General features: G+C 44.5%; 3 protein-coding genes across 9 annotated transcripts in view; 2 read left to right on the forward strand and 1 right to left on the reverse strand.

Annotated features, from left to right (window-relative positions):
- Positions 1 to 3,258: 3,258 nt before the first annotated feature.
- KDM6A (lysine demethylase 6A) lies at positions 3,259 to 137,150 on the reverse strand. Of its 6 annotated transcripts, none has more exons than XM_044283587.1 (30): positions 136,579 to 137,150; positions 136,289 to 136,352; positions 88,800 to 88,908; positions 84,163 to 84,212; positions 81,000 to 81,058; positions 80,040 to 80,160; positions 56,827 to 56,881; positions 56,081 to 56,115; positions 55,589 to 55,682; positions 54,239 to 54,365; positions 53,038 to 53,136; positions 51,999 to 52,218; positions 51,378 to 51,512; positions 50,796 to 50,951; positions 50,388 to 50,483; positions 48,825 to 48,929; positions 48,343 to 48,735; positions 41,367 to 42,142; positions 16,751 to 16,880; positions 16,173 to 16,278; positions 15,318 to 15,523; positions 13,404 to 13,468; positions 12,810 to 12,884; positions 11,837 to 11,985; positions 11,461 to 11,575; positions 10,443 to 10,630; positions 10,215 to 10,356; positions 9,764 to 9,890; positions 9,037 to 9,207; positions 3,259 to 4,466 (listed from the first exon to the last, which is right to left on the reverse strand). In XM_044283587.1, the coding sequence occupies exons 1-30, from the start codon at positions 136,743 to 136,745 to the stop codon at positions 4,437 to 4,439; spliced, it is 4,365 nt and encodes a 1,454-aa protein (XP_044139522.1). In that variant the 5' UTR covers positions 136,746 to 137,150; the 3' UTR covers positions 3,259 to 4,436. The 6 variants fall into 6 exon arrangements, with proteins under 6 accessions (XP_044139522.1, XP_044139521.1, XP_044139524.1 ...); XM_044283586.1 differs by having other exon boundaries at positions 48,343 to 48,738; XM_044283589.1 differs by lacking the exon at positions 51,378 to 51,512.
- Positions 137,151 to 183,770: 46,620 nt separating this feature from the next.
- FUNDC1 (FUN14 domain containing 1) lies at positions 183,771 to 202,383 on the forward strand. The gene is made up of 5 exons (XM_044283597.1): positions 183,771 to 183,893; positions 186,300 to 186,456; positions 199,469 to 199,544; positions 201,050 to 201,178; positions 201,761 to 202,383. The coding sequence occupies exons 1-5, from the start codon at positions 183,878 to 183,880 to the stop codon at positions 201,836 to 201,838; spliced, it is 456 nt and encodes a 151-aa protein (XP_044139532.1). The 5' UTR covers positions 183,771 to 183,877; the 3' UTR covers positions 201,839 to 202,383.
- A 10,343-nt stretch (positions 202,384 to 212,726) lies between these two features.
- Positions 212,727 to 288,358, forward strand: part of EFHC2 (EF-hand domain containing 2) — an 82,516-nt gene continuing 6,884 nt past the window's right edge. Inside the window, exons 1-14 of one of the 2 annotated variants that reach the window (XM_044283593.1) lie at positions 212,727 to 212,783; positions 230,239 to 230,427; positions 233,156 to 233,306; positions 233,873 to 234,096; positions 237,413 to 237,664; positions 240,279 to 240,386; positions 241,935 to 242,073; positions 251,398 to 251,563; positions 252,834 to 252,976; positions 256,140 to 256,336; positions 268,585 to 268,718; positions 280,610 to 280,807; positions 284,987 to 285,079; positions 288,051 to 288,150. In XM_044283593.1, the coding sequence (XP_044139528.1) occupies positions 212,742 to 212,783; positions 230,239 to 230,427; positions 233,156 to 233,306; positions 233,873 to 234,096; positions 237,413 to 237,664; positions 240,279 to 240,386; positions 241,935 to 242,073; positions 251,398 to 251,563; positions 252,834 to 252,976; positions 256,140 to 256,336; positions 268,585 to 268,718; positions 280,610 to 280,807; positions 284,987 to 285,079; positions 288,051 to 288,150 (2,136 nt within the window). In that variant the 5' untranslated portion in view covers positions 212,727 to 212,741. Of the gene's footprint in view, positions 212,784 to 226,116; positions 226,203 to 230,238; positions 230,428 to 233,155; positions 233,307 to 233,872; positions 234,097 to 237,412; positions 237,665 to 240,278; positions 240,387 to 241,934; positions 242,074 to 251,397; positions 251,564 to 252,833; positions 252,977 to 256,139; positions 256,337 to 268,584; positions 268,719 to 280,609; positions 280,808 to 284,986; positions 285,080 to 288,050; positions 288,151 to 288,358 lie in introns of those variants that run through there. The other variant, XM_044283592.1, reaches the window with a different exon arrangement.

Consider the following 288,358-nt stretch of genomic DNA (forward strand, 5'->3'; position numbering starts at 1 on the left):
GCATTAGCTTTTGTACTATTTGTGTACTATCTTAACTGTATATCAACCATGGGATATATACAATAATGATTGTATTTTCGATTTTTATGCTTCTAATTATGGGTGCATATTCGTTCAAAAATATGGTAATTACTATTCAAGGAAATAGAAGGAAAAGCTTTAATCACCCTGTACCACCACTGTAGACAACGTGCACGTAAACAGTGAAGAGAACGCAAAGGTACAAACCGGATTCCAAAAAAGTTGGGACACTATATAAATCGTGAATAAAAACTGAATGCAATGATGTGGAGATGGCAAATGTCAATATTTTATTTGTAATAGAACGTAGATGACAGATCAAACATTTAATCCGAGTAAATGTATCATTTTAAAGGAAAAATACGTTGATTCAAAATTTCACGGTGTCAACAAATCCCCAAAAAGTTGGGACAAGTAGCAATAAGAGGCTGGAAAAAGTAAATTTGAGCATAACGAAGAGCTGGAAGACCAATTAACACTAATTAGGTCAATTGGCAACATGATTGGGTATAAAAAGAGCTTCTCAGAGTGGCAGTGTCTCTCAGAAGCCAAGATGGGTAGAGGATCACCAATTCCCACAATGTTGCGCAGAAAGATAGTGGAGCAATATCAGAAAGGTGTTACCCAGCGAAAAATTGCAAAGACTTTGCCTCTATCATCATCAACTGTGCATAACATCATCTGAAGATTCAGAGAATCTGGAACAATCTCTGTGTGTAAGGGTCAAGGCCGTAAAACCATACTGGATGCCCGTGATCTCCGGGCCCTTAAACGACACTGCACCACAAACAGGAATGCTACTGTAAAGGAAATCACAGAATGGGCTCAGGAATACTTCCAGAAACCATTGTCAGTGAACACAGTCCACCGTGCCATCCGCCGTTGCCAGCTGAAACTCTACAGTGCAAAGAAGAAGCCATTTCTAAGCAAGATCCACAAGCTCAGGCGTTTTCACTGGGCCAGGGATCATTTAAAATGGAGTGTGGCAAAATGGAAGACTGTTCTGTGGTCAGACGAGTCATGATTCGAAGTTTTTTGGAAATCTGGGACGCCATGTCATCCGGACCAAAGAGGACAAGGACAACCCAAGTTGTTATCAACGCTCAGTTCAGAAGCCTGCATCTCTGATGGTATGGGGTTGCATGAGTGCGTGTGGCATGGGCAGCTTTCATGTCTGGAAAGGCACCATGAATGTAGAAAAATATATTCAGGTTCTAGAACAACATATGCTCCCATCCAGATGTCATCTCTTTCAGGGAAGACCCTGCATTTTTCAACAAGATAATGCCAGACCACATTCTGCATCAATCACAACATCATGGCTGCGTAGGAGAAGGATCCGGGTACTGAAATGGCCAGTCTGCAGTCCAGATCTTTCACCTATAGAGAACATTTCGCACATCATAAAGAGGAAGGTGCAACAAAGAAGGCCCAAGACGATTGAACAGTTAGAGGCCTGTATTAGACAAGAATGGGAGAGCATTCCTATTTCTAAACTTGAGAAACTGGTCTCCTCGGTCCCCAGACGTCTGTTGAGTTGTAAGAAGGGGAGATGCCACACAGTGGTGAAAATGGCCTTGTCTTTACTTTTTTGGGATTTGTTGACATCATGAAATTCTGATCCAACACATTTTTCCCTTAAAATGGTACAATTTTCTTAGTTTAAACTTTTGTTCCGTGATTTATGTTCCATTATGAATAAAATATTAGAAGTTGGCACCTCCACATCATTGCATTCAGTATTTATTCACGATTTGTATAGTGTCCCAACTTTTTGGGAATCCGGTTTGTAGTTGCGGGCTCTTTAAACAGCTGATCAGCGGGGTTGTCAGGAGTCAGACCCTCACTGATCTTAAAGGGAACCTGTCACCTGGATTTGGGGTATAGAGCTGAGGACATGGGCTGCTAGATCGCCCCTAGCACATCTGCAATACCCAGTCCCCATAGCTCTGTGTGCTTTTATTGTGTAAAAAAAACCGATTTCATACATATGCAAATTAACCTGAGATGAGTCCTGTTCCTGACTCATCTCATGTACAGGACTCATCTCAGGTTAATTTGCATATGTATCAAATCGGTTTGTTTACACAATAAAAGCACACCGAGCTATGGGGACTGGGTATTGCGGATGTGCTAGATGCCATCTAGCAACCCATGTCCTCAGCTCTATACACAAAATCCCGGTGACAGGTTCCCTTTAAATTGATGACTAGTGTTGAGAGAAGTGAGCTTCGTATGCTTCATCCGAAAGTCTCCATACATTATTAGAATGTATAGGCTCCGATGAGCCTAAGTTAGTTATTCACAACGTCACGCGTGACTTCGTTAATTGATTTTCAAAGTGGAAATCTGCTTTAAAACTTGGAACTGAAGCAGAGTTTGGTATCGACAAACTTAGGCTCATCGGAGCCCATACATTCTAATACTGTACAGAGACAAATCTCCGTACAGTATTATTCCGAAGCTTTGTATGAAGAGACTTCGGATGAAGCATCTGAAGCTCGCTTCGCTCAACACTATTGATGACCTATGCTGAGGATAGGCCTTCATCATAAAACCGCACGACCCCTTTAATGGACGACTCAAAGCCTATCATAGCCACCACCATAAAGTTTTTTCAATAAATTACTTGCACTGGGGAACATACGGAACTTTGTAATATATTCGATTAGTAAAAATATAGATTTCTACTGGTGTATCGTTTGTGGAGAACATAAAACACTACACAAACTTGCAAGACCAAACAAATGAAAATGCAGTCCTTTTATTTGTGTTGTGTTTCAGGCTGAAAAAATAAAATCATTCGTTTTTCATACGTAGTGACCGGAAAAACAGAAATTTATATGATATTACAATTAATGACAGTCATGTTCAATGTAGATTCTGAGTGATGCATGGAGACACAGTCTGAAATTAGGAGTAGAAAGTCTAGTACCAGGTGAGAAATTTATTACACAACAGTTCTTTGGGATACACTGCAGCTTAGAAAAATAGGTATACTTTATGCGAGCCGTCCTCCGTACGTCTACCTTTCCCTGCTCTAACGCTGTATTTTGGAATGTCAGAACGTTTTAGCATTTAGAAACGTGCACCTAGAAATATCACATCTTTCACTCATGCCTGTAACTTAATGGACAACAATCTCAGTTTTATAGCAGAGCTTAACAAAGGTTTTCTGTTTTATTGCATCATTGACCATTAAACATTAAAAAAAACAAATCTGAAGGACACTGCAGATCATGATCACATACTATATATTTTAAAAAAAGGTTTTGTAAGCAATACTTACAGTAGACAACTTATCTACTAGTGATATAGACCTTATATAAAACGTCCTTTCCCTCCCACACAATAATTGATAGCTATTTACATATATACACACCACAAGTGTATATATAAATATATATGTAAGTCGATCTGAACATGAATAAAAGACTAAGCACTGTACATTGATTCTGGTAAAATTCAAACAAAAAAAAACGCTTTAAACATTAAACAATTTTAATAAAAGTTTCTGTACAATGCTAAGCAGTTTTATTTACACATAGAAAATGTAACAGGAGTAGTGTTTCAAATGACAGAACTCCTTCAATTTCAATGGCAGGTAATCTGGAAAAAAATAACAGCATTCCATTCACAAATATTTTCAAGCAATAAATATGTATTTATAAATAGTGTAAATTTACATCAAGATTAGAAACAAAAATCACAAATCTGAAGTTTATTCCTTAGTCTATGTGCAACCCATTTATCTTTGTGACTTGGCTGTTAGTTTTTTTTGTGTTTTTTAAATTTTTATTTTTTTACTCATTTGCTTTTTATGAAACATAAATTTTAACCGTCATGGTTTTTTTTTTATTTTTTTTTCTTCTTTTCCCCAAAACAAGACAAGAGAAACTTAAAAAAAGCGGGTTAAGGAAAACAAAAAAAAAAGAAAAGTAAAATACAAAATTCACCTTTCACATAAAAAAAAATGCTCAAAAGACGAAAAAAATATCTACCTTACAAAGACAACTAGCTAAAGTTAGTACTTAATAAAAATGAAACTGAGAAGGGAGAGAAAAAAAAAGCCAGAGAAATAAAGTGATTTTCAAGTCAGTAGTCTGTATAATGTTGCCAGTCTCGTCAGATATATACAAAACATGAATTTCTTCTTTATGAACAGCTGGATCAGCATTTTTATAGTAAAGTCCTGGAGTAGGAGCATTTCTCCTGTCCAGTTGGTTGACACTCCGCACTTGGAAGGTTGCATAGACGCAGCTTTCAGCCAGCAGCCTTATGGAACAGCTACCTAACAAAAACAATGGAGGGGAAAACCAGGAACAAAAAGTAGGAGAGAAACAAAAACAGTGGTACAGAACTGGGTCGCTTCCTGAATATCAGAAAATTTCTCATTTAATGTCCATTGAAAAACATCAAGACGATGGTGAAGGCATGGGAGGAGCCTGAAGAAGGAAAAAAAAGTTAACATTTTAGAACCTCGGTAGATACAGCTGCAAACAATTACTGGGGGACTATATAAATGGCATGTGTGCCAGTTAAAAAGTCACAAATGTGGGCACATGCAATTCTTTTGGTAAAATCTGTGACTGAGATTTTCTGCTGCTCACACCACTTTTAGAGACCGAGGTGGGGCCTCTACGTCCAAAACGATTATCATGATTTAGTCTAGAAAACGTAAATTCTGGCTGGTGGCAATTTCAGTTTCTGGCACAAAGCCTGGCCAAAGATGCAGCAAGAGGTGGGCACCTCAGACTTTTAACTAAGACTAGCATACGAAGCCACCAGTCTTAGCAAATCTGCCAAAGTGTGTTCACTAACAAGATCATAAAATGCATTACAGACATTTAAAATGTTAACAATACATTGGTCAGAGACAAAATAATAGACTAAACAGTCACAGTTGTCGTTTCAGTATTGGCACCCAAGTGGACCACACTAGACTATTTACTTGGCTACATGCCCAAAAACCTATGTGACTGCAGCAGCCAATCACACTGGTCCTAGAAATCACATTGGTATACGGCCACGTCATTATTACAGCAAATTAAACAAAGATGTCGGGTGCACTGGAGCTGAATCAATGGGTGTTTAACCGCTACAGGACCGCCGTACGCAGGATTGCGTCCTGCCGGCGGCCCTGCTCTTCTGGGTGGACACATATACACGTCCTCCCGCGAGAGCAGAGATTTCCTGTGAACGCGCGCACACAGGTGCGCGCACTCACAGGAACGGAAGGTAAGCGAGTGGATCTCCAGCCTGCCAGCGGCGATCGCTCGCTGGCAGGCTGGAGATACGATTTTTTTTAACCCCTAACAGGTATATTAGATGCTGTTTTGATAACAGCGTCTAATATACCTGCTACCTGGTCCTCTGGTGGTCCCTTTTGTTTGGATCGACCACCAGAGGACTCGGGCAGCTCAGTAAAGTAGCACCAAACACCACTACACTACACCCCCCCCCCCCCTGTCACTTATTAACCCTTTATGAACCACTGATCACCCCATACAGACTCCCTGATCACCCCCCTGTCATTGATCACCCCCCTGTAAGGCTCCATTCAGACGTCCGTATGATTTTTACAGATCCATGGATAGGATCCGCAAAACACATACGGACGTCTGAATGGAGCCTTACAGGGGGGTGATCAATGACAGGGGGGTGATCAATGACAGGGGGTGATCAGGGAGTGTATATGAGGTGATCACCCCCCCTGTCATTGATCACCCCCCTGTAAGGCTCCATTCAGACGTCCGTATGTGTATCCGTGGATCCGTAAAAATCATACGGACGTCAGAATGGAGCCTTACAGGGGGGGTGATCAGGGAGTCTATATGGGTGATCACCCCCCTGTCATTGATCACCCCCCTGTAAGGCTCCATTCAGACATTTTTTTGGCCCAAGTTAGCGGAAATATATATATATATATATATATATATATATATATATATATATATATATATTTTTTTTTTTTCTTACAAAGTCTCATATTCCACTAACTTGTGTCAAAAAATAAAATCTCACATGAACTCACCATACCCCTCACGGAATCCAAATGCGTAACATTTTTTAGACATTTATATTCCAGACTTCTTCTCACGCTTTAGGGCCCCTAAAAAGCCAGGGCAGTATAAATACCCCACATGTGACCCTATTTCGGAAAGAAGACACCCCAAGGTATTCCGTGAGGGGCATATTGAGTCCATGAAAGATTGAAATTTTTGTCCCAAGTTAGCGGAAAGTAAGACTGTGAGGAAAAAAACAAAAAACAAAAATCTCCGCTACAAGTGACCCAATTTTGGAAAGAAGACACCCCAAGGTATTTTGTGATGGGCATAGTGAGTTCATGGAAGTTTTTATTTTTTGTCACAAGTTAGTGGAATATGAGACTTTGTAAGAAAAAAAAACCCATCATTTTCCGCTAACCTGTGACAAAAAATAAAAAGTTCTATGAACTCACTATGCCCATCAGTGAATACCTTAGGGTGTCTACTTTCCGAAATGGGGTCATTTGTGGGGTGTTTGTACTGTCTGGGCATTGTAGAACCTCAGGAAACATGACAGGTGCTCAGAAAGTCAGAGTTGCTTCAAAAAGCGGAAATTCACATTTTTGTACCATAGTTTGTAAACGCTATAACTTTTACCCAAACCATTTTTTTTTTGCCCAAACATTTTTTTTTTATCAAAGACATGTATAACAATAAATTTAGTGAAAAATTTATATATGGATGTCTTTTTTTTGCAAAATTTTACAACTGAAAGTGAAAAATGTCATTTTTTTGCAAAAAAATCGTTACATTTTGATTAACAACAAAAAAGTAAAAATGTCAGCAGCAATGAAATACCACCAAATGAAAGCTCTATTAGTGAGAAGAAAAGGAGGTAAAATTCATTTGGGTGGTAAGTTGCATGACCGAGCGATAAACGGTGAAAGGAGTGTAGTGCAGAAGTGTAAAAAGTGGCCTGGTCATTAAGAGGGTTTCAGCTAGGGGGGTTGAAGTGGTTAATATCTGAGTAATGGGTTTTTCACATCAGTTATTACAGGTTCATTGTGTAATGGTTCTTAATACATATATACATACACGCACTGTATTTAAGAAAAGGAAGAAAATGGATGATATTTATCTAGATTGGCCTTTTCTGTAAATTACTGTATTTTTTGCCCTATAAGACTCTTTTTCCCCAAAAGTGAGGCAAACAGAGCGTCTTAAAGCGCAAATACTAATAAGTGGTTCCGTTATGGAAGTGCTGCTTAGTACAGTAGGACTGGGGGAGCACTGAATGTAGCGCTCCTTGTGCTGGCTCTGTACTCGCCGCTCCCTGTTCTTAGTTTGCCGGCGCCGCACTCTATGCTCTAACATAGGGTGCTCTGTGACCTCACACTGGGCGAGGTCATGGTAACAGAGGCAGGAAGAGCGCTGGATCTCAGGAGCAGCGGGTTGCTTTTTTTTTGTCTGATCTGAGGTCTGAATAATATTGGGGGTCTGATCTGTAGTCTATTTGGGGGTCTGATATGAGGTCTAATTAATATTGATGGTCTGATCTGAAATCTGTTTGAAGGTCTGATTCCTCGTTTAAAACATAGGTGTATCTTATGGGCAGGTGCATCTTCTAGGGCAAAAAATATGGTAGGCGCATTCTCCAGCAGTCCGTATACCTAAACAAAAATCTATGGCAGCTCTGAGCTGCTGTCGAGTTCTAGCGTCATTTACTCTAGAAAACTGGAATAAATTAAAATAAATTTATCTTGGGTGTTGGCCACGGCCCTTTCCTGCCCCTTCTACAAACCTTTTTGAAAAATGGAAATGATGGAGTAAGGCTACTTTCACACTTGCGTTCGGAGCGGATCCGTCTGGTATCTGCACCGACGGATCCGCTCCTATAATGCAGACGATGGGATCCGTTCAGAACGGATCCATCTGCATTATATTTAAAGGGGTTCTGCACTTTCAATTAACTGATGATCTATCCTCTGGATAGATCATCAGCTTCTGATCGGCGGGGGTCCGACAGCCTTCTCAAACAGCTGATCGGCGGGGGTCCCGGGTGTCGGACCCCCGCCGATCAGAAGCTGATGATCTATCCAGAGGATAGATCATCAGTTAATTGAAAGTGCAGAACCCCTTTAAGAAAAAATTTAAGTGTGAAAGTTAGTCAGACGGATCCATCCAGACTTTACATTGAAAGTCAATGAGGGACAGATCCGTTTGAAATTGAGCCATATTGTGTCAACTTCAAACGGATCCGTCCCCATTGACTTACATTGTAAGTCTGGACGGATCCGTTTGGCTCTGCACGGCCAGGCAGCGTTCGGGCGTCCGCCTACTGAGCGGAGGCCAAACGGTGCCAGACTGAGGCATTCTGAGCAGATCCGCATCCACTCAGAATGCATTGGGGCCGTACGGATCCGTTTGGGGCCGCTTGTGAGAGCCTTCAAACGGAACTCACAAGTGGAGCCCCGAACGCTAGTGTGAAAGTAGCCTTAAGAGGCATTTGTGACTCTTTTTCCTCAAAGTCGCATTTAAAATGTTACAAACAGCTTTCGACTTTTTAAAGCCACTTTTCAGGCGCAAGGGAGATGATAAATCTCCCCCTATGCTCAACAGACTAACAGTGGTGTGAACAGCACCCACAGAGAACCAATCGACAACTAACAGCTGAGTGACAACACATTCCTCATCAGATACTGATCCTCAGTAATATGCATCATAGACCAGAGCTACATTCAGATAATCATTGAATAGAGTTGACACTCCAAGAAACGTTAGGAGATTTAAGCCTTACAGCGTTGCCCATTTGTGAAGACAGCTCTGGACTGCAGCACAGTCTGTAAATAAGGGTGCCTTTACAACAACCAATATCTGACCAGCTTCTGCACAGACAGAAAAATGTCAGTATAAATTGGACCTTACAGGCATACATTTTCATGCATAGTATGAAGGCTTATGTCTTTGCAGGCTACCTTATTTTTCGCAGATTGTTCGTCTATGTAAAAGAACATACATATATACTTACTAATGTAAACAAATCATATATTTGCATCAGCTCCTCCATTTTGTACTGTTCTAGCACCACAAAGTTTTCCAGGTCTAAACTACTTTTTCGTGCGCAGTCATGGCAATGAACTATATAGGTTTTCCGAGAATTGCTTTCGTTCGTAACAAAAAGCAGATTGAAGACTTCCACCTAGAATGGCAAAATATGACCTTAAAACACATGTCAACATTACCATTACTCACTAGCCCACAGTTGCACTACAAAGGGTCTGCCTGGAGGATTTTTTATTAACTTCAAAGCTTTGTACAATAATTCACATTCACACTTCCTGGTACCACAGCAGTCTCTGCTTTCTGGTCCCTCTTGAAAAACAGCAATGACCCTTCTTAGCTAGTGGTTGGATGAGTGTAGTTTACTGCGTCTCATGAGGGATCAAGAAGAGACCTGTGAAGACTGAAAAACTTGAGAGGTGGTGGTGGTTGGGGATAAGTAAGCCAAGTATGGCTGTTTTTGTTTTACATAGTTCAGAGCCTTTATTTTTTTATTTAACAAGGCCCTTTAAATAGGTTGTCTACCACCCGATTCAGACACTGATTGGAGGGGACCCCAGCTGATCAGATGGATAGGGAATAATGTATTGCCATGGAAGAATCCCTTTGAATGAGAATACATAACGCTGTAACTAAAAAACAGCCCAATTATTAAATAAAACAAAAAAAAATAAAACATTTCAATATTCACTCACCTCACAGAGGCTGCAGTAATGAGCAGGCTCCTCTTTTGTTCTTCCATGCCAAATAATCTCTTTTCCAGATGCAATTAGAGCTTCTCTTAGTGCCTGGCATTGCTTCAGTGTCCTCAGTAAGCAATACCTGTAAGGATAAAGAGAAAAAATTAAATGTAACTGATATACAATAATGTGAGCACTGAGCTTTTTTGCTGTATATTTTTTTTTTTTCTCACTTAGAAGCGAGCGCCTATATGAGAATTAGTCCTAGTAATAAAGGTTCACAAGCTGCGGATTCAAGGCAGAAATTTCGGTGACTTATCAGTCGTCGTCCCCCCGTCCCCCCCAACATAATTCTAACCGGTAATAACTGACTGAAAATGCTACCAGAAAATCCCTATTAAAATCAATAGGGAAGATACATTGACTCTTCATCCGTGACTAGCCAGAAGTATAAAAATAAGCTTACTTTATCATCTCAAAGAGTTTTGGATCTGATACTTTAATGTTCCTTGCCATGTTCCAGGAGAGATGAACCATCGGTACTATTGACTTTACACAGTGTAGTTTGTTCCATTCGTACCTTTCCACGGCAAGTTTATACTGGCAAGCTGAAAAAGGCAATAAAATGGAAAAATTACTTACAACGTATATGCACCTGATAAAGTCCATCATATCTATATGATGCCCCCTATACCTGTTAGCGGCCCGACATTCCAAGCAATGTTGTTACACCAGCCAATTGCTTGGACCCAATGGACTGTGCCAGCGTTTATCCAAACCAAGTCTCCAGGTCTTTGAATAAACCTGTATACTGGAACGTTTGCTTCATACAAGTCTTCAAGGTTCGGCCACCATGACCCCAACAGGAAATTTATATTATTTCTGTAAAGGGGAAAAAGAAAAGGTATAGTACTTCATCACAACACAAGTACTACAATGAAAGGACACTAATCCCAGGGAATCCTGTCTGACAGCTCTAGCTCTGCTAACTCTTGAACCTATGCCTTATTTGTATTTTTCTTAGTTCTATAGTGTTATTTTGTGCTAGCGGATGTAGTTAGATTCATGTCACACTTGACATTTTATTGTCCACTTTTAGACGTTGGCGACTTTTTAACAGAGGGTGGTCCCGTCTTACTAGACCCAAGAAGCTGCAGGTACAGTACTGTAGAGTACTGACCCATTACTGTGCCATATAGTCTTCCTAAAAAAAGTCTATGTGCCATCCAGACCCACATGGCATGAGGACTCATTGCAGAAAACTCGTAGCATCTATTTTAATTCTGTGACTCAATCGGGCATGTGAATGGCCTGGGAAATAAAAAATTCACCCAGCCGCTCAGATGCAACTGTGTTTCAGTTTGAGATTGGAACTGCAGTCTTAATCAAACCTTAAAGGAGTATTCCAGCTTTTAGACATTGATGACATTCGGCATCCCCACCGAGCAGCTCTTCTGCAATAGCTTTGGCACAGGAACGACATAGCTCTGTCCACTGTATAATGGGCAGAGCTGCTGCAGGGCTCCCGCTGAAGTGAGCAGCACTGCAGTAACCAGCTCCGTCCACTACACAAAGGACAGAACTGTGTTTTTTGGGTATTGCCTTCCAGAGTCATCAATAATAAAGTACTGGACAACCCATTTAAAGACTCCGAAGAGCACAATTATTTTAATATGATTTTTGAAGTTTTAGCATTTGCTTCATTCACTTACTTTTCACAAAACTCATTCAGTACACACCAGTATGACTCGGGGACAACAAACCATTCGCAGTCTCCAGGGCCAATATTTATATTCACTGAACAAAAATTATTGTTTTCTTGATGACCTAGATGAAGAGGAGACATACAATAACCACTCAGCATATTTATATACACAACAGGAACTTGCATCAAAAACTACAGAAAAAAAGCTTTGTTGGAAAAACAAAAAAAAGGCAGTCAGAAAACTACTGAAGAATTACTAAAATAAATATATCCACATCAGTATGTTTTATTTATTATAAAAGAATATGGGTGACATAGTCCCTCCAAGTCCTCAAATTCAGTCAAGTTACAGCCCATGAGAACTCTGATACTAGGATACCAACCTGGAGTTCTGCTTCCAGGGACCTTCATGTACAACTGAACGGTATTCATTCCTAGAATGGTATGACCAACATGACTTAACAGATTTCCAGCTGACACAACACGTGCAAATGCCGGAAGTTTGGTCAATTCATGAAGTTGTAATTTCCACCTTCAAAGTGAGAAGGAAAATTCAGATTTATTACATACATATAATGCTGTTCTATATCACTTTCGAAATTCCTTAAAAGTAGATTTATACATTTGTAATTTCAATATAGTGTTACAGGCTATGGGCATCTTTAGGATAGTTTTTTTTTTTTAAATCATCCATTTCGCCTATTTGGGGATAAAAAAATAATAATTGGTCTTTACTAAAAACGTTCAGTCAGGGAGCTGCTCTGAAGGCTGGATCTGTAGCCTTTATCGCTAAAATCCTCATAACTCAAACACTCATCATAGTTCAATTCTTATTAAACTCCAATTTAGGAATATGGTTAGAATCAGTCTATGAGCTGGAAGGAGTTAGGAGATGAGCGCTACAGAGTTGTCACAATAGTCAGTAGATACGCTGAATCTGAAAGCCGTAGAGGAAAAACTGCAGACATTTTTTAATAAAGACCAAATAAAAAAATATATATTTTAGCTCAACATGAGTAAAATGCAATGATAAAAAAAAAATCCCAAAGGTGTCTATAGCCTTAAAATACTGTATATACATATAGATATAATATGTCCTATACTTTGCTGCTGTGGACCTATTGAAGTCAACACGTCCGCAAATAATGCAGATGCCGCACAGATTGCATCTGTATTTTGCAGAACTGTAGACCACAAAATACATACCCCGACATGTGCATGCACCCTTACTGCTCTATAAACACACAAAGTCAGAAAGTGAACATACCGGCTGCTTAAACCCAGATACCAGTGTGCAAAAAGAAATAGCAGCCATTTACCACACAAGAGGATCATCTAACAAAACTATCATCTTACTTTTTCTCATCGGATAAGTCAATGTTGGTCCCAAACTTAATTGTCTTAAATGGTCCTTTCCTTTTCCGACCACAACTTTGAAGGAGAAAAAAAAGAAAACCGAATAAAATATAAGTATTTGGGAGGCATGTCAAATAACACTAACCATATTAAAACATAAAACTGTATAAAAGAAATACTGCATCTACCTGAAAAAGTTACCTCAAATGAAGGGGAAAAAAAACTATGGGAGAGATTTGTCAAAACTAGTTATGGGCAACTTAGCCAGTTTTCCTGTACACTAATCAGATTCCACCTTTCATTCTCCAAAGGAGCTGTGAAAAATAAAGGTGGAATTTGACCGATTTCTCTGGGCGACTAAGGCTAGTTTCATATTCTCGTCACCAGTCTCAGGCAGAGAACAGCCTGCTGGAGCTCTCCGGATCGGGCATAGCTGGATGTTACCACAATGCCCACTGACTATAATACTGCTACCTGGCAAAGATGCCGCTATTTGGCCGGACAAAAAAACAACGCATGCAACAGTTTTTTTTCTGACCGAATCCCGGCAAATTTCCTTTACACAAGTTTTAATAAATGTACGTTATTACTCACTTATCTGAAGATGTAGATTCACTATCCGAATGGTCCTTGTGGTGACTTTTCTTTTCATTTTCCTCCTATAGAAAAAAAATGGGGAAAAACAATTTATCATTAGCAACATAAGTCATGTACAGAATGCGTCCCTAAAGAAAAAGGATGAAAAACGCCTTTTTTGTTTGCCTAGATAACTGTAATGAGCACATAAATATACAGTACAGTTAAAGGGAAACTTCAATCAGGTATAATTTTTAACTCTATATTCATAGAAAACTATTTTTCTAGGATTTCTAGTTGTATCTTTTGTTTCTTGTTTCATCAGTACTGTACTATACCATTGAAAACTGAATACAAAATATTATCCTTCTGTAGCAGTCAAGCCAAATGATGAAACCTTCTATACAGATGGGTAATCCATTGTCAGTTTACTGATGCCGTGAGGGAAACATGTTATCTGAATGGTAATTCTTATAATAGGTGTAGCATTGCATTTATTAGTGTAATGTGTGATTCTCTAGTTGAGTCCGTACAGGGGACTTTCTCTGGTCAAAATGAAGGTCTTAGGCCTCTTTCACACTTGCGTTGTCCGGATCCGGCGTGTACTCCACTTGCCGGAATTACACGTCAGATCCGGAAAAAACGCAAGTGAACTGAAAGCATTTGAAGACGGATCCGTCTTCAAAATGCGTTCAGTGTTACTATGGCACCCAGGACGCTATTAAAGTCCTGGTTGCCATAGTAGTAGTGGGGAGCGGTATACTTACAGTCCGTGCGGCTCACGGGGCGCTCCAGAATGACGTCAGAGCGCCCCGGAAGCCGCAAGGACGGTAAGTATACTGCTCCCCCCTACACTTTACCATGGCTGCCAGGACTTTAGCGTCCCGGCAGCCATGGTAACCATTCAGAAAAAGCTAAACGTCGGATCCGGCAATGCGCCGAAACTACGTTTAGCTTAAGGCCGGATCCAGATCAATGCCTTTCAATGGGCATTCATTCCGGATCCGGCCTTGCGGCAAGTGTTCAGGATTTTTGGCTGGAGCAAAAAGCGCAGCATGCTGCGGTATTTTCTCCGGCCAAAAAACGATCCGGTCCGGAACTGAAGACATCCTGATGCATCCTGAACGGATTTCTCTCCATTCAGAATGCATTAGGATAAAACTGATCAGGATTCTTCCGGCATAGAGCCCCGGCGATGGAACTCTATGCCGGAAGAAAAGAATGCAGGTGTGAAAGAGCCCTAACTGAGAAAGTCAAGCAAGGCTGTTTGCTGTGCTAAAAGCCTAAAAAAAAAAAGTTAAAGCGCCAGGACAGGAATTAGAAAACATGAAGCGACTTAAAAAAATTATATATAGAGTAAGAAATAGAACACATAAGCATCCACCTTTTTTACCCAAAATAAAAAAAAAGGACATATGTTGTTAAAGGGGTTGTTCCAAGTTATCCTATGTACAGGAGCGCTGTACTCGGCTATCTCCAGCTATCTCCCATATAAAGAACGAATGGAGGGGCAGTGCGCGCCTGCACAACCTGCCGCTCCATCAGAACAGGGGAGCGAGACCTCTCTTCTTGACATCAGTGGGGGTCCCAGCGTTCAGACCCCCAGCGATCAGCTAATTATCACCTTTCCTGTGGATAGGGGATAATGTATAAACTTGGCACAACCTCTTTAATATATAATAAAACTATTTTGGTACAAAGGTCCCTTTAAGCTATATACAACGGCACATTGCAATGCACATATCAGTAATAGCAAGTACTGACAAGCATTTATTCAGTCCCAAAGTATAATGTCTATATAGACCACCCTGTTATGTCAGGAAATGTATATATTAATGTATATCTCTCATCCAACCACATCCCCAGTTTTTCTCTGCATTCACTGGTTGAAAATGCAATAAAAACTGTTTGAAAACCATAAAAGTTACTGACCCGTAGTGATTCCTGGAATGAAGCAGCCTGGTACTGGGCGTACTTTGCAATAGTAGTATGCGAGCGACTACTCTCACAACGCCAGATTTTCTTTGTTCCAGTTGTATCCCAGTTCTCATCTGAAGGCTGTAACAACTGCGTCCGCACTTCGACTATGTGTTCAGTATTTGCTTCTACCAGTGTTTTAGTAGAAAACAGACCAAGGTCTAAAAAACAAAAGTGTATAGGGCTTCTTACATTTGTACGCAGTAAGGCTACATGCACACGAACGTTGATTTGGTCCGCATCCGAGTCCGCATCCACTTCAATGGGGCCACACCGTGTGCTGTCCGCATCTGTTGCTCCGTTCCGTGGGCCGCAAAAAAAAAAATATATAACTTGTCCTATTCTTGTCCGTTTTGCCGACAAGAATAGGCAGTTATATCAATGGCTGTCCGTGCCGTTCCGCAAATTGCGAAACGCACATGGACGCCATCCGCGATTTGGGGACTGCAAAACACACAACGGTCGTGTGCATGAGGCCTAAAACACAAGTATGACCACATAAGTACACGCATTAATAGAATATAACTATGCACCTAAAATGCACAAACCAGTACCCTGTAATAAGTCAGAATGGGTGGGCAATCACAGCCTCAGCCGACTAACAGGAGGATCATCTAACAAAACTATGATCTTACTTTTTCTCATCAGGGTCAATTTTGGATCTCACAGTATGGTGCTACAGTTCTAGTATATTTTACTTAGAAAGAACAGTATCATCCTAGATCCACTGGGTGCACATGCCGCGATGTCACAAGGACACGTAAACAGTGTGGGTGAGATGAATAGGTAGGAGACAATATAGTACAGTACCTAACTTAAGTGCTCCAGCAAGGCCACGGATAACAGTAACAGGATTGTTCGGATTCGTGCAGAACTGATGAAGAGGTGGGAAGAAAGCATCTCTCTTATTCTCCAGCTGTAAAATGAATAACAAAGTGTTAGCACGCATGAACATTGCCAGCTATACTGAAAAGCTATCCTGAGTATAGGCTATCAGTATCTGATTGGTGGGGGGCCAACACCCGGGAGCTCCGCCGATCAGCTGTTTGTGTAGGCAGTGGAGCTCTCAGTAGCGGTACCGCCTTCCCACAGCTTCTCCTAGGCCATGTGACGACACCCTTCATCGTTCACACGGCCTAGGCGCAGCTCAGACACATAGAAGTGAATGAGGCGGAGCCAAATACCAAGCACAGCGCTGTACTTGGTAAGCTGCAATAAGGCTCCTGTGAGAACCTTCTCAAAACAGCTGATCGTAAGGGGTCCCTGGTGTCAGATCCCCACCAATCAGATACTGATTACCTATCCAAAGGATAGGTCATCACTTAAAAGAATCCTAGAAAACCCTTTTAAAGTCCAAGTGAATGTGTACACTTAAGGGCTATACTCACATAGATGCTCGGTGTTGGAGGATTTAATTTATCTGTAGGTAAAGGAGGATAAGGTGGTGGAGGTGGCCGAGGAGGTGGGCACTTGTCCAGTAAAATGCTACTGTTTGATAAACCATTTTTACCCAGATTCCTAAAAAAAAAAAAAAAAAAAAGAGGAGGAAAAAAGTCATAAGATATGTTAATACACTGAACGCCAGGCTTGGAATGGGCCAGCCAGTGAATCCCCTTTTGGGCCCCCAAACCATGAGGGCCTCCTTTACAATGAAAATGCACTACGACACAAACTCCCAAGCCTGCTGTGCGGCATTAACAACCCACAGATAAAGGGTGCACTGATGGCCTCACCCCCAACATAAAATGTGTACTCGTGGTCGCCCCCCTCGTCCTGCGTGATGCAATGACAGCCAGGCCCATGTGGTCGCTGATGTACGTTACGACAGGCTAGGCTGCAGCAGGATGACAAGGCTTGAGAATGGAGGCAGCAGCCCAACCAAGGACGTGCAGGAAAGTTAGTGTTTGTGATAAACCCTGAGGGGGGACACTAAGGGCGGATGATGAATGAATCCCCCTTTAAAGAGGATCTGTCACCTCTAATATGTATTATGTAGTAACTTCTTGCATTCCCCATGTAATACCAATTCTGGAGCATCTATTCTCATGATGCACTGCTGTGCCATTCCTGCTAGAAGTTTACTAATAATGTGCCAGCAGTCTGCAGTAATAGATCTGTATGCCCAAGCGGTGCGAGGGAAAAAATAAGGAAAAAGGAAAAATAAAGACATGGCACTTGGGATGCTGTAATAAAAACAAAAATAAAACAAGGATGCATGCAACTTTAGGGTGGGCTCTCAGAGTCAATTCTACTGGTGGGCCCTAGGCCCACCATTCCAGCTCTGCCATCTTTTTACAAGGAGACTCAGACAAGTCCATTCATTTTCTATAGTCAGATAACACTGTCACAGGGGTTTGTTGGAATCACTGACGCCACGTTGCCAGAATTCCTCACCCATGTTTTTCTACATATACAGAGTGGAGAAGTGTCACGTGAGATTAGGGGGCTTCATATTACACATCATTGGTATATACTCCAAAGGGTATTCAAGGATTTTAATTTTGATGGCCTATCCTCAATTACAAGCTCCATCTACTGCACAATGGACGGAGCTGTGTAGTTCTGGCGCCGGGGCTGGCAGGGTATTGACAGAGCAGATGTTCATGGCCTATCCTGAGGACAGGCTATCAATCATAAAATCCTGGCCAGTCCCTTTAGGGCAATGCCATCATGGTTATAGCTCATGTTATAAAGGGAAACATGGAATAGATTGTTTGCATGTGCCTGATATTCTTTCCCTGGCAAACAAGCAGTGGTTGGCATTGCTGCACTCCACCACTTGTATTAAAGGGAAGCTGTCAGGTCATTTATGTCATATAAACTGCCCAAGGTACCTTTACAACATGCTCATGGTGCTCCAGAAGTGACTTTTGTTCCTTCTCTTCAAAGGGGTATTCCCATCTTGGACATTGGGGGCATATTGCTAGGATATGCCCCCAATGTCTGATAGGTGCAGGTACCGCTCGGCTATTTTCGTCAGTCCCATCGAAACAAATTGAGGTCGGTTGCACATGCGCAGTACGCCCTCTAGCACTTTGCTGTCTCCGTTCTAAGTACAGGTGTGGATTCCTGAGGTGGGACCCGCACCTATCAGATATTGGGGCATATCCTAGCAATATATCCCCAATGAGCAAGATGGGGAAACCTTTTTAACTTGTAAAGCTAACTTTTAAAACACCACATGCGCTGTATACACACGTGCGGCACGTGCAGTAAACCCTTAAAGCCAGGGCCTGTACACCACAGTAACCTCTCCACAAACTTCAGTGAGCAGGCAGCCTGCCTTAACAGATTAGAGCAGTGAATTGAGTGTTTGTGAAGAGGATGGGGGGAGGGGGAGAGAGGAATCGGATAGAATGAAGTATATTTTTCTGCTAAAATATATTACAGTTACATATATCTGCTTTTTTATGGAAAAAAATAAAACAGCTACATTTTAACCTCTTCCAGATCCTGCCATTTTGACCTTCCTGACCTTGCCTAATTTTACAATAGTAAAATAGCTTGTTAATGGAAAGGGGTGTTTGTACACCTCATTTAAAAAAAAACTTTTTTTTTACTTTTTTGTTCCACTAACGGACCAACTTTTGAGGGCCCCTTCTACAAAGCATTAACACATAATGTATTGTACATTATTTTAACAGTCAGAATTAGACTGGCAGTTGTCTAAGAGACCCAACCTGGGGCTGAGCCTCAAAGGCCTCCTTAGCTGACCTTTGTAAGTCCTCAGGCTGCGACTGGCACCCAACAATCGCATTGCAGGGACCCGATGGGGTGAGATAGGAAGTCCCCTCCCTGTGTATACCCCTTAGATACATTATGGCCTACAATTATATTATGTGCATGTTCTAATAATAATAATGGCGCGATCAGTCATATATTGACATCATTTGAATTTTGGTATTCAAAATAAATTTGCAAACAAAAGACATTGGTGTGCCGTGGATTATCTACCTACCCCTTAGATATGGCATTCAGCTCTGGCATCACCATCAAAAAGGGTTAATCCGCCAGCATGGGATCTTTCAGCTGTGACAGCGGATACAGCAAGGGTCTTGCTCTCAGTAACAGGTGGGCCCCTGCTCTTGATCGAGCAAGCACAGTTCCCGTGCCCACCCAATTAGTGTGCCATACATGTTCGGCACGGGTTCAGACCTGTCTGCTAGCCACACTGTACATGTACAGTGAGGGTTAGGAAGGGGTCAACTAAAAATCTAACATTTTGTGTATACAGCATCTAGACAGACCTGTGTGTCTCCATGGTTACAGACTACAAACATCTGTGTGTAGTCTGGTTCTAGTCTTCATGTGTTAATTCACTTTATTGCCCTCTCTGCCTGGTAACCTACAGAGTAGATGAGCCGGAGCATGGAGTTGAAACATCTACACATTTCTAGCTAGGATTGCTCCCTCTACACCAGGGGTGCACAACCTTTTTTGGTCTGGGGGCCGCATTGTCACATCTCTATATTTCAAGGGGCCGCAAATAAAAAAAAAAATTGATTGGCGCTCATCTGCCTATTACACAAGCCACTGCAAAGTGACTGGGGAGGAGTGATCGCTGCCACAGTCATTCCGCCTTCATTTAGATTACACAGGGAGATATGCTGCAGATAATCGTACATCTTTCATCCTGATAAAATATGCAAATCAGCCGACAAATTAGCAATTCCTTGTTTATTGACTAATCAGCTGCACTATTATACTGGCCAGATATAAGATATGAGCGCTCCTATGAACACTTGTTCCCAGTAATTGTCCCAATATCGCGCTGCAGCATAGCCCCTAAAACCGAAGAGTTATACTTACCTGCTCCCCACCGCTCCAGTCCTTCGCACTGCACCCCGCTGTTTACACCTGGCAGTGCATGGACATAGTCATACACCACTCCAGCCAATGACTGGCTTACGCGGTGATGTGGCCACAAGCAGCATGTCACTTCTGAAGCCAGTCATTGACTGGAGCCGTGCAAGTGACCATGGCCATGCACTGCCAGGTGTAAACAGAGCAGGAACCGGAAGATGGAGGCAGCGCAGAGGACTAGAGCGGAGTGGACCAGGTAATTCTGAATCTTCTATTTCAGAGGCTATGCTGCAGAAACTTGTTAAAAATAGGACAGAGCTCACTGGTTATTACCATCTCCTGCCAATCCAGTTATAGGCGTCCTGCAGTAACCAGTAAGCACATTACCTTGCTAGTGGGGAAGGCGCCTATTGGTTAACGCTTGAATGACCAGGTCCGAAAAGGCCTTAATGACCAGACACTTTTTTGTCATTTAGCGCACGTGGTGGTTCAAATGGTTGTAACTGTCTTATTTGTTGGACTACCAAAATAATTTTTGCAACAATTTATTTTGGGGGGAAACTGTACAAAACGTTTTTAAAAAGTATATATTTTTTCAAACTATAGCTACTATTTCTTTAAATATGCAAACTGACACCAAAATAAATTATTATAATTAGTTTCCTATTTTGTGTAAGCCATTTTGTTATATAATATAAAAAAAAGTTTCACGTGAATGGGGCGGTTATAGTGATGGTTTTGATTCGTGTGGGTGTTTTTTTTAATGTATTATATTTCTTTCAACTTAATATATTTCTGCTACATAATATGTCCCCCAAGAGGTCATAAAAAGACACTTTTTAAAATTTTGCACTTTTTACTTTTTTATTTTTTACTTCTATTTGAATTTGATTAATATTTTATTGTATTTTTTTTATAATTTTTTTAAATATATTTTTGCCATATAATATGTCCCCAAAAAGGTCATAAAAAGACTGTTGTGGGACAGTGAACACTCTTATTTAGCACTTTTTACTGTATTTTATTTTTAATTTTTTTAAATCATTTTCTATTTTTTTGTGCCACATAATATTTTAGTTCTCTTTTCTTTTAATTATATTTATAATATTTTTATTTAGTTTAAAAAAAATATGTAAATCATTTTTTAACCTTTTTTTATATATATATTTTTACCACATAATTTATCTGCCTTTGGAGCCCCAGTTACAGAGAAACCAGCCTGCTGCAGGGGCTTTGTACCAGGGCAGCGGTCCTCTGTTCCCGAGACACCCAGCGATCACGTGATCACCGGGTCCACACTGCAGAGCGCTCATAGAGGAGAATGCAGAAGCGCTAATAAAGTGCTTCTGTCTAGGGATGAGCGAACTCGAACTGTATAGTTCGGGTTCGTACCGAATTTTGGGGTGTCCGTGACACGGACCCGAACCCGGACATTTTCGTAAAAGTCCGGGTTCGGGTTCGGTGTTCGTCGCTTTCTTCGCGCTTTTGTGACGCTTTCTTGGCGCTTTTTGAAAGGCTGCAAAGCAGCCAATCAACAAGCGTCATACTACTTGCCCCAAGAGGCCATCACAGCCATGCCTACTATTGGCATGGCTGTGATTGGCCAGAGCACCATGTGACCCAGCCTCTATTTAAGCTGGAGTCACATAGCGCCGCCCGTCACTCTGCTCTGATTAGCGTAGGGAGAGGTTGCGGCTGCGACAGTAGGGCGAGATTAGGCAGATTAACTCCTCCAAAGGACTTGATTAACTGATCGATCTGCAGCTGTGGATCATTGAGCTGCTGATCCTCAATTGCTCACTGTTTTTAGGCTGCCCAGACCGTTTGTCAGTCACATTTTTCTGGGGTGATCGGCGGCCATTTTGTGTCTTGTGGTGCGCCAGCACAAGCTGCGACCAAGTGCATTTAACCCTCAATGGTGTGGTTGTTTTTTGGCTAAAGCCTACATCAGGGTGAAGCTGTCACACCAAGTGCATTTAACCAGCAATAGTCTGTTCATTTTTTGGCCATATACTAAATCAGGGGCAAGCTGCGCCTGTCACCAAGTGCATTTAACCCTCAATGGTGTGGTTGTTTTTTGGCTAAAGCCTACATCAGGGTGAAGCTGTCACACCAAGTGCATTTAACCAGCAATAGTCTGTTTATTTTTTGGCCATATCCCAGTCTAATTCTGTCACTAAATCCATACCGGTCACCCAGCGCCTAAATACTAGGCCTCAAATTTATATCCCGCTAAATCTGTCCTTAGTGCTGTAGCTGGGCGAGTTATTTAGTGTCCGTTCAAGCACATTTCTTGTTCTGGGTTGAAATACAATTCCCAATTTAGCAATTTCATAATTTAGTGGTTTCTGCTATATCAGAGCTATTTGAAATCTATCCCTAAAAGGGTATATAATATTCAAGGTGCACATTGGGTCATTCAGAATAACTTCACACACACCCGCTACTGTGTATTTCCAAGTCTAATTCTGGCACTAAACCCATACCTGTCACCCAGCGCCTAAATACTAGGCCTCAAATTTATATCCCGCTAAATCTGTCCTTAGTGCTGTAGCTGGGCGAGTTATTTAGTGTCCGTTCAAGCACATTTCTTGTTCTGGGTTGAAATACAATTCCCAATTTAGCAATTTCATAATTTAGTGGTTTCTGCTATATCAGAGCTATTTGAAATCTATCCCTAAAAGGGTATATAATATTCAAGGTGCACATTGGGTCATTCAGAATAACTTCACACACACCCGCTACTGTGTATTTCCAAGTCTAATTCTGGCACTAAACCCATACCTGTCACCCAGCGCCTAAATACTAGGCCTCAAATTTATATCCCGCTAAATCTGTCCCTAGTGCTGTAGCTGGGCGAGTTATTTAGTGTCCGTTCAAGCACATTTCTTGTTCTGGGTTGAAATACAATTCCCAATTTAGCAATTTCATAATTTAGTGGTTTCTGCTATATCAGAGCTATTTGAAATCTATCCCTAAAAGGGTATATAATATTCAAGGTGCACATTGGGTCATTCAGAATAACTTCACACACACCCGCTACTGTGTATTTCCAAGTCTAATTCTGGCACTAAACCCATACCTGTCACCCAGCGCCTAAATACTAGGCCTCAAATTTATATCCCGCTAAATCTGTCCTTAGTGCTGTAGCTGGGCGAGTTATTTAGTGTCCGTTCAAGCACATTTCTTGTTCTGGGTTGAAATACAATTCCCAATTTAGCAATTTCATAATTTAGTGGTTTCTGCTATATCAGAGCTATTTGAAATCTATCCCTAAAAGGGTATATAATATTCAAGGTGCACATTGGGTCATTCAGAATAACTTCACACACACCCGCTACTGTGTATTTCCAAGTCTAATTCTGGCACTAAACCCATACCTGTCACCCAGCGCCTAAATACTAGGCCTCAAATTTATATCCCGCTAAATCTGTCCCTAGTGCTGTAGCTGGGCGAGTTATTTAGTGTCCGTTCAAGCACATTTCTTGTTCTGGGTTGAAATACAATTCCCAATTTAGCAATTTCATAATTTAGTGGTTTCTGCTATATCAGAGCTATTTGAAATCTATCCCTAAAAGGGTATATAATATTCAAGGTGCACATTGGGTCATTCAGAATAACTTCACACACACCCGCTACTGTGTATTTCCAAGTCTAATTCTGGCACTAAACCCATACCTGTCACCCAGCGCCTAAATACTAGGCCTCAAATTTATATCCCGCTAAATCTGTCCCTAGTGCTGTAGCTGGGCGAGTTATTTAGTGTCCGTTCAAGCACATTTCTTGTTCTGGGTTGAAATACAATTCCCAATTTAGCAATTTCATAATTTAGTGGTTTCTGCTATATCAGAGCTATTTGAAATCTATCCCTAAAAGGGTATATAATATTCAAGGTGCACATTGGGTCATTCAGAATAACTTCACACACACCCGCTACTGTGTATTTCCAAGTCTAATTCTGGCACTAAACCCATACCTGTCACCCAGCGCCTAAATACTAGGCCTCAAATTTATATCCAGCTAAATCTGTCCCTAGTGCTGTAGCTGGGCGAGTTATTTAGTGTCCGTTCAAGCACATTTCTTGTTCTGGGTTGAAATACAATTCCCAATTTAGCAATTTCATAATTTAGTGGTTTCTGCTATATCAGAGCTATTTGAAATCTATCCCTAAAAGGGTATATAATATTCAAGGTGCACATTGGGTCATTCAGAATAACTTCACACACACCCGCTACTGTGTATTTCCAAGTCTAATTCTGGCACTAAACCCATACCTGTCACCCAGCGCCTAAATACTAGGCCTCAAATTTATATCCCGCTAAATCTGTCCCTAGTGCTGTAGCTGGGCGAGTTATTTAGTGTCCGTTCAAGCACATTTCTTGTTCTGGGTTGAAATACAATTCCCAATTTAGCAATTTCATAATTTAGTGGTTTCTGCTATATCAGAGCTATTTGAAATCTATCCCTAAAAGGGTATATAATATTCAAGGTGCACATAGGGTCATTCAGAATAACTTCACACACCCGCTACTGTGCATTTCCAAATCTAATTCTGTCACTAAACCCATACCTGTCACCCAGCGCCTAAATACTAGGCCTCAAATTTATATCCCGCTAAATCTCTCGTTACCGCTGTCCTGTTGTGGCTGGGAAAGTTATTTAGTGTCCGTCAAAGCACATTTTTTGTTCTGGGTTGAAATACAATTCCCAATTTAGCAATTTCATAATTTAGTCGTTTCTGCTATATCAGAGCTATTTGAAATCTATCCCTAAAAGGGTAGATCATATTGAAGGTGCACATAGGGTCATTCAGAATAACTTCACACACACGCTTCTGTGCATTTCCAAGTCTAATTCTGTCACTAAATCCATACCGGTCACCCAGCGCCTAAATACTAGGCCTCAAATTTATATCCCGCTGAATTTGAATACAATACATTGGGCCAAATAATATATTTGTTGTTGTGGTGAACCATAACAATGAGAAAAACATCTAGTAAGGGACGCGGACGTGGACATGGTCGTGGTGGTGTTAGTGGACCCTCTGGTGCTGGGAGAGGACGTGGCCGTTCTGCCACATCCACACGTCCTAGTGTACCAACTACCTCAGGTCCCAGTAGCCGCCAGAATTTACAGCGATATATGGTGGGGCCCAATGCCGTTCTAAGGATGGTAAGGCCTGAGCAGGTACAGGCATTAGTCAATTGGGTGGCCGACAGTGGATCCAGCACGTTCACATTATCTCCCACCCAGTCTTCTGCAGAAAGCGCACAGATGGCGCCTGAAAACCAACCCCATCAGTCTGTCACATCACCCCCATGCATACCAGGGAAACTGTCTCAGCCTCAAGTTATGCAGCAGTCTCTTATGCTGTTTGAAGACTCCGCTGGCAGGGTTTCCCAAGGGCATCCACCTAGCCCTTCCCCAGCGGTGAAAGACATAGAATGCACTGACGCACAACCACTTATGTTTCCTGATGATGAGGACATGGGAATACCACCTCAGCATGTCTCTGATGATGACGAAACACAGGTGCCAACTGCTGCGTCTTTCTGCAGTGTGCAGACTGAACAGGAGGTCAGGGATCAAGACTGGGTGGAAGACGATGCAGGGGACGATGAGGTCCTAGACCCCACATGGAATGAAGGTCGTGCCACTGACTTTCACAGTTCGGAGGAAGAGGCAGTGGTGAGACCGAGCCAACAGCGTAGCAAAAGAGGGAGCAGTGGGCAAAAGCAGAACACCCGCCGCCAAGAGACTCCGCCTGCTACTGACCGCCGCCATCTGGGACCGAGCACCCCAAAGGCAGCTTCAAGGAGTTCCCTGGCATGGCACTTCTTCAAACAATGTGCTGACGACAAGACCCGAGTGGTTTGCACGCTGTGCCATCAGAGCCTGAAGCGAGGCATTAACGTTCTGAACCTGAGCACAACCTGCATGACCAGGCACCTGCATGCAAAGCATGAACTGCAGTGGAGTAAACACCTTAAAACCAAGGAAGTCACTCAGGCTCCCCCTGCTACCTCTTCTGCTGCTGCCGCCTCGGCCTATTCTGCTGCTGCCGCCTCGGCCTCTTCCTCCGCCTCTGGAGGAACGTTGGCACCTGCCGCCCAGCAAACAGGGGATGTACCACCAACACCACCACCACCACCTCCGTCACCAAGCGTCTCAACCATGTCACACGCCAGCGTTCAGCTCTCCATCTCACAAACATTTGATAGAAAGCGTAAATTCCCACCTAGCCACCCTCGATCCCTGGCCCTGAATGCCAGCATTTCTAAACTACTGGCCTATGAAATGCTGTCATTTAGGCTGGTGGACACAGACAGCTTCAAACAGCTCATGTCGCTTGCTGTCCCACAGTATGTTGTTCCCAGCCGGCACTACTTCTCCAAGAGAGCCGTGCCTTCCCTGCACAACCAAGTATCCGATAAAATCAAGTGTGCACTGCGCAACGCCATCTGTGGCAAGGTCCACCTAACCACAGATACGTGGACCAGTAAGCACGGCCAGGGACGCTATATCTCCCTAACTGCACACTGGGTAAATGTAGTGGCAGCTGGGCCCCAGGCGGAGAGCTGTTTGGCGCACGTCCTTCCGCCGCCAAGGATCGCAGGGCAACATTCTTTGCCTCCTGTTGCCACCTCCTCCTTCTCGGCTTCCTCCTCCTCTTCTTCCACCTGCTCATCCAGTCAGCCACACACCTTCACCACCAACTTCAGCACAGCCCGGGGTAAACGTCAGCAGGCCATTCTGAAACTCATATGTTTGGGGGACAGGCCCCACACCGCACAGGAGTTGTGGCGGGGTATAGAACAACAGACCGACGAGTGGTTGCTGCCGGTGAGCCTCAAGCCCGGCCTGGTGGTGTGTGATAATGGGCGAAATCTCGTTGCAGCTCTGGGACTAGCCAATTTGACGCACATCCCTTGCTTGGCGCATGTGCTGAATTTGGTGGTGCAGAAGTTCATTCACAACTACCCCGACATGTCAGAGCTGCTGCATAAAGTGCGGGCCGTCTGTTCGCGCTTCCGGCGTTCACATCCTGCTGCTGCTCGCCTGTCTGCGCTACAGCGTAACTTCGGCCTTCCCGCTCACCGCCTCATATGCGACGTGCCCACCAGGTGGAACTCCACCTTGCACATGCTGGACAGACTGTGCGAGCAGCAGCAGGCCATAGTGGAGTTTCAGCTGCAGCACGCACGGGTCAGTCGCACTACAGAACAGCACCACTTCACCACCAATGACTGGGCCTCCATGCGAGACCTGTGTGCCCTGTTGCGCTGTTTCGAGTACTCCACCAACATGGCCAGTGGCGATGACACCGTTATCAGCGTTACAATACCACTTCTATGTCTCCTTGAGAAAACACTTAGGGCGATGATGGAAGAGGAGGTGGCCCAGGAGGAGGAGGAGGAGGAGGAAGAGGGGTCATTTTTAGCACTTTCAGGCCAGTCTCTTCGAAGTGACTCAGAGGGAGGTTTTTGGCAACAGCAGAGGCCAGGTACAAATGTGGCCAGCCAGGGCCCACTACTGGAGGACGAGGAGGACGAGGATGAGGAGGAGGTGGAGGAGGATGAGGATGAAGCATGGTCACAGCGGGGTGGCACCCAACGCAGCTCGGGTCCATCACTGGTGCGTGGCTGGGGGGAAAGGCAGGACGATGACGATACGCCTCCCACAGAGGACAGCTTGTCCTTACCCCTGGGCAGCCTGGCACACATGAGCGACTACATGCTGCAGTGCCTGCGCAACGACAGCAGAGTTGCCCACATTTTAACCTGTGCGGACTACTGGGTTGCCACCCTGCTGGATCCACGCTACAAAGACAATGTGCCCACCTTACTTCCTGCACTGGAGCGTGATAGGAAGATGCGCGAGTACAAGCGCACGTTGGTAGACGCGCTACTGAGAGCATTCCCAAATGTCACAGGGGAACAAGTGGAAGCCCAAGGCCAAGGCAGAGGAGGAGCAAGAGGTCGCCAAGGCAGCTGTGTCACGGCCAGCTCCTCTGAGGGCAGGGTTAGCATGGCAGAGATGTGGAAAACGTTTGTCAACACGCCACAGCTAACTGCACCACCACCTGATACGCAACGTGTTAGCAGGAGGCAACATTTCACTAACATGGTGGAACAGTACGTGTGCACACCCCTCCACGTACTGACTGATGGTTCGGCCCCATTCAACTTCTGGGTCTCTAAATTGTCCACGTGGCCAGAGCTAGCCTTTTATGCCTTGGAGGTGCTGGCCTGCCCGGCAGCCAGCGTTTTGTCTGAACGTGTATTCAGCACGGCAGGGGGCGTCATTACAGACAAACGCAGCCGCCTGTCTACAGCCAATGTGGACAAGCTGACGTTCATAAAAATGAACCAGGCATGGATCCCACAGGACCTGTCCGTCCCTTGTCCAGATTAGACATTAACTACCTCCCCATAACCATATATTATTGGACTCCAGGGCACTTCCTCATTCAATCCTATTTTTATTTTCATTTTACCATTATATTGCGAGGCTACCCAAAGTTGAATGAACCTCTCCTCTGCCTGTGTGCTAGGCCTAAATATATGCCAATGGACTGTTGCAGTGGTGGCTGACATGAAGCCTGATTCTCTGCTATGACATGCAGACTAATTCTCTGCTGACATGAAGCCAGATTCTCTGTTACGGGACCTCCCTCCTCTGCCTGGGTGCTGGGCCTAAATATATGCCAATGGACTGTTGCAGTGGTGGCTGACATGAAGCCTGATTCTCTGCTATGACATGCAGACTAATTCTCTGCTGACATGAAGCCAGATTGTCTGTTACGGGACCTCTCTCCTCTGCCTGGGTGCTGGGCCTAAATTTATGACAATGGACTGTTGCAGTGGTGGCTGACGTGAAGCCTGATTCTCTGCTATGACATGCAGACTGATTCTCTGCTGACATGAAGCCAGATTGTCTGTTACGGGACCTCTCTGCTCTGCCTGTGTGCTAGGCCTAAATATATGCCAATGGACTGTTGCAGTGGTGGCTGACGTGAAGCCTCATTCTCTGCTATGACATGCAGACTGATTCTCTGCTGACATGAAGCCAGATTGTCTGTTACGGGACCTCTCTGCTCTGCCTGTGTGCTAGGCCTAAATATATGCCAATGGACTGTTGCAGTGGTGGCTGACGTGAAGCCTGATTCTCTGCTATGACATGCAGACTGATTCTCTGCTGACATGAAGCCAGATTGTCTGTTACGGGACCTCTCTGCTCTGCCTGTGTGCTAGGCCTAAATATATGCCAATGGACTGTTGCAGTGGTGGGTGACGTGAAGCCTCATTCTCTGCTATGACATGCAGACTGATTCTCTGCTGACATGAAGACAGATTCTCTGTTACGGGACCTCCCTCCTCTGCCTGGGTGCTGGGCCTAAATATATGCCAATGGACTGTTGCAGTGGTGGCTGACATGAAGCCTGATTCTCTGCTATGACATGCAGACTAATTCTCTGCTGACATGAAGCCAGATTGTCTGTTACGGGACCTCTCTCCTCTGCCTGGGTGCTGGGCCTAAATTTATGACAATGGACTGTTGCAGTGGTGGCTGACGTGAAGCCTGATTCTCTGCTATGACATGCAGACTGATTCTCTGCTGACATGAAGCCAGATTGTCTGTTACGGGACCTCTCTCCTCTGCCTGTGTGTGTGCTGGGCCTAAATATATGCCAATGGACTGTTGCAGTGGTGGCTGACGTGAAGCCTCATTCTCTGCTATGACATGCAGACTGATTCTCTGCTGACATGAAGCCAGATTGTCTGTTACGGGACCTCTCTCCTCTGCCTGTGTGTGTGCTGGGCCTAAATATATGCCAATGGACTGTTGCAGTGGTGGCTGACGTGAAGCCTCATTCTCTGCTATGACATGCAGACTAATTCTCTGCTGACATGAAGACAGATTCTCTGTTACGGGACCTCTCTCCTCTGCCTGGGTGCCGGGGCCTAAATATCTGAGAATGGACTGTTCCAGTGGTGGGTGACGGGAAGCCAGATTCTCTGCTATGGAACCTCTCTCCAATTGATTTTGGTTAATTTTTATTTATTTAATTTTTATTTTAATTCATTTCCCTATCCACATTTGTTTGCAGGGGATTTACCTACATGTTGCTGCCTTTTGCAGCCCTCTAGCTCTTTCCTGGGCTGTTTTACAGCCTTTTTAGTGCCGAAAAGTTCGGGTCCCCATTGACTTCAATGGGGTTCGGATTCGGGACGAAGTTCGGATCGGGTTCGGATCCCGAACCCGAACATTTCCGGGATGTTCGGCCGAACTTCTCGAACCCGAACATCCAGGTGTTCGCTCAACTCTACTTCTGTCTTCTCCTCGGCTTCCCCACTCTCACTAATAGCCGGGAACCCTTTCCGCGTCTGCTACAGTGAAGGAGCAAAACCTGTGATCCATCTGCTGTGCGGCACTCTGTGCAGAAACACAGCTTATTGCAGGATCAGCTGTGTCTCTGCCCAGCAGTGCGGGGGCCGCAAACCATGACTCTGGGGGCCGCATGCGGCCCGCGGGCCACAGGTTGTGCACCCCTGCTCTACACAATAGGATATTTGTGGAAAATTTCTGAACAGACAAGGGTTTCCCGTTTTGGCAAGAAAGATGTAAGGTGACAATGCTAAGGGATCCAGGAGCTGGAGCTCCCACTATCATCAATATTCATTTTTAGAGGAGAGATAGCGGGCATACATGTTCATATATCCGGTAAAACGAATGGGCACTGCCCACTCGTGGAGCACCTTTTCACATTACTACCACCTCCAAGAAATCTTTTAAGACCAAAAAGAGGACAGGATCTTGACAGATGGAGAAGGGAAAATATTTTCTAGGAGTCTCATGTGAAAGGGGTTAGTTACATACAAAAAGATCTCAGATGTGCATCTACTTTTGATCCCACACGGCCAGGTAAAGGGTAATTGTGCACATATTATAACCAATCTTCTCTCCCTTCTCTGTTATACTGATGCCTGCTCAGTAGTACAATAACTGAGAATGAGAGTTCTTCAGCAAGTAGCAGATAATTGCCATGAAAGGGGGGGCATCTGATCAAAAACCAATTAGCTGTTTGGGTGTTGTCCCCCCACATGCATCAGGGTATTGTCCGGCACATTTGGGTTAGGTGGACAGTCTAATTTGGGAGGGAAGCTCCTCATTTTCCCCAGACAGATGTTGGGGAGAGAAGGATGGGGTGAAGTGACTATGTTATCCCAGGAGATGAACCGCCGGGACAGAGGACAACGGCTCCAGAATGTGCATGGCCACCGTAAATACAGATCAATAGAAAGTGCTAGTCTTGACCGCCAAACAGACAATTATACAACATGTTCTATAGAATTTGTAGATCCACAAAAAACACTGGGAATGAATGGGTCAATGTGCTCTCCGCACAGCACACGGATCAATCATATGATCGCGTGCACAAAGCCTTACACTGGTACAAGTGACACACAAAGCCAAGGAAGTGGATGAAGAAAGGACAAGCAGAATCGTTTCTATATCTATATTATATAGAAACTCCTCCTGAGGAAGCGAACAACACGCGAAACGCGCGTTGAGGAGCGCCATTGCCCTGGTGTCAGTCCCAGCTTCATTGGTATGTAGCCTCATCACTTTGTGCACCGCCTGGTAGTTAGACATGTTTACTCTGGACCCAGGCAGTATTGCCGCTTAGCAGTTTAGGGGCACGTACGCTGTCTGTATATATCTCATGCTCTCTGTTGTATCACATCCATTTGGATATTTTCTATACTTTTGTATTGTAAAATTGAGATATTACCATCACAATTTATATGACTGGGCTGATAATAGGGTGATGTAGGACTGTGGTTGTCCCTGCCTATTTACTCATATATATTATGTATCATGTACATTTTTATTGATACATTAATAAAATTGATTTGCAATTCTTTACATTGGTGTGTTATGCACTCCTTAATTGTTGTGTTATTTTGTAAGTTGCAGGAGTGGACCGTTTACATTGAGACCGTAGGTGATTTATCTATATTATATGTACAATCAAGTAGCACAGAATATTGAGGGGTCTAAAACCAGGCCACAGATAAGACCACTGATAAAGGTCCTACTGGACCGAAATGTATGGCGGAACATTGTGAGCATATATGGACTATTATTCCATAAAAGGAATACTACTGGAAGCTGGATCTTGCATTGTGATACTATACAATAAACCGATACGTTTAATTTGCATACAATAATCAGAGGACCGCAAATTTCTCAAAACATTCAAGTAACTGCCAAGTCCTTTGCGGGCACCTACCTGCAGTGTGCAGAACCCCAATATATACTATAAAACCAGGAGGACATTCACACCCTAACATGTGGAGGAGACAATAATTCATGAAGGTCTACTGACTGGTGCAGTATATATTTAACCCCTTCCCAACCAGCAAAGTACATGTACAGTGCCCCCCAGCGCACACTGATCAGATGGGGTGCGGGAGCTGTGCCTGCTCAATCAGTGGCCGATGCTTGGTTGTTTCTGACAGCCGGGCCCCTGCTGTATATGCCGGGATCGGTGAATACTGGCCGCTGTACGTGCAGGGTTTGTGGATGGAAAAGGCTCCCTCTTAGTCTCCATCAGGTCCCCGCACTGTGGTGACGGGGACCCAATGGCTGCTGTGGCAGACGGATACCCTTCCAAAAAAATAGACATATTGGGTATTGCCGCATCCATAAACACATCTACAAAAATATCACGATCCACCCTGTCAGGTGACTGCCATAAAAAAGAGTAAACTAAAAAGGGGTCAACTTTTGGTCACCTTGCCTCACAAAAAGTGTAATACCGAGTGATCAAAAGTAGTATGTGCCCCAAAATAGTAGCTATTGAGCAGCTGAGTTATCACGGTCTTAAAAATAGAGAAATTCTAATTTTGAAAATTGACAGTTTTTCCAATTTTTTTTGTAAATGTATTAATGTTTTGTCCATAAACCTCTACTATGGTATATCACATGACACATGGCCCTGCACAATAAATCCAATGGGAAAAAAATAAATCTCAGAATTCACTTAATAAATTACACTCAAAGAGGCAGTGCCCGTATCGGGAAGTGTCAGAGTCATGGCCCCAACTAAACTGCAGGCTTTATGGCATTTTTCTGCGGTGATCTGCCTGAAACGTTGGTAAAACACCCTGCAGTAAGGACACAATCTAATCAGCATTTTTGCAGTGGATTGGGATGCATTCACATGACTATCAGTTTTGCAGATCCACTAAATACGGATGCGGCGGCCTGTGTAGGTGCCACACTTTTCACAGGTCCTATTTAAAAAATACCTATTCTTGTCCACAATATAGACAAGAACTGGACATGTTCTATAATTTGCTGCTTGGCCTCACAGATGCAGACAGACGACATCCGTGCATTTTTTAAGGACTCTAGAAATGTGGATTAGATGCGAACTGAAAATACAGTCGTGTGAATGCACCATTAACGTAACTTTTTCATTAACTGCTGATGGAGTATTGCTAACTGGACGTTTATGGCTAAGGCTACTTTCACACTGGCGTTTTGGCTTTCCGTTTGTGAGATCCGTTCAGGTCTCTAACAAGCGGTCCAAAACGGATCAGTTTTGCCCTTAATGCATTCTGAATGGAAAAGGATCTGCTCAGAATGCACCAGTTTGCCCCTGTTCTGTCTCCATTCCGCTCTGGAGGCGGAAACTAAAATACTGCTTGCAGCGTTATGGTGTCCGTCTGACGAAACTGAGCCAAACGGATCCGTTCTGACACACAATACAATGTAAGTCAATGGGGACGGATCAGTTTTCTATGACACAATCTGGCACAATAGAAAACGGATCTGTCCTCCATTGACTTTCAATGGTGTTCAAGACGGATCTGTCTTGGCAATGTTACAGATAATACAAACGGATCCGTTCTGAACGGATGCATGTTGTTGTATTATCTGAACAGATGAGTCTGTGCAGATCCGTGACGGAACTGCACCAAACGCGAGTGTCGAAGTAGCCTTAGTGAGAGGCTATGCCATGAATGGCATGGTGGGACCCACAACTATCTCAAGGACGAGGCCCTGACATGAAGAAACACACCACAAATGCTCAACATTTAAATCCCCTAAAAATTCTTTAAGATGAATGCTCTGCCAATGAAAAAACTTAAATACACATCTATACCAGGCTCTTTTTATATAGCAGCCTATGATATTCATCTCCGCCAGGAGCTTTGTAAACCTCCATGTTACATTGGGCACATACAGACGGGCAACGCAAGGCATTTAGCACAGGGCCACATGGTTAGTGTGAAATTCACCAAATCACAAGAGCGGAATACCAAAAAATATGTATCTTACCATTTCTCAATCGTTCTCTTGAAGGAACCAAAACAATAGCATGCTCTTGTAATGGCAATGAATATTTACAAAAGTAAAAAATTCTACAGTCCCAATAAACTTTACACCATGGTTATGTAAAGCGCTTGCAGACCAAGGCCACCAGGTGGCGCTGTACAGGACAGGTTTTACACATTCCATGAAATGCAGTTTTGTACACTAATGGCAGAGCAAGCTTCACCTTCAATAGGGGAAAGAGAATAAAAAAACGGAACAAACCCTGATATTATGCAGCCCATATGTTCAAACGGTTACTTACACCAGTCATATACAACAGGGGCACCTCTATGCAAGTATTGAGACCCTCACAGACTTTTCTAAGCCACATGTATGCAATGATCCAGAGAATAGGTGATAAATATCTGAATGTTGGGCACAAAGATGACTTAAAGGTAATGTGTTTTTCCAAATCACTATCTACATTTAAAAAAAATTATATAATGTGCAAATTTTTCCACCGGCCAGAAGGTCTAATAACAATATCCTGTCCTGTATGTGTAACTTCTCCGTAGCTATTATCACCACCATGACAAGTAAGGCTGGGTTCACATAGCGTTTTTGCCATGATCCGTTTAATGCATACTTAAAAGTATACGTTAAACGGATGCCTCAGACTGATGCCATACAGTGGTGTCCATTTCCATTGTAAAAAAATATATGTATTTGTATGCGTTTTTCTACTGGACTGTGCAGGATACAACAACGAGGTATACTGCATTTTTGTATATATATTTTTTCTAACATGTACGTCAAAATGCGGCATAAAACGTGATGTGAACCCACCCTAAGGGTCCATTCACGCCTGCAAATGGGCCGGCATCCGTTCCGCAATATCAGGAACGGGTGCTGACCCATTCATTCTCTATGGGGCCGGAAGAGATGCGAAGAGCACACTATGTGCTCTTCGCATTTCCGGAGCGCGGCTCCGCAAAAAAATAGAACATGTCCTATTCTTGTCCGCAATTGTGGACAATAGGCAGTTCTATGGGGGTGCCGGCCAGGTGCATTGTGGATCTGGCATCTCAGTAGAGATCTCCGATCACCTGACCAACCAACGTCAGTAGGTATAGGTCACGTGATCGGAGATCTCTACTGACATGCGCAATCGATTTGTGAAGACGCTCAGGCTGATGTCTCCATGCTGGTCAGTGTTCACATACTGCCTGTATTGCCTTAAGGCTTAAGCTGTTTTTTAACTCATCACATATGTGTTCTCACATGTTTTTCCAATCATGTAATTATCACTATTTATGATGAACCTTGGTTTTTATATTAATATGAGATATAATCACGGCGTTTTTTACTCTTATGAGTTCATCATGTTATAATTCACCTATACTCAGATGATGTACTTTCACTTATGTATTTTTTCATATTGATATTGATGTTATTTGTATTATTTTCAATTCCTTTTATTGATTAATTGCATTGTGGGTGCATATATACCTGTGTTTGAGCACTACTCTGTATCACTATTGCTTGAGAAAGATCCCATTGAGCGGATTGAAACGTTGCTGTATCTTTGGTGAATAAACTCACGTTTTTTTTCTGGATGTGCTGCGGAATTCAATATTTTTATGTAAGTCAGGTGGGTGGATCGGGGCGATCCACCCACCTGACTTACATAAAAATATGTCGCTGGCACCCAGTGACTTTTTTTCAAATTTTGGCTGTGCTGAGGCCGGTGCGTTCACTGTGCTCCGGCCCCCAGCTCCAGTACAGTTATAGAATGTGTAAAATTAATAACGATTCTTCTATTCATGCTGCCCCCTCTGTAGTACTGTATAACATTCAATATAGCCATCCTACTCACAGGGCTACTGTTCTCGTAATGCAGGCCGGCCGGGCAGACGAGCGGCAGCGTCACTGACTGACGTCACGTGCCTGCCCGGCCTACTTTATGAATGAAGCCGGCGGCGCAGGCACGTGACGTCAGTCAGTGACGCTGCCGCTCGTCTGCCCGGCCGGCCTGCATTACGAGAACAGTAGCCCTGTGAGTAGGATGGCTATATTGAATGTTATACAGTACTACAGAGGGGGCAGCATGAATAGAAGAATCATTATTAATTTTGGGGGGTCTGTGGATGGCACTTATGGGATGGGGTCTGTGGATGGCACTGTTATGTGGGGGGGGTCTGTGGATGGCACTGTTATGGGGTGGGGGGGTCGGTCTGTGGATGGCACTGTTATGGGGTGGGGGGGTCGGTCTGTGGATGGCACTGTTATGGGGTGGGGGGGGTCGGTCTGTGGATGGCACTGTTATAGGAAGAGGGATCTGTCCTCAGATCCCCCATTAACAGTGCCATCCCCATCTGGGCTGGACTTTTATAGCCCCCCCCCCCCCCCCCACCAATTTTACTTGCATCCCTGTTCGCTAAAGGGGCGGTTTTAGGGGGCAGTCCTAGGGGGTGGGTATTGGGGCGGTCCTAGGGGTGGGTAGGGGCGTGGCCAGGGGAGGGGGAGTGCCACCACCTTTTTTCTGAGAAAAAAGCTGTGTGTGTGTGTGTGTGTATATATATATAAAAAAATATATATATATATATATATATATATATATATACACACGCACATACACACACACACAAACATACACAGGATTCACAAAGTGATATCACAGGTTATCTTCTCCCTCCTTACCTATGCGCAGTTCACAGAACATGTCTAGAAAACTCTCCTATACAAGTCAGTGGTGCCTAGTGGCCAAAGTGAAGACTTCAGGATTATATACCGTCTTTTTCGCCCTATAAGACGCACCTAGGTTTTTGAGGAGGAAAATAATAAAAAAAATATTTTGAACCAAAAGGTGTGCTTTTGGTGGGTTTTGAACTAATGGTGGTCTGTTGATGACACTGTTATGGGGGATCTGTGGCTGACACTGTTATGGGGGATCTGTGGCTGACACTGTTATGGGGGATCTGTGGCTGACACTGTTATGGGGGATCTGTGGCTGACACTGTTATGGGGGATCTGTGGCTGACACTGTTATGGGGGATCTGTGGCTGACACTGTTATGGGGGATCTGTGGCTGACACTGTTATGGGGGATCTGTGGCTGACACTGTTATGGGGGATCTGTGGCTGACACTGTTATGGGGGATCTGTGGCTGACACTGTTATGGGGGATCTGTGGCTGACACTGTTATGGGGGATCTGTGGCTGACACTGTTATGGGGGATCTGTGGCTGACACTGTTATGGGGGATCTGTGGCTGACACTGTTATGGGGGATCTGTGGCTGACACTGTTATGGGGGATCTGTGGCTGACACTGTTATGGGGGATCTGTGGCTGACACTGTTATGGGGGATCTGTGGCTGACACTGTTATGGGGGATCTGTGGCTGACACTGTTATGGGGGATCTGTGGCTGACACTGTTATGGGGGATCTGTGGCTGACACTGTTATGGGGGATCTGTGGCTGACACTGTTATGGGGGATCTGTGGCTGACACTGTTATGGGGGATCTGTGGCTGACACTGTTATGGGGGATCTGTGGCTGACACTGTTATGGGGGATCTGTGGCTGACACTGTTATGGGGGATCTGTGGCTGACACTGTTATGGGGGTCTGTGGCTGACACTGTTATGGGGGTCTGTGGCTGACACTGTTATGGGGGTCTGTGGCTGACACTGTTATGGGGGTCTGTGGCTGACACTGTTATGGGGGTCTGTGGCTGACACTGTTATGGGGGTCTGTGGCTGACACTGTTATGGGGGTCTGTGGCTGACACTGTTATGGGGGTCTGTGGCTGACACTGTTATGGGGGTCTGTGGCTGACACTGTTATGGGGGTCTGTGGCTGACACTGTTATGGGGGTCTGTGGCTGACACTGTTATGGGGGTCTGTGGCTGACACTGTTATGGGGGTCTGTGGCTGACACTGTTATGGGGGTCTGTGGCTGACACTGTTATGGGGGTCTGTGGCTGACACTGTTATGGGGGTCTGTGGCTGACACTGTTATGGGGGTCTGTGGCTGACACTGTTATGGGGGTCTGTGGCTGACACTGTTATGGGGGTCTGTGGCTGACACTGTTATGGGGGTCTGTGGCTGACACTGTTATGGGGGTCTGTGGCTGACACTGTTATGGGGGTCTGTGGCTGACACTGTTATGGGGGTCTGTGGCTGACACTGTTATGGGGGTCTGTGGCTGACACTGTTATGGGGGTCTGTGGCTGACACTGTTATGGGGGTCTGTGGCTGACACTGTTATGGGGGTCTGTGGCTGACACTGTTATGGGGGTCTGTGGCTGACACTGTTATGGGGGTCTGTGGCTGACACTGTTATGGGGGTCTGTGGCTGACACTGTTATGGGGGTCTGTGGCTGACACTGTTATGGGGGTCTGTGGCTGACACTGTTATGGGGGTCTGTGGCTGACACTGTTATGGGGGTCTGTGGCTGACACTGTTATGGGGGTCTGTGGATGGCATGACACTGCTATTTGGATGACACAATACTCCCCGCCCTCCAGCCTGCTACGGAAGTTAGTAAGTACAGTAGTACAGGCTGTTGGAATGAAGATTAATTCTATTGTTAAACAATGCCTACACTTCGTTAAGATTACTATAGTGAGCGGGGCCCGATGCAATAGAATACAGTGACAGCATCGGGCCCTGCTGCCATTCAAAACGAGATCCGGCCCCCAGCCCCTTCTCCCTCCCCACTGATATACCCGCCGACCATGCTGTACAGCATGCAGTCGGCGGTGTATCAGCAGCATTAGTGTAAAAAAAAGCTAAACTTATTTTCCATTGCCCCCATAAAAAATAAAATAAACAAACATAAAATAACAAACATAAAAAAAACTAAATCAAGCTGAAGTATACGAACTTCAAAATGGTGCCTAAAAAACGCAACTCGCCCGTCAAAAAAAAACAAAAAACAAAAAAAACACCTTATTGTTACATGAAAGAAAGAAACACATTAAGAAGCTACAGGTCTCAAACTGGTGCCCTCCCAAAAAGAAAATGTGTTAGTCATATTCATAAAGCAGGGTTTTCTGGTAGTACAACATTGATGACCTATCCTCAGGCTAACTTATCAATATCTGATCAGTGGGGGGTCCAACTCTCAGCACCACCATGCTTGAAGAGGCAGTGCTGCGACCTTCTCAAGGCGCCAGCTTGGTATTGCAGCCAGGCCTATTCACTAGAATAGGATTGAACAGGCAGTGATCTTTCCTCCTGATGTCACTTGGATCCTGCTCCCTGCTGTGCCCCGAATATTGCACCTAGAGCTTTGATCATGGTATCCTTTAAAAGATAAGATTTGGGGAGTTTATTGCATACATCCTTTGCAGTGAAAGGGTTAAAAGGCTATGTACACCTTCAGGAGTAATTATTTTTCCTCATGATTGCATTTCACTAATTTCACAAATTTTGGGCAAAAAAAATAAATTCTGTTGGTATTTTTAAAATATTCTATCATTCTGTAACAAAGGGGTAACTGTCTAGCTGTGTTTAGTGTACTTCCACTTTGTGCCAGTCATCTAATAAAGGTTACCTCTATATTGCACACAGCCGTTTTCTTCCAGCCGATTCTCAGCATATTTGCCGGAATGCCGCTGATCTCTGACGGGCCCCATTATAGCGAATGGGGCCGGACACAGCCTTACAAACAGCCGGCAATGCCGGAGTGCGCAGAGGTCCTGCAGGCTGTTCCCTGCTGAAACAGCCTGCCGGATCTCGGATGCTAGACTGCAACTTACCTTATAAGGTCACAGACAAGGAGCAATCAGCTGAACCGCCTGCTACAAAAGACTCTCAAGACTGTACAGAGAAATGTACTAAAAAATTTTAATAAAGCAAAAAATACATAAAAATTTAGCTAAAAAAATGTACAATGCAATAATTTTTAAAATTGCCCCCAAAGGTGTACATGGCCTTTAAGCAGTTATCCAGTGGTGTAAAAAGGTCAGCCTTCAAGACTGAATGCCAGTCTTGCACATAAGCACGCTTACAGTAGATCAAACTTTATAAAAACAGGTCAGACACTAAGCGGGGTGCTACGACTTCAGGGGCCTTCTTGAACTAATGGATTCTAATCTACTATAGAAGCACCAACTAAACAATCCAAATAAGATGAAAGGACCATGTCTGAGCTACGCAAGCATCAGCTGATGTGAATGGAAACTTTCATGAAAATAAAGACACCTTAAAATGACAGCTATGACTATATGGCCAGCCTTCCCAGAATCCCAACTGTACTGCAGGGCTCAGGACATCAGCCATAATTCCCCTACGCAAAAAGATGTTCCTGCTTTTAAGGAAATACTCAAAAGTGAGGTCTGAAACCCCACCAATCAGCTGGAGTAGCTCACGTCAATGGGAGCAGCGCGCTACAGTAACCATATCTGTCCACTGCACAATGGAGTTTTGGCGCCAGTGCTACTCCACAACAGCTGATTGGTCATGTGTCAGTGGTAGAGACTGACGTAGATTTATATGAGGTTAAGCTCCAATGAAGTTCCAGGGTCTTATGCACGGCTGTAAATTAGAAAATCAATGGTTCAGTCATTATTCTATTTTTCTGTGCGTCTTCAGAGCACACACGGTCGGGTGAACTAATGCAGCTTTTGTCCAAATTTAGGCAAAGAACTTCCAAAATCTAAATCCTCACAAGATGTGAACAGGCACTGAAGCCATTAAACATACACAGGTGACAATATAAAAATAAAGGTTCTCTGTATAAAGGTAATATGGTCACTCCACGCCTTATCACATCATGTAGAGCAGTGCATACAGAAAAATGCTAGACCCTGTAAAGACATCAGCCGGGCGGCAAAAGAATGCAAAATGCTGTATTACTTACCGACATGCTTTTAAAACCTCTGTCGAGCTGGGGTAAATGGAGACTGACATGGATGGTATGGTCTTCGGACTTGGTTTGTGGGTAATTGGCGGAGGGTCCTTTTTTGTGGGGCTCTGAGAGTCCTCCATTCCCTCTCCATTGACTGGATCATGTCCACTGTGGGGGCTGTTAAGGCGGATAACACTGTTGGTCATAGTCTGTTCAGTAGATTTCGGAGAAGGTGTCGCTGTGGAAATGGCTGAAGAAGGGGAGGAGGCAACAGAATTCTCAGTTTTTGTATGAACAGCGGGGTGAATATTGTTGACTTTGTCACAGGTTCCAGTACCCACATTGTTATTGGCTTTTCCCATCAACAAGGCAGAGAGCTGAGGATTGTCTGAACTAAGTAAACCTGGTGACGTCGAGTCTCCATGGCTAGGGCTAGGAACAGTATCTGCCGTCACCTGATGGACATGATTAGGAAGTCCCTCTATACCGGCAGTGCTGTTCGGTGTCCCTTCAGAAAGCCTGCTCGTTTCAGGCACTGATCCGTTTCCTGAAGGCTTGCTCTCTTTGGTTAAAGTAATGCCTTGTTGTCCACCTGAGGTAGCAGTGTGAGAGGAGAGGTGATTGAGAGCAGCCCCCTGTGTTACTGAATTGCTAGGCATGGTAGGATGTCCAACCTGATTTTGATTACCAGTGCCAGCTGCTTGGAGTTGCTGGGAAGGCCCAGTGGAAGAAAGAGGTCGTTCACCATTAGGACCTGCCAAATGTGAATTCTGACCTTTATGAAGCCCCTAAAAATGAGAAGATAAACACAATAATGTAATTCAGTGACAAAAAAGGTCTGCTCATTGGTGGGATTTTATTTAATTTTATTTAATTTAATTTAATTTAATGGGGTATTCCGAGACTTTACTATCCTCAGTATCTGATCGGTAAGGGTCCGACACCCAAGATCCCCACAGATCAGCTTTTTGAGAAGGTACCAGAGCCTTCTTTCAGCTTTGCCTGGGGCATTTGAAGTCATGTTCATCGGTCACATGGGCCTAGCCGCAGCACAAAGAGAAGGAGATAGCGCTACTAACTTCTCAAACAGCTAATCAGCGGGGTCCGAACCCCACTGATCAGGTACAGATGACCTATCCAGAGGATTGGTCACCAGTAGTAACATCTCGGAGAACCTTTTTTAAAATGTTATGCATAAAGACTTCATGTACAGAAGTGTTGGTAGATTCGGTAATAATATACAAGAAGTAACACCACGCTGTTCTAAATCTGACAATACAATTGCATACAAACACTTTAATCTATGTGTTTTTTTTTTTCTCATTTACTGAACATGCAGGAAAAAAAAAATTAGTTTAAAAAAATGACCACAATCCTTCATTACACAAATCTGCCAACTCCATCATGAGGCTGATTGCGCCAGGCAAACATTTAACCCTGTGATAGGGAGAAATGGGGGTCATTTACTAAACGTTCTAATGCCAGTTTGAAACTTAAAAAAAAAAAAAATTGCAAGACCCTTTTTTGCAACTTTTTAATGCCTGTGTGATATTTTTTGCACACTTTTTTCACACTGTCCTCGACACATGGGGGCATGGCAGGGGACGGGCCATCAATCCTGGCAAAATCACACACATTTACAATCAAGAAACTAAAATCTACTTGAGTGAGGGGCTGGCGGCAGAACACAGACTGGTGGAGGATGCACCTAATCTAATATATGACTAGGCTTGCACCTCGTCAAACTAGGCGCATCCTCCGGCAGCACAAGGGTAAAATGCCAGTCTTTCATAAATGACACCCATTGTGTATGGAAATTAGTTTCTTTTATTTTTAAGTGGTGTTATTTAGTGCAGATTCCTGAGAAAAGCCAAGAATTTCCACAATTATTGTAAAATTAAATATGATGAAACCAGCTCTATGGCAGACCCCCCTGATCTTCTGTGACAGATTCAGTTCCACCAAGTTCTATGTATACTGTCAACCCTCTCTGAGAAGACCACCTCCGCAGAAGGCCACTTTTCTGGGCAATTCTGAGTACTTCTCTCAAAGTATGGATTAATTAGCCGACTAGAGTGTGACACTTTGAGCCTAGAATATTGAATCTTTTCACAATATTCTAATTTTAAGCAGCATTAATGCAATTCCTTTTAATTTGCATTACTGAAATAAATGGACTTTTGCTCAATATTCGAATTTTTCGAGTTTCACCTGTACACTGAAAGCAAATCACCGACATGTGAACAAAGCTGTAGATAAGGATTTACTTGTTACAATCATTCCAAACTATGAGAGAAACCATCACAGCGCTCCTTGACCCCCACCAACCCCAAACATTAGTCTACACCCAAACAGGACATCTCTAGATGTGTGCAAAAGCTAAGGTTAGGGCCTCAGAAAAGTTCATGATTGCCTGTAAAATAGCGCCATTACCGCAACTCAAGGGTGGCTTTAATGTTTTTATTAATGTAAGGGAAGTTGTAGACAACTTTAAGAAAATCATAAATAATTTGACATGGTCAGAAAGTGCTGTAATTTTTTTTTTAAACTTTTTTCCTCCACAGCTGTCAAAACTGTAGGGGCGACAGTACATCATCTCAGATGTAGGATATCCATAGATGAATTTAAAATGACTAATTAAAGGCTTGGTCCGTCTGTGGGCAATTTTGCCCCCAAAGATGTTCAAAGCCATTAAATAGTCATTTAAATAGTCATATACAAGTCATTTATAAGTTAAAAGTGGTGGCCGAGAACCAACATCACAATCATTGCAGACTGGGCCTGGAAAAGAGTCACGGCTACCTGAGAAGAGTCCTGGTTATTCATGAATTCCTGCTGATGACTGACAGTCTTCTACCTAGTTTTCTCTCTTTCTGTCTAGTAGAGAATAGTGATAATGAGCAGCAGGGGCAATATTTGTCATTTTCACAAATTCGAGATTATATTCTTGATTGCGAAAATAGTCAATGTATTATTTGCGTAATGCGTTTGAAATTCCGGCATGGGTCACTTACAAGTTCAAGCTGGTATAGGTTTCCTGAGACTGGAGAAAATGGTTGGCATGGCAGAACATTAGAATAGCATAGAGCACTCCAATATATTTGCGCTTGCGAATTTTCGGCAGATGCGCATATTTTTTCGCAATATGTGCAACTTGTATAGTAAGGGGGAGGCAACTTTTCTATTGGTTGCTAGGGATGTTGCTAAGCTGTGACAAAGCCTTCTCATTGGCCCACAAGCTAGAAGGGAGGGATGATCACCTGATGTGTACTGTGTTAAAAAAACTAACGAATATTCGTAATTACGAATATATATAGCACTATATTCTAAATAATCGCGAATTCTCGAAGTGCCGATATTCACGATAAAAATTTGCTTTTCGAATATTCGCGCTCAACACTAGTAGAGAACTGCCAATCATCAGTAGGTGGGCGAGGAGAGCAGGAGATTATGAATAACCAGGACTCTTCTCAGGTAGATTTGACTCTTTTCAAGGCCTGGGCTGCAATGACTGACGCTGGTTCTCAGCAACCAAATACTATTAGCTCATCAGTGACACACCTCTGAAATCAGCATTTATGTCACAAATTTATGCTGCCCTCCATGAGTTCAGCATAAAGTTAATGACAGGTTTCCTTTAAAAGAAAGACAAAAAATAAAAATAAAAATTTAAACCCTGACCGTGTGGGCAACTCCCATAAAGCAGAAACTTAAAGGTAGCGTCCCACAGTTTTTGGAGGTGGCTTTGAGACAGATTTTCCAGCCCAAGCAAGAAGTGGATTGAAAGGAATCAGAAATATAAAGGAAGGATCCTAGCTGTTGGATCCACTTCTGGATAATATGTCTCAAAACCTTCACCAAAAGACTCCTTGTCCAACAATTATAGGTATTCACCATATATCTACTCTGCATCATCTTGTGAATATAGTGAAGGCTTATTTATAATAAATTTATGAGGTATCACTCACTGTCTAGAAGCAAAAAAAAAATTTTTTTTGCAAAATTGCAAACTTTTAAAAATGATCCGCAAATTTTGGATGAATTTTTTAAAATAAAGGTAACACATCAAACACTGTGTCAAGAAAAAATTATTTCAGAATTGCCTGGATACATAAAAGTATTCTCAAGTTATTACCACAAAGTGACATGTCAAATTGGCATGCGTCAGGAAGGTGAAAACTGGCTGGGTGCTGAAGGGGTTAAAAAAGGAACTACAAAGTATGCAAGAACATTAAGAAAGACTCCACAGCATCAGAATATGAAAATAGGTGCAGGAGATGTCGTAATCGGCCAAGAAGCATACTTTGGGCTGTGTTCACATGTCCGTTAGAGATGATCTGGCAGCCTGGCAAAAAACGCCTGCATTATAGGCAATAGGGATCCAGCGGTGATCTGCTGAATCCGGCAATGCCAGATCCAGCTGTTCTCTGCTGAAAGTTTGTTGCTGAGATTTGCGATTTAGAAGTTCCAAAATAATCCAGTTTGTGGTCACTTAAAACATTGGTTTCCAATTGAAAGTGATCCCTAATGACAGATCAGGTATTCAGTCCCTATTGAACCATTTCACTTACTCCGTTTACGGCTGGTCCTGTTAGGGAGGAAAGTGGCTGACTGAACATGAGCGACATGGCCTCTTCCTGGACGATGTGATGTCACTGTACTTCGGTCACATGGCCTAGTGCAGCGCAGCCGCCGGGCAAGTGAATGGGGCTGAGCTGCAATATCAAGCACAGCCGCTATACTACACACAGTGCTGTGCCTAAAAGCTGCCAGGTGCCTGCTGCGGCTCCGTGAAACAGCTGTTCGGTGAGGGTGCCAGGACTGGCGCTGATGTGAAAGGTCATCATTATTTCCTGGATAAGCCCTTTAAAATCTGCAGCATGCCAATTGTTTGTGCGATTCCGCACCTAATGGAGAGTGGTTTCCCCCACAAACTTCAATTGATTTATTGACAATAGAAAATCTGCACCAAAAATCACATAAAAACGACTTGTTTCTGCAGTTTTGGTGCAGATTTTTTTTGTGGGTTTTGTGCACACCAATCTGCATTGTGTGCAGGTATCCTTAGCGGCATTACGGCTGTCCCAGCTATGGATACTACTATATTTGCATGCTGGAAGAGAGCGGTTAGCACAATTTTAGGGGCGCTGACAAGCATTAAAAACTACAGACATCAACAATTTTATCAGCACTGCAAATCTGGTGGGGTAAGCACACCAATCTCCCGCCCTGACAAATATGCACAATAAGGTCATTGATCTGATCTGAATGTGTAAAGGGGTTGGCCAATCCGAACAAAAATTTTCAAGTAGCCCCAAATCCATTTTTTGTGTGACAAACATCAGTCTGTCACATAACCCCGCTGCGCAGCTTCCTATGTAAACTCGTACAATCCTCAGCTGTAGCATTCACTGGTGCAAGATAGCACTGGTGATGTGACTCCTGTTGATGGATCCTCTTCTGTGCTTCCGCTGAACATCTTCATTGACTGCTCTGTGCATGAGCTGAAGAAAATTGTTCCAGAGACAGCACCGACTGCAGACGTGGGTAAATCTCATCACCACCGCCATCTTGTGCACAGAGGATTATAGGAGTTTACATGGCCCGGGGATGGGGAACCGGGGACTTCCTACAGCACAGCAGGGTAGAGATGTGACATATGGATGTATATCACACAAAAAATAGATCAGGACCTATTTGGAAGCATTTGTATAAATTGGCCAACCCCCTCAACACAAATGAAGTAGCAGCCACATTCTGCATGAAAGCAGACTTTTCCATTATAATGGACTTTCAATGTAGTCAAAATGACTTGACCAAGTTAGACCAGGACAGGTGAGGAGCCTATCATAAAACTCTTAGGGCTCTTTCACACGAGCGGATGTCGTGAGGGTAATCCGCTGCGTGAATAAGAGCCAAGCTCCGCTCCGGACAGCGGAGACACTAAGCATTAACATGACTGATAATGCTCCATGCCTCTGACCTTTTTACTACAAAATCACAGTGAGATAAAGTTGTCACCATGATTTTGTAGTAAAAAGATCACAGAGGGGCAAAGAGCATTATCAATCATGTTAATGCTCCGTATCTCTGCTGTCCGGCACGGGTCTTGGCTCTCTTTCATGCAGCGGATTCCGCGCACGGCATCAACTCGTGTGAAAGAGCCCTTAGGGCTGTTTCACACGAGCGAGTCCATTGTGGGAATCATGAGCCTCTATTCTGGACTTGGAGGAGCACATGGTATTATCATGATTTCTAATGCTATGTGCCTCTGCTCGACCTCACTTGTACAGAATCATAGTGACATAAAGCGGTCAGCGTGATCCTGAAGTAGTAAGGCCAAGCAGAGGCAGATAGCACTAGAAATCAATGCCGTGCGCTCCTGCAAGCCCAGAACAGAGGACCACGATCACACCAAGGATGATCCCCCAATGGACTCGTGTGAAACAGCCCTTAGTTTATTTTTTTTTGCACTTATGTAGCTCTTCTATATTCCACAGCGCTTTACAGACATTAGCATCCAACTGTCCCCAATAGGGCTCACAATCGAAGGTCCCTATCAGTATGTATTTGGAGTGTGGGAGGAAACCGGAGCACCCGGAGGAAACCCATGCAAACACGGGAGAACATACAAACTCTATCCAGATGTTGTCCTTGGTCAGATTCAAACCTATAGTTGCCGCTAAGTTACATGCATCTCCTCCCCTTCTGAGGAGAGGAGCAAATCAACTTTAGTGCCCAGCGGTATGAAAAGTAAAATATACAGTTCCAAAAAGCATCAACATACAGATGTACATGTTGCATGTCACATGCAGAAGACCAAAGTAGTGACATTTTACAATGGGCTGATGTAAAACATGCAACTTGCAGAAGCGTACATGCAAATAATCACCAGTGCCCAGTATGTGTTATCTTAGCAGAAAACAAGACGGGGTTAAAAAAAAAATTTAAAAAAATAAAATAAAAAATTAGCAATGTATTCAGTTACCTGAGTGGAGTTAGACAGTTGGTTTTTCCACGGCTCCTCTGCGCTGCTGGTCAGGTTTGTGCGGTTATGAGGTAGAGTGAGTGCGTTTCGCTGTGGGTAAGGCACATTTCCATTACTTCCACTTCCCGTTATGTGATTATTGCCTAACATAGTGTCTGTACTACCCATTGTCCCTGTGGTACTGCAGGAAACTAGTCCTGCTGGAAAGGGTCCGTTAGTCACAGGCTGTACAGGGCGAGCTGGACGGATTCCAGGCTGAGTGACGTTAAGCGCTCGGGTTAGCGCAACCTGATGCTGCTGACCAGAGACAGAGTTTGTAGGCAGTGATGAGTCAGCTGTTGGCCCATTAGCAATTCCAGTAGGTCGTACCTGTGCAACTCCAGTTTGTCTCATCTGCTGTATTAAGAAAAGCATACGGCAATCACAGAAGTGTCCCACTGCATACATTACATATACTGTTACTATAATGAGGAGGTCCATACCTGCTGGTGCTGCTGCGTTAAGACAAACTGACTCTCCAGCTGCTCCAACAACACTTTCTGTGCAGGGCTTAGGTTATTCCTGTTTGCTCGTAGCTGTTCCAATTGCTAAAAGTAAATCATATACAAATATAAGTGTGAACATATATGGAGGCAGACATTTATTATCTGCTCACAAATCACTTATTAAAAGGGTAACTGACAATTTTTTTTTTTTTATGTAATTGGATTGAGTTTACCTTAGTTCCCTAGTTAATACTTTTTGTATAGGTATTGAATTACCTAGTAATTGCAGCATGTTCTTTCCTCCCCCAGGCATTTCAGTGGTGCGGCTAAAAGAGCCTTGCTGGGTGTCCTCCGTCTCCTATCTTCTATATAAAGAAGACGGAGGACGTAGTAGTGGGCAGTCCCGAACGCTGTGTGCGTGCTCCCGTCTGACCGGGATAGTGCCGATATTCGCGATTAGAATATTCACGACTACTCAGAAGGGCGAGGGTGTGTTTAAGTCTGAAGAAAGCCGATTGGTTGGGGTGAGGCTGCGCGTTCCCGAGATAAGGCAAATTAATTCTGGGTAGTTAGGGAGAGATGTCTTAGCGGCCATCTTGAGAAGATAGTCAGAAAGAAGTCTTGTGAGGAGAGGTTGCTATGGACGGAATCTTATTAAACAAGTGGTATGTGAACACAATAATTAGTGATTATGGATTATCACCACAGCAGCAACAACTTATATGAAAATTACATTTTGAGTGAAAATATGACAGTTATCCTTTAACGCTGGCAATTACAGGCACAGACCGACAAGTTTTCTTTAGTGCCAATCCCCTGCAGTATAAAATGCTACCAGAGTAAAACAGTTACAGCACCTGATCTAACTATGCATGCTATAATTCATCCCTAGCACAGGTACCTGAATAGTACTAAGAACTGTAAAATATGAACCTACAATGTAAGATTGTGGGAGTCAACTTGCCTAGGGGAGCAGTACATCCTTTTTCAGCATAGGTAGGTACTGATAGTCCCATGTATAAGGCCTTATGCACATGACTATTTTCTCAAATGTGTTACGTATCTTATTAAAACAGGCAGCATGGGGACCCAAACAAACCACTGGGGCTATGCACACGTTTTTTTTTTTCTCCACAGATCCGTGGGCTTGATCTGAGAATCTCGATGGAGACACGCTCTTTGTAATAGTGGGGGACTATCTATATTGCACTGGCCACAGGAAAAGGGATCTTCTAAAGCAGAATACACCTTGAAGGAAAATACATTTAACCAATATTGCTTCAAAAGTAAGGCTACTTTCAACATTTCCATTATATCTGATCCAGTGGGCTGTTCCGGCATAAACGTCAGCTGGATAACAACAGCTGCATGAGGCAGTATTCGCCTGACCGAAAGCTGGCATTTATGCTGGAAAGTGGCTGGATCCCGTTATAGTCAACGGGGATCTGGCGGTAAACTGTTCTCTGCCGGATATTTTCCAGAGAGATGTGAAAGTAGCCCAAGAAGTAAACGTTCCCATAACACATGCTTTAAATTATCATTTGGACAAGACTGCGATACCTGTAACTTCTGTGGGGGCAAAGACCACGAATGTAGTTGTGGTTGAGCTGGGGAATGTGATGCTACATGGCCACCACTCCAGGTTTCAGAAGAATTCTACGCAGGAGGGAACACACAAAAAGCATTATGCAAAACAGGTACAATAGTCATCCAGTGAGCATGAAAAATAAGCACAAAAAGCACAAATGCATTATTTAAAATAAAAATAAAAATAAAAAAACAGGGAAAAAAACAAAAAAAAAACAACTGAACCTGCCAACCACTCCCTAATCAATGGTTAAAAATGTAGGACTATGTAAAAGCATGGAAAGTCTTTAAGGCAAACATCCTCTATGTTGTATGTGAATGTGATGGTTAAAAAAAAAAACACAGCATGAGCCACATACATTGTTTTGCCATGAGAAATACCTTTGCAGGACTAGAAGTTCTTTTCCTCTTGGCAGGACTTGACAGTTCATCTACCTGGCTAGAAGGAATCATATGTAGTGGCAAGGACTGCTGTGAAATTGGTGTCTGACTGAGGCCTAGTACAGATTCAGCATTCTGATGATGAGGTTTACAGGCCTAAGAATTATAAGAGAAAATATAGTTCTGTACAGTACGTATGTATGCCTTTTCCCACTGGGAATCTGTTTTTATTTTGCCTTTTAAACCACAGTTGGACAAAAGAAACAAGAAAAATGTGGGTCCACATACAGGGCGCTGGTTCAGATTAGTGAATGCCAGCAGTGACAAAAAAAAAAATATGAAAAAATGTGATAAAAAACGAAAACCTAATGTAACGGGTGTAATGGGGTCAAGGATGATCCACAAAGGTTCTTGGTTGGTACCCAAAATCCTAGTGCTTGTCAAGTAACCTCACTCTGTGTTTGCCTTGTGCCTAAGTGAACATGTACACAAACCAGTTCATGCTCAAGAAAAAGAAACTCGCTAAGTAGCAAAATTAACTTTTCAAGCTGGGCGTTTGCAGAAAGTAACCCAACTTCTCACCTGCTGTGCTGAGTTCATGGCACCCTGCCTGGAGGTAAGCTCTGCGGGGATTGGTAGGCTCCATGCCTCCTCAATACTAGGAAGCAATTTAGTTTTACTCTGTAGACTACCTTGTGGAAGGTTACACAACTGAGCCTAGGAAAAATTACGCAAAAAGGAAATTTAACACAGGCCTAATTTATCACGAGCATGTCCACTACCACTTCCTAGCAAGTGCCGAGTGCTTCCCGACAGGAAACTTCATAATTTTTTATATTTTTTTTTTTACTTAATAATAAATAAGGGTAACCAGAACGTAACCTTTGTGAGTATAAAATTAAAATATGTGGAACGTCAACGCATGGAAATTAAGAATGCGACACAAGAGCCAGGAAAACCTGCCTTGTGCTTTCCACGTCTATGGCAATTATATATATACAAGAACAAAAACAATGCACATTAGCCTACAATAAAAGAATGGATGAGGTGACCTTGGGAAGATTCCACACTTTGATGCAATGAAATCTTAAAAGTATGAAGGGCATGGCACATAACTCAGGAGATTCCATTCACATTTACAGAATTATGGTACATGGACATGCTTCATGGTCAGAAACAGGACTTGGGGAACGAAAAGTATACCTGTAAATACTTAATCCGAGCTGCAAGAGCAGAGGTATTACTACAGTTTTTGCTCCGTGTGGCATTTAGGTAGCATTTGATGGCATCTTGAGGCTGGTTGCATGATTCATACAAGGTGCCTAGGTCCATCCAAGCTGCAGCATGGCCATGATCCAACTGGACAGCACAAATATAGGCCTGCAGTGCATCCATAGGCTGGTTCTGCTGCTGATACAGCACGCTGTAACACAAGGCAGTCAACAACTTTATCAACCAGGTCGTTGCGAGACACACATACAAAATGTAATTCAAATAATATCAACTAATTGACTTTTATTGAGACATATCTTTAGGGATACACAAGCCTCGAATATTTGGAGAATCAGAGTGAATATGAAGAGTCTGCCAGCAAAGAACAAGTCTCAATTCCCAAAGTCTGGTTTATCACGTGGAGGCCACAGATGGTCACCAAGCAGTCCATATATCCTGCTGGAAGGCTGAAAAAGGAAGACATTGGAAGCCAAGATACACTCAAGGTGGCCATACATATTGGAAAGAGTTCCCATTAATGTTATTTTTCCAGAACGGGAAACAAAAAAAAAAAAAAACGGATCCTGTGCATCAGTTATGTACAGGATCTGTTTTATTGCTTCTTTATTTTTCTAATTGGTGTGAAAAAAATTCATGCCCGTATGAAAGGCAACATGGACTCAAAACTATGGTTTGCATTGATATAAATAGGTTACATTAATATACCATTTCTGAAAACGCATACAGTAAATAAAATCTTGCCTTAGATAGTGGTTACAGTCACATCAGTAAAAGGCAGCTCGGCAGGGGCGAGTCAGGAAACTCTTTTTGCCCACAGCAACCAATCACAATTTTCTCAACTTTTCCAAGAGCAATATAAGGAAGGTTGCCACTGGCAAGCAAAGACCATTGTTCGGTTTGTTTCCATGAATTACCCCTAATGTGCTATAAACAGACTAAAAGGATAAAAGGTAATTTCCCTTAAAATGCACATTGGGTACTACAAAAGAGAAATAAAAGTACAACATACCCTATAGAACACCATGTGTCCGCACTCGCCTCCGACTTATCAATAGATTGCCTGTAGGATATAAAGGCATCCTGAACCTTGCCAATACTGGAGTAGCACCTTTCAAAGCAAAAAAGAGATATTAAAAAGTGCGGCAGCAACTACCTAATATTACGTTACCCAATACGGTCCAGTGTCGTTACAACAGCAGGAAAAAAAAATCACACTCTCCAAATGTGTGAGAAAACAGTCAAACCATGTTAAAAAAGGGGTTACTCACATCTGTTAAGCTACATTCAAATTGCTGATGCGAACGCCAGTAGCCTGTTCCAACAGAGCAACGGACACCGTCGCATCCCCATTGACTATAATGTGATCCGACAGGGATCAGGTATAAATGCGGGCTTTTAGCGGGACAAATACCACTGCATGTGCAACAGGCTGCTGGAGTCATGTGCTGACAGGGGAACCTACTCTTAAAGGGGTGATTGCATGAATTTCCCCTCCCCACTTGGCTGGACTCATAAAGGAAAGATTACTTATGTGCTTCCTGGCGCCGGACCTCCGCTCCTTCTCCTCCAGGCCTGGGCTCCTTCCATGTCAACATCCAGTTTGAAATCGTCAAAGCCCATCACTGGCCGCGATGGAAACCAGACCCCCTTGCGCCATGTGAAAGAGCAGGGGGTAGTTGCCGGGAAGCTGGTAAGTAATATTTTCTTGACAGGTTTGCCAATCCCTGCTTCATTATTGCACAACTCCTTTGAAGGAGTATTCATACCTTCTGTTATTAATGCATATAAAAGGGATATGTTTGCTAAGGTGTGACCTCTAGGCCCTGGGCCAATCCCAAGAAGAAAGGTACCAACCGAGTTCCCACTGGCATTTCTACCACAAAACGGCACCACCTGCAATGTAGGAGGAACTGCAACCCAGCCCCCCTGCCAAATAACTGGCCAGGATCACTGCTGTGTCAGCAAACATTCTGAGGGTTGTAGGGGTCTTGCCAGTTGGACGCTCACAATTTATATCATATCCTAGTGACACACCATAAGTATCTATGGTGGATAAAGTTTAGTTATAACAAATAAATAAAAATTATATCTGGAGAAACAGTTCTTAGATGTGGTTTATACCAACGAAACCTAACCATTTCAGAACCTTACGCTATGGTGACTATACAATATTAGGCAAGACTGATTAAGAAAAGTAGAAATAGGATTACCTTCCAAGGAAATACCAGGACTGACCAGAGTTGGGATCTGCCTCTAATGATCTCTGCAGATACTGGATCGCATAGCTGGCCTTTGTGGCTTTATCTCCCAACTGATCAACGGTGTGATGCATCCATCCTAGTGACATGGAATAAGAACAATCAGTGCTTCAGATTCCAAGTAAAATGGCAGATATATAGCGGGTGCACACACAATTATTACAGCTATATAGTGTTCAGGCAGCTTGACCGGTCTCTGCTGCTTCCAGACTTGATCATGTTCCACAGCCCTATATAAACTTAATTGTATAGTATCTAGTGGAAATCACTGAAATATGCAGATGACCAAATGCATCATGAGCTCAGATCCAAATATAGGTGATTAAGTATATAGATACAGTTTTACAGTAACATTTCAAGCTTACCTTGTATTATCTGCTCACTACGTACCCCTGACTTACTTACGCCGAAGGTTTATTTTCTACCATTTTGAAATGAGTACAATTTTGTAAACCCCCAAAAAAAAAACAAAGCTTTAAAGGGGTTCTGCACTTTGTTTAAACTGATGATCTATTCTCTGGATAGATCATCAGCTCCTGATCACCGGGGATCCGACACCCAGGACCCCCACCGATTAGCTGTTTGAGAAGCCGCGGCCTTCTCAATGTTGTGCCTTTTCACTCATTGTGCCGCCAAACAAGGCTCCTATACCACACACAAGTGTGATCTGCGATGTTGTAGAGACACACGCAAAACACACGGACAAGAAAAGGCATTTGTATTATAGTGCCGGCCATGTGCGGTCCGCAAAATGCGGAGCGCACATGACTGTTGTCAGTGTTTTGCGGATACGCAAATTGCAGACTGCAAAACACTTGCGGACCGGTGAATGGACACTTAGACTAACTGCATTTTAAAAATCAGCCGAGGCTCATTTTAACTATCAAAATGCAGCCAGTCAATCCACTCAAATGTTTTATTACATGGTTTCCATAGAAATGAATGGACATCCATGTGAAACATGCTCTCGACCAACAAATGGAGAGCTGCTCATTGCAGTGGGCTTGTCTCGTCTACATGCCTTGTCATATGGAATTCGGTTGTCCAGCTGAGATGATGTTCACAAAAGGACAGGTAGGTACCAGGCATTGTGAATCCTTATCCAACACGTCTACATGGTCTGTAATGTGAAATGCTTACCCATCAGATATATGCCAGGGTCAACACTGCTGGTATGGTTGGCAAAGCACTTTGTACCTCAACATATTTGTTTGCCCTAAGGCCCCTCCCTTCACGCTGCACGACATACATAGCGTTCCACCACAGGCCAATGAGTATGCCGAAAAGAGAGCGCTTCCTCACCTAACTGCTGTAAAACAGTAGCTTTTACTTGAATAGGAAGGTTTTCAGTCTGCAGAAGTTGCTCATACGCTTCTTTTGCAGAGTGGTACTTTCTCTGTTAATAGAAACAAAAGGTAAAGAAATTAGGTCAAAGAAAGTCAATTCATACATACTGCAAGAAACCCAAGTGCCACCGCCAAAATCCTCTGGCACATACTCCCCACCTATATACTTGTGCAATTTCTCTAGTGGCATGTCATCCTATGGAGCATTACCTGAAAATATGTCTCCATACACAGTCTTCTCAATGACCTGCCCCCACCCCACATATCCTCAGGTCTAGAGCAGCTACAAGAACGTTTACGTCACAGGTAGAAAGCTGCTTTGGACTCTGCGCCCTGAATATTTGTGGGCCATCAATAAAAGAACATGTAAAGCTGTGGACATGCCAGATTCAGTGGTTGAAGCTGTACAACAGTTTCCATAGGAGAGTATACATTAAAGCCGTCTTACCTGGGTTTCGTACAAGTGAGCAATGTGAAACTGAACTGTTTAAACAAAAAAGAGAAAAAAATTAAAACAGAGAATTGGATCTGATCAGCAAGATCAACCCTATCAAAATAGGCATAGCATCTTATACGGTGAATCAAGCTGATCAAACAATACCTGGATGGCAAATATACAGTGCACTGCCCCAGAGAAAGGAGAGCTTAACCCAATATGCAAATTAGAGCTTCAGTGCACCAAGGGCGGCCCTAGACCCTTGGTGCTCCTCTGTTTTTCTGTGATTGTCATAACTCTTTCCCAACTTGATTTCATATTGATGACCTCAGGGTAGGTCATCGATTTCCAATCGTCAGGATCAGACACACCGCACCTCTTCTAATTAACTGCTCCCTGTAGCCTCTGGAACTAGCACTTTGAATGGAGCCGAATGCAGAGCCCCATTCATAGTGTAGTGGCCATGCTGGGTTACTGCAGGTGGGCTCCCACTGAAGTGAATGGGAGCTGAGCTGCAGCAACCCGGCTCGGCCACTACACTATGAATGGGGCTCTGCATTCGGCTCCATTCAAAGTGCTAGTTCCAGAGGCTACAGGGAGCAGCTGATCGCGGGGGTGCCGGAGCCCACCTATCAGATACTGATGACCCATCGTGAGGATAGGTCGTCAATATATGGTGCCCGTAAAACTAATTTAACATCACATAAGGTTACAAGAAATGGAAATTTCACAACAAATATCTAAAGTATCGTACTTACTTTCAGCTTTGGACAAAGTGCAGGGATTACAGTCAATCAAAGCCAACTGAAAATGCTGCAAAAAGGGAAAAAAAAGACACATTACACATTTATAGGAAGACTACCTGAGAGTAAGAGGGCAGGAGTACTAGTAGTACCACCGCCAAACAACAGAGCGGTGGACGGATAGCCAGGCATAGAAATACACATGCTACGACAAGTACCTAGTGGCTGGAACCCGCTGATGATGGCCCTTCAGGTCACAGTCACCGGGAACTGTCATTTTGCTATGATTTATGACATTACAATCATTTACAAACAGATTTCGCACACCTACCTGTAAAAATGCATTCACCCTTTGTGTGCTCATGCACAGGACTAGACTGGGACAGTTACCATGGAAATGAGGAATTTGGAAATGACTAAATATGAAGTAAATAATAGCGGCGAGATAATGGAGGCGCATTATGCAAATGTTCCCTCCACACAATCTAGACACAATTACACAGCGCAGGCAATGGTGACATGAATGCTGTCATCTCACGCTCTCCGATCAGTGACCTAAATAGACATGCAGAATCCAAGTCCAATACATTTCATTACAAATAAACTAATAATCGGGTACGCTAAAGAGACAATTAGCCATCTTTCATGTTCCAGAGACAAATCGATGTATAATGATAGCTAGCAATGAAGCAGAAAAATAGCATTAAAAGGCAGAAGGCAAAAAAGCAGCAATCCTGTCCTGTAACCAGGCATATGCTCCATGTATAGTAGATATAATGAGACAAACTGCAGCACAAAGAGAGATGGAGGAAGACACTCACCGATGGCGAGCAAGAAGGAGAAAGCCCGCTAACCTGAGCGCAGAGCTGGCGACAAGCAGCGTCTGCACCGCACACAGATATTGCGGTACTGAAGCCGGCTACTGCTGTGTGAAATGGTTATTATGCAGGAGAGGCCACTGCAGTTCAGAGACGACAATACCTCAAGGCAGACAGCAGTCTATAGAAATTCAAATTCACTCTAAGAGGATTTACCTAGAAAGCAAGCGCTGCCCTGAATCTTAAAGAGCGACAGTCTTGAGAAGTGATATAGATTGCTATTTCACAAGAGGGGAACGCCGCCTCCATGCTGCCGGCACATTTCACAGGACACCCACTATTAGCAGCACAATCCGTCATTAAAAAGATGACATAGAAGGTTACCATAACCACAGCGCCATAGACATGCTAGTAGTCCCCGTGTATTCATACGCCTACAGCTACTCCACAAATGGAATATATAAATACATACAATATACACACACACACACACACACATATATATATATATATATATTTTATGCAACAAAAAAAAACAGCACTTCAAGAGCCTAGGTGCAATCTCTCAACTATCTATCTATATCTATCTATCTATATATATACAGTTGCAAAAAAAGTATGTGAACCCTTTGGAATTATAAGGTGCTGAAAAGACGCCCGCATAGCACCTAGAGGCTCATTTGCATAAATATAAAAGTGCTTTTTTTAAACCAAACGGCCGAACAGAAGAATATAATACTTAGCTTGTATTGTGCATCAGACACTAGCGGATCGCTAGTGTCTGAAAACGAAATGTGTGCAAAGCAAGTGGTAGAAACCCTTTAAGGACATCTGTCCACCAGCTGAAGCTCAACAGAAGGAGTGTTGCAACAGGACAACGACCCAAAGCATAGAAGTAAATCAACAACAGAATGGCTTAAGCAGAAGAAAATACGCCTTCTGGAGTGGCCCAGTCAGAGTCCTGACCTCAACCCGATTGAGATGCTATGGCATGACCTCAAGAAAGCGATTCACACCAGACATCCCAAGAATATTGCTGAACTGAAACAGTTCTGTAAAGAGGAATGGTCAAGAATTACTCCTGACCGCTGTGCACGTCTGATCTGCAACTATAGGAAACGTTTGGTTGAAGTTATTGCTGCCAAAGGAGGTTCAACCAGTTAATAGATCCAAGGGTTCACATACTTTTTCCACCTGCACTGTGAATGTTTACATGGTGTTCAATAAAAACATGGTAACATTTAATTCTTTGTTTGTTATTAGTTTAAGCAGACTGTGATTGTCTATTGTTGTGACTTACAGGTGAAACTCGAAAAATTAGAATATCGTGCAAAGTTCACTTATTTCAGTAATGCAACTTAAAAGATGAAACCAACATATGAGATAGACTCTTTACATGCAAAGCGAGATATTTCAAGCCTTTATTTGTTATAATTTGGATGATTATGGCTTACAGTTTACGAAACCCCAAAGTCACAATTTTGAGATACCCTTTGCTCAGGGGGGTATGGACTAATTAGCTGACTAGAGTGTGAAACTTTGAGCCTAGAATATTGAACCTTTTCACAAAATTCTCATTTAAGGGCCCTTTCACACTTGCGTTGTCCGGATCCGGCGTGTACTCCACTTGCCGGAATTACACGCCGGATCCGGAAAAACGCAAGTGTACTGGAAGCATTTGAAGACGGATCCGTCTTCAAAATGTGTTCAGTGTTACTATGACAGCCAGGACGCTATTAAAGTCCTGGTTGCCATAGTAGGAGCGGTATACTTTCAGTCCGCACGGCTCCCGGGGCGCTCCAGAGTGACGTCAGAGCGCCCTGTGCGCATGGATGACGTGTTCCATGTGATCCATGCGCTTGGGGCGCCCTGACGTCACTATGGAGCGCCCCGGGAGCCGCACGGATGGCAAGTATGCTGCTCTCCCCACTACACTTTACCATGGCTGCCAGGACTTTAGCATCCTTGCAGCCATGGTAACCATTCAGAAACAGCTAAACGTCGGGTCCGGCAATGCGCCGAAACGACGTTTAGCTTAAGGCCGGATCCGGATCATTGCCTTTCAATGGGCATTAATTTCGGATCCGGCCTTGCGGCAAGTGTTCAGGATTTTTGGCCGGAGCAAAAAGCGCAGCATGCTGCGGTATTTTCTCTGGCCAAAAAACGTTCCGTTCCGGAACTGAAGACATCCTGATGCATCCTGAACGGATTTCTCTCCATTAAGAATGCATTAGGATAAAACTGATCAGGATTCTTCCGTCATAGAGCCCCGACGACGGAACTCTATGCCGGATCCGGACAACGCAAGTGTGAAAGGGCCCTTAAGCTGCATTAATGCAATTCTTTTTAATTTGCATTACTGAAATAAAAGGACTTTTGCATGATATTCTAATTTTTTTAAGTTTCACCTATAGATGAAGATCAGATCCCATTTTATGACCAATCTGTGCAGAAATCCATATCGTTCCAAATAGTGTATGTATGTCCGCTAAAGGAATCCGCACCGTCGCATTTACAATCACGAAATTTGGCACACAGGTACATTGGGTGTCCGGGAAGGTTTTAAACCAGGTCTCAGCTCTTTAGGATGTATCATTCCCGATATATTCACAAATAATGCACTAGCCAATAGAATCTTGGTCACATGACTCTTAACAGCCAATAGAAGCTCGCAGGGCCTCCAGATACACATTATATCACTGTAGTACGGAACGCTATGAAAATTAGATAAAACTAATACTTTGTTTTTTTAAAAAGGGGGGGGGGGGGGGGAAACTACAACCTATATATAAAATTCTAGATGACCACCTAACCAGAGTGTCTGAAGGCGGATCAAGATGGCACATGAAAACCGCAGTAGGCGGTACCGCTCAGGTGTGGATAGGGTCACTAGAAAGTCCACTACTGGTGCGTTACTAAAGGCTGCACCACCAGGCCGGCCGGCCGTGATGAACTGATACAGCCAGAAATGTGCACCGTGGTACGGACAAAGTGCTCTGCTCAAAAGAACCAGCTTGGTGTGCCCTGGACTAAATTTAACAAGCTAATCCGTTGATAAACATCTACCCATAGGGTCCGACCTACATGAGAACCATCTGTTCGGTTATGAACCAGATGTCTGAGTGCCGGCCCTACGAGCACGAATCAAGGGACACTAAACTTAGCTGGGTAGAGCAAAAGAAAGGCTTGATTGCAGCTGCTCACATACTACAGAGGGCTGGGGTACCACAGACCTCAACTGCAGTGTGAGCGCAATACAAGTGGGTTAGAGACAAACTGCAAAATAAGCTGCTAACCTCTGTTACAGAGGCTGCAGCTGTCAGCACTGAATGGCCACTCAGTGCCGACAGCTGCAGCCTCTGTAACGGAGGTTAGCAGCTTATTTTGCCGTTTGTCTCTAACCCACATTTTATGCTCCTGACGAGTCACACAAGGCGAAACGCGTTGAGCGATGAGTGGGGGCAAACTTATGCTTTTTGCATGTGACTTGTATTGCGCTCACACTGCAGTTGAGGTCTGTGGTACCCCAGCCCTCTGTAGTATGTGAGCAGCTGCGATCAAGCCTTTCTTTTGCGCTACCCAGCTAAGTTTAGTGTCCCTTGATTCGTGCTCGTAGGGCCGGCACTCCAACGGATTAGCTTGTTAAATTTAGTCCAGGGCACACCAAGCCGGTTCTTTTGAGCAGAGCACTTTGTCCGTACCACGGTGCACATTTCTGGCTGTATCAGTTCATCACGGCCGGCCGGCCTGGTGGTGCAGCCTTTAGTAACGCACCAGTAGTGGACTTTCTAGTGACCCTATCCACACCTGAGCAGTACCGCCTACTGCGGTTTTCATGTGCCATCTTGATCCGCCTTCAGACACTGTGGTTAGGTGGTCATCTAGAATTTTATATATAGGTTGTAGTTTTTCCCTTCCCCTCCCCCCTTTTTTTGAAAAAACAAATAAAGTATTAGTTTTATCTAATTTTCATAGCGTTCCGTACTACAGTGATATAATTTTGATGGTGGAACGTATACCTAACACCAGAAACTCGTCAGTGAATTGTTCCTCCAGATACACAGTTTTACTCCAGGTTTCCATAACAAACCAGTCATTTTTCTTCTCTGCTGTAGATGAGCTTTAAAGGAGATCTGTCACCAGGATAATCGCTATTGAAGTAAAGCGTTAGTATAATAGCACTTAGTACCTTATTTCCAGATGTGCCTTTGTTCCAGCAATAGATGTTTTTATCCTCTGAAAATTCAGTTTATTTGGTATGCAAATGAGCAAGTAAGGTGCCCAGAGGGGCGTCACTCTTGCAGGAAGGAGCCCAGACACGCCCCCTGCCACAATGTGTCCACCCTCAAAAGACAAAACCCGGCCCCCAGGTCTCACTAAATCACACCCCTGATCTGGTTAGGCCACGCCCCTCACACTCCTGAGCCAACAGGGATTGAAAAAAATGAAGGTAAAAGTCACCTTCTGTCAGCTGCAGGGGTCGGAGGGAGGGTGACTTTCTCCCTGCAGCTTACACTCAGACAGTATAGTGCTACTGTCTTAGAATGAGCTGTTCAAAAGGACACGCCCCCGATCCAGAAAAGGCCACTGTTAAGGTCACGGTATGCTGTGGAGGTCACCGTTTTGGGGGCGGGGTGCTGAAGAGGTCACTGTTCTAGTGGATAGTGTTGATATCTTTTAACGACACACACAAACATGAAATAAAATAGATTAAATACACCCGAGTAAAGCAGGGTTCCTTCAGCTAGAGAGTGTGTGTGTGTAAAAAAGCAATTGATGTTTATTCACCCATGTGGAAGGCAATGTTTCAGCTCATACAAGAGCCTTCAGAAAGGCTATTGTATGAGCTGAAACGTTGCCTTCCACATGGGTGAATAAAAATCAATTGCTTTTTTACTTGGAGTGCTGTCCGGTTTTCATCTTTATACATATGGGGTAAGCAGCTATATCCCTGGACTTAGCACCAGACAGCATATTTTTTTTTTCAGTGCCGCCATCATTTTCTAATATATGTGTGTGTGTAATATATATATATACATACACACATACACACACAAAGACAGAAGATTGCAGCTCTCACCTCAGATCCCTGTGAAGCACGGAGGATAGGGCTTGAACCCAGCCACATTTGAAATGTCCAAAAACAAAGGCTCGACTCCAGCTTCTGACGTATAAAAATAATTGGTTCTTTATTGGCTTCCAAAATGTAAGATCCGACATACATCACACGGAAAGACAAGTTGTAGTTGTGACAATTGTCTTGATGAAGGGCTCAATACCATAGCCCGAAACGCGTCACAACTACAACTTGTCTTTCCGTGTGATGTGTGTCAGATCTTAAATTTTGGAAGCCAATAAAGAACTAATTATTTTTATACGTCAGAAGCTGGAGTCGATCCTTTGTTATATATATATATATATATATATATATATATATATATACACACACATACACACACACACACACACATACCACACACACAGTATCAGAGCTGTGGTTCCTATGGACCTGAAGGCCTCTGCTAAAAAGCTGACGAAGAAGAATTTCACCTTTTAGCAGGACAGTGACCCAAAGCATACCTCCACATCAACAAGTTGCACTTTCTAATTCCACCATTTAATATTGCATACAATACAGTGAGGAACTAGAAAAAAAAACCAAATGGAGTAAAATTGGAAGAAAAAAAACGCAATTCCGTAACAGTTTTATGGGTTTTGTACTTATGGCGTTTCCTATATGGTAAAACTGACCAGTAAATTTAATTCTCCAGGTCAATACAATTATGACAATACCACATAAGTATAGTTTTTCTTGCGTTTTTATACTGTACTGCATTTTGATAACTTTTTACTTAATTTTTTGTGGGAGAAGCGAATTGGTCATTCTGACTTTCTCCGTACGGGATAAAATTTTTATATTTTAATAATACGGGCGTTTTTGCACATGGTGATGCCTACTATTAGTGTTGAGCGAAGCGAGTTTCAGATGTTTAAGCTGAAGTCTCTTAAAGTGGTTTTAAAGTAGAAAACTACTTTAAAACTTGAAACCGAACTCTGCTTTAGTTCTGAGGTACTAGTCGGAACCGAAGCAGAGTTCGGTTTCAAGCTTTAAAGTGGTTTTCCACAATAAAAATCAATTACTGAAGTTATTCAATGAAGTCACGCACGACTTTGCAAACAACTAACTTCGGCTCATCGGAGCCTATACATTCTAATACTGTACACGGATCTCCATACAGCAGGGGTACTCAACTAGTTTTAATTAAAGGTCCACATACCTGGGTCTGTCCGAGCTGAACGCAACAGTAAAGATGCCATCTTTTTAATGCCTTGCAAACTTTGTAGAACTATTTACATTCAGATTTATAATTGTTTCTAGTGTGCTACTCTGAAACTTTCCTGCTCCTTCTGTCTAAAGGGTTGGTGTTCTATCTTAGGCTACATTCTCTCCCTCATAAGCCTAGGGCTGGATGATATGACCTAAAAAAGGAGATTTTTGTGAAACTCACCTGTAAAATCTTTTTCTCGTCTTTTCCATTGGGGGACACAGACCATGGGTATAGCTTAGAGGTATTAGTAGGAGGGACACTATGCAAATGAAAGAGCTCCTCCTCCTCGGGCTATACCCCCAGACTCCACCAGGAGGAACTCAGGCGTTGCACAAGCAGTAGGAGAAGGAGCAAGAAAAAATCATGGAAACCATCGGACCAAGCCATAAGGTCCAACCAGAAACAGAAAAACCGAACTAAAGACCCCTCCTGCAACAGGAATAATGGGTGGGAGCTGTGTCCCCCAATGGAAAAGACGAGAAAAAGATTTTACAGGTGAGTTTCACAAAAATCTCCTTTTCTCGTGCTTTTTTCCATTGGGGGACACAGACCATGGGACGTCCAAAAGCAGTCCATGGGGTGGGAAAAAATATCAGCACCGCCAGGAGGAACGCCCCAACGGTCAAACAGGAACCACAGCCTGCAAAACCCTGCGGCCAAAGCCGCATCAGCCGAAGCCAGTGAATGCTACTGACAAAAATTTGCAAAGGTATGCAAGGACGACCAGGTGGCCGCCGTACACAGCTGAGACGCAGAGGCACGACTGCGTCTTGCCCAGGAAGCCCCCTCCGCCCCAATGGAGTGAGCGGCAATTCTAGCTGGGGGAACTCCACCACAAGCGTGACATGCGGCGGAAATAGCCAAGCAGATCCAGAGCGCCAAGAACGGCGGACGGAAGCAGTAGCCGCGAGACACACCTTCAGGACCCGTACAACATCCAGGGAATGCAGAGTGCGTTCCTTGGGGTTAGCCGGAGAAGGACAAAAGGAAGGCAGGACAAGATCCTCATCAAGGCGGAAGGGAGAGACCACCCTGGGCAAAAAGAAGGGGACTGGACGGAGCACAACTTAATCCTGGAGGAAAACCATTAAGGCTCCTGATAGGAAAGAGCGGCCAGCTTCGACACCAGTCTGACCTAAAAGCTCGTGATGGGACGTGAACTCACAGCCACTGCATAATAGCCCAGAACTTTAATCACTACGCTATGTAGCTGTATCAGAAGCTATGGTCACAAGGAAGTCCAGATGAGAACAGTCAGAGAGACCCTCCTCAAAGGCTCGAAGGGAGCCGACTGCAGAGCGCACAGAACCAAATTGAGATCCCAAGGAGACAAAGGGGGAACATACGGGGAACCGAATGCGCCACCCCCGAAGAAAGGTCACCACCGGACCCTTAAGAGCAAGGGACCTCTGACGGCCCGCGCCGAAACCTGACCTTACAGGGAACTAAGCGACAGTCCCTGCACAAGCCCAGACTGAAGAAAAGACAGTACCATCAAGATGGAAAACCGAAGGGGAGGGAACCCCGAACCCTCAAAAAAGGATAGGAAGGCCATCCAGGTACGATAGTAAATCCGGGAGGAAGAAGACTTCCCCGGACTGATCATGGTCCTAACCACTGAATCCGAGAACCCCATCTTTATCAGGATGGCGGTTTCAACAGTCACGCCGGTAAACGAAGAGACCGCAAATTCCGGTGGAAGAACGGGCCCTGAGACAGTAAGTCCTGTCCGTCGGGAAGAGGCCATGGGGCGTCCGCCAGCAACCGAGCCACGTCCGAAAAACCACGCGCGGCGAGGCCACTCTGGGGTGATGAGAACGGTCGGAGTCCCTTCCGCCTCGAACTGGCGTAGACCCTTTGGTAGGAGAGGAAAACAGAGGAGGCTGAAGTCCTGCCACGGAGACACCTGCGCATCCATCCGTACGCCTCCGGATCTCGGGCGCGAGCCAGGACCACTGGGATCTTGTTGTTGAACCCGGACGCCATTAAGTCCACATCCGGACGGTCCCATCTGTGGCAGATTTCTTCGAACCCTTCTGGATGCAGAGACCACTCGCTTGGATCCACCGTGTTGTGGCTTAGAAAGTCCGCTGTCCAGTTGTCCATTCCTGGAATGCAAACTGCTGACAACACCGGAACGTGAGTCTCCGCCCACGTCAGAATTCACTTCACCTCCTGCATCACCATCCGGCTGCGGGTCCCGTCCTGATGGTCGATATAGGCCACGGCCGCGGCATTGCCCGTTTGAACCCGCACTGGGAGGCCCGCAAGGAGAGAGGTCCAATAGGAGAGAGAGAGCGGAAAAAATCGCCCTCAATTCCAGAAAGTTGATTGGAAGGCGAGACTCTGCCGCCGGCCAAATTCCTTGAACCGTGCGAGACTGGAAAACGCCCCCCCAACCCAGGATGCTGGCATCGGTGGCGGCGATCGTCCAGGAGAATGCGAGAAAGGAACTCCCCGACCTCAGGTTCTTTGGGAACAGCCACCAAGGGAGAACTGCCCGAACCCGCTGAAAGGTAAAGGATCTCCTGTTGCGCCAGGCGAGTGTGAAACTGGGCATATGGAAAGGCCTCGAAAGAGGCTACCATAAGACCCAGGACCTGCAAGTATTCCCGAATGGAGAGGCACGGGGAGCGCAGCAGATGCGACACTGCCCCCTGGACCTGGGAGGACTTGAAGGCTGGTAGAATACTTTGGCAGCCGAGGTGTCCAAAATCACCCTCCGGAAGGAGAGCCTCTGGGACGGGAAGAGGCAGGAGTTTGGGAAAGTTACCAGGCAGCCGAACCGTTCCAGGGTCTGAACAGTGATCCGGACGCTGTCCGTGGTCTGCGGTAGAGAGGGGGGCCTCTATCCGGATATCGTCCCGACAGGGCAGCAAAGGAATGCCCCTGGTACGAAGAAGCGCCATGAGCGGTCCAGGACCGTGGCAAGGACCCGCGGGGTGGTCGCCAACCCGAAGGAAGGGCGACAAACTGACAGTGTCGACCCATAATGGCGAAGCGCAGGAATCGATGGTGGGATTCCGCAATCGGGACATGTGATAGGCCTAGGAGCAGCAGGGCGGGCTGACTGGGCCCTCTAGTGCCGGGAAGGCTGGTGCAAAGGAAGGGCTCTTTGCGGGCGACCTGAGACCCCCGGCGGAGGAAGCAGGCGACGGCCTACCAGATGAGAAATGGCAAAAGGCATGCAGAGACGAACTCGTCCAGCTGATCCCCACAAGGCCTGGAAACCCCAAAGGGGAGATTAGCAAGGGAACGCTTGGTGGAGGCGTCAGCGTCCCACACCTTCAATCAGATCTCTTCGCGCTGAGTGACAGAGATGGCCAACCTGCGGGCAAAGAGGGAAACAATGTCCCTAGAAGCTTCGCAAAGAATGTTAGAAGCCTGAGACATCTGGAGAACCAACTCCAGTGTGTTAGTAGCCGCATCTCGTACCACCAGTTCCTGGTGGTGGTGTTGTAACCACACCGAGAGAGCACTGGCTACCCCTGCTGAGTGAAAGGTAGGTCACAGGGACGCGCTGCCAGCGAAAAAAGGACCTGGAAGAGAGTCTATGCGTCTGTCTACAGCATCCTGGAAAGAGGAACTGACTAAGACAGGAAGGGCCACATAATTGGCTAATCCGGCCACCGGAGGATCCACCTTAGGGGGAGGAGACACCTCTCCTCGCCGTCAGCAGGGAAAGGAAAGTATATTCATGCGCTGGGTGGTCGAGAACCTTATTAAGACCACCCCAGGCCCTGGACATGACCGCGGAAAAATCCCTCATGGACCGGGAACATGGTAGTCTCCGACTGCCTGGACGGAAAAAGGGGGAACTCCTGACCAGTGGAAGGAGGAGAATCCCCTTGGAGAATAAAGGTGTCTCGGACAGTCACCACTAAGTCAGCCACCCTGGTGGAGAGCTTAGGCGAGGGGTCCCGCTCCATGACCTAATCAGAGCCGGAAATTCTCCTTCAGACTTGCGCTCCCTAAGGGAGGGGAGAGTCGCCCGAACGCGCCTCTAGACGCGCCATCCGAGGAGGGATGCTGCTGCTCACGCTCCCTGTTAGTATTCGGGCGTCTTCTGTGGAAAACCACTTAGAGAGGTGGTTGGCGTCACAGGATTTGAAAATGCCCTATAGTCCAAAAAGGACGTGGCTCGTCCGAGCCGGATAATTCTCCTTCGGAGTACTCTCCCTAGGGAGGGGGAAGAGCAGTCCGCAAGCGCCACCGGCGAGGTGAGGGGGGTGGAGAGACAGAGACATCCGAGGTGGGATGCTGCCGCTCACGCTGCCTCTTCGTAGTCAGTCACCCACTGTGGGGACCACTGAGAGAGATGGAGTCGTTAGCGCCACAGGATTAAAGGACATGGTTGCCTTGGTGACTAAGACCAATTTAGCGGCCGCGCTGGACATGGCAGATGCCCAAGTGGGGACCGCAGGCCCCCAGGGACGTGGAGGAGGGGTGGAGGAGGGGGGTAAGGCAGGGATGCAGGTAATACTTATCTGCTCCTGCAGAACTTCTCCCTCGACTCCAGGACCAGCAGGGATGCACCTCATCAGGCTTCTGACTCCTTGTCCAGGAGTGCAGTGTTCTGGTGGAGGGTGGCAGCAGGAGACCCAGTAGCTGGTGGGATACCGGAGCTGCAGGTCGAGCCCGGATCCACTTGTCTTCTTTGGGGGGCAATGGAGGCAGCCAGGCAGCGTCCAAGGACGGCAGCGGGCATTCCACGGGGGACCAGGAAGGCGCCATGCAGACCTGTGTCCCCATCTAGAATAATATAAACAATTTTTGAAGGCTGAAAGGGGCTTTGAACTCAGAAAGCCTGGACATGGGGCAACAGCAGCAGTACCACTGAGCTACCAGCTTGCCTGGCACAAAACGGAGTAGAGTGATGAGGAGCTGCACGGCCATGAGCAAACAGAGTCTCCAGTGTAAGGAGAGTCAGAGCGGCATGCCGAGGCTCCGCCTCCCCTAACGCGTCATTATGGCGCGAAAAAAGCGCGCGAAAATAAGCGCGCGCGCGAAAATATGCGCGCGCGAAAATATGCGCGAAAATAAGCGCACCACGTGGAGGAGCGGCCTGCCGGCGGGCACTGAGGGAGCGCAGCAGCCAAGGCCCGACGAGAGAAGCGCTGAAGCCCACAGTTTAAGGGGAAGAGATGCCAGTACTCCAGTGCCAAAATGAAGAAAGTGCCCCATCAGGATCCTTCTTCAAGCTCACCCAGGCAGCCACAGACAAATAGACACAGAGGGAGGGGGAGGGATTGCAACACTTATCTGCTCAGCATGCTCCCTCGATGTCCAGACCAGCAGGGATGCGCCTCTTCAGACTTCTGACTCCAATCCAGGAGAACAGTGCTCTGGAGGAGGGTAGGCAGCAGGCATCCCAGCAGCTGGTGGGATGCCGGAGCTAACAGGTCGAGCCCGGATCCACTTATCTTCTTGGGGGGAAATGGAGGCAGCCAGGCAACGTCCCAAAGACGGCGGCGGGCACTCCATGGGGGACCAGGAAGGCGCCATGCCGACCTGTGTCCCCATCTAGAATAAAAATAACAAAAAGGAGTAGAATCAGAGAGTGTCAACCTCCTTCACCAGACACTAAGCAAAGACTGAGTTCCTCCTGGTGGAGTCTGGGGGTATAGCCCGAGGAGGAGGAGCTCTTTCATTTGCATAGTGTCCCTCCTACTAATACCTCTAAGCTATACCCATGGTCTGTGTCCCCCATGGAAAAAAGCACGAGAAATAAAATTTTGATGATCTTTAAATATTGCAACAGAATGAGATAATAGTACAAGGTCTCCATTAAAAATACACACTTTCTTATAGTGGTTTTTATTTTTGGTTTGCGAATCCCATGGATTTCACGTGTTTTTCACAAATTTTTTAGTTTTTTTTATATGTTCTTACATTTCTATTACAACGGATATGTCAAAAATGTCAAAAAGTATGACTTGGAGCATACTGCATTTTAAACATCTCCAATGAACCAAATAAAAAAAGATTGTCTGGTTTCAGAATGTATCCAGACAACACTGAAGATTAGCCTGAATAAAGAATAGAATGGTACTTACCCTGCAACTCTAGAACTGCCGCTCAAGTTTTCCTATCTAGGTTCTGTTTTCTCAGCTGCGATGGTGATGTCATGTCCATAACATGTGATCACTGCAGCCAAACTGGCCTCTTGGCTGCAGCAGTCATTTGTGAAGTTGCTGTTGCACCCAAGTAAACAGAGCCTAGTAGGGAGAACCAGAACAGCAGTGCTGGATTTTCTAGGTAGGTACTGCTCTGTTCTTTATTGCATCCTATTCTTAAGTGTTGTCTGGTTTCTTATTCAAACTAAACAGCCCATTTAATGGCCAGACACTTTTTTGTGATTTAGCGATTTGGTGGTGTAATGGGCCACTTTTATTTTTTGGGATGCAAAAATAATTTTGGAGGAGTTTTTTTTTATTTCTACATGACGCAATTTTCTGTGACACTTTCTTTGTTATTAGGTTTTATCACAGATTTTTTTTTTCCTGCAGGGGGAAGACCAAAGAATTTTTTATGTCTTTTAGAGTATTTTTACCTGTGGCTATCCGGCAGGCTGTTCTGGCAGGTGAACAGCCCGCCGGATCCACCATGCCGCAAGTGCCCGTGTGCTCGGGACAGCACGGCACATCACGGCCAGAGATTGCTGGACTAAAAGTCCTGCATGTCCAACTTTTTAGTGTGGCGATCACTGCCATGCTGCGCCATAGCTCCACTCCCGCTATAGTCAATGGGGAGTGGCAGTCCGGCGAAATAGCAGCAGGACGGATCTGACAGGGTGAACAGCCTGTCGGATCAGTCCTGCCGCAAGTGTGAAAGTACCCTAACAGTCCTTACAGGAAAATTCTTGCACCGGCAAGGGAACTAAAATAACAGCCTTGCTGGTGAACTACTGCCGGCTGGCAACCCAAGCCACCCATCAAACCATGATAGTTTTGTTCCGCATCCAATTCCCATTATTGGGGGATTGGATGCGGACCCCTTAATTACAATGGGGCCACAAGAGATGCAGACAGCACACTCTGAGCTGTCTGCATCTTTTTCCGCTCCATTGAAACTAAGGGGTCCACATCTAATGCCCCAATAATGGGAATTGTATGCGGAACAAAACTATCATGGTTTGATGGGGCTTTATCACTTTATTTAATCAGGTTACCTTTAATTTTAAAGAACATGGCCCAGGAGAGATGGGAACACGACACTGACTGGAGTCCTTTCCTGCAGTCAGTGACGTGTTCCCGCCTCTCTGTAGCCCTCTCCACGCCCCCCTTCCTTCCCAAATGTGACATTTATTTCATTGGTGGCAGTGGTGATGTCCCTCCCCTCTCCAGCAGCACGCAAGTGTCCTTTGGAACTTCAAGCTCCCTTACGTGCTGCCGCTGCTGCAGGGGAGGAGGGACCTGTGAGCGCACTAAGGGAGAAAGCTCCCTTCACGTGCAGGTGCCGGATGAAAGCGCTGGTGCCTGCATGTGAAGGGAGCCGTCTCTCACTGCGCCCCTGGGGCAGGAAGAAGTGCGCTGGCAAGCTCCTCCTCCTGCACGGTCAGTGTGCAGGAGAGGAGCAGCGCTCTGAAGGATGGTCGGGGTCCGGACAACTGGTGGCCGCGGTCCGTATTTGGACCGAGGTCCGCCAGTTGAGTACCCCTGCCATACAGTATTATTCTGAAGTTTTGAACGACGTGACTTTGGATGAAGCATCCGAATGCTCTCTTTGCTCAACACTACCTATGAGGTGTATTTTTATTTTGTATATATTTTATTTTTATTTATTTTTTCATTTTGGGGAAAGGCGGGGGGGGGGGGGGGATAATTAGAATTTTTGTATTTCACATTTATTTATTTTTTTTAACTTTTACACTTTTTTTTTATAGTTCCCACAAGAAATCAGATTGCTTCTCTCATACATTCCAATGTATTAGCATTGCAGTGTAAGAGAAAAAAAAACTATTTCTCACAGACAAAGGCTCCATGGGAACTAATGTGAGGCAGCTTCAATTCATTCTGGAGGACTGAAGCTGCCGCACAATGCATCCGGCTCCCCCCGATCAGAGCACACACAGAAGAGTGTGCTTCCAGGTTTTAGCGCATCCAGATGCCGTTGTCATGCACATGGCATCTGAAGGGTTAAATGTCCGTGATCAGCATCATTGCCAGTGGCCTGCTGTATGAAACATCAAGCACCCGGCGGCTATGGCGCCTGCTGTGCTCCCGAGCTGGTGCCACCTTTAAAGTCCCGGTCAGTGAAGGCGTTAAGAGTTCACACAACAGATTTTGAAAAACACGTTGTCATTTTTTTTTCCCAGTGCAAAAACAAAAAACACCTTTTTCATGCGTTTGACGCATCTTTTGTAACCTCCGAGTGTTCGCTCCAATACAAAGTTTCAGCTTGAGGTCAGTACAAACGGTTTTTGGTGCTGATTTAGAAGCATTTTTGCCTCAAAATCAAACCCCAGCTCAAAACAGCATCCTGTTCATTTCAGTAAAAAAAAAATGTGGGGAAAAAAGAAGCTGCATGCATCATCTTGGGGCACAATCAGCGCCGAATCTGTCACTGCAATGAAGAGGAAGCCAAAAAAAAATATTAAAAAAAAAAAAAACTGCTCAATGTGTAAGTCCACTTTTTTCCCCCCGTAGTGTTTTTTTTTTGCGCAGACATGCTTCAAAAACCTCAAGACCTAGCCCTAAAGATGGAAAAAGTTCTGAAATGTGTAGCCCTTTTATACCAACGGTACGTGCAAAAAAGGTTTTTGATCTAGACAGTATGGTGACATCATACATATGGGTCATCACTAGGCACGGAAAAATTAGAGGATTCATTCTGAGGGTGATTAATTGAACATACTCCTCCTCTCTGCTCGGGTGCCAGCTCTAGCCAACAGCTTGCTATGACACGAGCATCAGCTACCTAGTGCTGCCAGTGGAACAACCATCTGCATTTACACTGCCTGATGAGCAAGCAGTTATTGGGGAGGGACTGTTCCTTCCTGATAATTGAATGCTCATCAATGGAGGTGAAGAGTTCCATTTACATGCAGTGATCTCCTCCACTGTAGGGTGACGAGCCATGGCTACTGCCATCCTCATACCGATTCATTGTTTCTGGGCAGCAAGTCACTGTTCACAGAGCACGATCTGCTGCCCAGAAACGAGAATTTAATTTGTTGCATGAAAGATTATTTCATTCAAGCGTTTTGCCTGTTCGTCGGGTGATTGGCAACGCATTTACGGTAATGGTTGTACCTGATAATTGGGTCGTGTAAACCCACCTTTCAAAAAAGTGTAAAACAATCACACATTGTCTCCTGGTGGAATACAGCCACATGACTTAGGCCAGCCTTATTCTCAGCCTCCTCTTGGGAGTTACTATATGTATTGTTGTGCTTTTTTAAGTGTTTTAGCCATGCTATTTGTCTAATAAAGACTGGGAAGGAGTTTATTGGTTTGCTAACCTTTTTGTTATACCCACCAGTGTTGTTGTTTGTCCTGTACATGCTATACTTGGAGGGTTTGCGCACGTAACATTTTTCGTAGTGGTGCCCACCAATCTCATATTACACACATTCAAAGGGGAGACAGCTCGTAGGTGTAAGCCGCTAGATTGGCACAAGATTTAAACGAGTTGTCCAGGAACACTCCTATGCCTCTGACATCTGGCATGGAGACAACTGCATGCTGGGTGGGCCAGATGCCGAGGCAGCCATCGGACCACCAGTTAGTATAATAGTACATAAGTTTCATCACACAGAACAAGACCCGTGCACAATGCTGGCTAGCTTGCCTTGAGAACTGTTGAGGCCAGTGTGCAGTTGGGTGTCTTCACGCTCAATGTCAGAGAGGGTGGGAAGTTCATGCCTGGGCATCCCATTGAATACTGATATTACTAGACACAGAATACTGTATAGATACAGTTTTGTTGCTATCTTCCAGGCCACCCACTCCTACACAGCCATTTTGGTCACGTGAATACTGAGTTTCCCAGACACAGAATGACAATCAGCTTGTAGGCCATTTGGAAGAGTCATACAATACAGTAGAAGAGATTACACGTATTTACCCTGAATGACTCTACTGTTCTGTTAATAGCAATGTGTCTGGGAAGCATGACATCACCCTCTCCAGAAACTAAGCTCCATGCATTGCCTTGGTGAAGACAGACTCATCAAGGAAAACTTCATTGGATTTTCACTTTCATTACACTGTAATAATTTGTAATCTCTGTACACCACGGTAACTCAGGGTAGCAGGGAACACAAGATCCGAGTGTCGTCTCCACGTATAGATGATGACAGTAATATAACAGAGCCATATGGAGCACTGTTGTTCTGCACACAGGGTATGAAATTATATCACGTAGTTCCACAGTTTCCATGGTAAATGCTACTGTACTCAAGATCGTGGAAGGATCCGCCCCTTGCTGAATTATGGGGGAAATACATCACCCAAAGAAGCTGTACAGCTCTTTGCAACCTCACTACAGAGGTGATCTAGGTGTGCTAAGAACTAGCAGCTCACAGACACTCCCAATTCCTTGCGATCACATTGCCGCTGGGACCGGAGCAAGAAGCAGCATTGGCGCTTGCTAATTTCTATATGCAATGCTTGTTGAGTGCTGTGTATAGAGCAATGAGAATGAAGGGACGGTGAAACACTGCACATGCCTTCTTTAAACTGGGGGGGGGCAGCAAAGGGCTGGTTCGCCGATCCAGCAGCTACGATTTCTGAACAGAGCGCTGGTGCCTTCTCAAACAGATGATCGGCAAGAGTCATGGGTGTCAGACCCCCACCGATCAGATACCGATGACCTATCCAGAGGAAAGGTCATCAGTATCGAAATACCAGAAAACCCTTTCAATGAAACAACCCTTTAAATCTGCCTACACAAATCATGTTCAGTAATTCTCCCAAAAGCCCAATATAATTTCCTCCCAAAACTGCATCTCAAATCTAAATGTCAAGCAACAGCTCACAGTAGGAGACACAAGTTATCTGGGAGCCATAGATCTGAAAATCACAGGACAAATACAATCTGAAGCTGCACCATGTAGCATCCTGTATATAGCCAAGTGCTGGGAGAAATCTGCCAGGCAGTAATATTCACAACAGGAACTGATTTCAGCACTTCTAAAGTAAAATATCCATTTAAAATCTGTTACAATGTGCATGAGTTACCCGCTTATATGTTAGGAGCATACATCATACCATATGCAGTCACAAAATATACAAGAATACAAAACCATTTAAAACCAATTAAAAGTTGCCATGTCGTCATACTTCGACAAGCAGCGGTGCCTGAAAGCTTGGGAATCCTTTGGAATTTTCTATTTTACTTCTTAAATTTGACCTAAAACTATATCATATTTTCATATAAGTCCTAAAAGTAAATAGGGATTACCAAACCAAATTTTTTTATTCATACTTGGTCATGCATTTATTGAGGAAAAAGATCCGTTATCACATATCTGTGAGTGGTTAAAGTATGTGAACCTTTAAGATTAGCAGATAATTTGAGGTGAAATTAGAGTCGGGTATTTTTAATCGAATGACAATCAGGTGTGGTTGGGTGACCAGTCTAATTTAAAGAACAGAGATCTATCAAAAGTCTAATCTTCACAGCACTTTTGTGGAACAGTATAATGGCACGGACAAATGAGAGTTCTGAGGACCTCAGAAAAATGGTTGTTGATGCTCATCAGGCAGGAAAAATCTATAAAACCATCTCTAAAGAGTGTGCACTCCAGCAATCCACAGTAAGATAGATTGGGGAAAGACAAATGGGGGAAATTCAAGACCATCATTACTCTACCCAGGAGAGATAAACCAACAAATATCACACCAAGAGCATAGTCCACAAGGTGACAAAAGAACTCAAGGTAACCTCTAGGCAAGAAATGGTCCCTCTCACATCAGCTAATGTTAATGAGTCCATCAGGATGTCAATGAACAACAATGGTGTGCATGGCAGGATTGTAAGAAAGCTGATGCTCTCAAAAAAGAACATTGCTGCCCGTTTGCAGTTTGCCAAGATCACCTGGACAAGCCAGTAGGCTATTGGCCCAGATTAACCATAGTATACGCCCAAAAATATGTCTAAACTTTTTTCCATCATGCTCAATAAAGGGTGGGTTTAGTGGAAAGTTGGTGGGGGCTTAATGGGAAAAGGTGGGACCGAAGACTTTGTGCCAAAATGGTGGTGCATTTCTGGAGTAAGAATCTGTCTCAAAGTAAGGCCTCATGCACACGACCGTTGTAGTGTTCCGTTCTGCAAAATGGGGTTCCGTTGTTCCGTGAGCCTTTATTTTTGGAGGATCACCAGACATGAAGGAAAGTAAAAAAAAAAAAAAAAAAGTCTAAGTCAAGTTTGCCATGCAAATGATAGGAAAAAACGTACTTGTGTGCCTCCGGGTTTTTACACGGCCCCATTGACTTGAATGGGTCCGCGAACCGTTTCCCGCGAAAAAAATAGGACAGGTTATTTTTTTTATTTTTTTTGGCGGACTGGAACCACTGATCACGGACACAGATGACAAACGGTGCATTAGCAGAGTTTTCAACAAACCCATTGAAAGTCAATGGGTCCGCAGAAAATCATGAAAAACGGAACAATGGACACGGAATGAAACAACGGTCGTGTGCATGAGGTCTAAGCCAACCAATGGTTGGAAAAGAGTTAGTGGAAAGTGTCTATATCCGTGCACAACCAGCCTGAGCTATGGTGATAAATCTGGGGCCTAGGCAGCCTGTATAAGATTATGCCATCTTTACGATTAGTAAATGTGGGTCAATGTTTTGTGGACTGATGAGGCCAAAATAGTACTTTTTGGTTTAACCTTTTCCTGAGGTGGCAATTTTCCATTGTTGTGTTTTCATTTTATGCTCCCTGCAGTTTCCAGAGCCATAACTTTTTATTTTCCTGTCCACATAGTTGTATGAGGACTTGTTTCGTTCTGGGACAAGTTGTACCTTTTAATTTGCCATCATTTAATATTGCTTAGCATATAAGTGGGAAACTGGAAAAAAAAAAAGCCAAATGGGGTGAAATTGGAAAAATTGTAATCTAATGATTGCATGTTGGGGTCCACTTGGAGACCTAAAAAAAAGTTTTAAAAAATATATAAAATTCTAATCACCCCTCTTTCCCTAAAATAAAAAAACATGATGGGCATTGCATTGTTTGAAAACACCCGTGATATCCAAATATAAAAAAAGTTATACCATACGGTGCAATGGAAAAATAAAATAAAAGTGGTTGATTCACAGTCTTTCTTTACCACTTCATCGCTCCCAACAAATTGAAGAAAAAAAGTGTTCAAAAAGTCACACACACAAAATGGTATCAATAAAAACTACAGATGGCATACTGAACGTCATAAAAACAAAACCCATAAACCTGTAGAGGAAGTAATTTTTTTCCATTACCCTATACATAGAACGCTATAGTACAATTCGGTGGGTGCTGCAACTTGCTGGCCTTAATTGTAATATACACATAATAAGCCTAGAAGATTAGTGTAGGCTCTGGCTCATTACTTTCATGGAACGTCTTTGCCGATCTGTGCCCGTGAAAGGCGATCCTGCTCGGCAAGCGTGTGCTTCTGGATGTTAGGCTTCTCAGGTGCTATGGTCATATTTGACCACAGCATCTGAGTGGTTAAATGTCCCTGATCAGCATCACCGCCGATTACGGTCATTAGCCTCGGTTGTTATGGAGCAGACGCCATCTTTAAAGACCTGACATGTCGGGAAGAGTTTAAGAAACTGAATCACTGCATTCCAGCATAAAAAACTTTGTGGTGGTGGTATCATGATTTGTGGCAGTTTCGCTGCATCTGGGCCAGGACAGCTGGTCATAATTGATAAAACAATGAATTCTGATTTATACCAGCAAATTCTAAAGGAAAATGTCAGGATATCGATTCATGAGCTGAATCTCAAGAGAACCTGGGTCATGCACTAAGAAAACAACCCTAAGCACACAATTATCCAACAATGGTTAAAGAAGAATAAAGTTTAGAGAAGTGCGATGCTCCACTGGGCTCCCTCGATGTAAATATTCAGTTTGACATTGCAGCAGCCAATTACAGGCCGTGGTGGTGACCGAATCCCCTTGCGTCACATGACCATTTGTCATGAAGTAAGGGGAGAGGATGACAGCAATGTCAAACCGGATGTTTACAGTGAGGGAGCCCAGGGGAGCATTGCAGGCCTGGAGAAGGAGCTGGGAGTCAGCACAGGGAAGTAGGTAAGTAATCTTCCGTTTACAGGTCCAGTCAAGTGAGTGGGTTTTGATGGGCAAAAGATTTTATTTTATTTTTATTTTCCGGTCTGCGCATGTGCGGAAAAAAATTAATGCCGGATCCGTTTTGCCAGATGACACCGGAAAGACGGATCCAGCATTTCAATGCATTTTTTTGACTGATCAGGCATTTTTAAGACTGATCAGGATCCTGATCAGTCTTAGGCTACTTTCACACTAGCGTTGTTTAAATCCGGCGTTCAATTCCGACACCGGAACTGCCCACCGGTTCTGGAAAAACGTGTGAAAACGGATTACATTTGAATCCTGATCAGGATTTTGATCACAATGAAAAAATGCATTGGAAAAAAAAGGATCCGCCATTTATGGACTAACTTTTTTTTCACATTTCTCGGGTTTAACATGCAAAAGCCGGATCCGGTTTGACTGAAAACACAGCGCCGGATCCGGCGTTAATACAAGTCAATGGGAAAAAGACCTGATCCGGCATTCAGTCAAAGTGTTTAGGATTTTTGGCCGGAGGTAAAAATACAACATGCTACGGTTTTCTGAAAAGCCCAATCAGTCAAAAAGACTGAACTGAAGACATCCTGATGCATCCTGAACAGATTGCTCTCCATTCAGAATGCATGGGGATAAAACTGATCAGTTCTTTTCCGGATTTGAGCCCCTAGGACGGAACTCAGCGCCGGAAAAGAAAAACGCTAGTGTGAAAGTACCCTAACTAATGCCATCAGTTTGCATACGTTTTGCCGGATCCAGCATGCAGTTCCAGCGACGGAACTGCCTGCCGGATTACTCTGCCGCAAGTGTGAAAGTACCCTTAAGCAATGGGCCATTTTTTTATGACAAATTTCTTTTAAGTACACAGCCTTTTTAGGTGTCTGTCAGATGCTCTTAAATGGGCAGTGCCTGCCGCTGCCTCTCCGGCAGGCTGCTCCATCATAGAACAGCTTGCCGGAGTTCTCTGGATTGCTGGATACTGCCGCCTGCCCCCCGGACACCGATGACTATAATGGTTTCCTGCAGAGATCCGGCAAATATGGCGGAAATCAGCCGGGCAAAAAACACTGCACGCAGCGTTTTGTCTAGCTAATTCTCCGCTGGAATAGCCAGATGCAGGTGTGAAAGAAGAGAAGCAATAAATGCATCAAGACATTGCAGCCATCAGTGAATGTACACATTACTCCTAAAGGCTCTGCTCTCACTGCAAAGGACGCAGCCTCTGCACTGTGATCGACAGGGCCAGGCAATAAAAACTATGATCACGTTTGGCCCCATCTTGTTCTGAATTGAAAATGGAGAGGGTGAGGAAACTGCTGAGAGAGTTGAGCCTCTATGTGTAATGGCAACGTCCCCGTTGCTCCTAGAGGTTCATTTTCAAATATCAAAACTTCATTTTTCTCAGCAATGCGGGCACATACGAACATGGGACTAACACAGATGTCTTCACCTGCCAAGCACACATGTAACAGGTCAGCCAGTTTCATAGGTACAAATCTGCTGACAGAGGGCCTTTAAACCAGTAAAAACAATAATGCCTACTTCAGAATAAGCTCCATTAAAACAGCAGATTTTCCAACACCTCGAGAGGCAGACCTACTGTAGCTTATCCGCTACAAGGACTATGTGGTCTGCCAAGTCTCTGCCACCACCATGCATATTTCTTGCTCTTCAAATGCATTTAATCGACATTCAGAACATGCCTCTGCTGCGGCATATAAACCACTAGTGCAGAATGGCACAACCACTGACCAACAGAGCCAACCTACAAACATTCAGAAGCTGAACTAGTCCACAAAACAGTGATTACCTTTAAACTTGACTCATAATCCGTGTTCACTTTGAACATAAGTCCAAGTCGCAAATGAATTTCCTTGGCGCGACAAAAGCCTGGATCGACGTAAAGCACTTCTTGAAATGCTCTAATTGCCCTAAAAGAATGAAAAATTGAGATTATTGCGAGATTGATAAATCTCAGCACGGGGTTTACAACCTAACATTCCCACCGAGCAGTGTTCAAAGTCCAGCTTATGCCAACCTTCTGCTATGGCAGCAAAAACACTAATCAGCATGTCGGCAAATGGACTGACAGCGCGCAGTGTGGAAATGGTGAGATGGGAATAAGCGCCAGCCCAGGTGGCCGGGCTTACAGAAACAACTGAGCGGACCGCACTCCGCTGTTCCCATAGCTCCCATTGTGGAGCTTGTTCTGCTGTGCTGCTTGCTTAGCTCCTATTCATTACAACGGGAGTAACAGGAGCCTGATCGGTTGTTCCGTAAACTCGGCCACCTGGTGCCAGTGAGATTGGATGTCCCTTTTAAAGATGACCTGTCCCCTCTCCTGACATGTCTGGTTTAGTAACTACTAACATCCCCCTTGTAATAACAATTCTGGAGCATCTATTGTTATGACTTTGTTATTCCATTCCTTTATTATTCTTTTTATAAATGAATTGCTAGGGTCTGAATTGGTGTTACCAGTTGGGGGTGTATCCTGCACAGCGACACTATCCAATCAGTGCTGCTGTTGTCAGATTGTGCAAGGACACCCCCCCCCAACCCCACCCCCCAACTGGTAGCACCCATCTGGACCTTCACTGGAAACTGCTAGTAATAAATTCCTAACTTCTAGAAAGAATAATTAAGGAATGGCACATCATAGTGATGGAACAGATCCTCCAGAAGGGTTATTACATGGGGAAGGCCCGTAGCTGCTGGAAGACAGGAGGTGACAGCTCCCCTTGAAGCAGAATACAGACAGAATACCTACCAGTGAAATGCATTGTAATGGAAGTAGACCAATCCAAGGCCATAAAGAAAGGCAGCATTCTGAAAAACAAGATTTATGTTAGGCGGTAATGCATATAACCAGCTATACACCAGCAATGAACAAAACATTAGAAGGGAATGTACCACACAGATTTTATTTTTCTAAACAAGTGATGCATGTTCTTTTTTCTAATTTGTCTCTATTTGTCAGATTCTTTTTATTGTATTTTCTGTATATGGTTATGGGGGTCGGCCAGAGTGTTGTGAGCGTTCTCTGGGACCACCTCGTGTTCTGACCAATGGAGGAGGCAGTCTAAAAAAATGGAGACAGAGGCATTTTTCTGTAATTAGATATATTACAAAGTGCTTTATGGGAAGCTGTTTAGGCGCAGCTCACGCTTCTGTCAGGATTCTACAAAATGAAATCATATTTCATAAAAATAAAATTAAAAAAAGATCAGTATGCTGAGCTACTCTTCATGAGTGTACGATGGTTCAAGCACCCTCAGTTATGCACACTGCTGAATGTATTTTGCGCTTCGCAAAGTGAGGATCTGCTAAATATGGACACTATCCGTTTTACATCCGCAATTTATGTGGACCCATTTATTTCAATAGGTCCGTGCCAGACATTTTGCAAAGTAGAAGACATGTTCTATCTTTTTGCAGGACGGGCATACTGATGTAGAAAGCACATGGGTCATTGTGTGCTTCCTGCATCTGTAATTCCATAATGCAAAGAGAGAGAATATGTCTGCAAAATACAGACCCATTGACGTCAACGGGTCCGCAAAAAATAAAAATAAATATGCAGACCTCAAAATGGACATAGTCGTGTGTATGAGACCTACTTAATTTTTTTTTACAGAAGTTAAAGGGGTTGTCCGGGTTCAGAACTCCCCTTTGCTTATTTAGCGTGTATAGTGGAGCATTTCTTGCTCCGATGCTCCCCCTCACGTTGCATCGCACAGGGCAAGGGCTTTTTCCTTACCACATGAGTATGCTAGGCGGAGACTTCTGCCTAGCAGTGTTCCTGGTGACGTCACAGGCACAAATGGGCGGTCTTATATTGCTGACCTAGGCTGTTTCAGAGTCTAGGGCAGCGCTATAGACCGCCCATTTGTGCCAGTGATGTCACCAGAATCAGTGCTAGTCGGAAGCCTCCACCAAAACCAGTGAGGGATGCAGCACAGGACAAGGGGGAGCATCGGAGCAAGAAATGCTAAATGGGAGAAGAGGAGGTTATACTCAGGTTCGACTTACTAGTAAGAAGTGGACCATCGAGTGTCATCCGCTACAAGGTGACACAGAAGAGGAGCGCGAGTGATGTGAACCACCATAAATAATCCACACTAGTAATCAAGAGCCATGATTGCCTTTTCAGCCGAGAAGCTGATGCGACATTCACTGCTCAGCTATTTTACAGACAGAAATCGGATTTCTAGTATTAGGTTTTCAAGTGTGCACACTCCAGCTAACAATGGGAAATCAAACTGAATTCAGCGCTAATCCGTAAATTCCTGGGATATTAGGTACATTTACAAACACTGCAGTGTTCAGCTCATTAAAGCGTGTCATTAACATGATTGCTTAACCCATTAGAGACCAGCAATGCAGACCCACTTGTTACCCATAAAGACTGCACAACCAGAGTGTTTTACAGCCCATGGACACCAGACATTCAAACAACTAAGGCACAATTACAATTTTGTAAAAAATAAAGTAAAAACTTTAAAAGGTCACGGAATTCTATTCATACCGTCATTAAACCCGTGACGAGGTGTAAATTCTGCGGCTATGTCTCTTAGGGAGTTCTGGTCTCTTAGCACAGTATAATTTTGCTGGCGGACATACAAATGTGACTGATTACTACAGAATAGACGACTGATCGAGGACGGTATTTATCTTACTGCGTATGGGAGCACCAAAGGATTGGGCAGCTGAAATCACCCATCTGCCCTCCCAAACATTAAATGGTAGGCTGGTCCCGCCAAATATATCCAACATGAATGGCAATCTTTATTCTAGAGAACGAGTTTGGGAATTTGTACTGATATAAAGGCCGCCTTCACATATCTGCTTATATACTCTGGTAATCTGTCCCAGGAGAAAACAGACTACCGGAGTTTACCATATCCGACAGTGCGTGTGCCACATCCTCACTGACTATAATAGGATCTGGCCGCTTTCGGCGAAAAATGGCAGCTGTCAGCCTGACCAGAGACACCACGTGCGGGAGATTTTTTTTATAGGTTATGGCGGTGCGGCAGTGCACCGCTGTGTTCGGTGAACTCTGACAGTCTGTTCTCTGCCTGAATGTAGCCTAAGCTGTTCACCTGCTAAACCAGAAATCTACAGATCACTAGGACTGCAGTAAACAATTATTTTAGTGACAGAGTATTCTATTGATTATTTTTACAATTAATCGAGTACTCTAATAAGAAAAAATGAATCCTTTCCTTTATGAAAACTCAGACCCCCTGCCTTCAGTCCCCAACACCTTTCCTTCCCCCCTGTGCGATCAGCCCAGGTGCATCAGTTCCCCCCAGTGCCATCAGCACCCCCTCCCCCCGCCATCAGCCCTGTTCCACCAGTGCCTTTAGCTCCACTTCTGTTGTGCTTTTCTTTCCTTGCTGCTTGGTTTCTATCTTGAAAAAATCCACTTTATTCCTTATGCAAATGAGGCAGTAAGGTGCCCAGGGGGGTGTTATTTTTTTTCAAAGGCGCCCAGGAACACCCCCATTCAGTGCCCAGGCCACCCTCCAGCAGAGCCCAAGCATGCCCCTCCTCGGCTCATACTCTACACCCCCAGCAGCGCTGTTCGTCTCCCTCCCACTATATCACTAACAGCAGATAGACGAACAGCGTTGCTGGGGGCGTAGAGTATGAGCTGAGAGGCGGGCTTGGGCTCTGCTGGAGGGCGGCCTGGGCACTGAATGGGTGTATTCCTGGGCGCCTTTGAACAAGAATAATGCCCCACCTTACTGCCTCATTTGCATAAGGAATAAAGTGGATTTTTTTCAAGATAGAAACCAAGCAGCAAGGAAAGAAAAGCACGTCTGGAAAGGAGGTAGTAAGTGCTACAAGACAATAGTTTTAGTTTAATGGTGATGATTCTGGTGACAGATTCCCTTTAAAGCAATGGCTAATGGAGTCCTTCTCACCTTCCAGTAGTCCGATTGTAAACTGTAGTACCTCTGGTATGCAGACAATGCTGAAAATTAAATATGAAGAGAGTAAGTGACAGCATGTTCTACAACATAATGTAACATACACCAACCAATCAGAAAACGTTCATATCTCTGATCCGATAGTGTTTAAGACAAAAGATTTTCCAAAGCATATTGGTAAGGGTTTTCTAATATACGGACCTCTCAAAAAGCCACTTCACAACTGTATTGGTCCCTTAGAAAATAGGTTTTGGAAATATTGATAATTTGTTGAATATAAAACTTTTAACTAATTTTAACAAAAAATTAATTTGAAAAATGATACCAACATCCTGTGGACATATGACAAATATTATAAACTTTTGTGAGGTAAATTGCAAATATTAAAATTTTGGATTTTTTTATAACTAAAAAACTAATATATTGATAAAAATGTACCACTAAGTACATGGTGTCATTAAAAAAATCTCAGAATGGCTAGGATAAGTAAACAAATTCCAAAGCGATTACCACAAATTGATATGTCAGTCTTGAAAAATGAGTTCTATCCTTATGGCCAAACTTGATTTGGTCCTTTGGGGTTAAATCGTGGGCAAATGTGTTTTAGATTCATATATAAAAGTCGCAACTGTGGTGCGTTTAAGGTATGGCCAAAAAAAAAAAAAAAAGTCTTAAAAATCAAATGCATTTTTTTTGCAACAGCAAACCTGCGTTTATCCCTTAGTGACCAAGCAATTCTTTTTTTCATCATCACATTCCAAGAGCTGTAACTTATGTTTCCATCGCTATAGCCGGACAATGGCTTGTTTTTGCAGAAGTTGTAGTTTGTAATGGCACCATTTTGAGGAACACTTAACTAAGGGTACTTTCACACTTGCGGCAGGACGGATCCGACAGGCTGTTTACCATGTCGGATCCGTCCTGCGGCTATTTCGCCGTGCCGCCGCTCCGTCCCCATTGACTATAATTGTGCACGCCGAAAGCCGCCGGACTAAAAAGTCCTGCATGTCCGACTTTTTAGTCCTGCGGCTTTCGCCGTGCACCGCCGTGCTGTGCCGGAGCTCCGCCCCGGTCCCCATTATAGTCAATGGGGGCAGAGCGGCGGCACGGCGAAATAGCCGCAGGACGGATCCGACATGGTGAACAGCCTGTCGGATCCGTCCTGCCGCAAGTGTGAAAGTACCCTTACTGATTAACTTTTATTAACTCTTTACTGGGGAGATGGGAAAAACTGCAATACTGCCACTGAGTTTTTAAAGTTATAAATTTTGCAGATTTAATTTTTTGGTATAAATAACTTTTTTTCTCCTCATACACTGCAACTGGCTACCCCGATCCTCGCTGGTGATCTGGTGCGTGCCCGGGAGTGCACTCTCCCGGTTTTCCATATTATTTTTAAATGCCTGAACAACTACATAAATTTACTTTGGGCAGCCAGGAAGGGGTTAAAAGGCCATCTTTTCATTGCTTCTATAATACATTGTACTGAACAGGCAGTACAATGTATTACACTGTCAGTACTATACTGTCAAGCACCATCAGGGTGCACCACAGAGAAGTAGCCTTATGGGGATACACTGCAGGCAGTCCTGGGGCCTTCATTAGGCCCCATGTTGCCATGCGAAAAAAAGGATACTGCTGTATGGCATCAGTCCGAGGCATGAATTAACATATACGTTTTTGTTTTTTCTGTACATTAAATGAATGGCAAAAACGTGATGTGAACCCAGCCTAAGACAAAAGCAACTTATATATAAATATAATTAGTTTTTATAATTTCTGAGGTCACTCCATGTATTCTTCCTGTCCTGACACTAACTTCTTTGTTTGGACTTTTAGGACGGCAAATGGCGTCAGTTGACTTTCTCATTCCAGCCAAGGAAAAGGGGACGACTCAAACAGAGCATCACACTGTGCAATTTCTGGGACACTATCTAGGCCTATCAAGAGAACAATACAGTCATATACTGCTATCCAAATTCTTCAATCTACTATTTTACTAACAGATAACACCTTTCCCTTGCAGCAGCAATAAAACAACAACTGTATCCAGACCTGTACAGAGTATAATCCGTGCTGCTGACTGTTACAGAAGGGCAACATTTTGTATTTAATTTACAATGGTATAGTACTGCTGAAATAAAAACTGCCAAAAATAGTTTTTAAAAATACCACTTTCTGATGAAAGTGTCCCTTTAATCAAAAAAACCTGCAGGAAGGTAGCACAACACAAAATCCTGGAAAACCACTCAAACTTCCTAGTAAGTCTTGCTACCAAGGTACCAATAGTAAAGCCTCATTCACATGTCAGTGTTTCACGGACATGTGCCATATGTGTTCTCCACGGACAGCACACATCCCCATTCATTTTAATGTGTGTATTCAGACATCAGTGTTTTAGCACAGTCCATGGATTGATATCTTTAGCACGGATGCATGCTCTATTTTGTCCCATCCGTGTTTCACAGATCATAAGGAAGAGATTCTTTAAAAATATTTGTCAGCTGTTCAGTGTCAGTGAAAGACGGATGGCACAGGGACAGCAAAAAAACAGACACAGGGACCCAACACTGATGCATTACTGACCACCTACTCACGGATTTGAGCACAGACACGGACGTGTGAATGAGGCTTAAGGGTCCATTCACACATCCGTATGAATGGTCCGGATCCATTCCGCAACGTTCATTTTCAATGGGGCCGGAAAAGATGCAGACAGCACTAGAGTTGTTGCGATACCAAATTTGTGATTCGGTTTCGATACCATGAAAAAGTATTGCGATACTCAATACCATTCGATACCACGCGAAAAAAATAAACCAAAAAAGCCACGTGCATTCCGCATTTTAAAACAGTTTTTATTTATTTTTTTTCTGTTCCGGCATTCACCACCTAGATTTTTTTTTATATATTTTAATAGTTTGAACTCTTCTGACGTGGCGATATGTAATATGTTTATTATTTATATATTTTATATGTAAAATTGGGAAAAGGGGGTGATTTATACTTAATATTTTGGTGGTGGGGGGGGGGTTTACTTTTTTTTTTTTACACTTTTTATTTAATAACTATTTTCCCCCTTAGGGGCTTAAACCTGGGATCTTTCATCCCTTGTCCTATTCAACCTGATAGATCTCTATCAGGGTGAATAGGACTTCACACTGTCCCTGCTGCTCTGTGCTTTGTGCACACAGCATCAGGGATGTTACCATTGCAACCAGGGCTTCTGTAGCGTCCTGGCTGCCATGGTAACCGATCGGAGCCCCAGGCTTACACAGCTGGGGCTCCGATCAGAAGCTGCCACTGCACCACCAATGAGGGGGAGGGGAGAGGACCCTGTGGCCACTGCCACCAATGATTTTAATACTGAGGGGTTGAGAGGGGCCGGCGCACAGTGCCACCAATGATTTTAATTGGATGGGGGATTGAGGGGGGGCACACTGCACCACCAATGATAATTACCCCTTTATACAGGAGGCGGGTACTGGCAGATCAGCGGCAGTTAACCCCTTAGGTGCCGCACCTGAGGGATTAACTGCCGCTGATCGCAGCTCCCTGTCAGGGCAGGGTGCCGGCAATGCGATTCTGCTGCCGACACCCGCCTCCTGTATTGTGTTAAAGACTGACTACTTTTCCTGGGTCGAGACTAAGTATCAGGCTACACAGACCGGCGCCCAGCGTTGTCCCTGCACTCACCATTAGTCCTGGGCGCCGCTCCGTTTGCCCGCAGTGCCCCATTACTGTCTCCTCTCCTGCTCCACATGCTGCTGATTACTATCGGAGCTATGGGAGGAGACATCAGCTTCACTAGTGGGTGTTCCTTCTCCCTGGCTGTAGCGCTGTACAATCGCAGCGCAGGGAGAAGGAATGCCCACTAGTGAAACTCATGTCTCCTCCCATCGCTCTGATAGTAATCAGTAGCATGTGGAGCAGGAGAGGAGACAGTAATGGGGCACTGCGGGCGAACGGAGCAGCGCCCAGGACTTCATGGTGAGTGCTGGGACATCGCTGGGCGCCGCTCTCTGTGTGGGAATAGTCCTATCATTGGTGGCTCAGTGCGCCCGCCCCTCCTCTGCCCCTCTCTTCTCATTGGTGGCGCAGTGCGCCCGCCCCTCCTCCGCCCCTCTCTTCTCATTGGTGGCAGCAGCACAGGGGGAGGGAGACACTGCTTCCTTCTCCCCGTGCTGCTGAGAGAACATGAGCGCGCCGATAGCAGCGCGCTCATGTTCAGAGATACTAGACTGTGCAGAAGCACAGCCCAGTATAAAAAAAACGGAAATCCCGGTATCGTGTCCGCATCCGCATTTCCGAATAAGCACTTCCAGATCCACAATTTTGTTCCCGAAGTAAATAGAACAAGTCCTATTCTTGTCCGCAACTGCATACAAGAAAAGGCATGTTCTATTATAGTGGCAGCGATGCGCGGTCCGCGAAACACACGTTGCCAGTGTCCGTGTATTGCGGATCCGCAAAAAACCTACGGACATGTGAATGGACCCTCTCAGTGAAGAAGTCTGATGCTAACAGCAGTACTCTTTCTGGTGTGTGCATTCAGAGAATAGCAGCACAAAGAAGTTATCTGAAATACTAAGAGACTGGACAATTTACAAAAATAATTCTTAAATTCTTACCTTTTGGATAGTCTTCCAACAACAGGTTGAAATGGCCTAACTGACAGAAGAAATCGGACTCCACTTTCCCCTCAGATTTTAGGATTAGAGCTTCATAGCAACGGACAGCCTAAAATAAAAGACATAAAACTCTTAACAATGAACGTGTGTACTTACTACATTCTCTACCATTTAGAAGAGGTCACATATACGTCACATGCAATCAAAGTATACATAGCCAACAAATAAGTACAGACTAATGCCGCTCAGACCGACTCCTCCATACACATACATGCTTGGTCAGATTGCCTCAGAATGCAAGTTTACTCTGGCTTCTCCTGTTTTATGCCACTACGAGCTTTTCATAAAAAAATGTAAAAAAAATGACCGACAACCCCTTAATAAATAGTGCTACTTGGAAAGGTTTTCGAGCTCCAGATGCTGACGACTAGGGACCACTTGGAAACGAACCAGAGTTCGGGAAATGTTTTTTTTACTGTACAAATTAATTTATGTCCCAAGACTTTGCAAAGCAATAACTTCAGCTCATCGGAGCCAATACATTCTAATAGTGAACGGAGCTCCTGCTCCCTACAGTATTACAACAAAAGTTTTATGCGAATCAACTTCAGAAGTCGATTCGCTCATCCCTACTGATGACCTACCCTCAAGATACTAAAAAGAAAATGGCTGCGCACCATTATACACACAAATAGAGCTAAGAAATGGGGCTCATTCTAAATAATGAGTCAATGGAAGCTCTTAGAGCACATATTTGATCAAATGAGTGTCTGGCCCATCTACCAGGCGTCAAGGTTTGCTTCATGGATGTGCACCTGTGATTCTGAAGGTTCTAGTCTAACTTTTCTTGTAGTACTACCCTCAGGATACATCATAAATATTTGATCGGGAAGGCTCCACGGCTGTCCCTGCAGCCTCCGGCACTGCGCCTAGCGCTCTCGATAGAGCTGAGCTTCCGGTAACCTTCAAGGCGCTAGTTCCAGCTGATCGGTGCGGGTGGGGGGTGTAGAACCAGCACTGATCAGATATTAAGGTTCTATCCTGAGGTCATCAATATCAAGAGCCTGGAAAACCCCTTTAAAAAATTGGATTTTTTGTACTCACCGTAAAATCCTTTTCTCGTAGTAGGCATTGGGGGACACAGCACCATGGGTATATGTCCAACTACCACTAGGAGGCACTAGACACAAAAAGTGTTGGCTCCTCCCAGGTGGGCTATACCCTCTCCACAGGCACGAGGCTATTCAGTTTGTACCAAAAGCAGTAGGAGAGAGAAGAAAAGCAAGGAACCAACAACTCCCGTACCGGGAAAGATCAAGAGACCAGCCCGGAGAAGCGGAAGAAAAAACATAGGGTGGGATCTGTGTCCCCCAATGCCTACTACGAGAAAAGGATTTTACGGTGAGTACAAAAAATCCAATTTTCTCGTGCATGGCATTGGGGGACACAGCACCATGGGACGTCCCAAAGCAGTCCCTGAGGGAGGGAAAAGAAGAGACGCGCCACCGGTTGGGCATACAGGTGCAGGAGAACCATGTGACCCAACGGGAAAAAACACGAGATGGGCAAGAGGTTCCATAACAAGGAAGAAACCTCAGAAGAAGCAGGGAAGACTGCCAGCACCCCAGGACAAATGACTGGAAGAAAATCCCAAATGCAAGAAGGTGGCAAAAGGAAACAGAGCGCAGCCAAGGGCTGGAGAAAAAATTAGGACAGCACCGCGTGGTGAAACTACCCAACGCTCTACATTGTCTCAGACCCAAAAAACCTGTGGCCATCCCCTGAAAGGCCAGGGGAGAAAAGAAACAGGGAAGCACTGAAAACCAAACGAGTGGGGGAAGCCATAGCAAGGCTCACATGTGAAGGGAGGGGACTCCCCTCACCGCAAGGCCAGGAAAGAAGCTAAGCGCCCCATGTAAAGGTGAACCCAAGGCTGCTAGAGGAAACCGCCAACCCTGGAGAAGGAGGGGGTTGTAGGTAAAAAACCAGGAAAAGAACGATAGCTCCTGCGTCCCCAAAAACAGGAGACGAGGCAGAAGCCTCCGAAACAAGATATCACCGTGAAGCGTAAGACCAGAGGAAACTCTGGGCATGTGAAGTATCATGGAAAAAAGAAGCCAGATACAGGCCAGGCAACCTCGGCAGGACACACTGGACTGAGAGACATGGGAGTAGAAGGAGAGCACTCCAAAAAACCTAAAGAGGAAAGGTCCTACAACAGGAGGAGGTCCCTCCCGAAGGAGACCATACGGTGGAACTGCAAACCGCAGCACTAAACCACTCAATACCAGGTACTTGACGTGGGAGGATGGAAAAAAAAAGAGACACAAATCCAAGAGGACCTCAAATGAACAGGGACTCCCGAAAGGAGTACCCAGTACGGGCTCACAAGGAACCAGGAGCTGAACCACCAGAAGACAACGCAAGCCAGAATATCCAGGAAAGGCGAAAAGAAACCACCATAGGGGAAGGGGCATTGGCCATGGACAACTAGCCGTACCAAGAATATTGACCAGCAAACCTTAAACATTGTCCCAGAGAGGGCAAGAACAGCAGCTCGGGATGTACCACAAAACGACAGACATCCATATGCATAAGGAATGCAGAAGTCGCCATGAAAAAACCGGGGTAGCCTACATAGAAATGTAGAAACCAGCTGCGACCGGCATACAGAAAACTTCCAGGGGGGAGAAAGTACCAGACAGGTGCAGACGACGGCAAGGTCCAAGAGGACTGCCCCTTCGCCATGTAGCACAACTAAGCAGAAAATACAAGGGAACACCGAAAACACCTGGACCCAGAAGGAACTACGGGGCCCTGTCCGATACCAGAGCAATCAGCTGAAAATTCAGACAGGTGTGTGTGGCGCTCAGAGGTCCTGTCCTTGACCCGTCAGGGAGGACGTCCAGCAATGATAAAAGCCGTGGACCCAGAAGGATTCCGTGTGGCGGACATCCAGCGATGACAGAAAACCGCAACCGCGGCCGATGCCACCAGCTACGTGTCCAAACAAGGTAGAAGATCCAGTGGAGATCCTTGTACTTCACCAGGAATGGGCCGCTCAGCAATTATGAAACAACGCGAGTACTCCCCTATAACATGGGGTAACGCGGAGCACAGCATACCGTAGTACCGTAAAGAGAAGGCAAGAGCAACTACAGCACAAAGGCCAACAACCACCTGGCCACGGAGTAGGGAGCGTGGTTGAATGAGGACCACCCGCCGGATCAGACACATCGGTCATATACTGGAGCTACCAGAAGTAGCAGTAGACCGACAAGGTGGGGGTTGGGCTGGCCCACACCTGCCAGACATGGTAACCATGCACATGCTGAACGAAGGGGGCCTGGTGCAGACAGTGCCTTGAGAGGTACAAGGAGACCAATGAGCGCGACAGTAAAGGAGTGGCAGATGTATGGAAGAACCAAATGGATGGAACCAACAACCACAGCACAGATTAGAACTCGTGGGCAGAAAACACCCAGTAATACAGAAACTGTCTGAGCTACAGACCGCACCACAGGGCCCAGCGCTTGGGGTACTACAAACACACGCCTAAAATATGGGTAAAGTGGCTGCATGTTGCCAACTAAGGAGAGTGGAAACATAGCCACAGCATCTGGGAATGGGACAGCATTCGGAGGGTACAGGTACACAACCTGTAAAGTAGAAATATGGCTGTGTTAGAGGAACTACATTTAAGATCGAAGCAATGTGGCCGCATGGTGCACCCTAGACCCAGAGAGGTGCAAGAGCAACCGCGTTAAGAATGGAACCCAGTAGGGCCGCACGGTACCACAAAGAACAAGACAGGTGCACACCACAATCAGGTAGGTGCAATGGCAACAGAAACAGGGCCGCATAGTACACCCTAGAAGCCAGACAGGTTGAACGGCTGCAGCATCGGAGACGGTTCAGGGACTCTACCCATGAAGGGAGTAAGATGGCCGTTTGGTGCACACTATGATGAGGTAGGTGCAATGGCCACGGCAATTGGAGGAGGCCTCAATATCTCGTCCTGTAAGGAAAGAAAATGCCCCATGGAACACCATAAAGCCGGACAGGAGGAACGGCTACCGCATCCGGAGATGGCTCAGGTACTCCACCTGTTAAGGGATCAAGGCGGCAGGGAACAGACAGGTAACTGAACCGGACAGGGGCAATTCTAAGGCAATTGAAAGTGGCCTCTACATTCCGCCCGTAGGGAGAAATGTTGCCGCATGGAACACAACAGAGCCCGCCAGGGGTATCGGCTACAGCACCGGAGATGGCGTAGGTACTCTACCTGTGAAGGGAGCAAATTGGCTGGGAACAGACAGGCGCAATTGCAGCGGCAATTAAAGGCAGCCTGTATCTCTCGCCAGGAAGGGAGAAATAGTGCCGCATGGAACACCATAGCGCCAGCCAGGGGAATCGGCTACAGCATCAGGAGATGGTGTAGGTACTCCACCTATGACAGGAGCAAAGTGGCTGGGAACAGACAGGTGCAATTGCAACGGCAATTGAAGCGGCCTGTATATCTCCCCCGGAAGGGAGAAATAGTGCTGTATGGAACACCATAGAGCCAGCCAGGAGTAATGGCTTCTGTAGGTACACTACCTAAGCAAAGGGGCAAGGCGGCTGTACAATTGCTCTAAACTCACCAACCTACAGGAGGCGATAGCCGAGCTAACCGCTTGCCCAGAACAGGAACTCCCTGTAATGAGGTAGAGTGGCGAACACCAACCCCAGGATGGGGACCCCACGGAAACACTCTCAAATGTGTAGAGGATAACCCCTGGTATAGGGGAACCAGGAAGGCTTGTCAGGGACAGCCTATGGCAGTGGTGCAGGAACCCCCCTGTTAAGGAGAAGGCGTACGTATCAGACACCGGGTAGGTGACTCAGTATGCTAAACACGGGGACGGCTGCCTTACCTGTGCGGTTGAATACCTGTGCGGTCAGGGGAGCACCATCCGAAAATCCACTAGAGGCTGATACCAACCCTGTGTAGGTAGGAGAGGTTCCTCTGTGCACGTAGTCTTGACCTCCCAGAGGGCTTCTACATGGAGGAAGACTGCCTGATGCTCTGTTCCGAGGGAATCGGTGCAGAGGTGTCCCCAGAGGCAACGGATGGGGTGACAGGAAGGATTCATCACCAGCCTCAGGCCTGTCCTGGGGGGGATCCGAGGATGCCGAGGAGGGGTGGGACCCCGTTGAGACCACCCGAGGGTGTACTGTGAGCTACCCCTCGCCGAACCCGGGTGCAGGTACCCCTAACTGAGCATGCCCCATCTGCAGGGAGGACCCTGGAGGGCAGAGGTGGCCGCAATTTGGGTTGGTAGCGTGCCAGCGACACTGCTAGGGAGAGTCGGCCAAGGTTCCCATGGCATTGACACGGAGGGACCCATTCATGGGGAACCTACACAAAAAGATTGTTCAGGGAAAACAATGGGATCTGGGAAGAGGTACTGCACACCAGCAGGGACAGGCTGACCACATGGCAGCCATTGTAGACAGCGGACGCACGTGAAAACACGTGGCGACCGAGGAGCTGTTGGGAGAAGAGATGCTCAAAAAGCAGCCAGCAGAGGCTGTCTATCCTGACCCGGACGCAGAGTTCCCCCAAAGAGGTGCAGCAGCAGCAGCTTGTTCCCTAAAAAGAGGTGGTCAGTAGGGCTGCAGGGGACATGAAGCAATCGAGGGGTTAACCACCCCCTCCAACAGAAAAAACACGTTAGCCCAGGAAAGGGAGAGGAGATAGCTCCTCCCGAGGGCCGGGCGGGGCTCAGAAAAGCCCGGGAAGCAAGGGGGAGGGGCCGGGAAGATTGCGGCCTAGCAGGCCCAAAAGCCGGGGCCTCGATTTATGAGGCGGCCGGGAATGGAGCAAGGGGGGCGGGGTGAACCGCGGCCGACAGAGGGCCCACCGGACCATAAAAATAGGTGAGTAGGGTAGGGGGGGAGAAGCGACACCTGGGGATAGGCAGATCAGGGCAAACGGAGAACCTGGGAGCCGGGGACAGGCCATAGAAGATGAGGCCTAGTCCCGGCAGAAGCCGGGGACTAAAGTAGCGGGGAAGCCAGGGAGAGACTGTGTGGCCAGGGAGGACAGAAAAGACCAACCGAGGGGGAAAAGAAGGGAGGAAAAACCATGAATATAAACCCCCCCCCAGGAGGGGGGGGGGGGGTTGGCTAGGAGGGAAGAAGAGGCTCCCCAGGACCCCCAGCTAAGGTGGATCCCATCCCCCTGGCCACAGAAGGGAACCTAACCCTGGGGCAGGGACAGGGGAGTATACTCACCATCCGATATACTCACCATCCGATGTCTTCGGGCGCAGCACGGTCACCCCTTCGGCAGACTCAACACGGGAACCGTGGGAATGCCGGCAAGCCACTGCGGATGCAGTCCGTGGGGACTGGGTGACCGGCGATGGTACCGAAGTACGCGCCCGCAGGGGGGGCAACTAAAGTGGAACACGATGGAGCCCCAGCCTGCAGCAGGTATAACGGTGGAAAAAACCGACCTGCGGAAGAAAAAAAAGAAAAAGAAGAAAAATAAACAGCAGAACCTGCAAAAAAGCAGGACAGGTCTGCCTCCTACGGACACTAGACTAAAACTGAATAGCCTCGTGCCTGTGGAGAGGGTATAGCCCACCTGGGAGGAGCCAACACTTTTTGTGTCTAGTGCCTCCTAGTGGTAGTTGGACATATACCCATGGTGCTGTGTCCCCCAATGCCATGCACGAGAAAATAATGCAGCTTTTTTGTTATTACTCAAGGACATCTATGTTCCTTCCGGGTACTCCAGAGAAATACTGATGGGGAACTTAGATTGTGAGCCCCATTGGGGACAGAGTGATAATAATGTATGCAGTGCATTTGCTGGCTGTACCTCTCTCCATCACTCCCTTAGGATACTTTCACATCTGCGCTTTCCCTTTCATCTATTGAGATCCGTCATAGGAGCGTTTTTGTGTGCGTCCTGGGATGCAGAGAAAGATGGATCCGTCATGACTCACAATGTAAGTCAATGGAGACGGATTAGTTTTCTCTGACACAAAAGAAAACGGATCCGTCCCCCATTGACTTTCAATGGTTTTAGAGACGGATCCGTCTTGACCATTTTAAAGATAATACAACCGGATCCGTTCATAACCGATGCAGACGGTTGTATTATCATGACGGAAGCGTATTTGCTGATCCATGACGGATCCAGCAAAAACGCAGATGTGAAAGTAACCTTACCTGGGTTCTGCAAATCTGGCCGTGCACACAACAGTTTTTAGCTTCTACATATCGGTGCTGCTCCTGGACCTGGCTATGATGTCTAGTCTTGTGTAATCCCCCCCAACAGTCCCATTAAAATTGGAAATACCCTTTAGAAAATGTCACTTTTTTTACTGTACATTTTAAATTATGTCTGAAGGAAATATAGTAGGCGCACAACTCCAGTGAATGAAGTGCATTTTAACCCCTCAGCAACATAACTAATTTTAGCCTTAAATGGTTCAAAAATATTCTACATTTTTCAAACCAGCACGTGGATCTGATTTCTTTTCTAATTGCATGTCATTAAAAATTTAGCATAGTTCTGGAGTTATTCAATAAAACGTATCTGTATATCGCCACCTGTTTCTTCTTTTTCTTATTTATTTGGCTCACTGAGATTGCCGCACATGCTCAGTTTCATCCTTCAACTGCCTCCTGAGAAGTGATAGGGAGAAAGCAGCAGAAAAGACACACCCACCTAACTTTTTTTTTTACTTATTTTATTTGGGGGGGGGGGGGGGGGGGTCAGTATGGTTATGATGCTGACAAATTTATGTAGTTTTTATTATGTTATACTACTTGCACGTAAAAACACTTGTTTTTACTAAATCTGTTTTTGTGTCGCTGTATTCCAAGACCTAGAACATTTTCCTTTCTCTGAACAACCCGTGCAATATATTAGATACTCCTCTGTAGCACGAGATGTTTTTCTCTTCTCTTGCAGGCTGTCTGCTCTCCCCCCCCCAGCCTGGCTCAGATAATGGCCAGCAGAAGAGGGAGGGGGGTTAAACCCTTCATATCTCAGATTCTGTAAAAGATAGAGATATGGTCTGGTCTTGTTTGAAAGCTGACAACTGACAAGCTTTAAAATAAAATAAAAAAAAGCCCTCTACATCAGGAGATGGAGCCTTTAGAAATTGGTCAGCAACCCTGCTTTTATTTCAGCCGTTGTCAGTCCCACCTGATTTCTAAAGGCTATATCTCCCAATATGAAGGAGATAATGGTGTGGTCTTGTCTGAAAGTTTAGATTGCCAGCATTCAAACAAGACCAGGCCCATCTCTTTATAGTTTTGTGGGAAAGGATTTGGTAAAACCTAACTGTAAAGGCTCATTCACATAACAGCAAACAGATGGTCCGTAATATATGTTCACCGGCCATGTGAATCCCATATCATGGATGCAGACCCACTGACTTAAATGGGTCTGCAACCTGTAATAAATGGCGCTGAACAGAGACACAGATCGGAAGCACTACAAATCGCTTCCATGGGCTTTCAGGTCCGGCACGCTGCACCGCAAAAGATAGCACATGTCCTATCTTTAGCTGTATATTGCGGATCGCCAGTCAATGGGTCCGTGCCAGATTACGGGATTCACACAGCTAGTGGCTGTGTATTGCGGACCAGAGCACGGACCACACACACTTGTGTGAATGAGCCCTACACTTTTGATACTAGTTTGATAGTGAGTACTACAGAGGATTGCACTACATCAGATGATTGCGATACTTTAACAAGGCTTCCATGACTACACTTTACATCTAAAGACTGCTGTGAGTAGGGCCCGGTGTAATAGAGTACAGTGACTGCACCGGGCCCCGCCGCAGACTCTCCTTGGGCTACACCGTGATGTGTCAAGCGACTGCTTATAAAAGAAAAGTTGCGCAACATTTTTAAGAATGATAGGCCTCTTTCACACGAGCCTATTTGCAATCCATATATGGGCCGGATTTTACGTACCGGAATCTGCTGCTTTGTTTCCAAATACTCACACAATGGAGTCTATGTGAGAGCATGAAAAATGCATGGAGTATACGCATGTAAATCCTGATGAAATCCTGAAGCAATACTGATGACATATCACAGGGATGGCCAACCTGAGGCTCTCCAGCTGTTGCAAAACTACAACTCCCAGCATGCCCAGACTGCCTACAGGTATCAGCCTACAGCAAAGCATGGTGGGAGTTGTAGTTTTACAACAGCTGGAGAGCCACAGGTTGGCCAGCCCTGACATATCAGGAATCCATTTATAATCCAGAGCCAGAATACTGACAGATTTCCATACTCTTGTGTATAAGCGGCCTAAGTGTGTATACATAGCTGTCAGTCACCAACAGATGTACACAGGGGTGGTTATATATAAAGATAGGAACAGAAGTATTTGAACACCCTGCGATTTTGCAAGTTCTCCCACTTAGAAATCACGGAGGGGTTTGAAATTCACATTGTAAGTGAATTCCCACTCAGACAGAATTAAAAAAATACATAAAAAAAAAAAAGGAAATCCCATTATATGATTTTTAAAGAATAGATTTTTCTTGCACTGCTGAACATAAGTATTTGAACACCTGAGAAAAAACAATTTTGGTTCTCAAAGACCTGTTACTGTGCCTTTAAAAAGTCCACCTCTACTCCACTCAATCTAACGTAGTAGCACCTGTCTGAGCTCTTTAAAGACACCTGTCCACCCCACAGTCAGTCAGACGCCAACTACTACATGGTCAAGACCAAAGAGCTGTCAATAGACACCATGAGACAAAATTGTGGACCTCCACAAGGCTGGAAAGGGCTAAAGGACAATTGCCAAGCAGTTTGGTGAAAATAGATCAACTGTTGGAGCAATTGTTAGAAAATGGAAGAGGCTAAAGACGACTGTCAGTCTCCCTCGGACTGGGGCTCCATGCAAGACCTCACCTCGTGGGGCATCACCGATAAGAAAGGTGAGGAATCAGCCCAGAACTACAAGGGAGGAGCTGGTCAATGACATGAAGAGAGCTGGGACCACAGTTTCAAAGGTCACTGTCGGTAGAACAGTATGCCGTCATGGTTTCAAATCATGCATTGCACGAAAGGTTCCCCTGCTCAAGTCATCACATGTCCAGGCCCGTCTGAAGTTTGCCAATGACCATTTGGATGATCCAGAGCAGGCATGAGAGAAAGGCATGTGGTCAGATGAAACTTCACTCGTGTTTGGAGGAAAAAGTAGGATGAGTTGCATCCCAAGAACACCATCCCTACTGTGAAGCATGGGGGTGGTAACATCTTGCTTTGGGGATGCTTTTCTGCAAAGGGGACAGGACGACTGCACTGTATTAAGGAGAGGATAAATGGGGCCATTTATTTTGAGATTTTGAGCAACAACCTCCTTCCCTCAGTCAGAGCATTGAAGATGGGTCGTAGCTGGGTCTTCCAACATGACAACGACCCGAAGCACACAGCCAGGATAACCAAGGAGTGGCTCTGTAAGAAGCAAATCAAGGTTCTGGAGTGGCCTAGCCAGTCTCCAGACCTAAATCCAATGGAACATCTTTGGAGGGAGCTGAAACTCTGTGTTGCTTAGCGACAGCCATGAAACCTGACAGATCTAGAGGAGATCTGTGTGGAGGATCGGGCCAAAATCCCTGTTGCAGTATGTGCAAACCTGGTCAAGAGCTACAGGAAATGTTTGACCTCTGTAATTGCAAACAAAGGCTTCTGTACCAAATATTAACACTGATTTTATCAGGTGTTCAAATACTTATGTTTAGCAGTGCAAGACAAATACATTCTTTAAAAATCATACAATGTGATTTCCTAATTTTTATTTATTTATTCTGTCTCAGATTGGGAATGCACCTACAATGTGAATTTGAGACCCCTCCATGATTTCTAAGTGGGTGTTTAAATACTTCTGTTCTTCACTGTATACAGAATAGATAGATAGATATATATATACTGATCAGGTTTTACAGAACCTCCTCAGGTCCTTCTGCTCGATGACACGCTGCCTGCAGACTGCACTGTGCTTGGTGACAGGTTCTCTCTAACAGCTAAACATGGTAATATACAAATAGCGCTCCAATAAGAGCGCTGGAAATGCTCCAATTTCCTAATATGCTGTAAACCGCAGCCGCCAAGCGCTTACCTCAGCACAAGGATACACTTCATTCACACAATGCAGCCAGGGACTCCGTATTCATGGAACGCAGCAACCACCAAAAACTGGTGAACGCAGTCCATACATTGCCTCCCGCTTTCATTCACCACAAAACCAAGTCACAGAATCAACCACATAATTATTTCCCAATCTTAGCTAGTCAGCAGCATGGGGCGCTTTCGCCAAACCTAGCACCTGCTTATGAGCTAGACCACCTGACATGTACCAGTTCAGAGGACCTGTCCCATCTCCTGCTGTCTGTCTCTACTGCATTCCCCATGTAATAACAATTCTGGAGCCTCTATTCTTATGACTATGATTTCCCAGTCCTCTATTATTCCCGCTAGAAGTTATGAATTACTAGCAGTGACTTGTAACACACATCTGGACCTTTGTTACAAATTGCTAGCAATTCATTCCCAAGTTCTAGCAACAACAAAAGAATGGCGCAGCACAGTCCTGAGAATAGATGCTCCTAAATTATTATATGGAAGAGACCTCAGGAAAGGTTATAGGTCATCTTATCTCTGACATTTTTAGCATATCTTTCTCACTGCCTGCAGTAGTTTTTGCCCAGCCAAAGCCCAGCACAGACTGGTGGGATGCCCACTGGATCCCACTGTAGTCAGGATCACGACAGATGTGAAAGTAGCCTTACATAGTATGGCTCCACCTGGTGCTCAAAGTGTACAGTATTGTGGACATCCACCTAATGAGTTGATGCTTGGTTACCTCCCCACGGCTAGGTTTTTGCATAGCGATCTCCTGTTCCCACTAGAACACTTTCTGCCCCGCAGAGCCTCCGCAAAGGCATGGCAGCAGCCGAGAAGACTCCTTAAAGTAAGAAGGAACTATATTGCCAGCTGCCGGCAGCTCAGAGGAGGGGGCACAGGTATTGTCAGCTGCCAGAAGGGGGAGATTCAGTATAGAGCATGCTCCCAGCAGCACAGAGGACGCAATAACGCCTGCACAACGGCAGATGCTTCTTCAGGCTATTTTACTCCCTGGAAAAAGTCTAAGGTGTACCAATACGTCTTAGGCCTCATGCACAAGGCCGTTGTTTGGGTCCGAGCCGCCGTTTTGGCGGCTCGGATGCGGACCCATTCACTTCAATGTGCTGTCCGCATCCGTTGCTCCGTTCCGCGGCCCTGCAAAAAAAAAAAAAAAATATAACATGTCCTATTCTTGTCCGAAAACGGACAAAAATAGGCAGTTATATCAATGGCCGCCTGTTCCGTAAATTGCGGGCGGCTTCCGTTTTTTGCGGACCGCTTTAGGCTACTTTCACACTGGTGTTTTGGTTTCAGTTTGTGAGATCCATTCAGGGTTGCCTCCGTTCCGTCTCCATTCCGCTGCTTGCAGCGTTTTTGTGTCCGTCTGACGAAACTGAGCCAAACTGATCCGTCCTGACACACAATGCAAGTAAATGGGGACAGATCCGTTTTCACTGACCCAATAAAAAACTGATCCGTCCCCCGTTTGACCATTGACTTTCAATGGTGTTTAAGACGGATCCTTCTTGGGTATGTTAAAGATAATACAAACGGATCCATTCTGAACGGATGCAGACAGTTGTATTATCCAGCTGCCCAGCCATGTTTCCCAAGGTCCTCCAGCAGCGCGCCCCGCTCTCCTTACAACAGCCACCCTGGTAGCCGGCCCCTCCTCCTTCCAGCTCCTGCTGGCTTTCCCTGCTGCAGGACCTGTAAAGCTCCGGCATGCGCCCAAATTAACCAATAACAAAGCTCCTTGCTATAAGGAGCTTTGCTATTGGTTTTCAGGCACAGGCAGCATGGCTGCGCTGCCCGCTCCGTTCACAGGGGTCACTGCATTGATTAATGTGGGGGAAATGTCTAAGCCTACTTTCACACTCGCGTTTGGTGCGGATCCGTACAGACGGACCCAACTAGCAACCCTGCCCTCCCCCCTCCTCCTGTCACCCCACTAGTGACCCTGCTTCCCCTTCCTCCTGTCACCCCACTAGTGACCCTGCTCCCCCTCCTCCTGTCACCCCACTAGTGACCCTGCTCCGCCCTCCTCCTGTCACCCCACTAGTGACCATGCTCCGCCTCCTCCTGTCAGCCCACTAGTGACCATGCTCCGCCCTCCTCCTGTCACCCCACTAGTGACCATGCTCCGCCTCCTCCTGTCACCCCACTAGTGACCATGCTCCGCCCTCCTCCTGTCACCCCACTAGTGACCCTACTTCCCCTTCCTCCTGTCACTCCACTAGTGACCCTGCTCCTGTCACCTACTAGTGACCCTGCTCCCCCTTCCTCCTGTCACCCCACTAGTGACCCTGCTCCGCCCTCCTCCTGTCACCCCACTAGTGACCATGCTCCGCCCTCCTCCTGTCACCCCACTAGTGACCCTACTTCCCCTTCCTCCTGTCACCCCACTAGTGACCCTGCTCCCCCTCCTCCTGTCACCCCACTAGTGACCCTGCTCCCCCCTCCTCCTGTCACCCCACAGGGAAGAAGCTGAACAGACTTCTCCGACTATGATGGGATAGGTTCAGTTTCTGTTCGGGATCCTGTCTTTTTACCGGAAACAAAAGTGCTGCATACAAAGCTTTTGTCAGTTTATTTTTTTACAGAATCTGCAACAGAGGCTCCAAACGCAGATTTGAAGACGTGTAGGCCTACGTATTATATATTTGAATTACCGCAACTTTCGTAATCCTCCTCAGGTAAAAATACTCCTCAAAAATGGTCAGAGGATTATTTTCACTCTTCTGAAAAAAGGTAGTGCGACCTCTGGGCACAGATATTGTCAGAGGGAGGATTCTGTACAGGGCACGCTCTCAGCAGCCCAGAGGAGGGGGCACAGATTAAAATAAATAAGAGGCAGAAACCTTTTAGTCTATGGAGAAAGACAGTGAACCCCACAAGTATGGTGGATTTAGGATTTATTTTACATACCCACCACTGTTCTAAAGCCACATAAGAAATACACAAACTTCCACAAACAGACCGTGTTCACATCTCCAACACAGATTCCATCAAAAACACAGGACAAAAAAAGGGCAGCACACGTCACTATTTTGTCCGGTCAGAGTTGAAACGCTTCTTTCCAATGAGTTGTAAACCACAGCTCAGATGTTTGCTTTACAGCAGCCTTAGACAAAGAGCCATTTGTCAGAAACCGACCCCTGGGTGTCTATGGAAGCGCGCTGCCGGCATGCCGTGACCTCAGCAGGGATCACCTACTGCAGTGATGGCGAACCATTGAGAGGCCGGGTGCCCAAACTGCAACCCAAAACCCACATATTTATCGCAAAGTGCCAACGCGGCAATGTAACCTGAATACTACAGTCCAATATAGTATATCTTCCATGTACTTCATCATTTAGCTATCATAGCCTCCCTACATTCAGTGCACTGCCTGTGCTGTCCATAGTGTGCCCTGAGCTGATGAAGGGCAGGAAGAGTCTAACGCATATTGGTTCACCATAGACTTTTTCCAGGGTGTTGGTGCCCACAGAGAGGGCTCCGAGTGCAGCCTCTGGCACCCGTGCCATAGGTTCACCGCCACTGACCTACTGTCATGATGACATGTGCGGGGAATTTCGGCTATACTATGTAGCGGTTATATTAGTCTACAGCAATGTGGTCACAAAATATCAGCTACAAATGCTTTAGAAGACTTTGCACTAAAATAACGAATACTGGCAGCAATACAGAAATACCGACCCTGAGGGGCGGATGTATGCGATACTTCTGGACCTTTAGGCCATTTGCCCGGACTGCGGACTGCAATATACGGCATCGGCTGTGTGAAACCCGTATCACGGATGCGGTCCGCAATCCTCAAGATACAGTGTGGTGCGGAGTAGAGGCACTTCCATGGGCTTTTCAGTCCGTCCTACCACACCGCAAGATAGGACATGTCCAAAGTTTTGCTGTATATTGCGGACCGCGGAGCCATTCAAGTCAATTGGATTGTGCCGCAATAAGGGATTCACACGGCCAGTGCCTGTGCATTGCGGACTGCAATTCGCGGTCCACGGTACAGGCATCTTACATTCATGTGAATGTACCCTTATGGTGGAAAGACTAGAAGACGGTGTCGCACATAACGGTGAATACATAGAGGGTCATCCAACTAGTTGTGTGTCCAGAAGAACCCACATGAACGCGTTCCTGTCGTGGATAGCTGCCCTCATTTTCTGATTATGTGCCCCTTTCCTACTATGTATGAACCGCTATCACTGAAAACAACCACCTAAAACATATTTTAAAGATCATTGAAGGGAACCTGTCACCGGGATTTTGTGTATAGAGCTGAGGACATGGGTTGCTAGATGGCCGCTAGCCCATCCGCAATACCCAGTCCCCATAGCTCTGTGTGCTTTTATTGTGTAAAAAAAACTATTTGATACATATGTAAATTACCCTGAGATGAGTCCTCTCCCTGACTCATCTCACGTACAGGACTCATCTCAGGTTAATTTGCATATGGGGCTATGGGGACTGGGTATTGCGGATGTGCTAGAGGCCATCTAGAAACCTATGTCCTCCGCTCTATACACAAAATCCCGGTGACAGGTCCCCTTTAAATATGAATCCCTTAGGCCTCTTTCAGACGGGCGTTGCAGGAAAATGTGCGGGTGCGTTGTGGGAACACCCGCGATTTTTCCGCGCGAGTGCAAAACATTGTAATGCGTTTTGCACTCGTGTGAGAAAAATCGCACATCTTTGGTACCCAAACCCGAACTTCTTCACAGAAAAATTATGAGTCCTGTTCTATTCTTGTCTGTTTTGCGGACAAGAATAGGCATTTCTATAATGGGCCTCCTGTTCCGTTCCGCAAATTGTGTAAGGCACGCGGACAGCATCCGTTTTTTATTTGCATATCCGCAATTTGCGAACCACAAAAAAACGGCATGGTCGTGTGCATGAGCCCTAGTAGTTAGACGTACCGAGGATTTCCTGTGTACGTTCCAGCGCGGTCACCGTTAGGCCCATTTCACACGAGAGAGTTTTCCGTGCAGGTGCAATGCGTGATGTGAATGCATGGCACCCGCACTTAATTCGGACCCATTCATTTCAATGGGTCAGTGTACATGAGCGTTGTTTTTCACGCAACGGTTCTGCTTTGCGTGAAAAACACAGCATGTTCTATATGCTGAGATTTTCACACGGCCCTGGACCCATAGAAGTAAATGGGGCTTCAGTGAAAAACGCATTGCATCCGCAAGCAAGTGCAGGTGTAATGCGTTTTTCACTGATGGTTTCTAGAAGATGTTGTTTGTAAACCTTCAGTTTTATCATACGCCTGAGAAACGCATTGCAACCACGCGGAAAAACCTAAACTGAACGCAATCACAGACAAAACTGACCGAACTTGCTTGCAAAATGGTGCGAGTTTTCCTGAACACATCCGGACCTAATCCGTCGTCCAATGCGTGTAAAAGAGGCCTTATCCTAAAATGTAGAGCACTACTGGGCTGTATTCAGACAGTGCGCTTAAAATCTCACCAAAACAATCACATCAGCAAAAGTAACCCACATGGTTGATCTGACAGATAAGAAATGTTAAATAAGCACATAAGCGGAGGCAACACCATGTGCAATTTTTTAAGCGGTCTTAGGGCACTTTCACACTAGCGTTAGAAGAATCGGGCAGGCAGTTCCGTTGCCAGAACTACCTGCTGGATTCGGAAAACCGTATGCAAACGGATATAATTTGTTTCCGGATCTGGATCTGTCCGACTATGCAATTGCGATACTGGATCCGCCTCCTTTGTGTCATCCGGGAAAACGGATACGGTATTTATTTTTTTCACAGATTTAAAAGGTCTGCGCATGACAAATTCTGTAAACGGGACTGAACTGATGTCTCCTGAACGGATTGCTTTCCATTCAGAATGCATTGGGACAAAACTGAAGCGTTTTTTTTCCTGGTATTGAGCCGCTGTGACAGAACTCAATATCGAAAAACCACTCTTAGATACCAGGGCACCACAGGAGAGAGGGACAGAACATAGTACAGAAAACCGAAAAATCTGAGCGAGTCAGGAGGCCCCGGGAGTAACACCAGACAAGCTTCATTCTTCAATTTAATCTCTTTTTTCCAATTTGCGTTCTAATTGAAACCATATCACACTGTCAAACGTCCACGCAGGCATACAATTTACACATATTTACATAATTATATTTCTTGACACTTCTAACTAGCAAAATAGCCAAACACCTGGCATATGGGCACAGTTATCAGAAGAAAAGTGTGAAATAAATGGGGTAACCTGGATAAGAAATTGTGTCAAGTCTTACAGTCTCAGTCTATTAGGGCTCATGCATTCCAACGCATTTTCTTTCCGTGTCCGCTCCGCAAAAAAATGGAAGTTACTCTGTGTGTATTCCGTTTCCATATGTCCGTATTTCCGCTCCACAAAAAAATACAACATGTCCTATTATTGTCCGCATTACGGACAAGGATAGTGCAGTTCTATTAGGGGCCAGCTGTACTGTATGTATTTTGAGTTCCGCAAAAAATACGTATGACGTCCGTATGCATTCCGTATTTTTTGCGGAACTCAAAATACATACAGTTGTGTGCATGAGCCTTAAAAGGAATAGCAATGCCTCATAAAAGTGTAGGCTCATCCCCTAGAACTGTGATGGCTAACCTCCGGCACTCCAGCTGTGGTAAAACTACAACCCCCAAGATGTACACCTGCTTGGCTGTTCTCAGAACTCCACAGAAATGAAAGGAGCATGCTGGGAGTTATAGTTTCACCAGAGCTGTCGTGCCGGGGGTTAGCCATCACTGCCCTAGTGGGACAAAAAAAATGAATGGCTTTCAGTCAAATGGGGTTCAAAAAAATTACAAACAGTATAGTGACTATGCCTGATTGCCAATTACTGGGAGAGGGGGGGTGACTAAGGGTACTGTCACTTGCGTTGTGAAGATCCGGCAGGCAGATCCGGAAATCCATGTGCAAACGGATAGCTTTTGTAGACTGAGCCAGATGCGCCCAATCAAATGCATTGAAACACCGGATCCGTCTCTCCGGTGTCATCCGGAAAAACAGATCCGGTATTTTTTATTTTTGCATTTTTTACCGCCTCTGGACCGCCGAACGCAGCGACGTGTCCTGGAGGCGGTTGATTCATTCCTCCTGGACGCATATACGCGTCCTCTCGCGAGACGCGAGATTTCCTGTGAACGCGCGCACACAGGCGCGTGCGTTCACAGGATCGGAAGGTAAGCGAGTGGATCTCCAGCCTGCCAGCGGCGATCGTTCACTTGCAGGCTGGAGATACGATTTTTTTAACCCCTAACAGGTATATTAGACGCTGTTTTTATAACAGCGTCTAATATACCTGCTACCTGGTCCTCTGGTGGTCCCTTTTGTTTGGATCGACCACCAGAGGACACAGGTAGCTGTGTAAAGTAGCACCAAACACCACTACACTACACCCCCCCCCCCCTTCCCCGTCACTTATTAACCCCTGATCACTCCATATAGACTCCCTGATCACCCCCCTGTAAGGCTCCATTCAGACATTTTTTTTGGCCCAAGTTAGCGGAAATTGTTGTTTTTTGTTTTTGTATTCTTTTTCTTACAAAGTCTCATATTCCACTAACTTGTGTCAAAAAATAAAATCTCACATGAACTCACCATACCCCTCACGGAATCCAAATGCGTAAATTGTTTTAGACATTTATATTCCAGACTTCTTCTCACACTTTAGGACCCCTAAAATGCCAGGGCAGTATAAATACTAGGGATCGACCGATATTGATTTTTTAGGGCAGATACCGATAATTTGTGAACTTTCAGGCCGATAGCTGATAATTTATACCGATATTCTGGTAATTTTTATTTTTGGAAAAAAAATAAATCCCACAAATCTGCTGAAAATTAATGTTTATTGTTAATGTGTAGTTTTTTTTTTTTGTAAATCTTTCTTTTTCATTTATACTTAATATTTTGGTGTTTTATTTTTGTTTCTTTTTTTTTTTTTACTTACTAACTTTTAGCCCCCTTAGGGACTTGAACCCTTGTCCTATTCACCCTGATAGAGATCTATCAGGGTGAATAGGAGCTCACACTGTCCCTGCTGCCCTGTGCTTTGTGCACACAGCAGCATGGAGCTTACCATGGCAGCCAGGGCTTCAATAGCGTCCTGGTTGCCATGGTAACCGATCGAAGCCCCAGCATTACACTGCTGGGGCTCCGATCGGAGGAGGAGGAGAGAGGGGATCCTGTGGAGGGGCGCACTGCGCCACCAATGTTTCTAATACTGGGGTGGGGGGGCGCACTGGGGTTGTCCAAGTTATATTTATTGATGACCTATCCCCAGGATAAGTCATCAATATCAGATCGGCGGGGGTCCGACACCCGGCACCCCCTCCGATCAGCTGTTTGAAGTGGAGACTCGCACGGTGTCAGCGCTGCCTCCTCTTCACTGTTTACCTTCTCGCCGTTGCATCTGCAGTGGTGAGCACGTGTAATTACACCCAAGCTTTCCTATTGAAATGAATGGGACGGCTTGGGTGTAACTACACCTGCTCACCACTGCAGATGCAACGGCTAGAATTTAAACAGTGAAGAGGAGGCAGCGCTGACACCGTGCGAGTCTCCTCTTCAAACAGCTGATCGGAGGGGTGCGGTGTCGGACCCCGGCCGATCTGATATTGATGACCTATCCTGGGGATAGGTCATCAATAAATATAACTTGGACAACCCCTCTCTCATTTATTCATATACAGGAGGCGGGAGCTGGCTGCAGAATCACATAGCCGGCTCCCGACCTCTATGAGCAGTAGCTGCGATCCGCGGCACCTGAGGGGTTAACTACCGCAGATCGCAGCTAATGCTCATAGAGGTCGGGAGCCGGCTATGTGATCCTGCAGCTCCCGCCTCCTGCTGTATATGAATAAATGAGAGATTAAGCTTCATTGGTGGCGCAGTGGCCATAGCTCCTCCCCTCCTCTTGTCCCCTGTCCTTTCATTGGCGGCAGTGGCAGCAGCAGCACAGGGGGAGGAGACACTGCTTCCTTCTCCCCTGTGCTGCTAAGGGGAACACGGAGAGTGCTGACAGCAGCGCGATCTGTGTTCCCCATACGCTATCGGAATATCGGCAAAATAAATGCCGATAGCGTTCAAAATCCTGAATATCGGCCGATAATATCGGAAAATTCGATAATCGGTCGATCCCTAATAAATACCCCACATGTGACCCCATTTCGGAAAGAAGACACCCCAAGGTATTCCTTGAACTCGCCATGCCCCTCATTGAATACATTGGGGTGTCTTCTTTCGAAAATGGGGTCACATGTGGGGTATTTATACTGCCCTGGCATTTTAGGGGCCCGAAAGCGTGAGAAGAAGTCTGGGATCCAAATGTCTAAAAATGCCCTCCTGAAAAGGAATTTGGGCCGCTTTGCGCATCTAGGCTGCAAAAAAAGTGTCACACATGTGGTATCGCCGTACTCAGAAGTTGGGGAATGTGTTTTGGGGTGTCATTTTACATATACCCATGCTGGGTGAGATAAATATCTTGGTCAAATGCCAACTTTGTATAAAAAAAAAAATGGGAAAAGTTGTCTTTTGCCAAGATATTTCCCTCACCCAGCATGGGTATATGTAAAATGACACCCCAAAACACATTCCCCAACTTCTCCTGAGTACGGCGATGCCACGTGTGACACTTTTTTGCAGTCTAGGTGGGCAAAGGGGCACACATTCCAAAGAGCACCTTTCGGATTTCACCGGTCATTTTTTATTTATTTTTTTACAGATTTTGATTTCAAACTACTTCTCACGCATCTGGGCCCCTAAAATGCCAGGGCAGTATAACTACCCCACAAGTGACCCCATTTTGGAAAGAAGACACCCCAAGGTATTTTGTGATGGGCATAGTGAGTTCATGGAAGTTTTTATTTTTTGTCACAAGTTAGTGGAATATGAGACTTTGTAAGAAAAAAAAAAAAAAAAAAAACATCATTTTCCGCTAACTTGTGACAAAAAATAAAAAGTTCTATGAACTCACTATGCCCATCAGTGAATACCTTAGGGTGTCTACTTTCCGAAATGGGGTCATTTGTGGGGTGTTTGTACTGTCTGGGCATTGTAGAACCTCAGGAAACATGACAGGTGCTCAGAAAGTCAGAGCTGCTTCAAAAAGCGGAAATTCACATTTTTGTACCATAGTTGTAAACGCTATAACTTTTACCCAAACCATTTTTTTTTTTTACCCAAACATTTTTTTTTTTTATCAAGGACATGTAGAACAATAAATTTAGCGAAAAATTTATATATGGATGTCTTTTTTTTTTTTTTTGCAAAATTTTACAACTGAAAGTGAAAAGTCATTTTTTTGCAAAAAAATCGTTAAATTTTGATTTATAAAAAAAAAAAAAAATGTCAGCAGCAATGAAATACCACCAAATGGAAGTTCTATTAGTGAGAAGAAAAGGAGGTGAAATTCATTTGGGTGGTAAGTTGCATGACCGAGCAATAAACGGTGAAAGTAGTGTAGTGCAGAAGTGTAAAAAGTGGACTGGTCATTAAGGGTGTTTCAGCTAGGGGGATTGAAGTGGTTAAAGGTCTGCGCATGTGCAGACCGGAAAACCAGATCCGTTTTGCCAGAACACTTGGTGCCGGATACAGCATTAAAGCATTTCAATAGAAAATAATGCTGGATCCGGCATTCTGGCAAGTGTTCCGGAATTTTGGACAAAAAAATACAGCAGAACTGAAGACATCCTGAACGGATCGCTCTCCATACAGAATGCATGGGGATAAAACTGATCAGTTCTTTTCCAGTATAGAGCCCCTAGGACGGAACGCAATGTCGGAAAAGAATAACGCTAGTGTGAAAGCACCCGAAGGCAGAAAGGCAAAGGTGACACGGGGCTCTGTGGGTTTAGGCCTGCCCCTCCGTGGGAATTTCTCAATAAAGACATTGAACTGCTGCAAGCATGGGGTCCTTGCACTTGGCATGAAAAACCCTACAAGGCAGTGTGTCTGGTTTACTAGGCTTGCTTATGCTGAGATAGGCTATGACTGCAAAAATGGGCAATTTTTTTAGGTCTGCATTTTACTAATTTTGAGCTAAAATTCTTTTTAAAAGGTCTTTATTAAAGAAAAAAAAAACTGCAGTTTTTGTCTTTCAGGGTTATAGGGTTTCTGTCACCCCAATTTTCACTATTAAACAGGCTGACATTATAGATGTGAAAATGTCACCAGAATTTAACTCTGCATTGCTTTCTCACTGCGCCTGCACCAAATACTTAATGGGACGGCGCAGTCACGAGATTTACACGGCAGATTTGGCCAGTAGGAGAACCAACGCTGGCCTGGCCCTGTCAATCAAGACAGAAGGGCGTGGAAATGAGGTGGGCGAATTGAGCCTCTAGGAGCAGGTGTAACGCCCCCTTACTCTCAGAGGCTCATTTGCATGTAAGTTAAAATTACACGAAAACGAAAACGGGGGCATACTTAAATAAAAAATGCAGGTGACATTTTCACATCTATAATGTCAGCAAGCCTAATAGTGAAAATTGGGGTGACAGAAACCCTTTGGCCCCTTTCACACGGGTGAGTATTCCGCGCGGATGCGATGCGCGAGTTGAACGCACTGCACCCGCACTGAATACCGATCCATTCATTTCTATGGGGCTGTTCACATGAGCGGTGATTTTCACGCATCACTTATGCGGTGCGTGAAAATCGCAGCATGCTCTATTTTGTGCGTTTTTCACGTAACGCAGGCCCCATAGAAATGAATGGGGTTGCGTGAAAATTGTGGAAAAAGTGCGGATGCGGTGCTATTTTCTCGCACGGTTGCTAGGAGACAATCTGGATGGAGACCCGATCATTATTATTTTCCCTTGTAACATGGTTATAAAGGAGAATAATAGCATTCTGAATATAGAATGCAAAGTAAAATAGACCTGGAGGGGTTAAAAAATAAAAATAAAAAATTTAACTCACCTTAGTCCACTTGATTGCGGTGCCCGGAATCTCATCTGTCTCCTTTGCTGAACAGGACCTGTGGTGACGTCACTCCGGTCATCACATGATCGATGGCTCATGTGATGACCGGAGTGACGTCACCACAGGTCCTGTTCCTGCAACGAATGCTCACCACAGGTCCTGTTCAGCAAAGGAGACAGAAGAGAAGACGGGCTACGCGATCAAGTGGACTAAAATTTTCATTTTTTTTTAACCCCTCCAGCGCTATTTTACTATGCATTCTGTATTCAGAATGCTATTATTTTCCCTTATAACCATGTTATAGGGGAAAATAAATACAATCTACAGAACACCGATCCCAAGACCGAACTTCTGTGAAGTTCGGGTTTGGGTACCAAACATGCGCAATTTTTCTCATGCGAGTGCAAAACGCATTACAATGTTTTGCACTCGCGCGGAAAAATCACGGGTGTTCCCGCAACGCACCCGCACATTTTTCCCGCAACGCCCATCTGAAAGAGGCCTTTAAGTTTCATCCTATCTGCAGAGTATCTTGCTTTTTTTTTTCACACTGAGCCGCCATGTTGCTGTTCTCATGGCTGTATAGACGAGTCCTCAACTCTGAATTCCTGTCGGGTCAAACACTCATTTAAAAGGGTTTTACAAGATTTTTATACTGATGACATGCCCTCCAGATAGGCCATCAGTATCAGATTAGTGGAGGTCTGACACCTGGCCCCCAGCCTTGATAACTTTGGAACGCTTTTACTCATCCAAGTGATTCTGAGATGGTTTTTTTCCTGACACATCATACTTCATGTTAGCGGTAAATTTAGGTCGATCTGTTTTTCCTTTATTTATATAAAAACAATCAAAATTTACAGAAATTTAAGAAAAATTAGCAGTTTTCTAAATTAGAATTTCTCTGCGTTTTAGACTGCTCAGATCAGGTTATAAACTCTGACGCTCATTACAATCGTACCTTTCTCTTCTGTGTCCCTCGTCCAGATCATGAAAATAACACTTTTTAAAACGTATGCAAATGAGCTTCTGAAGGTGCCCAGAGGCAGCGTTACTAGGCGATGTACCCAGTAAAACACACCTCTTTCAGCCCTCAGGCCCGCCCTTCTGTCCTATTATTACCTCCTCCTCTGCCTCCAGCCGGCGGACGTCACAAGCGGCAAGAGAAGTCAGGCTGGGAACTGGCCCGCACCTGCGCCACTACTGTGCCCATTATGGGCAGAGGAACAGCTTTTCACATTGGCCATGCGCCAGCCGGCTGTCTTTAGTCGATTACGGTACGCATTCGCTGTGGCATTGTTTCGATAAGCTTCTGCAATGTCACAAGATTTAGGCTACTTTCACACTGGCGTTTTGAATTCCGTTTGTGAGATCCGTTTCAGGGCTCTTACAAACGGTTTAAAACGGATAAGTTAAGCCCCGATGCATTCTGAATGGATAAGGATCCGGTCAGAATGCATCAGTTTGGCTCCGTTCCACCTTTATTCCGCTGTGGATGCGGACACCGAAACGATGCTTGCAGCGTTTGGGTGTCCGTCTGGCGATGCAGAGCCAAACGGATCCGTCCTGACTTACAATGCAAGTCAATGGGGATGGATCCGTTTTCACTGACATATGGTGCAGTTCAAAACGGATCCGTCCCCCATTGACTTTCAATGTAAGTCAGGACGGATCCGTTTTGACTTGGACTTAAAAAAAAAAAAAAAAAAAAAGAATAATGCAAACAGATCCGCTCTGAACGAATACAAGCGTTTGCATTATAGGTGCGGATCCGTCTGTGCAGATACCAGACAGATCCGCACCTAACGCAGGTGTGAAAGTAGCCTTATTTTCATCCAGTGTTGCATTAATTTTTCACCAAGATCTTGCATTGATGATGGAAGAGTCTGACTGCTGCACAAAGCCTTCTCCAGCAGATCCCAGAGATTCTCAATGGGGTTACAGTCTGGACTCTGTGGTAGCCAATCCATGTGTGAAAATTATGTCTCATACGAAATATATAGAATGCAATAATGGATATATACTGTAAAAAAACGCATGTATACAAAAAAAAAAGCATGAAAAAAAACACAAGAAAAACGCATGCGATTTTTCTTCTGAAGCGAATCCAGTATTCCATGATTTGGTGCTCAACAGGGATATAAAAGGCGGAGGCAGACAGGTGATGCTGTACCACTGACGAAGGGAAGCAGAGTTCCCGAAACGCGTCTGGACTGCACACCTGTGAGAGAAGCACCTCCGCACCTTTATGCATGGCCATGCGAACAATATCCAAATAGAGGAACTTTTGGACAAATAGGACGCAGAGTTGTTTGCTGTACATTCACGGCTCTTCATTGACTGGACACAGATCACGCTCTAAATCCCGCGAGATTTCACGTAAGAGGATTATCGGAAGTAGGAGCGAGACGCCGGCAGTGTCGCTCGCCTTCACCCTGCATCGCCCTCAACCTACATGTCCTCACAGAGACTTACGGGACACAAACCAACAGGAAGGTAAGAAGGCTTCATCTGTAAAACTTTATGTGAGGGGCAGGAGATAAAAAAAAATTATACAAACAATCCTACCACGTATACTCGTGGAATACCACATGAGCAGGAGTATAGCGGGACAGAATTGTACTGCACAATTTGCAGTAAATATAAGCACTGGACTAGTGTGCAGGAATTAAAGGGATTCTGTCACCTCCCCTAACCCAAAAAACGATTTTAAAGCAGCCATGAAGCACAGCTTACCTTGATTAGGCTGTGCTCTTTGATCTTGTAATCCGTCCAGCAGTTTCTGCAAAAAACGACTTTTATTGATATGTAAATGAGTCCTGAAGGTGCCCAGAGGGGCGTTTTGTTCCTCTTAGAGAGCCCAGTACCGCCCCTCTTACAGTGCCCAGCCCGCCTTCCTTGCACTGTCTAACCGCCCCCAGCCTGCCACAGCCTCTCCTCCCTCTCCCTCACGCCGAACGAACTTTCGCACAGGCGCAGTACCCACTGAGGGCTGCGCCTGTGCGATCAGCAGGAGACTGAGGGCAGGAGCTTCATCCTCGTCACTGGGCATGCGCCGAGCCCAGTGACGTCCGATGCTCGCTCTTCCCTGCTGACTGAGGGAAGAGCGAGCATCGGACGTCACTGGGCTCGGCGCATGCCCAGTGACGAAGATGAAGCTGCTGCCCTCAGTCTCCTGCTGATCGCACAGGCGCAGCCCTCAGTGGGTACTGCGTCTGTGCGAGAGTTCGTTCGGCCGTGAGGGAGGGGGAGGAGAAGGCTGGGGGCGGTTAGACAGTGCAAGGAAGGCGGGCTGGGCACTGTAAGAGGGGCGGTACTGGGCTCTCTAAGATGAACAAAACGCCCCTCTGGGCACCTTCAGGACTCATTTACATATCAATAAAAGTAGTTTTTTGAAGAAACTGCTGGACGGATTACAAGATCAAAGAGCACAGCCTAATCAAGGTAAGCTGTGCTTCATGGCTGCTTTAAAATCGTTTTTTGGGTTAGGGGAGGTGACAGAATCCCTTTAAGAGTTGTAACATCAATCTCCATGGGTCTATATATCATTGGACATTAAAAGTTCAACCACTGCACAGCAATCTACAAAAGGTGCAGATATATACACACAGCACCGTGTTGTGGACACAGGGAATCCTCCCATTCAAGAATTCAGTGGACATTTAGGCCTCATGCACACGACCGTTGTGTGCATCCGTGGCCGTTGTGCCGTTTTCCGTTTTTTTTCGCGGACCCATTGACTTTCAATGGGTCAGTGGAAAAATCTGAAAATGCACCGTTTGGCAGCCGCATCCGTGATCCGTGTTTCCTGGCCGTGAAAAAAATAGGACCTGCCCTATTTTTTTCACAGCCAATGGTTCACGGACCCATTCAAGTCAATGGGTCCGTGAAAAAACACGGATGCACACAAGATTGTCATCCGTGTCCGTGATCCGTGTTTTCCTATCATTTCAATGGCAAACTTGACTGATTTTTTTCTTTCATTTTTCATGTCCGTGGATCCTCCAAAAATCAAGGAAGACCCACGGACGAAAAAACGGTCACGGATCACGGACCTACGGACCCCGTTTTTGCGGACCTTAAAAAAAAAAAACGGTTGTGTGCATGAGGCCTTATTACGATCGATTTGATTTTACCATATTTTATTTGTATTTTATAACGCATGCACATTGTGGATTTTATATTTACACGTGAAACTTGATTGTGATTTAATTACATTTCATGCACATTACCTAACATTGTGGTACAAGTGTTGTGTGCTCTCCCTAACTCTGGTTATATATTGATTATTCACTTTTAGAGGGTCGGTGTCCCTCTTATTGGGCTAGTAGCACCTTATCCAGAACTCTGCCTGAAGTGAGCCACCACATTGAGTACTAATCTAGTTAATATGCCTGAATACAAACGTAGCCTGCATGTGCCGGCCATATCCCATACCTGGCCTTTATTACTGTGTGCCGTGATCCGCCGCAATTAGACCCTCATTAAACCCTTGTCTTATTCACAGCTTCTGAGCGGAGCCCCAGCAGTGTAATAGCGGGGCTCCGATCGGTTACCATGGCAGCCAGGACGCTACTTAAGCCCTGGCTGCCATGGTCAGATCCCTGCTGCTGTGTGCACTCTGCACAGGGCAGCAAGGAGAGTGTGAAGTCCTATTCCCCCTCATAGCGCTCTATTAGGGTGAATAGGACTAGGGTTCTAGCCCCTGAGGAGGCTAATAGTTATTAAATAAAAAGTTAAAAAAAAAAAAAAGTTTAACCTCCCGAAATATATATATCGTGATATATATCTCATATGCTTAAAATTATATCGCAATATAGATTTTAGGTCATATCGCCCACCCCTAATTTTACCCTTTTACCCTTCTCAGACTAAGGCTACTTTCACACTAGCGTTCGTCGGTCCGCTCGTGAGCTCCGTTTGAAGGAGCTCACGAGCAGACCCGAACACCTCCGTCCAGCCCTGATGCAGTCTGAATGGAGCGGATCCGCTCAGACTGCATCAGTCTGGCGGCGTTCAGCCTCCGCTCCGCTCTCCTCCGCACGGCCAGGCGGACAGCTGAACGCTGCTTGCAGCGTTCGGGGGTCCACCTGGCCGTGCGGATCCGTCCAGACTTACAATGTAAGTCAATGGGAACGGATCCGCTTGAAGATGACACCATATGGCTCAATCTTCAAGCGGATCCGTCCCCCATTGACTTTACATTGAAAGTCTGAACGGATCCGCTCAGGCATCTTGCGCACTTAGAAATTTTTCTAAGTTATTAATGCAGACGGATCCGTACTGAACGGAGCCTCCGTCTGCATTAATATGATCGGATCCGTTCAGAACGGATCCGATCAAGCGCTAGTGTGAAAGTAGCCTAAGGAGATGTGTCTTTTGACATGGTTGTTTAAAAAAATGAGAAGCAACTCATTGGGGTTAAATAACTTGTTGCCAGCTGAAAGATAATCGCCCATGCAGTAATTATCCAAAAGGAGGCTCATAACTATTTGAGTAAATAGAGAAAACTTTGTATCCAGCTCACCTTCCTGGTGTGGTGTATAAACCCGGCTCCAGAGGCCCTGGGGGAGTGTTCCCGTAGCAGGCAGCAAACAAAATAGGAAAAAAGGTATCTGGAGACAATGGAGGTCCTCTTAGCTCTTCTTTATTAATTCATAAAACCGACACAGTCACTGGATCCACGGCATGGTCGCTGACGCGTTTCGGGTATGTACCCTTAGTCGTGACTAAGTCGTGACCACGACTAAGGGTACATACCCGAAACGAGTCAGCGACCATGCCGTGGATCCAGTGACTGTGTCGGTTTTATGAATTAATAAAGAAGAGCTAAGAGGACCTCCATTGTCTACAGATACCTTTTTTCCTATTTTGTTTCATAACTATTTGCTTAGTTAAATCCAGGTGGCGTTTTTTTTTTTTTGCACAGGCAGTGTAGTTATTAACAATCACCATATGTCTACTTTATGTTGGCATAATTTTGTACGTGTCATTTTAATTTTTAGGACATTAAAAGGCTTAAAATATTATAAGCAGAAAATTTCCAAAACTGACCAATTCAGTTTTGATATCACTCAGCTTAGATAATATATATCCCACCCAGAAAATACCCTATTTTAGAAACTACACCCCTCAAATTATTTAAAACTGATTTTAGAAACGTTGTTAACCCATTAAGTGTTCCGCCAGAATTAGAGCGAAACAGAGGTGAAATTCAAAAAATTTTCATTTTTGCGTTTTTATTTTTCTTCCCTGTCAGTGCTCCAGACAAAAAATAAAAATAACCAGGAGCCATTGGCTCCTAAGCTAAAAAATTTAGGAGCCAAATTACATTTTTTTGTCGCAAAATTTTAAATGCATATAATACAGAGAGAGAGAAGAGCCAGCACTACATATAGGAGAATACAGCACTACATACCGCTCACATCCAGTGACATCTTTTGGGGGGCCATAATGACAAAAAATGGCGAATTGCGCTTTTTTTTTCTATTACGGCCTTCACCAGAGCGGAAATATTTTTTTATATTTTAATAGCTAATAGCTTTAATATTTTTCGGATGTGGCGATATGTAATATGTTTATTTTTTATTGTTTGTAAATTTTATATGTAAAATTGGGAAAGGGGGCAATTTAAACTTTTAGAATTTTTTGTTTTTTTAACCTGGATCTTTTCATCCCTTGTCCTATTCACCCTGATAGAGCTGTATTAGGGTGACTAGGACTTCACACTCTCCCTGCTGCCCTGTGCATAGTACACACAGCAGCAGGGAGATTACCATGGCAGCCAGGGCTTCAGTAGCATCCTGGCTGCCATGGTAACCGATCGGAGCCCCAGCAGTGTAATCTGCCACTAATGTAGGGGATCGGACCCTATAACACCATATAACAATGGGGGGGGGGGGGAGAGACACTGCGCCACCAATGAAACTAATACTACGGGGGGGGGGGGGGGGGGTTAATGAATATGAACTAAGTAGCAGGCTACATAGAAGCGGGTGCACTTAGAAGGGATCTAAGTGCACTTACTATTATTCCTGGGCGCCGCTCCGTTCACACGCTGTGGCCCCTGTGATTTTCAACATTCAGAGCAAGAAGGAGGAGGAGAAGCCAGTATCTCTCCTTCTCTCTTACAGCAGCGCTGTCCAATCACAGCTCAGAGCCAGGGAGTTTTTTTTTTCCTCCCTGGCTCTGAGCTCTGCGCTGCGATTGGTCAGCGCTGCTGTCAGGGAGGAGGAGAGACACTGGCGTCTCCTCCTCCTTGCTCTGAATGTTGAAATTACTGGGTGCCACAGCGGGCGAACGAAGCGGTGCCCAGGAATAATAGTAAGTGCGCCTAGATCCCTGGGGCCGCTCTATGTAGCCTGCTACTTAGGCCTCATGCACACGACAGTATTTTTTTGCGGTCCGCAAAAAGGGGTTCTGTTGTTCCGTGATCAGTGTCTGTTTTAGTTTCCGTGTGTCTCCCTTTATTTTTTAGAGGATCACCAGACATGAAGGAAAGTAAAAAAAAAAAAATCCAAGTCAAGTTTGTCATGCAAATGATAGGAAAAAAACGGACACGGACACAGATGACAATCTTGTGTGCCTCCGTGTTTTTTCACGGACCCATTGACTTGAATGGGTCCGCGAACCATTGTCCGTGAAAAAAAAATAGGACAGGTCTTATTTTTTTTCACGGACTGGAAACACGGACGACAAACGGTGCATTAGCAGAGTTTTCCACGGACCCATTGAAAGTCAATGGGTCAGCAGAAAATCACGGAACGACACCTGAGGGGTTAATTGCTGCAGATCGCATGCCCCGTTATTGAGGCCGGATCTGTAATGCCGCTGCCTATACTTGTATTAATGTTTTACATATATTGGTGGCGCAGTGGCCACAGCTCCTCCCCTCCTCCTCACTGCTATCCCCCCATTTGGTCGAGTAGCGGCCGCGTCACAGTGGGGAGGGAGGGCACGTGCCATGTTCTTTAACTGAAACTAGACTGCGCAGCAGCGAGGCGGTCCAGTCGCAAATGGCGACAAGACTTAAAAGTCTTAAGTTTTAAGGCGCATTGGCAACAGTTTTGGTCACCATCTGGAGCCCTGCCTGTCTTCGCAGAGTCATTTTTTTTTATATTTCCATTCACATTGGAGCGGGGGGAAAAAAAAAAAAAAACATTCCACCAGTTTTATAGGATTTGTCCCTATGGCATTCCCTATCCAGCAAAACTGAAAACTAACATGCTCCCTTTACTCGCTGAGTCTGTACGATTACAGCCATACCACATACTTTTTTTGTGTTTTAATAATGAAAAAAAAAAAATATATATATATAAAAAAAAAATTATTTTTTTTTGCAACTGCATATTCTGACTCCCATAACTTTTTAATAGTTATGTCTACCGAGCTGAGTGGGGGATAATTTTTTTACGGGACGATCTATAGTTTTTAATCGTTACCATCTTGGAGTGTGACTTTTTGATCACTTTTTTTTGTAAGGCTACTTTCACATATGCATTTTGGCATTCCAGTTTTGAGATCCGAATACATTCTGAATGGAAAGAGATCTGTTCAGGATGCCTCCCGTTCAATCTGCATTCCGCTTTGTGTCCGTTCATCAAAATGAAAAACCAAATCCGTAGCTAAAAACAATGTAAGTCAATGGTGACAGATCCGTTTCAGTCACCCATTGACTTTCAATGTACCGCATTTTTCACCCTATAAGACGCACCTAGGTTTTAGAGGAGGACAATAAGAAAAAAATATGTTTCATTAGACCTCAGCTCACAGCCCCAATCAGACCCCCAATATTAATTAGACCTCACCACCCCAATCAGACTGCAGTAAACTATTTTAGCAAATACTACCGATTTTTACGATTAATCTAATAAGAAAAAATTAATAGACTGTTATCCTTTATAAAAACTGACCCCCTGCCTTCAGTCCCCAACACCCCTCGTTCCCCCCCTGTGTCATCAGCTTCCCCAGTGCCTTCAGCTCTCCCCCACGCCAGAGTCAGAATTTTATTTGTCATGATCTTGCAGTTTACAGATACATACATTGCACACAGCAGGGCTAAGAATGGAACGAATACCATATCGTTTTTGGAGGTCAGATTTTGCTGAAATGGTTTTGGGGCGCCATGTCCTATTTGAAGAGACCTTGAGCTACCTCTACAGAATAAACACCCCAAAAGTGACACCATTTTGGAAACTACAACCCCCTCAAGGAATTTTGAGGAGTGTAATTAACGATTTGACCCAACAAGAATTTCATAGAATTTAGAAACACTCAGCTGTGAAAATGAACTATTACATTTTTTACAATAAGATGTCGATTTAGGCCCAAATTTTTAATTTTCACATGGGATAGCAAGAGAAAAATCACTCCACAATTTGTTACCTATTTTCTCCCGAATATGGCACCATATAAGGTCTTCAAATGCTGTATGGGCACACAGCAGGGTTTAGAAGAGAAGGAGTGCCATTTTCCTTTTGGAGGGCAGGTTTTCCTTTAAAGGGAATCTGTCACCTGCTTTTAGCATTTTAAGCTGGCACCATCGCTATGTTGACTAAAGTACCTTATTTCCAGCAGTCGTCTTTTTATTTTCGTTTTGTAGTTTTGATATAAAAGCGATTTTTATGGTCTGCTAATTAGGGTCCAATGTGCCCAGAGGGGCATTTTTTTCACTCTCCGGTGCCCATTGATGCCCCCCTGCAGTGCCCAAGAACGCCTCCTGATCATTAAATAACCTCCCACAGCCCGGCAAACGGTTCCGCCCCCTCCCCACGTCATAGACTACCTTATAGAAATGCCCCGTCCTCCTTCCTGTCTGCGGCCAGAAAACTCGCGCAGGCGGTTTTCAACCTCCTGAGGGCAACAGCCTCAAAAATCTCACTGGGCATGCGCCGAGCCCAGTGATGTGACCTGAGCGCTGTTGCCCTCAGGACGTTGATGATCGCGCGGGCCGCAGGCGGTACTGCGCCTGAGCAAGTTTTCTGGCGGCAGACAGGAAGAAGGACAGGGCATTTCTAGAAGGTAGTCCTACTATGGGATTTCAGCTTTTGAGGGTCTGATCACTGTTTGAATGCAGTACAATGCATGCAGGTTCACACTTGCCTGAATCCCAGCCTGTGCTTTGCAAGATGTGAGGAGGCTGCAAAACTCACCTCAGTGCAATGGCCTCTTAATAATGTTGATTGGCATGGTGCCGGAGTCGGACCCCAACTAATCAGATATTGACCACCTATCCTGACGATAGGCCATCAATACTGTACTCTTGGAAAGTACTTTAGGGTCAAAAGCTGGTCAAATACATGCCTGATGACGGAGGACAACTACAAGTAGTGAGTGTGTTGGAGGGAGTTTATAATTAATAAAAATATATTATAGCGTAATAACGTCATTTGATTTCTGTTCTTAAGGTGCGGGTACATATAGTTGTGTATTTTCAGTTTAGCAAAAACCGATCTGTAGTACAGATTGTACATTTCTGCTGTAGATTTCGCCCTTAGAAATGCAGAGATTAATATCTATGGCAAATCAGGAGCCAAACCCATAGTAAAAACCAAATCTAGGGCCTCCTTACAGACACAGTTTGGTCAGTGAATTCCATCAGCGAATCTGAGCCAAACCGAGGAGCCATTAGGGGAAGATCTGCTCATGTTCTGTACCTGGTTTTGGCTCACAATCACTGATGGGAATCACTGACCAAACACTGATGTGTGTTAAAGCGGCCCAACTTGCCTCCATTTTGCCACAGATTAATCACAGGTTTTGTGGCTAGATCCACAATAGAAAATATGTTGCGTGTGGAGATGTACTTTTAGGGCAAGTTCACACAAAGCTTTTTCTGTGCTGGAAAAATCAGCTGGGAGAAGGATTTTGATACTCTGTAGTACTTTGGAAGCATAAGGTGGTATTATGTGGGCCATTTCTGCAGTATTATGCTGATAGTATACTGGAGTATTAAGCAGATACGTCAAGAAAAAAACAAGGATGGGGGTGAGCTGCTTTACTATTTGCCTGCAACCGCATTTCGATGTAACAGACCTGGTAAATGATGCTACAAATAACCATACTACACTGGAAAACCCAGCCAATGGTCTCATTGCACATAATCAGAACAATGATGCTATCCAGTCACACTACTGGTAGTCCACTGGGAACTAAGGTGACACCTTGGTCCAAATAATTCCCTTTGCATGGAGACAACCAGCAGGAAAATAGAACGTGGCAGCTACAATAAGGTTGCAACAACTGGCACTACAGACTGGTACCATAATCCAGCTACCGTGGCATAACCTGCACCACATACCCATGCATCTGCTAATTTAAAGAGGGTAGTCCTGCCTTGGCGCTGACCACCTCTATGCTCAAAACCTGGGGCCCTGTCCCAAAGCTGCTCTGTTCCTGGTACTGCGAGGACCCGAAGGGACCAGGAAGTGGCAGGGTCCCACGATCACTGTGGCCAATCACAGGCTTGTATGGTACATCAACGCTGTGATGCAGCATTCAAGCTTCGGTGACCCCAGAGGTCGGCGATTGGCAACAGTGGTCAAGGGACCCAGCCACTTCATGTTTCCGCAAGGACTGGCAGCAGCCGGGAACGGTGCAGCTTTGGGACCACCGACAGGCGAGACTTTATGTTCAGGGGCACAGGTCAGTAACAGGGATCGTCAGCTCCAAAAACGGATAAGGCTACTTTCACACCTGCGTTTAGGTGCGGATTCGTCTGGTATCTGCACAGACGGATCTGCACCTATAATGCAAATGCTTAGATCCGTTCAGAACGGATAACTGATCCGTTTGCATTACCATGAACAAAAAAAATTTTTTTTTGTTCATGATAATGCAAACAGATCAGTTTTGACTTACATTGAAAGTCAATGGGGGACGGATCCGTTTTAAAATTGAGCCATATTGTGTCAACTTCAAACGGATCCGTTGCCATTGACTTCCATTGTAAGTCTGGACGGATCCGTTTGCCTCCGCACGGCCAGGCGCTGCAAGCAGCGTTCGGGTGTCCGCCTGCTGAGCGGAGGACAAACTGTGTCAGACTGATGTATTCTGAGTGGATCCGCATCCACTCAGAATGCATTAGGGCCGTACGGATCCGTTCGGGGCCGCTTGTGAGAGCCTTCAAACGGAACTCCCAAGCGGAGCCCCGAACGCAAGTGTGAAAGTAGCCTAACTCCTTTAAAAAGAGGAAGAAAAAAAACAAAACTAAAAACTATACTGATGCTTTCCAAATAAGTTGCGGTACCACATACAATTTTTTACTTCAAATCAAGACACAGTGAACACAGTAGAGGTAATTACCAATTTTAAAGGGGTTGTCTGGGTTCTCAGGATAAGTCACCAATATCAGATCACTAGTGGACAGACACCAGGAAAGCTTTATCCACCCATTCAAGGACCTCATCGGCACGCTTTTCTTTTTAGCCGCTATCGTTCATTTGTATCTGGAATACACTCCCATCCCGGTCATTTAACACCTCAGATGCATTTGTCAATAGCGACTGTAGCCCGAGCTGTTAGAGGGAAGGGGCTCCCTTTCTCCGCAGGTGAAAGCTCCCACAGTGAACTCACAGGGCTCCCATTGGTTGCTAGGACAGCCTAAGGCCTTGTGAAGGCTCCCAGGCCTGTCATAGTGAGCTGCCTGCAAATCCATGCCTGTGGAACAGCCCAACAGGCAGCCTGTGAATATCTGATAGACTGCTCAAGTCCCATCACATTCCCTAAACAGATTAAAAAATTGCAACGGGGAAAAAAAAAGTAACTTTAAAAATAAATAAAATAAATTACCCTCCTTTCCAAATTGCACATATTAAAATAAATAAGCAATAAAAATACATAACTGGTATTGTCCAAACTATCAAAACACAAAAAGGGTTTTTCTGTGCAATCAATGCTGTGTCAAGTGATCAAAGTCTTATCTACTTCAAAATGGTACCAATAAAAACTAGAGCTCTCCCCGCAAAAAACATGCCCTCACACAGCTCAGTAGAACGATACATAAAAAATGATAGGTGTAAGAATACAGCAATGCAAAGAAAAAAATTTCTAAACAAAAACAGTATAAATTTGGTATTCCTGTAATTGTACTGACTGGCAGAATAAGCTCATCATGTCCACTCAATTATAGTGAATAGAAAAGTTTTATTTTAGGACAATTCTGAGAATATATCTGTGGGTGTAATCGGCCAAATCAGACTAATTTCATCATCTGTAATAGGACCGACGATGGAAGATGCTTTGCTACGCTCCATTTTGCACGTTGCCTTTACAGAGACAGACAAAAGGGGCTTGTAAAGAAGATTTAGGGCAAAGTGACATCACAATGGATGGTCTGCTAGGCTAGGGCTTCATGGCCATCTTTCCCCATGGAGAGTATTATGTGCCCGCAATAGTATGGCATTATGTGCCAGCAATAGTATGGAGCCCACTCCACGCTGGCTGTATAATAACAGGAGGCACCCGGCCCCAATGATGGGAAGCAGCGACTGTGCCGAACCTCATCATTTAACCCTTCAGATGCCGCATTTACCACTGATCACAGCATCTGTGAGGTAAGACAGAGGGATGCAGCTCCCTCTAGCTTCGATTCGGAGGCCCCGCAGTGAAATTGCGGGGCTCCAATCTGTTACCATGGCATCCTGGACGCTTCTGAAGCCTTCCAGGCCTGCCGTGGTAAATTCCCTAATGCTCTGTGCACAGTGTCAGAATCAAAAGATGGAGAAATCAACCCCCTAAGGGGGCTAATAGTTGTTAAAAAAAAAAAAAAAAAAACACACCAAAATATTAAAGTTTAAATCTCCCCCTTTCCCAATTTTATATATAAAAATATCTAGACAAAAACATAACAGGTATCGCTGTATCCAAAAACGTATAAACTAATAAACTGTTTGTTAAAATTTCCTCTGTTGTGAATGTCATAAGGGGGGGAAAATGACAAACGCCCAATTTGCCATTTTTTGTCATCTTGTCAAACCCCAAAAAATTGAACAGTTCTTAAAAAGTAGTCCATACCACAAAAAAAACAATAAAAACTACAGTTTGTTCTGAAAAAAACAAGGCCTCACACAGCTCTGTAGACCAAAATATGAAAAAGTAATATCTAAGGGTCCATTCACACGTCCGCATCCGTTCTGCAATTTTGAGGAATGGGTGCACTGCAGACCCATTCATTTTCAATGGAGCCGGAATGTACTGTCCACATCCGCAGAAAAAATTGAACATGTCCAATTCTTAGATTGAAAGATTAGGCATTTTCTATTATAGTGCTGGCGATGTGCAGTCCGAAAATTGCGGCATGCACATTGCCAGTGCCCATGTTTTGCAGATCCGCAAAACACGAACGTGTAAATGGACCCTTATAGTGAGGCAAATTAAAATATATATATATTTTTAAGTAATTAAAATAAAAGCTATACAAGTTTGACATTGCCGTAATCATATTGAGCTGCAAAATGAGGACGCACAGTGAACCCCATGATGTCAAAACCACAAACACCTTGGCGGAAGTGTTTTTTTGTTTTTACCCTACAAATATTTTTTTCCCCATTTTCCAATACAAGACATGGCAAATTAAATGGTGGCATTAAAAAAATGCATTTTGTCCAGCAAAAGATAAGCCCTCATATGGCAATGTGAACGGAAAAATAAAAAGTTATGGCTATTGGAACGTGGGGAGGGGAAAAAAAATAATGCAAAAATGAAAACTGGCCTGGTTTTTTAAGGGGTTAAGGCCTCAAGCACATGTGTCCGATTTTCCATCCACAAGAAAAGTGAAAATAGATCATCTCCATGAACGTTCCATTTTTTTCCTCGTATAGACAACAGGACAGACGGTGCGTTTCTAGCCCCACTGAACTGTATGTGTCAATGTGCTATGTGCTGGAAAAGAGAAGCGCACACGGACATGAGCACTGAGGTGGGGTCACTAGTACCAGCAGCATAAAACACTAAAGACCAACGCACTGCTGAGGGGGGCTGTTTCATGCAGTCCCATAGGTTCCACAGCGAGAAGGGACTAAGCTCCGGAAACCGCCGAGCAGGCCTGAACCCTGCTGTCTCCAGAGCTCCCATAGTAGTAAATAGGAGCTGTATTAAAGGGAACCCGTCACCTGGATTTTGTGTATAGAGACTAGGACATGGGCTGCTAGATGGCCGCTAGCACATCCGCAATATCCAGTCCCCATAGCTCTGTGTGCTTTTATTGTGTAAACAAACCGATTTGATACATATGCAAATTACCATGAGATGAGTCAGAGCTTGAAAATATGACTTCTCTGGTCACACAAGATAAGACTTATGTTAATTTGCATAAAAGGCAGGAAGTACAAAAATGCATAATACTTATTGAATTGGTCTGCAAATGAAAATTAAAAGTGTAATTTATTTAGGGTAACACAGTGAACATTTAGAAACGCTCAGTGAGGGTAGCATAGTAGAGGTGACCGGTTCCCTTTAACAGCATAGCAGAACAAGCTCCACTGCTTCTGTAATTCCGGGAGTAAAAAGGGTTTTCCAAGATTTTCTAACTGTATCAGAATCTTATTAGTGGGGGTCCAACACCCAGGACCCCCGCTGATCAGCCATTTGAGAAGGCAGCGGCGCTCATGTGATTGCCGCAGCTCACCAAGCACAGAACCATACATTGTATAGCGGCTCAGTCCCATTCACAGCGAGCGCCAGTGCCTTCTCAAACATCTGATCGACAGGGTTCCTGGGTGTAGAACCCCCATCGATCGGATACGGGTGACCTAGCCTTATGAATGGTCATCCGTTACAAAGTCTCGGAAAAAAGAAGCGGCAGAGCTTGATCAGCTAGACCTAGCGCAGCTCCCATTCACGACTATGGGAGTTAAAGAACAGCAGAGCATTGGCCTGTTTTGCTGGTTCTGTAAGCCCAGTGAGATGAGACAACCCCTTAATTTATTGATCTTGAAAGGACATTATTTGTTATTTTAGGATTTATCTTCTTTGAAATTCCCCCCCACTAGACAGGACCTGTGAGGAGAGCTATAGTTACCTGCGCCTGGATTGTCTTCACTCCGGTAAACCCCCTGCATGGACAGGATCATATCTGCTGCTGTAGCCACTGACTAACCTCAATGGTGATGGGACCTCAAGCAGCTTGGCAATGCTGCGTCATGCGCTGATTGGTATCAGACACTGCTGCACCCAGTCATTGGCTGCAGCAGCGTAGGTGACCTTGTCCATGCATGAGTCTTTAAAGACCCCTTTAAAGAAGGCCTGTAAAATTGTCATAGAAATACGACTGACTGCTTACCTATGCTACAGATTCCGTAACGCCTGCCCTTTTTTGCTTAGCCTCCACCATTCGGCTCTTGTGCCTTTAAGTTTAAGATTCCAGTAGCAGTAAATTGTCAGATGAACAGTCCCCAGCGCTCAAGGACTGCCCACCTGACAATCCATGGCTATTGGCGTTAGCGGGTGAATGAAGCTAGTTGTACCTGTCACCTCTCCTGACATGACCTGACCTGTTTGAGTAACTACGTGCACCCCCTTGTAATAAGAATTCTGGATCACTGATCTTATAACTATGTTGTGCCATTCCTTTATTATTCCTGCTAGAAGTTATGAATGAATTGCCAGCAGTATGCAATGAAGGTCCAGCTGAACGCTACCAGTTGGGATATGTCCCTGCAGAGTCTGACACTATCGATCAGTTCTGCCGGTGGCAGTCTGTGCAGGGACACAACTGGTGATACCCATCTGGACCTTCATTAAAAACTGCAAGAAACTCATCCATAACTTCTAGCAGGAATAATAAAGGAATGGCACATGAAGTCATGGGGGATGCAAGGAGTTACTTTAAATATGGACATCCTCTGGCCATAGGTTACTAAGCAGCACATTCAGCACCTTAGCAATATATCCTATTAAAGGGGACCCTTTGGCAACTTTTAGAATATGTAGCCAACGCCATGGCCCTGCAGGTGACATTCCTGTCTATATGTAAATGAGAGACATGGAGACCATGTCACTGCTGCAGACCCACCCATCTAACTGATGAAATCCTATAGCTTGGAGACGTCTATGCCCGCACCGCTCAAGTCCTATGCATACACTTAAGCTCATGCCTGTAGTAGAGCATAGTAGTAGGTAGAGAGGATGGTCAATCAGAGTAAGGGCTCATGCACACGACAATATGTATTTTGCGGTCTGCAAAACACGGATCCGCAAAAAAATACAGATGACGTTCGCATGACATCTGTATTGCATCAGTTTTTTTTGTAACCATGCCTATCCGCAAAACGGACATGGGACATAGGACATGTTCCATCTTTTTTGTGGGGCTACGGAACGGACATACAGATGCGGACTGCACGCGGTAAAAGTCTGAGCCCTAAAACGGGAGAGTTTCCAGATGATAACTCCAGGTCCCTAATTTACATATTGTTACCGCAGAACTGATCTCACTGTGATGTCACCTGCACTGACAGGCGATTGGCTAACAGGCCAGAACTTGCTGACAGGTTCCCTTCCAGTTGAAAGCACTTTAAGTTATGACTTTATTGCTTATGAGGAAAAAAAAGGAAATATCAATCATCTCCGGGGCGAAGGAACGTTGTCTCCATGGATCACAGCTGCAATTCAGGCATGTTCTATGGGTCCGATATGCAACGCAGACTGTCCATAGCCAGGCTTTTCATCTATGGACACATGGGCCACGTCTCCTGCTGAAGCTGTTGCAGAAACCTCATTCAGGATACAAGTCGATCATCACTGACTTAAGGGACAAGTACAAATTGTTGTGTGTGAATGTTCCTGCATCCACTTTTACAGAGTGCAAGTATGAAGAAGACAAAAGTGAGAGGTCCATCACGGGGTCATGACTGGACCGCAAGAATGACATCTACAATGACTCCACCAAGAATGGAAAGAAGGGGCAGTCCACTACTAGGCTAGCCATAGGTCACCTCTGCATGGAAACCTGACGGCTCAAACACGTAGTTCAATTCTTATCTGACTGATAATATGGCTTATGTAAGTGTTTATGAGGCTCGGGAGTTGAGAGATAAGTGCTATACATGAGCCGTCAGAGCAGCTCCCTGACGGGACTCAATGTAAACATGATACCTGCTGCTCTGCAAATACACAGAAGCTGACAGCTATACTGGGAAAATGGTTAATAAAGACCCAAAAAATATTTTTCAAGAGATCAACCTAACAGCAGGAAATACAATACAATTTATATTTAAAAAAAAAAAAAAAAAAACACAACCCAACAACTATCACCTGTTACATGCAATTGTTACAACCGGTCTTTGCTAATCTTTCAGCACTAATGATGTGCTATACTGGCACGTGACCACTGCAGCCAATCACTGGCCTCAAAGGTCACCTGCAGCACATGCTAGCATCAATACTGAGGCCAGTCATTGGCTGCAGCAGTCATGTACATGCACAACACATTATGGTTAAGTAAACAAAGGGACCACCGGGGCACTGCGCTGGAGCAGCAGGGTTTGAACCCCTTCGGGACCCTGCCATTTTTCACCTTAAGGACAGGCCATTTTTTGCAAATCTGACATTGTGTCACTTTATGTGGTGATAACTAGGGGTGGGTGATATATGCGATATGCACGACATAAATCTGTGCAACGATACAGATTTTGTCCATATGGCATATATCGCCGAACCGCAATATGACCACGGAGCGGTAGTGAATTGAAGAAGCTTCTCACGGCTCCCGACTCCGCACAGCGCTGTACTGGAGTGGCCAGGGCTGGAGGATCGGGGGGAGGGGGAGATCTATTTGCAAAGGATGACCATGGGGCTTGGGGCTCATGGCACATGTCTGATGGTAGTTTTGTAATTTGCATACATACAGAAGAATATAATATATTGTGATATATATCGCACATGCTTCAAAATATATCGCAATATAGAATTAGGCCATATCGCCCACCCCTAATGATAACTTTAAAACACTTTTGCTTATCCAAGCCATTCTGAGACTGTTTTCTCGTCACATATTGTACTTCATGACATAGGTAAATTTGAGTCCAAATATTTCATTTTTATTTATAAAAAAATACAACATTTACAAAAATAAATAAAGAATTTGCTATTTTCAAAAATTTATATTTTTCGGCTTTTAAAACAGATCGCGATACCTCCTAAAATAGTTATTACTTTACATTTCCCATATGTCTACTTCGTGTTTGGATCATTTTGTAACTGACATTTTATTTTTTGGGGACATTAAAAGGTTTAGAAGCAAATCTTAAAATTTTTCAGAAAATGGTATTCAAAACTGATTTTACAAACTTTGTTAACCCTTTAGGTGTTCCACAAGAATTAACGGAAAATGGAGATGAAATTTCAGAATTGGCAGATTTTCAATTTTAATCCACTTTTTCCAGTAACAAAGAAAGGGTTAACAGCCAAACAAAACTCAATATTTATTGCCCCAATTCTGTAGTTTACAGAAACACCCCATATGTGGTCGTAAACTGCTGTACGGGCACACGGAAGGGCGGAGAAGGAAAGGAACGCCATATGGTTTTTGGAGGGCAGATTTCACTGGGATAATTTTAACTTGCCATGTCACATTTGAAGCCCCATTGATGTACCCCTAGAGTAGAAACTCCCCAAAAAATGACCCCATTTTGGAACTACGGGATAAGGTGGCAGTTTTGTTGTTTTTTTTGGTTGCTCTATATTACACTTTTTGTGAGGCAAGATAACAAAAAAATAGCTGTTTTGGCGCCGTTTTTATAGAGCAGGTTGTTACGGACACGACAATACCAAATACTTTTTTTTTGCTGTTTGCTTCAGTTTTACATAAAGCATTTCTGAAAAAAGTTTTTTTTTGCGTCTCCATATTCTGAAAGCCATAGTTTATTTTTATTTTTTAGGCGAATATCTTATGAAGGGGGGTCATTTTTTTCGGTATGAGATAACTGTTTTATTGGTACTATTTTAGGGTGCGGACTGTTTGATCGCTTGGTATTACGCTTTTTGTGATGTAAGGCGACAGTTTTTTTTTTTACGGTGTTCACCTGAGGGGTTAAGCCTCTTGCACACGACCGTATGGCTTTTTCATTTTGCGGTCCGCAAAAATATACGGATGACTTCCGTGCGCATTCCATTTTTTGCGGAATGGAACAGCTGGCCCGATAAAACAGTACTATCCTTGTCTGTTATGCGGACAATAATTGGACATGTTCTATCTTTGAACGGAACAACGGAAACTTTTTTTTGCATATCCACTGAAATGAATGGTTCCGTATACGGTCCGTATACAGAACGCAAAAAACTGGATGTAAACGGAAAAAATAACGTTTGTGTGCAAGAGGCCTTAGTGTCATGTGATATTTTTATACAGCAGGTTCTTACAGAAGTGGCGATACCTAATATGTATACATTTTTTATTTGTTTACGTTTTACACAATAACAGCATTTAAAAAAATAAAATAAAATCATGTTTTAGTGTCTCAATATTCTGAGAGCTATAGTTCTTTTATTTTTTTGCTCGATTGTTTTATTTAAGGGGTCATTTTCTGTGGGATGAAGCGACAATTTAATTGGTACTATTTTGGGGGCATATGTCTTTTTGATCGCTTGGTGTTGCCCTTTATGTATTGTAAGGTGACAAAAAAATGATTTCAGGTGATGGTGTGGATCATGCGATTTTTGTAGAGCCGGACGTTTCGGACGCGGCAATACCCAATATGTGTGTTTTTTTCTTTCTATTTTTTTTTACAATTTTAAGTGTTTTATTTGGGGATTTTTTTTTATTATTTTTAACTTGAAAACTTTTTTTTTATATATTATTATTATGAAAAACACTTTTTTTTGTCCCATTCTGGGACTTCAACTCCCGGGGTCTGATCCCCTCTGCAATGCATTAAATACAACCTGTATTGTAATGCATTGGCTGTCAGCTTGTATGCTGACAGACTGCCTGTGAGACCCAGCCTAAGGGGCTGGATCTAACAGGCTTCCGTAGAAGGCAAGCTCCGATGCCTATGGAAGGCATCGTGCTGCTTTCTCTGCCATCGGTTCCCCGCCACTGCAGCGGGGGACCCGATGGAGAAGTAGAGGGCACACGCAGCCTCCGCGTGCAGTGTTCAGCTTTGACCACGGCATACAAGGGGTTAACACGCCAGCAACTGTGTTTTCACTGATGCCGGTGTATACAGAAGGGGCCCAGCTGTCAGTGACTGCCGGGCCCGTCCCGTCGATCGGGCAGGTGCAAGAGTTGGTCCTTAAATCACATCCACCAGCGCCAGACGTGTACGGCGAGGGTCCTTAAGGGGTTAACAGGTAAAGCTTACTTTACAACATTCCCTACATCTTAGTTTCTTAAAGGGGTTTTCTGTTTCTGGATAGTGATAGGACCAAAACACCCAGCACCCCCACCAATCAGCTGTTCTCAGCCACCGCTGGTGCAGAAAACTGTTCACTATGTAGTGGCCTACCTCCATTCACTCAAGAAGACAGATCATTAGCTAGAAAACAGAAAAAGGCCCTTTAAACTCCCGGACAACCACCCTTAAAGTAGTTACTCCGAGATGTGCTGCGATCCCATAGAGCGGCCACTTCTGGAGATCACACACCGTACATTGGCCACATGATCCCAGCCTGGAGTTCGAAGCCGCAGTGCATGCGCAAGTCTGAATCTCTCGCAGGAGCTTTGGTAACAGATTCAGATTCACTCTGCGCTGCAGGTTGTAATCCCAGGCTGGGGTCACGTGCCCAATGCACTGCACGTGATCCCGGAAGTGGCGGTCGCAGGGGATCGCGGCTCATCTCCGATAACCCTTTTACTAACAGTACGGCACCTGGTAAGCAGCTGTTCAGAAGCATATCCAACTTGTCACTTTTGCAAAATAAAATCGCTGCCTCCTTGGAAGACAAAAAATATTTCCATTCACTGCCTTGAGCTTGTGCCCTCAGTAGTGATCACTGGGACAGCATCCTTTTATAATTTTGGGGATATTAGAATTTCGTTCTTATGCAACACATTCCTTTTCATGAAATCGCATCAAACATCAACTATACAGAAAGCAGTGAATGTGAGACGTATGGTCCGGTATAGGCACATGTACCAGCAGGTGGCCGCACCATAACAGCACTGGGAAAAACACACAGAGCTGCAGACCAAACTACAGTTCCTGAGGACAGTGGACCCTCCTGATTTTTTTAACCCTTAATGTGCATCTGTAAATCCCACCAGAACTGTAGTCAGGACTTGCGGACATTTCAGGAGATCTCTCCACCAACCTCTGATTATAACGGCCCACTGCCCTGACCATACAGTATGTGATAAATAAGACGTTCATCAAGGATCTGCAGACCGCCAGAAGCGTGGTCTGGGGCTAATGAAGGTCAGGACAAGAGCTCCGCCAATCTGTGCGGCCATGCGTGTTTTTATTTAAAGGGGTCACCTGGTTTCAGGATGAAAACCAGACAATACTTGCGGTCCAATTCTAACACATTGTTACTTACCTGGCAGGTTCTGCACTGTCACTCCGGTTCCACCAGCAGGGCTCTGTTTACCTGGCTGCAGCGGAGATCTCATGTCTACCATATGTGACCACTGCAGCCAATCTCTAGCCTCTTCAGTGCTCCACTGGGGCAATGGTCGCATGTCATCAACGTGATGTCACTGCTGTAGCCAGGTAAACAGAGCCCTCCTGAGAGAACCGGAGCGACAGTCCATGATCTGCCAGGTAAGTAGTGATTTATTCTTTACTGCAAGTGTTCTCCGGTTACCTCCTGCTACCAAAAGAAAACTTTAAAGCTCCCCTGCCATGAAAATACAGTATGTCATAAATATGACGCTGTAAAGCCCACCAGAACTGTAGTCAGGGGGTAGGGACAACGCTTCTAGAGAGATCTCTGCCAATCCGTGCGACCACCAGCGCTCTCATTATAACACTCCACTGTCCTGACCATACAGTATGTCAGAAATAAGACGCTCATCAAGGATCTGCAAACTGCACAGCCCACCAGAAGTGTGGTCAGGACGTAGGGACAACACTTCTGGAGATCTCTCTGCCAATCCGTGCGACCACGAGCGCTTTCATCATAACCATACAGTATGTCATAAATACGACTCTGTAAAGCCCACCAGAAGTGTAGTCAGGAGGTAGGGACAACGCTTCTGGAGCTCTCTCTGCCAAACCGTGCGTTCACGAGCGCTCTCATTATAACCATACAGTATGTCATAAAAACGATGCTGTAAAGCCCACCAGAACTGTAGTCAGGGGGTAGGGACAACGCTTCTGGAGCTCTCTCCGCTGCTCAGGACAACACTTCTGGAGATCTCTCCGCCAATCCTTGCGTCCACGAGCGCTCTCATTATAACCATACAGTATGTCATAAATACGACGTTGTAAAGCCCACCAGAACTGTAGTCAGGGGTAGGGACAACGCTTCTGGAGCTCTCTCCGCTGCTCAGGACAACACTTCTGGAGATCTCTCTGCCAATCCGTGCGTCCATAAGCGCTCTCATTATAACCATACAGTATGTCATAAATAAGACGCTCATCAAGGATCTGCAAACTGCACAGCCCGCCAGAAGCGTGGTCAGGACATAGGGACAACACTTCTGGAGATCTCTCTGCCACTCAGGACGAAACTTCTGGAGAGCTCTCCGCCAATCCGTGCGACCACTACAGCTGCCATAGCCCATACCCGTCCAATGGAACATCTGGAGCTGACTCCACACACTGCAGCCACCACAGATGTCACATTTACTACCAGGCTGGGGGCCACTGACCCCAGATCCCCCCCCTGGACAGGCCTGTGGACATGTGTCACACTAGGAGCGCAGCCACAGGTGGAGGGAGCGGGTGGCAGATGTCGCCCCCCGATCGCACAGCCACCCGATCGTTAGTGACTCCTTTCTCTCGCTTTCTTCCCCTCCCCTCTTCCCCGTCCCGCCATCTTGGGCCGGGAGGAGCAGCCATTACTTAAAAACTAAATGACAGAGGGGCAGGGTGTACAACAAGGCGAAAAGCCGCAGACAAGTTGGAAGCGGCGCGAATCCGCTGCTAGGAATGGCGCTGCCAGGAGAACAACACGGCCCCAGCGTCGCCCGGAGAGACTGGCAACGCTGCCCAACCCCCACCCCAAACTGTCCAAGTCACCGCCCGTGCAGCGATCACCTGCGACCGCAGCATTAAGTGCGGCGCCGGACGACCGCTCCACGGCAGGGGGGCCGTATTGTTTATATGGCGTTAGCCACAGGCCAGCCAGAGAACAAAACACGCACAGGCCCCCGCACACTCGCGTGTCACCGCACCAGCACTGACAAAGGCACCAACTCCACAACACTTGGCTAAAGTGCCCGCACACCGAGGGGCAGCGCCAGGGCGGGGGGCACAGCACCCGTCGTCTTACCTTAGAAAGCAAGGCCTTCGTTCTGGCGCCATCTTCATGAAGCCTCAGAAATCCATAGAGTCGGCTGCAGGAGGACGACACCACATCCCGGGCCGCGGAGGGGGAGAGAAAAGGCGACAGAAATCACAATAAACACCAAGAAACTTATGGCAGGCGCCGGCAGCAGCGAGGCAGGCGGGGGGGAGGCAGCTGGGCCGGGGCAGCAGAAAGCGGGGGGCCGCGGCGGAGGGTCGCCCGGGGTTTAGGGGAGCAGGAGAAGGGAGGAAGGAGTAGAGAAGAAGGCCGCCAACCTGTCGAGCCCGGCCAGGGCTTCTCGCTCGTCCGCTGTCAGGTTAGGGAAGTCCTCCTCGCTCTCGCTCGCTTTTCCCGCCGCCATTTTCTTTTCCTCATCACCGAGGGAGGCAGCAGCAGCAGAGAGCACAGCTGCGGCGGAGAGCGACACTCCGCACGATTTCATGGAAACGCAGTCACACGGCGAGGAGAGCGCACGGGTGTGTGCCCGGCCGTGGAAACACACACCGCCTTATTGTGGGGCTCGCTCCCCCCGTCTACCTCCACATCCCCCCAGAGCTAGCCGTGGCTGGAGACAGCGGGGCGCCTCATGCTGGACATCAGTAATGTCTTGTTTACACTGTGCTTTTCTGTGTAGTTTTACATAGTGCGTCCAGCCGGGCTGGCCGTAGACAGGAGCGGGACTGTGTGCACTGAGAGCGGAGTCCTCGGAATTATTAGCACAAACTTGTGGCAATGGTGTCAGCCCGCAGCACACGCACTTCTCTTGCACAGCGGCGCGCACGCACACTCGCAACCCTCCGCCACCGCCGCCACCGCCGCTCTTCTCTCGCCCCGCCCACTTTCTCCTCTTGCCAAAGGCCACGCCTCGCCCCGCCTCACTCAGCCACTGGCGTGTCGGCGCTGGTGACACGTGACCTTTGTTGACTTACGTCATCTGCCCCTCCTTCCCTCCCGCTGAGGTCCCCGGGACTCAAGCAACTTCTTCGTTTTTTTTCTCTAGAAGAACCCTGCTGGTTTTACCTTGGGGCGTGGCCATGACGTCTTTTATGTCTATTGGGTTAGCCTTGCTGTCCATCACTGCAAAGGCCAATGGAAAGAAGCCAAAGGCAGCAAGTTCGGTTGAGATCCGTAAAGCGTGTGGGAGGGTATCCCTGCTGTCAATGGAGAGTGCAGAACGCGTAGCGCCCCCTATGAAGTGAAGCCTGTAGGGCTGCACCTACCATTTATAAGGATGGAGCGGAGAGATGGCTGGGCAGACATTTTTCTAGGATTCCAGCCTCTGGCTCATCCTCCATTTGATGGAGCTAGACTAGAGTAATGGTGTCTATGCACATAATAACTATTGGCCTGGCCGCCTATCTTTTGGCTTCCCCAAAAAGAGTTTGGTTTAGTCGAGAGTCCTAAAGGAAACAAAGGCTCAGGCAGATTAAACTCCAACCTGTCCGATCCTTGTGTTTCTCTCGTCACAGAATATTCCCTCTGCAGGTCAGCAGCTCATCTGCTGGCAAATATCAAATGCAGGGTGTGGAACTATAACTCCCAGCATCAGGAGTGTACTGGCCATAGACCCTACAGGGGAGTGTCCTGGTGGGCTGCCGCTAAGGCCCTCTTCATCGCTGATCTGAAAGGGGTTTACAGGCTTTTAATATTGATCACCTATCCTCTGGATAAGTCCATGGGCAGCCCCCCCACGCCCCTCGATCAGCTGTTTGAGGAGATATGCACACGTGCCGGTGATGGATCATGTGATGAGCGCAGTGACGTCACCACAGGTCCTTTTCCTGTGCACAGCAAAGAAGAAGACAGAAGAGAAGCCGGGCTGCGCAAGTGGATTAAAGGGTTTCTACCACTTCGTTTTCACATAATTAGCTTTCAGACACTAGCGATCCGCTAGTGTCTGCTCTGCCCAACCATCCTAATATAATAGCTTTTGGGGCAGCCGTTTCGCTAAAAAAAGAACTTATATTGATATGCTAATGAGCCTCTAGGTGCTATGGGGGCGTCATTAGCACCTAGAGGATCGGTCTACCTTCACAAAATGCCGCCGCCCAGCGCGTCCCTCCAGCCCGCCCATCTCCTCCGGAATGCGATCAAGCAGACGAATTCTCGCGCATGCGCCGCGCGCGTCTGTATTCGGCGCATGCGCAGTGAATGTCCGACCGCGTCCCTGCTCAGACATCTCCACTGCGCCTGTTCCTAGGAGCACTATGACGTCATCGGCGCAGGCGCAGTGGAGATGTCTGAGCAGGGACGCGGTCGGACATTCACTGCGCATGCGCCGAATACAGACGCGCACGGCGCATGCGCGAGAATTCGTCTGCTTGATCACATTCCGGAGGAGCTGGGCGGGCTGGAGGGACGCGCTGGGCGGCGGCATTTTGTGAAGGTAGACCGATCCTCTAGGTGCTAATGACGCCCCCATAGCACCTAGAGGCTCATTAGCATATCAATATAAGTTCTTTTTTTAGCGAAACGGCTGCCCCAAAAGCTATTATATTAGGATGGTTGGGCAGAGCAGACACTAGCGGATCGCTAGTGTCTGAAAGCTAATTATGTGAAAACGAAGTGGTAGAAACCCTTTAAGGTGAGTTAATTATTTATTTATTTAGAACCCCTCCAGCGCTATTGTACTAAGCATTCTGTATTAAGAATGCTATTATTTTCCCTTCTAACCATGTTATAAGGGAAAATAATAATTATCAGGTCTCCATCCCGATGGTGCACAGCCCCATAGAAGTGAATGGGTCCGGATTCAGTGAGAGTGCAATGCGTTCACCTCACGCATTGCACCCGGGCGGAAATCTCGCCCGTGTGAAAGGGGCCTTAGGCTTTTTCTGCTGACGAACCTCATATAAGGCTACATTCACATGACCGTGGTGTTTTGCGGATCTGCAAAACACAGATACCGGCCCATGTGCGTTCTGCAATTTGCATACCGCACATGCTGCCACTATCATTGAAAATGCCTATTCTTGTCCCCAATTGCGGACAAGAATAGGATATGTTCGATTTTTTTATTTTTTTTGTGGGGCCGCTGAACGGAACTACAGATGCGGACAGCACACCGTGTGCTGTCCACATCTTTTGCAGCCCCTTTGAAATAAATAGGTTCACACCCTGCGGCCTCATGCACACGGCCGTTGTTTTGGTCCGCATCTGAGCCACAGTTTTGGCGGCTCGGATGCGGACCCATTCACTTCAATGGGGCCGCAAAAGATGCGGACAGCACTCCGTGTGCTGTCCGCATCCGTTGCTCCGTTCCCTGGCCCCGCAAAAAAATATAATCTGTCCTATTCTTGTCCACGCTTTGCGGACAAGAATAGGCAGTTATATTAAAGGCTGTCCGTGTCCGTGCGGACCGCAAAACACACAATGGTCGTGTGCATGAGGCCTAAGTCAAAGGAACCTGTTTGAAAATCGATCCCACATACTAGACACAGCTCTGTTTAGGCTACTTTCGCACTAGCGTTTCTAGTTATAGGATCTCAATAGCGGAAGAAAACGCTTCCGTTTTGTCCTCATTCATTGTCAATGGGGACAAAACGTAACTGAACAGAACGGAATGCTCCAAAATGCATTCCGTTCTCATACCGGAGAGCAAACCGCAGCATGCTGCGGTTTGCTTTCCGTCCTGGGATACAGAGCAAGAGGGATCCGTTTTCTCGGACACAATAGAAAACGGATCCGTCCCCTATTGACTTTCAATGGAGTTCATGATGGATTATTCTTGGCAATGTTAAAGATAATACAACCGGATCCGTTCATAACTGATGCAGATGGTTGTATTATCAGTAACGGAAACGTTTTTGCTGAACCCTGCCCGATCCAGCAAAATTAAAAGTAGCCTAAGAACAGCATCAACAATGATAATGTGAACAGAGACTTAAAGGGGTTTCCAGGACTTTGTTATTGATGGCCCCTGCTCAGGATAGGCCATTGATGTCCAATCAGCAGGGATCTGACACCCCGCACCCCTCCAGTCACCTGTTACTTTGTAGTACCAGAACCACACAGCTCCGCCCAGTGGAGTGAATGGGAGAAGCACTGCAGTTATCAGTCCCATCCATCACACAAGAGACAGGGATGTGTAGTTCTGGCGCTGGACCTACAAGGTAATGGCTAAATCAATATCAAAATCCTGGACAACCTATTTAAAATCTATGGATACCTTTGGTGGCATTTTTATTATTGCATTATACTTTGAGCTTAAAAACATTTTTCCAGTTGGTCTTTACTAAAAAATTTCAACGGTTTCTATTCTCCAGCCTTCAGGTTTTACTGACTGCAGGCTGTTCTCCTCACTGAAATCCATCAGAAAGCTGCTGACAGCTCAGTCCGTAGCCCTCAACTCTCCTTTCCCATTTAAGCTGAATATAATTTAGCCTCAAGGGGTTGTCCCACTTCACCTAGTGGAATCTATCACGTATAGAAAGTTAATACAAGGCCCTTACTAATGTATTGTGATTGTACATATTGCCTCCTTTGTTGGCTTGATTAATTTTTCCATCACATTATACACTGCTTGTTTCCATGGTTACGACCACCTTCAATCGGAGGATAGGTCATCAATATAGTAGCACTGCACATCCCCTTTAAATGAGTGTTTATGAGCAGTCAGGAGACCAAAGATAAGGACTACAGATCAGGCGAAAAAGAACAGCCTGCAGGGCTAGTGAAACCTGAAGGTTGTAAAAAGATAAGAATATGGCTTACATTAGCGTATGTGAGCTGTCAGGATTTCAGAGATAAGGGCTATACATCCAGCCATCAGGACAGCAACATGACCGGTCGCAGTGTAAGGCCCCTTTCACACGAGCGAGTTTTCCGCGCAGGTGCAATGCGTGACTTGAACGCATAGCACCTGCACTGAATACTGACCCATTCATTTCAATGGGTCTGTGTACACAAGCGTTTTTTTAATGCATCACTTCTGCGTTGCGTGAAAATCGCAGCATGTTCTATATTCTGCGTTTTTCACACAGCCCTGGCCCCATAAAAGTGAATGGGGCTGCATAAAAAACGCATTGCAGCCGCAAGCACTGATGTTCTTTGTAAACCTTCTGGCTTTTATCAAGCACGTGAAAAACGCATCAAAACGCATTGCACCCGCACGGAAAAAACTGAACGCAATCGCCGACAAAACTGACTGAACTTGCTTGCAAAATAGTGCGAGTTTCATTGAACACACCCTGAACGCATCCGGATCCAATCCGCCACGCTCGTGTGAAAGAGGCCTGAGGCCTCATGCTCACGAATGTATTTTCTTTCCGTGTCTCTTCCGTTTTTTTTTCTTTTGCGGACCGTAAGCGGAATCATTCATTTCAATGGGTCCACAAAAAAAACGGAAGGTACTCCATGTGCATTCCATTTCCTTATGTCCGTATTTCCGTTCCAAAAAAAATACATGTCCTATTGTCCGCATTACGGACAAGGATAGTACTGTTCTATTAGGGGCCAGCTGTTCCTTTCCGCAAAATACGGAATGCACACGAACGTCATCCGTATTTTTAGCGGACCTCAAAATACATACGGTCATGTGCATGAGCCCTAAAACAAATAGTGACAGTCTGCAGGTAGACGTAACCCTGTAGGACAAAAACTGCAGCATTTTTTTTTTTTATAAAGACCAATTGAAAAAAACATTTTAGTAAATGCAAACTTAAAAAAATGCCACCAAAGGTGTTCCAAGCCTGTAAAGGCAGATTTAACATTTTCTGTCATATATCGATATTAAAGAGGTTTCTGACCCCATTTTCCTGTCTGAATTTCTCTTTGGACACCAGACCATGGTTTGCTGTTAACAGATCCCACACTTTACCACAGCTTGATCGGAGTTTTACCAGAACTAACTGGTACTTTCTAAGTTTTGGAAATCTTTTTACATCATTTTTATGGTTTATAAAAGTTTAACAACCTTTTTTCTATATGTGAAAATTGTTTGTATTTTTTTAAAATAAATATGGGTGAATGATTTCCTGGATCAAATGTTTTTTGAAGTCATTCTTGTATTCTGCTTTCTGGCTCTTTAACTTCCTCTTTGTGTGGACTTCGAGGTTGACAGACAGCCTTGCTCAACTTTTTGAGCCAGACTATTTATTCTAACCAGATGAGTGACTCAATTCGAGTGTCACACATTACAGGTCTTCTGTGGGCCTATTAAGACGCTACACCTACTATTAGAATCAAGATTACCTTTCAGATAATATCTCCCCACAGCAGCAGTAAACTGACCATGAATTACTTATCTACAGTGTATAGGAGGACTTATCATTTTGTATTTAGTTTTAAATGGTATAGTACATCTGAAATGAAAAAGAAAAACTCCAAAAATATGACAGCTATTTTTTCCAGAAGTGGCGCCACACCTGTCCACAGGTTGTAACTGGCATTGCAGCTAAGCCCCTTTTACTTCTGTTAAGCTAAGCTGCAAAACATAGACAGATGTGGTGTGGCAGCCTTGTTTTTCTAATCTAGAACGAAGTTAAAGGGGTTTATCCATTTGGATGGCTTTTTAGAATAAAGCCACCTGAGCTGATCTCCGGGGGGGATCAGCTCCTCTCATCCCCTATGATCAGCTCATTTAGTATTATATGGCGCCCGTTCAAATAAATGGGCAAGTGTTTAAAGCGGTTGTACAGGTTCAGCTCTGATATCCCCATTTTCACCCAGGCAGCCCCCCTGATATGAGCATCGGAGCATTTAATGCTCCGATGCTCTCCTTTGCCATGCGCTGACTTGTGCAGGGCAAAGGCTTTTTCTGGAGATCCGGTGACGTACCGGGCTCTCCACGGGTAAGCTAGGTGGAGGCTTCCGCCTAGCAGTGAGCCCAATTAAGTATCCAGCACTGAAGGGCGGGCTTTAGTGCTGTCCTAGCCTGTAAAATGGCTAGGGCAGCGCTAAAGCCCGCCCATCAGTGACATCACCGGCAACACTGCTAGGCGGAAGCCTCAGCCTAGCAGTGTGAAAACATAAACAAACAAGCCCTTGCACTGCGCAGTCCAGCACAGGGCAAGTAAGAGCATCGGAGCATGCAGGGGGGCCAGACGGAGAAAATGGGGATATGTCCGGATTCAGAGCTTGAATACAATGGTAAATAATAACGGTAACGTTATGCACAATATAAAAGTAAACTTTATAAAAGAGATGACTGGGCACACCTAAGATATTGGTAACTGATATTTATTATAGTACTTAAAATAATTTAAATCACAAATCTGGTATAAGGATGTACAGTACGGCAGTATAGATTTAAATCACAAATATGGTATAAGGGTATATAGTATAATAGTGTGGATTAAAATCACTGCCACACTATTCAGCAGCATTCGAAACAAAAATTCTGCGTATCTTTGGTTGCGACGAGGCTGAAAATGGTCACTCACAGGTGATATTGTGACCTGACAGTCTCATTTCAAACCCAACATAAGCAGAAAAATTGAGTACGTTGAATAGTGAATGCATAAAATAATGACAATATAAAATCAAATAACAGTAAATCAACGCAGAATTTTCTTTTCGAATGCTGCTGAATAGTGTGGCAGTGATTTTAATCCACACTATTATACTATATACCCGTATACCATATTTGTGATTTAAATCTATACTACCGTACTGTACATCCTTATACCAGATTTGTGATTTCAATTATTTTAAGTACTATAATAAATATCAGTTACCAATATCTTAGGTGTGCCCAGTCATCTCTTTTATATCTTTTTGTCCTTTTCAGCAGCGGGGTGACGCTGCAAGACTGAGAGCACCCTTTTTGGTGCGTCAACCATCCTGTGCATCCAACTAATATATTATTACTAAAAGTAAACTTTCTTTTACTGTGCTCTCTATACAGGACCTCACTATAAAGCAATTTGTACTATACCCACGTAATTTTCAGAGTCAATTGGTAGAAGAAAATTCTTGCACCAGCCTCTTTTTCACACTGAAGAACAGTAAAACTCACGGCAAAATAAACCAACGGCAGATGCCCGAGTTCAAGGGGTTTTATGATAAACAACCAAATACAATAAACTATAACAAAATGTGAAAGGCATATTCAATTCAAAGCATCCATCTGCTTAACGAGGAGAGTGCACCAGCATGTGTTCATTTGTCAAGGTCACTTCTGTAAGTGTCGGGGAAATAATGCAGATGTACTACGACTGGATGAGAGAAGCCACAAACATAGCACAAAATAACTGCTGACCTTCATGTACCCAAAGGAAACAATCTCAGCCATCCATTATATGTTACCAGGAGTTTAACCCCTTAAGGACCCATTACGTACATGTACGTCATCTATGGCCATGACTTAAGGACCAGAGAAGTACATGTACGTCATGGTGATCGGCAGGGCAGGGGTCTGGCAGTCACTGATAGCAGGACCCCTGCTGCATGCGCCGGCATCTGTGAAATCACCAATGTCGGCGCATTAACCCCTGCACAGCCGCGGTCAGCGCTGACCGCGGCACGTGCGATGTCCGTGCAGGGAGGAAGCAGCCATCGGGTCCCCATGCTGCTGTGACGGGGACCCGATGGCATGGAAGGCAGCACGATGCCTTCCTTAGGCATCGTGGCTGCCTTCTGGGAGAGCCTGTGAGATTCAGCCCCCTGGATCTCACAGGCAGGAAGCTGTAAGTGTATTACAGTGTGTAATACACTTACAGCCAATGCATAACAATACAGAAATATTGTCATGCATTGTAAAAGGGATCAGACCCTCAAAAGCTGAAGTCCCAAAGTGGGACAAAAAAAGAAAGTGAAAAACAAGTAAAAAATATAAAGTTTTACAAAAAAATTCAAAGTTGCAAGTAAAAAAATAAAAAAAATCTTGTTTTGCCAAAATAAAGGGAAAACAATTGTAAAAAATAGGGGGAAAAAAGCCTTTTTTTGTCACCTTACATAACAATAAGTATAATAGCAAGCGATCAAAAAGTCATATGCACCCTATAATAGTACCAATCAAATCGGCATGTCATCCCGAAAAAGAAATTGTCCCTACACAAGGCAGTCGCCCAAGAAAAAAAAAAAAAACTACGGCTTTTAAAATCTGGAGACACTAATAAAATGCTTTGTTATGTAAAACTGAAACAAACAACCAAATTTGGTATTGTCACATCCGTAACAACCTGCTCTATAAAAATACCACAGATGAATGTTGTAAATAACAAAAATAAAAACAGTGCCAAAACAGCTATTTTATGTTACCTTGCCTCACAAAAAATGTAATATAGAGCAACCAAAAATCATATGTACCCTAAAATAGTACCAACAAAACTGCCACCTTATCCTGTAGTTTTTCCAAAATGGTGTCACTTTTTTGGAGTTTCTACTCTAGGGGTGATCAGGGGGGCTTCAAATGGGACATGGTGTAAAAAAACTAGTCCAACAAAATCTGCCTTCCAAAAACCATATGGCGTTCCTTTCTTTCTGCGCAATGCCATGTGCCCATACAGCAGTTTACGACTACATATAGGTGTTTCTGTAAACTACAGAATCAGGGCAATACATATTGAGTTTTTTTGGCTGTTAACCCTTGCTTTGTTAGTGGAAAAAAATTGATCGAAATGGAAAATCTGCCAAAAAGTGAAATTCTGACATTTCATCTATATTTTCCATTAATTCTTGTGGAACAACTAAGGGGTTAACAAAGTTAGTAAAATTAGTTTTGTATTTTTATATACCTTGAGGGGTGTAGTCTCTAAAATGGGGTCATTTTTACAAACCGGATTCCAAAAAAGTTGGGACACAAATCGTGAATAAAAACTGAATGCAATGATGTGGAGGTGCCAACTTCTAATATTTTATTCAGAATGGAACATAAATCACAGAACAAAAGTTTAAACTGAGAAAATGTACCATTTTAAGGAAAAAATATGTTGAATCAGAATTTCATGGTGTCAACAAATTCCCAAAAAGTTGGGACAAGGCCATTTTCACCACTGTGTGGCATCTCCCCTTCTTCTTACAACACTCAACAGACATCTGGGGACTGAGGAGACCAGTTTCTCAAGTTTAGAAATAGGAATGCTCTCCTATTCTTGTCTAATACAGGCCTCTAACTGTTCAATCGTCTTGGGCCTTCTTTGTTGCACCTTCCTCTTTATGATGCGCCAAATGTTCTCTATAGGTGAAAGATCTGGACTGCAGACTGGCCATTTCAGTACCCGGATCCTTCTCCTACGCAGCCATGATGTTGTGATTGATGCAGAATGTGGTCTGGCATTATCTTGTTGAAAAATGCATGGTCTTCCCTGAAAGACATGACGTCTGGATGGGAGTATATGTTGTTCTAGAACCTGAATATATTTTTCTGCATTGATGATGCCTTTCCAGACATGCAAGCTGCCCATGCCACACGCACTCATGCAACCCCATACCATCAGAGATGCAGGCTTCTGAACTGAGCGTTGATAACAACTTGGGTTGTCCTTGTCCTCTTTGGTCCGGATGACATGGCGTCCCAGATTTCCAAAAAGAACTTCAAATCGTGACTCGTCTGACCACAGAACAGTCTTCCATTTTGCCACACTCCATTTTAAATGATCCCTGGCCCAGTGAAAACGCCTGAGCTTGTGGATCTTGCTTAGAAATGGCTTCTTCTTTGCACTGTAGAGTTTCAGCTGGCAATGGCGGATGGCACGGTGGATTGTGTTGACTGACAATGGTTTCTGGAAGTATTCCTGAGCCCATTCTGTGATTTCCTTTACAGTAGCATTCCTGTTTGTGGTGCAGTGTCGTTTAAGGGCCCGGAGATCACGGGCATCCAGTATGGTTTTACGGCCTTGACCCTTACGCACAGAGATTGTTCCAGATTCTCTGAATCTTCGGATGATGTTATGCACAGTTGATGATGATAGATGCAAAGTCTTTGCCATTTTTCGCTGGGTAACACCTTTCTGATATTGCTCCACTATCTTTCTGCGCAACATTGTGGGAATTGGTGATCCTCTACCCATCTTGGCTTCTGAGAGACACTGCCACTCTGAGAAGCTCTTTTTATACCCAATCATGTTGCCAATTGACCTAGTTAGTGTTAATTGGTCTTCCAGCTCTTCTTTATGCTAAAATTTACTTTTTCCAGCCTCTTATTGCTACTTGTCCCAACTTTTTGGGGATTTGTTGACACCGTGAAAATTTGAATCAACGTATTTTTCCTTTAAAATGATACATTTACTCGGATTAAACGTTTTATCTGTCATCTACGTTCTATTACAAAAAAAATATTGATATTTGCCATCTCCACATCATTGCATTCAGTTTTTATTCACAATTTGTTTAGTGTCCCAACTTTTTTGGAATCCGGTTTGTAGGAGTTTCTACTCTAGGGGTGCATCAGGGGGTCTTCAAATGTGACATGGCAGCTTAAAGGGACACTGACAGGCCAAATCAGCATATTTAGTTATATATATGACATTACAGGTCTTATACAGTCTATTAAAAGCATCTAAGTATCCCCCCTGTCCACCTTATAAATGCCGAAAAATAAAGTTTTATAACCTGCCTGTCTCATCACCAATCTGCCCAAGGGGCGGCGTTTAATCTCAAATTGCGCCCAGCCAGCCGCTCCCAACTGCCGTTCTGAAGCCCTGCCCAGCTCATCAATATTCACTTCACTGGGCGGCAGGCTACAACTCTCCCCAGTCAAGATCCTGCGCAGGCGCGATGCATCCGCGACTGGTGGCAAGCGCAGAAGATTAGACGGGGACGATGCCAAGAGGATTCAATTGCCCATGCGCAGGATCTTGTAGCCGCCGCCCAGCGAAGTGAATATTGATGAGCTGGGCGGGGCTTCAGAACGGCAGTTGGGAGCGGCTGGCTGGGCGCAATTTGAGATTAAACGCCGCCCCTTGGGCAGATTGGTGATGAGACAGGCAGGTTATAAAACTTTATTTTTCTGTATTTATAAGGTGGACAGGGGGGATACTTAGATGCTTTTAATAGACTGTATAAGACCTGTAATGTCATATATATAACTAAATATGCTGATTTGGCCTGTCAGTGTCCCTTTAAAATTATCCCAGTGAAATCTGCTTTCCAAAAACCATATGGCGTTCCTTTCCTTCTGCGCAATGCTATGTGTCCATACAGCAGTTTACGAACACATATAGGGTGTTTCTGTAAACAGAATCAGGGTAATAAATATTGGGTTTTGTTTGGCTGTTAACCCTTGCTTTGTTACTGGAAAAAAATTGATTCAAATGGAAAAGCTGCCAAAAAAGTAAAATTCTGAAATGTAATCTCCATTTTCCATTAATTCTTGTGGAACACCTAAAGGGTTAACAAAGTTTGTAAAATCAGTTTTAAATACCTTGAGGGGTGTAGTTTCTAAAATGGGGTCATTTTTGGGTGCTTTCTGTTATGTAAGGCCTCATACATACGACCGTTGTGTGCATCCGCGTCCGTTCCGTCATTTTTCACAGTTTAGCGGAGGTCCCATTCATTTCTATGGATCTGTGAAAAAAAAATGATAAAAAATGATTTTTTTCTCCGCGTCCGTGATTCCAGTCCGTCAAAAAAATATAACCTGTCCTATTCTTGTCAGTGGAAAACTGAGGACGGACCCTTTCAAGTCAATGGGTCCATCAAAAAAAACGGATGCACAATTGGTATGTCATCTGTGTCCGCGTCCGTTTTTTTCTACAAGACTTTAGTGCAATAAAATTACACTTTTCATTAATCTTCCTTTTTTTCCCCTGTCAGACAAAAAAAAAGGAAGACACAAGGAAACACAACTGAAGCAAAATCGGACACGGACCACTGAAGCCAAATCACTGACAGTAAAAAAACACTGCCGTGTGCATGAGGCCTTAGCCTCACAAAGTGACTTAAGACCTGAATTGGTCCTTTAAAAGTGGGTGTTGGAAATTGTCTGAAAAATTTCAAGATTTGCTTCTAAACTTCTGCAGGCTCCAAGTAAACTAATTAGGACCGCTTTGTTTAGTATATCTGCATTGTTAGTGGCAGTGTTGCGGGTGCCATGTGGCCATTACCAGTGAGACAAATGAAACAGTATGGTCCTAATTAACTTAATTAGAGCTGCAGCCCGTACAGCAGAGTGGTACTTGACCACTAGTGATGGACGAACATTGGGCGGGATGATTCGCGACCGCGCAAATGCGATAAAATGTTCACGAACCGCAAGTTCGCGGCGGGCCCCATTTATTTTAATGGCAGGCGAACCTGAAAAGCCTTTAGGTCATTATTGCAGCCACCAAATACTTACAAGAAGTGCACAAATCATCCCACAACATGGACAGTGACATACCAAAGGGGGATCAATGGCAAAAATTTCCACAAAAAATATGTATTTTAATCAGGGGCCATTTTTATGCGTCTTAAAGGGAAACTGTCAAAAACGTGGCCTACTGGAGCCTAGAAATTTTTTATTTCAAGTCACGGGAGTATAGGCCCCAAAACTTAGGCAGAAAATATCAAGTGATTATGTGGCTGGAGGTATATTAGACAGTCATTGGATATCAATTTTACTGCAGGCCAGTACAAATAGATGTCAAATACATATGTTTAAAAGAACAAAAAATATAAAATTGGATTAAAAACATGGCTAACGAAGTCCCCCCTCTTGAAAAAAAACAAAATGATAGTTGAAATTTGATAACACGTGGTCGTCTTTTACAGGTGTTGAATTCTGACGAGGTCCCAAACATTAGGCATTCACCGGACAGAAAAGAACAAGTAATTATGTGGCTGGAGGTATATTAGAAGGTCATTCAATATCAACTTTACTGCAGGCCAGTGTAGTACAGGCCCTAAACATTAGGCATTCACCGGACAGAAAAGAACAAGTAATTATGTGGCTGGAGGTATATTAGAAGGTCATTCAATATCAACTTTACTGCAGGCCAGTGGAGTACAGGCCCTAAACATTAGGCATTCACCGGACAGAAAAGAACAACTGATAATGTGGCTGGAGGTACATTAGGCGGTCACCGCATAACAATTCTACTGTTGGCCAGTTACATTACAGGCCCCAAAAATTATGCATTCAACGTACATAAATGATGAAGTGATTATGTGGCCGGAGGTATATTAGACGGTCAATGGATATCAATTTAACTGCACGCCAGTGGACTACAGGCCCCAAAAATTATTAATTCACCGTACAGAAAAGCACAATTGATAATGTAGCTGGAGGTAAATTAGGCGGTCTCCGTATAACAATTTTACTGTTTGAGAGTTAGATTACAGGCCCCAAAAATAATGCATTCACCGTACATAAATGATCGAGTGATTATGTGGCTGGAGGTATATTAGACGGTCAATGGATATCAATTTTACTGCAGGCCATTGTAGTACAGGCCCCAAACATTAGGCATTCAACGGACAGAATTTTTTTTTTTATAATGTGGCTGGAGGTATAATAGACGGTCATTGGATATCAATTTTACTGCAGGCCAGTACAAATAGATGTCAAATACATATGTTTAAAAGAACACAAAATATTAAATTGGATTAAAAACATGGCTAATGAAGTCCCCCCTCTTGGAAAACCCCCAAATGATAATAGTTGAAATTCAATAACACATGGTTGTCACAGGTGTTGAATTCCTCCAAGGTCCCAAACATTAGGCATTCACCGGACAGAAAAGGCCTTTTATGCCACTGTATTTACATAAGACAGGGACCACTATTTGTTCTGGTTGGTGGCTGATATTTGTGGGCTGTCATGAGGAAATTCAATTAAACGTGGTCGTCACAGGTGTTGAATTCCTCCAAGATCCATGCCTCATTCATTTTTATAAATGTGAGGTAGTCCACACTGAGTGCGCTTATCTGTCTCGATCCCCCCTGCTGCGCTGAACGTCCTTTCGGTCAGGAAACTCGACGAGGGGCAAGCCAAAAGTTCCATGGCAAATTGTGCCAGCTCTGGCCACAGGTCAAGCCTTCACACCCAGTAGTCAAGGGGTTCCTCGCTTCTCAGAGCATCCACATCGGCCGTTAACCCGATGTAGTCGGACACCTGTGGGTCTAGGTGTTGCCTGAGGCTGGATCCGGAGGGCGGCTGTCGATGGGTTGGCTGCAAGAATGTGACCAACACATCTTCAAACCGCCCTCTTCTTGCATGCGCTGTAGGATTGGTACATGCAACTGTTTCTCTGCCAGCGCCCACAACAGCAGAATGCAGCATCACTCGCAAGTGGTGTCGCCGCTGAACACCAGCAATGCGAGCCATGGCCGTGTAAGATCTTCTAAAATGGGCAGAGATTTTCCTGGCCTGCCGCAAGACGTCCTGGACCCCAGGGTATTTGGCAACGAATCGCTGCACGACTAAGTTCAGGACGTGTGCCATTTTTCCCTGTTTCAGCGCGGTCAGCAGATTGGCACCGCTGTCGCACACCACTTTACCAACTGTCAAATTGAGCAGGGTTAGCCACTGATCGGCCTGTGACCTCAGAGCTGAAAGCAGTGCAGGAGCGGTGTGGCTCTTGGCTTCCAGGCACAACAGCCACAGGACAGCATGGCAACGTGTTACCTGACACATCGAATAGGTTCTGGGGAGCTTGGGGGTGCAGCGGAAGAGGTGGTAGCAGTAGAAAAGGAGGAGTCAGCCTAGGAGGAGACGGAGGATGGAGTAGGAGGAGGAGAAGAAGAGGCAGGCCTGCATGCAATCGATGGCGGTAACACCAAATCCACACGGGTACCACAGGTTACATGCTTGACGGCCGTCAGAAGGTTCATCAAGTGGGCAGTAAAAGTTATATATCTTCCCTGCCCGTGTTTGCTAGACCACTTGTCTGTGGTCAGATGTATCTTGGCACCGACACTGTGTGCCAGAGACACATTCACTTGCCGCTAAACGTGGCCATAGAGCTCAGGGATGCCTTTCTGGGAGAAATATTTCCTTCTAGGGACCTTCCATTGCAGTGTGCCAATGGCCAAAATTTTTTCTAAAGGCCTCCGAGTCCACCAAGTTATATGGCAGTAGTTGGCAGGCTAGCAGTTCCCAACAAGCCAGCGGTCAGCCATTGGGCAAGAGGATTATCCAGCGTCATAATTTTTTTACGCTCGAACATTTGGGCCACGGAAGCCTGCCTTGTGCCATATGAACGCGGCGACGGCACGGTGGAAGGTGGAGTGGAGGACAAATGGGAGGAGAGAGGAGAAGAAGAGACAGGACGTGGAGCACCAGGACTGTGGCTTTGTGGGTTCTGATGGCGTTGCTCCCACTGTGCTCGGTGATGGGAAGCCAGGTGCCTTCTTAAGGCAGTCATCCCTAGGTGAGTGATGGGGTTACCACGACTTATGCGTTGACAGCACAGGCTGCAGAGGGCAACACTATTATCAGCAGCTGGCAAGTAAAAAAAAAGTCCACACTGCGGAGCCATGTGCCGGCATCCTGGGAGCGCAAGATGTGACCGTGCATGGTGGATGGCGCGCTCCAGATACATTTGCAGTCTGCTTTTTGCCTGCTTATCCTCCTTCACCTCCCTCTCTGCTGCTCCGTCTCTCCCTCTGAACTCCCCTCCTCTTCCTCTCTTGTGGGCACCCATGTGACGTCCATCGACACATCATCATCGTCACCTTCACCACTACTGACATTAGAGATCTCAGAGTAGGCAGCAACAGTGGGGACCACCCTCCTTGGGCTGATCTGGGTAGTGTCGTCAGACTGCTGGGTTGCGGCCGTTGCTACCTCCTCTTCCTCATCTGATGCCAAGAATGGCTGCGCATCCGTAATGTCTGGGAATTGATGGGAAAATAATTCCTCTGACTCGAGTGGAGGGGCTATCGTGGTGATGGTGTCTTTGGGGGTGGACACAGCAGAGAGTGAAGAGGGTACAGATACAGAGGATGAGGAGGGTGCAGAAGCGGAAGGCTGAGTGAGCCACTCAACCAACTCTGGTGCTTCCTTTGACGTAATCGCACGCACCTTCTCCAACTTCCCACTTAGGCCCTGGCCTGGTGCACCTGCCCGACCCCTACCACCTCTGCAGAATGGCCTGCCTCTTCTTCTGCCTGTTATTTTCAAAATGACCCTGTGACAAAGTGCCTATAGAAGAGCAGTATTTGTGGAAGCAAGTATATAGAACCCCTTAATCAGTTGTTTTTGGGGGCAACTAGTATATTACACCAGTTGCAATGAGTTGTTCCAATGTCGTTTGTCCCTCTGTATAGCTGGGGTATCTCAGCAGAACCGCACACAAATGCTGCACAATTCAAATGCACTATATAGAAATTATAGGTATAGCACACCCCTGCCTCAATCAGATTTTTTGGGGGGAAACTAGTATATCACACCAGTTGCAATTAGTTGTTCCAATGTTGTTTGTCCCTCTGTATAGCTGCGGTATCTCAGCAGAACCACACACAAATGCTGCACTATACAAAAAAAGTATATAGAAATTATATTATAGGTATATCACACCCCTGCCTCAATCAGATTTTTTGGGGGGAAACAATTAGTTCCAATGTTGTTTGTCCGTCTGTATAGCTACGATATCTGAGCAGAACCGCACAGTGTCACGGCCTATGGTGTACGCCGTGACACTGTTGCCACGCTTGCTGTTGCCGGTGGCAATGTGTTGTTGTTTTGGTATGTTGTGGCAGTGTCACAGGTTTTGCTGTGTGCGCCGTGACTTGCTTGCCATGCATGCTGTTGCCTGTGGCAACCTGTTGTCTTTTGCTTGTGTGTGCAGTTCCTCTTCAGTTGCTACTTTTTTGTGTTTGGTTCACTTGGGGTTAATGTGTGTTCTTGGTGTGGTTGCTTCGGGCTATTTATCTTTTGCTGGATGCCTGAAGCTCAGGCTTCCTCAAGGCTTGGTGTGTGCTGGTGGTTCACTGCTCCTGGCCTTACCTTCTGTCCAGTGAGGGCCACCCTTGTGGTCATCAAGGTCTTTCCAGTGTCTCCTTTCCATCCTACCCTTTGTTGATTGGTGTGGGATTTGTCCAGGGTGTATTTATGTCTAGTGTGGTGTGACTGTCTGGTCTGTTTATGTTGTTTCCAGCATGTCTGCTAGATTTTCCCCTGTTGTATATTGTACCTCCATGAGGGGGGTGGTTTCCCGGAGGGGTGAATCATAAGCCAGTATGCAGCGCTGCCTGGGGCTGCCGTGAACTTTGCTGCATGGGGGTCCAGGCAGTAACTGGTATGCTGGTTTCCTGTATGCATTGTTTGTGTTGTGCCCTGTTTGGTGTGTGGGCTCAAGTTCGTATGCACGGATTCCAGTCGTGGTGGCAGCAGCAGGTAAGTGAGTTTTCCAGTGTTCTTACCTGCCGATCCAGTTGCTGCATATGGTCTTTTCCTTTCCACCTGTTACTAGCTAGCTGGAGACTCCGGTTCGTCTGTGTCCCTGAGGAACTGGTTATCTCCTATTCCTGACCCCCATGCCAGGGACCGTCAGGGTCATTAGGATCCAGGTTCCAGTGCATTAGCCCTCCCACCTTCAGGGTTCGCTCATGCGGTCAGGAGATCAGGGTCGGGATTAGGACGGCTATAGGTTGTGGCCTGCTCCCTTCACTGTAGTCTGGCCTAGTAACAATTCCCACTATGCGTAACAATGCTGCACAATACAAATGCACTTTATAGAAATTATATTATAGGTATATCACACCCCTGCCTCAATCAGATTTTTTGGGGGGCAACTGGTATATCACACCAGCTGCTATTAGTTTTTCCAGTGGCCTTTGTCCCTCTGTATTGCTACGGAATCTCAGCAAAACCGCACACAAATGCTGCACAATACAAATGCACTATATAGAAATTATATTATAGGTATATAACACCTCTGCCTCAATCAGATTTTTGAGGAGGCACTGTTATATCACAACAGTTGCAATTAGTTGTTCCAATGGCGTTTGTCCCTCTGTATAGCTGCAGTATCTCAGCAGAACCGAACACAAAAAAAGCAGAATACAAATGCACTATATAAAAGGATATTATAAGTATATTGCACCCCTGCCTCAATCAGATTTTTTTGGGGGCAACTGGTATATCATACCAGTTTCAATTTGTTGTTCCAATGTCTTTTGTCCCCCTGTATAGCTACGATATCTTAGCAGAACTGCACGCAAATGCTGCACAATACAAATGCACTATATAGAAATGATATTCTAGGTATATCACACCCCTGCAAATCACAGAAAAAAAAAAAAAAAAACATCCTGCACTATACATGGCTACATTTATACAGTCACAGAAAATAATGCACTATAATAGTAGACGCAAGCATAACATGGACTAAGCCCTCACTCTATTGATCAAATCTGAGACACTGAGTCAATACATTTTGATCAAAACACATCTAAGTCCACCTACCAAGCGACAAGGTGGTCTCAGTTCAGGCAGGTCCTGAACATAAATGCATAATGGCATAGGCAATATAGAAATTATATTATAGGTATATCACACCCCTGCCTCAATCAGATTTTGTGGGGGGCAAAATCACACCAGTTGCAATTAGTTGTTCCAATAGCGTTTGTCCCTCTGTATAGCTGCGGTAACTCAGCAGAACCGCACACAACTGCTGCACAATACAATTGCTCTATAATATACTTTCTATGTTAGAAAGTATATTATAAGTATATCACACCCCTCAGTATGTCACACCTATCGATAGCACACCTATACCAGTCCTTAAAAGGACTTTTGTGGCCCTATTAGCTAGCGTTTGGTGTCCCTAACAGTCTGTCCCTGCTCCACACGGCAACCTCTCCCTACACTGGCAAAAGACTGAATGTAAAATGGCGGCAAGATCGGGTTTATTTATACGGTAGGAGGGTGTGTCCATGTGCTGAAACGTCTCAATTGGCTGTCCTATCCCACCTGATGGATGTGTCATGGGTCAAAGTTCGGCACTATGCAATCAAATATGGCATGTGCGAATATCGCCATATGTTCGCATGTTCGGCGAATCGACCGCCGTGCGAACCTCAAGGACATCTCTATTGACCACGGCTGCATCACTTTTGTGACATGACCGCACCGTGTGGTCATACCCTTATGACCCTTGCAGACGAGCATGTGTCACACTGCGAGTCCACAGCGCAGCTCTCAGCCTGAACTCCCAGCACTGCCAGGGTCACAATGCATTATATTTATTTATGATGCTATGTAACCCTTAGGCCTCTTTCAGACGGGCGTTGCGGGAAAATGTGCGGGTGCGTTGCGGGAACACGCACGATTTTTCAGCACGAGTGCAAAACATTGTAATGCGTTTTGCACGCGCGTGAGAAAAATCGCACATGTTTGGTACCTGAACTTCTTCACAGAAGTTCGGGCTTGGGATCGGTGTTCTGTAGATTGTATTATTTTCCCTTATAACATGGATATAAGGAAAAATAATAGCATTCTGAATACAGAATTCATAGTACAATAGCGCTAGAGGGATTAAAAAAATAAAAAATAATTTAACTCACCTTAATCCACTTGATCGCGTAGCCCGGCTTCTCTTCTGTCTGTCTTCTGTCATGTGTGCAGCAACAGGACCTGTGGTGATGTCACTCCGGTCATCACATGATCCATCACCATGGTAAAAGATCATGTGATGGATCATGTGATGACCGGAGTGATGTCACCACAGGTCCTGTTGCTGCACACATCACAGAAGACAGACAGAAGAGAAGCCGGGCTACGCGGTCAAGTAGATTAAGGGGAGTTTAAATTATTTTTTATTTTTATTTTTTAACCCCTCCAGCGCTATTTTACTATGAATTCTGTATTCAGAATGCTATTTTCCCTTATAACCCAGCACCTGGGTCTGAATAGTTTTGTAATTGTATTTAAAAGGGTTTTCTAAGATTTTTTTTTACTGATGACCTATCGGATAGGGAGGGTCTGACACCCGAGACCCCTGCCAATCAGCTGCTTTGAAAAGGCTTCAGAGGATAGGTCATCAGTACAAAATAATCTCCCTTTTAACTAAAAATGTTGTGTATCCACAAAGTTATTTTAATGAAATCTATCTATACATCGCTACCTACTGTCTGCAATTTTCTAATTTCCCTGTCTGCCTCACTCAGGTGGACGCACATGCTCAGTTCCATCCATCAGCTGCTGCTAGCTGTAACTGACCGGACACGCACCTGAGAAAGTGCACAACTCTTGAGCTGCCAGCTTGAAATAAATCTAGCAGAGCAATTGCAGTAATGAACAGGAAGATCTATAGATCCATGTGAAGTACAGGTCTGGTTCTAGCTTTGTTAGAAAGAGATTGTTATCTACTATAGGATGTCTGAGTTTCGTTTTTGACATTAATCATGGGATAACCCTTTTAACCAAGGGCGGACTTGGAACTTAAATTGGTCCTGGAAAAAAAACTAAAATGTCCCAATGTTAAAGACTGGTCCAGTTTGACAGAAGGCAGGACCAACATAAGTAGGTGGGGCCAGCAATACTGTAGTACAGCAGAAAATACCACCCCAACAGAACTAAAAACCACAGTTCAGCATAAAATACTGCCGACCGAGCTGCAGTATTCAATTGTTTCACCATCCTGAGAATGGTGCATAAGTGCCTGATGTGATGTGAGAACATCAGATCGGAAGAGGTCTTGGGAAGCCCCGTGGGCATCAGCCCACCGGGTAATTTCCCTGTAGGGTGTATGGCCAGTCTGCCCCTGCCTTTAACTTACTTTTTATGTTATATGTTCCACATTGGAATATTTTGTAATCTGCAGGACAAAACCCCACACTCGGATTCCATTGTGGATTTTTTCACCTCTATTGAAGTCAATGGGAAAAACCCACAATAAATCTGTGCTCATTCTGCAACAGAAATTGACATGCTACGAAATTAAAGATCCCCACTTCAGGTTAATTACCTTGTGGACAATTTCAGCAGCAAGTTGATGAGACTGAAGGTTCCACCACTTTTGAGGCCAGTAAAAGCTCGGCATGTACTTACAGAACACATTACCCTTTTAACCAGCATGGGAACTCCTTTCTGCTGGTTTCAAGGATATTTAGGATAGAAATGTCTACCACATCCTTATGAACGATTTTTTTTTAAACCAAAAATCATGGAAAAAATGTGGCATCTAAACAACTGAAATCTAATAATCAACTGTTAGCTTCTAACTTACTTAGCCATTTTTACATATAAGATAGAAATCCTCTAACAAGTCTACTTTGTAGTAAAGAAGAATGCAGTGCTTCATTTTTATTTATTTTTTTAATTCAGTTTTGGGTGAAGACACACTCATGTCTCATATCTCCTTTTAGATTTGGACAAGTAAAATTGTGAAAGCACAAAAAATAGAAGTAAATTATAATATATTACTATTAATTACTTAACAATTCCTTTTTCATCGATTTTTAACACAATCTCAGTCCAAGCTACCTACTACAGGATTCTTGCTAGTTGCCCTTTTACATGGACCGATGATCTGGCAGATTATTGGGGATGAGGGTTTGTATAAACGCTCATTCCGATAATCTGCCAGTGTGAAAGGTACCAGTACTCAATAAACAAGCAAACCCTCGTTTATCGGGTGATCATGTCATTCTTCCGACACCAAACATTATGCATTATCCCGTGGGGGTGGGGGGTTGTACATCACACACATAGCAAAATACAGTAATTAATATTAATCCCATTTAGGCCCCCACTCAGTGACTTACAGGTGATGTGTCCTCTGACAGGAGTCATTCTTTTTCCTTTTTTCTCAGACCTGCACAAATCACGCTGATATCTCCTGACCACAACTTGTTTCTGCATAATTGAACACTCCTATTTAGTATTAATACCTAATTTTATGTCCCTCCTTATTAATCATCCCTGTTTAGGCCCCAGTAGATATAATATCCCCCAGTAGTGCCCTCTTCACATATTATGCCCCACAGTAGCGGCCTCTTTACACATAGAGCCACCCAGTAGTGACCTCTTTACATATAGTGCCCCCTAGTAGTGCCTTCTTCACATATAATGCCCCCCCAGTAGTGGCCTCTTTACAGTGGCATGCAAAATTTGGGCACCGCTGGTCAAAATTTCTGTTACTGTGAACATTTAAAAAAGTTGAAGATGAAATGATCTCCAAAGGGCATGATGTTATAGATGGCACATTCTCTTTATATTTTAAGCAAAAATATTTTTTATTTCATATTTTACATTTTCAAAATAACAAAAAAGGGCCCAAAGCCAAACTTTAGGCACCCTGAATGGTTACTAACAAGTAGCACCCCCTTTGGCAATTATCACAGCTTGTAAACACTTTTTGTAGCCAGCCAATAGTCTTTCAATTCTTGTTTTTCAACTATTGTTCCATGCAAAAGTCTTCCAGTTCTGTGAAATTCTTGGGCTGTCTTGCAAGCACTGCTCTTTTAAGGTCTATCCATAGATTTTCAATGATGTTCAGATCAGGGGACTGTGAGGGCCATGGTAAAACCTTCAGCTTGCGCCTTTTGAGGTAGTCTAGTGTGGATTTTGAGGTGTGTTTAGGATCATTATCCATTTGTAGAATCCATTGTTTTTCAACTTGGTGAGGACGCAGGAGAGGTTTTCTTCTGATGACTTCCATGGAGGTTGTATTTGTGCAGGTGTCACTGAACAGTAGAACAATGTGCCACAACTCCAGAGTCTGCAAATATTTCCTGAAGGTCCTTTGCAGTCGAGCTGGGGTTCTGATTTGCCTTTCTAGCAATCCTATGAGCAGCTGCCTCTGACATTTTTCTTGGTCTTCCAGACCTTCTCTTGACCTGCTGTTAACTGCCATTTCTTAATTACGTTTCAAACTGAAGAAATAACAACCAGAAAACACTTTGCTATCTTTTTATAGCCTTCTCCGGCTTGGTGGGCCTCAACCATTTTCATTTTTAAAGTATTAGGCAGCTGCTTAGACAAACCCATGGCTGCTGTACCTCAGTCAAAGTTATCTGAGCGCTCAAATCTCCTTGGGTCCCCATACTTTTGCAAGGAACTCCTTTCCTTTTTTCACTCTAAAATTGTACAAAACCAAAATAATGCACTGATATTGTTTAAAATATTGAAACATGTTTCATCTTTAATTTCATGCCTTTTGGAGATCATTTCACCTTCAACTTGCTTAACTGTTCACAGTAGCAGTCATTTTGACCAGGGGATCCCAAACCTGCGGACAAGAATAGGACATGCTCTATTTTTTTGCGGAGTCACAGAACGGAAGTTCGGGGCCGCGGAACGGAAATCCGGACCCATTCTATGGACATCTGAATGGACCCTTAGAGCTAGATTCCTGAAACACATCCTGAAATTCATTAATCAGGTTGGACAATTGCAGGGGAACCTTTTGCAGTGAATATATAAGTAAGATGATCCTCACAATGACTGCCCCAAGTTTCTAATTCCTCGGTCTCCCAATAAATAACAGGGTTATGCGCTTGAAGCCAAGGAATACCTAGCAGGACATTAACAGGTAATTCCTTTATAGCTAACAGGGAACAATTTTAAAAGTGAAGGACCCCCACAAATATGATGGCCTCACGAGTACAGAATTTAATACCGTCCTTTCCCAGAATAATGGAGTCAATGGCCGTTACATGAACCGGAACAGGTAAGCAGGATAAGGGGAGACCTAAAGATAATGCTAATTATGCTTTTGCTAATAAAATTTGCTGCAGCTCCACAATCTACAAAAGCCTCCCCATTAAATTTTTTACTCCCAAACTGCAGACAAATAGGTAACATAATTCTCTGTTCCCAACCTCTTTCAAATCTGTCATCAGATCCTGTTGGCACTTGGATCATGACTTGACCCAATGGTAGGCAGCACAACATTAAAAACAGAGCCCCTGAATTCTTCTGAGCATTCTATGTTCCAGAGAGATGTTGCACCGAGCTGCATGGGTTCTTTCTGGTCAGGAAGAGGTCTATGGGACGCTGGAACCTTATCAGGAGGAGACCAGGGAATCTGCACAACCAAACGTTCCCTACCATGCTGCCTAAACTGGCGATCCAAACTAACCACTAGCACCATGGTCTCATCAAGGGTATCAGGGGTAAGGTAGCTAACCAATAGGTCTTTTAAACTGATAGGCCCCAAGCAGAATTTACACCTTAAATCTGGGTCATTCCAGCCAGAAGCAACACACCATCCTGAACTTCGCTCAGTACTCATCCACAGGCCAGGTACTTTGTTTTAAACTAACAAGTTTACTTTCTGCATACACCGCTTTGTCTGTCTCATCATACAACAGGCCTAAGCTAAGACAGGCGAGTCAGAGAGGAGAGCGAACGCCTACTCCTGGGGATCCCCCTGTAATAGGGAAATAACAACTCCAACCTATTGCTGCTCCAAGACTGAAGATATAGGCCTCAGTCTAAAATATTGCCTGCAGCTTTCCTTGAAGGCAAAAAATAGCTTCCTTCCTTCTCAGGCAGTTTACGTTTGGGTTACATAGGCGAAGAAGGCAAACTACAGCCCAATGACCCCTGAGTTGTTTTCTGTTTCTGAACCAATTGGGTTAGGTCCTGGACTGTTAGGAATAGACCCTGCATTTGTTCCACCAATTCACAGACAGGATTCATTATGTGAAACTATAAGCAGATTTATGATAGGCCAATGAATATTTCAGGATATTACGGCAATGTAGCATGCACAAACAGGGACAGTCTAGCACTAAAACTCCCCAGACCCACTATTCCTGCCTTTTTGCACAGTCACCCTATGTGGTGACCCCACAACTGTTCGATGGTCCCCATACTACTTATGTGAGGGAGCCACACACAAACAGGGAATAAACAAACAGGCACAATAAGATTAGTTGTACGGTACCAGGGTGATAAGTCACAATACCAGATCCAGAAGTCACAGCCAAAGTAAATGCAATACCATCAATAGTGGGGGGGAGCCAGAGGAACAGAAATTCACAGCAGCCAGATTTATACACCGAGCTGAGAATGTTCTCCAGCTGGCCTCCCTACAGGTTGGGCAGAGCTGTGAGCTGAACGACCTGACGCCCTAATGCTCTGATGTATTCCTTCATTGCCCTTAGGCTGAGTGGACTGCATCACAATGTTGCATTATCATCAGGAAATCTTTGCCTACACAGGAATTTCTTCAGGTTTCAAAAGAGAAAGTAACCACTAGGAGCCAGGCCTGGAATGTAGGGTGGATGGTTAAGCGCCCGACTTCCCTGATAGCAGCTTGTGATTTGAAAGACTTTTGAGCTGGCACATTGTTGTGGAGCAGCAACACACCTGCCGACAACGTCTCACGGCGTTTCTCTTTGGTTGCCTCACGAAATGCCTTCATTGTTGAAGCATAGGTGTCTCCAGTAATTGTTGTCTTGTGTGGCATGAATTCTAGTAATAAAATGCCTTTAGTAGCCCAAACAACTGTTGCCATGATCTTTCCAGCTGGCTACTGCACACAAAATTTCTTTGGTGACCCCTTGTGCCTTCATTGCATGGACTCTTGTTTGATCTCAGGATCATAGGGGTGGACCCATGTTTCATCACCCATAATAATTTGAGAAAAGAAGTCTCCTGGATTTTCTCTAAACATGTCTAAATTCTCTTAGCTAAATTGCTGTCAACATTTGTGGCACCCACTGGGAACTGACCTTTGACATCATAAATGATACTGGAAACTTGCCAACTGACAAGCCTAATTCATGATCTATAACACTGACTTTGACCTGACCATCTTCCAAAATCATGTCCTCCACCTTACGGCACATTTCTTCTGAAGATGCTTCGACAGCTCGCCCCGAACAGGGCTCATCTTCAATTGATTCCCTACCCCATTTAAAGTGCTTGACCCAAAACTGTACTTGGTAGTAGGAAGGTGCATTATCAGCACATACAGCAGTCATCCTTTCATGGATTTCTTTAGGCTTATTTTCTTCCTTTGTAAGGAATTTAATTACGGAATGAAGCTCCAAAATCCCTTACTTTTCCGTTGACCCGCAATGTACTGCGCTTGCCATCCTGTCATTTCAAGTGCTTTTATCAGACTGAAATGCTATTTTATGTGTTGTGTGTTTAGACATGTCTCAACCTGCACAGGCAAGCTCAGCATTGTAACACTGACAGAAGATGCTTGGGTAGATAACTTATTGGTAGGACCACCCACATGACTCTTAAGCATTAAAGGGGTTGTCTCACTTCAGTAAGTGGCATTTATCATGTAGAGAAAGTTAATACAAGGCACTTATTAATGTATTGTTATTTCCCATATTGCCTCTTTTGCTGTCTGGATTCATTTTTCCATCACCTTATACACTGTTCGTTTCTATGGTTACAGACCACCCTGCAATCCATCTGTGGTGGTCGTGCTTGCAAAATATAGGAGAAAGAGTCAGCTTCTCTGGTGGCCGGGACCATGGGAATGCACATAGGCTAGTGTTTTTTCCTATATTGTGAGAGCACGACCACCACTGATCGATTGCAGGGTGGTCTGTAACCATGGAAATGGGCAGTGTATAATGTGATGGAAAAATGAATCCAGCCAGCAAAGGAGGCAAAATGGATAATCACAATGCATTAGTAAGTGCCTTGTATTAACATGATAAATGCCACTTACCGAAGTGAGACAACCCCTTTAAAAGAACAGAAGTTTAAATGAATAAATTACAAGCTTTACTGAATCTTTTTCCTATAAACCTATATATCAATCTGCTCAGCTCCTCCAGCTATAACATGCTGCCTGCAGATTGCACTGCATTTTCCTAATGACCAGTTCCTTTTAAAACCAATAAAAATGGACAGCCCTTTTTTGACAGCAGATCGACAATATCCATATCAGTGTCCCATGATTGTGTACATAGCACAGGTCATAATTTATCGTTGACCTCTATACTACACCATTCAACCATATACCTGTACAATGATGACAATACCACAAAGTAGTGTGCCACCATTATTCACTATTTAGGGATACTGTACTAATAGCAAGTAGATAATTTAGCCTTTAAATGAAACCAGATGTTTTCTCTAGGCATTGGTGAATAACCTCCAGTCTGAATATGCTAATCCAATGTTATTGCAAAACATATACAGGCAAATTAGATTGACTAGAAACCCTCGAAGTATGCAGAACTACATTGAGATGGGCAAATTAATCTAACTGTGCTATGAATGCTCGCAAATTAAAAATCAAAGGAAAAACAATTATGTTGCAACAGTCTTATTCAAGCCAAACATTTTCTTTTTCCTCCTTCCACTTGAATATAATCTCTAAATGTGCGGAACACACAGACGGTTTTGATTAGCGGTTGATTCCCTTGCCAAGTGCTAACTTCCCTTGGGCAAACATCCAGTGGTCCTTTAACTTTGATTTTCAATAGGACATCTTCCTTTATACTAGTCCACAAAGCACTGGCCTTTAGAGGGGTGGAAGAAAAACATTCAAAATAATAGAGCATCAGTAGATTTTTTTATTTATTTTTTTAAAGCAGCTTTGTGTATTTTCGTGTTGGTTTTGCACATATCAGCAACTTAAGGCTGGGTTCACACCTGAGCGTTTTACAGCGCGTTCCTACGCGCTGTAAAACGCTCAACAAGGAGAAACCAATGATTCCCTATGGGAATGGTTCACACTTGGGCGTTTTACAGCGCGTACGATCGCGCTGTAAAACGCCCGACGCTCCAAAAAGTACATGAGCGACTTTTGGGGCGTTTGTGGCCATAGGACACTGTAGTGAATCACACAAACGCGCGTCAAACGCGCGTTTACTATTACAAAAACGCGCATAAAAATGCGCGTCAAAAACGCGCGTAAAACGCGCGTTTGCGCAACGCTCAAGTGTGAACCCAGCCTAAAGTGACTAGACAAATTGACAATGAAGTCAAAAGCAAGAAGCCAACTAGAGCTGTGTGTGCCGAGTGTATTGGTTTGGGTTAAACACAGTTGACTCCAAGAAATGAGTAAAGTGTACAGATAATGCGACGCCATGTTTTTCTGTACATTTACATAAAACAGTCGATAAAGCAAAAGAATATTTCAAAAACAAAAACAGACAGGAAAGGAGACATGCAAATTTAATTTTATAGGTCCGATGTTTTTAGGTCTTGCTTAAAAATAGTTATTCAAAGGGGTTGTGCAGCCAGTAATATTGATGACCTATCTTTAGGATCGATCATCAATATCTGATTGTTGGGGGTCCGACTCCAGGCATCCCCACAATCAGCTGTTTGAAGAGGGGGTGGCGCTCGTAGAGAGCTACTTCCTCTTCAAGATTACACTGTGCATCGTCTTGACTGTGCACTCTCATTACAAGTGCTTTCTAAAATACATGTAGTTAATGCATCCATATCTTTCTGATGTCAGACAGTTGACTTCTATATGCAGAAGAATTCTATAGCCCATGTATCAGTCCTACGTAATGCATCAATGGCCTAACTGAAACATGGCATCAGTCATATGACACTCTTTACACCCTGACATTCAGTAAGCAGTGTTAGGCTACTTTCACACTGGCGTTTTGGCTTTCCGTTTGTGAGATCCGTTCAGGTCTCTCACAAGCGGTCCAAAACGGATCAGTTTTGCCCTAATGCATTCTGAATGGAAAAGGATCCGCTCAGAAAGCATCAGTTGTCTGGAAGCGGACACCAAAATGCTGCCTGCAGAGTTTTGCTGTCCACCTGACGAAGCAGAGTCAAAGGGATCCGTCCTGACACACAATGTAAGTCAATGGGGACGGATCCGTTTTCTCTGACACAATCTAGCACAATAGAAAATGGATCTGTCCCCCATTGACTTTCAATGGTGTTCAAGACGGATCCGTCATGGCTATAGAAGACATAATACAACCGGATTCGTTCATGACGGATGCATGAGGTTGTATTATTGTAACGGAAGCGTTTTTGCAGATCCATGACGGATCCGCAAAAAGCGCTAGTGTGAAAGTAGCCTTAGATGACATACATGTGCTGAGTCAGCACACAGGACACATTCATGTGATTTATCGTGGTTATTACAGTAACTCCTGTAGTGATTTGTAAAATGTCTTTCTGTTTCTAAGTGATGTTTTCAAGTTGTTAATAAAGTTTAGTGTAAAAAAATAAATAAACAGCACACACAGAGATCAGCTTCTACAGTACACTGACAGACATGACGGGCCGCTGCAGGTATACTGTACATAGGGCCAGATTTATCATGACACTTACATCTTACTCCACTTTTACATGTGTCCAAAGTCACTTTTGGCTAAGGCTAGTTTCACACTAGCGTTCATGGGTCCGTTCGTGAGCTCCGTTTGAAGGGGCTCACGAGCGGACCCGAACACCTCCGTCCAGCCCTGATGCAGTCTGAATGGAGCGGATCCGCTCAGACTGCATCAGTCTGGCGGCGTTCAGCCTCCGCTCCGCTCGCCTCCGCACGGCCAGGCAGACAGCTGAACGCTGCTTGCAGCGTTCAGCTGTCCGCCTGGCCGTGCGGAGGCGAGCGGATCCGTTCAGACTTACAATGTAAGTCAATGGGAACGGATCCGCTTGAAGAGGTCACCATATGGCTCAATCTTCAAGCGGATCCGTCCCCCATTGACTTTACATTGAAAGTCTGAACGGATCCGCTCAGGCTACTTTCGCACTTAGAAATTTTTCTAAGTTATTAATGCAGACAGATCCGTACTGAACGGAGCCTCCGTCTGCATTAATATGATCGGATCCGTTCAGAACGGATCCGATCAAGCGCAAGTGTGAAAGTAGCCTAAGTCAGATTTATTAATGGTCCTTTAATACTGTGATTAATGTGGTTTGACGGTAGCAGTTTATCCTTAAGTAAGCGGCTTTACAAAAGTCGCACGTCCTTACAAAAAAGTTTCATGTTCTATTAAAAAGTCTCATAAGATAAGCATGGTCCTCACTGGAGTGAAATTGCGCATTTTTTTGCGCAATTTTCCCCCTGACTTTTTAAAATTGTCACAATAGTAAATCTGTCTAGAGATTCATTTACATAAGAAAACATGCCCACTTTCAGAAAACTGGCTAGCAGAGTGCAGAGCCAATAAAAGTCTCAAATTTTTGCACAGTTTTAGTGATTGCGCAAAAATTTGCTACTTTTTCACTCCATTATTTTGACTTAAGCTAATGATAAATCAGGCCCAGAATGTTCTGCTCCTAAATACACAACTATTCACCTGTTAGATATCTGGACAGTTAACTGAAAGGCAGGTCACATTAAACTTTTGAGAGTCACATGATGGATCAAATGATGGACGCCATATTTAGTCCTATTCAGCTCTCCTACGGATATATTTTATAGGACTAAAATGGACTGTACCATTTTTATTTTTTTTAGGGAGAGGCAAATGCATGGATATAATAAAGGTCTGCAAGCAAAATTTTAACCCCTTCCTGACAGCAATTTTCTGTTTCTGAATTTTAGTTTTTCGGCTCCCTGCCTCCCAGGAGCCATAACTTTTTTTAGTTTTCCGTTCACATAGCAGTATGAGGGCTTGATTTTTGTGGGACAAATAGTAATTTCTAATGCCACCATTTAATATGGCATACAATGTAGAGGGAAGCTGGAAAAAAATTCCAAATGGGGTGGAATTGGAAAAAAACGCAATTCCACCACAGTTTTATGGGCTTTGTTTTTATGGCGTTCACTATGCGGTAAAACTGACTTGTGCTCTTCATTCTCCGGATCAGTACAATTACGGTGATACCACATATGTATAGTTTTTCTAAAAAAATCTTTCTTTTGATCGCCATATTCTGGCCCCCATGATGTTTTTATAGTTATGTCTATAGAGATGTGTGAGGGCTGATTTTTTTTTTGCGGGACGATCTGTAGTTTTTGCTAATACCATTGTGGGGTGTGCATGACTTTTTTATCACTATTTATTCAAATTTTATTCTATTTATTTATTCACTGAATTAGATTTTTCTTATATTTAAAGAGGACCCTTCACCACTCCTGACATGCCTGTTTTATTAGCTTCACACATTCCCCATGTAATAACAATTCTGGAACATCTATTCTTATGGCTCTATGTTGTGCCATTCCTGTATTATTTCTACTCAAAGTTATAATTGAATTGCTATTAGCCTTCAGTAAGGGTACAGAGGGGTGGTAACAAGTTGGGGGGGGGGGGGGTACCTGCACAGACTCACTCTATCCAATCAGTGCTGTCATGTTCAGACTGTGCAAGTACACACAGTCTGTACACCCCCCAAACTGGTTACCTTCCCTCTGATATTGTTGACCTGGGGTCCATGGGCTAGGACCTAACACTGCTGGCACCACCAGTGAGTGGACTCTAAGACTGTTGCTGCATAACCGTAAGTGCTGCTAGCCCCCCCCCCCCCCTCTCTTGTATAACAATTATATTATGGCAGTGCTTGGTATTGCAGCTTAGGCCCATTCACTTGAATAGGACTGAGCCGCTGATGAGCCATGTGTCCAATGAACATAATGTCATAGGTCATCAATACTTTACTCCTAGAAGACCTCTTCCCTATAATTGCCTGCTCGTCAGTGGAGGTAAAGAGCTGCATTTACATGCAGTAGCCATCGTTTATCCTTATACATTATTTTTATTTATTTTTTAAACTCGTTTTATTGAACAAATAAAATAAAACATATACAGCAGTTATCAGTTTCACATCTCTGACAGAATATTACAACATACAGGTGAAACTCGAAAAATTTGAATATTGTGCAAAAGTCCATTTATTTCAGTAATACAACCTAAAAGTTGTATTAATGCAACTTAAAATTACAATATTGTGAAAAGGTTACATATTCTAGGCTCAAAGTGTCACACTCTAGTCGGCTAATTAATCCATACCCCCTGAACAAAGGGTACCTGAGATTGTGACTTTGGGGTTTCATAAGCTGTAAGCCATAATCATCCAAATTATAACAAATAAAGGCTTGAAATATCGCGCTTTGCATGTAATGAGTCTATCTCATATGTTAGTTTCACCTTTTAAGTTGCATTACTGAAATAAATGAACTTTGCACGATATTCTAATTATTCGAGTTTCACCTGTAATATGAGTTGTGACATAGTAAGGTACAGATAGCAAGAAATATTATATCATTATTTCATTATTTAGAGATCCATAAAATATTCCTCGTTATCAGCCGTGAACATACAGTAAGACAAGGTGTTTAAGGTGATAAACGCTTGTACAGAATATTGCGTCAAAGGTGAGGAGCACCATGATCCCCAGATCTTGCTACAGCCTCTGTGTTTGTATACAATGTGTTCATATGGGATAACAGTAATTACTAAGGTTTTCCATTGGTTAAGAGATGGACATCTGTCCCCCATCCACCAACGCGCAATGCCTTTTTGGGCCAGAACTAGCGCCTCCTTTAAAAATATCCTAGTATAGTGGGGATATCATCTAGGATACCAAATAGGCAGTGGGGTGGGTTGGTAGAGGTAGGTTCGCCACTATGGATAGGAAACTAGTTATGTCTCGCCAGAATTGCTTGATATAGCGGCAATCCCGGATATGATGCCAAAAGTTTGCATTATCTGAAGAACAACGGTAACATTTAGTGTGGAAGAGGCGACCCATTCTATACAATCGGGAAGGTGATAAATAGCTCTGGTGTATGACACAAAGCTGAATAAATCCGTTGTTAATAGCAGGTGAAACCCCGAGGAGTGAGTCCAAGATGTCTGGGATATCCTCATCCGATAGATCAGGGATCATAGCTTTCCATTTGTCCATAGCTTTAGGCCTCTTTCACACTACCGTTTTTTGTTTCCGTTTTGTGGGCCGTTTTTTGCATTCCGTATACGGTACCATTCATTTCAATGGTTCCGCAAAAAAAAAACGGAATGTACTCCGTATCAGGGGCGGACTGGGCCGGGGGGCAGGGAGGCAATTGCCCCCCAGGCCTCCCTAAATAAACGGCCTAAATAAATTTTTTTTTTTTATTCTTCAGGGCCGCACCGCCGATCACCACAGGCGGCGCGGCCCTGGATGTAATTGCGGCCGCTGTGTGCTGTGGGGCAGGGGAGGGAGAGGCGTGTCCCTCCCCTGTTCTTCTGATAGGCCGCAGGCACTAATGCCTGCAGCCTATCAGAGGCCGGCTCAGGAAGCGCGATGACGTCATTATCATCGCGACGCCTGAGCCGGCAGCACACGCTGCTGATGGAGGTAAGTATTTTTTTATTATTTTTTCTTCTTTGCAGAGATCTGTCACTATGGGGGGGGCGGAGATCTGTCACTATGGGGGGGAGATCTGGCAGTATGGGGTGCACTATAAGGGGAGCTGGCACTATGGGGCGCACTATAGGGGGAGCTGGCACTATGGGGGGCACTATAGGGGGAGCTGGCACTATGGGGCGCACTATAGGGGGAGCTGGCACTATGGGGGGCACTGTAGGGGGAGCTGGCACTATGGGGGGGCCTATAGGGGGAGCTGGCACTATGGGGGGCCTATAGGAGGAGCTGGCACTATGGGGGGGGGTACTATAGGGGGAGCTGGCACTATGGGGGGGTACTATAGGGGGAGCTGGCACTATGGGGGGGACTATAGGGGGAGCTGGCACTATGGGGGGCACTGTAGGGGGAGCTGGCACTATGGGGGGCACTGTAGGGGGAGCTGGCACTATGGGGGGGCCTATAGGGGGAGCTGGCACTATGGGGGGAGGGCTTATAGGGGGAGCTGGCACTATGGGGGGGCCTATAGGAGGAGCTGGCACTATGGGGGGGTACTATAGGGGGAGCTGGCACTATGGGGGGGTACTATAGGGGGAGCTGGCACTATGGGGGGGACTATAGGGGGAGCTGGCACTATGGGGCACACTATAGGGGAAGCTGGCACTATGGGGGGCACTGTAGAGGGAGCTGGCACTATGGGGGGCACTGTAGGGGGAGCTGGCACTATGGGGGGCCTATAGGGGGAGCTAGCACTATGGGGGGAGGGCTGGCACTATTGGGGGAGCTGGCACTATGGGGGCATTTCTTACTGGCACATTATGGGGGGGCACCATGGGGGAGAGGAGCACTATGGGGGTAACTGGGGGCTCTAAAGGGGCTTTTTTTTAATTATTGGCACATTCTGGGGGGCACTATAGGGGAGAGCAGCACTATGGGGCATCTGGTGCTACTATAGGGGCATTATTTGGGGGCACTATGGGGAAGTGGGGGCTCTAAAGGGGCCTTTTGTATTGGAACATTATGGGGGGCACTATGGCATTTGGTGGCACTAAGGGGGCATTTTTTACTGGCACATTATGGAAGGCACTATAGGGGAGAGCGGCACTATGGGGGAGTGGAGCACTATTGGGGCATATGGTGGCACTAAGAAGGGGCATTTTTTTACTGGTACATTGTGGGGGAGAGGAGCACTATAGGGGCATCTGCTGGGGGCACTAAGGGGCATTTTTTTTACTGGCATATTATGGGGACACTATGGGGAAGGGGGAGAGGAGCAGTATGAGGGCATTTACTGGGGCACTATATAGAGGTATTTTATACTGGCATACATTATGGGGACATTAGCTCAACTGCGGGCACTAAGCGGGGGTATTTCATGTACTGTCATATTATAGGGAAAATTAGTACTACTAGGGGGTATTATGGGAAGCTTTACTACTACTAGGGGCTATGAAGAACATGATTACTAGGGCACTATAGGGGCATTATTACTACTAAGTGTGCTCTGGCAGAGAATTATTTCTATTGGTGGGATTTTGGGGAGCATTGTTACTTTGGGGGCACCCTGGCATAGTATCAGCTTAGCACAATTATTTTTGGGGGACATTATCTTTATACTATTAGTGTCTGGGCGCAGTTATTTTTTAGAGCGCTGTGTGCCAATAATTGTTTAAGGGGGCACTATCTGTGTGGTAGTAGTATTTCCAGGCGGACTGTTTCTGTAGTATAGTATTGGGGGCATAGCGGGTACAGTATTGGGGGCACTATCTGTGTGGTAGTTTGTATTTCCAGGGGGACTGTTTCTGCAGTATAGTATTGGGGGTGGCAGGAAACTAATGTCTGTTTCTCAATCTCTGCAGAGAAGGGAGATGGCAGAAAAATCATCATGGCGGTCTGGTCTGAATGGAGAAGATGAGGAAAGAGAACGTCTACAACAAAGGTGACATCACTGGATGTAAGAGGTATGTGGCGCTATGTAGGAGAGGAGATGCTCCGGCTCCTCCCCCTGCCATTTGCAGAAGGAGGATTCAGAACTGGGTGAGGATGACGAAAGGGGGCAGCAGGCCACGGGCGGGTGGCAGATGGTGGGGGGGAACCACAGGCCTTAAGAAGGATCAGGGGAGGGAGGAGAGTGGAGGAGCTTCCTGGCTGTAGCCGGCTGTCTATTGTATAATCTGAAGGAGGCAGTGCAGCCAGGACGGCCTCCCCTCTCCGTATGATGTGTAGAGACAGGCCGCAACTATAAAATGTCAGCTGTACAGTGTGTGTTGGGAGTGGCCTATTATATGTAGGAGGGGCTTTTAATGATGGGCGGGGCTAAAAATGGGCCACTTGACTAGATTTGCCCCCCAGGACTAAGGCTGCCAGTCCTCCCCTGCTCCGTATGCATTCTGTGTCCGTATTTCCGTTCCGTTGAAAGATAGAACATGTCCTATTATTCCCCGAAAATCACATTCCGTGGCTCCATTCAATGGGTCCGCAAAAAGAACGGAACACATACAGAAATGCATCCGTATACGTTCCGTTTTTTCTGAACCATCTATTGAAAATGTTATGCCCAGCCCAATTTTTTCTATGTAATTACTGTATACTTTATATGCCATACGGAAAAACGGAACGGGAAACACAACAGAAACAAAAAAACGGAACAACGGATCCGTGAAAAACGGAACGCAAAACACTGAAATAGCCATACGGTAGTGTGAAAGAGGCCTTAAGGTGAGTAGGATTTAGTTTAGTGTCTAGATGGGTGTAGAGCGCTGAAATAAAGCCACAGGGTCCCTGAGAGCGAAATATTCCTATGAGGTGATAGGTGGATATGGCCACCGGAGTCCATGAAAAGTGAGCATTTAGGGCATGCCTAAGTTGTAGATAGCGGTAGAAGGCAGTTCTGGGGAGCTGGTGTTTAGATTGCACGTATAGCATTATCCTGATATACATCACAACATACACCATGTGATTTCCAAAATTGAGAATCTGGGAGGGAGCTCAGAGACAAAATCATAGGATTGTCCCATAAAGGGGTCTCAACACTAATGTATTTGAAGACATGTATCTCCTTAGTAGCAGACCTGACCTCTATAGCAGTTCTGTGAATTGGCAAAAGGACTCGGGGGTCAGAGAGATTTCAGATTGAGGTAGAATGCTAGGTGAGCTTCTGAGTAAGGGCTCATTCAGACGGCGGCCGTATGCTGTCCGCAAAAATGCAGAAAAGTTTTTTTGCGGATTAGATGTTAGATTCTTTACTATGGGGCCCTTTTCTTCCATTGCACAGCTCAGCAAAAAAATGAAACATGTTCTATCTATTGAAAATTTTATGCCCAGCCCAATTTTTTATATGTAATTACTGCATACTGTATATGCCATATGGAAAAACGGAACGGAAAAACGGAACAGAAACGGAAACACAACGGAAACAAAAAACGGAACAACGGATCCATGAAAAACAGCCAGCAAAACACTGAAAGGCCTCATGCACACAACCGTTTTTCGGGTCCGTATCCGAGCCGCAGTTTTTGCGGTTCGGGTGCGGACCCATTTACTTCAATGGGGCCGCAAAAGATGCGGACAGCACTCCGTGTGCTGTCTGCATCCATTGCTCCATTCCGAGGCACCGCAAAAAAAATATAGCATGTACGGACAAGAATAGCCATGTCTACAATGGGCTGCCCGTTCCGTTCCGCAAATTGCGGAAGGCACACGGGCGGCTTCAGTTTTTTTCAGATCCGCGGTTTGCAGTCTGCAAAAAAAAGCACGGTCATGTGCATGAGGCCAAAAAGACATACGGTCGTGTGAACAAGCCCTTAGGGTACATTCGCACGGCCGTGTGTAATCCTTTCCGTTTTGCGGTCCGCAAATAACGGAACCGTTTGTCCGCATTTTGCGGATGAATGACTTTCGTTTGTGTTCCATATGTCTTCTGTGTTTTTTACGGTCCGCAAAAAAACTGAAAGAAAAAAAGAGAAAAAAAAAAAAGAATTAAGGCCTTCAATAATACGGAAACGGATCCGCAAAAAACTGATGACATATGGAAACCATTCCGTAAGTCATGTGCAATTTGCGGATCCATAGACTTGAATGGGGCTGCGGACCGATCTGTGCGGACAATGGTACAAGCTTTATATTTTTGCGGACTAGAAATGCGGAAACACGGATGCGGAAAACATACTGAATGTTGTCCGCACATTTTATTCACCCATAGGAATGAACGATCCACATCCATTCTGCATTTTGCAGAATAGATGCGGATCCAGACGCGGATAAAAGGATACGGTCGTGTGAATGTACCCTTGTATAGATTTATTGTTGTGGGGCAGCAGATTGTGCAAATAGCAATGTGCTGCATAAGAGATCTGTCACGAGGGTATCGAGAACCACGCCTGACTCCGTTATATCCGGGGTCAGGAAGTCGCAGCGGTTGGCTGCACGCTCTATTTAAGATAGGGCTGTTTTCCTTATGGTAGCTTTCTGGGTTTGCTTTGCAAACCCTTTTGGCTCACTCAGGGATCCGTAGCTCCTTCTCCTCAGCTGTTCCTTGTCCAGCACTCCCAATCCTCCTTATATTCCTCTCTCACACTTCTCTGGTTGCCAGAGATAGCGCTTCCTGCCTGGACATCTATTCTGACCCACTGGAGCTGTGTTGCTGCGTTCTCGGATGGTTGTTTCAGAACGCTACCCTCCGGATCCCTGTTGGACCTTTGTGGACTGCTGTGGTGGCCCACGTTTGTGTTTGTTTGTATTTGTCTGTCCTCTCCCTGGTGTTTCCCTCTTAGTGCAGTGGTGCGGACTAGCGATCCCACCGGCCCGTTCACTATCTAGGGCTCATTTCAGGGAAAGCCAGGGTTTAGGCACGTGATCGCCGCACGGGTGAGGAACCCGTCTAGGGACGTCAGGGCAGTCAGGTGCCAGCCGCAAGGTGAGTTAGGGGTCACCACCTTTCCCTCTCCCTTGGGCAGGGCTTTCCCTGTTTTCCTCCCTGTGTGTGACGCCAGTCATTACAAGATCATTTTTGGATCGGCAGCACATTTACACAGGCGTGTTCACAGTAACATTCATTCCCAATAATCGGCCTAAGCGTTATGTGCTGTAAATCCACCTTAGCTGTGTAGATCAAAATGATGCTGCCTAAACAAAGCCCCCTCCTAAACTTCCTGGCTCAAGTGCACTGGCATCAGAGGGGGGGGGAGAATACACTGCTTTTCTAATTTATTTGGCACGGTATGCAATTGTGATATCAGGAGCAAAATAAAGAGATTATGTCACATTTTGTTAGTTGCGCCTCTTAATAAATTGGTCCGATTTTCTGCCGGTGGGGTTTTTACTAAGGCCGGCGTGTAAAATACTGGTAAGTAAATGACCCACATTGTTTTCTAGGAAAAGAATCAATAAAACTTGTAATTGTATACATCTCTGCTCTTTCTCAGCTGCATACAACGCTGTGAAGAGCCGGCGGTGGACTAAAGTTTATTGGACCAATAGACTGAGAGCAGAATATACAGCTCTAAGTGATTCAAGCTTTTTCCAGCACGAAGCGGCGGTTACATTTAGTTTTATTATTGTGGTTTATAAGGTGTATTCCTTTTCTGGTATCTTAAGGTGCATATAATAGATCAAGGTAGTGCATCGGGAATGGAGGAGAGGTTCTGCCCTCTACCTCTGGACCCTGTAGCTTCACTGGGAAATTCGAGAGGGGCAGCGTGCGAGACACAGTCCACACATACACACGCCATGCTCATCCAGACCCTGAAGCCATGAGACGAGCTGGCTGGACCTTATGTTCACATTAGGCTAGGCACAAGATTGGTATTTAGAGTAAAGCAATCATTCCATTAGTGTACTTAGTGTCTCAGGGGCCTCAATTAAAGAAGCACTCCCACAAACATTTTTATTCTCTGACCTGTTAGAAAGGTACATAATGTAAATTGTACTGAAGGTAATCCTCTTACCAGTGACTTAAGTTGTGAGTTATCCCCTCCCTTCTGATCCTCAACTGTGTCATGTGACCAGCAATCTGACTTACCAAATAACACAGCATCTTATGTGTGGCCAGGAAGCCAGTTTCTCTATGTATTGCTATGGGAACCTCAATGTCAGTCTCATAGGAATGAGTACAAGATGTAACCGACTTCCTGTCCTGTGTTGATTGGAAAGTCTGATAGCTGGTCACATGACACAGCTATGGATCAAAAAGAAGGGGATAACGCAAAAATACAGTCACTGGTAAGAAGATTATCTTCACTACAGTTTATATCATGTACCTTTCTAACAGGTCAGAGAATAAACATTTTTTGGGGGTGCTACTTTAAGCCATTTTTTATTATTGCATTGTATTTATTTTGAACTTTTGGTCTTTATTATGAATATGGAGCCCTTTTCTCTGTACAGGGCTGAGATGCTCTATTAGCAGGATCTGAATTTTCTCTCGGCTCTGTCAGCCAGCTAATTGGGCCCCTTATTTCTGCTCTCTGACATTATAAGCACTCATTATAGTTCAGTTCTTATCTTACTGATAAGAATGTGTTTATGACCTCTTAGTAGTTTAGAGATGAGGTTTATTAGATGACCGCCACAAAGTGGAAGTACCAGTCACACAGTTAGGCCCCTTTCACACGGGCTAGATTTCAACGCGGGTGCGATGCGTGAGGTGAACGCATTGCACCCGCACTGAATCCGGACCCATTTATTTCTATGGGGATGTGCACATGTGCGGTGATTTTCACGCATCACTTGTGCGTTGCATGAAAATCGCAGCATGCTCCTCTTTGTGCGTTTTCCACGCGACACAGGCCCCATAGAAGTGAATGGGGCTGCGTGAAAATCACAAGCATCCGCAAGCAAGTGCGGATGCGGTGCGATTTTTACGCATGGAGACGATCGGGATGAGGACCCAATCATTATTATTTTCCCTTATAACATGGTTGCGGAAAAATAGCGCATTTTCCCGCAACGCACCCGCATCTTATCCGGGCCAAAAACATGACGCCCGTGTGAAAGAGGCCTTAGAAAACTAGTTAACCCTTTGTCACAGTGGCTCAATGTTTCATAAACAAAAATTGCCTCCGAAGGTGTACATAGCCTTTAACCCTTTAAGGAACGGGGGATTTTCCATTTTTGCGTTTTCATTTTTCACTCCCCGCCTTCCCATAGTCCTAACTTTTTTATTTTTTCATTCACATAGCCTTATGAGGGCTTATTTTCTGCGGGACAAGTTGTACTTTCTAATGGCACCATTTACGGTTGCATACTATGTAGTAAGAAGCTGAAAAAAAAATCCAAATGGGGTAGAATCGTGAAAAAACACAATTCTGATATAGGTTTTTATTTTTTTTATACACTGTACACTATGCGGTAAAATTGATCTGTTATCTTTATTCTCCAGGTCAGTACGGTTACAACGATACCACATAATTTTTCATGCGTTTTAAACTGAAATATTTTTTTTTTAAAGCTTTGAGGAATTTTTTTTTTTTATAACCATATTCTGACCCCTATGACTTTTTTGTAGCTATGTGTACGGGGCTGTGTGAGGGCTCATTTTTTTTAGGGACAATCTGTGACTTTTTGATCACTTTTTATAAAAAAATTATTGGTTAGTTGAAGTGACAAAAAATGGCAAATTGGCTGTTTTTATTTGTTTCCCATTACACCATTTGCCATATGCCATTAATATTGTTATATTGTATGGGCATTTTAGCACACGGCGATGCTCATGATATTTTTTTTTTTTTATTGGTTAAGTATTTTTATTTTTGGGAAAGTGGGGTGATTTGAACTTTTTTTACTTTTGGGTGACAATAACTGGCAATCATTAGATTGCCTATTGTGTTCCTTGATGGCTATATAGACATCATTGAACACTTCATTTGCACTAAACCAGTGATGCCCAACCTACGGCCCGCGGGCCAAATCCGGCCTGCGAAGCTGAGTCATGCGGCCCATGCTGTGACCCACATTCATCAGTGCAGTGAGCGCTGTGAACGGCACAGGCAGCGCAGTGATGCTGCCTGTGCCTGAAATAACCAATAGCAAAGCTCCCTACAGCAAGGAGCCTTGTTATTGATGGTATAGGCGCGTGCCGGAGCCATACAGGTCCTTCAGCAGGGGAAGCCGGCGGGAGCTGGAAGAAGGAGGGGCCGGCTACCAGGGTGGCTGTTGTAAGGAGAGCGGGGCGCGCTGCTGGAGGACCTCACTAGTGACCCTGCTCCCCCCTCCTCCTGTCACCCCACTAGTGACCCTGCTCCCCCCTCCTCCTGTCACCCCACTAGTGACCCTGCTCCCCCCTCCTCCTGTCACCCCACTAGTGACCCTGCTCCCCCATCCTCCTGTCACCCCACTAGTGACCATGCTCTGCCCTCCTCCTGTCACCCCACTAGAGACCCTGCTCCCCCCTCCTACTATTGCCCCACTAGTGACCCTGCCCCCCCTCCTCCTGTCACCCCACTAGTGACCCTGCCCCCCCTCCTCCTATCACCCCACTAGTGACCCTGCTCCCCCTCCTCCTGTCACCCCACTAGTGACCCTACTCCTCTCACCTCACTAGTGACCCTGCTCCCCCTTCCTCCTGTCACCCCACAGGGAAGAAGCTGAACAGACTCCACCGACTATGATGGGATAGGTTCAGTTTCCGCTTGGGATCCTGTCTTTTTACCGGACACAAAAGTGCTGCATATACGGATTTTTTGTCTGGTCTTTCGACAGAATCTGCAACAGAGGTATTTTAGTAATGCACACACGTGCTCCCTCACAGTGTTTGCATTTGTTTCTAGCAAAGCTACCTGGTTCTGGCCCGCAAAATTTATGCCATGTCTAGTGTGGCCCTCAGATGAAAAATGGTTAGGCACCACTGCACTAAGCCAATACAATGCTGACACCTTGTGGCCTGTATTGGTATATTCCTAAAATAGGCACCGAAGCCTGCTTAAAGGGACACTGGCAGGCAGTGGCGTACCAAGGGGGGGGGCGGGCCGCCCCGGGTGCCACTCACAAGGGGGGTGCCAGGCCGCCTGTCTTTAAAAAAAAAAAATATTTTTTTTATTCTTCAGGGCCGCACTGCCGATCGCCACAGGCGGCGCGGCCCTGGATGTAATTGCGGCCGTGCTGTGTGCTGTGGGGCAGGGGAGGGAGAGGCGTGTCCCTCCCCTGTTCTTCTGATAGGCCGCAGGCACTAATGCCTGCAGCCTATCAGAGGCCGGCTCAGGCAGCGCGATGATGTCATTATCATCGCGACGCCTGAGCAAGGCAGCACACAGCAGGGACACAGGCCGGAAAAGGCTTGCATCGCTGCTGAGCTGATGGAGGTAAGTATTAGTTTTTTTGTTTTATTTCCTCTTTGCGGGGGGGGGGGGGGGGGGAGCTGGCACTATGGGGGAACTAGCACTATGGGGGGGCACTATAGGGGGAGCTGGCACTATAGGGGGGGCTGGCACTATGGGGGGAGATCTGGCACTATGGGGGGAGATCTGGCACTATGGGGCAGCTGGCACTATAGAGGGAGCTGGCACTATGGGGGGAGATCTGGCACTATGGGGGAACTAGCACTATGGGGGGGCACTATAGGGACAGCTGGCACTATAGGGGGAGCTGACACTAGAGGGAGCTGGCACTATAGGGGGAGCTGACACTAGAGGGAGCTGGCACTATGGGGGAGATCTGGCACTATGGGGGGGCTGGCACTAGGGGGAACTGGCACTATAGGGGGAGCTGGCACTATAGGGGGAGCTGGCACTATGGGGGGAGCTGGCACTATGGGGGGGGGAGCTGGCACATTATGGGGGGGCACCATGGGGGAGAGGAGCACTATGGGGGTATCTGTGGGCTTTTTTTTTAATTATTGGCACATTCTGGGGGGCACTATAGGGGAGAGCAGCACTATGGGGCATCTGGTGTTACTATAGGGGCATTATTTGGGGGCACTATGGGGAAGTGGGGGCTCTAAAGTGGTCTTTTGTATTGGAACATTATGGGGGCACTGGCATTTGGTGGCACTAAGAGGGCATTTTTTACTGGCACATTATGGGAGGCACTATAGGGGAGAGCGGCACTATGGGGGAGTGGAGCACTATTGAGGCATATGGTGGCACTAAGAAGGGGCATTTTTTTACTGGCACATTGTGGGGGAGGAGCACTATAGGGGCATCTGCTGGGGGCACTAAGGGGCATTTTTTTTACTGGCATATTATGGGGGACACTAACGGGAAGGGGGAGAGGAGCAGTATGAGGGCATTTACTGGGGCACTATATAGGGGTATTTTATACTGGCATACATTATGGGGACATTAGCTCAACTGCGGGCACTAAGCGGGGGTATTTCATGTACTGTCATATTATAGGGAAAATTAGTACTACTAGGGGGTATTATGGGGAGCTTTACTACTACTGGGGGCTATGAGGAACATGATTACTAGGGCACTATAGTAGTATTTCCAGGGGGACTGTTTCTGCAGTATAGTATTGGGGGTGGCAGGAAACTAATGTCTGTTTCTTAATCTCTGCAGAGACGGGAGATGGCCGAAAAATCATCATGGCGGTCTGGTCTGAATGGAGAAGATGAGGAAAAAGAACGTCTACATCAAAGGTGACATCACTGGATGTAAGAGGTATGTAGCGCTATGTAGGAGAGGAGATGCCCCTTATGAACCACTGATCACCCCATATAGACTCCCTGATCACCCCCCTGTCATTGATCACCCCCCTGTAAGGCTCCATTCAGAGGTCCGTATGATTTTTACGGATCCACTGATACATGGATCGGATCCGCAAAACACATGCGGATGTCTGAATGGAGCCTTACAGGGGGGTGATCAATGACAGAGGGGTGATCACCCATATAGACTCCCTGATCACCTCCGTCATTGATCACCCCCCTGTAAGGCTCCATTCAGACGTCCGTATGATTTTTACGGATCCACTGATACATGGATTAGATCCGCAAAACACTTGCGGATGTCTGAATGTTTTGTAATAAATATTATTGAAAACATTGAAAAAAGTTTGTGCATGTTTTCTTAACTTTCTTGGGGGGGGGGGGGGGGTGCCAAACAAAGGGTTCGCCCCGGGTGCCAAATGCTCTAGGTACGCCCCTGCTGGCAGGACTTCTGAGCATAATTAGATCTTTATATGCCCCCCTAGGTCTTATAATAAGTTTCCAATTCATATAAGTATTATCCCTGTGCGCATTGTAAAACGTGAAAAATAATCTTTATAATCACCTCTCCTTTCTGCCCATGGGGCGTTCTTTGTGCCGCATTTGTGCCCAGCTGCGTCCCAACTGCTGGATCCTTAGACACGCCCATCTCATTAGTATTCACTTCGCTGGGCGGTATTTTCCTGTCCCCGACATTCGGAGATCCTGCGCATGCGCCCGGCACCCTCGCTTGCTGGGATCACATTGCGCCTGCGTCCCCTATTGAGGCCGATGACCGTAACTTCGTATTGGGCATGCGCGGGATCTCCGAATGTCAGGGACAGGAAAATACCGCCCAGCGAAGTGAATACGCCTTCTCAAACAGCTGATCAGCGGGGGTCCTGGGTGTCGGACCACCGACGATCAGATACTGATGATCTATCCAGATGATAGATCATCAGTTTAAAAGAATTGCAGAACCCATTTAATATTGATGTCTTATACTGTTCATAAATATCTGATTGGTGGGGTTCCGACTCCCAACACCCTGTTTGAAGCTGTCCCACAGCCTCTTTCTAGACCAGTGACATCACATTCATTGGTCACATGGCCTAGGTCTGTAATGGCTAACCTCCGGCACTCCAGCTGTGGTAAAACTACAACTCCCAAGATGTAAAATTGCTTGGCTCTTCTCAGAACTCCATAGAAATGAATGGAGCATGCCGGGTGGAGTGCCGGAGGTTAGACATCACTGGCCTATGTGCAGCTCAGTCCCATTCAAGTGAATAGGCCTGGGCTGCAATACCAAGCACAGCCGCTATACAATGAACATGCTTGGCAAGCTATTAGGAGGAAATAGTTCTCACCAAAGCACTGAGAATAGGTTATCAATATTTTACTCCAGGAAAACCTTTTTAACTGTTGCAATCAGTGTCGGGCAGCAGCTTCCAAGGCTAGTAAGATCATATGGTACATCAAAAGGGGCATAGATGCCCGTGATGAGAACATAGTCCTGCCACTTTACAAATCACTAGTCAGACCACACATGGAGTACTGTGTACAGTTCTGGGCTCCTGTAAACAAGGCAGACATGGCAGAGCTGGAGAGGGTCCAGAGGAGGGCAACTAAAGTAATAACTGGAATGGGTGGACTACAGTACCCATGGATATTATCAAAATTAGCACGGTGGCTCAGTGGTTAGCATTGGGGTCCTAAGTTTAAATCTGACAAGGGACAAAGTCTGCATGGATCTATTGGCCATTCAAGTGCTCATGACTGCTGAGGCCATTGATTGGCTGCAGTGACTACAGGATCAAGCCACTTCGTCCGCTTGGGATGGGGAGCTGCGCAGCAACAGTGGGGCTGTGGACAAGAGTTTTTTTATTTTAACTGGGCACCTGTCCCGTTCATTTGGGTGGTAAGCTCCAGAGTGGGGCAAGCCATTTAAAGGGGTATTTCGGTTGTTTCAAGTTATCCCCCACCCACACGATAGAGGAAAACTATTAGAACAGTGGGGGTCCTACCACTGGGACCCCCACCTATCACAAGACCCCCTGCAATAAACAGAGTGGCAGGTTGCACATGCACGTGGCCGCACCATTCATTTCTATGGGAGTTCCAGTGATATCCAAGTACAGGGCTTGGCTCTCTTCAGAATTTCCATAGAAATGAATGGAGCAGCAGTATATATGTGCGACCAGCCACTCATTTATAGGGGGGCTGCAGAGCCCCCATTCTCGTGATCGGTGGAGATCCCAGCGGTAGGAGCCCCACTGATTTAATAGTTTTCCCCTATACTGTGGATAGGGGTAACTTGAAACAACCGGAATACCCCTTTAAATTACCATATAGCCCAATAAGCCACTAAGCTAAATGCAGAGGAGCCGCGTTAAACTGCTGTCCGTTTGAAGGGCGACCAGCAATCTCATAAATCTAGCTCTGTAAATGGGAGACACCTGGTTATATTGGTCGGATGGCTTCGCCATACACAATATAACCCTATCGGTGCTGTAGGGGGTCCGTCATCTTGATGACAAGAATTACTATAGTGCAACCGTCATAGACCCCATTATAACCTAATGGGGGTCCAACATTCACATTATAGATGGAAGGCATGACGCTGTCATCAGCACCAAATACCATTTATTCAGCTTTGTTTGATATAAGCAGGGGGGTGAACAGGAAGAATTTGGCACGGACATGTGCGGTCTCCTATTGTTTCCCCAACACTCCTCCCCAGATATTGACCGCAGGTCTTCACAGCCCCACGTTACAGCGCACTCCCCACTTCCGGGAGCTGATTCCAACCTGCGTCACATAAGCCCTAACTGCGCATGTCAGCAAAGACGCACGAGGGGCGGGGCTTACTGCGGAAGTAGGGAAGAGTGACATCACGGAGCCCGGAAGCGTGCGTGACGTGATTACGTCACCTACCAAAATATCCAGAGCAGTTATGGCTACCAGAAGAGGTGGGAGACGAGTGGGTCATTTGGGGGTGGGCTCTTTGAATGTCGCTTTTTTTGGCATGTATTGGTCGCTTACCTATGGCTGTGTGTAGTGAGCTTCTGATAGCAGCATGAGGCTAGTCTCAGGGCAGAGTGCATGTGTGGGCATTGGCTGTGTACCAGGGGATGCTGGGGTACTTTCACACTTGGGTATTAAGTTCCGTCCTAGGGGCTCAATACCTGAAAAAAACGCTTCAGTTTTGTCCTAATGCATTCTGAATGGCGAGCAATCTGTTCAGTATGCATCAGGATGTTTTTCCGGATGACACCGGAGAGACTGATCCGGTATTGCAATGCATTTGTCAGCCGGATCCGGAAACAAATGCTATCCGTTTGCATATGGATTTCCGGATAACAACAACGCAAGTGTCAAAGTACCTTAAAGGGAACCTGTCACCGGGATTTTGTGTATAGAGCTGAGGACATGGGTTTCTAGATGGCTGCTAGCACATCCGCAATACCCAGTCCCCATAGCTCTGTGTGCTTTTATTGTGTCAAAAAACCGATTTGATACATATGTAAATTAACCTGAAATGAGTCCTGTCCCTGACTCATCTAACATACAGGACTCATCTCAGGTTCATTTGCATATGTATCAAATCTGTTTTTTTTTTTAGACAATAAAAGCACACAGAGCTATGGGGACTGGGTATTGCAGATGTACTAGCGGCCATCTAGCAGCCCATGTCCTCAGCTCTATACACAAAATCCCGGTGACAGGTTCCCTTTAAGTGTGTGAGCTGCTTTATACTGAACGGGTTACTTCATATTAGAAGTAGCAGTTACTGGGCTCTGCTGTATCATAGGCTCAGGGCCCCAGTAGTTTAATGTGATGCCTGCCTCAGCTATTTAAAGCTTCATACTTAGACGACCCCTGCCCCCCGTCTCCCGTGTGTCCAGCTTCTGGTCTGCGGCTTGTTTACTTCTGGGCAGATATGCACACGGTCACCTGCTCCGCTGCTGCCAATAACTGCTCCACAAGCGACAGATCAGCGCTAGAGCAGGTGACCGTGACCAGCTGGAAGTAAACAAGCTGCGGACCGAAAACGGACACACAGGAGGCTGCCATTTCAGCAGGGACATGTCCGTTCCTTGGCTGTCTGGAAAACCGTGCATAGATGGGCGGAAGTACAAGTTTTTTGGCACGGAATCCATGCTGAAATCCGTGGATATATTCTCCTGTATGAACATAGCCTGATGATATAGATGGGATGCTCTGCTTGTTCAATAAAAACATAAAAAAAAAAAAAATTAGATTTTTACTTTTTATTTTTATGTTCCTGCATTCAAAGACTCAACACTTTTAGTGCTGTTTCATACGAGCGAGTCCATTGCAGGAATGGCGCTCCGTGTGTGAGTGTGATCCTCCGCTCTGGACTTCCAGGAGCGCACAGCATTATGATTTCTAGTGCTATCTGCCTCTGCTCGACCTTAGAGGATCACGCTGACCGCTTTATGTCACTATGATTCTGTACAAGTGAGGTCGAGCAGAGGCACATGGCACTAGAAATCATAACAACACCGTGCGCTCCTGGAAGTCCAGAGCGGAGGATCCCACACGGAGCGCGATTATCGCCATAGGCTCGCTCATGTGAAACAGCCCTTCGGGCAGGGTTACACAGCGACCCAAAAATACGTGCAACTTCCTGTCTGATTTGGTCATGAAAATGCACATGCGACTTACAAAAGTCAATGGAGTAAAAGCCGAGCGTGCCCTGCAAGATAAAATCTGGATTCTTTGCGACTGTCGCAGTTACAGCGTGTCGTTAGTCGCATTGCAACACCATTGACAATAGATGAAACATCACGCTAAACAGCATTCTTGGTTGCGTGACAGGTGTAGCAGGGCAACTATAGAAATGAATGGCGCCTACCATGACCGCGACCCCAACAGTTGCACAAAATCCAGCAGGGTTAGATTTCTGCGATTCTAGGGTTGCATTAGTGGCAAACGTGAGTCGCACTGTGGATGCGTCTATTTCTATGGCTGCCCCGCGACACTGCAAGATCTCCATGTAGCCCTACCCTTATTTGTCTAGGACAGGCATCCTTAAACTGCGGCCCTCCAGCTGTTGTAAAACTACAATTCCCACAATGCCCTGCTGTAAGCTGATACCTGTAGGCTGTTCGGGCATGCTGGGAGTTGTAGTTTTGCAACAGCTGGAGGGCCGCAGTTTGAGGATGCCTGGTCTAGGGTCACTGCTTTCATCAGAATTATCCATGGAAGCAATGACCAAAGTCCCAATGCATTGTGCGCCTTCCGTCCTATATAGAAGACGAGGATGTAACCGTTGGCGTAGCCCTGCTAGCTTGTAGACTGCTAAATCGGAAGCCTTGCAGTGACAATAATGCTTTGTGTTCCTTTAATAGAACCCAGCAGCGACGATGAATCCTATGAAGTATTGGACATAACAGAGTATGCACGGCGTCACCATTGGTGGAGTCGAGTTTTTGGACGGAATTCTGGACCCCTGACAGAAAAGTATTCTGTAGCCACACAGATCGTCATGGGAGGAGTCACTGGCTGGTAAGACCGTCATGTCTCCTTCCTAGTTATGGTTCTGAAAGATGTCATCTTTTAGGCCCCTTTCACACAAGCGTGACGGATTGGCTCCGGATGCGTTCAGTGAAACTCGCACCATTTTGCAAGCAAGATCAGTCAGTTTTGTCTGCATTTGCGTTCAGTTTTTTTTCCGCGTGGGTACAATGCGTTTTGATGCGTTTGATAAAAAAACTGAAGGTTTACAAACAAAATCTCTTAGCAACCATCAGTGAAAAACGCATTGCATCCGCACTAGCTTGCGGATGCAGCGCGTTTTTGACTGAAGCCCCATTCACTTCTATGGGGTCAGGGCTGCGTGAAAAACGCTGAATATAGAACATGCTGCGATTTTCACACAAAGCAGAACTGATGCGTGTGCGTGAAAAAAAGTAACACCTGTATATATACAGACCCATTGAAATGAATGGGTAAGGATTCAGTGCGGGTGCTATGCGTTCACGTCACGCGAAAACTCGCTCATGTGAAAGGGGCCTTACACCACATAGAATGACATTGTGAGCCGAATGCACCTCCCAGCCTAAGGTACGTGTATATATTAGAATATTACCAGCTTAACCTCTCCAGGGAATGTGTGTGGGTTCATGTAAGTAGTGATGTCGGTAGTAGCGATGACTGTTAATGGGAATCCAATTAATGCACTAATATAACATAGTGTGTGTACCTAGTCACCCAACAGCATTAACATAAGACACCGGCACCTATGATGCAATGAGAGCAAGAACTCCAAATAATATAAAAAATATAACAAACTTTATTGAAACTTTCACCTTAAAAACAGGTTAAAATTGAGTCCCACAGTGTATAACGTTGGATGCAGGAGTAAGATCCGCAACTTAATGATGAATAAATATATATTTATAACATAATACATAAATGAATCAACATGGTGCCCAATTAGCACATATGTAATAAAGTACCTTAGTGCGGTACAATAATCACGCAAAAGAATGGGAAAAGTACTGATTCCAATACTATCATATCAGTAGTGTCCAAAAACCCTTTGGGCTCTCAGACACATTCCGGCCTGTGACTTCGTCTGCGTCCAAGTTTATACAATGTGTGAGTCATTTTAACCTATTTTTAATGTGATTTATTATACACTTTGCATCATAGTCGGAGAGCTGTTGAGCACCTTTAAGGTGGATTTAGCCGGGCCGACTGAGCAGCAGATTGCCGGGATGCTCGTTCAGTGAAGGAGCTCGCGCGTTTACATGCAGCGATCTCCTTCACTATATGAAGATGGGGGATCGCTATAGCAATCCCTCGTCCTCATTCGGAATCACGGCTTCTGAGTAGCAGCGGACAGCACGATCTGCTGCTCAGAAGCCATGATCGGTGGTGTCTGCGCGAACAACAGGATCACCTGATGAACGAGCGTCTCATCTGACACATTTACATGGCCAGATGATCAGGAACGAACATTCGCTGGAACGTTTGTTCCCGACAATTATTGGTGCGTCTAAATGCACCTTTAGTCTTTCCCAGGTACTGTGTTTACTGATGTGAAGGTAATGTAACCTTCTTTTATAAAACTGTTAGGCCCCTTTCACATGGGCGAGTTTTCCGTGCGGGTGCAATGCGTGAGGTTTTCCGCACTGATACCGGACCCATTCATTTCTATGGGGCTGTGCACATGAGCGGTGATTTTCATGCATCACTTGTGCGGTGCGTGAAAATTGCAGCATGCTCTATATTGTGCGTTTTTCATGAAACGCAGGCCCCATAGAAGTGAATGGGGCTGCGTGAAAATCGCAAGCAAGTGCGGATGCAGTGCAATTTTTCACTCATGGTTGCTAGGTGACGATGGGGATGGGGACCCGATCGTTATTATTTTCCCTTATAACATTGTTATAAGGGAAAATAATAGCATTCTTAATACAGAATGCTAAGTAAATAATTAAACTCACCTCATCCACTGGCTCGTCTTCTTTCTTCTTTAAGGACCTGGGAGGAAAAGGACCTTTGGTGACGTCACTGCGCTCATCACATGACCATTACCATAGTGATGGACCATGTGATGATCGTAGTGACGTCAACAAAGGTCCTTTTCCTCAAAGAAGAAAGAAGACGATCCGGGCTTCGCGAACAAGTGGATGAGGTGAGTTTAATCATTTTTTTTTTTTTTTTTTAACCCCCTCCATCCCTAATTTACTTAGCATTCTGTATTAGGAATGCTATTATTTTACCTTATAACCATGTTCTAAGGGAAAATAATAAAATCTACACAACATCTAACCCAAACCCGAACACATACGCAATTCTGTTCCGGAATTGCGGAGACCAATTCATTTCTATGGGGCCGCACGATGTGCTGCCCGGATCCGGACTCTGCAATTCCGTTCCCGGAAAAAAATAGAACATGTCCTATTCTTGTCCGCAATTGCGGACAAGATTAGGCATTTTCTATCACGTGTCGGCAATGTGCGGTCCGCAAAATGCGGAATGCACATTGCCGGTGTCCGTGTTTTGCGGATCCGTAAAACACTTACGGACGTGTGAATGGACCCTTATTGAAAGGGCAGCAGTGGAAGTGTAAAGCTTCCCATACACTTAGTGTATAGTCAGCCGAACCTGCCGTTCAGCTGATAATTTAATGTATATGGGGAGCTCCTGACTCTCCCCTCACAGATGATGTCAGGGAAGAGAAGGATCAGGCAGAATGAATATTTTCACTTGATCCCTTTGTTCTTCTAGGAGATGAGCCACTGCAAGAGGTGCCTGCCATCCCTATTAACCCCTTAAGAAGCGGGCCATTTTTCACCTTAACCTCTTCAGGACACATGACGTACCGGTACGTCATGATGCCCTGGTACTTAAGGACACATGACGTACCGGTACGTCATGTATCACTGCCGCCCTGCTGGCAGTGATCGGAACAAGGTGCCTGCACAAATCATTGAGCAGGCACCTAGGCTAAATGCGCGGGGGGGTCCCGTGACCCCCCCATGTCGGCGATCGCAACAAACCGCAGGTCAATTCAGACCTGCGGTTTGATGCGCTTTTTGCCGTTTCTGAGGGACCGCGGGGATCAGAAACTTTACAATGCCCAGAATATATATGTTATTCCTCCCCCTGCACCCCTGAATGATATTATGTGGGCGGGTGGTGCAGGGGGAGGGTTGCGGGCGGTGCGGGCGGTGCGGCAGGCGGGATCGCGATCCCCCGCCCGCCTCCCATTGCGTAATCGTTGGTGTAGAGTGGGTATACCAGGGTGCCAGCACATTGCTGGCACCCTGGTATAAACGGCTGACATCGTTGATGCGATGTCAGCCGTTTAACCCTTTCCATACAGCGGTCCGTACGGACCGCTGTATGGAAAAGGTTAACAGCGCAGGGAGCTCCCTCCCTCTCCGATCGGGGGGCTGCTGTGCCTTTGCAGCCCCCCGATGGGAGAGGGAGAGAGCCCCCAGACAGCCCCCCGACACCCCAGTCCTTACCCTTCCCCGTCTGCGAAGTTGTGGCAGACGGGGAAGGTTCCCATGGCAACAGGACGCCTGCTCAGGCGTCCTGCTGTCCATGGTGCTGAACAGATCTGTGCTGAAAGCATAGATCTGTTCAGTGTAAGTAAAATACAGTGCAGTACCCTATATAGAGTACAGTACTGTATTATATAGACATCAGACCCACTGGATCTTCAAGAACCAAGTGGGTCTGGGTAAAAAAAAAAAGTTAAAAAAAGTAAAAATCAAAAAACACATTTATCACTGATTAAAAATGAAACAAAATTAAATTCCCTACACATGTTTGGTATCGCCGCGTCCGTAACGACCTGATCTATAAAACTGTAATGTTACTTTACCCGAACGGTGAACGCCATAAAAATAAAAAATTAAAAACTATGATAAAATAGAAATTTTGCCCACCTTACTTCCCAAAAAAAGGTAATAAAAGTGATCAAAAAAGTCGCATGTACGCCAAAATTGTAACAATCAAACCGTCATCTCATCCCGCAAAAAATGAGACCCTACTTAAGATAATCGCCCAAAAACTGAAAAAACTATGGCTCTTAGACTATGAAAACACTAAAACATCATTTTTTTTTGTTTCAAAAATGAAATCATTGTGTAAAACTTACATAAATAAAAAAAAGTATACATATTGGGTATTGCCGCGTCCGTATGGACCGGCTCTATAAAAATATCACATGACCTAACCCCTCAGGTGACCACCGTAAAAAATAAAAATAAAAACGGTGTAAAAAAAGCAATTTTTGGTCATCTTACATCACAAAAAGTGCAATAGCAAGCGATCAAAAAATCATATGCACCCCAAAATAGTGCCAATCAAACCGTCATCTCATCCCGCAAAAAATGAGACCCTACTTAAGATAATCGCCCAAAAACTCAAACAACTATGGCTCTTAGACTATGTAGACACTAAAACTTTTTTTGTTTTAAAAATGAGATCATTGTGTAAAACTTACATAAATAAAAAAAATTGTATACATATTATGTATCGCCGCGTCCGTGACAACCTGCTCTATAAAATTACCACATGATCTACCCTGTCAGATGAATGTTGTAAATAACAAAAAAAAAAAACTGTGCCAAAAAGGTATTTCTTGTTACCTTGCCGCACAAAAAGTGTAATATAGAGCAACCAAAAATCATATGTACCCTAAACTAGTACCAACAAAACTGCCACCCTATCCCGTAGTTTCTAAAATGGGGTCACTTTTTTTGAGTTTCTACTCTAGGGGTGCATCAGGGGGGCTTCAAATGGGACATGGTGTCAAAAAACCAGTCCAGCAAAATCTGCCTTCCAAAAACCGTATGGCATTCCTTTCCTTCTGCGCCCCGCCGTGTGCCCGTACAGTGGTTTACGACCACATATGGGGTGTTTCTGTAAACTACAGAATTAGGGCCATGAATAATGAGTTTTGTTTGGCTGTTAACCCTTTCTTTGTAACTGGAAAAAAAATATTAAAATGGAAAATCTGCCAAAAAAGTGAAATTTGGAAATTGTATCTCTATTTTCCATTAAATCTTGTGCAACACCTAAAGGGTTAAAAATGTATGTAAAATCAGTTTTGAATACCTTGAGGGGTGTAGTTTCTTAGATGGGGTCACTTTTATGGAGTTTCTACTCTAGGGGTGCATCAGGGGGCTTCAAATGGGACATGGTGTCAAAAAACCAGTCCAGCAAAATCTGACTTCCAAAAACCAAACGGCGCACCTTTCACTCTACGCCCCGCTGTGTGGCCGTACAGTAGTTTACGGCCACATATGGGGTGTTTATGTAAACGGCAGAGTCAGGGCAATAAAGATACAGTCTTGTTTGGCTGTTAACCCTTGCTTTGTTAGTGGAAAAAATGGGTTAAAATGGAAAATAAGGCAAAAAAATGAAATTTTCAAATTTCATCCCCATTTGCCAATAACTCTTGTGCAACACCTAAAGGGTTAACGACGTATGTAAAATCAGTTTTGAATACCTTGAGGGGTGTAGTTTCTTAGATGGGGTCACTTTTATGGAGTTTCTACTCTAGGGGTGCATCAGGGGGCTTCAAATGGGACATGGTGTAAATAAACCAGTCCATAAAAATCAGCCTTTCAAAAACCATACGGCGCACCTTTCACTGTACGCCCCGCTGTGTGGCCGTACAGTAGTTTACGGCCACATATTGGGTGTTTCTGTAAACGGCAGAGTCAGGGCAATAAAGATACAGTCTTGTTTGGCTGTTAACCCTTGCTTTGTTAGTGGAAAAAATGGGTGAAAATGGAAAAATAGACAAAAAAATGAAATTCTCAAATTTCATCCCCATTTGCCAATAACTCTTGTGCAACACCTAAAGGGTTAACGACGTATGTAAAATCAGTTTTGAATACCTTGAGGGGTGTAGTTTCTTAGATGGGGTCATTTTTGGGAGTTTTCTATTATCTAAGCCTCACAATATGACTTCAAACCTGAACTGGTCCATAAAAAGTGGGATTTTGAAGATTTCTGAAAATTTTCAAAATTTGCTTCTAAACTTCTAAGCCTTGTAACATCCCCAAAAAATAAAATATCATTCCCAAAATGCTACAAACATGAAGTAGACATATGGGGAATGTAAAATCATCACAATTTTTGGGGGGTATTACTATGTATTACAGAAGTAGAGAAACTGAAACTTTGAAATATGCAAATTTTTGAGATTTTTTGGTAAATTAGGTATTATTTTGTGCAAAAAAAATAATTTTTTTTACTTCATTTTACCAGTGTCATGAAGTACAATATGTGACGAAAAAACAATCTCAGAACGGCCTGGATAAGTCAAAGCGTTTTAAAGTTATCAGCACTTAAAGTGACACTGGTCAGATTTGCAAAAAATGGCCTGGTCCTAAGGTGTAAAAAGGCTGTGTCCCTAAGGGGTTAAGGACCAGACTGATTTTTGCAAATCTGACCTGTTACTTTATGTGGTGATAACTTTAAAACACTTTTACTTATCCAAGCCATTTTGAGATTGTTTTCTCGTCACATATTGTACTTCATAACAGTGGTAAATTTAAGTAAAAAAATGTCATTTTTATTTATAAAAAAAATACCAAATTTACAAAAAATGGGGAAAAATTAGCAACTTTTGCAAATTTCAATTTCTCTGCTTTTAAAACAGATAGTGATACCTCATATAATAGTTATTACTTTACATTTCCCATATGTCTACTTTATGTTTGGATCATTTTGTGAATGCCATTTTATTTTTTAGGGACGTTAGAAGGCTTAGAAGTTTAAAAGCAAATCTTAAAATTTTTCAGAAAATTTTCAAAACCCACTTTTTAAGGACCAGTTCAGGTCTGAAATCACTTTGTGAGGCTTACATAATAGAAACCACCCAAAAATGACGCTATTTTAGAAACTACACCCCTCAAGGTATTCAAAACTGATTTTACAAACTTTGTTAACCCTTTAGGTGTTCCACAAGAATTAAAGGAAAACAGAGATGAAATTTCAGAATTTCACTGTTTTGGCAAATTTTCCATTTTAATCATTTTTTCCCAGTAACAAAGCAAGGGTTAACAGCCAAACAAAACTCAATATTTATTGCCCTGATTCTGTAGTTTACAGAAACACCCCATATGTGGTCGTAAAAAGGCTGTATGGGCACACGGCAGGGCGCAGAAGGAAATGAACGCCATATCGCTTTTGGAGGGCAGATTTCGCTGGAATAATTTTCAGATGCCATTTCACATTTGAAGATACCCTGAGGTACCCCTACAGTATAAAACCCCAAGAAGTGATCCCATTTTGGAAACTACACCCCCCCCCCCAAGGAATTTTTCAGGGCATGTAGCGAGCACTTTGACCCAACAAGCGATTCATAGAATTTAGAAATATTTGGCTGTGAAAACAAAAAATTTCCTTTTTTACAAGAAAATATTTCTTTAGGCCCACATTATTTATTTTCACAAGGGGTAACAGGGAGTAAATTGCACCCACAATTTGTTTATCATTTTCTCCTGAATATGGCAACCCTTCATATGTGGTCGTAAATTGCTGTATGGGCACACTGTAAAGTTCAGTGTACTGATAAGCAACAGCTTATGTATTCGGTATCCTACAAATTATATATATATATAAATATATATATATATATATATATATATATATGTGTAAAAGCTTTATGTGGTAGGACATAAGGGTTGTTGCGGGTATCGAAATACCCAATCAATACTTTTGTCCCGGTATGATTTTTATTTTTTCGATACTGGGCTGCGCAGTCTAGTATCTCTGAACATGAGCGCGCTGCTGCCAACGTGCTCATGTTCTCTCAGCAGCACAGGGGAGAAGGAAGCAGTCTCTCCCTCCCCCCTGTGCTGCTGCCGCTGCCACCAATGGGCGGAGGGGGGGGCGGGCGCACTGCGCCACCAATGATAGGACTTTTCCTACACAGAGCGGCACCCAGAGATGTCCCAGCACTTACTATTATTTCTGGGCGCCGCTCCAGTTCGCCCAACCTGAGGGGTTAACTGCTGCTGATCTGCTGCCAGTACCCGCCTCCTGTATTAAGGGGTAATTATCATTGGTGGCGCAGTGCGCCCTCAACCCCCCACCCCATTAAAATCATTGGTGGCAGTGGCCACAGGGTCCCCTCTCACCTCCTCTCATTGGTGGTGCAGTGGCGGCTTCTGATCAGAGCCCCAGCAGTGTAAGCCTGGGATTCCGATCGGTTACCATGGCAGCCAGGACACTACTGAAGCCCTGGCTGCCATGGTAACATCCCTGATGCTGTGTGCACAGAGCAGCAGGGACAGTGTGAAGTCCTATTCACCTTGATAGAGCTCTATCGGGGTGAATAGGAGGTATGAAAAAAATTGCAGGTTCTGGCCCCTAAGGGGGGAAATAGTTATTAAATAAAAAGTGTAAAAAAAAGTTAAAAAAACACACCAAAATATTACATTTCACATATAAAATGTATAAACAATAAATAAACATATCACATATCGCCACGTTAGAAAAGTCCAAACTATCAAAATACAAAAAAAAATCTATGCAGTGAACGCTGGAACAAAAAAATAAATAAAAACTGCGCGATTCGCCATTTTTTAAAATGCGGAATGCTTGTGGCTTTTTTGTTTTGTTTATTTTTTCGCGTGGTATTGAGTATCGCAATACTTTTTTATGGTATCGAAACCGAATAAAAAATTTGGTATCGCAACAACTCTAGTAGGACATAGCCACTAAATATAGCAGCTAAAAGAAACAAGGCTCTCAAATTATATCAAAGAAATATGTTGTATATTATATGTCATCACATTGCAGAGGCTCTGAGCTACCAGAACATACAAAGTTCTAGTCCCCTTTTATAAAACAACACCCGTCTAGCTTTGTTATGGGTTTTATTAGAATGCCAATTGAAACGTGGAGAAAAGGGAAATTAGAATTTTTACCAGCATATCGTTTCAAGGGGGTGTTTTAGAAAATGATCAAAGGGGGTTTAGTAAAGTCTACAGAGGTGTGGTATATTCTAAAACAATCTTTTATGCAAAGATCTGGCTTTGGGGGGCACGTCTCACAATGATGAATTGCCTTTCCTGATTCCATTTCTGGAGCATACCAGACACCTTTTTTGTGGCCTTCTCCGTGTCTCTGTGGGTAAACTACCTCAGGGAAATGCTGTCCTCGTATTATTCTGCTCTCACTTCCTGTGTCAATTTATGTGTAGAGCCACTTTGGCTTTCACATAGTTTGTAGAGTTTGATGCCATATCTGGCCCGTTTGTTGTGCAGGTATTGGTGAAAATGCAGTCTGCCCTTGAAGTGCACAAGGGATTCATCAATGGACAGATGCTTTTGGGGGGTGTATACCTAGCCAAACTTTAGATTATACAAAATTCGGCCTATTATAGGGGGTGGACAATCTGCATTATTGAACATAAAAAATAGAATAGGACAGCACCACCTACTAGAAAAAATTGTCCATGATATAGCGGCTGTGCTCGTGGCGTGAGGTCCCGGCCTCAGGGACCCCTCAAACGTAGAAAGAACTTTAGAAAAGTCACGGCACTCTTGATCTTGAATCCAAACTTAGTGTTTAATCACATGGAAAAATACAGCAACGTTTCGACACGCAGGTCTTTCTCAAGCCACTAAGTTTGGATTCAATTTATAAATAATAAATAAGCCTCAAAAAAGTACGTTGCTTAGTGGCATCGCAGGTCCCAATGGTGAAGTGGGTACAGTTCACACAGGTGAAAGCGTTTCTTTTGATTGGACCGCGCTGCCTCAGAAGTCACAGGAAATCCACAATCGAAGCCAGCAAGATAATCACGGACATGGGGAAGCAAACAGGCCAGTCAAAGCCTCTCCTCTCCTTTCCAAGCTTCTATGGAACACAAAAATTGCATCCAATAGTGAAGTACCGTCATACAGATTGGAGTAGAAAATGGTTTTATTATACTCACAATGTACAAGTATATACAGGCAGTATACAATGGATCAATCACCCGACCCGGGTTTCGCTCAGTCGAGCTTCGTCAGGGGTATGATACCCCTGACGAAGCTCGACTGAGCGAAACCCGGGTCGGGTGATTGATCCATTGATCCATTGTATACTGCCTGTATATACTTGTACATTGTGAGTATAATAAAACCATTTTCTACTCCAATCTGTATGACGGTACTTCACTATTGGATGCAATTTTTGTGTTCCATAGAAGCTTGGAAAGGAGAGGAGAGGCTTTGACTGGCCTGTTTGCTTCCCCATGTCCGTGATTATCTTGCTGGCTTCGATTGTGGATTTCCTGTGAAGTTTGGATTCAAGATCAAGAGTGCCGTGACTTTTGTAAAGTTCAATCTGCATTATTGTTATAATGTAGAGATTTCAGGAGAACTTCGAATCGGGTCCTGGACGTAATGGTGCGGTATATTGGCGTGATGTAAAAGGTCATTACTCCAATATGATCATAATTATGGTTTTTTAATTATCCCTATATTGAATGGGTTCTGCAGATTTTTTTAAACTGATGGTCTATCCTCTGGATAGATCATCAGCATCTGATGGTCTATCCTCTGGATAGATCATCAGCATCTGATCAGCGGGGGTCCGACACCCCGGACCACTGCCAATCAGCTATTTGAGAAGACAGCAGCGCTGGCAGTAGCGCCGCGGCCTTCTCGCTGTTTACCGCAGGCCTAGTGACGTCACGACTAGTATCAATGGCCTGGGCAGGGCTAAGCCCTGTTCACTTGAATGGAGTTTAGTCCTGCCCAGGCCATTGATACTAGTTGTGTGACGTCACTGGGCCTGCGGTAAACAGCGAGAAGGCCGCGGCGCTACTGCCAGCGCCTCTGCCTTCTCAAACAGCTGATCAGCAGGGGTCCCGGGTGTCGGACCCTGCCGATCAGATGCTGATGATCTATCCAGGGGAGTTTTAAAAAAAACTGCAGAACCCCTTTAAGTATTAGACCTCTAATTTTTTTTCATTTCCAAAGGGGTCGTGGGAGTCCACTGAAGGGGTCTTGCAAAGTATGAGTTGGGGTGGGCGGCTAAAAATTGATTGGCATAAAGATTAGTTTGCTCCACCAGTGATCTATACCAGTGAATTACTGTACTGTGGCGGCAGCAGGGAGCGCACGGCGTCATAGCAACCAATGACGCCGTGCGCTCCTGCTCTCAGCAGGAATCCAGCCCGTGGTTCCACGGACTGCTCACGGCCATGAAAAACCGCTGTGTGCATTCGGCCTAATACTAACTTGGAAAGTAAAATTGATTTTATTTTTTATTCAGAAAAAAAAAGTGCTCCAAAAGCAGTGGAGATTTATATCAGTCACTGGTGACAGAAATTTGTCACTGCTGGCTAAATCAGTAACAAGGACTGGTCACAGATAGAAGATAGAGGTTCGGAGGTATGGGGGTTTTTGAAACGCAGAGTATTTATAATCAGAGACAAGTACTGAGGTCTCCAATCATTTTTTTTTATGTCCGCAACCGCACTTTCGTACCACAGCACCACAAAAAAAATAGAGCATGTCCTATTCTTGTCCACAGCCACGGACAAGAATAGGCATTTCTATCATAGTGCCAGCCTTGTGCGGACCGCAAAACAGTTGCGGACGTGTGAATAGACCTTTATGGTCCGTGGTAGCGTAATCCATAACAGAATTCTTAGATAACCTGAGCCTGGTACGCCAAACTTGAAAACACAAGCTCACTCAACACTTGTCGCAAGCTCATAGGTTAAAAAAAGGCTCTGTGAATGAGCTGAAAACATTGTGACAACAGAGGTGAATAAAGTGTTTGAGAGTGCGGACATTTTTTTCTTTACACACACACTATATATATATATATATATATATATATATATATATAACTGGTGTAAAGTAGAACTGGAACATTGGAAAATGAAAGGAGGAATCTGGTTGCTATGGGCAACTAAACCAGTTCTACTTTAAACCAGTTTTCATAAATCTCCCCCCCCCCCCCCCTGTGTACTTCTATGTGTATGATAAAGCCGCCCTAAATTACGGCATTTGAGATGCACTCTGGTGCTCCAAATCAATGTACCCCCCCCCCCCCCCAGGGGTTAATATCCACGCGTGGCTGAGAGACTAGACGCTGACACATAGATGGTCAATGCAATCTATAACTTTTATTACATGGGGTAAGCGTATATACATCTTCAGAAGAGGGCAGTCCTCACTGAGGCTTAAACATTGTTTCATTGGTCAAAAAGGAAGAAGAGATAAGAGAGAGGAGATAAGCACCCTGGCTTCTGCGCACTGGGTCCTACTTTGGAATGTGAACTAATGTAAACATCTGGTTACAATCGCCATTTTGTAATGGCTCCTATTCTAACAATAATACTGCATACGTCATATGTGACACTTCAAAGAGGTGCTTCTCTATAGGCAGTGAATAATATATACATATCATCGAGCCATATAATTGGCTTATGCACTCCTTCACTCTCTATATACCTCCCTTGTTGGGACACCTGTACAAGTATGAGAAATCAGACACTTCTCACAGCACAGCTCTTTGCCCCCCCCCCCCTTCTCTTCTCCAGTCTTGAAACAAAGAGGGGGTGGGTGGGCACTTGGAGAAGAAAAAGTTAACTCATTACAATCCTAGATAGAATAAAATTCACACATCTTTAACATGTACATAGCATTGTGTGTCGTCACACTGTACTAATCTGTGTGGGAAAAGTGAGCGCTCACTGTGCGGACTGCACACAATACTGTATTCAGAAGAGAGTGCATGTCGGATCCGCAAAAAGCGCTAGTGTGAAAGTAGCCGATCGCTTACCACAGCGGTGACCTGTTCCCCTTGCGTCATGTCAGATGGTCACGTTATTATTGACTTATTTTGACTTTTATGGATTACCTTGCTAAGATTGTCGCAGTCTGTAATATTCAGATCTTAAGAAAACAACCTGAACCTGACTGATGAGAACGAACGCAGTGTGAACAGAACCTAATAAATAAATATAGTTTTCATTGATTTACATGGACTTTATTTTTCAACTACTTTTCTTATTTGTGATTCTTATTTCTAGGTGTGCTGGGTTTTTGTTTCAGAAAGTTGGAAAGCTTGCAGCGACTGCGGTTGGTGGCGGCTTTCTTCTGCTTCAGGTAAAAACTGTACTGGAAAAGGCTTCCTCTTTATTTCCTGCAGCATCTGTGTTTAAACCTCTTCTAAATATAAAAAAATGAGTTTGGCTTCTTTGGATGAGAAGTTTACAGTCAGCATATACATGGGACACAGTTCGATGCTGGCCTCTAGCTAAACCCCCCCCCCCCCCCACTAGAAACTGCCCCCAATTACAGACCAGTGATGTAATGTTAGCAGATCTGTATACAGGAACATGCATAGAGGATAGAGATGATATCGTCGCTTTCCAGAAGGAGAACTGACCATTTCACTCCCCTGTTACAGTACACGATTGGGGGATCAGTTGGGGAGCGTCTTATCTCTTGTGGGAACAATAGATCAGGATGCAACATCTTTGATCCTTCTTTCCCCCAACAACTGCTGTCAAGGGAGAGTTGGCGCACACCTATATACCATAGCTAGTCAATGACAAACATTAGTAACGCACTTTTCTCACCGGGACTCAAAGTGCAGGGATAGTTGTGTGGCTGGGGCGTCTCAGTGGGAGGTTAGTAGCTGCCATGTGGGCGCTCAATGCCAACACACAACGCACACTAGGGTCAGTTACGTAGAAAGCCTATTTGTATATATTTGTAGTGTGGCAGGAAACCTACAAAAAGACAAACTCCATGCAGATGTTGTCCCTGGTCTGATTGGAACCTAGGACCCCAGTTCTATACACTTGAGTCTGGGAGGTTTGTCTGACTTTCCTCTAATGTGTATGGGCACGCTTAGCTAGAGGGGTTATCCAAGACCTATAATGCCCCGGCCCCTCACAGAGGTTGTACTTGCCTCGCTCCCCGACACCCACGTCTTTTCTGAGGGTGACGCTAGGAGGGATCTTTCCTGTCGCAGCCTGCTATTGGTTGCCCCAAATTCCCCCTGACTCCAGATGTTCATCTGCACAATGGGGAGATGCAGTGGCAGCTGTGCGGGCATCAGAAGAGACGTGGATGCTAGGGAGCGAGGTAAGTACAACCTCTGTGAGGGGCCCGGGCTTATGGGGGGGCATTATAGGTCTTGGATAACCCCTTTAAAGGAGTATTCCAGTTATCCCCTATCAACATCAACAGGATAGGGCATAACTATCCGATTGGCAGGGGCCCTACCACTTGGACCCCCACCAGTCATGAGAATGGAGGCCCAGTAGAGCCACCCTGAAATGGACGGAGCGGCTGGTAGGAAAAAAATGCCACCGACTGCTCCATTCATTTCTATCGGAGCACCGGAGATAGATGAGTACAACGCCCGACTATCTCCGGCGCTCCCATAGAAATGAATGCAGCAGCTGTGTGCATTTCTGACCAGCCAATCCATCCATTTCAGGGGGGCTTCACAGAGTACAGGGCCACTGTTGTGATCGGTGGGGGTCCCTGTAGTATCCTGTGGATAGGGGAAAATGTGTTATAACCGGAATACCCCTGATTGCTTTCTGGTGTAAGAGACATCATTATATTTATTTATTCACCTGATTTTCTCTTTCTAGATTGCAAGCCATGGGGGTTATATCCAAATAGATTGGAAGCGAGTAGAAAATGATGTAAACAAGGCAAAGAGAAAGATAAAGAAAGAGGCAAATAAGTCTGCACCAGAAATTAACAATTTAATTGAGGAGGTAAGGAAACGGTTATACCAAGTTCACTATATGTAAATGGTGTGATGGCGTGTTGCGTATTTGCTCCTTAGGCTCAATACTGGCATCTTACAACCAGTCACTATTGTGTCAAAATGATTTTAAGGGATTACTGAGGAATTAATTTATAGGCTCATAGTGATGTAAATAATAGAATGCCATGCCTTACCAATCCTCCACACTTCCCAGGTCACCCGCTGGTCTCGGTCACTCTCGACACGCAGGATATGTGACCACTGGGGCGGCTCACCTCTGTAATTAGTGGCTGAGTGGTCATCATACTTTTCGCTTCCCCTTGGGTGTCCCCTCGTCAACATCTGGTTCCACGTGGGTCACAAGGCGACTGCAGCCAACGACTATCTGCATTGGTGACAAGTGCCCCATGCATCATGTCACCAGGTCATGTGACGCACGGGATACGTGTCACCACGGTGGCCAGTCATGGGCTGCACATGTTTTTTTTTTTTTTTACTTGGGGGAAGATTTCATAAGTAATTTAATTGAATGCATTTTTCAGTTTTAATGGAAATGATCAATCCATCTGTTTTCTGTCATCACTTGCAGTCACAAGATTTTCTTAAGAAGAACATCGTAGTCTCTGGGGGATTTGTTGGAGGATTCTTACTGGGCCTTGCCTCTTAGGAAACTGCAAAGAAGTGGACAACAAGAAGCGTTACATAGGACTGAAAACGGTGTGGAAGTGAATGGAGGATGCCTGTCTACTAACAAAGATGCCTTGTTCTGTTTGTCTTCTGTAGGGTGGTCTTCTTGTAAATGCTTACCCACACGGAATGCTTGCAAAGAGCTCATGGCGTAGTCTGCACAAACCTCCAGACTGAACTGTTCATACTTTACACAAGAAGACGATCTCTTTCATTGCTATTCATCTATTGACATTACTTCCATGTCATCAGCAGTTTTCGTTTGTGATTTTTATCATGATAGGTCTATCATCATCACGACAGGTTGAAAAAGTTCATGTTAGTCCATAAACCGTTTTTTTATATTTATTTAACCGTGTGTGTTTTTTCTGTTTTCTTGACTAGTGCCAAAACTGTGTACTTTTATTTGCAATCGGAGCCCTATTGGTGAATGTTACTCTTACAGAAAAAAGTTATACTGTGCAATAGACTATTATTAAGAATTAGAGTAGGAGTCACAGAAAATAAAATCGAAACTTATCATTTCGTTTTGTGCTGATTTTTTCCTATCATGTTTTGTCGATTCCTTACACAGTATGTACAAGTAAAGGTCAATCCCTTTTTCCTAAGGCTACTTTCACACTTGCGTTGCTTGATTCCGGCAGGCAGTTCCGTTGCCTGAACTGACTGCCTGATCAGGCAAACTGTATGCAAACGGATGTCATTTTTTCTGACTGATCAGGCATTTTTCTGACTGATCAGGATCCTGATCAGTCAGAAAAATGCCTGATCAGTCATAAAAATGCATTGCAATACCGGATCCGTTTTTCCGGTGTCATCAGGCAAAACGGATCCGTTTTTTTTTTTTTTCATTTTTAAAGGTCTGCGCATGCGCAGACCGGAAGGACGGATCCGGCATTCCGGTATTTTGAATGCCGGATCCGGCACTAATACATTCCTATGGAAAAAAATGCCGGATCCGGCGTTCAGGCATGTCTTCAGTTTTTTTCGCCGGAGATAAAACCGTAGCATGCTACGGTTTTCTCTTTTGCCTGATCAGTCAAAACGACTGAACTGAAGACATCCTGATGCAAACTGAACGGATTACTCTCCATTCAGAATGCATGGGGATATGCCTGATCAGTTATTTTCCGGTATAGAGCCCCTGTGACGGAACTCTATGCCGGAAAAGAAAAACGCAAGTGTGAAAGTACCCTAACATGCATAAGTGGCAGTGCTAATAATTAGGAAATGTCATTTAGAATATGAAATTAGTTCCTTACCTGCAAAGGAAGAATGTCACGTGTTAAAAATGTATGCAAGAAAACGTGTTTCATTTAGTAGTGGTTGTGCCTACAGCTTTATCGCTTTCAAGTGAATGGACCTGAACTGTAACACCAGACACAGTTTGACTACGAAAATAAAATTATAGCGATTTTAATTTTTTTTTCTTGACACTTAGGGCTTTTTATTAGAATATTTTTTTTTCTTTTTTTAGGTTTACTTTGGAGGAAACATGCTAATTATTATTAAAAAGTAATTATTGTTTTAATTATAGCTTTTTATTTCTTAAATATTAAAACTGACACAAAAATGTATTATTGCAATGGGTTCCCCATTTTGTGACGATCGTTTTCATATATAACATGTATAGGTTTGAGAAAATGGGGCGACTATAGTTTCTGTTAGCGACTGCATTTTTACATTTTACATTTTTTATTTGTATTTTTTATTTTTTTTCCCCACTGTTTCCACTGTAACTGGGGCATCCACAGGAGCCCCAGTTACAGGGGAAAACAGCCCCTGTGGGGGCATTACACACAGGCAGAGCTGATTAGGGTCACCTTAGGCTAGGTCTACACGACAACATTTGTTGCGCGACATTTTGTTGCACTAATGTCGCGCAACAATTTTTATAATGGCAGTCTATGGTGTCGCACTGCAACAGGCTGCGACTGTGACGCAACAGTCGCAGAAAATCCATTCGAGATGGATTTTTCTGCGACTATTGCGTCGCAGTCACAACATGTCGCATGTTGCAGTGCGACACCATAGACTGCCATTATTGTCGCGCGACAAATGTCGTTGTGTAGACCTAGCCTTAGACCCTGCAGCTCTGCTCCTGCTCACATGACCGCCGAGACTAACAGAGGAAGCCGAACTGCTGCTTCCTGCTCCCTCCTCAATGCGTTCAGGTACCGCTCTCGTGCCGGCACAGAAGAAGACAGAAGCGGTAATAAACCACTCCTGTCTTCTCCTCAGGGTCCCTGCTTTGTCTGTCAGCCGAGGCCCGACCTGCTCCTGCTTGATTGCAGGAGCTTTAATCTCAGCGCTGGGATTAAAGCACTGCCAGGACGTGTATATACATGCTAGCTGCACGGGGCATGTGCAGATAGCACGTATATAACCGTATGGCAGTCGGGAAGGGGTTAAGGTGAAAAATGGCAGGGTCCTGAATATGATGTCAACAATAGGTCATTTTCTGATGACACATTCCCTTTAACTCTCTCCTCTTATTTCATTATTCACAGGAGAGGTGTTATCAGTGATAGCCCTCTCTGTGTGTCAGTCACTGACACCTGTACACAGGGGTGTTATTAAGTTCAGAAAAAGCAGAGATTGAAATGTATAAATCGCTCTATAACATGCTGCCTGCAGATTGCACTGCATGTTAATGGTGACAGGTTATCTTTACAATACAAAACAATATATTAAAGGGGTTGTTCACCTTCCTGAGCTTCCCCCCTCCCACCGGGTTCCTGCTCCATCGCTCCCATTCGGGCGCCACAAGTCCCAGGTCTACCCACGTCAACATCCTGTGTGATCAATTCCATCACATTATGGGACCATTTGCATGACCGTGTCCATTTTGCAGATCTACAAAACACAGATACCAATTGCGTGCACACTGCATCTTGGTGCAGACCCATTGACTTCAATTGGTCCGCAATCCACAGGAAGGGCTTCCGTGTGCTTCTGGGTCTGTGAGGCTGTGCCACAAAAGATAAAACATGTCCTATTCTTTGCCACATCTTGTGGATTGTGGATCCATTGAAGTCAATCGGTCCGCACTGAGACGTGGTATGCACGCAGCTAGTATCCATATTTTGCAGGTTTGTGTTCTGGAAAACGGACATGATCGTGTGAATGGACCCTAATAATGTTTTCCAGTTTCCTAATCTATTGTATGGAATATTAAATAGTTCTATTTGAGCTGTCCAACTTGTGCCGCAAAAGACAAGCCCTTATACGGCAATGTGAGTGGAAAAGTTAAAGAGTTTACAAGGTAAGGAGGAATAACTAAAAAAATGAAGGTGAACCTGGTCCTTAAAGCGGTTGTCTGGTTTCAGGAGGAAACCAAACAACCAACAGGTTCTGCCGGAAATAAAGAGTAGGTAAGTATTTACAGCTAACTACTTAACTATTCTTTATTTCGGGCAGTTAAGGGGTTCATTTCTTTCAATATACCTCTTGATCTTCTAGCACTACACTTCTGCCTATTCGGTTACCAGTAAAAATATATAACTTCCTGGAGTTGACTCTCATAGTACGTTGTAAATCATGTATTGTTGGATAAAATACCTTTTGTAAAGGGCGTGGCCTGCACGCTGATGGCGCCGGCTGCTTGATGCTGTAGCTCCAGACCTAAAAACTCCATAACCACCCCAAAGCGGCTAACCCAGCATTTGGGAAGAAACCCTTACAAGCCACATACTTGTCCCATATCATGGGGAAGATAAAAAGGAGGCCAGCCTCGGCTAAACTTGCCAAATTCTTCGGTAAAGTAGCGACCTAGGACTCAGGCCCACTGCGTGCCTCACGGTCTGCTTTTCCGGCCTCACCTGTGTCCTCGTCAAGCCTGCGTTCAGGCTCTGGGGCAAACGACCACATGCGCTTGTCCCCTCATCCACTCACCGAGGGTACGCTCTGCTCTCTCCTAGTTTCCCTCAAAGACGACATGCGAGGGATGATACAGGAAGTGAGGTGAGAAATACAGCAACTTGGAGACCGCACAGCCCACATGAGCACTAGATGGCGGAGCTGGCCTCGTCACACAACTCTCTCATTGACGCAAACAAAACATTGGAGGAAGAGGTCAGTAGACTGCCAAGATATGTGATCTAGAGGACAGACACTGCCGCAATAATGTGCGTCTCCGTGGTGTTCCGTGGGGCCTTCCGACTTGAAGCCCCTATTGAGAGACATGCTAATGGCCGCACTCCCCAAACCCTCAGATATGGATGTCACCATTGACAGCATCCACAGAATTCCCAAACCATTGGGACTAGGCCAATCAACACCCATGGATGTATTGGCTTGAGTGCACTTTTTCAGACCAAAGAGGCCTTTCTGCGTGCTTTACGCCCAAACCCTATGGCCCTATGATATTTTCCGCTGAATTTCTGTTTTCCCTGATTTATCTGCGGCCACTCTGGCTAAGTGCCAGGAATTTGCAGAAACCACCAAGATTCTCCGAGACCACCAGGTCAGATACAGGTGGAGTTTCTCTGTTCGCCTTCTCATCTTCTACAATGGAGTGCAACACTTGTGCCGCACCTCTCAGATAGCCTTTCAGAAGCTCTGTCGACCCGAAACCCTGATGTCCAACAGGACAAGCCTGACAAGCTCTCTCCTGAATGGGACATGGCCTAAAGACACTTCAAGATATTTGTTATACAGGGGGCTCCCCATTTTCTTTGCTACCTCCTGGGGTATGTTATGGATCTGCTGTTTAGTTCAACTTTTACCCCTTTCTAGGTGTGACTCATGAAAGAGTCACATCTCTCAGGACTTCTGGCTCTGCCACACTCTAGGCTGAGTATCTTCTCTGTTTTTTTTCATAGTTTTCTTTTTTGTTACTTTTCTGACCTATTATACAGTGAGGAACAGAAATATTTGAACACCCTGCAATTTTGAAAGTTCTCCCTCTTAGTAATCATGGAGGGGTTTAAAATTCACAGTCAGTCAGACGCCAACTAATACCATGGTCAAGACCAAAGAGCTGTCAAGACACCAGAGACAAAATTGTGGACCTCCACAAGGCTGGAAAGGGCTATGGGGCAATTGCCAAGCAGCTTGGTGAAAATAGATCAACTGTTGGAGCAATTGTTAGAAAATGGAAGAGGCTAAAGACGACTGTCAGTCTCCCTCGGACTGGGGGCTTCATGCAAGACCTCACCTCGTGGGGCATCACTGATAAGAAAGGTGAGGAATCAGCCCAGAACTACAAGGGAGGAGCTGGTCAATGACATGAAGAGAGCTGGGACCACAGTTTCAATGGTCACTGTCGGTAGAACAGTATGCCGTCATGGTTTCAAATCATGCATTGCACGGAAGGTTCCCCTGCTCAAGTCATCACATGTCCAGGCTGAAGTTTGCCAATGACCATTCTTTAAAAATCATACAATGTGATTTCCTGATTTATTTATTTTTATTCTGTCTCTCTGAGTGGGAATGCAACTACAATGTGAATTTCAGACCCCCTCTATGATTTTTAAGTGGGAGAAGTTGCAAAATCGCAGGGTGTTCAAATACTTCTGTTCATCGGGTATGGGGGCTAAAGGTTCTCTCTCTGAATGTTAAGGGCTTAAACTGCCCCTTTAAACGAGCACAGCTATGGCGAGATGCCACTCAGTCCCACTGTGATGTTCTTTTTGTTCGAGACACATTTGTTATATGCATATACGTACAGGTGCTCACACCGCTTATTCCCGCATATATATCACTCTCATACTCTTAAAAAGCGCCAAGGTAGTGTGTTTATAGCTATTAGGCCGAATGCACACGGCCGTGTTCTGCGGCCGAGAGCGGTCCGTGGTATGCCGGGCTGGATTCCTGTTCAGAGCAGGAGCGCACGGCGTCATTGGTTGCTATGACGCCGTGCGCTTCATGCCGCCGCTGCACTACAGTAATACACTATACAATGCACAAGTGATGCGTGAAAAGCCCGTGCACAGCCCCATAGAAATGAATGGATCCGGATTCAGTGCGGGTGCAATGCGTTCACCTCACGCATTGCACCCACGCGGAAATCTCGCCCGTGTGAAAGAGGCCTTAGGGATTACCCCCTACATGGCAATATCAACATGTGGGAGAGAGGGATTATACTTTGATCTCCCAGGCCCACGTATCCCAATCCCGACTAGATTATTTTCTAGTGTCAGCTGACCTGATACACAAAGTCACTTCCTCTCATATTGGATGTGCCACATGGTCAGATCATGGTCCCATCACTGTGGTAGTTGACAATAATGTCCCGAACCCCACTCCTCCACAATAGCGGCTCAATCCATACCTACTCCGATGCCCAACCCGAACGGAAGGCTTTCTATCTTCCCTGAAATAATATTTCAACCTTAATGATGTAGAAGGTATATCTATTACCTCACTGTGGGGAGCTCAAAAGGCGTATATGAGGCGAGAAATACAGCAACTTGGAGACTGCACAGCCCACGTGGAGCACTAGATGGCGGAGCTGGCCTCTTCGCCCAACTCTCTCATTGACGCAAACAAAGCATTGGAGGAAGAGGTCAGTAGACTGCCAAGATATGTGATATAGAGGACAGACACCGCCGCAATAATGTTCGTCTCCGTGGTTTTCCGGATACAGTGGGACCTTCTGACTTATAGCCGCTATTGAGGGACATGCTAATGTCCGCACTCCCCACACCCTCAGATATGGATGTCACCATTGACCGCATCCACAGAATTCCCAAACCTTCTTTCCTGACCAAGCTATTCAATTGTTTCTTCACAACGGAGAACATCCCTAGGGATATGTTATCAGCCACTATAGTCACATTACCTAAACCAGGAAAGACTCCGAACCACCCGGCTAATTTTAGACCCGTCTCGCTGTTAAATGTGGATCTGAAACAATTTTCTAAACTACTAGCAGCTAGATTAAACACAGTCTTGCCCGAATTGGTTGCAGAAGGCCAGGTGGGCTTTGTCCCCAGGCATCAATGTAGAGATGGAACGAGACGTCTTATTAACTTGGTCCAGATAGCGGAGCTTTCCAGGACCCCCACTACCTTTCTATCACTTGATGCTGAAAAAGCTTTTGATAGAGTCTATTGGGGGCTCCTGGAGCAGGTTCTGAGCAAATTTGGAATCCAGGGAAATATGCTGCTGGCTATTATGGGTCTATACTCTGCCCCAGAGGCGAGGGTGTTGGCCTCTGGTTTTCTCTCTGAGCCCTTCCAAATTACTCATGGCACTCGTCGGGGTGCCCTTTGTCACCTTTGGTGTTTGTGTTGGTCATGGAACCGTTGGCAGAGCTCCTCCTTACCAGCACACTGGTGGAGGGAGTTTGTGTGGGATCCTCGGTCCACACCATTGAACTTTACGCTGACGATGTGGTTCTATCCTTTACCAATCCCACCGAGTCTCTTCCAGCTGCACATACCATCCTAGAACATTTTTCAGCTGTGTCCTACTATAAACTGAATGCTAATAAATCTGCTATTCTACCAGTCCAGATCCAGGAGGAAACCAGAGGCCATATCCAACGTGACTATTGCTTTTAATGGGCAGATGACCATATTTCAAATCTGGGCATTCTTATCCCCAACTTGGTAGGGAGACTGGTGCCACTTAATTACCAAGACCTGCAGAGGGAACTGGTGCGTGAATATCTGAGGTACTCAAAACTTTGCTTGTCCTGGATTGCAAGGATTAATACTGGAAAAATGATTTTGTATAGGTTCCGTTACATCCCTTTGCGTGTGCCTAATAGTGTTGAGCACGAATATTTGAATATCAAATTTTTATCGCGAATATCGCCACGAGAATTCACAAATATTTAGAATATAGTGCTATGTAATCGTTATATCGAATATTCGCCATTTTTTTTCCATCTGAACACGATTCCTCTCTGCTTCTTGCTTGTGGGACAATGAGAAGGAAGCAATGTCAAGTTCACACCAATACTTAGAGCACCAATCAGTAATCTGTAGTCAGATGTGAAATTGCACATAATGCGAAAAAATATTCTAATCAATGCCAAAAAGCACAATCGCAAATATATTGGAGCACTTGACTCTATCTAAATATAAAGCTATTCTAATGTTCTGCCGTGCCAACCATTTTCTCCAGTCTCAGGAAACTTATACCAGCTTGAAAAATGTAGCCAAAGTGACCCACACCAGTATTTCGCGTTACGAATTCGCATTACGTGATTTTTACATTGGCGATTTTTCGCATTCAATAAAATAATCTTGAATTCTCAAAATTTGCGAATATATGACGAATATTCTACTAAATATTTGTGAAATATCACGAATTTGAATATAGCTCCTGCCACTCGTCACTAGTACCTAACCATATACTCACCCATCTCCAAAACAGCATGTTACGGTTGATATGGGGTTCCTCCCCGCCTCGAATCTCCAAAAGTGCCATGTTTCTCTCTATCCCAGATCTTCGCAAATATTATATAGCTAGCCTGATAGACCAGACTAGGGAGTGGTGGCATCCGTCCAATCCTCAAAGATGGCTCCAAATAGAGGAGTCCTTTATTAAAGGACATTCTCTCAATGCTTTCTTAGCAGCCCATACCCTAAGCAAGCTCACATATCATCTCCTTCTACTTACCATGCAGACCTCCCTTTTTGCATGGGAATGCCTCCTCCGTTCACTCTCTTCCACCCCATTTCATACGCCAGATTTCCCGCTTACAGTGCGAGAACACCTTATTCCCCATCTCAACCTTTCCTTATGGAAGTCTAAGGGGATTAATTCCATTGGCCAGCTGTACCAGGGTCATACTCTTCTGGAGTTTGCCTCTCTACATAGGTCCATTTCTATTCCCAATTCTACCATTTACCAATACCTGCAGATACGACATTATCTGAACACAATCTCTCTCACCAACACTGCGAGCCCCCCTTCTCTGCTCCACCTCCTATTCTCTGACAAGGGTCTAAACCATAGAGGTCTCTCCATAACCTACTCTGAACTCCCGTCCCCTATGCAGGGATCAAAAGAGGAATTAAACAAATCCTTCCCTCTGAAACAAAGGAAATCTGCCCTGTATTGGTCAATTAAATATTCTCGCTGCATTAACCACGCTGAACAGTGTAGAAAGATTCAATTACGTTGGTATCTCACTCCGGACAGACTGTCCCATATAGTCCCGAACTAGTCTTCCCTCTGTTGGCGCATGTGTGGTTCAAGGGGCTCCCCCTATCATATGTGGCTCCCAGCAGTTTCACCATTATGGAGAGAAGCTGTTGGAAGAGGTCTTGGATGCCCACACTTCCTTGTCTCCAGAACTGGTGAATCTGATCATTGGTCTAGATGGCATTCAGCTATCCTTTTGATGGTTAGTGTCACATATTGTGACGGCTACGCACAAGGTAATAGCGAGACATTGGAAACAACCTGTCACCCCTAACATATCGGAGGTTACCCAAATGGTAAACTTACATATGATGTATGAGCTGGTTTTTGCCCCCTCCTTACAATCCAGGATAAGAGCACACAACCAATAGCTGATGTGGCTCTCTAGCGCACACGCCACTCCGCTGCTGACCGCCTTACTATAAAATAATGTTTACGGGCTCACTAGCCCAGGTGCAGGTCCTCTTTACAGTTCACTCTGGCTGCTGGCTATGAAAACTCTCTCTTACAATTGTACATGCAAAGTACTCCGGTCTCATGTCTTATACTGTATACGTAAATGGATATTTACCAGGGAAAGAGAACCATCTCACTAGCGCCACCTTTTGGATGTGGCTTCCTATGAGTAAAAGTCTGACTTTTTTAGTAGCCTTAGGACAAGAAAAAATAGCCAAGCCAAATATCCATCCGCAGACAGCTGTTTTAGGGGCTTGCCCCTCATAAGTACAGAGTAGGATTCTGTGTGATGCTTTGCATGTAGCTTATTAAAAATAAAAATAAAGCCAGAGGAGCGTGCTTTCTACACCTGTGCAACAAAAAACGTGCCCTAGGTTACGGTCCATCGCAGACCTTCTCCCAAAGGAGGAGTGCCCCCCATAAACCTTTCCCAGTCCCTCCAGGCCAGAAGGCTGAAACCGAGGGTACGCCAAGTCTGTGCTCTGGCTTCCACCTAGGCTGCCACCCAAGGTGTCAGCACGGAGCTAAGGGGGGGGGGGGGGCATCCTGGTTCCACGCCCTGCTGCAAAACCCCCTGAAGAGTCCAGCCTAGTAGTTGAAGCACCTTGGATGCAGCTTAGGCAAGGTACTTAGTGTAGAGACTAAAGGTAGGGCTATTTGGCGACACTGGTCACAGACAGGATGCAGAGTAGCGGGGATCCCATAGAAATGACTTTGATCACAGTGTGAGTCGGAAATTATCCAGCAGTGTTGGATTTTTTGTGGCTTGCGCAGCAACCTATTCATTTCTATGGGATAACCGAAGCTCTGCGATCCTGGCTGCGACAAGGGTGGCATCACCAGTGTTGCTGTGTCGCTCTATCCTTGGTGGCAATGCTCTATGGGAAAATAATATGCTAAGAGGTATTTACCAGGGAAAGAGAACCATCTTGCCAGCGCCACCTTTTGGAAGTCAAAGTCGGACTTTTTAACAAGCCTTGGGACATTACACAGGATACCATATTTCCAGAATAACACTGAACATTTTATTGCAAGTTTATAAAAAGAGAAGCATAAAGTCACCCACACCCACACCCTTTGGTCCCCTCTTGTTTGATTGACAGTGCCCTAGATTTCATAGATGATAGAGTAATGAAATCTGATAGCCAGCATTATGGGTGAACACAATGACTGTTCAGAATACTGGTGACATGGTTAAATAAAGTTGTTAAAAAAAGAAGCTTGAATAGACCAAGTGTCACTAGGTAACCGGCAGAGAAACGATGCTGTCTCCATGGTAGCGGCAGCTCAGTGACCAGGCCACCAGGCACACTGCTGCTGATATCATGGCTCTGCCGTTCCTGCCAGGAAACTCCTTTAACCGCAGTGTAAGTGTGAATTCTGTTCTAATATGAGGCTCTAATCAACAGTTTTCTTCAGGTTTCCACCTCTCATATGACCCAGGATCAGTCCCAGTATCAGACGATCATGCTGTACTGTATGTCACTACAACTCCAAGCGTACTGCAGGCTATCAGAAAATGCTGGGACATGTAGTCTATCCACAGTTGCAGACCCGTGACTGTGTTCTGTAAGACAGATTACATTGAATTTATCAATCTTTTAATGTCTTTTTTCAGCCTTGTTCTGCCGTAAAATCTGCCGCAAATTCCTCATGCACACGAACGTATTTTCTTTCCATGTCCATTCAGTTTTTTTTGCGGACCATATGCGGAACCATTCATTTCAATAGGTCTGCAAAAAAAAAAAAAAAACGGAAGTTACTCTGTGTGCATTCCATTTCCATATGTCCGTATTTCCGTTCCGCAAAAAAAAAAGAGAACATGTCCTATTATTGTCCGCATTACGGACAAGTATAGTACTGTTCTATTAGGGGCCAGCTGTTCCTTTCCGCAAAATACGGAATGCACATTAATGGCATCCGTATTTTTTGCATACGGTCGTGTGCATGAGCCTGAAATCTGAGGCTCATCCTCTGCTACAGATTTACATTGTGCATCTAATGGGGCTATAATCTGCGTGTGGACACCCAGTGGGGGTCATTTATTATAGCGGTTTGCGCTTGTATTTGTCAAATTTATCCTTGTTTGGACAGACTTATTATTTTAGCCACATTTACTAATCACACTGCTCCTGTTTCGGGGTCTTTTTAGACTGGTCAGTTTCATAGTGTGGGCGTGGCTAGTTGTGCATTGTTTCAGTTTATTTATCTTGGTGCGCCTTTTTGAAGTATAAATTTGGCGAAAAGTGAGTCCTATTATTCCTCCGCTCCGGGGTGGCGTACTTCTGTCGCTCTGTGATGTGTGGGACTGTGTGCCTCTTCACAATCATAAAAACGTGTATATGGCTTTTACTTTTTATTTAATATGTGACTTTTTGGGCACATTTGCGCCTATTTTGTACGCCAACCAACCGTTAGTCTAATTGTACACGATCCACCCAAGCCCTGAAGAATACAAAGATGCCTCACCTAGTTAGACTCCTTATAAATACTATGGCTGGTCTAATCGCACGCTGCAAAACAGACGCCCATGATAAATGACCCCCAGTGTGTTTCTGTCCGGTCTCAGAACCTGAACAATAGAAGATTTCAGCGCAGAATACGCTGGGAGATCTGCTTCACGTGAACAAGCCGAACCCTTCTGCGGAGCATGTACTGTAAGCTTCTATTGTCAACAGGGATAATTGACTATAGAACTTGGGACCATAGAGGCAGCGTATGGTTGTGAATGTACAGTATATCCAGGTGCCGCTCTGTACAGATAGCCTTACATCTCTGTATCCCATAGTTATGTTAAAGGGGTTATCCTATAACTAATGTTAATCAGACATCTTATAGTACATAACAAAGCTAGAACCAGCCCTGTACCTAGGGTTACCACCCGGCCGGTATCTCACGGCAAGGCTGGTATTTTAGTGGCCCAGTTGGTGGCAGTAATTTTTTTTATTTTTTTTCTACAAGGACTGTTGTTAATGAGCTCTTCCATTGTGGAGCGCTCATTAGTGCAACCTTTACCCCCCCCCCCCCCCCCCCACTTGTGTTAATTAGAATAAAAAAGCACTCACTTCCTCCATTTGCTTGCGCTGCGGTGAACACTTGCTGCTGACTGGAGGACAGGACTGTCCTGAGCTTCCAGTCAACAGTGAGTGTTCCCCGCAGCGCGAGCAAATGGAAGAAGTTAGTGCTTTTTTTTTCTAATTAACACAAGTGGGGGGGAGGCGGGGGCGGTAAAGGTTGCACTAAGTAAGTGAGTTCTTTTTTTTTTTTTTGCAGAAGCAGAGAAGGCGGCACTAATGGGAGGTGCATTATTCTCACTGGGGGCACTAATGGGAGCATTATTCTCACTAGGGGCACTAATGGGAGCATTATTCTTACTGGGGGCACTAATGGGGGCATTATTCATTCTGGGGTGCACTACTGGGGCCATTACTCTTACTGGGGGGCATTAATGGGTGGCATTAATTCTGGGGTGCACTAATAGGGGCTTTACTGGGAGGCAATAATGGGGGCATTACTATTACCGGGGGCACTAATATTGCTGTGTGGCACTAATGGGGGCAGTATTAATTCTGGGGGACGCTAATGGGAAAATTAATATAATTGAGAGGCACTTATGAGGGCATTATTAATTCGGGGGGGGGGGGGGGGCGGGGGCGCTAATGGGGGCATTATTAATGCTGGGGGACACTAATGGGAGCATTAAAGAGGTTATCTGCCACTAACAAATGCTCCCCCATATGCCGGGCTCCTCACACTGATTCTACTTACCTGGCTCCCTGCTCCCAACGCCGGTCTTGGTCCCCGCACCGCTGCTTTTCCCCATGCGCGAATGAAAACATCCGGTGTCGGGGACAAGCCTTCCAAGTATCGCCGGTGACACTAGGGAGGCTCGTCTCCGTCACTGCCTGCCATTGGCTGCCCCCTCCTGACACCGGATGTTTTCGTCATCCGCGCACGGGGAGAAGCAGCAGTGGCGGTGCGGGGACCAAGAGTGGCGCGGGGAGCGGGGATCCAGGTAAGTAGAATCAGTGTGAGGGGTCCGGCATATGGGGGAACATTTTTTGTGTGTCAGATAACCCCTTTAATATTACTAGGGGCACTAATGAAGGCATTAATATTACTGGGGGGCACTAATGGGGACATTAATATTAATGTGAACCACAGTATGATTAACACCCTGTGTTAAGCCACCCCCCCAGAACCACAGCCCCTATTGGGGGTGTGGCTTAACTTGGCCGGTACTTTTTGTTGGGAAAGGTGGCAACCCTACCTGTACCTCACATGGGTATGGCTGTGTATTCAGAGACAGCTGTCGATCACTGATAGGAGCGCCTCCTTGACTTCAAAGCTCAGAATGAGCAGGAATGTAAATGAATAAATTACAGGTTATAAAACTATAGATCAATCTGCTCAGCTCCTCCTGCTCTATCACATGCTGATTGCACTGCATTTTCATGATGACAGGCTCCCTTTAAGCAGGAAGCCCATGGATTTAAGAATAATCCATTGAGATGAATGTAACTGATTTCCAGTCGCAGAATTTTTTTTTAAACAGAATCTTAAACATCCCCATAGTCGTCTTCATCTCTTTATACACTTATCAATTTGGTTTTGGTTCATGTATCAAAAGTGTGATCTTGTGACCCATAGTAGAGGTTCAGCTTTTATTTCCAGACACAGGGAAAATTTCAGCCTGAGGATCTCTGATTGGCAAGATGATTGGTGTCATTTTTAGACGACCCAGACTACACTGAATTGGGGTCAAAAGATCGTTACTGATCAGTCATCCTCTATACAGTTTGCATATTGATAGCATCATCTCCACTCTTTACAGAAGAAGATGTGTTGCTGATAAACCACTATATTTGGTGCCCCATAAAAGATGCGATCACCCTACAAACAAACATTTTGCCAATTTCTCCTGATCAGTCGCATGTTTACATGGGGCAATGATCAAGAACTAGTATTTTTACACCGGCCCGTGTAAAAGGGTCCATACTTTGCCCATTATTGCTGTGTTAGTAGGTTCTTCTTCCAGATGCTTGTGGAGACATGGGTTGGTACCAGACATTTTATTGTATGTTAGCAGTCATTACTCATATGGCTGCCTGGTGAACTACAACCGGTACGTTCAAATGTTAAAATTCTACCAGTATACAAGTAGTAAGACCCCTAGAGGCTGTAGACAGTGTATAACATATTTCTTCATCCTTTCTCTTTTAGGTTTAAATTCACACCTGTGGTTGAGGTTCCAAACAAAAGAAAAAGGACCAAATTCCACCAAATGCTGTGGTATTTTGTCCAATATTCATGCTAAAAACCTGATGGACCCCATTATAGTGAATGGGATCTGCCAGGTGCCAGCGGTGTCTAGTATTTATTGGGTCCAGCAATCCCAGTACTCTGTTCCTATGCCAGAGCAGAATACTGGAAATTTGTCCACAGATGTTAACCTAGCCTTAAATGAAAGAGCAATAAAAACTGTAACAAAACAAAAAAGGGGTGAACTTGACCAAATCAGAGATACTTATAATTAGTCATAATCCCTGAGGTGGGCTGGCGTTCTCAATGTTCTGCCAGCTCGAGTAACATAAGATGTTTCTTCATACACATCTATCTGGCCAGACGCCTCACCCAGATCTTCAGCTAGAAGTGTCCCTGCTGCTTCCTTGCTTCTACTTGCAGTCTCATTGATTTGAATCTCAACATACTGTTCAAAGGGACATGTGTCATCTCATTCTTGAGTTTTTGCCAAATGTCTCAAATTTCTCCCCATTCGTTTACCTTACCTCTGTTACAATTCCATAGAACCGAGGTCCATGTTTCTGAACTACCTTTGCTTTTTGCCAGTGTTCTTCATATTTGCCGGCTGGCTACATTGTGTGAAGATCGGGCAGATCCTATAGAGATTCATTATGATAGAAGACTTGCCTATCTTGATTCCTCTTCTGTTTGGCTTTAATATTTCCTATAAGCTTTGGCTTTAGCAGATGATTAGCAATTGGTAAGAGAGACATTGCCTGCTCCTTAGTCTCTTTGCTGGGCTATTGTCTACATCTTGTGAGAGGGTGTATCTGTGTTCCAGTATAGATAGGTACGGAAGCACTACGGAGTGCTTCAGTGGGATTTCGTCCCGTACTTCCGTTCTGCAAAAAGATAGAACGTGTCCTATCTTTTTGCGGAACGGCCGGATCGCTGACCCATTAAAGTGAATTGGTCCGCGATCCGCAGCGTCTTCCCCATGGACTGTGATCGTGCATTGCAGCCCGCATTTTGCAGGCCGCAGCACGACCACGGGGCACACAGGCCCGTGTGAAAGAGGCCTAAGAGGGTAGAGTCCTGACCAATTTTTTTGCGAGTGTACGGGCCGTTTTTTTGTGTTCCGTATACGGTCCGTATACGGAACTATTCATTTCAATGGTTCAGCTAAAAAAACGGAATGTACTCCGTATGCATTCCATTTCCGTATTTCCATTTTTCCGTTCCGTTGAAAGATAGAACATGTCCTATATTTGGCCGCAAATCACGTTCCGTGGCTCCATTCAAGTCAATGGGTCAGCAAATAAAACGGAACACATACGGAAAATGCATCCGTATGTCTTCCGTATCCGTTCCGTTTTTTCTGAACCATCTATTGAAAATGTTATGCCCAGCCCAATTTTTTCTATGTAATTACTGTATACTGTACATGGCATACGGAAAAGCGGAACGGAAAGGAAACGGAAACACAACTATAAAAGCCATACGTTCGTGTGAACTAGGCCTAACACTGGGCCCCCTCTTGCCCTGGGCCCCATAGCAGTTGCATGGTCTGCCACTATGGTAGTTATGCCCCTGCATCAGTATCTTATCGGTGGGGTTCCAACTCTGGGGACCCTCTCCGATCAGCTGTTTGAGAAGGCACTGGTGCTAGCAGACCGCTGTCTTCTCACAAACTTCCATAGGCTGTGTGGTGACACATTTATTGGTCACATGGCCTAGGCACAGCTCAGCTCCATTGAAGGGAAAGGGGCTGAGATGCGATAACAAGCACAGCCACTATCAAATGAACGGCGCTGTGATTGCAAACAGCTGATCTGGGGATGTCCTAGGTGTGCAGACCCCCCACCAATCAGATAATGATGGCCTATCCAGAGAATAGGTCATCTACACTTACCTAAAGAATTATTAGGAACACCTGTTCTATTTCTCATTAATGCGATTATCTAGTCAACCAATCACATGGCAGTTGCTTCAATGCATGTAGGGTTGTGGTCCTGGTCAAGACAATCTCCTGAACTCCAAACTGAATGTCAGAATGGGAAAGAAAGGTGATCTAAGCAATTTTGAGCATGGCATGGTTGTTGGTGCCAGACGGGCTGGTCTGAGTATTTCACAATCTGCTCAGTTACTGGGATTTTCACGCACAACCATTTCTAGGGTTTACAAAGAATGGTGTGAAAAGGGAAAAACATCCAGTATGCGGCAGTCCTGTGGGCGAAAATGCCTTGTTGATGCTAGAGGTCAGAGGAGAATGGGCCAACTGATTCAAGCTGATAGAAGAGCAACGTTGACTGAAATAACCACTCGCTACAACCGAGGTATGCAGCAAAGCATTTGTGAAGCCACAACACACACAACCTTGAGTCAGATGGGCTACAACAGCAGAAGACCCCACCGGGTACCACTCATCTCCACTACAAATAGGAAAAAGAGGCTACAATTTGCACGAGCTCACCAAAATTGGACTGTTGAAGACTGGAAAAATGTTGCCTGGTCTGATGAGTCTCGATTTCTGTTGAGACATTCAAATGGTAGAGTCCGAATTTGGCGTAAAAAGAATGAGAACATGTATCCATCATGCCTTGTTACCACTGTGCAGGCTGGTGGTGGTGGTGTAATGGTGTGGGGGATGTTTTCTGGGCACACTTTAGGCCCCTTAGTGCCAATTGGCCATCGTTTAAATGCCACGGGCTACCTGAGCATTGTTTCTGACCATGTCCATCCCTTCATGACCACCATGTACCCATCCTCTGATTGCTACTTTCAGCAGGATAATGCACCATGTCACAAAGCTCGAATCATTTCAAATTGGTTTCTTGAACATGACAATGAGTTCACTGTACTAAAATGGCCCCCACAGTCACCAGATCTCAACCCAATAGAGCATCTTTGGGATGTGGTGGAACGGGAGCTTCGTGCCGTGGATGCGCATCCCTCAAATCTCCATCAACTGCAAGATGCTATCCTATCAATATGGGCCAACATTTCTAAAGAACGCTATCAGCACCTTGTTGAATCAATGCCACGTAGAATTAAGGCAGTTCTGAATGCAAAAGGGGGTCCAACACTGTATTAGTATGGTGTTCCTAAGACAGTGGGATGCGAAAGTTTGGGCAACCTTGTTAATCGTCATGATTTTCCTGTATAAATCGTTGGTTGTTACGATAAAAAATGTCAGTTAAATATATCATATAGGAGACACACAGTGATATTTGAGAAGTGAAATGAAGTTTATTGGATTTACAGAAAGTGTGCTATAATTGCTTAAACAAAATTAGGCAGGTGCATAAATTTGGGCACCACAAAAAAGAAATGAAATCAATATTTAGTAGATCCTCCTTTTGCAGAAATTACAGCCTCTAAACGCTTCCTGTAGGTTCCAATGAGTCTGGATTCTGGTTGAAGGTATTTTGGACCATTCCTCTTTACAAAACATCTTTAGTTCATTCAGGTTTGATGGCTTCCGAGCATGGACAGCTCTCTTTAAGTCACACCACAGATTTTCAATTATATTCAGGTCTGGGGACTGAGATGGCCATTCCAGAACGTTGTACTTGTTCCTCTGCATAAATGCCTTAGTGGATTTTGAGCAGTGTTTAGGGTCGTTGTCTTGTTGAAAGATCCAGCCCCGGCGCTGCTTCAGCTTTGTCACTGATTCCTGGACATTTGTCTCCAGAATCTGCTGATACTGAGTGGATTCCATGCGTCCCTCAACTTTGACAAGATTCCCAGTCCCTACACTGGCCACACAGCCCCACAGCATGATGGAACCACCACCATATTTTACTGTAGGTAGCAGGTGTTTGTCTAGGAATGCTGTGTTCTTTTTCCTCCATGCATAACGCCCCTTTTTTTGGCCAAATAACTCAATTTTGGTTTCATCAGTCCACAGCACCTTATTCCAAAATGAAGCTGGCTTGTCCAAATGTGCCTTAGCCCACCTCAAGCGGCACTTTTTGTGCTGTGGGGTGAGAAAAGGCTTCCTCTGCATCACTCTCGCATACAGCATCTCCTTGTGTAAAGTGCGCCGAATGGTTGAACGATGCACAGTGACTCCATCTGCAGCAAGATGATGTTGTAGGTCTTTGGTGCTGGTCTGTGGGTTGACTCTGACTGTTCTCATCATTCGTCGCTTCTGTCTATCCGAGATTTTTCTTGGTCTGCCACTTCGAGCCATAACTTGAACTGAGCCTGTGGTCTTCCATTTCCTCAACATGTTCCTAACTGTGGAAACAGACAGCTGAAATTTCTGAGACAGCTTTCTGTATCCTTCCCCTAAACCATGATGGTGAACAATCTTTGTCTTCAGGTCATTTGAGAGTTGTTTTGAGACCCCCTTAAATACTCTTTCTCATAATTGGATTCACCTGTGTATGTAGGTCAGGGGTCACTGAGCTTACCAATCCAATAATTAGTTCTAAAGGTTTTGGAATCAATAAAATGACAACAGCGCCCAAAATTATGCACCTGCCTAATTTTGTTAAAACAATTATAGCACACTTTCTGTAAATCCAATAAACTTCATTTCACTTCTCAAATATCACTGTGTGTGTCTCCTATATGATATATTAAACTGACATTTTTTATTGTAACAACCAACGATTTAGGCCTCATGCACACGACAGTATTTTTTCACGGTCCGCAAAAACGGGGTCTGTAGGTCCGTGATCCGTGACCGTTTTTTCGTCCGTGGGTCTTCCTTGATTTTTGGAGGATCCACGGACATGAAAAAAAAGTCGTTTTGGTGTCCGTCTGGCCGTGCGGAGCCAAACGGATCCGTCCTGAATTACAATGCAAGTCAATAGGGACGGATCCGTTTGACGTTGAGATTTCACGTTTGACGTTGAGATTTCAAACGGATCCGTCCCCATTGACTTTCAATGTAAAGTCAGGAGTCCCTTTTATACCATCGGATCGGAGTTTTCTCCAATCCGATGGTATATTTTTACTTGAAGCATCCCCATCACCATGGGAACGCCTCTATGTTAGAATATACTGTCGGATATGAGCTAGATCGTGAAACTCAGATCCGACAGTATATTCTAACACAGAGGCGTTCCCATGGTGATGGGGACGCTTCAGGTTAGAATATACTGAAAAACTGTGTACATGACTGCCCCCTGCTGCCTGGCAGGTGCTGGTATATTTTGGTATATTTTTACTTGAAGCGTCCCCATCACCATGGGAACGCCTCTATGTTAGAATATACTGTCGGATATGAGCTAGATTGTGAAACTCAGATCCGACAGTATATTCTAACACAGAGGCGTTCCCATGGTGATGGGGACGCTTCAGGTTAGAATATACTGAAAAACTGTGTACATGACTGCCCCCTGCTGCCTGGCAGGTGCTGCCAGGCAGCAGGGGGCAGACCCCCCCCCTGTTTTTAACTCATTGGTGGCCAGTGCGGCCCCCCCCCCTCCCCTGTAGTTAACTCATTGGTGGCCAGTGGGCCCCTCCTCCCTTCCCTGTAGTTAACTCATTGGTGGCCAGTGGGCCCCTCCTCCCTCCCCTGTAGTTAACTTGTTGGTAGCCAGCCCCCCCTCCCTCCCCTGTAGTTAACTCATTGGTGGCCAATGGGCCCCCCCCCCTCCCCTGTAGTTAACTTGTTGGTAGCCAGCCCCCCCTCCCTCCCCTGTAGTTAACTCATTGGTGTCCAGTGGGCCCCCCCTCCCTCCGCTGTAGTTAACTACTGGACACCAATGAGTTAACTACAGGGGAGGGAGGGGGGGCTGGCTACCAACAAGTTAACTACAGGGGAGGGCGGGGGGCCCACTTGCCACCAATGAGTTAACTACAGGGGAGGGAGGGGGGCCCACTGGCCACCAATGAGTTAACTACAGGGGAAGGAGGGGGGGCCCACTGGCCACCAATGAGTTAACTACAGGGGAGGGAGGGGGGGGCGGCCGCACTGGCCACCAATGAGTTAACTACAGGGGAGGGAGGGGGGGCGGCCGCACTGGCCACCAATGAGTTAAAAACAGGGGGGGGGGGGGTCTGCCCCCTGCTGCCTGGCAGCACCTGTACACAGTTTTTCAGTATATTCTAACCTAAAGCGTCCCCATCACCATGGGAACGCCTCTGTGTTAGAATATACTGTCGGATCTGAGTTTTCACGAAGTGAAAACTCACCTCTGATAAAGCTTTTATGCAGACGGATCTTCGGATCCGTCTGTATGAAAGTAACCTACGGCCACGGATCACGGACACGGATGCCAATCTTGTGTGCATCCGTGTTCTTTCACGGACCCATTGACTTGAATGGGTCCGTGAACCGTTGTCCGTCAAAAAAATAGGACAGGTCATATTTTTTTGACGGACAGGAAACACGGATCACGGTCTCGGCTGCAAAATGGTGCATTTTCCGATTTTTCCACGGACCCATTGAAAGTCAATGGGTCCGCGAAAAAAACCTGAAAACGGCACAACGGCCACGGATGCACACAACGGTCGTGTGCATTTGGCCTAAGGCTACTTTCACACTAGCGTTGTTTAAAATCGGCATTCAATTCTAACACTGGAACTACCCGCCGGATCCGGAAAAACGTGTGAAAATGGATTACATTTGAATCCTGATCAGGATTTTGATCACAATGTAAAAATGCATTGGAAAAAACGGATCCGCCATTTATGGACTTTAACTTTTTTTTCACATTTTTCTGGTTTAACATGCAAAAGCCGGATCCGGTTTGACTGAACACACGGCAACGGATTCGGCGTTAATGCAAGTCAATGGGAAAAAGGCCCGATCCGGCGTTCAGTCAAAGTGTTCAGGATTTTTGGCCGGAGGTAAAAATACAACATGCTACGGTTTTCTGAAAAGCCTGATCAGTCAAAAAGACTGAAATGAAGACATCCTGATGCATCCTGAACGGATTGCTCTCCATTCAGAATGCATTAGGATTTAACTGATCAGTTCTTTTCCGGATTTGAGCCCCTAGGACGGAACTCAGCGCCGGAAAAGAAAAACGCTAGTACTCTTATACAGGAAAATCATGACGATTAACAAGGTTGCCCAAACTTTCACATCCCACTGTAATTATTTAGGTGAGTGTATATAAAGATCTTGGAAAACTCATTTAACTTTTGAGAGTTTGCCTTCACTCATGTCAAATAGCATATGAGATAAAGATCTCTGATGTTGGAATATTGTTGCTGACATTTTTAGGAGACAGTCAGGCGCGTAGCTATAGGGGAAGCAGGGGAAGCGGCTGCTTTGGGGTCCTGACCCAGAAGGGGGCCCATCCAGGAGGAGGAGGACTAAAAGATTTTGTCAGGGCCCCCTCAACAGTATTACACAATGAAATTATATACAGTGACAGTATAGACAGTGTAGAAAACGGATGGAACAGCTGCCGGCCCTTGTCTGAGAGAGCGATCTTTACTAGCCACAGGAATAGGGGCGGCATGAAAGGAAGGAGTTGCGAAAAAATTACTGGGGGAGGGGGGCCCCATTCAAAAATTTGCTGTGGGGCCCAGTCATTACTAGCTACACCACTGAGGACAGTGACTAGCATTTTCAGAGGCATTGTTGCTGTCATGATAAGGCCTCATGCACACAACCGTTTGTATTTTGCGGGCCGCAAACCACGGATCGTCAAAATTCAGATACTGGCCATTTGCCATGTATTGCTGTATTGGCCTCATTGTCAAAATGCCTATTCTTTGCTTCTAAAAGGACAAGAATCAAGAGTAGGACATGTTTTTTCTGCAGGGCAGACATGCAGACATACGGGTGTGGACAGCACACATAATACTGTCTGGATTTTTGCAGCCCCATTGAAATGAATGGCATCCAATCCACAAAAAATGTAGATAGGATGTGGAAAAAAATAATAATTGTGTGCATAAGGTCTAAGGTTCTGTTCACATGTGCGTTTTTGATGGAAATCACACTTTTCTTATTCCACCCAATCTAGAATTTATATCCAACTAGATTGTAAGCAATATTATATGGTGCCATTAGAAAATACAACCTGTCCTGCAAAAAAACAAGCCCTTATACAGCTATGTGAATGGAAAAATAAAAAAATTATGGAAGACAGGGAGTAAAAAAACGAAAATAAATAAATAAATAATTGAAAAAGGCTGCATTACAAGTTGGGTATTGTAGAGCATGTGTAATTTTGTGTAACTGTGTAATTCTAGTGTAGAATGCACTGAGTTCTATGGCACTGGCTGCACACCTGGAATATGAATACAGAAGTGGCAGAAGATGTTAGTAAATCAGGTGTATGGTATGTGACTTGAAAGTCGCACCCCATTTGCCAGACAGAAAAATAAATAGTGGCCCAGATTTACTAAGGTGTCTGCTCCACAATTCTGCCTAATAAGTGGCACATCTGGGCGCATCTAGGGTTTCTATACTTTTCTCGCTCAACAAGGGTGCAGGGCTTATTATAAAGGGATGGAGCTTCATGAGACGGGGGTGGACCTAAGATACATCAATTCTGACATAAAAATCTGTCTCAAAGTAAGCCAGCCAATAGTTGGTATAGAGAAAAGTGTCCATCCCTCACCAGCCCAAGCCCCTGTGATAAATCTAGTGGAGATCTAGTTAGCCTGTCTAGGCTTAGACCATCTTTACAAATAGTAAATCTGCGCCAGTGTTTGTGGAAATCAAGATTTATGACTACGGCTTTAACGTACCTTTTATTCTCTCGATATAATTATACTAGAAAATTAAAAAATATCATTAACGCCAAAGATTTATTGTAGGCCATTTATTATTGAATCCCTTAAAGGGGTTGTCTCATCTCAGACAATGAGGGTATATCGCTAGGATATACCCCCATTGTCTGATAGGTGCAGGAACCGCACCTGTATCAAGAACAAAGCCCCGAAAGTGGTGGAGGGTGCACTGTGCACACGCAGCCGCCTTCCATTCATTTCTATGGGGCCGCCGAAAATAGCAGAGCACTGAAGTGAATGGGAGCGGTGGCCGGTCATGCGCAGTGCGCTCCCATTCACTTCTATGGGGAGAGCGCTGGGTGGTGGCGCAGACCGGAGTCCTCCAGCCACCACTTCGTTCTCGATATAGGTGTGGGTCCTAGCGATATGCCCCCATTGTCTGAGATGAGACAAGCACTTTAACACCACAGAAATGATCCCTTTTCTAGTTTTTTGGAGGTTACATATAGATCCCTTTTTTTTTTTACAGGTGTCTGATCTCTCCTGATTTCTCAAAGCAAATACAATTCTTTCATTCTTTAGTCTCTAATTCTTTAATGGCTCAAAGTTGTAAATTGCCATTTCAAACCACTGATAATCAATAAAGTTGCAAAGTGAAAAAAAAAAAAAAAGAGTAATGTCTCAAAGTTGTAAATTGCCATTTCAAACCACTGATAATCAATAAAGTTGCAAAGTGAAAAAAAAAAAAAAAGAAAGAGTAAGAGTCACTAGGTAACCAGCAGAGAAACAATGCTGTCTCCATGGTAGCGGCAGCTCAGTGACTTCCACCAGGCACACTGCTGCTGATCATCATGGCTCTGCCGTTCCTGCCAGGAAACTCCTTTAACCGCAGTGTAAGTGTGAATTCTGTTCTAATATGAAGCTGAAGTTGTAGTCGGGTCTTTTCTGCCCCACACCCAGCAAAGCAGATCAATAATGGCGTCCTCCAGCAAGTGTATACAAAATAGGAGCATTAGGGGTGTTGTCTAATGGTCTTGTAAGCTCTACAATTAGTACCATCACTATCATCCTGCTCTGCCACCTGTGCTTCTCTGGCCATTGTGAAACTACAACTCCCAGCATTCCAGGTTATCAACAAACGTACATTCAAATTTTGCAGACCTCCTTCACTGATAAGAACTGTCTGAATTGATAGTCTCCTGAAAAATCTCCCGACATGTATACTGAGTACATTGCTTATTGACCCGGTATATGTTTACATGGTTTTTGAGGGATTCCCCCTATATATAAAAAAAAATGGTTATAGATTTGGAGATAGATGTATGTTCACAGCGCTTTTTGGGTCACATAGGCTATAATGAGTTTATCATATATGTGAGTTGTTATGTCTTAACGTCTTTTCATTTTTTGTATTAGAAAGCGTTGCCGATTCCGATTTCCAAAACCTGGCCAAAAAGTGTTTGTAATAGGAGTAAATAGAGAACGTACAGTATGCAATTGCATAGTATACAGTTGCATATGTCGGTGCACATACTGGTACATACTGTACAACCAGATTTGTGCCACATGTAAAGAAAAAACTAAGTTTGAACAGAAAAAAGTGTTAATGGAATTTTACAATCTGAATACACATTAACCAAATTTACCTGTGATTGTTGTTAATCTATATCTGACTTGCTGTTGGTCACAAGTGCCATTTTGCGCCTTATTGCCCACCCCTGCGTCTTTTCCACAATGTAGGTGGGGAGTGGGCAGTAGGAGGTGGGCCACAGTGCCTGGCACACATTAGACAAAATATATGCCAGCAAGGAAGCGCTAAAGCACAAAACTCACAACAATATGCCTAAACGGAGACCCGAAAGTCGTGGAGGGTGCACTGCGCATGCACAGCTGCCCTCCATTCATTTAAAAAGGGGCAGCCGAAAATAGCCAAGTTACGGGCTCGGCTATTTCCATTAGGCCATAGAAGTGAATGGGAGCGGTGGCCGGTCATGCGCGGTGCGCTCCTATTCACGCTTGGTGGTGGCCGGACCGGAGTCTATTTTTCACCACCTTCCCCTGCTCTGTTCTCGATATAGGTTCAGGGCCCATCGGTGAGACCCACACCATCAGACAATGGGGACATATCCAAGCAATATGCCCCCATTGTCTCAGACGAGACAACTCCTTTAACTTAAGAAACTCTAGCTTCCCCTCATGGTCTCTTGAGATGGTATAAAGAACCACATCTGCCTCTATAGCACTGGCCTTAATGTCAGGGTTTAAAGGGGTTGTGCAATGCTACGATATTGATGACCTATTCTCGGGATAGGTCATCAATATCAGATCAGCTGGGGTCCAATTTCCGGGACACCTGCCGATCAGCTGCATGCCTTTTTTTCCTTGTAACGGCAGTGCAGTTTAATTATTATTACTCGTCCCATTCAGCTGTAATTAGTGTGCATTGCGGCTATAATCTAGTTGACGTCTAGTTAAAAAAAGGTAGACGATGCAGCACCCGCACAAGCACCACGGCCTGATCGTCTGGTGTCCTTGGAGTCGGACTCCCTCTGATCTGATATTGATGACCTGTCCTAAAGGTCCCTTTAACATGGGACAACGATCTAGCAGATTGTCGGGAAGTTAGCGTTCCTTCCTGACAATCTGCTGATCGCTAGCGGAGGAGACCGCTGCATTTGCATGCACTGATCTCCTCCAGAGTATGGGGAGGAGCGATCACTAATGCCACCTCTCTTCCCCATACTGTCTCGTTGTTTCCCGGCAGCAGATCGTGTTTACACAGCACAGTCTGGCACTGGGAAACCATGATCTTTTGTGCTGCACTAAAGATACAATTACCCGATGAACGAGCGCTTTGTTAGTTTATTGGGTAATCGGCGGTGCATTTACAGAGCAAGATCATAACTAACAAGTGTTACTATCAACGCAGGTTAGTGATGACTGTTTGGTTAGTGATGACTGTTTATATTGACGGCCCGTGTAAAGGGCCCATAAGGGTAGGTCATCAATATCATAACACTGCACAACCCTATAAGGTTCCTTTTACATGGCCAGATGTACGGCCATAATGAGTGCTGATCTGTAATAAAACACTTTAATACGTTTTTGTTTACAGCGGCCGCACAATTGTTACTACTATCATTTATCCCTCATACTCTTATCATTTGTCCCCCGTACACTTTATGTCGAAAGCACATTCCTTATTTTTTAAGATAAAACATTCACCAATAACCAAAGAACCTATTCTTATCTGTCGAATTCCCATGGCACATGTGCCACCACACCGCCGCTCCCTGATGGTCTTTGCTTGCTTGCTGCGGCGTTGATGTGACCTTATACCCACATGAGCCCCAGCAGCCATTCGCTGGCCTCAGCAGTATACAGTATAGGAAAACTGGAAAGGTAGGCTTCCCAACACAGTCACAAAAGACAGTCCCATAAAAGACAAGCAATAATCCCTATGAAAACAAAACCTGCAAGGACTAAATAATTCAGGGTAGGGGGTCCACCAGGAAAATGTCCAAAATGCACGTTATGAGATGATAAGAGCACAACAATATAACATATAAGAAACCCTCTTATCCAATAGGAAAAAGGCACAAGAAAATCAGAATACAACATAATAATTTGTAATAATGAATTAGTAATAATTTGTTAATGATTCCTCCAGGGAGAGAATGCTGAATGAGAATCTTAATATATGTAACCAAAATGAAGTGGGCCAAACCGTGGGTCAGTGGGGTCCTTAGTCTCTGCTGTGCCTTGTGCTTTTATATCTCTCCTATTAGAAACTGTTCTTTTTATATCTTTTGTGCACTTCTGGGCCTAGTCAATATAATCAATACAAAGAAAGCTTGTGGCCACTACTCCATGCTCCAGAAAACAGATAATGTTACAGCTCGTTAAAATGTAATGTTATCTGCATTATACTGAAGGCAAACTGAAATTTTAAACTCTGAGTAAAAATAATACATCAAAATCAGCTGAAATGTTGGTATAAATGTAGACAATCCTGTTGTTGTAAAGCTATGTAAGAAAATAATAAAACTGTATTTTTTGTACGTATATGAGAGAGAGTAGACGACAGCCTTCCGAAAAAGACCTCATGTACAAAATGGTGTCTGCTAATAGTGTCCTATAACATTAGGACATCTAAGAAATAGTGTCTGCCCCCAATAACACAGCCGATCCTTTAAGGGTATGTGTCATCAGAAAATTACTTCTCGTTTAAATTACGTTTTTATGTTAAACATTCTTTTCTACATTTGTGGTGATTTCTGTTTTAAAGGGGTTTTCAGAGATTTTTTTTACTGATGACCGATCCTCAGGATAGGTCATCAGTATCTGATCAGTGGAGGTCCGACACCCAGGATACCCGCCGATCAGCTGTTTGAGAAGGCAGCGTCGCTCCTGTGAGCGCCACAGCCTTCTCTCTGCTCTTTCTAGGCCGAGTGACGACGCGTTCATTGGTCACGTGGTCTATGTGCAGCGCAGTACCATTCAAGTGAATGGGGCTGAGCTGCAATACCAAGCACAGCTGCTATACTATGTACGGTACTATGCTCGGTAAGCTGAGAGAAGGCAGCTGATCGGCGGACCCCTACAGATCAGATACTGATCACCTATCCTGGAGGCAGAAAAAAAAATAAGAACAAACAGCAGGTGGCGCTATACAGATACATTTTATTGAACAGCTCACTGGTTATATAAAATGTTTTATTACATGCAATTACAAAAGTATTCAGATCCAGGTGCTGGTTTGGAAAATGTAGAATATGTTTCGTGACACAACCCCTTTATGTTCGGACTTTCTGGAAAATAAATCGGAATTTTGTGCCATATGTAAAATAACGGGGTGATTTTATCATAGGATACCTGTGAAATGTAAACAGTTTTACTATATTCTATTTAATGTACTTGTATTTCCAGCTAGGAAAAGAGAAATTTCATAAATCGCAACATTTTGGCTACTCTAACGATGTCTCCATGTTACTGGGAGAAGACAAGCCAGGGATTGGAGGAGAACTGCTTCCTGGACAGAGGTTAAAGCCTAAATTCAGTGTCTTCCCCCGAGGAGTGGGCAGTGATGCTCCATCTTGGGTAGCTTTTGACAAACAGGTTTGTATTGGTGTTGTCCTTATGTGTATGATGAGAAGAACCTGAGAATCATATTTACATACCTCCCAACTTTCTAAACGAACAAAGATGGAAAGATGTTGTGCACTAGGCCACGCCCCTAACTCCGCCCAAAGCATAACTATGCACCAAATCCAAACTAGTCCTCTTAATGCCCCCACATAGTAATTATTCCCCCTTCATGCCACTAAACAGTATTTATGCCCACATTGTGCCCCCTCACAGAATTATGCCCAGCTGTTCCCACAGTAATACGCCCAGCTATGTGCCCCCAGTAATATGCCCAGTTATGTGCCCCCAGTAATAAGTCCAGCTGTGCCCCTGTAATATGCCCAGCTATGTGCCCCCCAGTAATATGCCCAGCAGTGCCCCCAGTAGTATGTCCAGTTATGTGCTCCTAACAGAAAGTAAAAAAATAAACACCACATGCTTACCTTGTTCCTAGCAGCAGCAGAACATCGGCTGCTCTGGTCTGTGGAGGAGGCGGAGCCGAGGCTGACTGCCGACCAGCCCTGCCCCCTGCACAGACAAGAGGTGTGGAAAGCCTGCAGGGGAGAGGAATGATGAAGCAGGGAGACAATGCGGCTCTCTGCTTCATCATAATACAGGCAGGCTTGGACTGGCCCACAGGGGTACAGGGAAACCCCCTGGTGGGCCCCTGAGCAAGGTGGGCCCCTAGTCTCCCACACCCTGCACAAGTGGCACATCACACAGTAGACTTACTGCACTAAATACATATATTCAATGTACAGCACCTCAACCAGCCTATGTTCATATAAAAAACTTAAAATTAATTATATTATTTATTATATTTGAATGCATCCGTACGGTGGGCCCCCAAATAAATTTTACTGTGGGCCCTAGGTGCCCCAGTCCGACACTGAATACAGGCAACTGTCTCTGAAAGCGGGACATAGCTTCCCCGTACCGGGACAGCGGGACAGCCACTGAAATCCGGGACTGTCCCGCCGGATCCGGGATGGTTGGGAGGTATCATGTCTTGTGCCTTCTTCTTTTAGAGGCAGTTTCAGTTTTAATGGAAACTTGTTTAATTGTTGAATATGTTATGTTACCAATCTCATGATCTCTGCTTGCTGTCAGCACAGGGACCTACAAGTGTATCCAGTCTGTGAGCTAAATCAACATCAGCAGAAATCTCCCTCCTGACATAATGGCTTGCTACAATGTATCCGTTTACGCAAAATTTACCATTCTGAAGTCCAGAATGTTTAGTACACAAAGGATACAATTATATCTAAAGGCCCCCATACACATTTGACTATTGTCCTCTGAACGCACAGTTTTTCCCGGGATCTGCCAATAATCGAATGTGTATGGAGACCTCGTCTCTCCCCCAGATAATGTCAGGGAGGGAAGGATCAGGCAATTGAAAACAAATACACACCTAGACGAAAAAACAGCGAATGTGTATATAAGAGGAGTAATTACTGTCAACCGAGCAGAACTAGGACTGTAGCGGGTTTCTCATTAATTTAAAGAATAATTAAATGACAGCAAGCATAGATCTTGATACTGTTTTTCAAACTTGTATAACGTTTCATAGTATTATGATTAAAGGGGTCTTCCAAGTAGAGGAAATTATCCTCTATTCACAATATAGGGAATAAGCATTAGATCTATGGGGGTCTGACCACTGAGACCCCCACTGACCATGAGAACAGGGTCCCTGTACCCTCAAAATGAATGGAGCAGCAGATCAAGCATGTGCACAGCCGCTCCATTCATTCTCTATGGGACTGGCAGAGATAGCAGAGTATCAGCAGTTGGCTATATATGGCAGTGCCACATAGATGAATAGAGGGGCAGATCTTATGCTTGACTTGTCTCGCCACATTCATTTCTTGGGTACAGGGTCCCCATTCTCATGATCAGTGAGGTCTCAGCGGTTTGTCCCCCACTAATCTAATAGTTCTAATATTAACTATTATAATAATTAGTGTGATTAGATCTGAAGTCGATTCTTTCAAAACTTTGTTTGAACGTTGTACGGAGATAAGTCTCCATACAGAGTTTAAATGTATGGGCTTCGCGGAGGTGAAATTTCTTATGTCCAAAGTCTCACAAGACTTCGTTGGTCCAAATCTGCTGACAGATGCCTTTAACTTTTAGTACCCAAAGAGTGGAAAACCCCTTTAATAACTGATGCATGGTGGCATAATCTACCTTGAATGTTGTTATCCAAGAGTCAGACAGACCACCCAGAGTGGCCGACAGACTGTGGAGATCATACTTACCTGGTCCCTGCTGCTGGGTTCGGTGTGTAACACTCCCAGGCCGACTCTTCCTCTCCCTGCTGCTCTGAGATCAACATCCGTTCATGGGGGGACACGTGACCACTGCAGCCAATCACAGGTCGCAGTGGTAACCTGCTCCTCTTGCGTCACATGACCAGTTGTTGTGATTCAAGGGGGGCAGGTCACCGCTGTGGTCTGTAATTGGCTGCAACAGTCACATGTCCCCTCTCAACGGATGTTAATCTCATCGTGACTGGAAGAGCCTGCTTGGGAATGTTGAACACCAAACCCAGAGGCGGAGACCAGTAAGTATGATCTCCACCACGGGTCCTCCTCACTGCGAGGTCTGTCTGACTCTTGGATAACCCCTTTCACATTGGATAAACTGTACTGTTACATATGAAACTTATTTATGTCAGTTTCATTTTATTTAACTTTTTTTTACTCAATTTCAGGTGTTATCTTTTGAAGCATATTTTGAAGAAGAAGTTCATCAGAGGAGGGAAGAAGTTTATCGTATCCGGCAGTGTAAAATATATTTCTACCTTGAAGATGACACAATTCAAGTAGTAGAACCTGAACTGAAAAACAGTGGAATTCCTCAGGGTTTGTACAGATTTTTTTTTTTATATATGTAACAGTACCTAAATTACTTATTTCACATGTACAGACCTCATGTGGCCACACATTTAGCCTATGGGTCTGTGAGGCCCTGTACTCTTCACTAGAGGCATTGCTCCATAATATGGCATACAGTGGAGCTCAACCTTAACTGCTTATAATTGATTGGACTTTAAGACAGTGTTTTCACATATTGGCTACTACAACTTTTTTATGTGCTTCACCTTTACTTGCAGAGAAACTGCAGCAATTTGTGTCAGAACCAAAGCAGTAAACATTTAACATTAGTAGTATGCCATCCAAATTGGGAGAGGTCTACAACAATGTCAATTGCCACTGGTTGGGTACCACTGCTTCAAGGAGAGACAGTACCCTGCCTAAGATCAGATGATTGGTGGCACACTTACGCGTTCGTATAAATGCGTATTCCCGATATTGGCGCAGTGATCTGCCCATGTAAATGGATGGACCCATACACACAGCTTCAATCAGTCCTCTTACCGGCCCACAGTACGAGAAATCATATCAACGGCTTTTCTTTTTCACTTAAGGTACAATAATCCGACGTCATCGTATTCCACTTCCACCCCCTAACGATGACCAGTTTTACACTGTGGATCATTTCAACATCAACAAAGACATTGTGTTTCACTCAAGAACTTTCAAGATTGTAAACTGTGATGAATTTACTAGAAACTTTCTACGGAAGCTTGGAGTCAGAATAAATCCACCAGGGTCAATTCCGGCAGACCCCTACTCAACTATTCGCAAACAGGTAAAAACATCTGCAAATACGATGTCTAATTCCCCAAGAAGATTTTACCGTTTAACATTTTTAGGGAATTTTATTTTTAAAGATGAATGTGTGTGCTTGTCTTCTGCCATCAACTACTGGTTGACATTAACACCTTAAGGACACGTCCATATTTCACCTTAAGGACCAGGCCATTTTTAACAAATATGACATGTGTCACTTAAAACTTTTTTACTTATCCAGGAAATTATGAGAATGTTTTCTCGTCACATATTGTACTTCATGACAGTGGTAAGATTGAGTCAAAAAATGTCATTTTTATTTATAAAAAAATATCAAATTTACAACAAAAAAAAGGAAAAATTAGCAAATTTCAATTTCTCCACTTTTTATAGTCATTATATTTATTACTTTACATTCCCCATATGTCTACTTCATGTTTGAATCATTTTGTGAATGCCATTTTATTTTTGGGGGACGTTAGAAGGATTAGAAGTTTAGAAGCAAATCTTGCCATTTTTCCGAAAATTTCCCAAACCCACTTTTGAAGGATCAGTTTAGGTCTGAAGTCACTTTGTGAGGCTTACATAATAGAAATCACCCAAAAATGACCCCATTTTAGAAAATATACCCCTCAAGGTATTAAAAACTGATTTTACAAACTTTGTTAACCCTTTAGGTGTTCCACAAGAATTAATGGAAAATGGAGATAGAATTTCAGAATTTCACTTTTTTTGGCAGATTTTCCATTTTGGGGCCCCATTGGGGACAGCTTGATGCTAATGTCTAGTGTTGAGCCAAGCGAGCTTAGGAACCAAAGCTGAGTTCGAATTTAAGTTTTAAAGTGGTTTTCCACTTTAAAAATCAACTACCGAAGTTATTCAATGAAGTCCCGCATGACTTCGCAAATAATTAACTCCGGCTCATCGGAGCCAATACATTTTAATACTGTACAGAGACGGATCTCCCTACAGTATTAATTCAAAGTTTAGAATGAAGCGACTTTGGGTGTAGCATCCGAAGCTCGCTTTGCTCAACACTAATACAGGGAGTGCAGAATTATTAGGCAAGTTGTATTTTTGAGGATTAATTTTATTATTGAACAACAACCATGTTCTCAATGAACCCCAAAAACTCATTAATATCAAAGCTGAATATTTTTGGAAGTAGTTTTTAGTTTGTTTTTAGTTTTAGCTATTTTAGGGGGATATCTGTGTGTGCAGGTGACTATTACTGTGCATAATTATTAGGCAACTTAACAAAAAACAAATATATACCCATTTCAATTATTTATTTTTACCAGTGAAACCAATATAACATCTCAACATTCACAAATATACATTTCTGACATTCAAAAACAAAACAAAAACAAATCAGTGACCAATATAGCCACCTTTCTTTGCAAGGACACTCAAAAGCCTGCCATCCATGGATTCTGTCAGTGTTTTGATCTGTTCACCATCAACATTGCGTGCAGCAGCAACCACGGCCTCCCAGACACTGTTCAGAGAGGTGTACTGTTTTCCCTCCTTGTAAATCTCACATTTGATGATGGACCACAGGTTCTCAATGGGGTTCAGATCAGGTGATCAAGGAGGCCATGTCATTAGATTTTCTTCTTTTATACCCTTTCTTGCCAGCCACGCTGTGGAGTACTTGGACGCGTGTGATGGAGCATTGTCCTGCATGAAAATCATGTTTTTCTTGAAGGATGCAGACTTCTTCCTGTACCACTGCTTGAAGAAGGTGTCTTCCAGAAACTGGCAGTAGGACTGGGAGTTGAGCTTGACTCCATCCTCAACCTGAAAAGGCCCCACAAGCTCATCTTTGATGATACCAGCCCAAACCAGTACTCCACCTCCCCCTTGCTGGCGTCTGAGTCGGACTGGAGCTCTCTGCCCTTTACCAATCCAGCCACGGGCCCATCCATCTGGCCCATCAAGACTCACTCTCATTTCATCATTCCATAAAACCTTAGAAAAATCAGTCTTGAGATATTTCTTGGCCCAGTCTTGACGTTTCAGCTTGTGTGTCTTGTTCAGTGGTGGTCGTCTTTCAGCCTTTCTTACCTTGGCCATGTCTCTGAGTATTGCACACCTTGTGCTTTTGGGCACTCCAGTGATGTTGCAGCTCTGAAATATGGCCAAACTGGTGGCAAGTGGCATCTTGGCAGCTGCACGCTTGACTTTTCTCAGTTCATGGGCAGTTATTTTGCGCCTTGGTTTTTCCACACGCTTCTTGCGACCCTGTTGACTATTTTGAATGAAACGCTTGATTGTTCGATGATCACGCTTCAGAAGCTTTGCAATTTTAAGAGTGCTGCATCCCTCTGCAAGATATCTCACTATTTTTTACTTTTCTGAGCCTGTCAAGTCCTTCTTTTGACCCATTTTGCCAAAGAAAAGGAAGTTGCCTAATAATTATGCACACCTGATATAGGGTGTTGATGTCATTAGACCACACCCCTTCTCATTACAGAGATGCACCTAATATGCTTAATTGGTAGTAGGCTTTCGAGCCTATACAGCTTGGAGTAAGACAACATGCATAAAGAGGATGATGTGGTCAAAATACTCATTTGCCTAATAATTCTGCACTCCCTGTATTGTCTGTAAAGCACTCTGGAATATAGCAGCACTATATACGTGCATTAAATACATAATTAAATTAGATTTATGTCATCTTTAATATATATACTGTACATTGAATGTTTGCATTCTAGATGTCTGTGGTATAGCCATACTAGGCAAGCTAGTGATTTCTGTAAGCTGATTTTAGTAAGCCCTACCAACAAGCTAAAGTCTGTATGGGCAGACAGACAGTCAGCAGGAGGCAACAAGGGTCCAACAAGTAGAATTTTTACCTTTCACAATTCTGTTGTTTCCGCTGAGATAAATTCCTACAGCAAATGTTCACCCAGCCTCAAACTGAATCTTAATGGGGGCCAATAGCTGGAATCTTATTAATCTAATGTCTAATGTTTACAACCACCCTTACTCTTGTCCGCTTACGTCACATTGGACACACATTTCATTGAGAGATGACAGTGATAAAACATAATGTGGGTGTTAGGAGTTACTATCCTTGAAGAGCACAACCATACATTGAATTTCTGAAGACATGGAGTAGCAAAATAAAAAAAAAGGATGAATATGGAAGAAATATCTATTAATATGCAGTTAAATGATGGTAGTAAAGAAAAACACAAGGAAGGAGGCAGAGAATGTTGGAGAGGGCGATACTAACAGAGAAAAATTTCGGGAAGCCTACACTAAATAAGTAATGATAACTGATGAGATTTCATGATGACTAACGTTTGACTGTTTCCATTTTGTAGATAGAAGATAACATGAAGCCTCTACGCCCATATGAACGGATGGATACGCTGAAACAGTTCCTAGATCATGACAGACATGTGTTGCGGTTTTACTGTCTTTGGGATGATACAACTTCACCTTTTGGAGATGCAAGAGAGCTCATCTTACATTATTTCCTAGCTGATGACACGATTGAAATTATAGAGGTCATACCACCAAATTCTGGGCGGGATTCTGTTCCAGTCTTTCTACATCGAGGGAAACTACCAAAGGTAATTAGTACTAGCAGAAAAGTAGCTTAGGTGTATTGGAACCTAAAAAAATGGCAACATTTGCAAGTGAGGAATTGCTTGGCAGTCACAAAGGGTTGGTTCTTTAGATGTTTGTCTTTTGCTGAGCCTCACAGGCCTCATTGTGGCTTGTTACTTTATTAAAACCTGGTGGTAGAACCTCTGGTCATCTCTTGGACAGTGGAGCTTTTTGAACATTATCATTCATATCACCCAAAAAAAAAAAATTATTCTGTTAATAACATTATTATTAGTTTAATTAAAATAATACAATTGACCTGGATAGGCAAGCACTCAAAACATCATGGATCGAGCGGAAAACAGAAATTTAATAGGTGCATTAACGCTTCATTACAACATTAAAATGCATAAAATTGCGACAATAAAAATGAATACAAGGATAAAATATGTGAAATGATCACTTTGGAGGAAGGTGCAGCAAGAGGTCAGCAAGACCTCGAAACGCGTCTGGTGCTGCATACTGATGTTTTCGAAGACTCCAGAATTACATTAAGCATGGCCATGCGATAAAAACTCTATGAACAAATTCATCGGTCTGTGAGATGATTTTCCAGCCATATTACAGAAAATAACGTGAGAAGAGGCAAGGCCCATGACTTTACATCCAGGTTCCTGCGAGAACCACACACAGAGCCACATACAGAGGATTTCGAACAGCCACATGAGATGCGGACCCCTACTCTATCGATTCCAGTCAGTGTGAAGACCATCCATCAATAGGTGGGGTGAGTGCTCAGTAAGCAAGTTTCCATTATCCGCATGGTATATCTTTAGTGCGGGTACAAACCCTCATATCTCGTGATTTGATATAGACTGCAGGCAAGATACAAACGCTACATCAGAGCGTTTGCTAGCAGCTGTATATTGGCTGACACATTAATCCTGGAAAATCCAGCTGCAACATTGTGATACAATATCTGATGGGTTATAAAGGATCATATTTGGAACAACCATTTCATTTCCTGTAGGAATCTTTTCCCTGCACCTTCCTCCAAAGTGATCATTTCACGTATTTTATCCTTGTATTCATTTTTATTGTCGCAATTTTATGCATTTTAATGTTGTAATGAAGTGTTAATGCACCTATTAAATTTCTGTTTTCCGCTCGATCCATGATGTTTTAAGTGCTTGACCATCCAGGTTAATTGTATTATTATTTAGTCTTTTTTGAACAGGGTGATTCAATTTCTGGGTTTTAGCACCTATCCACAGCCATTGGGGGTGAGCCACCCTAACGTTGAATAATTTAAATAATGTTGGCATGACAAACTTTTTACGTTACAAGGTAAACAACAGCACAAAAATATCATAAAAATATACTTGTGCATTGGAAAACACATAGACTTAACCAGGGATATAACAAGTACAAGTAACTCTGAGGTCCCATAACTAACTTTTAAATGGGGCCATAGTCATATAAAACAGAGAAACACATGGACTTGTTTAGTTTATTAGCATCATATTATAGTCAATTATGATCTTGTTCCTTAATAAAATTAGTGGTAGAAAGTGTCATAGAAACATAGCCCTTATGTTTTGCTGGCTGGAATGCGCTTTGCTGCTTCTACAATACAAACTTGAAGAGTGTAACATGTTTATAAACCATACGGTATGCTATTGTCACTTATGCACTGTCCCAACACATGACATGGGGCTACTTCAGGTAGGGTAAAATACCTAGATTCAATCTTGCAGTCACCTTCCACTCACCCTGCAAATCCAGCATAAATCACACCGCAAAACAGTACACACACCCCAACTATATGCGGCCATCAGCTATTCAATTCTTTAAGGTCTGATAAATAACTGACCACATACTCTACTCTCCAGCAATCAAAGCGTTAAACACTCTATGAAAGTCTATGGATTCTTTAAGCACATACAAGGACTAAACTTGTTAACATCTTAAAGGGAACCTGTCACCGGGATTTTGTGTATAGAGCTGAGGACATGGGTTGCTAGATGGCCGCTAGCACATCCGCAATACCCAGTTCCCATAGCTCTGTGTGCTTTTATTGTGTAAAAAAACTGATTTGATACATATGCAAATTAACCTGAGATGAGTCCTGTACGTGACTTATCTCAGGGACAGGACTCATCTCAGGTTAATTTGCATATGTATCAAATCGTTTTTTTTACACAATAAAAGCACACAGAGCTATGGGGACTGGGTATTGCGGATGTGCTAGCGGCCATCTAGCAACCCATGTCCCCAGCTCTATACACAAAATCCCGGTGACAGGTTCCCTTTAAGATTTAATGGTAAAGGGGAAGTGACAAGAGAGACAAAGGCAGGAGGGACAAGGGAATACCTTCAGACTTGGCTGTCCCCTATGAATGTGAACCCAGCTTTATTGTTCAGAACATGTATTATAGTTTCATTACTTGGCTCAGGTTTCAGGACTTTCCGTTGTCTTATTAGATAAAATGAGTGAGTTATTATTGGACAGTAGGTAATAAGAGGTGGAATAATAATGAATACCAAATTCTAATTTCCATGTATTTCCCCACTATAAGGGGTGGGGATCTATACAGTCAAGTAATCCCTAATAATCTATCTGTGTACCCTTTACAGCATATCCCAACAAGAATGTACAACCCTGGAGAGGTCACTTCTCGCACCGTCCTCAATGTTTTTGGCCCAATGGGACACGGAGGTCGTTATATTCTGGATAATCTTAAAGTAAGGTTTTCACGTATTTCTAATACAATCATTTCTTGGTTCTATCAAAAGAGCTAAATATTAATTTGAGAAATACATTTGTTCAGATCTGGCACAGTCTGATCTGGCAATCCAATCTGTTCTCAAGGAGGATAAACCTCCGCCATAGGTGTCCATCAGCAACTTATACCCCTATCCCCATTCAAAACATACGCACTTTGTCCATTTGTCTATTAAATGAAATTAATTAATAATGACAAAACATTTTTTTACTTTCTTTCATGGTGAGATGGTGTTTGTGTGTGGAAATTGATGTTGGTGGTGATTTGAATCCATACAATAAAGCGAAAATATGGAGAATTGCAATAGGACAGCTTCAGACTTTAGAATGTTTGAGGGCCAAAAAATGCCAGTGACGATGTACATAACAATGATATCACTGTTGCTTTTGCTACTTATGAATTTAATAGGATGAATAGTCATGCTTTAGCTTCCAATAAGGATAACAACTGTTCTAGGTAACACAGTCTCGAGAATGCAGAGTTAAATGGGCCCTAGGCAGGGGCAGTCTGAAAACTTAAAGTTACCCTGAGAAAAAAATAAAAGCGGCCCCATGTTGTAGGCTGGACTAAATCGACAGAAGGACACAAGGCGGGGCAATCCAATTAGACTGGGCCAGAAGTACCATATAGTGGAACAAAATACTGCCCCAGCAGAACCAGATATCACAGTGCAACGCAAAATAATTTTCCAGCAGCACAAAATACCTCCCCAGAAGGTGCCCCTCTGAGGGGGCCAGTGCCAGCTTCCACGTTCCATCCTTCTACTCCTGTTGTGTCAGGATGGCAATACAGTTGAATTCAGGAGTCAGGAGGGCACCTGCCCCTCTGGCCAGGTACACAGGTTCTTGACACCCCCAATATTAATTTATTGATTATAAATATTAAGTCAGATCATTTCCTACCTGACTGGTGGCTATGGCTGAGGCCCAGGTGGCCCTCTTGGCATTGGCCCACCGAGAAGTTTCCCTGAAGGCAAGTCCACCCCTGACCCCAGAAAAAAGGGAGCAGTTTCTTTAAAATGGGGACAAATCAATAAATATGTTTTTGCTGCAGATTCTTTATGGGTTTCACCCATTTTATTGCAGAGGATGAAAATACTCAGCAATTCACAAGACACTGGGCACATTTTCGAATCCGGTCTAAAATGTAGACAGTGTAAACTTAGACTAGACATCCTAAAGTTGTGCCAAACCTATCATTGTGGCTCAGGCTGGATGATACATTTGGTGCATGGCTAGATACATTTCTCTAACTTTATACCACTTGTTGGTTGACATTCTTTCAGCAATATTGTGTCGCAGAATGTTACATATTAAGCCACACCCCTTACCCACAAAACCACACCCTTTATTGATAAGCCACGCTCGGTAAGTGGGAGACAACAAATAGTATAGTTACCGTATATGCTTTTATGGAGACCGTTTTTAGTTTTTAATTATTTTTTTTACTAAAAAAGGTTAAATATTATAACTAATATTCTCATTTGTTGCCACCTATCCTTTAACAGACAGGATCTGTGCATCAGGAATTTTACAAAGACAGTGATCTGACAATTGGTGCAGCAATCAATGCATGGGGGAGAAAGCTAATCTTGTGCGACTGTGATGAATTTACCAAGAATTATTACAGAACGAAATATGGAATTGGTAAGAAAATTATATAAGTACTGTAAGGGGTATTTTATTGTCTGCATCATTCTTCAGAAATCCTGCAGATAAAAAGTCAGGTGTACATATTAACCCTCTAACCTCCGGCACTCCAGCTATGGTGAAACTACGACTCCCAGCATGCTCTATTCGTATCTATGGAGTTCTGAGAACATCCAAGTAAGTGTACATCTTGGGAGTCATAGTTTTACCACAGCTGGAGTGCCAGAGGCTAACCATCACAGCTCTAACTAATTGGGCGTTATGTACATAATCTATAATGTTATTTTACACTTACTTGAAACTATAATTTCCTGTAATCCAGAGTCTGACATTCCTAAAAGTTTTATATTCAGCACTAAACTGCAATAAAATGTGGACTTTCAAGGTTTTGCCCCAGGTTCCTGGGAGCTTCTTTTTCACCTCTCCCCATTATCAACACATAAAGGCTTAGCCAAACTAAGTGTGCACGTGTATGGGGGGTTTGGCTGATATCTATTGAAGGTGTATGGGTTTACAGATGGAGTCCTCATTGCCACTATTCATCCCCCAACGTTATCGTGGGGTACCAATGTGGTAACAATGGCCCCCATGTCAACCATCTTAGAATGCCTATTAGGTTGTCTGCCAGGGCAATATTTATTGTTTTACTGTTTGTCATTTAATTATATAGAGCATTATGTTTTATTCATCTTTGAAGAAATTAGATCTGTTGTGATCGGACTCTACATGGAAAGTGTAACTATGCTGTGTATTGTTGGGTGGAGACAGGGGCGTAGCTATAGGGGGTGCAGAGGTAGCAGTCGCTAAGAGGGCCCAAAGACCCTTGTGCCGCATAAGAAGACACCAGTATTATAGAAAGTGAATGCTGGTCAAGTTACACCTCTGACTGGGGAGAAGGGGTTAGATCCAGCTTTTCAATTTTTGCCTCAGGCAGCACGAAGGCTATGTGCTTCCCGGCCCCTGGCCACAAACACTGAGGGAAGGGGGGCCCAAGCTGAACTCTTGCACCAGGGCCCATAAGCCTTTAGCTACACCCCTGGGTGGAGAGATATTGACCTTTGTATTGTCGAGAACAGAATTTCACTATGCTTCAGAACAAGCATTTTATGATTTAGTTACGTACTGGTAACTTCAGTAAGCTGACCTCATATTCCTCCAATGCTTTATGTAGGAGAGGGTGAAGTTTTATTGCATTAATATTGATTACATACACATCAGTGCAACTTGAATCAAATATATTTGTCCAGTGTAAAGCAAATTAGGTATCTTTAATTTGGTACAACCAAATTACCACTCTGCTCGGGTCAATTCGATGATCACATTATGCTTGTCCTTGTAAAACCCTTTGGCTGTGTGTAGAAAATGATTTTAATTCAAGTAGTTATTTGTAATTGTTTAAAAGAAAGGATGGGTATAAAATGTTAAATATACACATGTACAATAAATTGGATAGATTCTGTTTTAAAGATGATTTCTCCCTAAAATTTCTTAATGGGGGATCTAGGGGATACCTTTTTATAAAAAATGCAGAATGGGCTCAAATTACAAATAATTCCCATATTTTTGCCTTTTAAGATGCACCTAGGTTTTAGAGTAGGAAAATCAGGCAAAAATTATTTTTTATCAGACCTGAGATCAGACCCCCAATCGTTATCAGACCTCAGATCAGACCCCCAATCGTTTTCAGACCTCAGATCAGACCCCTAATCGGACCCCCAAACCTTTATCAGACCTTAGATCAGACCTCAGAATAAGACCTCATCAGACTTGAGATTAGAAATAAAATAAATAAACTAAACTATCCTGCTCTGGATGACACGCTATTCCTGCACTCACCGCTCCCTGGCCTTTTTACGGGCCCCGCGCTGCACTGTGACCTGACGTGCACTATATCCTGATACTATACACTGTCATAAAGCAGTGCAGATCAGGGCCTGGAAGAAGCCCAGGGGGCAGTGAATATAGCCAAGGCTCCGTACCTCTCCTGCATACTAATGAGCACTTCCATAGTGTTTCTTATAGTGCGTCTTATAAAGTGAAAAAATACGATACGGTATTACTCACCTCACCTCTGCTGTTCTAATGTTGCTTTGGTCCCCACTTCTCTCTACTCCCTGGTTCAGGACTTGGCACATAGGAAATGGCTTGGACTGCCCACTCCGCCAATCTCTGGCTGCAGTGGTGATTCAAATGTGATGTGAACAGAGCCTCATTGTTTTTGGGAAAGCTGGTGGAGAACCAATATGAACTCTATTACAGCTTCCCCATACTATCAACAGTGAATCTGGCTCACTATATACTGACACACGTCCTCTCCAAATTAATGGGTTATGAATATTTCCCCTTGAAATCTCTCCAGGAAAGTCAGGTGGCAATGTATGATAGCTCTAATTGGTGCCATATTATTTGTCATCATTTTTGGACTGCTTAGATATAGATTGCAGCAGAGGACTGAGGTGTAGGTTAAGAAAGATAACACTCCACTAGGGGGCATAATATCACCATGTATTCCTTTTCACATACTGATCTTATCCACGTTGTGATGTTCTGTATTATGGTAATGTCTGACTGACATAACTGGGCTCCTAAACACCAATTGTACTTCTTATACCCTGCAGCTCTTCTCTCTGACAGTTCTCTGAAAAAGCTCAACCAAATGCCAAAGATTAACCCCTAATACCTTTTCTTATAATGTTTTACTGTATATTGGCTTTGTACTTTTTGACATACTTCACCTTATATGGGTTAACAAAAATCATAGTACCTTGGAAATCTGATGCTTATGTTATGTCTAGAGATGAGCGAGAAATTCGATTCGCCGGTTCACCAAATTGTTTTGGAAAAATTTGCTTCGATCCGAATAAATTCATGGCGAATTACGTAAAAAAAGGCTTTTTTACTGGCTGCAGAGAGCCTTTATAGTGGTGTAGAACACTGTGCTTTGCAGTAACATGCATAGGGAGTCTGCTTTGGTAGTAAAATAATACTGTGAGTCCGTATGACATGCAGATGACAGGCGTCACACTTAGAATCACTACATACTTCACTTATTTAGGCAGTCAATGGGACAAAACTGACCAAATAACTGAAGTATCAATTCAGCCTTACAGGTAGATGTTAGCGTCAAGAAAAAGCGCAGTCCTTTTACACCGTCGTCAGCTGATTCCACATAGATGTTAACAGAACCTGTTCTATTAAACACTTATACAAGTAGAGCCCCCCTGACAGAGTGGAGAGGGTGTCAGCAGTAAGTTTGTGTTGACGTCACTGATTATTTTGCCCTTCCTCTGATCTGTCAGAACAATAACCCACAAAAAACTGATCCTGTCTGTGGAGCATACGCCTTCACTTAGTCAGCATTTGCTCAATAATCCATCGGTATTGCTAATCCCCCAAAAAACAGGAGTGGATCTAAAACAGAGATGACACATGAATGGAATATTTGCATGTCTTTTAAGTTTTGTACCCACTCCTGCTTTTGGCTACCAAATCATAAGCCAATTCTGATAGGACCATACAGGCCTTAAAGCTGCTACACAGACAGGATCCTTTATGCGTCTCATTTTTCCTTTCTTCTGACAGAAGAAAGGCCAAATAAATGATGATGTCAGCCAGACCGAAAGCCAAAATAGTGGACCAGTCATGAAGTGGGGAGGGTGGGAACAGTATGAGAAGTCCACATAGTGGGCCTATGACATAGTGGTGAGGTGGAAGCAGCATGAGGAGACCACAGAGTGGACCAATGACAGAGTGTGGAGATGGCAGCAGCAGCATCAGGAGACCACAGAGTGGCAAGGTGACATAGTGTAGAGATGGCAGCAGCAGCAGGAGGTTACCACACAGTGGCAAGGTGACATAGTGTGGAGATGGCAGTAGAAGCAGGAGGATACCACAGAGTTGAAAGGTGACATAGTGTGGATATGGCAGCAGCAGTAGCAGCAGGAGGATCACAGAGTGGCAAGGTGACATAGTGTGGAGATGGCAGCAGCAGCATCACGAGACCACAGAGTGGGCAGGCGACATAGTGTGGATATAGCAGCAGCATCATCAGGCACCAGAGTGGCAAGGTGACATAGTGTGGAGATGGCAGCAGCAGCATCAGGAGACCACAGAGTGGCAATGTGACATAATGTGGAGATAGCAGCAGCAGGAGGATACCACAGAGTGGCAAGGTGACATAGTGTGGAGATGGTAGCTGCAGCAGCAGCAGCAGGAGGTTACCACACAGTGGCAAGGTGACATAGTGTGGAGATGGCAGTAGAAGCAGGAGGATACCACAGAGTGGCAAGGTGACATGGTGTGGATATGGCAGCAGCAGTAGCAGCAGGAGGATCACAGAGTGGCAAGGTGACATAGTGTGGAGATGGCAGTAGAAGCAGGAGGATACCACAAAGTGGCAAGGTGACATGGTGTGGATATGGCAGCAGCAGTAGCAGCAGGAGGATCACAGAGTGGCAAGGTGACATAGTTTGGAGATTGCAGCAGCAGCAGGAGGATACCACCCAGTGGCAAGGTGACATAGTGTAGAGATGGCAGTAGCAGCAGCAGCATCAGGAGACCACAGAGTGGCAAGGTGACATAATGTGGAGATGGCATCAGCAGCAGGAGGAGACCACAGAGTGGCAAGGTGACATAATGTGGATATGGAAGAAGCAGCAGGAGGATACCACAGAGTGGCAATGTGACAGTGTGGAGATGGCCGTGCCCTGCACATGTGGTATGCTAGAGGAGCACTGTGACTTGTCTCTGCAGTGGAGGCTTTAAGTGGAGAATGAAGTGGCAGAGGTGGACATTGTCGCAGGACCAACGGGGTGACAACATGGAGGCGGAAACGGTGTGAGCTGGCCAAGTTGCTGGTGTGGCTGTGCAGGAACCACATTCACCCAGTGGGCCAAAAAGGACATGTAGTGTCCCTGACCATAGTTCCAGCTCCACACGTCGGCGCTGCACTTTGGCAGACACCGACAGGGTCAAGGTCTGGCCCACCTTCTGTTCTATATGTTTGTGCAGGACTGATACTGCCTTTTTGGCAAAGAAATGACGGCTTGGAACTCTCCACCTCGGCTCGGCACAAGCCATCAGTTCCCTGAAAGGTGCAGACTCCACCATTTGGAAATGGAGGGACTGAAGCACCAGCAACTTGGACAGGAGCACATTCAGCTTTTGCGCCGTTGGATATGTGCACGCATACTCTTGTCTCTTGGCAATCGCTTCGGTGATTGATTGCTGATGGAGTGACTGACGAGGAGTAGGAGCAGGAGCATCTGGACCAGCAGAAGATGGGAATGACAGCTCCCGTCGGTTGAGGTGGTGGAGCCTTAACTTGCTGAAACCGGGTGCGTGCCACTGGGTGATGCAGCGGTAGCTGTGGCTGGCTGGAGCACCACATCGAAGCCACAGTTCTCCCAGGCCACTTTATGGTGACGTTTCATATGTTGACGCAGGGCCGTGTTGCCAACGTTGGCACCCTGGCCACGCTTCACCTTCTGCCCACATATTCTACATATGGCCATGTTGACCTCCTCTGGCGGCTTCACAAAAAGCTGCCACACCACCGAGTCCCTGATTTACCCCCCCAACACTACTCACTGGCTGACTGCTACTGCTGCTGCTTCCGTGAACCTGTGCACCACTCCTTTCTGGGCAGGTAGACTGCTGACAGGCGGGTGGTCTACCACGTGCCCGTTTGGCTCCTGACCTCCCACTGCTGCCACCCTGCTGACTCCCGGCTACGCTAGCGACTTGCTGGCTGAGCCAATGCCTGACGGGCAAGTTGCCACCCTCTTCTCCTGATGATGACAAAGCCCCTTCTTCACCTGGCTCCCAAGTGCGATCAGCTTCATCATCACCGAGTAGTGTCTGCACGTCACTGATGTCCTCCTCAACGATCTCTGGGTCAGGAGCCTGACTGCTCGCAACACAAGCTCCTGCGCCATTCTCCTCATCATTACTTGCCCACCTAGTGGAGGAAGCAGCGGATGTCTCCTCCAGATCTTGTCTGGGCAGTAGCTGCTGACTGCCCTTTAGTAGCTCTTCCTCGCTGAAAAGTGGAACAGAGCCCACAGCATATAGTACTTCTCGCGGTGAGGGAACAAAAAAGGACAGAGGCAGGTTGAGGACAGGTGAGGGCACAGGGCCTGCTCCCGGGCCTTGCCAACTAAGGGTTGTGTCTGACAAGCACACCTGCTGTTGGCTGGGGGTGTCTGATGTCACTTAAGATGACATGGATGACCGAGTTAACCAATCAAGAACTGCTGGGTTGCTGGTCAAGATACGACCGCTAGATGACACCGGGAGCCCAGGCCTCTCGCTGTGACTCCTGCTGCCACGCCCCCTTACTCTGCTGCAAGCTCTGTTTGCGCCAGAAACATTTAGGCCTCTGCCACTCCTCTGTGCATGGCTTGGCACTTCTCTGCCTGACATACTTGTAGCTGAACTAAACAAATTAAACAGAAATTAAAACACCCCTAAAAGCGACAAATATATTTTTCTTTTTGTACTGAAATAGGCCACTAAACGCTTTCACCACAATTAACTGCAGAAGTGAACTGAGAATATATTTTTCTGGTTTGACTGAAGTACGACCCTATACTCTTTAACCAAAACGTAGAGTGAAGTGCATATATATTTTTCTTGTAGTACTGAAATACGCCCCTATATGCATTCACCAGAAATAACTGCAACAGTGCAGTGCTTATATATATATATTATTTTTACTGTAATACGCCCCTATATGCTTTCAATACAAATAATTGCAGAAGTGAACTGAGAATATTTTTTTCTTGTTGGACTGAAATAGGCCACTATATGCTTTCACTAGAATTAACTGCAGAAATACACTGAGAATATATTTTTCTTGTTGTACTGAAATACGACCCTATACGCTTTCACAAGAAATACCTGCAACAGTGGGTTGCGTGTATATTTATAGTTTGTTACTGAAATACGATCCTGTACGCTTTCACCAGAAATAACTGCAGAAGGGAAATGCGTATATAGTTTTCTTTTTTTACTGAAGTACACCACTATACGCTTTAAACAGAAATAACTACAGAAGTGAACTGAGAATATATTTTTCTTGTTGGACTGAAATAGGCCACTAAACGCTTTCACCACAATTAACTGCAGAAGTAAACTGAGAATATATTTTTCTGGTTGGACTGAAATACGATCCTATACGCTTTCACCAAAAAAACTTAGAGTGGAGTGCGTATATATTTTTATTGTAGTACTGAAATACGCCCCTATACGCTTTCACCAGAAATAACTGCAACAGTGCAGTGCGTATATTTTTTTCTTTTTTTTACTGAAATACGCCCCTATACGGTTTCACCAGAAATAAGTGCAGAAGTGAAATGCATATACCGTATTTTTCGCCCTATAAGACGCACCCATCCCCCCCAAAAGTGGGAGTAAAATGGCAGTGCGCCTTATGGGGCGAATGCTGCCGTTTTTACACTGATACACCGCTGACCGCAATCTGCATAGCGAGGGGTGAGTGGGGGGCTGCCTTTAGTTTTGTATTGGCAGTGGGGCCTGGTGCAGTCACTGTATTCTATTGCACCGGGCCCCGCTCCCTGTAATGAAATCTATTGTAACTGCAGGCAGGCAATGTTTAACTATAAATATGTTCTATCCAGCAGCCTTTACTTACGATCATAGCAGGCTGGAGGCAGGAGGCAGGGCGGGCGGGCACTGGCAGCGTAACATTCTACGTCACGTGCCTGTTCCGCCCATTTTATGAATGAATTAGGTGGCGCAGGCCTGTGACGTAGTAAGTTACGCAGCCAGTGCCCGCCCAACCTCCTTCTTCCTGCTTCCAGCCTGCTATGATCGTAAGTAAAGGCTGCTGGATTGAACATATTTATAGTTAAACATTGCCTGCCTGCAGTTACAGTAGATAACATTAGTACAGTGAGCGGGGCCCGGAGCAATAGAATACAATGACTGCACTGGGCCCCCACTGCCATTTAAAAACTAGTGTAGATGCCAGCCACCACCCCTTGTATTGGGGGTCATTCACAGTGGATGGCACTGTTATGGGGGCATCTGTGGATGGCATGACACTGTTATGGGGGGATCTGTGGATGTCAAATAGCATAAGATGCTATTTATCTGTCATCCACAGATCCCCCCCATAGCAGTGTCATGCCATCCACAGATGCCCCCATAACAGTGCCATCCACAGACGCCCCCATAACAGTGTCAGCCACAGACGCCCCCATAACAGTGTCAGCCACAGACGCCCCCATAACAGTGTCAGCCACAGACGCCCCCATAACAGTGTCAGCCACAGACCCCCATAACAGTGTCAGCCACAGACCCCCATAACAGTGTCAGCCACAGACCCCCATAACAGTGTCAGCCACAGACCCCCATAACAGTACCATCCACAGACCCCCATAACAGTGCCATCCACAGAATCCCATAACAGTGCCATCCATAGACTCCCATAATAGTGTCATTCACAGGCTACCATTAGTTCAAAGCCCACCAAAAGCACACCTTTTGGTTCAAAATATTTTTTTTCTTTCTTTCCTTCTCAAAAACCTGCGTCTTATAGGGCGAAAAATACTGTATATTTTTCTCGTAGTACTGACATAAGATACTAAAGATACTAAGATATAAGCCACTAAAGGCTTTTATACAACGCACTTGCAGCCCAATAATAAATAGCTGGAATGACAGAGCTGTCTAATGGCTATTTGGATCCCCAAATAATTTTTCCTTGCACTTGTAAATCGCTTTTCTATCAATGTTCCTAGCACCTTCTGATGTCTCTCCCTGCACTAAGATGCTATGAAATAATTGCTCCCTATCCTTTCCCTGCACTTATAAATAATTTTTTCTGTCTCCCCCCCCCCCACAATCAGGTTTTTCCAATTGCTGTCCCTAGAGCCTTCACACGTCTGTCCCTGCACTCTGAACGCTGAAAAATGTCTGACTCTAAGATGGCCGCCATATTTATAGGGCTATGACATCCCAGGGCTGGCTGGCTGCTGATTGGCTCCATGCAGGCATGTCAATGTGGGTGATCCCGCCTTCCCAGAGTTCCTTTCCCCATGTCCTCTGTCCTTACACGTGTAGCCGCCATTTTAGGAAAAATGTGATTCGTTACCACGAAGCGCAAGGAAATTTGCATTAGTTGCGAATCAAATTTTTCCTTAAATTCTAAACGAATTCCACTTCGTCAGCTTTGATTTGCTCATCTCTAGTTATATCATGTCATCAACGTACAGTATTCCAACAAGATGCTCGCCTAATAGATAAGCCTACCTGTTGTGTTCTGCACTTTCTCTATAACTTTTTTTTGTGTTTTAGAGGATTTCACACCTGTTCAGCATAAAGCTTCGCAATCACTAAAGATCGAGAGACAAATTCCACCTTACAATGGCTTTGGTTCTGAAGAAGACTCTCTTTGTTCTTGTTTGGGTCTCCTACCAAAACCACCACAGCGAGATTTCAAGAAGTTTATGGAAAAAGACAGGTACCCTATAATTTGTAAAATGTTACATTATGTTGGAGTAGGCCCTCCCATTGCATTCAGTTCAGTAGTTTTGTGTGAATATTTAACAACTGAAAACTTGCTTGAAGGCGTTGTCTGGTGCAGAACCCCCATTTCCAAGCAATCGTTTAGAGAATTTTGTGTTAATCTATTAGAACGGTCTGGTAGACTATCTATTACACAGAGAACCTAATAATTTCAGTAAATACTATGTAATGCTTCATTTTCCCACAGAAAAATTAAATGCCTGCTACTGGGTTCCCCTGCAGATCACAGCTGATCCATGGAGACTCCATTGACAGGACAGCCTGTGATCAACTTATTTTTGGGGACCCCTCTATTGAACCTGATCAACTTAGTCAAACTTTAAAGGGGTTCTGTTATCTCATACATTGGTGGTATGTCGCTAGGATATGCCAGGTCAGTGCAATGTCAGATAGGTGCGGGTCTCACCTCTGGGACCCGCTCCTATCTACCGAACGGGCCCCCCAAAGTGAATGAGAGCACATCATGCATGCACATGTGCTTTCCATTCCCTTCTATGGGAATTCCGAGTAGCCGAGCATACAGTCAGGTGGGAAGCAGGGATGATTACCTCTCTATTCTTTGTATCACTAATGGTACAGTTTCAATCAGATCACTGGTACCTATGAGCCGAGTACATGGAAATTCAGGGAAAAAATAATATAATATTTATTCCCATTTCTGAGCTTTTTAGATAAAGCTCACAAAGCTATTACAGTTACGGGGCTCTCGATTTGTCCCAAGTGAAATATCATCTGTCAGCAAATGTTCTCCAGATACGAAGAGTGAATGTACACTGACTATATACAGTATGACTAGAACATGATTCTGTCATTTATATTCCCAAACTGCAAGACCTACTGATAGAACAGGGAAAATGTACATATCTATCCTTTGGTCTACACCACTTTTATGCTGTAAGTATGCCAGTATTGGATACTCCTATTTAGGACATTTTGGGTCTCCAAATGAGCTAAAGGGCTCCTGCTCTTATTTTCTGCTATTTAGTGCCAAGCATTTTCACCTATTTGCGGCTGAGATATTTATGAAAGCATCTTATGCACCTAAGGGGGACACACCTATATTTTTATAGTCCTTACATCACTGCTCTGAGAAGTATAGAAAGTTATAATCCTGCAAACTTTCATTACTTGTACCAAAAGCAACCGTATGTACATGGTACACGGAGGCATCTTTAAATTAATCCTATCTCTTCTCTGCATTTTAGGAATGGCTTGGAGAGCAATGTTCTTAGGTTTGTTGCAAAACTTATTACAGACAATCCCATTGATAAAGAACGAACATTCATCATCTCCTACTTCTTAAGTGATGACACCATAGCTGTGTTTGAGCCACCACAAAGAAATTCAGGTACCGAAACAAGACTGTTGCATGATTTTATGAATATAAAAAGCTGTTTCTACGTGAAAGATTTACAAGAATAATTTTTTCCTCGTTGGGCTGATTCATTTCTGAAGAAATTTAATGGTTCAGGGGATACTATATCTCCTTATGGAGTGCTTCTAAATGGCGTGAGGAGGTGTATAGGCCAGGAAATGCTCTTCTCAAAATTCTAGGAAGAAGGGATACAAATGAGCTCTTAACCAGCTCTGCCTCTAATGCCACCAGATGTAAGGCAGCTATTCTGTAAGTCAATGTTTGACCCTTTAAACAGGCCTTGAGACATGACTTGGATAATAATTAAGAAAGTACCTCATCTGTAGACAGCTGTTTCAGGGTGAATGCTCCTTGTCAGTGCAGAGCAGAGAGTACTGGCTTAACTGGGTGAGAGGCCTAAGTCAGGATTCAGGGTATACTATATCTCCTTAGGGCGCCTAAACAGCTTAAGAAGTCTTAAAGGCCATTCAACACTCGTCTGGGGACTCTGGGAAGAGGAAAGAAATGTAAGAAATCATACCTTACTCAAGGAACTTTTAGAGTAGACAGTCTAGAAAGTATAGTTTGGTAAGCTTCAGTTTACTTGCAAACCACTAAATTGTATAAACTTGCCAAAGCCATGATATTTTTGTCAGCAGATCCCTCCAATTGCGATGAGTTCCAGTTAATGCCCGACTGTCACTAGACAGTAATCCAGTTTTTTTCCAAGATAGAGTTGCTTTTCTCCTTCATTACTTAAGGGGCCTTTATACTTCTCAATTGTCAGAAAGGAAGCGTTCCTTCCTGACAATCGCCTGCTTATAAGTGAAGGAGACCGCTACATGCAGTGATTTCTTCCACAGTATGGGGAGGAGCGATCACTAATGCCATTGCTTATCCCCATACACAAAATCATTGTTTGCCAGCAGCAGAGTACTGTTTAGATGGCACAATCTGCTGCCACAAACAAAAATTTAGGTGACCGCACCAACAATCTATTACCCGATGAATGAGCGTTTCGCTGGTTTATCAGGTAATCAGCAACACCTTTAAAGGGCCTGATTATTGCTGGCAATTGTTCATATGAATGCTTGTTAGAGAGAATCTGCCTGAATATTGGGCAGAGTAAAGGGGCCTTTAGAAATAACAGGGAATAAAAAAAAGCTCTTATCCAGTAGGAGACAAGCTGGCTCTATAGTGCTACCTATTGGATGGCTGCCCTATAATCTAATGTCTGGCCCTTTAAACGGGCTTGCGGACAATGACTTGGGATATAAGGAAAAACCAGAGCCCTTTGCATGAGAAAAAGGCACCCTTCTCCAGGCAGATATTTTGATGTTTTTGCCTCTTGTCAATGCAGAGCAGGGTTCTGGTTTGGCTGGGAGAGAGGCCTTTGATCTGGGTCTGAGGGAATAAAGTTTTACCTTGTGGAGCCTGTCAACTAGGTTAGGCAACAGTGATGGTCAGTTCGCAGTGTTCGCCTGCGAACACATGCAGGCTGCCATCTTGACTCACAAGTCTGGCGATGTACAGGTAAGCCCTTACCTGTGCCTGTGCGTGAGCCGGTCTGAACCCAAATGCGGTCACCAGGAGCAGGCAGTTCCGAGAACAGCCCGATTAAGGCCCCTGGCGGCTGTTCTCGAACCTGCCTGCTCCCGGTGACCGCATTTGATTTCAGACCGGCTCGCGCACAGGCACAGGTAAGGGCTTACCTGTGCATCGCCGGACTTGTGAGTCAAGATGGCAGCCTGCATGTGTTCGCAGGCGAACACTGCGAACTGACCATCACTGTTAGGCAATGCTTCCAGGAAAAAAGGGAATGTAATAAAGCTCTTATCTAGGATGAAAAAATCTGGCTCTTTAAATAACAGTTATGGTCATGACACTGTCCAGTTTCTGCCACAATCTTTTAATCTGAATGCCACTGACCTGAATGCAGTTTAGCCCCATTGAATGCAGTTAAATATGAGCGGACACCTGCTGCAGTTTCTAGCGGTGTCCATCCGGACGTCGCTCCAAGAATGGACATGTCTGTATGAAGTGCAGCATGGAACTGTTCCTTCCTGGCAATCGTCTGCTCGTCAGTGAAGGAGACCACTGCATTTATATGCAGGGATTTTTTTCACAGTATGGGGAGGAGAAATCACTAATGCCATCGCTCGTCCCCATACAGAATCATGGTTTGCCGGCAGCAGAGTGAGTTCAGATGGCATGATCTGCTGCTGGCAAACAATTTAGGTGACAGCACAAACGATCTTATTACCCGAGGAAAGAGCATTTCACACGTTCATTGGGTAATCGGCGGCACCTTTTCACCAGCAGATCATCACTACAACCACTAGTTAGGGATTATCTGCCCGGTGCTCAGGAAGTGTAAAGGGTCCTTAAGAGTTTTTACTATTTTAACTATTAGACACCCCCGTGGTGTGACCTTTGTGAAGGAAATCCTTAGCTGCATTCTTAGAGTAGTGTGAAGTAGCCACTGTTGACAGCTTGCAGGAGGTGTTTTCAAAATGAGGCACCAGGATCAATCAACACAAGCGTGGTCATACAAGTAGAAGATCAGGGCTCACAGAGTTCATGCAACACATTAAGATACAAGTCAGATTGATCAGCGATTCAAGAAACAGATGGGGTCAAATGCAACCAGCCCTTCTCTTTCACAGCTAGTGGCACCTCTTTACAATAAATTATCTGCCCCAACCAGAAATTTCCATTTGACAAGCCATTTTAACCCAAAAGGATAAATAGGTGTTTACCTACTTAACCCATCTTTATGTAAAACTTGGATGTTCAGCCCAATAGATAAAGGCTGCTTTCATACCTGCGCTTTCCCTTTCTGCTATTGAGATCTATCATAGGATCTCAAAAGTGGGGGAAAATGCTTCAGTTTTGTTCCTATTCATTGTCAATGGAGACAAAACTGAATGAACGGAGTGCACGAAATACTACCGGATCTGTTCTGAACTGATGCAGATGGTTGAATTATATACCGGATGCGTTTTTGCTGAACCCACGACGGATCCAGCAAAAACACAGATGTGAAAGTAGCCATACTTGTTTCTGAAAGCAAAAGAAACCTACCTGTGGTGGAGCACAAGTCATAGCAGAGCAGACGTTGTAACCGTATTTGCTGTTTGTATGATTGTGTTTCTAGGAATTATGGGTGGCAAGTTTTTGGAAAGATCTCGTGTGAAGAAACCTGGACAGGAGCTATTCAAGACCGAGATGTCAGAATATTTAAAAGCAGAAGACCTCTTTGTTGGTGCCCGGGTTAATTTCAATGGACACAAGTTTATCTTAGTTGATGCGGATGAATATGTCTTCAGCTACATGGAGAAGAATGCTCATGAGGTGAATAGACAGTGTAATATCATTTGTCTTCTAAACTGCAGTGTATGCACGGAGCAGTGTATGTAATTTCCCAGTTACATCATTAACTAATCATCCACTTCTCCATTGTAGGCCTTGGATTTAAACCTTAAAGAAGTACGTTATTAAAATTTTCCAACACTTTTTATCCTGATGAGTGATGACCTATCCTCTGAATAGGTTATTAGTATCTGATTGGTGAGGGTCAAACACCCGGGAACCTTGCCGATTAGCTGTTTGAGAAGGCACCGGCACACCTGTTAACGCTACAGACTTTTTGCCACTTACTCTAGGCCAGTGACATTATGTTTATTGGTCACATGGCCTGGGCTTCTATGGAAGCTCGCTGCAGACATGCTATGTCACCTCAGCAGGGATCACCTACTGCAGTGATGGTGAACCTTTTACAGACCAAGTGCCCAAACTGCAACCCAAAACCCACTTATTTATCACAAAGTGCCAACACAGCAATTTAACCTTAATACTACAGTCCAATAAAGTATATCTTCCATGTACTTTATCATTTAGCTATCATAGCCTGCCCACATTCAGTGCACTGCCTGTGCTGCCCATAGTGTGCCCTGCGCTGATGAAGGGCAGGAAGAGTCTAACGCATATTGGTACACCATAGACTTTTTCCAGGGTGTAGGTGCCCACAGAGAGGGCTCTGAATGCCGCCTCTGGTACCCGTGCCATATTTTCGCCACCACTGGCCTAGGCGCAGCTCAGTCACATTCAAGTGATTGGGGCTGAGCTGCAATACCAAGCACAGCCGCTATACAATGTATGGTGCTGTCAGAAAACCTGTTTAAATAATGTTTTCACATTTTTGTTGGGGAACTGTATGCAATATATGCCCAACTGTTCCCACTTGAAAGGGTTTTCAAAGATATGTTAAAATTTGGCAAGGAGCATGGGGTTTTGTTAAAAAAATATAAAAATAAACAAATATATATACTCTATATCTATCTATATATATATATATATATATATATATATATATACACTGCCAGTCCAAAAAAAAAAGTCGCCACAAAAAAAAAGGTCACACACTCTAAGATTTTGTTGGACCGCCTTTAGCTTTGATTACGGCACGCATTCGCTGTAGCATTGTTTCGATAAGCTTCTGCAATGTCACAAGATTTATCTCCGTCCAGTGTTGCATTCATTTTTCACCAAGATCTTGCATTGATGATGGAAGAGTCTGACTGCTGCACAAAGCCTTCTTCAGGACATCCCAAAGATTCTCAATGGGGTAAAGGTCTGGACTCTGTGGTGGCCAATCCATGTGTGAAAATTATGTCTCATGCTCCCTGAACCACTCCTTCACAATTTAAGCCCAATGAATCCTGGCATTGTCATCTTGGAATATGCCCGTGCCATCAGGGAAGAAAAAAATCCATTGATGGAATAATCTGGTCCTTCAGTATGTTCAGGTAGTCAGCTGACCTCATTCTAGAACCTAGACCTGACCAACTGCAGCAACCCCAGATCATAGCACTGCCCCCACAGGCTTGTACAGTAGGCACTAGGCATGATGGGTGCATCACTGCATCTGCCCCTATTCTTACCCTGATGCGCCCATCCCTCTGGAACAGGGTAAATCTGGACTCATCAGACCACATGACCTTCTTCCATTGCTCCAGAGTCCAATCTTTATGCCCCCGAGCAAATTGAAGCCTTTTTTTCTGGTTTGCCTCACTGATTAGTGGTTTTCTTACGGCTACACAGTTGTTCAGTCCCAATCCCTTGAGTTCCCTTTGCATTGTGCGTGTGGAAATGCTCTTACTTTCACTATTAAACATAGCCCTAGTTCTACAGTTGTTTTTCTTCGATTTGATTTCACCAAACGTTTAAGTGATGATCATGATCATTCAGGATTTCTTTCCCGACACATTTCTTCCTCGAATACAATGTGTCCCCACTATCCTTCCAGTTTTTAATAATGAGTTGGACAGTTCTTAACCCAATTTTAGTAGTTTCTGTAATCTCCTTAGATGTTTTCTCTGCTTGATGCATGCCAATGATTTGACCCTTCTCAAACAGACCACGAGATGTGTCTTTTGACATGGTTGTTTAAGAAATGAAATGCCACTCATTGCTCCAGTTGGGGTTAAATAACATGTTGTCAGCTGAAAGATAATCGCCCATGCAGTAATCATCCAATAGGAGGCTCATAACTATTTGCTTAGTTAAATCTAGGTGGCGACTTTTTTTTGGACAGGCAGTGTATATACAGTATATATATTCCAAATACCCCTTTTAAAATGTTCCACTGTTCCTGTGCTGCCACTCTGGTCCCCACTGACATCACGTTTGTCGTTTACGTGACAGCTGCAACCAATCACTGGCCTCCGTGGTTACATGTACAGGAACGACATGTGATCATTGATGACAGTATTTGGCTGCAGCGGTCATGGAAAAGATAAACACAACATGACGGCTGCAGGCATAACAGAGACTGGAGCGGCGAGGACCAGAGCAATGGAATGGGATTTGCTGGGCATTTTAGAGGTGAGTAATTTCTTCATTTTTTTTCTCTTCACTTTACAAAGCCCCCTGAAGCTTGGCAAATTTGAAGGTGTTGGTCCAATTGGACAATCTCTTCTCTTAGGTTGCCTGTACACAGTTCTGAGAGGTTGCGGGATTCACATGTGGATTACTGCTATCTACTGGACCAAACCTGTACCTGCCAGGCTGCACTTGCTTTTTAAAAAAAATGTCAAGCACAGATGCAGCCGGTTAATTAGCGGTAACCCACATGCGGATCCTGCAGCCGGACCGCTGCATGTATGGGCACACTGTAGCAAGCTTCTCCTGAGCAATGCAGATCCAGCTACTGAAATCCCTGGTGACCAGGGAGAATCTGTGGGTTTCTACCAATTTCCAGATGCTATAGGGGAAATGTAGTATTACATGGTGCCCATTGAAATGAACGGGTGACTGTGTAATACATGGTCGCACCAAGTCCACCAGAGTCGGAGCGTTTTCTTGTAGTAGCTCTTTGTGGTTAATAGCAGTCCTAAGTGGTCCAGGTCCCTCTATAATGTATATATGCCTTTACAGGGACTATGGACAGGGACATAGTTGATACGAGAGAGCCCTTTTACGTAATCTATAGTACTGTAGCACATTATTGTTGGGATTGTTGATTGCAAGGCTGTTCACTGGTGACATATATAATACGGAAAAATGTATTAGCTAAAGGTTCTTGCTAGAGTAAATACCGTAATTTCCATTATGGCATTAGGGTTTTTTAATGACCAAAAATGTGTTTATACAGAACAAAATGAAATCTGAATGGAAACAATTTGAAGAACTGTAAAGCTATATTTGAGAAACAATTTGGAGATATCACATAGCAGAGCCTGGGTAACATGAGAGGCCAATACACCTCATAACCCAGGCATTCCACATCGACTCTTACCCAAGGCATTGACATTGGCTCAGACGTGACAGTTAAAAATAACCCCTCAAAAATCTGAAACATCATTTAGAAGTTGAGCTTGGCTAGAATGAGAACAAGATAAGAGAAGTTTAGATGCTTTATCTTAAAATATTCACAATCTATAAAAACATCACCAGGCAGCGACATTCCATGCTTTATTAATGCATTTTTCTGGCCAATAACAGCTCATTTAGTTGCTGGACTGTATTTCAGATATACACATTTGGCATCTGTATTTCTGTTTGGTATTTTGACATGTGGGCAATTTCTTTTTTACTGTTCTCATATTTTGTGATTTTTTCCCCCCAATGTTATTTAAGATGTTTTGCATACATAAACTCACTTGCACACCCGTTTAACCTGTAAAGGAATGAAATTGGAAACTGGTATCCAGTAATTAAGAATTATTATTTATTTATTTATTTTTGCTTTTTTTTTTACAATAGAACCCTATGGATAAGGTATGCTACTGTATGCCTCTAAAGTGGCATATGTGATGCCATTGCCTTCTATTCATGGGCCTCCACAGATCTCATAGAGAACATAGCTAAACTTTAAAATGATGCCTCCTCTTAGTGAGTTGTACGACAAATTACAATATGTGGAGGAAGTGGAGGAAATTTTAATAATAACAAAAGTTATGCTCCACCTCGCCAACCAATACCCAACTTCTACGTCATAAAAAAAAAGTGGAACAGGAACATCATAAATATAGTGATTTTCGGAACACCATGGGGCTTCTAAAATGCTGGCCTGCTCCGGCGCTGGCAGTGGATCCGCCAATCTTATGAAGAGGCACAGGCGTCAAAAATGATGAATGAGATGGGCCTGCCAGCCTAACCCCTTCCCTGCCCATGCCACGCACACTTTTTTAGGCCTGGCGTGATTGCGGTGCAACTAACTGTTTCACTGCAATATGCACAAGAAATATGCCTAATTTAGGCTTATTTCTGTTTAATATATGACCCCCCCATATTTCTTTTTACACCAGTCAAAATGGCATAAATTGTTAAATCTCCCACATACAGCTCTAAATCTCCTGCTTCCCTTCACATAACACATGATAAAACTGTCTGCCTGCAGCCACCAGTAGGGGGAGCTCAATGCATAGGTATTTATACAGTCACCATGGAACTCTATAGCAGTTGTAAAAACATCTATGTACTCAGCTCCCCCTAGTGGGGCGGCTGCTGGAAAATGTAGTAGATTTATGTTGGGAAGAGAAGGAGCAATTTAGCGTGCCCTATAGCAGTTGCATGGTCTATCCTCTTGGTAGGCCTTGGTTGCCACTGTTTCCATTGGAGGTATTTGGAAAGGTCTTACATGATGTGAATAGAGCCTTACATGTACATTGTAAAGAGTTTTATTAATCTAAATAAAGTGCCAGTTGTATCTTAAAGGGGTAGTCATCAAGACAACTCCTTCTCTATAGGCAGCCACCTAGCTATGAAACTTGGAAGCTTCACCCAGTCATATATGTTCGATGCATTTGTGCAATGTATAGTAGTGCAGACTCCACCAGAAGTGGACCATTCTTAAGTAGCGGCTCTTTGGCAGGGGAACCCCCTCTTTTCGTCCATACACCCTAATAGGGAATATGGACAGGAGTTTTCTTGGTAAGATCCTCCCTCTACGCAAAAAGTTGTCAGGTGTACACAGCCACTAAAGTAAGATAAATGGGGGACTAGTAACTATTTCATATTTGTGGGGCATAATGTGCTTAAAGGGATTTTCAGGGATTTTTTTTTAGGATAGGTCATCAGTATCTGATTGGTGGAGGTCCGACACCTGGGACCCCCGCCAATCAGCTGTTTGAGAAGGCACCAGTGCTTACAGTAGCGTTGTGGCCTTCTCCAGCTTTGCCTAGGTCATGTGACGTCACGTTCATCGGTCACATCGCCTAGGCGCAGCTCAGCCCCATTGAAGTGAATGGGGCTGAGTGCGATACCAAGCACAGCCACTATACAATGTACGGCGCTGTGATTGGTGAGCAGAGAGAAGGCGGCAGCCTTACTTTGAGCACTGCTGATCGGTGGTGGTCCTGGGTGTCAGACCCCCACCAATCAGATACTAATGACCTATCCAGAGGATTTCTGGAGATTTGCAGGCAGCACAGATTTTTATTCTCCTAAAATAAGATAAATTGGGTTCTACCTAATGAAGTTTTTTTCCCCTTCTTCTGGATTAACACTGCAAGATAATAGGCTTTGTTCAATGGACGTAATTTATTTTTTCAGCTTTACAAACTATGTTATTGCCGAAAAACGTATGTTTATACTGTACATGTGCACGGCAGGTATACTTCTAGCTAGCTCCTTATGAAATTGCATTCAGGTCTTGGATAAAAGCTTTCTTGGGGAAAGATCAGATGTGAATGAATATATCCATGACACGCCTCTACGTGATGAATAATGACTTGCCACTACTACAGCTATATGAAGAATTTAGGATACTGACATAAAGCTCTGTTATGCAGAATTATCTTTTGAAGTGTCATGTACAATGCATACTATCAACCACTAGGTGGAGCACTAGCATAAGGTATGGTAGAACACTGTAGATTAGTCTTTGTGACTTAACCAAATCATAATTGGCTTCCTGTTCAAATAAGCTTTTAAAAATTGTTGCTGGCAAACCATAAATGCTTCATCCAGATGAGTTCAGATAATGCATTGAATGAAACTGTCAGGCCATAATTTAGATGTAATTGCTCAGCCCAAAAACAAATGCGCTCTGTTAAAGGAGACCTGTCTGGCCAGACACTGAGGGCTTCTCTGAACGCTGGAGATGTATTATACTAGTGCGTCAGTGTGATACAGGGATTGCTTTGTGAGGGAGGGGCAACAAACCGAATCTGTGCCCCTAATGACAAAGGCCTAGCTTTATTCATGGTCATACTGAAATAATGTGCTACGGGGAATTATATCCACAACGGCATCTGCAATTGTCTCTGGACCAAACGGCTAGATCATAGATAACGGTTACATAGTCAAGGACCATATGAAGCTACATTCCTACTCTTAGGAGCTATTGTCTTTTCTCATTGCATCTGAGGGACTTAATTTAATCCTCTTTGAGCTGGGTCAATTTTTATTTATTTTTTTAATTTTATCTCCTCACCTTCCAAGAGCCATAATTTTTTTTACTTTTCCCTTCACATAGGCGCATGAGATCATTTATCTTTTTTTTTTTTTTTTTTTTTGTGGGGCGAGTTGCCTTTTGTAATGGCATCATTTAATTTACCATATCTTGTATTGAAAACTGAGAAAATATGTGTTGTGGAGTGAATTTTTTTTTTTCATTTTTGGGGGGTTTTGTTTTTATAGCATTCACTGTTTGCTAAAAATGACATAACCGTATTCTACTGGTCAGTATGATTCCAGCAATACCAGATTTATTATATTTTACTCTATCCTTTTTGCGGGGCCACGGAATGGAACAACGGATGCAGATAGCACACGGTGTGCTGTCCGCATCTTTGCGGCCCCATTGAAATGAATGGGTCCGCACCTGTTCCGCAAATTTGTTGAACGGATGCGGATCTATTTATACGGTCGTGTGAATGCTCCCTAAATCTAAAAAGACAAATGAAGCAAATTTGCGATAGGTCTTGAGTAAAAACATCATACTAATTTGCAAACTATGGGGGTCATTTACTTTCCAGAAATATGCCTATATTAGGTGTATTTCTGGCGTAGATTGCGGTGAAGATAATTTGCACCGCAATCTGTGATTTTCCCCACTCACGCCAGGTCTAGAAAGTGGGTGTGGCATGGTCGGGGAAGGGGAGGGGTCGGCAGGCAGGCCCGTCTCAGTCATTATTTTCTATGCCTGTTTTAGGCATAGAAAATGGTCTAAATGTAAGACAGCTAGGAAGCTGTCTTACATTCAGATTGGCGCTGGAAAAGCCGGTTAGGTAGAGGCCCGCACCTCTTCATAACATTAGAGACATTACTGCCAGCTATAGGGGTTATTAAGAATATAGTCTTCCTAGGATCTGTAGAAACAAACTGTCATTTCTTATTAAGTCCTATTACAAAGTTGGTTCATTTTCATTCGACATTTCTCAATCTATAGCGTCGGCCTATTCCGCAGTGCTTTACAATCAGGGAGTTTAAGTACAAACATAAATAAGATGACAACAAACAAGTCAACAATTAAAACAAGAGGGATGAGGGGCATGCTCCCAAGGGCTTACAATCTATGAGGAGATGGGGTGACACAGAAAGTAAAAAGTGCTTGTTTTGTACAATGGACCTGCCAGCTTAACCACTTCAGCCCCGCTAGCTAAAACCCACTTAATGACCAGGCCACTTTTTACACTTCTGCACTACACTACTTTCACCGTTTATCACTCGGTCATGCAACTTACCACCCAAATGAATTTTACCTCCTTTTCTTCTCACTAATAGAGCTTTCATTTGGTGGTATTTCATTGCTGCTGACATTTTTACTTTTTTTGTTATTAATCGAAATGTAACGATTTTTTTGCAAAAAAATGACATTTTTCACTTTCAGCTGTAAAATTTTGCAAAAAAAACGACATCCATATATTAATTTTTCGCTAAATTTATTGTTCTACATGTCTTTGATAAAAAAAAAATGTTTGGGAAAAAAAAAAAATGGTTTGGGTAAAAGTTATAGCGTTTACAAACTATGGTACAAAAATGTGAATTTCCGCTTTTTGAAGCAGCTCTGACTTTCTGAGCACCTGTCATGTTTCCTGAGGTTCTACAATGCCCAGACAGTAGAAAACCCCCACAAATGACCCCATTTCGGAAAGTAGGCACCCTAAGGTATTCGCTGATGGGCATAGTGAGTTCATAGAACTTTTTATTTTTTGTCACAAGTTAGCGGAAAATGATGATTTTTATTTTATTTTATTTTTTAAGTCTCATATTCCACTAACTTGCGACAAAAAATAAAAAATTCTAGGAACTCGCCATGCCCCTCACAGAATACCTTGGGGTGTCTTCTTTCCAAAATGGGGTCACTTGTGGGGTAGTTATACTGCCCTGGCAATTTAGGGGCCCAAATGTGTGAGAAGAACTTTGCAATCAAAATGTGTAAAAAATGGCCTGCGAAATCCGAAAGGTGCACTTTGGAATATGTGCCCCTTTGCCCACCTTGGCATCAAAAAAGTGTCACACATCTGGTATCGCTATACTCAGGAGAAGTTGGGGAATGTGTTTTGGGGTGTCATTTTACATATACCCATGCTGGGGTGAGAGAAATATCTTGGCAAAAGACAACTTTTCCAATTTTTTTATACAAAGTTGGCATTTGACCAAGATATTTTTAGGACAAAACTAACTTTTTGTCCGCTAACTTAGGACAAAAATGTAAATCTTTCATGGACTCAATATGCCCCTCAGCGAATACCTTGGGGTGTCTTCTTTCCGAAATGGGGTCACATGTGGGGTATTTATACTGCCCTGGCTTTTTAGGGGCCCTAAAGCGTGAGAAGAAGTCTGGAATATAAATGTCTAAAAATGTTTACGCATTTGGATTCCGTGAGGGGTATGGTGAGTTCATGTGAGATTTTATTTTTTGACACAAGTTAGTGGAATATGAGACTTTGTAAGAAAAAACAAACAAAAAAAAATATATATTTCCGCTAACTTGAGCCAAAAAAATGTCTGAATGGAGCCTTACAGGGGGGTGATCAATGACAGAGGGGTGATCAATGACAGGGGGGTGATCACCCATATAGACTCCCTGATCACCTCCATCATTGATCACCCCCCTGTAAGGCTCCATTCAGACGTCCGTATGATTTTTATGGATCCATGGATACATGGATCGGATCCGCAAAACACATGCGGACGTCTGAATGGAGCCTTACAGGGGGGTGATCAATGACAGGGGGTGATCAGGGAGTGTATATGGATGATCACCCCCTGTCATTGATCACCCCCCTGGTAAGGCTCCATTCAGACGTCCGTATGATTTTTACGGATCCATGGATACATGGATCGGATCCGCAAAACAAATGCGGACGTCTGAATGGAGCCTTACAGGGGGGTGATCAATGACAGGGGGTGATCAGGGAGTGTATATGGGATGATCACCCCCCTGTAAGGCTCCATTCAGACGTCCGCATGTGTTTTGCGGATCCGATCCATGTATCCATGGATCCGTAAAAATCATACGGACGTCTGAATGGAGCCTTGCAGGGGGGTGATCAATGACAGGGGGGTGATCAATGACAGGGGGTGATCAGGGAATCTATATGGGTGATCACCCGCCTGTCATTGATCACCCCCCTGTAAGGCTCCATTCAGACGTCCGCATGTGTTTTGCGGATCCGATCCATGTATCCATGGATCCGTAAAAATCATACGGACGTCTGAATGGAGCCTTACAGGGGGGTGATCAATGACAGGGGGGTGATCAATGCAGGGGGTGATCAGGGAATCTATATGGGTGATCACACGCCTGTCATTGATCACCCCCCTGTAAGGCTCCATTCAGACGTCCGTATGTGTTTTGCGGATCCGATCCATGTATCTGTGGATCCGTAAAAATCATACGGACGTCTGAACGGAGCATGACAGGGGGGTGATCAATGACAGGGGGGTGATCAATGACAGGGGGGTGATCAGGGAGTTTATATGGGGTGATCAGGGGTTTATAAGGGGTTAATAAGTGACGGGGGGGGGGGGTGTAGTGTAGTGTTTTGTGTGACTTTACTGACCTACCTGTGTCCTCTGGTGGTCGATCCTAACAAAAGGGACCACCAGAGGACCAGGTAGTAGGTATATTAGACGCTGTTATCAAAACAGCGTCTAATATACCTTTAGGGGTTAAAAAAAATCACATCTCCAGCCTGCCAGCGAGCGATCGCCGCTGGCAGGCTGGAGATCCACTCGCTTACCTTCTGTTCCTGTGAGCGCACGCGCCTGCGTGCGCGCGTTCACAGGAAATCTCGGGTATCGCGAGATGACGCGCCGATGCGTCCAGGAGGAACAAATCAACCACCTCCCGGACGCATCGGCGCGTTAGGCGGTCGGGAGGTGGTTAAAGGGCTTCTGTCACCCCCCTAAAGTCATTTTTCATTTTTGGGCGACTTAAAATCCTTATACTGCGATTTATCAATATATAGTGCTCATACCCTTTTTGTTCAGTAGTTTCTTCAAAAACGGCACTTTTATAATATGTAAATTACCTCTCTAGCAGCAAGTAGGGCGGCTACTTGCTGGTAGCAGCCGCATCCTCCTTTCATAAAGACGCCCCCTCCTCATGTTGATTGACAGGGTCAGCGAGCGCTCTCGACCTCTGACTGGCCCTGTCTGCGTTCTAAATCTCGCGCCTGCGCCGTACCGGTCTTCAGTCAGCGCAGGCGCACTGAAAGGAGGACGCTCGGCCGCCCCTTCCTCAGTGCGTCTGCGCCGGGTGTAGATGTGACGTCATCGGCGCACTGAGGAAGGAGCGGCCGAGCGAGCGTCCTCCTCTCAGTGTGCCTGCGCTGACTGAAGACCGGTACGGAGCAGGCACGAGATTTAGAACGCAGACAGGGCCAGTCAGAGGTCGAGAGCGCTCGCTGGCCCTGTCAATCAACAGGAGGAGGGGGCGTTTATTTGAAAGGAGGATGCGGCTGCTACCAGCAAGTAGCCGCCCTACCTGCTGCTAGAGAGGTAATTTACATATTATAAAAGTGCCGTTTTTGAAGAAACTACTGAACGAAAAAGGGTATGAGCACTATATATTGATATATCGCAGTATAAGGATTTTAAGTCGCCCAAAAATGAAAAATGACTTTAGGGGGGTGACAGAAGCGCTTTAACACAATAGGGGAGTAGATGTAAGGCTGCATTAGCCAGTCACCAGCCGATATCGGTGGCGCTTTTGAGTGAGGATATTTGATGATGGATAAGGTTCAGAACAATGATGATGATGATGAGGAAGGGAGGAGGAGGGAGAAGAGTTAGATTAGGGGATCTAAGATGTGTTTTTAAAGAGCGCCTAAAACTGTGTATGTTGTGGATTAACCTAATTGCTTAGGGTAGGGCATTTCAGAGAACTGGTGCAGCTCGGGAGAATTCTTGAGGCTGGGTTCACACCTGAGCGTTTTACAGCGTGTTCCTACGCGCTGTAAAACGCTCAACAAGGAGAAACCAATGATACCCTATGGGAATGGTTCTCACCTGGGCGTTTTACAGCGCGTACGATCGCGCTGTAAAACGCCCGACGCCCCAAGAAGTACATAAGCTTCTTTGGGGCGTCTTGTCGTGCGTTCCCGTACATAGACTTTCGGGAACGCGCGACAATGGGCGTTCGCTTGTCTCTGTATGCGCGATTGCAAACGCCGGTGCAATCGCGCATACAGAGCGCTCCTTTCAGAACGCTCAGGTCTGAACCCAGCGTAAAGATCATGTGAGTGGTTCAGATTATAGTGGATGTTAGTCAAAAATAATTTTCAGAGCATAGAGCACGAGTAAGGTGGTAGATTTAGATGAGGGAGGAGATGTAGGGGCTGTGAATAAGCAGTTTAAATTGCAATCCATACTGTATGAGCAAAGACTGGCGCAGGGCCGAGGCTTTGAAGTTGGTTAGACAGATAGGTGACCCTGGGTGAAGCTTAGTGAGGGGAGACCGATTAGTGGTGAGTTATAGTAATCGAGACGGAATGGATCAGGACAACAATGAGAGTTTTTGTTGTTTCCACTAAAATTTCGGCTTCTCGGCGAATCAAATTTTTCCTGAAATTAGGATAGAAGTTAATTCATTTGGCTTCGATTCGCTCAATGTAACCATCTTGATTTTTCTCATTTTTTCTTAGTTCCCTATGGCTGACATTTCTTCAATCCTAAGTAAACTAAGAAGCATTGGCGAATCAAACTCCAGAGAAATAAAGCAACATTTTGTGGCTAAGGATCCAAGAAACAGGGATGAGATGACGTATGAAACATTTCGGTACGGAATGTGAATGTGAAACATGGTTGTGTGATCCTCAGGTGTGCTATATTTGTCACTCTGTAAAGGAGTCTGTCACAGAAATGCTTTTACTGTATGTGTGATGACTTCATGGTGACCAGAAAGGTGTCAGAGGTTACACTTGGCTCTCTCTGGTTTCCACCATCTCTCTATTTAGAATACAGCGCTTAGTGGTCTGATCTATCAGCATGATTTAGGAAGCCATGGGATAAGTGAATCCCCCTCCACACACCATCGGCTTGTTCTTGAGTGTATTCACAGCTGCACTTCCTAAGCACATAACTATAACTCTTGTTTTTTGCAGGAGACATAACACTTGACATTCCATGTATATATCAAGATGTCAACACTTAATGTTTGACCAACTACTGACACTTGTTGCTATGTCTCCTTATAACACTCGGTGTCACAGTCTGTACAGAAACCTGTATAAGTGTACTTGTTTTCTTTATAAGGGTCCATTCACGCGAATTCGTAAAACATGGGTACCGGCCGTATGCGCTAACGCACACGGCCAGCCCTATGTCCGTGATTTTGGACAAGAATAGGACATGCTCTTTTTTATTTTGCGGGGCAGTGGAATGGAACTACGGATGCGGACAGCACATGGTGTGCTGTCTGCATCTTTTGTTGCAGAACATATTCAGACCCAGAAATACAGTCATCTCAGTGGACCCATAGCTGTATAATAGTTATTGAAATGCAGTGTGTTTTTTCTATTTAAAGGGGTTTCCTGGGGAAGTAATAAAAAAATGAATGGGCCACAAATGAGTAAAAGTAGAAAATAATCCATGCTCACCGATTCCCCCTGCTAGTGTGGTGCACAATGACAGAATCCAGCCTTAATAGATATAATTGAATGTAGTGGGTTGAAGGGAACAATTACAGGTCCAGCTACAATATAACCCTTAGTAGTAAATAATCTTTATTAATATTCATACAGCACATAAAAAGTCCTATAATGTCCATGCACAAGGTGTCCACCAATAAAATCGATAGGGGGATAAATAACCCTAGTAATAATCCTACAGCTAGGCACTGTGCCCAGGGGCGACTCCGAATGGTGGAGACCCCCCGTCCTCGAACCTTCCTGGCAACTCCTAGTTCACCCTACAGTATACGGGCTAGGTAATAACCGTATTAGTGGACAGAATTGGGCATGGACAGAAAGGATATCCCCTAAATGCACAGTGTATACTGCCCTATCGGTGAGGATACCAACAGGTACACGGTGCAACTGACTACAAGACAAAAACAAAACAAAAACGACACCTAAGAAGATACATAATAGAGACACAGACGTATCTGTGCTCAACCCCAACGCGTTTCCCCCACGGTGTGGGATCATCATGGGGCAAACGGATATTGTAAAATGATTACAGTGATGGATGTCCAGCAGAGAGAGGCCCAAACTGGGACCGCCCCAATACACCTGCAGGACAAACCAAGGTGTCAAGTGACGGTCAAGAGAGGATGTCAGGTGACTGTCATAAACAAGATTTAAAAGGTTGGACCAGATGACCTTACTGGGAGGAACGAAGGGAGGAAGGGAACAGGCATCGACCGTGAAGATGTATGGGATGCGCTAATATAGATATAATGGAACCCCACTGGAAATCTGTAGGTAAAGAGGAGAGAAACATACACATGTATATCTATATACGTATATATCTATCAGACACCAACATAGATTAAGTGAGGGACCATCACCAAGACGAGGGGCCTCATTAAAGAGGGTCACTCACTGTGTCTAGAAGAAGTACAAATACATATGGATGTGCCCCCACTCTTGAACAGGGCCAGCGTCCGCCTTGTCGATACAATATCGCCAAGTGATGTAGCATGAAAACCGATACACTTAAGACAATTCAGACTGTCCCTGAGAGTCATGAGGCCATTCTTCCTGCATAACTGTTAGTGCCGGCAGATTGCTTTTCCTCCCATAGTGGATAACTTCTCCCAGGGTTGGACCCTGGGAGAAGTTATCCACTATGGGAGGAAAAGCAATCTGCCGGCACTAACAGTTATGCAGGAAGAATGGCCTCATGACTCTCAGGGACAGTCTGAATTGTCTTAAGTGTATCGGTTTTCATGCTACATCACTTGGCGATATTGTATCGACAAGGCGGACGCTGGCCCTGTTCAAGAGTGGGGGCTCATCCATATGTATTTGTACTTCTTCTGGACACAGTGAGTGACCCTCTTTAATGAGGCCCCTCGTCTTGGTGATGGTCCCTCACTTAATCTATCTTGGTGTCTGATAGATATATACGTATATAGATATACATGTGTATGTTTCTCTCCTCTTTACCTACAGATTTCCAGTGGGGTTCCATTATATCTATATTAGCGCGTCCCATACATCTTCACGGTCGATGCCTGTTCCCTTCCTCCCTTCGTTCCTCCCAGTAAGGTCATCTGGTCCAACCTTTTAAATCTTGTTTATGACAGTCACCTGACATCCTCTCTTGACCGTCACTTGACACCTTGGTTTGTCCTGCAGGTGTATCGGGGCGGTCCCAGTTTGGGCCTCTCTCTGCTGGACATCCATCACTGTAATCATTTTACAATATCCGTTTGCCCCCTGATGATCCCACACCGTGGGAGAAACGCGTTGGGGTTGAGCACAGATACGTCTGTGTCTCTATTAGGTATCTTCTTAGGTGTCGTTTTTGTTTTGTTTTTGTCTTGTAGTCAGTTGCACTGTGTACCTGTTGGTATCCTCACCGATAGGGCAGTATACACTGTGTATTTAGGGGATATCCTTTCTGTCCATGCCCAATTCTGTCCACTAATACGGTTATTACCAGCCCGTATACTGTAGGGTGAACTAGGAGTTGCCAGGAAGGTTCGAGGACGGGGGGTATCCACCATTAGGAGTCGCCCCTGGGCACAGTGCCTAGCTGTAGGATTATTACTAGGGTTATTTATCCCCCTATCGATTTTATTGGTGGACACCTTGTGCATGGACATTATAGGACTTTTTATGTGCTGTATGAATATTAATAAAGATTATTTACTACTAAGGGTTATATTGTAGCTGGACCTGTGGTGCACAATGTTCTTCACTACCTGGTCCCAGCTTGATGCTCTCCAGATGTTAGGAAAGGCCCAATCGGCCTATTATAGGCTGAGACGCATCGCCCCTATAGCCTATTGGCCTTTCCCAACGGTTTTAATGTCTCAAGTCAGGACTAGGAAGTGAAGGGCACCGGACACTGGACTGGACAAGGTGGGTATGTTTTATTCTTTATTTTTAACCCTTGTGTCCCATTTCAGAAATTATAATACTATTCATAATGTGCAGAACATGCATTATAAAATTAAATTAAAGTAGTTATCAAGTCACACAATCATCCCACTTGCTCCTCTTTTTCATGGCCCTGTGCCTTTTTTGTTTTATCCCTTTGGGGTAGTACAGCACTTACAAATAGATAGGAACACCCATAAAGCCCACATAACCATCACCACTCCCACCGATCAGCTGTTTGAATGGGACAAAGCTGCAGTACCCAGCACCGCCACTAGTATCAGTACTGTATTTGGAAATGCAAACCAGTGTCTGGACCATTGTAAGAGGTTGTATGCCCATTTGTCTCTGTCCTTTCAATGAGTTTTACAGAAAACTACAATAGGATAGACCATAAATGTGTGATTGGTGGAAAAGAGAGAGATAGAGTGCTACTCTGTGTTTATCGACAATACATAAGTGTTGCTTGGGGGGCACTCTTTCTCATTATAGAGAGCACCTAATGCGCATAATATGTGTGCAGAGTATTGTAGGCCAGGCAATGCCCCTCTGGGTTTCTGGGAAAGATATTCAAATTAACTTTCCTAAGCCAGCAGATGTTAGACATGATCATTTGCATATGACCATGTATCGTCCATGTACGATACGCTTTAGAAATGACAAAAACACATAAATGCTTTATTGCTGTTTTGCCTTCTCTCTTCATGTATACATAGCCCTCAATGAGCACTATGCAGCAGCCATGCCTCTTCCTCTATTGGGCGCGACAATCACAAGATTGCTAGGTGTCTCCAGGCACAGCAGAGTTGCTGGTTCTTAGAAGATCAAGATCAACTTTCCCCGCGACAAGTTCTATGACAGGGGTTGTTTTTGCCTCTCACTGGTGCTCCTATGGATGCCCCAGGTACAGTGAAAAGTGCAAAATAAAAAAATGAGAAAACATAAATGTATTCTATGGCCTCTTAGAGGACATATTATGTACCACAAATATATTTTTAAGAAAATATTTAATACAATACAGGTAATGGGGAAAAAAATACTCGCACCAACTGAAACTGCTGCCATAGCTGCCCTGCTCACCCAAGAGAACCGACCCACAGAAATTAGGAAACACGTTTTAATACTTTATTTTGTTTTCAATTTTCAAATGTAAAGAATAAAGTTATATTTTGAAATGAAATCCAAAGAAAACTAAAAAATGAAATAAATTATTTCTCTAGAAAGTGTAATAATAAACAGTTTTAGGTATCACCGAAAAATGGCACAAAATTATACTGGTAGACTAACAGGTAGCAAAATTTAAACCACCTGGTGCAATAATTCACAAAAATTTGGTCGATGAGGCCTTATCAGGGCAGATCATTACTGAGTTAAAGGGGAGTGATGAACACCTGCAGAAGGAAAAATTCTCTAATATATTGACTATACCAGTTCACCTCATAAACCATATGGCCAGCGGCAAAATCAATCATCCATATGGTGGCATGATCATGTCCTAGCAGTCATAACATACCCATGTCAACACATTATCTGTGCCCACCCATGTATGTTCAGAGCGTCATGTGTGAATGTGCCCCATGGATAAACTTGAAATAATACTGTTAAAAACTCTTTTGGTTGTTAATGCAATGCTTTGCAACTTTTTTAAACAACACCCACGTGAAGTGATTGTAATGAAGACCGCTTCTGAAACCTTTGACGATCTGCTGTTACTGGATGAAGTTTCAACCTGTCATACCATTTCCATTGCAAAGTGTCCTGGTAGGGCATATTATACTGGGTTGTCTAAGTGAGATAACCCCTTTAACCCCTTAGTGACCACCTATATACCTTTTTACTGCGGTCACTAAGGGGGTTTAGGCTAGACTACTGCCTTTTTACCGCTGCATTGCCCAAGCACTGCACGGGTCTTCTTCTCACATGAGAGCCAGGCTTCTGCTGTAATGGTTTGGACTGGCAGAAGCAACGATCCGGGCTATTTAACCCCTTAGATGCCACGGTCAATAACCACCTAAGTAGTTTAGAGGTAGGGAGCTACCCCTGCCTCCCATTGGCACCCAGTGAATTAGATCTTGGGGTGCTTCTTGTCTTTGCATGGCAGCCTGGGGCCTAATGAAGGCCCTAGACCTGCATGCAGTGCATGCCAGAGAGATGCAGCCCGCTGGTGTCTGTCAGTATAGCGCTAACAGTATACTACTTGTGGGACTAGTAAATAGTCCAAAAAAAGTAGGAAATATTTTTTATTTCATAAAACCTTTTTTAAGTTAAAACATACACTTTTTTCAATTGAAAAAAAAAAGCTTTTCAATGGAACAATTGCAAAAATAAAATCTCCTCCACATATTTGTTTTTGCCGTGTCAGCTTGATCACTAAGGCACGAGACAGACTGGTCACTAAGGGGTCAATGTAAAAAAAGATGTTGTCTTAGGACTGTGGTTAGTGAGTACAGAACCTATAATGCAAAGGAACAGCTAAAATATTTATATACGTGTTCTCCAGTTTGCCTCTTTAGTATGGCTTTGTATGCAATATGAATATACAGTATCAGGGTATAATTAGAAAAGGCTGGTGTCACGTCCTTTGGTGTGCGCCATGACACGGTTGCCGCGCATGCTGTTTCCAGTGGCAACGTTTTGTGGTTGCAGCATGTAGGTGCCTCCTCCTTTCTCCTGGGGGCCTTCCCTGTCTGGTGCCGGAGGGGTTAATTATCTAGCTGGTGGGGATTTAGGTGTGTCCTGGGTGTGGCCACTAGGTTTATATTGCCTGTAGCCTGTTGGCTGGGTTCAGTTTTCCTCCAGCCTTGCTGTGTGCTGGAGCTGTGCTCCTGCCCGGCCTCTACCATCTGCCCAGTGCTTGAGGGCCACCTTGTGGAACATCAAGGTCACCATGATGTCTCCCCTATGTTCCTGTTGTTCACCTTCCCTTAACTACCCTTGCATATGTTTGGTGTTGTTTATTTATGGGGGGTTGTTGTCTTGTCTAGTTGTCGTTACATGTCTGGTCTGTTGGTGTCTATAGTCCAGCATGTTTGCTAGACATGTTCCTTGTGCAGTGTGCCTCTGGAAGGTGGTCTCAGGGATCCCCGGAGGGGGAACCACAAGCCTTTATGCAATGCTGCCTGGGGCCGCCATGCATCTTGATGCATGGGGGTCCAGTTAGTAACTGGTGTGCTGGATACCTGGGTGTGGTTGTTTGTACTGTGTCCTGTATGGTGTGTGGGCACCAGTACTCATGCTCAGGTTCCAGTCGGTGTTGCTGCGGAAGGTAAGTGTGCTGTATGGTGTACTTACCTGCTGATCCAGTTACTGTATACAGTCTCTTCTCTTTTTAATTGCAGCTAGGCCGGTGGAGACTCCTGTTCATCTGTGTCTGGAATGAACAGGTCCTCTTTGCCCTTTTTTTTATTTGAGGAATAATCAGGGCGACTCAATGGTCTTAGGTTTCCTAATTATGAGACGTCCTACCATCCAGGTCCGCTCATACGGTGAGGAGTTAGGGCGAGGATTAGGGATGCTTTAGGAGGTGACCTGCTTCCTTATCCCAGCCTCTTGCCTAGTTGTTTTCCCATCTGCTCCCCATTGTACGGTGGGGTTTTCCCCCCACTCCCCACCGTGACAGCTGGGCCCTATAGCAAATTTTGCAATGGGCCCACCTGAGCGACTTCCCCACAACCCCCCCTCCACCTGCAGCTTAACGAGACTGCCCATGCTCACCATACAAACTCCCTCTGACGTAGTCATGTAAAAAATATTAAAATAAAATGCTTACTAGCACTGGACAGGAGAGTCAAGAGTTTAAGTACAGTATTCTGCCTGGGCCCTGTAGTGCCCTCCTAATGGCAGAATACTCGCTTAGTTCCCCTTCACAGTAATTATGACCCATGTGTGCCCCTACACAGTAGTCATGCACCCTTAGAGCCCCCACACAGTAGAATACCCCTTAGTGCCCAAACACAGTAAAATGCCCCCTTAGTGGCCCCACACAATAGTCTTACTCCTTTATTGCCTCCCTTACATGGTAAAAAGCCCCTATAGATAAAAAAAAAAAGTAATTCTCACCTAGCCTGGTTCCCCCGATGAATGGAGCTGATCATGCTCTTCCTAGCAAGTGAAATGCAATGATATCATCGAGCCTGCTGAGCTGAGCAGGAGAGCACACAGGCCGTGGACAGGCCAAGAGATGATCCTTGGCCCATGCGCAATGATATCTCTGCATCGTGCCTGGTCACAGTCTAGAGAATTAGGCCCGGGCCATGATGGATGACAGACACAGCAGTCAGACTCAGGCCTGAGTCTGGCTGCCATGTCTGTCATCCATAAAAGCCTGGGCCACCATGCTACTGCAGAACCCATAGCAGCCACCATGACTGCTATGGCGATATTTCCACCCTAGTACAGTATTAGTTTTATATAGACGATTTGAACATTGCAGATGATGAATCCGTTATTATCAAGATTACATAAAAGTGTCTATTGATGCAGGTGGCCCAGCCGTTCTCTGACGTTATGTCTGCCCTCATTTGAATGGTTTAAACAGATTTCATGATTAGTTACAGCGGCTGCTACGCTATGAAGCCATGATACAGATGGAAACATCTGCCAACCTAGATAGTTTTGAAGGTTAAATGCATTCAATTTCAAAGTAGCTGCAGTTTGACAATCCATACTGGGGAACACTGGGACCGCTAATTGTATAAATGATTCCGAGCACCCCAATGGTATAAGGGGAGAAAATCTGAGTGACGGATAGTCACACCGTCCCTCAAGACTGGCCATGATTTGCAATTGGCAGTTCTCATAGGCTTGACTTTGCCAACAAAACAAATAAGGGGAAGAGAAAGAGAGAAAATACCACATGCGTTGTCAGCTGTGGCTATGATGTCATGTAACAATAGTTTTTGTGTTAAATATGGTATGTGCAGCAAATATTTGGCTGGGTCACGTCTTGTCTTCTGGGTGGTAGTACAGCGCTCTTGAATAGCTCTCATATTCATCTTCAACTGACTATTGTACTTGTACAGATATTCTAAATTCAACTTGGCTCAGATACAAAGATAGCTTCCTCTTTTAAGTAACCAGCTTTCTTTTTCGGCCCTTCCTTGGCATCCTGAGTGCATTGTGAGACACACATTGTGCTCTGCTCAAGTATCAGTGTGAGAAGTTTGCATGCAAGGTGGAAGAGAACATCGTGTTCCATGGATGCTTCAGTCAGATTCCAGGCGGGCATTCGTTTTTTCTTTTGTAAAGAAGACATAATTGATAGGGTAGGACGAGAGCATGTGCACTCATGGCGTACATACTGTACACACTTGATTAGAGCCAATTAAAATATGAAGCTTGTCAGAACCCTTGAGTGTGTAAGGAACATCCTTTATACTTTTAAAATAGAGTTAGGTTTCTGGGACATGTAATGAAAATGGGGTCCCCAATTCAGATGGGCCTCTTCTTCTCTTCTAAGGTCAGTGTGAAAGAGAACTCAGTTTTCCCATACCACGTTTCACTATAAGGAACCTTGATGGCTCATCTCTTTTGCAAATAAGCACTAGCCTCTTCTGTGCTACTGGGACTTGTGTAGCTTTCATGTAAAGGGATCAGTCAAATCCACATGCGTTTGATCATTAAAGGGGTTTTCTGGGATTTTAATATAAATTACCTATCCTCAGGATATGTCATCAATATCAGATTTGTGGCGGTCTGACAACGGGCACCCCCCACCGATCAGCGGGTTGAAGGGAAGGCTGTGCTCAGTGCAAACGCAGCCTTCCCTTGTTTGTTTACTTGCTCGCCATCGACAATGCAGTGGTGAGCAGGTGTAACTACAAGCCGTACCATTCATTTCAATGAGACGGCTTGTTCCTGTTCTAGAGAAGTGAATGAAGTGAAGTGAATTGTAGTTACACCTGCTCACCACTGCGCTGTCGACGGCGAGCAGGTAAACAAACAAGGGAAAGCTGCACTCGCATGGAACATGGCCTTCCCTTCAACCAGCTGATCGTGGGGGTGCCAGGTGTCGGACCTGAGGATAGGTCATAAATATTAAAATCCCGGAAAACCCCTTTTAACAACCAAATATGAAGGAAACTGGCTCCAGGTTTAGGCCACCTATGTCTTATACAAGGTATTAGGGCAAAATAAGCACAGGCTTCACCTGTACCATAGCTACTGAAACTAGTATGGGCCTCATGGAGGGTGGGCTTCCTAACTCAGGTTGGTCCCATCCTGAAAAGCCATGTATCTCTGGATAAGGTATTCCTGATTCTGCATGTGCAACCAAGTGTGAAGGAAACTGGTTCCACGTTTATGTCACTTATGTCTTATATAAGGTCTTGGGGTGAATAAGAACTGGCTTCTCCTGTACATAGTTACATAGTTAATACGGTTAAAAAAAGACAAACGTCCATCAAGTTCAACCAAAAGGATAGGTGGGGACGCGAATCCCAGAAGGAAGTGGGACTCTACACGTTTTCATAAGCATTTCTTTTTTTTTACTTTTAAGAATTCGTCTAAACCCTTTTTGAAACTGTACCATAGCTACTGGGGCTAGCATGGTCTTTATTATGGGTGATCTCCCTAGCTTAGGTTGGCCCCATCCTGAAAGACCATGTCAATCTGTGCATTTATCCCTAATGCTGCATGAACTGGATTATTAGCAACCGAGGGTGAGAGTAACTGGCTCAAGGTTTATACCATCTATTTCTTATACAAGGGATTGGGGCAAAATATGTGTTGGCTGCTAAGCTGAGCTCAGTTATGATTTTTTTTCTTAAAGGGCATCTGTCAGCAGATTTATACCTATATGCGATTGGAAATGAAGGCGTCTGTGTTGGATCCATGTTCATATGTGACCGCGTTGCTCGGTAAAAGAACCTCTCGGAGCAACTAGGGCAGTGGTGGCGAACCTATGGCACGGGTGCCAGGGGCGGCACTCAGGGCCCTCTTTGTGGGCACCCACACCCTGGATAAAGTCTATGGTGTACCAATATGCCTTAGACTTCTCCTGCCATTCATCAGCGCAGGCGCGCTATAAACAGCACAGGCAGAGCACTGAATGCAGGCAGGATATTATAGCTAAGTGATAAAGTACATGGAGGATATACTATACTGGACTGTGGTATTCAGGTTACATTGCCGTGTTGGCACTTTGCGATAAATAAGTGGGTTGTGGGTTGCAGTTTGGGCACTCGGTCTGTAAAAGGTTCGCCATCACTGAACTAGGGCATTGCTGTAACACCTAGAGGCTATGCTCTCTCTGCAACTGCTGTGCCTCCTCCACTTTGAGGCCTAGTTCACACTAACGTATGGCTTTTTCAGTGTTTTGCGGTCCGTTTTTCACGGATCCGTTTTCCGTTTTTTGTTTCCGTTGTGTTTCCGTTTCTGTTCCATTTTTCCGTTCCGTTTTTCCGTATGCCATGTACCGTATACAGTAATTACATAGAAAAAATTGGGCTGGGCATAACATTTTCAATAGATGGCTCAGAAAAAACGGAACGGATACGGAAGACATACGGATGCATTTCCGTATGTGTTCCGTTTTTTTTTGCGGACCCATTGACTTTAATGGAGCCACGGAACGTGATTTGCGGGCAATAATAGGACATGTTCTATCTTTCAACGGAACGGAAAAACGGAAATACGGAAACGGAATGCATACGGAGTACATTCCATTTTTTTTGCGGAACCATTGAAATGATTGGTTCCGTATACGGAACACAAAAAAACGGCCCGTACACTCTCAAAAAAAACGTTTGTGTGAACTAGACCTGACAGGGACAGGTATGATGAGGTTTTCACTGCCTGGCCCTGTCAATCAAAGTGGAGAGGGTGCAGCACTTCTTTCTTTTTACTAAATATATTGCCAGCAATAAACCATGTGCTGTTCATCCGATAAGTGCATTATTTGAGTGTTAGCAGCTGCTTTTTCTGGTATTGTACGATTTTCCTTTCTTTTTGAGAAGTGTGCATGTGTGTGTTCCTGTCTGTGTGATCGCCTCTATTGAAATCAATGATTTATTGGTACGTTTGCGTAATCTCTGACCATAAAGACCTCCCTTCTTCTTACAAAGATAAATTATTTTGTTGTGAGAAAATAGTTATCTAGTTAATCAGCTAGGTTTTCTTTAAATCCCAAGTGGCCCATTCATTGCCATACATGAGTATTTCCAGCTTGTGATGGGTAAAATACCCCTGGCTACATTCTATTCTGTTCTGTTCTATTTAGAGCTTTCGTATGCTCTATGCATCACGCATACTGTTTCACTTTCTTGCCAATTAACAGAGACATGTTTGTAAAGTGTCTAAGAAAGGCAGAATACCCAAAGGAAACCGATGAGAACATGAAATGTCCATACAGGTGGTTCTATAATGAAATATGGAAACTTGTTATGGAATTGTTGTAGTCCGCATTATAAACAACATTTGTTAGATAAGTATTAAATACATTGAAGGTTCCTTCCTGATTTCTGACTGGTGTATAAAACACTCGTCCTTTTGTTTTAAGATAGTCCTTGAAATCCCTGGATACTTTTAATTTTTTTCTAAAATACGTTACCGGTTCCTTCCTCCTACATGTAATTTTTCTGCTTTAATTAAATATAAAGTCATGATTTCATTTTACTTCCAGGAATGTCATGGTGGAAATTTGTGATAGAAATCTCACAGAACATGAAATAATGACTGTTGGACGCCACTACAGTGCTCAAGAGAAGCTAGAAGTTGACTTAGGTCTTCTGATGGCTGTAGTCCAAGAACATCTGAAGAAAAAGTCATTTGAAAATTTTTGCAAACTCTATGATGCCTTTATATATAATGACCGTGAAAGGTAAAATCAAAATCATTTATTTTCCATCCAAGTTATACAGTCACTTGAGTGAATCCATGACATCAAAATAGAACTTAAACAACAAAACAAACTCTAACTAAACAGTATTGTCACCTCACTAGGTACTTGGTCAACACACTCAATCAGTCTCTCTGCAGTCAGCAGGTCATGCAGCTTCAGCTCCACTGAATGGGGCACTCAGCCCTGTATTTATTCCCCCTACACATCAAGCATTTCTGCTGCTTGGGGTGAAAAATTTAAATGGACCCCTCCCCTTCCCCCCCCCTGCCGAATCGATCTAACCCTTCCCCTCCAGTCCTACTGTTTAAATAAGAACTCCGACCCCAAAAAAATGTCTCTTACCTTTTAGGAAGGTAGACTTTACTGAATGTAATTTTCTTACCATTGTCTGTATTTGTGAGTTATAACCTCCCTTCTGATCCTCAGCTATGTCATGTAACCAGCAATCAGAGTCTCCAAATAACACGACATCTTATGTGTGATCAGGAAGCCAGTTTCTCTATGTATTCCTATAGGAGCCTCATTCTAAGTCTCATACAGTAGGAATGAATAGAGACGTAACTGACATCCTGTCCTGTGTCAGTTGGAGATCAGAGAAGTTGGTCACACTTTCTAGCAGGTGAAAGAATAAACATTTTGCCGGGCGTTCTACTTTAAGACATACTCGAAAAACGTTACATACAGTGCTATGAAACATACAGAACAATACAACACCACATATCTCTTACATCCGAAGCGGGGGGCAGCGTTTGAAGTTATTTTAGACAGTTTGGTCACCTGTTACTAGAAGTATACTATTGAATGAATCGTATAGGTAGCACAGGGAGAAAGTAAGAGTGAGTTGCAGCAGGGATCTGACGCCGCTCGCCACAAACCTGTAGCTACTTTATTACACTGGGAAGTCAGTGCCAGTTGTATCAGCCATCAGTCAGTGCCACCCGCCACCAGTCACAGTGCCATCAGTCTCAGCACTATCAGTCAGTGCCAGCAGTCATTGCCAGCCGTCTCAGCCACCAGTCACAGTGCCCGCAATCCCAGTCACCGGTCAGTGCCAGCTGTCTCAGCCATCAGTCAGTGCCAGCCGTCTCAGCCATCAGTCAGTGCCACCAGCCACAGCCACCAGTCACAGTGCCAGCAGTCTCAGCACCACCAGTCAGTGCCAGCCATCTCAGCAATTAGCTGGAGTCAACAGTCTCAGCATTACTAGACAGTGCCATCCATCTCAGCCACCAGTCACAGTGCCAGCAGTCTCAGCACCATTAGTCAGTGCCAGTCGTCTCAGCCATTAGCCGCAGTCAACAGTCTCAGCATCACCAGTCACAGTGCCTGCAGTCTCAGCCACCATTCAGTGTCATTCGTCTTAGCATTCAGCCAGTGCCACCAGCCACAGCCACCAGTCACAGTGCCTGCAGTCTCAGCACCACCAGTCAGTGCCAGCCGTTTCAGCAATTAGCCACAGTCAACAGACGCAGTCTCAGCACCACCAGTCATTGCCAGCAGTCAGTGCCAGTCGTCTGAGCCACCAGTCAGTGCGAGTTGTCTCAGCCACCAGTCAGTGCCAGCCGTCTCAGCCACCAGTCACAATGCCTGCAGTCTCAGCCACCAGTCACAATGCCTGCAGTCTCAGCCACCAGTCACAATGCCTGCAGTCTCAGCCACCAGTCACAATGCCTGCAGTCACAGCCACCAGTCAAAATGCCTGCAGTCACAGCCACCAGTCAGAATGCCTGCAGTCACAGCCACCAGTCAGAATGCCTGCAGTCACAGCCACCAGTCACAATGCCTGCAGTCACAGCCACCAGTCACAATGCCTGCAGTCACAGCCACCAGTCACAGTGCCCGCAGTCTCAGCCACCAGTCACAGTGCCTGCAGTCTCAGCCACCAGTCAGTGTCAGTCATCTTAGCAATCAGTCAATGCCACAAGCCACAGCCACCAGTCACAGCGCTATTAGTCTCAGCACTACCAGTCAGTGCCAGCCGTCTCAGCAATTAGACGCAGTCAACAGTCTCAGCCACAGCCGCAGTCTCAGCACCACCAGTCAGTGCCAGCCATCTCAGCCCCCAGTCACAGTGCCCGCAGTCTCAGCCACCAGTCAGTGCCAGTCATCTCAGCCACTAGTCAGTGCCAGTCATCTCAGCCACCAGTCAGTGCCAGCCATCTCAGCCATTAGCTGCAGTCAACAGTCTCAGCCACAGCTGCAGTCTCAGCACCAACAGTCAGTGCCAGCAGTTTTATCCACAAGTCACAGTGCCTGCAGTCTCAGCCACCAGTCAGTGTCAGTTGTCTTAGCCACCAGTCAGTGCCACCAGCCACCAGTCAGTGCCAGCCACCTCAGCAATTAGCCCCAGTCAGCAGTCTCAGCACCACCAGTGTCAGCAATCAGTGTCAGCCGTCTCAGACACCAGTTACAGTGCCAGTCTCAGCCACCAGTCAGTGCCAGTCATCTCAGCCACCAGTCAGTGCAAGCCGTCTCAGCCACCAGTCAGTGCCAGCTGTCTCAGCCATCAGTCAGTGCCACCAGCCCCAGCCACCAGTCACAGTGCCAGCAGTCTCAGCAATTAGCCGCAGTCAACAGTCTCAGCTACAGCCGCAGTCTCAGCACCACCAGTCAGTGCCCGCCATCTCAGCCACCAGTTACAGTGCCTGCAGTCTCAGCCACGAGTCAGTGTCAGCTGTCTCAGCTATTTAATATAGACTGTTCCTACTAATGTTTATGCACTGCTGTTCTAGTGTCCTTTATTATAGCGGGCTTAATGTCTAGCAATCAATAATATGTCTAATAATACCACACTGTACCATAACTAATAATACAAAGCATTGTACCCCAAATATAAATAATATCATGCAATGTATCCCCCAAAAAAGCCCCCTAAAAATATAACTTATACATTGTGTTTCCTGCTTGAAATTATTTATGCATATTGGCTCCCTTCAAGAATATAATAGTGCCCCCAGCTTGACACACACATACATGTGTATATTTATATACACCGGTGTGTATATATATATATATATATATATATATATATATATTTACACACCTACAGACACATATACAGACACTAGACATGTATGCACTCATACACACGTATGTACACTTACATATTTACATACATACAAATTTACACACACAGACGCATTTACACCCATATTTCGTAGGATGACATAGGAAGGCATGACTGGTAGGGGGGCCCCTGATCCAGGCCTGCACTTGTTTCTTGACGCTGTCCTCCTCCCGACCTGATGCTTCCCACATGCTCATATGAGGTCACCCCACTCCGAGCTGCGCTTGTCCTGCTGCTGCTTTTGTTCTCTCAAAAGTCCTGCAAGCACCCTGTAGCTGAAATTCAGGACGTACTGCCCCCTCAATACAGCAGTGCAGGAGGCACACCCTGAGCTGGGTAGTAACACCATAGAGTACTGTACACAGTATGCGCTGTTGTATAAAAGGACTTGTACATGCGCATCGCTGCTGCCACCTTCCACTTACCCCTAGATGGTGATGCCTAAGGCAGCCCCTGCTCCTGGGTTTACCTCAGGCTAGGGAAAATGGTTGTCCTGTAGTGGGAGGGAATGTCTCTGGTCTATTTAGCTGTCTTATATCTGTCTATTTGTCTATCTATCTAAATTGCAAAGATGAGGCAGCACTCCAAAGCTAGTGCATGGGTGATGGACCTGTTTATTCCCAAGGCAACGTTTCAGGGCTGAAACTTTGCCTTGGGAATAAACAGGTCCATCACCCATGCACTAGCTTTGGAGTGCTGCCTCATCTTTGCAATTTGGATCTTTCAGTGGACTACTGCCTATTGTCCTGAAGGGATTGCACCCAACACTGTGCTGCTGTTTCTTTTGTGTTTTAACTATCTGTCTACCTATCTATTTATCTACCTACCTACCTACCTACAGTGTCTACCTACAGTGTCTATCTACAGTGTCTATCTACAGTGTCTATCTACAGTGTCTATCTACAGTATCTATCTATCTATCTATCTATCTATCTATCTATCTATCTATCTATCTATCTATCTACCTATCTATCTATCTACCTACCTACAGTGTCTATCTACAGTATCTATCTGTCTATCTATCTATCTTCTTTAATTCACTGACAATTTAGTTAAACTGTAAATGTATGATTTGTATTTATGATTTGTAGGAAAGGATTGCTTCCACTCCAAGAAACTAGGATAATTTGTAAAGCCTTTAAAATGCCTCTGGCAGATGACCTTCTTCGCCTTATATTAGAAAAGTAAGTACTTAGACTCAGGACATGTATAGGTATATACCATATGTTCTTTTTGAAACAGTTTCATGGAAATTTATTGTGATGATGAAGTGAAGTTTAATTTAATTGTATAAATACTGAACACTTATACATCTGGGCGTTAATGGCAATGGAGTAAATGAAATAATCTAAAAACGTTTAAGTGTAAGTATAGTTTTCAAGAACCTCAGACATGTAATCAATGTAAGTCAGAAGTTCTTAGAACCATTTATTGAAACTGGCGCTGACTCTTAGTTCAAGTAGGTTGGAGTGCATGTCAGATCGTTGTTTCCCTTCAGTCCCTGACTATCACGCTCGTCATCGACAGACTATTGGAATATATTATTATGTCTTTGTCTCTCTTTAATGAAGTCAAGAAGGGATACCATGAACCAAATAAGCTCTGTACCTTTTCATTCTAGTAATCAGTGGTAGTCACAGAGCAAGAACTCGGGATGGTCCGAGATAATTAAAATTCTACTAACGCCCTCAATTGCTGTAAAAACAAAAAAATAATACCTTTATCTCAGGCACCATTCTCTGCGCCTTTTGTCTGGTCTTTTAAACATAAAGGTTAATTGGGAAATGTCGGACGCCATCTTTGTGTAAACATTCTAAGCTATGTATTTGATTGCCTTGGCATCTAATTCAGTCTTCTGCAGAGGAGCGCAACCTTTTCTGGTCCAAGAGCTGTTTGTCATTTTAAACAACTCCCAGTGGCCACAATGAAACGTAAAGTGGTTGTCTGTCTTATAAAACCCCTAGTGACTTCTCGCCCAAATGATAAAATAAGAAAATAACATATGCCTACCACTTAAAGAGGACCTGTCACCACAAAATTCAATGCAATCTGCTGGCAACATGTTATAGAGCAGGAGGAGCGGAGCAGATTGATGGGAAAAGATTCAGTAAAACTTGTAATTATTCATTTATACTTTTGCCTTTTCCACCTCCTGTGATTACCTATCGGTACAGGAGGAAAGGGTTATCAGTGATTGATAGTATTCTGTATATGTGTTCATACAGAGATAGCTGTCAGTCACTGATGACATCTCCTCCCTGTGCCGATATGGATGTATAAATTACAGTTTTTATAAAATCTTTTCCTACAAAAAATATAAATCTGTTCAGCCTCTCCTGCGCTATAACATGCTGCTTTCAGGTTTCATTGTATTTCGTGGTGGCAGAGTCACTTTGATCCCACACCATTTACATTGCTACTGCTCTGGTCCTCATGTCCAGTTCTCTTATAAGTCAGACAACCCCTTTAAAACATATTTTGGCACATCAAAGTGCAGCTTCAGTTCCAGTACTCCCACTCCACTCCAGGAGAATGGTGGTCCTCTTCTCCCCTATCAGCACACCAGAAAGGGTGAGATGGTACATGCAAGTGGCTCTCTCCATTGAACACTTTGTGTGGCAACAGCTTAGAGTTTCACAACCCCTATAATCTACAATGGAAAAACTTTATAAGGGCCACCTACCTCCAAAAGTCATGGTCTGTCTCACCTAGTTTGCCCAACTTTATAAATATGGTGCCTGTTCTGGACACCATATTCCTGAATGTATTTACACCAGACAACTGATATAATAAATTTATACCGCTCCATACATTTATAAACCCTGCTTCTTCTCACACAGTATATTATAAAACGGTCTGCCTGCAGCCACCACTAGGGGAGCTCAGTGCATAGAAATTTATACAGTTACCATTGAACGGCATGGAAGTTGTAAATATCTCTATGAACTAAGCTCCTACTTGTGGTAGCTGCTGAAAATACTAAGGTTCTGTGTCAGGACGCAAGAGAAAAAGTTAAGCGCCAGGCCCCCTCTCACTATAGACCCCTTACCAGTATCCTAGTCTGGCAGCATGATGAGCATTGTCCATCTCTATAACTCAAATCTTTCTTAGTGGACGACCTCATTCTCTTGATATATGGGGTTACAGATATAGCCACACATTGCATCGTTAGTACCTGCCCATCCCGGCCGCTCAGTTGTGTGTCAGTCCTTAAATCTCTGACATGGAGACACATGAGCAGCCACACACACACACATGCTTAACTGTGTGTCAATTGTTGGGGGCCACACATAATTCCACTGTGGGCCACACCTGGCCCTCAGGCCCTGGTTTGTGCACTCCTGGTCTACTGGGTCTAGTATTTACTGGGTAGTGAAGACATCTAATAGGTGCCACAAGGCTGTGTTCTCATTCTGATTGCAGTTCTGGACCACAAAATATATTGGAAACCGCATTGTTTTTTTAAAAATCAGAATCAATTTATTTGGCCAAATAAGTTTGCACTTACAAGGAATTTGACTTGTTCTGGGGAACAAGGGCAATTATATTTAAAAAAAAGCATAATCTTTGGCATTCTTTCCTTTTTTTGACTTACATTTTCTATATACTACAAGATATAATTTTCCCATTTCTCTAACTTCTTAGCTTGTCTGCAGATATAATAATAAAAATCTCTGCTTAACGCACATTTCATTGTAAGAACGATGTTTCATAGACTTCAGTTGAAAAGGTCTTGGTAGCTAAATGGCTCTCTTGATATAGAAAAGCATGGAAAAAAAAAGATAAAAACTTGAGTCAATAGGACACAGACAAGAAGTGATGATAGAAGGAAAGCAGTACAAAGGAACACCAGACTCCCAACAGTGTAACAAACTCACCATGTCAACATGTAACTAAATATGTGTAGTAAGCAACAACTGCTCCGTGCTCACATATGCTTCTAGTTTAGGAAGTTTTTTGGGATTGGTACTAAATCAGATAGCAGAAAAAAAAAAAGTTATAAAACTGTAATCCTGGCCTGTGTGATATTCATTGGTCTCAGTGCTGGACAGGAGCCAATGTCCACAGTCAAACACTTAATTACTTGCACGCGGCTGGAGTTGTTTCTTTGGACTTTTGCATGTTCATGTAATATCTTTTGTTTGCTCTTTCCAGGCATAAAGAAAATGATGAGCAAATTAATTATAAAAAACTGATGTCTGGCCTTAACTGGAGAGAAAATCCAAATCCGGCACGGAAGACCACACCAATTAAGGTAAAGTGAGGGTCCCCGTTCTGTAAATGTGGGCCCTTAGGTTGGTTGTTTCTGTTAATAGTGTGCATGGTATTTATGTCTTATACAATCTACAGTACTTAGTAACATAACTGCGTAACGCCAAAGGTTCATCTCTGCTCATATTTTTAGTTTCCTGTTCCATTATAGGAATAGGAAAACAAAAATCACAGCACTGAGGATCCATCAC

The sequence above is a fragment of the Bufo gargarizans genome, chromosome 3 (assembly GCF_014858855.1).
Source record: "Bufo gargarizans isolate SCDJY-AF-19 chromosome 3, ASM1485885v1, whole genome shotgun sequence".
In the NCBI taxonomy this organism is placed as follows: Eukaryota; Metazoa; Chordata; class Amphibia; order Anura; family Bufonidae; genus Bufo; species Bufo gargarizans.

Excerpts from the sequence above, each read along its gene's own strand:
- KDM6A (XM_044283586.1), bottom strand. The coding sequence starts at position 136,745 with ATGAAATCGTGCGGAGTGTCGCTCTCCGCCGCAGCTGTGCTCTCTGCT. Across the intron at positions 51,513-51,998 it reads CTCGGATTAAGTATTTACAG|GCTCAGTTGTGTAACCTTCC; the intron begins GTATACTTTTCG and ends AATTTTTCCTAG. Across the intron at positions 11,986-12,809 it reads GACTTATCCGATGAGAAAAA|GTGGAAATTACAACTTCATG; the intron begins GTAAGATGATAG and ends CTCACTTTGAAG.
- FUNDC1 (XM_044283597.1), top strand. Across the intron at positions 199,545-201,049 it reads GCGGCTTTCTTCTGCTTCAG|ATTGCAAGCCATGGGGGTTA; the intron begins GTAAAAACTGTA and ends TTCTCTTTCTAG. Across the intron at positions 201,179-201,760 it reads TTAACAATTTAATTGAGGAG|TCACAAGATTTTCTTAAGAA; the intron begins GTAAGGAAACGG and ends CATCACTTGCAG.